Here is a 269,296-nt window from a genome sequence, read left to right as displayed (position 1 = left end):
TTTGAGGGGACACTGAGGAGATCATCCACCTTTCCTGCATTTCCTTTCCCCAACATATTGGACTGGCGTGTAAGTTTCCAACATTATTAGGCATCAATTTTAGCTTAAGATTTTGTCTCCAAATAAAATGCAAATATCCCTTGGGAAGAGTAACACCTCACAGTATGTAAACTATTAGCAATATCACATTTGCATAGGTTTTTACAGTTTATAAATCACTTTCACCCATGTTAATGCTTAACTTACTAATAGCATAAAACACAGCAACTCTAAGGTGATGGTGGAGATGGGACTAAAGAATGGTTGTGTGCTAGACATTTCCTAAATGTATACAGGACACCTCACTTAAAAATCATTGACATACAGTACAGTCTATCATTGAATTTATAAACATTATCTCATGTATTCCTCTTGACATTTCTTTAAGGTATATATTCTACAGGTAAGGAAACCAAGGAACTGAGATTAAATGACACCTGTGTTGATGAAAAAAGCCAAACTCTGTAAAATATTTGAAGTCTTATTCTGAGCCAAATGTGAGTGACCATGGCTTGAGGCACAGTCTCAAGATGTGCTGAGAACATGGGCCCAAGGTTGTTGGGTTACATTTGATTTTATACATTTTAGGGGGATAGAAGTTCCAGGCAGACATCAATCAATACATGTAACAATACATGTAAGGTGTACAGTGGTTTGGTCTGAAAAGGTGGGACAACTTGAAGTGGAGGTGGGGGTGGGGTTTACAGATCATAGGTGGAGTCAAAGATTTTCTGATTGGCAAGTGGTTGAAAGACAATTTGTTGTCTAAAAATGTGGAATCAATAGAAAGGAGTGTCTGGGTTAAGATAAGGGAATGTGGAGATCAAAGTTCTTGTTATATAAATGAAGCTTCCAGGTAGCAGGCTTCAGAAAGAATAGATGGTAAATGTCTCTCACCAGAATTTAAAGGTGCCAGACTCTTAGTTAAACCTCTCCTGGATTTGGAAAAGACCTAGAAAGGGAAGGGGATTTTCTACAGAATGTAGATTTTCCCCACAAGAGGCAGCTTTGTAGGGCTATTTCAAAATATGTCAAAGAAATATATTTTGGGATAAAATACTTTGATACTTTCAGGGCCTGCTATTTGTCATATGATGCTATGCTAGAGTTAGGTTGGAATTCGCTATCTTATTCTACAGAATCTGTTATGTCAGTCTTAAGATCTCTGTTTTGCTGTTAATGCTGGTCGGTTCTGTCTAAATTCCAAAGGCAGGAGAAAATAATGAAGCATGTCCCACTCCCTTTCCCATTGTGGCCTGAACTAATGTTTTTAATCTAATTAATTAAATTAATTAATTAAAATTAGTTTTAACTAATTTTTGAAAACCCCTTGGTAGAGATGAGGCATCCATTTAGTTGGTTGTGGGGCTTAGAATTTTTTTTTTGTGGGTGGGGGTGTTTACACCTGGATAGTAATCAGAGGATTAAGTCCAAGCCTTTCTGGAGGGCAGAGTTTGAGAGCTTGGAGAGCAGGGGGGACACAGACCCTGGTTGTCTTCCAGAGGCAGGGGACCAGGGAACAGGAGGGAGTGTGAATAAGGTAGTAGAAAAAGCTACTGGCTTGTTCCCTGCATGCTTTGGTCCTTTTGGGTTTCTGCTGCTATGTAAGGGTGTAAGGTGGGACTGGACCCTTGAGGGATGGTTCCCTTAGATCTACTCCACCCTATCTTTTACCTAACACAACAGAAGATTATTAGAGACATTGAAGAAAAAATCCATGCTATTTCCTGTTTTACAAAGGGTGAGTCCTTTCCTGTTCTCTCAACATACATGAAATGTTATGATCCAAACCAAATGCACCTGAGCTCTTAGCTTTGAATTTGCTGGGATAACCTAGGAAGTGTTGCCTCTTCCTTGGGCTAGGAGACCCTATGGTATCATGAGGGTAGGGGAAGCTCTTTCTTGCATCACAGCTTGGCAGAAATAAGGACTGTGCTTGACTTGAGTCATACGCACATAAATGTCTTGGCAGAAGTATGTTTTACATGCCCAATACCCTGGCCTCTGGACCTTCACCAAACTACACATCAAAAGGGGGACCTGCCACAGGTTTCTGTTGCCCCGAAGTCCTGAAGTGTGAGCTTTTTACCTCGCTCCCTGAACACAATTTGTTTTTTTTCTCCATTCTCCTGGCTCCTGCTTTTTTTGTTCTTTTTCTTTTCATTTTTTTCATTTATTTTTTATTTATTGAGATGGAGTCTCTGTCACCCAAGCTGGAGTGCAGTGGTGTGATCTCAGCTCACTGCAACCTCCGCCTCCTGGGTTCAAGCAATTCTCCTGCCTCAGCCTCCTGAGTAGCTGGGATTACAGGCACCCACCACCGCACCTGGCTAATATTTGTATTTTTACTAGAGACGGAGTTTCGCCATGTTGCCCAGGCTGGTCTCAACCTCCTGACCTCAGGTGATCCGCCTGCCTCAGCCTCCCATAGTGCTGGGATTTCAGGCGTGAGCCACCGCGTCTGGCCGTTCTTTTTCTCTTTTCCTTTAGACAGATTAGGGACACCCTCTTGGGGGTCTGTTGGGGAAGGGGGACAAGCACGGAAATAAAAGAAAATCTTGAATTGCTTTGAGAGAAGTTCTAGGTCATCCTTTTAGGCCAAAATCAATATGTAATCTCCTATGACTTCTGCTTTCTTGAAATTTACCCATGCCTTTAAAAACCCTTGCCTGCTAGCCACTGGGGAGGTTGGGACTTGCACGTTAACTGCCTGATCCTCCTTGCTTGGCATCCTGCAAATAAATGCCTTCCTTTCTCCCGTGCGAACCTCGGTGGGGATATCTGGTCTTACTACTCTGGGCGAGCAGACCCCAGTTTGGTTAGATAACACTATAATTTCAAGTAAGAAAAAAAGGAAGCATTTGAGAGGGGAGAGAAGGTTGGTGCAGAGGTGAGTGGGAGTGGGGATGGGCAGAGACAAGATTTTGAGCTGGGTCATTGTTTAAGATCCAGCTGGAGTGCCAGCTCCCCCCAAAGTCACTTGCGAATGACAGCACCACTCCCTCCTCATGCTCCATGGCCATCACTTGCACCTGTGGAGGTGGGGTGGGGGTGTAGAGGGGGCTTAACGCATTCTATTCTACTTTAGAGTTGCTTACACAGAGACAAGAATTCCTTTTCTAAATTATCAGCTATCCTAGGATAATTTCTCATTTTAAAAACAATTTAATTATCTTTGTATCAGATACGGCAAAAAGCACCCTGAATTACTTCCAACTGTGTTGTAAAACTTTGTTCTTAGCTCAGCTGAAAACAGGGTCCTTGTCACACGACCATAAGAGATTAGGCTCACAGACACTTTGAAGGGTGAGAAGGGCAGGGTTTACCGGGGGTAAAGCGAAAAAAAAAAAAAAAAAAAACCGGGGAGTCTCAGAAAACCGAAAGTCCTGCTAGCTGGCTTCCTGTCTCACAGCTTGAATCCCAGGTACTAACCAGGAAGAGGAGGGGCCAGGTCCTCTCCACTGCAAACGCTTGAACTTCCCAAGGCTCCACCCCAGTGTGCACTCCTCCTAGTGTGCATGCCGGTTGCAGTTTCTCCAGGGACCTCTTTATGCTTGGCTGTCTGTTTCCCCGACTCTAAAGAAGTACATCTAACTGCCATTAAAATAAGGATGAGGATGAAGATGGATCTTAACTGCTTCCTGCTCACAGGGGGTGCTGTTATGGGAAAAACAGATCTCTCTCAGAGGCCTATCTAAAGGTCCCCAATAGAAGGGGCCATCATCCAAGGCTCCGGTTGCATGACTATTTGGAGTTTGATGGCCCGAGGGCAAAAAGAGACAAACCGGATTATTAGAAAACATGTATCAAAATGAAACAAAGGGAGGGGTAAGGACAGCTCAAAAATCCCGAGGCCTTTTACCAGTTTGCACAGGGAGAGAGAAGCTAAAAGCCTGACTGGTAAAAAACCTTTGCCTTTTTTGCCAGCATGTTGGGCTTCTGGGTTCTCTTCCCCTGAGCCCAATCCTAAATCTACCAGTTTAAGGTTTGGGAAATTAACTCTTTCCCGTTTGGAGGATGCATCTGAGGGGAGTGTTCCCTAGTATGGAGACACAGTTACCTATCAGTGGAGAGAGGACAGAGGAGGAGAAAGGAAAAAAGAAGGTGTTATTTCAAAGGAGTCCCAGGGGTTCAGGATGCATTTGAAAGGGGTATAGACTGAAGATGAATGACTACTCATGTAGAAAGAGGGGAGCAGACATCCCTTGTTCCCTTCTTTTCCTAGCAAATACCTGGGGTACGTGAGGGAGAGAAGGAAGAGTGCCCTCTTTCCCTCTTTCTTCCTCGCATCCCTGGGTCCTGGCGACCTTGGCAGACACCACCCATGGGTGCCAAAGAGGCCTGCACCCATGAAGCAGGGAGGGCCTAGAGAATAGGAATTATCCACTCTCACCTATGTCTCTATCCCCCGCTACTCTCAGTAGCCTTGGAGTTCCCTAGAGCTCATTTATGCCATGGATACTAGCATTACCTTTATGCATGAAATGGGACGCTTGGCTTAATCAATAGGAATTAGCCATGTTCACCTGCACTGTGCATTTTAACCTCTGTTATCGTCTACCTCTGGATCCCTTAGATCCAGTTTTCTTTCCTAGGGCTTTGACCCGAAGCTTGGAATAGAGTTTGGGACAAAAATGTGTCTTAGAGGGGTTGCATGGACTCCTTATCATAAGCCGAATGCTAAGGTGAAGCGGTGGAACTGCGTCCTCCTCCAACAAGAGAGAGGAAAGAATGTCTTGTGACACACCCAGATAACTGGTGGCTATAGTTATGCTTGCTAAGATTTGGGTGCGTGGGGCTTGGCTTTGGTTAGCTCCCTTGGTCTTACTTTCCCCAAAAGGAAACCTCTGGGTGATCGGCATCGTATTTATTCCCATCACCTGGCAGGATTTACAGGATAATTGCTCAGAACTAGAATATTGATCCAGATTTTTACAATAGCACTATAGTAAATATGTGTTGAACCAATACAAGCAGGTAAGGTGAGATGGTTTCAGCCTGCAGCTTGTATTACAAAGAACCCTCCCAGTTTAAAGAGAAACGAGATAGGAAGATTTGCTGCTTGGGATCTTCTTGGGGGAAAGGGGAGTTACCCAGGGAATGGTGCTAAAAAAAGGTCTTCACCAGAAGAAATTCAGCCTCAGAAAGTAATGGATAGTAAATTTAGGAGTGAGTGAGGTTCAAATTATAAATGAATATGTATCTTTAAATGTTCATTTATTTATTTAATTCATCAAATTGAAATTTGCACAATAACTCTAAACTCACAGCATTAGTTCAAAGGAAGAGTAAAAATTAAAACAAAGAACCAACTGGCTATATTGAATTTATATAAATGAATGACATTTATCCAATTTCTGAACAAATATTAACGTTGAAAGCCATGTGGCACAGGCCCCAGCTCCATTGTGTAGCATTTAATGATCACCCCCAGTTCTCCTGTTCTAGGCTACGTATTTGGTTCTTCCTGTCAGTCACGTGGGCATTATCCCTGTGGCATGTGCCATAGGTAATACAGACTGGTTGCATTGAAATTAGAAGGGTGGTAGATAATCCAGTTAACCCTGATGTCCTTAAATGTTATACCATTCTTTCTCTTGAGTCTTTGCAATTCAAATTGAATTGAAGGTAAAGGCTGTATCTATTAATAACAGAAACACCGGACTCATTTGACTCACAAAAAAATGAAAACTGATCTCCTTTAGAAATTCACACTCATAATCATAATTTTCTGCAATTAAAAACCATTAGTAACAATGCTGGCATCAATTGCAGAGGTCCTCTATTTTCAAGTGTAATTACAAGAATAAATTGAGTGTTCACAATCTGCTCACTAGAGGGGGTTAGACACCAAAAAGTCACCTTGTCAAGGACAGTTGAGCTGGATCCAATGCAGCAAATCCCACCAAGTCTTTAGAAGGCTAGATTTGTTGTGGCCAAACCATCTTTTCACAGATTTCAAAAAAGAATGCCTTATTAGTATATTCAACAAATCAGAGTAATTTTAAATTGTTTTTCTAATTAAAAATAAATGTTTACTATAGGAAAATAAAGTACCTTAAAATATGAAGAAAATTTAATTCCACCTATAACCAAGCTGAATTTATATTGTGTTTAACCGTATGGACCTACTAGACAACAAAACCCACAATTTCATATGATTTAACATACTATTTTGGTATCTATCTCTTTTTCCTATGTGTATACAGTGATAAGAATTTGCTTTTTCATTTAATACTATAGAGAGATTGTGAATTAAATATTTATGTATGAATATATTACTTAATAGTTTGTGTCATTCAAAGTCCTCAAAATTGTATTTAAAATTGCTTAGTCTTTTTTACCTGTAATTTTTTTAGCTGCTCAACAGCAACAAAAAGGCAACATTAAATCGGAGTGACCACTCTTGTGTTAAGCATTAAGTATAACAGAAAATTAAAAAATTCCTTGATTTCAAGGCATTTATAATCTCATTGGGAAAAGGAGATTAGTGTTGCCTGAATGAGTACAAGTGAAACACATAAAATTCCAGTATAAAGTGGTCTTATATTCAGTTATAGATTCTAAGTGCTACAGAAGCTCAGAGAAGAAAGAAATCAAGATTATCTGAAATTTTCAACAGACTTCCTGGAAGAAGCAGAATTTCGAATGCAGTTCTAAGAAGGCAGGGACTGGGTCTAACTTTCTCCTTGCTGCATTCCCAGGGTCCAGGGTAAGGCATGGAATGCAGTTGGTTTTAAAGAAATGTCAATGTTACTGTCTGTTGTGTGTAAAGAAGGTGCTGCTAGCCTCTAGATGAACATATGTCATTGGAGATATTTTCCAGTAGTGTTAGGAGGCCATTCACTCTTGCATGGGGTTTTCCTATTGTTTTTTATTAGAGGGATAGTTAGGTTCTGGAACACTGTCTAGGGTCACAGATCAGGGTGAAGGGTGAACCGACTTTTACTAGCATTGAACTTTTAACTTGCCCTTCATAGGCAGGGAATAAGCTAATCTGCTGTTGATAATACATAAAATATGTTAGCCAACAGTGTATCATGTCTGGAAATGAGGATAAAATGTGAAATGTGAGAGGATATATATGTATATATATATATATATATATACACATATACACATACGTACGTGTATATATATACACATATGTGTGTGTATATATATATATATATATATATATACACATAATTTTTCCTTGTAAGATCCAGAATAAAAGCCAAAAGTAATAAATAAAGAGAACTTTTAGAGGCTGGGAAGATGTATGGTTATGGATTTTTTTCTACTAGTATTCCTTTTAAAATCCCAACACAAAATCCTGTTCTGAATAAAGTAGGAAAACAATAATGAAAATTACAATGCGGGGTCAGCCAGTCATTTAAAATGCCTTTCAGAATTTGAAACTAGATCCTGGTTTTAATTTTTTCATCCTATGTGATCAGTGCTGGCTTTAGGCCATGCATTCTTTTAAGTGGCAAACCTCTTTCCAGGCAGAACATTGTTGGAGGTTATTAGAGCTGCCTCCCGCTCTAATAACTGAGGGAAGTTATGAGAGACTTCCCTCAGCACTGGAGTCTCATGGGCTCAGCTCTTTTCCATGGGTCTGGGGCCTAGGTAAAGACCGTATACTCAATGCATTTAACTTTTGTGACCAGGTAACCACATTTCCCAGCTTTATGACTTATACAAAATATGGAACAAGGTTTATCCAAGATATAAAATCTCACCACAGTTTTCTGTATTGTATTCCAAAAGCTAAAGCAGCTTAAACATTTAACATTACTATTGAACAGGACATTAGGAACCACATTCTCCTATCAGATTAAATATTAATTAATTGCAGTGGTGATAGAAAACAAGGACACACTGAAACTTCCTGAAATGTGAATGGAGCTTATTGTTGTACAAAAAACAGTTTTGAGATTTGGGTTCTGTGTGGCAGTGGCTACCAATTAACTCTAGGTCCATTGCTGAGTGACTTCCATTTCTGGCCTCCCTTCCTTATCTGTAAAATGGGTAGGTTGAAATAGGTTATCTAAGATTCTTTCTTGCTATGAAACTGTGTTTTATGCATCATAGCTTGTTCAATATATTTTAGGCATGAATGATTCTGAAACCATCTGTGTATATTAGCCTTGAAAAAAGAAAAAGTTTCTGGTTGAGAAAAACTGCATAATTTATTTTTCACCTATGCTTCTACTTAAAAACTGTGTGTCACTAAAAATCAATTGAAAGGCAGCTGACAGAATGGGAGAGAATATGCGCAAATTGTTTATCTGACAAGCAATTGATATCCCAAACATATAAGGAATGAAAACAACTCAATAGCAAAAAACAAAACAGCCATATTTAAAAATGAACTGAGAACCTGAATAGAGATTTCTCAAAAGAAAATATACAAATGGCCAACAGGTATATGAAAAGGTGCTCAACATCACTAATCATCAGAGAAACATGATTCAAACTCCCAGTGGGCTATCGCTTCACACCAATTAGGATGGCTATTTTCTAAAGGACAAAACAAGTGAGGCTGTGGAGAAAAGGGAGCCTTTGAACACTGGGGTGAGAATGTAAATTGGTACACCCACTAAGGAAAGATTGTATGGAGATTCCTCAAAAACTTAAAAATAAGCCAGGTGCGGTGGCTCAGGCCTGTAATCCCAGCCTTTTGGGAGGCCTAGTTGGGAGGATCACTTGAGTCCAGGAGTTCCAGGCCAGCCTGGGCAACATGGCAAGACCCCATCTCCACCAAGAAAAAAAAAAAAATTAGCTGGATGTGGTGGTGTGAGCCTGTTCTCCCAGCTACTTGGCAGGCTGAGGTGGGAGGTTGAGGCTGCAGTGAATGGTGTTTACACCACTGTGCACTCCAGCCTGGGTGACAGAATGAGAACATGTCTCAAAAAATAAAATGAAATAAAATAAAATAAAATAAAATAAAATAAAATAAAAACAGAATTAGCATACAAGCCAGGAATCCCACTTCTGGGTGGTATATCCAAAGGAAATAAAATCAGTATCTCAAAGACATATCTGCACACCCATGTTCATTGCAGCATTATTCACAATAGCCAAGATATATTGGAAACAACCTAAGTGTTCATCAACAGAGGAATGGATTTAAAATGTGGGGGTGGGTGTGTGTGTATTCAGCCTAAAAAAAAAGGAAATCCTACCATTTTTGACGACATGGATTAACCTGGGAGGACATTATGCTAAGTGAAATAAGCCAGAGACAGAAAGACAAATATTGCATGATTTTACTTCTATATGGAATCGAAACATGCTAAACTCAGAGAGTGGAATGGTGGTTGCTGGGAGCCAGGAGGTGGGTGGGGAAATTGGGAAATAATGATGAAAATGTACAAAGGTTCAGTCACATGGGATGAAGAAGTTCTGGTGATCTAATGTACAGTATGCTGACTATAATGAATAATACTCTATTTTATACTTGAAAATTTGCTGAGAAAGTCTATCTTAAGTGTTCTCACCACACACAAAAAATGGTAATTATGTGTGATAATGGGTATGTTAATTAGCTTGATTGTGGTAATCATTTTACAATGTATACATGTATACATATCTCAGAAAGACACATTGCACACCTTAAATATATACAATTTTTATTTGTCAAGTATACGTCAATAAAACTGGGGAAAAATCAATATAATTTCTAACATTTTGTACCTTTGACTCAAGAACAATTAATTATTTTCTGCTTTTCAGGTTTGTTTTGGTGGATATGCAACCTAGAGCACCATGCATCTATCATGTCTGTATTACAGTTTGTTAATTTGAAAAACTCTCTGAGTAAATTTGGTGAGGAGGCTGGCATGGGCCATTTTAAGTTTGAGATGGTGGCAGAACATTCCAGTTGAAATGCAGTGAAGACAATGAGAAATAAGAAACAAGGAGCAAACATTTTACATTTTATTTGAATTAGGTGTTTGGGACCTTTTCACCAGCCAACACAATAATAGGGGAAATAAAATGCTGTTGCTAAGCCAAAGCCCCTCCACATTCATATTACTTATAGTATGATGTCATATTTCTCTGATCAGGAGTATTGCTGGACTAAATTTTCCTGACTTAAAGATCACAAGGTCTATAATGTATATGCATGGGAGGGAGAGAATCTAAACACATACCTAATGTGAGACTTCTGCAAATGTCAGTTATCTTGGAATTGCATTACACCTATTTTTGTTCTTCTGGAACTTATACTCCAGCTTTTATTTTTTTGTCCTGATGAGTTCTCTTCTTTGGATTTTACCTGAGTAGACAAGCATAAAATGGAGTTCTCACTGCATTTTACTAATGTCAAGAATTCTTGCAGCTCAATATTACCTATTAGTAACAGTCTCCACTCTAGGGACTTGCAGTGGATGCTCTGTACACCACCCAGGACCCCTTTGTTCCACAAGCTGCCCTGAGTGCTGCATGCTGACTGTTCATAGCTGAGTCCTTCCTTAGGCACTGCTCTTGGCCAAAAGGGGTGGTCTTGGCTCAGTTTCTATCCCCTCCTGAGTACGATCCACTTGACTGGTCAGTGTAGAGGTACAAAGGCCTGGTTCTCTTGCCTCAGGTTTGGACAACTCTGAGGGGCCATCCCACTTTTATGGCTTTCCATACAATTCATGGAAGCTCAGCCAAGACCTTGGTCACTGCCAATCATCATTCACCCTTTTCCTCTCTACTCAGTCCTGCTTTCATTTCTACCTCACAGGTATTGTTCCCCAGAGCCCTTCCCAGTAAGCCTCCTTGCAGGCTAATCTCAGCCTAAGCCTCTGTTTTGCAGGGACAGACCAAAGACAGGACCCTTTTCCCATTTAATGTTGTAAGCATCTTCTCTAGTGTCTACATTGGATCCCTAGTAAGATGAACTCTTCTGAAAAAGTGAGTGTTGGCTGCCCAGAATCTTAATCCATTACATTAAGTGTTTGTATTTTTCACTGTGTCTAGTACCTTAAAAAAAATACATAGGTGTAATTTTATAATTCTGGGTAAAAATAACTCCTTTTACTTATTGCAAGTATCTTTAAAACCTCATTCCCAGGCCCCGCGCTGTGGCTCACACCTGTAATCCCAGTATTTTGGGAGGCCGAGGCGGGTAGATCACGAGGTCAGGAGTTCAAGACCAGCCTGGCCAAAATGGTGAAACCCCTTCTCTACTAAAAATACACAAAAATTAGCCAGGCGTGGTGGCAGACACCTGTAATCCCAGCTACTTGGGAGGCTGAGGAAGAGAACTGCTTGAACCTGGGAGGTGGAAGTTGCAGTGAGCCGAGATCGTGCCACTGTACCCCAGCCTGGGTGACAGAGCAAGTCTCCGTCTCAAAAACAAAACAAAACAAAAAACAAAAAAAAGAAAACCCTCATTCCCTCTTTTGACATCATATCGGACTAGTCTTTAAACAATTACAAGATACTGCTCAGTATAATAATCCTTGCCTCTTTTAATCGTGTCTATGTATGATTTAGCTCACTTGCCTTTCTTATCTTCATTAGAATGAAAAATTAAAATGCTTGACCTTGGTTCCATAAGAAATAATTCATGTAGCTGAACACATATGTAACTGGATTTTTGTCTTATGATTAATTATTTATTTTTTCACTGTTGTGATTCAAATGACAAACATAAAAAAACAATGAAACTTTCAAAGAGATAGCCTAAGCTGGTGTTAATTAGTACCAGTTCATGTGTCCATGCCCCAGACTTAGTATGAAAAGTCCATTTTTCTATTTTGTAAATATTTGGAGTTTTTTTAGGTCATAATTGAACTTGGTAACTTTTGTCCACCTTTTAACCAAGCCAAAAAAGATATTCAACTGAGATAATTGATATCTGGCTTTTAAAGAGATGTTGGGGTTTTAGTATTATGATCTCTTACAAGATTTAGAAATTAGCAAACAAAATAGATTTTACATCAAAATGACAGCCTGAAATTTCAATTGTTGTGTATATATACCAATTGAATAGTAATTCTATTCTTCTAGTAAATGAAAGAATGCATAACTTTCTCTTATGAACCAAAATCATGGCTAGGCAGAATTGAAATAAAGATGCATTTAAAAATTTATTTTAAACTGAAGCTCCCAAAATTTTTGTACATAGAATGTAACATTTGACACCTTTAATTTGGATTATTCCAAGCCCAAGATGTTTTAGCCCAATATAGTTTGTATAATAGATGCTTTCCTTTATCAAACGCCAGACATCTGTATGAATTGATAGTATTAGAGTCATGATGTTCAGACTGGGGCAAAGAATACTGTGTCAACACTCACTATGAAGGCTGTATGAAAGCAGTTGCAGTTAAAGCCTGCCCTGCCATCATGAACCTGGCAAAAAGGCTCCATGGCTATGGCATGGGAAAAAAGAGCCAAGTGTTCAAATATCATGTGAGACACATATACTATTTATAGAGTTCAGAGAGTAGCCTTTTAAAAGAATTTTACTAGGCTCCCATAATCTTTCTCGGAAGCCCGTTCTATTCAATCTATGCTTCCACTTGGACATTAAATATCAAGGGACTCTGGTTAGAAGTTTCAGAAAATAATTGTTATTGCTTACCTTCTTTAACCTAGGTTGATCAACGTTTTTCTCTGGGGCCAATTCCAGCTCTTCCACATTTCACTTGTGTCTCTCAGAGCCAATGAAGAAAAACCAAACATAAATATAAATTGCATTAATGCTGATATTTAAGGGAATAATACACCCCTTGAAAGAGCTAAATGACAATCTAATATATGAATGAATAAATGGAAGAATCACCTAAGTATTTGTCAGATTTATGAGGTGTTACATATTCATTATTAATATTTAGAGGCAAGAAATATGGCCTATGTCTGTTGTCCTGATGAAATCTGATATGTTTCCAAATGATTTGGTTATTATTTTCCACTGTGTTTTCTTTGGTTGTAGAAAATGTTATGGGGCATAAAAAAGAGAGTGAGAGCTTAGGGTCAAATAAGTTTGGGAAATTCTTTGTTAAATTGCTTGTTTACTGTAGGACTTCTCAAAACCTTTTATATAAAAATGTATTATGAGTCTTCAAGAAAGGGATATCGTGTGTAGCGTAGATCTAAATTATTAGATCACAAAATCTTTTTTTATGTGGCCATTCATTAACATCTATCTGAAAAAGGTTTGTGGATCTGTTTTGAAAATGCTGACCTACAGTTTTGTTTTTTGAGTATAATATTTTTGAGGCTTTCTAGCTTTGTAAATGGAATTCAAAACTTTAGATTCTTTTTTCAGTGCATTGAAAATTGCTATAATATGCAAATAATTTGTACTTCTTTCAGTTTCTTCTATGATAAGATGAGCCAGACAACATAAGCTGTCCTGCACTTGAGGATTGATGAGAATTATATTTTGAGCAAAACAACTTTCTTAAGCAAAATGCATTTCTCTGTGTTTGACTTTTTAACCAGCAAACAAGCAATTGAGAGGATGCAAAGATTCATGGATTCACTTATGGATTCATGGACTCAAGGATCCGTGGTGGTGTGAGTGAATTTGGCTTTCTGGCACTGTCCTTGTTTCTCATGCAGGCACGCTGCTGTCTGGTGGCCTTAGTAGTCCACATGGAGGAAAGGGTCTACTATGTTGAAGAAGCTGCCCCTGGCAGCTTACTGCCTGATAACACCTTATGTGCTGGGGGAATGTAGGTGGGTACATATCAGCACATAGGGGCCTATACTAAAAAAGGACACATTTCAATTTTAAACCATGTTACCATCTTCTTGGTACCAGATTTACAAAATTTCGAATACCACTTAGTACCACTGAGGCATCTAGCATCTATAGAGCATCTAATAATATAACCCAGTTTGAAATTTTTTACTGTACTATTGTACCTACACAAGGTTTTGATGAAACAGGCCTGGCCATGGTCTACTACAATATGGTTATTGATCTATGTTTCTGCCTTTCTACTTATTCTTGGGTCACTTTAAAACATTTATGCTTCTAGGGCATGCACAGTGGCTCATGCCTGTAATCCCAGCACTTTGGGAGGCTAAGGAAAGCGGATCACTTGAGCTCAGGAGTTCAAGACCGACCTGGGCAACATGGTGAAACCCCATCTCTGCAATTACAAAAAAAAAAAAAAAAGTTAAAAAAAAGATAAAGAGAAAATTTATGCTTCTGTATAAATTATCTATTTTATCACCTTAAAAAAATCTTACTTCTCAACATAGTATGAGACACAGAAATCATGTCTTTTTATCTTTCCATCCCCAGTCACCAGCACATTGCCTTGTACTGGGTAGACATTTACAAATGTAGTGGAGTGAGGGAATCATAATTGTAGACAGTGCTGTCATTCTTTATAGTGTCAGCCTGCACAGGTTAGTAGTAACTATGATTTATTGAGTGCCAAACATTTTTGCCAATGCTCACCATATATTATTCCTAATTTTTACAATGATCTCATAAGAATATTCTTGTCTTCATTTAACGGAAGAAAAAAAACAAAACTTAGTTAGAAAAGGCTATATGTCAATTTTTTTTTCTTTGGAAGCTTTGTAGCCATATATTTCTAATAAACTGGATTATTGGTTCTCTCTGATTCCCAGTCCCTCCCACTTCCCATACTAGGATACTACCATGTGTCTCATGGAAGTGAGATAACCATGCAAGATATGCTATCACTGATTTATTCAGTAAATATATACCAAGTGCCTCCTTTAGGGCCAATAATCTGCTGAATGCTGTGTGTGGGAACATACAGAAGGAAAATAACCATAATAGTAGCAAACACTTATTGGGGGCTTACTATGTGCCAGATATTACTCTAAGAACATTATTTGCAATAACTTAATCTTCTAAAATATGTATTTTTATTGTCCTTCTTTTATAATGCAGGAGAGACGGGCACAGGATTGCTGTGTAATTTACCCAAGGCCACACAGCTATTAAGTGGCAGAGCCATTACTGAAACCCAAGACATCTGACTCCGAAGACGAACTGCCTCTTGTACTCAATCCCTTATGCCAATGAGTTTATAGCCTAATTTGAAAGCAAACCAGAAATGCACCATATATAGATTTCAGAATGCCCATACAATTTTGAAAACATATGATATAAACTTCATACCAAAGGATTCAAGATAGGAAAATATTTTCATGAATCCCACATGATATTTTCACGAGCTACAATGTGATTTTATAGCTAATTAAGATCAGTTAACTTCCTTGATTTAACTACAAATCTTTGTTTAGGTAATTTTTTGTGTCATATTTTGATTAAAATTCTTTAAATAAAAAAACTATCATGAATATTTCTACCATTACTAATCTCAAAAAGACAAGGATCAAGAAGATCATACATAGGCCTCTGAATATAATATAATATCTTTGGTGAAATGTATTTGGCTCATTTAAACATAGTTATTCCCAAAATAGACTAGATGGGCTGGATGGAATTTATTGCATTACTAATGTTCCAAAGGCAGGTTTCCCAGTAATAACTTACCCATAAAACTCTACTTTAACAAAAGGCTACTTGATAGCATAGGATAAACTGGAATGCTTTTTTATAGCCAGAGATTTCCTAACCATAAATACTTCCATTCCTCTAAGCAAATGGGTCGGAAATATTTATGAGGTGCCCTGCATTTTTATCACCTCTGCAAAGGAATGCAGCAATTTCATCATGATCACATTCTATCTCTGCCCTTACTCTATACTGTTGATGGACTCCTTAGCATACCATAAGCAGTACATTAGTGAGAGGAACTTGGGAATTTAGAAAGGAATGAAGGGAAATACAGAATAGAAGTTGTTGAATCTGGTTGTATTTAATCTATCCAACGCTATTCATTGCTAAACTAAATCCAATTGTTAATTTCAGAACAATGTCAATATAGTTGGTTAAAAAGGTGGTTAGATTTACCCTCTGGTAATTAGATTCACCCTCTGATGGTATTAAAATTTTATTTTTCTTCCTTTTAGAAATAAACATTCATTTGGACCTGGAAATGCCAGATTGCTGACATTAGGGATATGATGCAAGACTCACCATTTATATGTTAGCCTTCCTTTTCTTTCTTTTTTTTTTTTTTTAAAGAAGGGGGCACGTGGAATTAATTGCTTTAAAAATAACTCTAAAGATGTCAAAAGGTCAAAATACTTACAATATTATTCTGTTGGTTATGGTTGCTGTTTTGTCTGTCATCCTTGTAAGAATAGTATGTAGAAAGCCAATATCTAATTGCACATTAATTTTACAAAAATTGTAATTTTGCTGTTGTGTAAAATGCTGCATGCTTTACATTTAAAAATTTGAGCAATTAAAAATTTACAAAGAAGAAATTTTTAAATTAGATAAGAAACACAGGTTATGTCAGCTAATATAGGTAAGAGTTTGAAAACACAAAATATGAAATAAACATCAAATGATATATACTTGTATTTTAAACATAGTGCTCAAAAATCTGGTTATCGTATTACCATATTTCATTTTAGTAAGACGTGTATTGCTTAAAATAAAACTTGCAGGTGACCTCATATTAAATGTTAGTTTCAGATTCTAGTTCCTGTTTTTTGAAAAAGGCAATATTGTTTTGTATTAATGAAAAATTTTTTGTATTAATTAATATCGTTAATTTATTGCTATTGAGCACCTGTGAGCAAAGCATTTTGTTAAACACAAAGATAACTAAGACATGGTGGCAGAGACTGGGTAGATACTCATCAAACTTGTTTCCCCATTTTGGACACACAGCTAGACTACATTTCCTCGCCTCCCTTGGCATTAGATACAGGCATGTGACTGACTTGTGTACAATGGAATGTGGGTAGAACTGATACCACGTTCAGCAAGAGCCCAAAAGGTCTCCCATGCGTTTCTCTAAAGTCCTCTTTTCTTTCTTGGCTTTCCAGAAAGATCTGGTGGAAGATTCTGAAGCCCTATGGTTTGTCGGGGGGGCACTGGATAGATAAAACCTAGATTCCTGTATGTATATAAAGAGCAGAGACCCTCACTGCCAACCCACATAGGATTATTACAGGGATAATAAACTTTTGGTGTGTTAAGTCACAGAGATGGTAGGGTTGTTTGTATTTTACAGCTTGTATTTTACCTGCATCAGGGTTTCTCAACCTCAGCACTATTGACATATTGGACTAGGTATATCCTTGTTGTGGGGGCTGTGCTGTGCATTGTAGGATGCTGAGCAGCTTCCCTGGCCTGTATTCAACAGATGTCAATTGCTCCACCTTCCCCAGTCATGACAATCAAAAATATCTCCAGACATTTCAAATATCCCCTTTGGGGCAAAACTGCCACTGAGGACCACTAGCCTAACTTATACAGCAATATTTACTGTTTTTAAAAGTTTTATACCAGAGCGTCTCCACTTTTTTATATAATGAGTTTCTGAAAAAATCTGTTTGAAAGTCAAATGTCTGAAAGTTGAACAACATATTTACATGTTATAAGGAGATTTGTAATACAAGCAAACCAGAAAGATTAAATTATGTAGTTACCGTTGCATTCAGTAGCACATTTTGAAGATGCTGTTGCAGCAATTTTTACATGTTTTACAACTTTATATTTTTCCTTCAAAGTCAAGCTTACACTTGGATTAGCTTAAGTACAGTGAACCCTAGATGGAAGCTGAAGAGTTAGCATGTAAAGCACATAGAATGACTTTCATCTGTGTAACAATTTTATAAGATCTGTGCCTTTTTTTTTTGAGACGGAGTCTTGCTCTGTCGCCCAGGCTGGAGTGCAGTGGCGTGATCTCGGCTCACTGCAAGCGCCGCCTCACGGGTTCACGCCATTCTCCTGCCTCAGCCTCCCGAGTAGCTGGGACTACAGGCGCCCGCCACTGCGCCCGGCTAATTTTTTGTATTTTTGGTAGTGACGAGGTTTCACCGTGGTCTCGACCTCCAGATCTCATGATTCGCCCGCCTCGGCCTCCCAAAGTGCTGGGATTACAGGCGTGAGCCACAGCTCCCAGCCAGATCTGTGCTCTTTTTACTACAATAAGGCACACTGCAGTTTTCCATTTCCCACTTATTTTTTATGAAATAGGAAAAATCTTTGAAATAATTGAATAAATACTTCTGTATAGACAAAGATGGCAAGAGAGCCACAAAGGAACTGGTGGCATTTAAAAGGCTTTATTATGGGAATTGTATGAAATATGCTTGTCTGATGATGTACAAATGTCTGATTTTACTTTGGCATTTCTGGGTCTTAACCCACTTTCCCTGCGCCTACCTTCTCTCCTGCTCCACTTGTTCCCGCTTTTCCATCTCAACCTGTGGACTCGGCAGTATGGTGTTTGGACTATTTATCTGGCTTCAATGTTAGCATCCTCAGGTCTCTGCACCTGACATCTGATCTTTCATGCCAGCCACTCCAGAGGTTTAAGGTACTTTGCACTCACTCTGTGCCCCACGTGACCACTGGCCTGGGTAGCCCCTGCTTGTTGGGAAGAAACATTATAGAGTTGGATGCTTGGTAATACAAACATAAAGAAGGCAGTATCCTTGCTTTTTTAGGAGCTTTAATCCAGTGGTATAGAGGCAAATGCAGACACAGATAATACAATAATCCCATCAAAGGAATGAGACACTGGTGTGACTATAAGTTCAAAGTAGAAACACTATGGTTGGAGGTATTAAATCCAAGTGCATTCCAGAGGAGACTGGTCGAGGGAACACGCTGATTTGAGCCAGCAGTGCATATCTGATGGAGGATCCTCCTTTAAAATTCACCTGTGGGCCCTTCTACCCGGCGGTTAGTGCTGAGAGTGCGGAGTGTGCGCTCGGAACACACAATTATTATTAAAAAATAAAAAATAAAAATATAAAAAAATCGTTTAACAACACCCCCCTCCCCGATTTTACAAAAAAATCGCCTCTCCCCCTCAGGAGACTTTTTTTTTTCTTCCTCTTTTATAAAACAACCCGGTGAAGCAGCCGAGACCGACCCGCCCGCTGCAGCCCAGCAGCAGCTCCAAGAAGGAACCAAGAGATCAAGGCCTTCCCACTGCCCGACCCGACACCGCCACCTTCACTCCCAGTCTGCAGCCGGCAGCCAGCGGCGGCAGATCTACCCCGTCCTGCGGCCATTGAGTTTTCCATTCCGAATTATTTTTGTCTCTCTGCGCTTGCCCCCACTCCCACCGGCTCCGGCCCCGGCCCCGGCCCCGGCACTTGCTCTCCTCCTGTCACGGAAAGGTCGCGGCCTGTGGCCCTGCGGGCAGCCGTGCCGAGATGAACCCCAGCGCCCCCAGCTACCCCATGGCCTCGCTTTACGTGGGGGACCTCCACCCCGACGTGACCGAGGCGATGCTCTAAGCTCAGCGTGGCCGGGCCTATCCTCTCCATCCGGGTCTGTAGGGACCTGATTACCCGCCGCCGCTTGGGCTACGCGTATGTGAACTTCCAGCAGCCGGAGTGCGCTTTGCTTTGGGCACCATGAATTTTGATTTTATAAAGGGCAAGCCAGTATGCATCATGTGGTCTCAGCGTGAACCATCACTTCGCAAAAGTCGAGTGGGCAACATATTCATTAAAAATCTGGACAAATCTATTGATAATAAAACACTGTATGATACATTTTCTGCTTTTTGTAACATCGTTTCATGTAAAGTGGTTGGTGATGAAAATGGTTCCAAGGGCTATGGATTTGTACACGTTGAGATGCAGGAAGCAGCTGAAAGAGGTATTGAAAAAAATGAATGGAATGCTCCTAAATGGTCGCAAAGTATTTGTTGGACGATTTAAGTCTCATAAAAAACGGGAAACTGAACTTGGAGCTAGGGCAAAAGAGTTCACCAATGTTTACATCAAGAATTTTGGAGAAGACATGGATGATGAGCACCTTAAGGATCCCTTTGGCAAGTTTGGCCCTGCCGTAAGTGTGAAAGTAATGACTGATGAAAGTGGAAAATCCGAAGGATTTGGATTTATAAGCTTTGAAAGGCATGAGGATGCACAGAAAGCTGTGGATGAGATTAATGGAAATGGAGCTCAATGGAAAACAAATTTATGTTGGTCGAGCTCAGAAAAAGGTGGAACAGCAGACGGAACTTAAGCGCAAATTTGAACAGATGAAGCAAGATAGGATTACCAGGTACTAGGGTGTTAATCTTTATGTGAAAAATCTTGATGATGGTATTGATGATGAACGTCTCCGGAGATGTTTTCTTCATTTGGTATAATCACTAGTGCAAAGGTTGGAGGGTGGTCGCAGCAGGGGTTTGGTTTTGTATGTTTCTCCTCCCCAGAAAAAGCCACTAAAGCAGTTACAGAAATGAATCGTAGAATTGTGGCCACAAAGCCATTGTATTTAGCTTTAGCTCAGCGCAAAGGAGAGTGCCAGGCTCACCTCACTAACCAGTATATGCAGAGAATGCAAGTGTACGAGCTGTGCCCAACCCTGTAATCAACCCCTACCAGCTAGCACCTCCTTCAGGTTTCTTAATGGCAGCTATCTCACAGTCTCAGAACTGTGCTGCATACCCTCCTCCTAGCCAAATTGCTCAACTAAGACCAAGTCCTCGCTGGACTGCTCAGGGTGCCAGACCTCATCCATTCCAAAATATGCCCGGTGCTACCTGCTCAGCTGCTCCTAGACCACCATTTAGTACTATGAGACCAGCTTCTTCACAGGTTCCACGAGTCGTGTCAACACAGTATGTTTCTAACACATCAACACAGACAATGGGTCCACGTCCTGCAGCTGCAACTGCTGCAACTACTCCTGCTGTCTGCACGGTTCCACAGTATAAATATGCTGCAGGAGTTCGCAATCCTCAGCAACATCTTAATGCACAGCCACAAGTTACAATGCAACAGCCTGCTGTTCATGTACAAGGTCAGGAACCTTTGACTGCTTCCATGTTGGCATCTGCCCCTCCTCAAGAGGAAAAGCAAATGTTGGGTGAATGGCTGTTTCCTTTTATTCAAGCCTTGCGCCCTACTCTTGCTAGTAAAATCACTGGCATATTGTTGGAGATTGATAATTGAGAACTTCTTCATATGCTCGAGTCTCCAGAGTCACTCCGTTATAAGGTTGATGAAGCTGTAGCTATACTACAAGCCCATCAAGCTAAAGAGGCTTCCCAGAAAGCAGTTAACAGCGCCACTGGTGTTCCAACTGTTTAAAATTGATCAGGGACCACGAAAAGAAACTTGGGCTTCACCGAAGAAAAATATCTAAACATCGAAAAACTTAAATATTATGGAAAAAAAATTGCAAAATATAAAATAAATAAAAAAAGGAGAGGAAACTTTGAACCTTAGGTACTGAGAAAATGCCAAGTCTAGCAAACATAATGCTAGTCCTAAATTACTTACTGATTTAAAAACAAAAACCCCACAAAAAATAGTAAAATATTTAAAAAATTAATGTTTTATAGACCCTGGGAAAAAGAATTTTCAGCAAGTACAAAAATTTAAAGCATTAGAGGAAAGCTTTGTAATTCTTTACTGTGGAATAGCTCAAAATGTCAGTTCTAAGTAACAGAATTGATGACTAAGCAAGGAAATGTAATTTGGATTACAAAATTCTTGTTTTAATAAAAATTCCTTAAACAGTGAAAAAAAATTCACCTATGGGCATGGTCTCTCTTAATCATACCTATGACTATAGTACAGGAGAACACTGAAATTAAAATCCATTTATCTGAACCTTTGAGAATGGTTAGTTTTGATGAATTGGTAGATTCAATAGCTCAGTCCTTGCTAAAATCATCTTCTGACATCGAGAAACCAAAGACCCTTGGGCCAGACTACCTGTGTTAGAATTCCAAATCTTTCTTGTACCTCCATTGTGACTTTTGTCAGATAATTTAATCTCTTTTGTCTCAGTTTTCTTATCTGTAAAATTGGGTTAAGAAAACTTATGTGGTAGGATGTTGTGAGAATTAGATTAGTTAATGTATGTTATGTGCCTAAAACAACACCTGGCATCTAGTAAAGCTCTTGATTATTGTTATCTCTTATTAATATTTGTTTGTGATGCAATACAGAATTAATTTATTCTTTCAAGTAATTCCCTTAGCATTGATGGTTTTATCCTTTTTATAACTCCCTTTCATAATTGTGATTCTTTCGTACAGTAACTCAGTCCCTATAAACACCTCTTTTTGTTCTTCCATTATTATGTTATTAGATTTCTGCCATTATCATGATCTCTAGAAATGCCCATCACTCAGAAATCATTCTAGAGTTCTGAAGTGAGAAAAGCTTTTGATGACCTATCTTTCTTTTCCTGTCTTTATAAAAACACATACTCTGCTGTTATAGATCCTAGGTATTCATTTTATTTCTTTCGCATGCTACGTAATAAGTTAAAAAAATTTCTTTTAGTAAGGATACATGCACTTCATACAAAAACACTGCTTACCCCTCGAATTTCTCTATTTACATGCTTTTCTCATAATTTTCTTGGACATGGGCAGTTTGGATTTTCCTCAGCACCTTGAGTGTGAGATATGGACAGCAAATGCCCAGAGCCTTACTACCTAGGTGAAAAGGCCTTGGGAGACATGAACAGACTCATAGGCACCATACATCAGTCATACTGCAACTTTTACCATCTCACTGTGCAATAGCCCCTTAACACTCAATACAATTTAAAAAGGATATGGGCGATATAAATATCATCTTTCTCTCCAGGCATAAAAATAACCACATTTAAAGAAAATATTTGAAAAAAAAGATGGGACTTAGGAATTAAGATTATGTATCCCAGGGACAAAATTACTATGGAAGGCTTCAAGTTTATGAGGGATTATTATGTAGAAAATAGGGACCAGCTGTTCTCTATCTCTAAAGAATTCCAAAGAGATGGCTAAACCTCAGCATGAAGTAATAGGTTAAATATGAAGAATAATTTCCTGATAGTGAGAGTGAAATATTGAAAGAAAGCTCTTAGAGAAATACCTGGAAATCTGAAAGAATGTTACGAGCAGAATGATGATTTTCCTAGTATATTCTCTGTATTTGAAACCTACAAAAGCCTTGTGCTTTTACGTAATGTGAAAAACATATTTACATTTCTCACTATGCATCTCAAACATGCTAAAGCATTGCCTATTTGTGGTACTGTGTGCTGTATCTATTTTCTATACATGGTATATAATTCATATTTTGTTTTCTTCCATGGTTCTAGTGATGCAGTTTGGGAAGAGCATAGGCCTTGGAATCAGCCATACCTTGGTAGGTATCCTAGCTCTACTATTTGGATTCAGAGATCTTGCTTAATCTCTCTGCAGAGGATTTGGTCTTCTATTATAAGGGACAATAATTAAGGAATAAACTAATCAATGTATTTCTGTAACAAATACAATGTTAGGGCATAGTAGTTAATACATATTAGTTAAAAATGTATTTAAAAACATATGCATATATACATGTGCCTACATTATATAGGCATATTTTATAAACAAAGCTCCAACACAGTGAGCCATAATCATGCCAAAAAGAGAAGCTCCAACATATAGGAAACAAAAGTCCCTGAACAGATTCATAAATACATAATATCTTACATTAAAATCTTTCTTCTATAAAACATTTTACTGTATGATTTATTTTATTTTATTTTTGAGACAGTCTTGCTTTTTCACCCAGGCTGGAGGTCAGTGATGCAATCACGACTCACTGCAGCCTCAACTTCCTGGGCTCAAACAATCCTCCCGCCTCAGTTTCCTGTGTAGCTTGGACCACAGACTTGTGCCACCATGCCCAGCTAATTTAAAAGAATGTTTTTTAAAGACGGAGTTTTACTATGTTGCCCATGTTGGTCTCAAACTCCTGGGCTCAAGCGATATGCCCCCATTAGCTGGTATTACAGGTATGAGCCACTGTGCTGGTGGAATCATCTTAAAAAGCAAAACACCACCTGGAAATTTATTTTATTTATTTATTTTTTGAGATGGAGTTTTGCTCTTGTTGCCCAGGCTAGAGTGCAAATGGCTCGATCTTGGCTCACTACAACCTCTGCCTCCTGGGTTCAAGCGATTCTCCTGCCTCAACCTCCCAATTAGCTGGGATTATAGGCTCCTGCCACCACGCCTGGCTAATTTTTTGTATTTCTGGTAGAGATGGGGTTTCGCCATGTTGTCCAGGCTGGTCTCAAACTCCTGGCCTCAGGTGATCTGCCCATCTCGGCCTCCCAAAGTGCTGGGATTAGAGATGTGAGCCACTGTGCCCGGCACCACTTGGAAATTTAAAAATTCTCTTAAACAATTTCTTGATTAAAGAGAAAATCAAACTTTAAAGGTCAGAATATCTAGAAAATACCATTAATTAAATTATTACATGTTGGAACTCAAGAGATACAGCTAATGCTGTGTTCCGAGAAAAAATATATAACCCTAAATGTTTTCACAGATAAACAAGAACAGATGAGAACAAATAAATTAAGCATCATATTTTAAAAACTAGACAAAGAACAAGAAATTAAGCCTAAGAAAAATTAAAGAACAAATAAAAATAAAAGCAAACATTAATGAAATATAAACAGAAAAACCAAGAAACTAAGAAATATATTCAAGAGCTAGTTTTCAAAAATTAGTTAAAGCAGACAACCCACAGAGTGGGAGAAAATCTTCACAATTTTTTACAGCTGACAAAGGACTAATATCCAGAATCTACAAGGAACTCAAACAAATCAGCAAGTAAAAACAAAACAAAACAAAACAACAACAAAAAAATCCCACCAAAAAGTGGGCTAAAGACATGAATAGACAGTTCTGAAGAGAAGATATACAAATGGCCAACAAGCATATGGAAAAATGCTCAACATCACTAATAATCAGGGAAATGCAAATCAAAACCACAATGTGATACCACCTCACTCCTGCAAGAATGGCCATAATCAAAAAATCAAAAAATAATAGGTGTTGGTGTGGATGTGGCAGAAACAGGACACTTTTACACTGCTGGTGGGAATGTAAACTAGTACAACCACTGTGGAAAACAGTGAGGATATTCCTTAAAGATCTACCATTTGATCCAGCAATCCCACTACTCTACCCAGAGGAAAAAGTCATTATATGAAAAAGATACTTGCACACATGTTTATAACAGCACAATTTGTAATTGCAAAAATATGGAACCAGCCCAAATGCCCATCAATCAATGAGTGGATAAGGAAAATTATATATATATAATACATATATTATAATATATGTTATATAAATTATATACATAAAATTATACGTGTATGTGTGTCTCTCTCTCTCTCTCTCTATATATATATACCATGAAATACTATGCAGCCATAAAAAGGAATAATAAAACAATGGCATTTGCAGCAACCTGGATGGAATTAGAGACTATTATTCTACGTGAAGTAACTCAGGAATGGAAAACCAACCATCGTGTGTTCTCACTCCTATGTGGAAGCTAAGCTATGAGGACTCAAGAACATAAGAACGATACATTGGACTTTGGGGACTTAGGGGAAAAAGCGGGGGTGGCAAGCAATAAAAGACTACACATTGGGTACAGTGTATGAAAAACTCGGAAATCACCACTGAAGAGCTTATCTATGTAACCGAACACCACCTGCTCCCCAAAAATCTATTGAAATAAAAATAAAAATAAAAACAGAGGAAAGAAAAACTAGTTAAAACAAGCAAAGCACAATTATACAAAATAAGAAACGAGAATAGAAAAATTACCACAAATACAGAGGAAAGGGGAATAATTGACTGTTCAACTAACCTGAAGTGAAGTGGAATAATATTAGAAAAAGGTAAATTGATAAAACCATCTCAGAAGAGGAAGGTCATTTAGTATATTTAGAGATCATTGAATATACGGAGATAGATAAAAGTTGTTAAAAGCACTAATGCTTCCCTAATGAAAGCATTCTTCTATCAGTACAAGCTGATGCTATGATAAAAAAGGAAAAAAAGAGATATGGAAATTGGAAAGGAGGAGATAAAATTATTGTTTGTAGATAACGATTGTATATATCAAAACCCAAGAGAATCAACTGAAAAATTCCTAATGACCATAATCAAATTTGTTATCTGTATACAGAATCCATATAAAAAAGTATGATGGCAAATATATCTACCATGTACCCACAAAACTTTAAAATATAATTTAAAACATTTTAAAAAGTATGATGCGAAAAACATAATAACCACCAAAAATAATTTTAAAAGAGAATAAACTTGATAAGAAATGTGCAAGAGTTTTATGAAGGAAGTTCTGACACATGACTGAGGGACATCAAAGAAGTCTTGATTAAATGGAAAGGCATTTCCTGTTCTTGGAAAGGTAGACTGAATATCACAACATTTTACTCATTCCTAAATTAATCTCTATACTTCATGCAAGTCAGTTAGAAATAACAACAGGAGTCTTCTTCCTTCTCCTCCACTTCCTCCTCCACCTTCTTTTCTGTGTGGGGTGGGGGTGGGGATTAAATAACTTGATTTGAAAATTCAAAAGGAAAGTTAAACATGCCAGAATAGCCAAAATCATTATGAAAATAAGAGTAATAAAAGGAACAAGGCATACGGATTTTATTATTATATTTATTCATTTTTGTCTCTGTCGCCCAGGCTGGAGTGCAGCAGCAAGATCTCAGCTCAGTGCAACCTCCACCTCCAAGGTTCAAGGGATTCTCCTGCCTCAGCCTTCTGAGTAGCTGGGACTACAGCTGCACATCACCATGCTTGGCTAATTTTTGTATTTTTAGTAGAGTTGGGGTTTTGCCATGTTACCCAGGGTGGTCTTGACCTCCTGACGTCAAGTGATCCACCCCCCTAGGCTTCCCAAAGTGTTGGGATTACAGGGCTGAGCCATTGCTCCTGGCCCCAGATTATAAAACATATTTTAGAGCTGAAATATTTAAAACACATTGTTACTGCATGAAAAGACAGGTCATTGGTTAAAAGCTGGCAACCCAAAGAAATAGATTCAGTTTTATATCTTATTTCTTAGGGTATTTTCATATCTTTTATTTTTTCATTTTTTATTATACTTTAGGTTCTGGGATACATGTTCAGAATGTGCAGGTTTGTTATGTAGGTATACATATGCCATGGTGGTTTGCCGCACCCATCAACCGGTCATCTACATTAGGTATTTCTCCTAATGCTATTCCTCCTCTTGCCCCTTACCCCGCTACAGGCCCTGGTGTGTGATGTTCCCCTCCCTGTGTCCATGTATTCTCATTGTTCACCTCCCACTTGTGAGTGAGAACATGTGGTGTATGGTTTTCTGTTCCTGTATTAGTTTGCTGAGAATGATGGTTTCCAGCAGTTTTATATCTTGATAGGAGTTTGGGTTATAAAGATGTAATTTCACTTTGTGAAATTCAGTGAATGTACAGTTAAGATTTGTACATTTCATTAAATATAGTTTCTCTCGAAAGAAAAAAATCGAAAAAAATTATTGGAGTCTAATCTAATGATATGTATACTAAAGTATTTGGAGAGAAGTATGCTGCTATCTGCAATTCATTTAGAAACAAATAAGAAAATCAGAAAATAAGATGGCTATAGGGTTGCATATATGAAAAATTATGTAATTATATAAAATTATCTCAACATTGCTGTATGCTTGAAAATTTCATAATAAAATGTTGGGAAATAGACTCTAATATATAGAGAAATTTAGTATACAATAAAGACAAAACTGCAAATCTGTAAGTTATAACATTATCTACAGAATGAGAGATTTTGTCTCCTATTATAACAGTTTCAGGAACCAGGATGCAGATGAGAAGGGTTGGGTGTAGACAGAGTTGCCCCTGGAATGACTCTTCCAGATTCTGTGGTGTCTCCTGATGTTCTGACTCGTGATGCTAAGGAGGAACTCTGGCACCCCAGCCCCTGAGAGCACTGTGCTGGGCCACTGCTTTCCTACTAGCAGGGGCCACGTTGGCTATGAGGCGAGCACAGGTCCAGGAACTACACACACATCCAAAGAGCTGGAAGAACAAAGTAGTCCTTGTAACAAAGCGCATGATGTGCAGGCCAAGGGCAGTTCTGTTCTTCAAGCCCGGTGATTTGACCTTTTTTTTGTTAAGTTGTCGTTTGTTTTGTTAAGTTGTTTTTTAACTTTTTTTGCTCCTTTTTTTTTTTTGTTATGTTGCTGTTTTATAGCTAACAACTTTAGGATTTTACAACAGTTTATTCAGGAGTTCTGAGTAGTTTATAAAATGCTGTTACTTAGCTATTTGCCTTCTGTGTTTTCTTTAGTTACCCGACCCTAGATTTATATTTTTCAAAGACCGCACAGAATGGGTGTCGGGAGAAGTGTCATTCTGCTATTCTGTGTAAAGTTGCAAAAAACTGGGGTTCCTGGGGACTCACCTGAGCTTCAAGCAATGAAAACTTTGTCAGCATGTGGAGAAAATTAGCTAGGCTTCCTCAATCTTTAAGGTGTACCTGGAGTCTGATAGGTAAATTTGAGGCTGCTTTTATTTGGGGAATGGGGGTGAGAAAGAGTATGTATCTTTTGGTGGCAAAAGGGAAACACTAGAAATTCAAATATATGAGGACTCTCTAGTTTTGAGAGCTCTCAGGGAGGGGCACATATTAAAGAAAACAGTTTACAGAATGTGTTCACAACTGAATTTATTTCTTTAGCTATCTTTTGTTGAAAATGTCATCTTTGATGTCACCCTTTTAAACATCTTGAATAATTTTACCTTGTGAATATCGAAATGCTGATGCATAGTTTCTGAGAAAAACCTTCTCTATCTTTTGGTTTACATTTACTTGATTGACAGTATTGTGGGCTTTTTAAACCATATGCCTGCCTGAGAAATACTGGAAAGCTTCCAGTGACAAAGGTCACCTAGCTCTGCCACTTACATGTAGTTCTCATTGGACATTATTTCCATGAGGTGTGAGGTATATAATTAGCAAAGAATCAGCAAATAAGATTTTACAGAATGTCATTATAAAAAAGGAGAAGTTGTTTCAGGCAAGTTTGTAAAATCTAGTGTATGTGAGTGTTTAGGAAAGAAGCTGAAGGTGAACAGTGATAAACTGGACCCTAATCCCGATTTCAGCTGCCTTAAGTACTCTCTTTAGATTTACACTGAAAGCTTAAGGCCTCATGTGCATTTACTTGGAACAGGTTCTGTGCTAAGTGTCTTACATATCCTGTCTCTTAATTCTCACAGAAACCTTAAAAAGTAGGTCTTTTCCATTTTACGGATACAGAAACAGAGGCAAAGAGAGTTAAGTTGTGTTAGGGTATAATTTTCAAAAGGATAAAATCATGACTCTCAGGTAAATATAAAAGGGACATATGTCAAATATTTTATTGAACTAATTAATTAATGAGGGAACAAGTAAGATGTCATATCAGTTCAAAGAGCATTTAAGAAGTGATGGCAGTTATTGGCAACTTAACAAAGAAATGTTAAGATAAAATTGCTGAGCTAGATGTAAAACTGGTTAATGTTCAACAGGCCATTAATATTTTACATTGTCTGTTCCATTGGTTGGAAATTATTTGCATCTCTACTGGACAAAACCCTGCAAACTAATCAGTAAATTCCTTAAGTAAGAGACCTTTAATCAACAGTAAAAATGAGATGAACTAATTACAGGTCTAGACAATCCTAGGGGACCTTTGTCCCCATATGATATTGAAAAGATCTGTTCCCACCTTTTTTCCCTTATTTCCAAGTTTGGAGAAATTTTTTTTGACAGTAACCTGTTCCCACAAATATTAGCTAGTGGAGCAGCGATTTGAACCTCAGTCTCTGTGACTCCACAGACCTTGTACTCAACCCTTTGTTATGACTCAGCAATGAGTTAGTTTGTATTTTTAAGAATGTTGGAATCTATCAGGTCTTTGCAAATAATTCTTTTTCACAGCCAAGACTTCTCTGAAGCGCAAAGTTTCTCTGGAGGATGAAATCATCCAACTCAGTCAATAAACATCTATCTGAAGTAGTAACACTTTTTGTTTCTGCTTTAGAGGAGATTGCTGATACCAGACTCAAAGAACATGAGCACTATGGTAAGAATGACACTGAGACAACACTCTATTTTTATGTCTGTATTTATCAACATTAAAATATTAGGGAAATAGAAAAATTTAGGTTGAAAGCATATTTTATTACCTGCTTTGCAAATGGCTTTAAGATTAGGTAATATGTTTTAGAATAAGAAATAGATAAATAAATGCTCACTTTTGGGCATACCCTCGCCAACCTTTTTTCAACTTTTATGCTTAAAGTAGGGTAATAATAAAGATCTTCAAACTGGGTTCCAGAAAAAGGGATTTTGTATATAATCCCTGAACACCTCATGTCGTGCATCATATAGAACCCCAAACACACCACGCTATGTGTTAGATTCAACTCCTGAACATATCATATCACCAGGTTGAAGTCATGGATACCAAGAAAGCAGCATGGTGATGGGAGGTTGTTTTCAGACAAATTCTGAAGTTAGAAAAATCAACTCACCTTCCTATGCATTAGTTTGTTCCCTCCTATGTGTGTGATTGGACTAGATGGGAGGTTTCTAAACTTTTTAGCACCATGACCCCAAAATATGATGCCATATCATACATGACTTAGTGTGTTCAGAGGTTATGTATCATACATGGCATGGTGTATTCAGGGGTTATATATCATACATAATGGCATAATGCATTCAGGAGTTATATATGATACATGGCGTGGCACATTCAGGGGTTACATTTGATAGAGAGATGCTATGGTTAAAGGAATTGAGGGAGAAAGGGATGTGGATGGCCCAGACTTCTTACCACCCTGCTCTCTCCTTCCCTTATGGAAGGAATCAGGATTTGGTACAAAATTTGCAGGGCTCAGTGAAAAATAACAATTTGAGGCTCTTTGTTAAAAACAAAAAATACATTAAATATACTAAAATATAAAGCTTTTTCCTTTAAAAATATTCAGTGAATTTCAAAATGTAATAGGTATAGACAAGATAAATGAGTAACATAAACTTACTAATTGTAAAAATATTTTTGGTGTCATAATTTTATGTAGTACAATATATAATAATAATATGATATCATGATTATCGTAAGTTTTTTTTTCTGGCTCACATTTTTGCAAATCACATACAGGTATTCGATCATGCAAATTTAAATTTTTAGCAACATCATTTTGTTTTTTTTTCTTCAACTTTTATTTTTATTTTAAGTTCGGGGGTACATGTGCAGGATGTGCAGGTTTGTTACATGTTGGTTTGCTGCACAAATCATCCCATCACCTAGGTATTAAGCCCAGCATCCATTAGCTATTTTTCCTAATGCTCTCCCTCCTTCCACCACCCCTCTCCAATTTTCAATCTATATAACTGAACACAACATTAATTGCTCAATAGCAGATTGAGGAAAGAACAGGAAGTTGAAAAATGGACTCCCACATCCCCCCTTATGTCCTGGCCTGATGATCAGTAGATATGGTCCCTCTTAGATGACCCTCAAAATGATCTTGGAAGCATGCACAGGGCAATATCTGGTTCTTTGTACATGTTGCTTCTCCTTCCTCTTTATCCCTGTTTATCATGGCTTAATGATAACAACTACCATGCATTGGGAACCTACTTTGTGTTAGTTAGGCTGGTGCTGAGAATTTTGTATATGTTTATCTCTAATTCTGTATGCTACGCTTATCATTTTCCAAATGAAGAAATAGACTCAGCTTGTGTGACCATTTAAGTTCATACAGCTATTATCAGACCTGACGTTCAAACTTGATCCTAAGTCCCTGTTCCTGCCACAATATAGTGCTGCCTTTTGTTTTGAGCCGCACTTTCTTTGCTCTGAAATGCAAAGAGGAGTCTCCAGGGAGGAGGACCAGGTAGTCTGTGACTTTCTTATTTTTTTAATTAATTAATTAATTATTATTATACTTTAGGTTTTAGGGTACATGTGCACAATGTGCAGGTTAGTTACATATGTATACATGTGCCATGCTTGTGCACTGCATCTACTAACTCGTCATTTAGCATTAGGTATATCTCTCAATGCTATCCCTCCCTCCTCCCCCTACCCCACAACAGTCCCCAGAGTGTGATGTTCCCCTTCCTGTGTCCATGTGTTCTCACTGTTCAATTCCCACCTATGAGTGAGAATATGCGGTGTTTGGTTTTTTGTTCTTGCGATAGTTTACTGAGAATGATGATTTCCAATTTCATCCATGTCTCTACAAAGGACATGAACTCATCATTTTTTATGGCTGCATAGTATTCCATGGTGTATATGTGCCGCATTTTCTTAATCCAGTCTATCATTGTTGGACATTTGGGTTGGTTCCAAGTCTTTGCTATTGTGAATAATGCCGCAATAAACATACGTGTGCATGTGTCTTTATAGCAGCATGATTTATAGTCCTTTGGGTATATACCCAGAAATGGGATGGCTGGGTCAAATGGAATTTCTAGTTCTAGATCCCTGAGGAATTGACACACTGACTTCCACAAGGGTTGAACTAGTTTACAGTCCCGCCAACAGTGTAAAAGTGTTCCTATTTCTCCACATCCTCTCCAGCACCTGTTGTTTCCTGACTTTTTAATGATTGCCATTCTAACTGGTGTGAGATGGTATCTCATTGTGGTTTTGATTTGCATTTCTCTGACGGCCAGTGATGGTGAGCATTTTTTCATGTGTTTTTTGGCTGCATAAATGTCTTCTTTGAGAAGTGTCTGTTCATGTCCTTTGCCCACTTTTTGATGGGGTTGTTTGTTTTTTTCTTGTAAATTTGTTGGAGTTCATTGTAGATTCTGGATATTAGCCCTTTGTCAGATGAGTAGGTTGCGAAAATTTTCTCCCATTTTGTACGTTGCCTATTCACTCTGATGGTAGTTTCTTTTGCTGTGCAGAAGCTCTTTAGTTGAATTAGATCCCATTTGTCAATTTTGGCTTTTGTTGCCATTGCTTTTGGTGTTTTAGACATGAAGTCCTTGCCCATGCCTATGTCCTGAATGGTAATGCCTAGATTTTCTTCTAGGGTTTTTATGGTTTTAGGTCTAACGTTTAAGTCTTTAATCCATCTTGAATTGATTTTTGTATAAGGTGTAAGGAAGGGATCCAGTTTCAGCTTTCTACATATGGCTAGCCAGTTTTCCCAGCACCATTTATTAAATAGGGAATCCTTTCCCCATTGCTTGTTTTTCTCAGGTTTGTCAAAGATCAGATAGTTGTAGATACGTGGCGTTATTTCTGAGAGCTCTGTTCTGTTGCATTGATCTATATCTCTGTTTTGGTACCAGTACCATGCTGTTTTGGTTACTGTAGCCTTGTAGTATAGTTTGAAGTCAGGTAGCGTGATGCCTCCAGCTTTGTTCTTTTGGCTTAGGATTGACTTGGCGATGAGGGCTCTTTTTTGGTTCCATATGAACTTTGAAGTAGTTTTTTCCAATTCTGTGAAGAAAGTCATTGGTAGCTTGATGGGGATGGCATTGAATCTGTAAATTACCTTAGGCAGTATGGCCATTTTCACGATATTGATTCTTCCTACCCATGAGCATGGAATGTTCTTCCATTTGTTTGTATCCTCTTTTATTTCCTTGAGCAGTGGTTTGTAGTTCTCCTTGAAGAGGTCCTTCACATCCCTTGTAAGTTGGATTCCTAGGTATTTTATTCTCTTTGAAGCAATTGTGAATGGGAGTTCACTCATGATTTGGCTCTCTGTTTGTCTGTTGTTGGTATATAAGAATGCTTGTGATTTTTGTACATTGATTTTGTGTCCTGAGACTTTGCTGAAGTTGCTTATGAGCTTAAGGAGATTTTGGGCTGAGACAATGGGGTTTTCTAGATATACAATCATGTCATCTGCAAACAGGGACAATTTGACTTCCTCTTTTCCTAATTGAATACCCTTGATTTCCTTCTCCTGCCTAATTGCCCTGGCCAGAACTTCCAACACTATGTTGAATAGGAGTGGTGAGAGAGGGCATCCCTGTCTTGTGCCAGTTTTCAAAGGGAATGCTTCCAGTTTTTGCCCATTCAGTATGATATTGGCTGTGGGTTTGTCATAGATAGGTCTTATTATTTTGAGATATGTCCCATCAATACCTAATTTATTGAGAGTTTTTTGCATGAAGCATTGTTGAATTTTGTCAAAGGCCTTTTCTGCATCTATTGAGATAATCATGTGGTTTTTGTCTTTGGTTCTGTTTATATGCTGGATTACATTTATTGATTTGTGTATATTGAACCAGCCTTGCAACCCAGGGATGAAGCCCACTTGATCATGGTGGATAAGCTTTTTGATGTGCTGCTGGATTCGGTTTGCCAGTATTTTATTGAGGATTTTTGCATCAATGTTCATCAAGGATATTGGTCTAAAATTCTCTTTTTTGGTTGTGTCTCTGCCCGGCTTTGGTATCAGGATGATGCTGGCCTCATAAAATGAGTTCGGGAGGATTCCCTCTTTTCCTATTTATTGGAATAGTTTCAGAAGGAATGGTACCAGTTCCTCCTTGTACCTCTGGTAGAATTCGGCTGTGAATCCATCTGGTCCTGGACTCTTTTTGGTTGGTAAGCTATTGATTATTGCCACAATTTCAGATCCTGTTATTGATCTATTCAGAGATTCAACTTCTTCCTGGTTTAGTCTTGGGAGAGTGTATGTGTCGAGGAATTTATCCATTTCTTCTAGATTTTCTAGTTTATTTGCATAGAGGTGTTTGTAGTATTCTCTGGTGGTAGTTTGTATTTCTGTGGGATCGGTGGTGATATCCCCTTTATCATTTTTTATTGCATCTATTTGATTCTTCTTTCTTTTTTTCTTTATTAGTCTTGCTAGCGGTCTATCAATTTTGTCGATCCTTTCAAAAAACCAGCTCCTGGATTGATTAATTTTTTGAAGGGTTTTTCGTGTCTCTATTTCCTTCAGTTCTGCTCTGATTTTAGTTATTTCTTGCCTTCTGCTAGCTTTTGAATGTGTTTGCTCTTGCTTTTCTAGTTCTTTGAATTGTGATGTTAGGGTGTCAATTTTGGATCTTTCCTGCTTTCTCTTGTGGGCATTTAGTGCTATAAATTTCCCTCTACACACTGCTTTGAATGCATCCTAGAGATTCTGGTATGTTGTGTCTTGGTTCTCATTGGTTTCAAAGAACATCTTTATTTCTGCCTTCATTTCATTATGTACCCAGTAGTCATTCAGGAGCAGGTTGTTCAGTTTCCATGTACTTGAGCGGTTTTGAGTGAAATTCTTAATCCTGAGTTCTAGCTTGATTGCACTGTGATCTGAGAGATAGTTTATTATAATTTCTGTTCTTTTACGTTTACTGAGGAGAGCTTTACTTCCAACTATGTGGTCAATTTTGGAATAGGTGTGGTGTGGTGCTGAAAAAAATGTATATTCTGTTGATTTGGGGTGGAGAGTTCTGTAGATGTCTATTAGGTCCGCTTGGTGCAGAGCTGAGTTCAATTCCTGGGTATCCTTGTTGACTTTCTGTCTTGTTGATCTGTCTAATGTTGACAGTGGGGTGTTAAAGTCTCCCATTATTAATGTGTGGGAGTCTAAATCTCTTTGTAGGTCACTCAAGACTTGCTTTATGAATCCGGGTGCTCCTGTATTGGGTGCATATATATTTAGGATAGTTAGCTCTTCTTGTTGAATTGATCCCTTTACCATTATGTAATGGCCTTCTTTGTCTCTTTTGACCTTTGTTGGTTTAAAGTCTGTTTTATCAGAGACTAGGATTGCAACCCCTGCCTTTTTCTGTTTTCCATTTGCTTGGTAGATCTTCCTCCATCCTTTTATTTTGAGCCTATGTGTGTCTCTGCATGTGAGATGGATTTCCTGAATACAGCACACTGATGGGTCTTGGACTCTTTATCCAATTTGCCAGTCTGTGTCTTTTAATTGGAGCATTTAGTCCATTTACATTTAAAGTTAATATTGTTATGTGTGAATCTGATCCTGTCATTATGATGTTAGCTGGTTATTTTGCTCGTTAGTTGATGCAGTCTCTTCCTAGTCTCGATGGTCTTTACATTTTGGCATGATTTTGCAGCGGCTGGTACCGGTTGTTCCTTTCCATGTTTAGCGCTTCCTTCAGGAGCTCTTTTAGGGCAGGCCTGGTGGTGAAAAAATCTCTCAGCATTTGCTTGTCTGTAAAGTATTTTATTTCTCCTTCACTTATGAAGCTTAGTTTGGCTGGATATGAAATTCTGGGTTGAAAATTCTTTCCTTTAAGAATGTTGAATATTGGCCCCCACTCTCTTCTGGCTTGTAGAGTTTCTGCCGAGAGATCCGCTGTTAGTCTGATGGGCTTCCCTTTGTGGGTAACCCAACCTTTCTCTCTGGCTGCCCTTAACATTTTTTCCTTCATTTCAACCTTGGTAAATCTAATGATTATGTGTCTTGGAGTTGCTCTTCTCGAGGAGTACCTTTGTGGCATTTTCTGTATTTCCTGAATCTGAATGTTGGCCTGCCTTGCTAGATTGGGGAAGTTCTCCTGGATAATATCCTGCAGAGTGTTTTCCAACTTGGTTCCATTCTCCCCATCACTTTCAGGTACACCAATCAGACGTAGATTTGGTCTTTTCACATAGGCCTACCTTTCTTGGAGGCTTTGTTCGTTTCTTTTTATTCTTTTTTCTCTAAACTTCCCTTCTCGCTTCATTTCATTCATTTCATCTTCCATCGCTGATACCCTTTCTTCCAGTTGATCGCATCGGCTCCTGAGGCTTCTGCATTCTTCACGTAGTTCTCGAGCCTTGGTTTTCAGCTCCATCACCTCCTTTAAGCACTTCTCTGTATTGGTTATTCTAGTTATACATTCTTCTAAATTTTTTTCAAAGTTTTCAACTTCTTTGCCTTTGGTTTGAATTTCCTCTTGTAGCTCAGAGTAGTTTGATCGTCTGAAGCCTTCTTCTCTTAACTTGTCAAAGTCATTCTCCATCCAGCTTTGTTCTGTTGCTGGTGAGGAGCTGTGTTCCTTTGGAGGAGGAGAGGCGCTCTGCTTTTTAGAGTTTCCAGTTTTTCTGCTCTGTTTTTTCCCCATCTTTGTGGTTTTATCTACTTTTGGTGTTTGATGATGGTGATGTACAGATAGGCTTTTGGTGTGGATGTCCTTTCTGTTAGTTTTCCTTCTAACAGACAGGACCCTCAGCTGCAGGTCTGTTGGAGTACCCGGCCGGCCGTGTGAAGTGTCAGTCTGCCCCTGCTGGGGGGTGCCTCCCAGTTAGGCTGCTTGGGGGTCAGGGGTCAGGGACCCACTTGAGGAGGCAGTCTGCCTGTTCTCAGATCTCCAGCTGCGTGCTGGGAGAACCACTGCTCTCCTCAAAGCTGTCAGACAGGGACATTTAAGTCTGCAGAGGTTACTGCTGTCTTTTTGTTTGTCTGTGCCCTGCCCCCAGAGGTGGAGCCTACAGAGGCAGGCAGGCCTCCTTGAGCTGTGGTGGGCTCCACCCAGTTCGAGCTTCCCAGCTGCTTTGTTTACCTAAGCAAGCCTGGGCAATGGCGGGCGCCCCTCCCCCAGCCTCACTGCCGCCTTGCAGTTTGATCTCAGACTGCTGTGCTAGCAATCAGCGAGACTCCGTGGGCATAGGACCCTCTGAGCCAGGTGCGGGATACAATCTCCTGGTGCGCCGTTTTTTAAGCCCGTCGGAAAAGCGCAGTATTCGGGTGGGAGTGACCTGATTTTCCAGGTGCCATCTGTCACCCCTTTCTTTGACTAGGAAAGGGAACTCCCTGACCCCTTGCGCTTCCCGAGTGAGGCAATGCCTCGCCCTTCTTCAGCTCGCGCACGGTGCGCGCACCCACTGACCTGCGCGCACTGTCTGGCACTCCCTAGTGAGATGAACCCGGTACCTCAGATGGAAATGCAGAAATCACCCGTCTTCTGCATCTCTCACGCTGGGAGCTGTAGACTGGAGGTGTTCCTATTTGGCCATCTTGGCTCCTCCCCTCCCTTTTTTTTTTTTTTTTTGAGACAGGATTTCACTCTGTTGCCCAGGCTGGTTGACCCCCTGATCACAGGTGATCCTGCCACCTTAGCCTCCTTGTGGCTGGGACTATAGGTGTGCACACCACCATGCCCAGTTAATTTTTAAATTTTTTGCAGAGATGAGGTTTTGCCATGTTGCCCAGGCTGGTCTCAAAGTCCTCAGCTTAAGTGATCCACCAACCTCAGGCTCCCAAAATTCTGGGATTACAGGTGTGAGACACTGTGTCTGGCCATAGTCTGTGATATTTTGTTGTCTCTTATTCATTAATTCCAATACATTTTATATTTGGACATCTCAGATCAAATAAACCTTGCTTGATATGACTTGGCTCTGTGTCCCTATCCAAATCTCATGTTGAATTGTAATCCTCAGTGTTGGAGGAGGGGCTTGGTGAGAGGTGACTGGATCATGGGACTGGACTTCCCTGTTGCTGTTCTTGTGAGTTATTTAAAAGTGCATAGCACTTCTCCCTTTGCTCCCTCTTTCCTGCTCCAACATGTGAAGATGTGTCTGCTTTCCCTTCATCCTCCATCATGATTATAAGTTTCCTGAGGCCTCCTCAGCTATGATTCCAATACAGCCTGCAGAACTGTGAGTTGAATAAACCTCTTTTCTTCATAAATTACCCAGTCTCAGGTAGTTTTTTATAGCAATATAAGAATGGACTACTACATTTCTCAATACATTCTACTGCAATTTGCTGAATCCTGTGGGACTTTGAACACAAATTCCTTCACACAACTTAGTCAACAAAAGTTGATAATATGGAAAAGTTTCATCCAACCTGTCAAAACTACACTAGTTAGATCCATCATAAACACACATCTTGCTCTGGCTCATCCCTCGTTCCCCTTTTTGATGAGAATGTTGTTTAATTTTTATATAATTGTGAATTTGCCAAATTTTCTTCTAAATAATGTGTATTCTGTTACTGTTTATTATTGTATTCAATAAATGTGTATTAGGTCCAGTTGGTTTATAGTGTTGTTCAAGTTCCCTATTGCTGATATTCTGTCTAGTTTTTCTGTCCATTATTATAAGCAGTATATTCATTCAACCATTACTGCTGAATTGCCTATTTGCTTCAATTTTGTCAATCTTCATGTATTTTGGGGCTCTGTTTTTAGGTACGTATATGTTTATAATTGATTATTTTATCATTAGAAAATATATTTCTTTGTTTCCAGTACATTTTTTTCTTAAAATCTATTCCATCTAGGCTGGATGCGGTGGCTCATGCCTGTAATCCCAGCACTTTGGAAGGCTGAGGTGGGTGGATCATGAGGTCAGGAGATCAGGACCATCCTGGCTAACACAGTGAAACCCCATCTTTGCTAAAAATACAAAAAAAAAAAAAAAAAAATTAGCCAGGCATGGTGGCAGGTGCCTGTAGTCCCAGCTACTCAGGAGGCTGAGGCAGGAGAATGGTGTGAACCAGGGAGGCAGAGCTTGCAGTGAGCTGAGATTGCGCCACTGCACTCCAGCCTGGGCAACAGAGTGAGACTCCGTCTCAAAGAAAAAAAAATCAATTCCATCTAATATTAATATGGTTACTCCAGGTCTCTTTTGATTATAATTTGCATGACATGTATTTTTACATCTTTTTGCTCTCAACCTATTTGTGTCTTTGAATCTAAACTGTCTCTTATAGATAGCTTATAGTTGAATCACTTGTAAAAATCCATTCTGCCATTCTTATCTTGTATTTGGAGTGGTTAATCCATTTAAATGTAACTATTTATAAAGTAGGATTTACAATTACTATTTGTTTTATGTATGCCATCTTTTTGTTTCTTTATTTCTTCATTACTGTCTTGTTTTGTGTTAATCAATATTTTTCAGTATATCATTTTAATTATTTTGTAATTTCTTCTGCTGTCTTTTTTTTGGAGTTATTTTCTTAGCTGTTGCCCTAGGGATTACTGTGATTATTTTAACTTATAACCATCTGGTTTTGATTAATACCAACTTAGTTTCAGTAGTTCACAACATCTTTGCTTTTATAGAGCTCCATTCCCTTTTTTGTGTTGTCATTTTAATTTAAATTACATTATTATATATTGAGTGTCACCAATACAGATTTATAATTATTGCAGTCGTCTTTTAAATTAGGAGGAAAAAAAGAGTTACAAACAAAAATTACATTTATCCTATTTTTCTATTTAGTTACTTGTAGAGATGTTCTTTATTTTTTCATGTGGATTTGAGTTACTATCTAGTGTTCGCTTATTTAATTCTGAAGGGATTCCTTTTAGTATTTCTTGCAGGGTAGCTTTGCTAGCAACAAATTATCTCAGTTTTTGCTTAACTGAGAATGTCATATTTTTTTATTTACTTTTTGAAGATTGTCTTGCTTGTTATAGAATTTTTGGCTGACAATATTTTTTCTTTGCATGTCCTAACACTGCCTTCTGAGCTTCATGTCTTTTATTGAGAAATCAGCTGTTAATCTTATTGAGTATCCCTTGCATATAGTGAGTTAGTTATTTCTCTTTTGATGCTTTCAAGATTTTCTCTTTGTGTTTGTTTCTTTTCTTTCTTTCTTTTTTTTTGATAGAGTCTCACTCTGTTGCCCAGGCTGGAGTGCAGTGGTGTGATCTTGGCTCACTGCAATGACCACCTCCCAGGTTCAAGTGATTTTTGTGCCTCAGCTTCCTGAGTATCTGGGATTACAGGTGTGTACCACCACACATGGCTCATTTTTGTATTTTTAGTTGAGATGGGATTTCACCATGTTGACAAGGCTGGTCTCAACTCCTGACATCAAGTGATCTACCTGCCTCCACCTCCCAAAGTGCTAGGATTATAGGCATGAGCCACTGCACCCAACCTGTCTTTGGTTCTTGAGAGTTATTTTGTGTTTAGGTATTGGTGTCTTTGGGTTCATTCTACCTCAAATTAATTGAGCTTCTTGAATATGTACGTTAACATTTTTCACAAATTTGGGAAGCTTTTGGCCATGATTTATTCAAATATTTTTTCTGCCCTTTCTCTTCTTCTTTTAGGACTCTAATTATGCATATGTTGATATGCTTGATGGTATCCCACAGATCTCTAAGGCCATATTCATTATTATTTTTTCTTCTTGTTTCTTGTATAGGATAATCTCAATCAAACTGCCTTCAAATTAACTTATTCTTTCATCTGCCTGCTTAATCTGCTGTTGAGCCTCTAGTAAAATTTTCATTTCAGTCATTGCACCTTTCAACTTCAGAATTTGTTTGCTCTTTTAAAAATAGTATTTATCTGTCTCCTAATATTGTCTTTGCTGAGATGGCATTCTTTTGCTTTTTTAGTTATTTGAAAATACTTAAAATAGCTGACATAAAGTCTTTGTTAGTCAGTCTAATTTATAGACTTTCTCAGAAATAGCTATTTTTGATAGTTTTTTTTATCCCTGTGTATGGGCATACATTTTTGTTCCTTTGCATATCTCATAACTTTTTTTTGTTGAAAGTTAGTCGTTTTAAATAATGTCAACTCTTAAATCAGATTCTACCTCCTCCCAAGAGTTTGTTGTCATTGCTGTTTGTTGTTGTTATTATTCTGAACTGATTGTGTACAATTTGCATTCTTTGTTGTATGTGACCACTAAAATTTTTGCTCAATTAGATTAGTTATCAACTAATGATTGGACAATGATTTCTTTAAATGCCTATAACTAATATGCCTCCCAGACTTTAATGATGGGCTCTGTGTATGTGTTGAGGTATGCCTTTAACACTCAGCCAGGCAGTGGACAACTGCCTTACCCTTTGCTTTCCATTTTGAGCCTCAAGGTTAGCCAGAGGTGAAATCTTAGGGCCTTTTCAGGTCTTTCCTAAGCATAACCACAGCCATGAGGTCATGCCCATAGCTGAACATACACATGTAGCCTTCTAGATTCTTAAAGATATGTGAAACTTTTCAAACCCCTGTTGACATCTCATTCCCTAGATTCTCCTTTTAAGCTTTTTAGTTAGCCTATTGTTCACTCTGTTACCTAGGCAGCTGTGATGTTAAACAATTGCCTCTAATTGTTTTCAACAAATGCCCTGGGAGTGGGTACTTTTCACACAGTGTAAGTTCTGAGTCTGATCAAATAAAGACAGCCTTGCAGGTGAGGTCTTTAGGAGAACCACCAGGCAGGTTAAATAATTTACTGTTCTCTGAAACTGAGACTTTGAAAGAGTTCTGTTCCACTCTGTCTCCTCTGGTGGCTGCTAGGCTGCTAGTTTTCACTGAGATTTTGGGATATTGTTTTTCAAGGCTACTACAAAGCGGGAGATGGGGGAGATGAGAATAGGCCAAATTAAAACATCACAAAACTCTTGCTGTTCTTACCAAGATTCCAGCTCCCTCAATTGCTGTAAGTCCTTGATTAATTTCTAAAATTCTTAAAAATTGATTCAAAAATTTTAGACGGCTTTCTTGGTGCTCTTATGAAGGAAAGACATTTTGGAGTCCCCCACTCTTCTATTTTTTCAGATGTCACTTTCTTTTATTTGTTTATGTTCTTATTTATAGATTATTCTAATGTTACTGGTAATTAAATACACTGTATTATCTATATATGCATATATTATAAGGCTAGAGTATAGTTAAGATCATTTTATTTCTTATTGCTCTTTTAGGTATTGCCATAAGTAAACCTTTGTTTAGAGTGCAAACTAAGCTACCTTATACTGCACTTATTGTTACATCCACCTACCCAGTCAGCCAACCATGAAGCAAAGATCCATTGAGCATCTACCATGGTCAGGTCTACATACTATAATTCCAGACATTGGTAGTGAAAAATATTTGAAAAGTGAAGAATTCTTAAATATTTTAAAGAAAAACCAAATATTTAAATTTTTCGCCTTACATATCTCTGAAGAATCTAATGTCACCTTGAGAATAAGGGATTTGAGAGCTAAATGTTTAAAAGAGTATGTAAAGTAAAAAAGTAGAAAATGTTCCTAATTAGTATGTCCTAAGGGAAAGATTAGAAAACGGTCAAATATAGGCCCTTGGGTTTATGAGCTCAAAGTGAAACCAGTCTATTAATGAATAAAACATCCTTTTCTGATTAAATATTATAAAACTTCTATTTTTAAAAAAATTTACTGATGATATAACCAAGGAAATGAGATTCTAGGTTGAATTCTTTTCTGAAGTCTGAGAAATTCATGTTGATTAAATTAGTTTTTTCTCTTCTTTCTATAGAAAAGTAAGGAAAATAAATGATGAATTATAAACTAATCCCTCCTCAAACTCCAAATTGACAGCAATAATGTTAATTATAGTCAATTTCATGTCAAGAAGAAAGCTTAATATATTGAAATGGAAATGAGTGTTTAAAATGTAGAAACCTTTTCATATGTTTCAGGCAAATTATTTTATTTTATTATGTATGTTTGTGCTCTTTGTGAGTATCACACTGTTTGTTTTGAATATCATTTTTTTCCTTAAGATAATTAGTGTTCATTTGAACTTACTGAATTAACATTTTTTATATTTAAATGAGATCAACAACATTTTTATTTCTTCTCTCTCTTTTGGCCTCAGTTAACCTTTGTTTAATGTATTATTATTTAATATTGAAAAAAATACCCAACTTTGCCAGGTAAGCAAGGGATTTTGTTGCATAAACAATATGTAGTTTTTCTGCTTACCTGACATAGCCAGACATTTTTTCAATATTAAATAATATATTGAGAGAGAGACTGAGGAGAGAGATGACAACTTGACATAAATGATATAAATGTGCCAGATTCTTGGCTGCACACTCCAATCTATAGGTACATTATTTGAGGTAGAAAGTCAAATGTTCTTCTTGCCTGTGAGAGTGGGAGGATTCTGAATTCATATAATAGCAAGGAGTTCAGTGTCACTGAAGTCATCACTGCAAATGGAAGAGTAGAGAAATAAGGCTTTTTAGGTGTCTAAACAAAGAGTTGGGATTTTTATTGTCTAGGAGATGAAGAACTATTGGTGGATTTTTGAGCAGTGATGGAACATGGTCATTTGCAGGGCAATATCACTCTTGGAACTCTGTGGAGATAAATTTGATCGGCAAGACCTGCCTTTACAGGTCTTAATCTCATGTCAAATTTTTTTGGGAAGATGCTCACAGGGTCACTGTGCAAAACTTTTCCAGCCAGATCCCCAATTTAAAGTTATTCCAATAAGAATATAGAGAATAGTCTAGGTCAGTTACATAAACCACTTTGGACTTTGAAAAATGAAATGTCCTATTTTTATACATTGCTAATAAAAACAACAAGCTTATGACTGCTTCCTAAAAATTCCAGGCGACGTCTGTATTGTTTTAGTTTCTAGTACATTTATATGAACATTTTTTGTTTTTAGAATAGTTCAAAGAAAGGGGCACCATTTCATTTTATGTTTTCCACCTGTAAAGTAATAAAGAACTGTCTACATTTCATACAGACTTTCATTTCATCTTTATGCAACTCCCATGAGTAGGTATTATTATTCTCATTTTAAAACTAAAGAAGCTGATTCCCAGGTTAAGCAACTTGGCTTTCATTACAGAAAGAGCTGGAATTTGAACCCAAGTCTCTCCAACATCAAAATCCTTTCTTTCTAATATATCACCTTTCTCCTTGATAGCACTTGTATAGGTGGAATGTTGTTTTTCCTCTGTACACCTTCTTTATAGAACATTTTCTTCATGTTATCTAAAGGCATGGTGCAAATTAAAAACCTGTGAATGTCTGCATTAGGATAATTCAGCTTACCTAGTTGTTTAGGTCACGTAGCCCCTTGTTTCCTCCATAATAATAGAATAAAGAAGAGCCAGAGGAGTTCTGCTTTCCCATGACTTACATCACTCTGCAGACAATTGGCAGCCAGGAGACGGGCAGCTGCCGCACTCTTCAGATTTCTCTCTATTTAAAGTTCAAAGAGACGCTGGATAACAAAAGAAAGAGGTAAGCGTGGCCTGACCTAGCCACCCACCAACAGGAATAATGGCTGAAAAAGGTAAGATTTAAGGCATGGGATTCTCTTGGCAAAAAAAGAAAAGACTTCTTGACTTTGGTTTATTTATGTTTCTTGGTGTTTCCCAGCCACTCTAAAAAATGTGATATCTATGCTAAAAGACCGTTAACCATATATGTTAGTGTGGCTGTAAAAATGCATTAATTATGTAATTTATGGATCAGGCCTATAGGTTATGAATAATTTTAAAATGATCCACAAAGGAAAAGAGCTTAATTTTGTTAATGCTTATTTTGAAAGGTGAGTTAGAAATCAGTTCTCCTGATTTCAATTCTGAGCCAGAATTGAAGACAGTTAAGTTCTGTGTCAGATCTGCTAGTAAATGGCTATGTGAGTTTGCAGAAGTCCCTATACCTCTCTGAGTCTGTTTTCTGACAGTAAAATGAGAATATTGGGCTCAGTCATCTGTTCCACATCTAACATTTTTGTTCCACATCTAACTTTTTTCTGGTTTTTAAACTTTTTTTGTATTTATATTTTATAGCTATATAAAATAATTGATTCCAATTTGTCAAAAGGTTGAATATATATTGTATCTAAGAAATGGTTTTTAAATATTTACAGGAATTTTTGCTTTGAATCTTGACAATGACCTTGTGAAATATGCATATCATAATCATCATCCCCATTTTATAGATAAGAAAATGGAGACACAGCAGTTTAGTAACTTGTTCATGCTCACTAAAGAGTGGTGGCACCAGGTGTTTAACCTGGACAGTCTTTTCCAGAGCACAGTATTCTCAAGAACACTTCCAGCTGTAACTACTTTGATATGCTCAGAACTGGACAAGAGAGAAGCATTTTACAATTACACTTCATGTTTAAAGAGATGTTTTGTCCTTATTTGTGCTAGGGATGTAAGTGACATATGCAAAGTATGTTGTGCTCTTATGTATTTCTACTTCCAAACAATTCCACAGGTATTAGTAAAGTTGAAAATATTAGTGTTAAAAAAACAATGGAATGTATACTTTGGGTGTTAAAATGCACAGTTAGTGCTACTGGTACTATTTTACAAGGAAAGTAAATAATGAGATACTGACTTTTAGGGCTTTGTGATATGTAAATTTTATTAAAATATGCATGTATAAAATATAAATACACAATTAAAGGGTTAATATTAATTTTCAAGTTCTTTGAAATTGGGAAAAATATAAAGCCACATACATAGACAGTTCAAAAAAATTACTGCTATGTACTTCCTTTGTAGTGGTACCTTAATTCATAAAAAGGCTTTCGTCCAAATGAGAGTAAAGAGCAACTCATGTTGTTTGCTTTATCCTTAAGCAATACCACATGTCAAGTAAAGAGAAGAGTTTTCCATTTAGTGCTTAATGCCTTACACAAGGTCACAGTGAGACGGAGAAACAAGAAAAGCACATTGAATTTTGTCAGTTAAGAGAGACTCTAGCATTCTTGGAAAAATAGATTTAAAGTATTAAAATTTATTTCAACTTCAGAAAGTTTCCTTTTATAAAAGTGTCTTCTAATTTTAAATGTGTCTCAACTCCTGATGATTTTATTTTAATAGCATTTTTAAAAATTTCACATTTTAAAGTGATGGAAATTGTAATAGGAGTATAATTGCTAAGAATATGTATTCTCTCTTTTAACTAATGGCATAAGATCTAATTGTGCTTTGCAGTTAAGAATATATCTGAGTCCTTAACACAGGGACATTAATTCTATAGAATGTCTTTCTGTGCTCTTTCTAAATCTTTTTGTGTGATGTATGTGTGGATTTCTGTGTGTATGCATGTGTATGTTTGCTTGAAAGAACAAGAGTTACATGCAGTGAATACTTTAAAAAAGATACTTGTATAAATTGCTTTTTACAGGTAAGAGTACAAATAGGAGGCACAGAAGAAATCATATATAAACAAACGCCATTTATGTGTGTGTTGGATTATTACTGCCCATTGATTCAGGTTCAGTGCTGGTTGTTATACTGAACAATTTTTAAACAATAGAAATTCTTTTCTGTAGTCAAGAACGGTTATATAATGTATGATACTTTCCTTTTCCCTGTGATATTTAAAATTACATTCAGCTATTGAGGCCAAGAACAGTTCTCAATACCTTGCCCTGTGTTATAATTATTTACTTTAGTGGGAATTGCCTCAGAGTTGTATTAGATTGTTTTTTATATAAATAGCTGCTGTATATGTTATTGCACAAATGCATGAATATGTTCTGTATACACTAAACACACACGGTGGTTAGAGTTTACAAAGCTTTGCACATATGTTATGTCATTTGACATTCAAAACTATTCCAGGAGGTAGAGAGCACAAGTTTCATTATTCATATTTTACCAATAGGAAAGTTCAAGCCCAGAATTGCCGAAGGTCACATAATGGTAAAAGACCCATGGTTTGATTCAAAATACCCAGGGTTTATGACAGTCTCACGCATTCTCTGTAGAAAAGAAAAAATAATCATGTATGGGTATAACTAGAGAGTGTATGCTTTTTTCTTAATGTTACCAGATTCCTTTTATCCTCTTGACACAGAAAATTTAATACTAAAATGACCAATATAATCTGTTTTCTACGGTTTCTTTTAAAGCGGAGTCTACATTTTCACACCTTCTGGTTCCTATTCTTCTTCTGATTGGCTGGATTGTGGGCTGCATCATAATGATTTATGTGGTCTTCTCTTAGAAAGGTAAGGGTTTTAATAGCTGAATGTTTATCTATAGTCTAAATTACTCCAGAAACAATCTTTTCTGTTTTACTAATGGAATGTTTTGTCTTTCAGGCAAGAAGATATCAGATTGACATCATTTAGAAGAATTAAGAAAACTATGAACATGACTGATTATTAAATGTCTCATGTTAAACAATGCAATGTTTGACATCACTTTACAAACTTGGATCATAAACTGGCACTTTGGTGTGCGTAAGAATTTCTTCGGGACAATAAGAAATTATGAGCGAATTTCTCTATATTCTGAGTGAGAAAAATGTTTAGCTGTGACGAAAAATGCATGTCATTAAAAAAAGTTTGATAAATTTAATCACATTACAAAAAATTATCCCCCCTGCCCTCTGGAAAAAACTATAGAGGAAGTGGGCTGAGGCTGTGCACGGTGGCTCATGCCTGTAATCCCAGCACTTTGTGAGGATCCTTTGAGCCCAGAAATTAGAGACCTGCCTAGGCGACAGAGAGAGACCCCATCTCTACAAAAAAAAAAAAAAAAAAAAAAAGAAAGAAAATAGGCTAGAGATAAAAACAGACAATTCAGAGAACATATAATGTAAAAGTACACTTAACCTCTTGTTCGCAAAAAGAGAAATGTAATTAAAACTACACTGAGGAATCATTGCTCACTTATCAGATGGGAAAAAAATAAAGATGTTTGACAACATATGCGTTGCTAAGACTGTGTGCAATTAGGCATTCTCATACATTGTCTTTGGGAATTCAAAATGGTACATTTTGGGGGATGTTTGGCGGTACATATCTATCAAAATTACATATATATTTAATTTTTGACTCAGCGATCCCTCTTCTAGGAATATGGCAATTTCCACAGGTACATGAGCAAAAATACAAAATGGCTTATATACAAGACTATTTATTCTGGCATAATTTGTTTAGTAAAAACCTGGAAATAAGCCAAATATCTATTAATAGGGGATTAACTGAATAAACTGTGGTATGTCTACATAATGTAGTACTTACGCAGTTGTAAAAAGGAATGAAAAGGATTTTTAGATACTGATATGGCGAGATCTCCAGGACAAAGTGTTAAGTGAAGAAGCCAGGTATAGGACAATGTATGCTACCTTTTATATGAGAGAAGAAGGGGCTACCAATGTGTACAGGTATTTGTTGAAATTAGAATATTGAAACTGAGGAGAAACAAATGGAGGCTAGATATCTCTGAATATGACTTGTTTTATAGTTTTTATTTTTGGAATCATATAGCTATTTTATAAGTTAAAAAGAAAAAAATAATTTCTCAAAATTGAAAACAAACTAAAGCAAATATGAGAGTATATCAAGTTGTGGCATTATCACACAGAGAAAAGACATCTTTCATGCATCTTTATAACAGTATATTTGACTGTATACCTCTTATGGGATAAAAATCTTAACCACATTCAGTAGTCTTTTTGTTCATGGTAATATTGATATGGTTGGTTTGAAATTCATATCATCAGCATAAATTCAAGTAAATAACTGGTGATATTATATCTGAATTGCAAATATCAGTATAAACTAATTATTTTTCTTCTTCTAAAACAAAAAGTCTATTCAAACTCTGTCCACTGGAAAAGCCTGGGAGGAAGGAGTCCAGTCTGTAAGTCCAGTCTCCACTTAAAGGAGGCAGGGATCCCTGCCCTAGTCTGGGACAGAAAATGTACAATGTAATTTGCAATTTCATACTGAATGGATTAGTCTGATTATACCTGCACCCACTGATAAATTTAACATCACCAAAAATATTACAACTCAACATTGTGTTTCTCCTGATAGGATATGGTAGAAAGTACAGAGTGCCACCTATGAAGTATTCTTGCCAAAAGAAGTGAACCTGAAGCAGAACAAGTTTCTGGATCAATCTACAAGGCTACTTTAAACAAAATCATGAGGATATATTCTGCCAAGTCCAAAGTGTGGAAAATTATAAAGGATACATGATCCGGTTTTTCCAACAAATAGCTAACATTAAGAAGTGAAGTGGGGGCTGGCGCAGTGGCTCACGCCTGTAATCCCAGCACTTTGGGAGGCCGAGGCAGGCGGATCACAAGGTCAGGAGATTGAGACCATCCTGACCAACATGGTAAAACCCCATCTCTTCTAAAAACACAAAAATCAGCTGGGCGTGGTGGCGCGTGCCTGTAATCCCAGCTACTCAGGGGGCTGAGGCAGGAGAATTGCTTGAACCAAGGAGCTGGAGGTTGCAGTGAGCTGAGATCACACCACTGCACTCCAGTCTGGTGACAGAGCGAGACTCCATCTCAAAAAAAAAAAAAAAAAAAAAGTGAGGTGGGAAAGGAGAAACTATTACAGAATAAAAGAGACTTAAAAGGATAGCCAACAAATGCAATATATGAATCAACTACAGAAGACACATTTTTGCATGTCTGTGATAAAGATATTAAGGAATTGTTATTTATTCTAAACATTACATGTTAGGATTTGAATATGGTTTGTTTTTCTCCACCTAATCTCATACTGAAATTTAATTCCCAGAGTGGCAATTTTGGGAGGTGGGGCCTAGTGGCAGATGTTTGGGTCATAGGGATGGATCCCTCCTGAATGTCTTGGTGCCTTTCTCTTGGTAATGAGAGAGTTCTCACTCCCTAGAGACTAGGATGGCTCCTTAGAAAGTGGGTTCTTATAAAGCCAGAATGCCCCTCGGGCTTGGCCCCTCTTCACACTTGGCCGCTTACCTGTTGACCTCTGCCATGTTTTGACTCAGCACAAAAGCCTCACCATAAGCTGAGCAAGATGTTAACACCATGCTTCTTATACAGCCTGTAGAATGAGCTTATTAAACCTCTTTTCTTTATAGATCACCCAGCCTCAGGTATTTTAGCAACACAAAATGGACTAAGACACTATAATAATGACTTGGCAATAGAAAAGACTTTTGCCTGTTAGAGATAATGCTGAAATAATTGCTGGTTAGATATTAGGATATCTTTACCTTAAAATATTACCTTAAAATATTCCTATAGAAAAACTAAAACTATAAAACTAAACTATAAAACTAAAACTATATAAAAACTATAAAAAAAGCTAAAAAATGAAGTGGGGAACATTAAATAAGACAGGCAAAATGTTGACATTTGCTTAAGATGAATGGTGATCTCATAAGGATTTATTATATTCTTTATTCTACTTTTGTGAATATTTAAACATTTTTATAAGAAGTTTCCTTTTTCCTCCCGGTAACTCTGTGTTGCAAACTGTAACTAATACAAGTGAGCAAAATTACACAAAATAAAACACAGTGCTGTTCCTGAACCTCACCCTGGGAGAGTCTGATTCAGCAGGTGTGCACTGGGTCCAGAAATCTGCATTTTAACAAATTCCTCCAGGGATACTTGGGCACACTAAAATTTAAGAACCATTGTTTTAGAGAAGTGGTGCTCAGACTTTAGTGCACATCAGTATCCTCTGGAGAACTTGTTAAAACACAGATAGCTGGACATCATTCTCAGAGTTTATGATTCAGATCTGGGGTGGGAGCCTATGAATTTAATTTCTAACAAGTTTTCAGGTGATGCTGCTGCTGCTGCCTTGGGTTCTGTATTTTGAGAACTGCTGTTTAGAAGGGAGTTGATTTATTCCTCATAACTTTCACGCTATCTTCCATTTGATTAATTTCTCTACATAAATTAATCCTCATCAAAAAATTAGAAAAAGCTTTTGCTCTATTCATTGATTCTGATCTTTTAAACTTGGCTAAACACTTCAAAAATGCTTCTTAAATATATTTAGAGAAATATTTACAAAATTTAAGCAGAAAATGTACACAAAATCAGGCTCAACTCATTTCATTAATGACTTGCCCTAATTTAAGTTTTCTCCAGACCTGAGAAAAACTAACTCACCTTCAATCAGAGGTCTTGCTGGAGTTGACTCCTACAGGCTTCTCGAAGCTGATTGTTAATATCTTCAGGAATTTTGTATTAGTCAGTGTCTCATTTGTAGCTTGAAACTGGCCATGGTGGAGTATGTACACCACAAAAATCAACAAATGCTATATATTAGGATTTGTTTTGCTAAATCGCCAGCTCCTAAACATTTACCAGCACACCACTGCCTTGGATCCTTTTGTCTGATGCTTATACAGGTTTGTCAGGGATTCAATACCAGCCACTTTTGAAAAAAAATCTTCTTGAGATAATTAGAAAGATGATCTCTTCATTTACTTGAGCTCTTTTTGTGCTATAGACTTTAATGAGAAGTTTGTGAAAGCTATAAACTCTCCCAGAAACATTCAGAAAACATTGCAGATACTATTTCAAGGTGTTTATGGACCTCCTGAAATCTATAGAAAAGACCCCTTGGGTTAAGTAACTCCTTAAGTGTTTCCTACTTTCTGAAGCCTTTAGGCTTCTTCACGACTTGGCTCCAGTTTTACCTGGAGTTAAAGACCTCGTCATATTTAAGCTTTCTTTCTAGATAAAGACCAGTTTTTCTTTTTACCCTTTAAAAAAAATTATTATTTATTCATTTATTTTAATGGACAAAATATATATTTAGGGTGTACATTTTTCAATATATGTATAAATTATGGAATGACTAAATCAAATTAATTAACATACATGTTACCTTGCATACTTATCATCCTTTTGTGGTGAGAACATCAAAGTCTACTGTCTTGCCCCAGTCAATGGCACATGCCCATAGGTCCTAGCTACTTAGGAGGCTGAGGTGAGAAGATCACTTGAGGCCAGGAATTTAAGCCTTCAATGCATTATGTTCATGCCTGTGAATAGCCACTGCACTGCAGCCTGGGCAACATAGCAAGACCCCATCTCTAAAACAACAACAAAAACAACAACAAAAACTACTCTCTTAGCAATTTTTAAGTATATGATACATTGTTATTAATTATAATCACTGCATTGTGCAATAAATCTTCTGAACTTATTTCTCCTGTCTAAAATTTTGTATCCTTTGACCAACATCTTCAATCCCCACCCACTCCTCCCTCAGACCCTGGCAACCACCGTTTTATTCTCTGCTTCTATGAGTTCAATTTTTATTTAAAATCCACATATAAGTGAGATAATTTGGTATTTATCTTTCTGCACCTGGTTTATTTCACTTAGCATAATGTCTTCCAGGTTCATCCATGTTACAAAATTTTCTTCAAGGCTGAATAATATACCATTGTGTATATATACCACATTTTCTTTATCCATTCACCTGTTGATAGACACTTTGGGTGATTTTATATTGTGGCTATTTTGAATAATGCTGCAATAAACATGGGAGTATAGATGTCTTTTTGACATACTGCTTTTATTTCCTCTAGATATATATCAAGTAGTGGGATTGTTAGATCATATTACATTTCTGATTTTAATGGAACCGTTTTCTCTAATGGAAGACTGGATGTTTCTATTACTTCTTTCTACTGACACAACTTGGCATTACCAGCCAGCTTTTTTGATTTCTTTGGTTTTTAGACAGGCAGGGTTAGAAAACAAAATATTGTGGCAATCTACGTCCTATGTTTGTCAGAGTAACTTTCCTTTCTTTAGTCTGGAGTATTTTTCTCCACATGCACTGGTCCTTTTCTTTAGCTCACTGAAGCTATAGACTAGCTCATTTCTTGCTCAAATATGTGCACAACTTCCTCTGAAACACAGAAATCTTCAGTTTTCCCACAAATCTTTTTTTTTTTTTTTTTTTTTTTTTTTTGAGGCAGAGTCTTGCTCTTTTGCCCAGGCTAGAGTGCAGTGGCATGATCTTGGCTCATTGCAACCTCTGCCTCCTGGATTTAAGCAATTCTTGTGCCTCAGCCTCCTAAGAAGCTGGGATTACAGGCATGCACTACCACGCCCAGCTACTTTTTGTATTTTTAGTAGAGAAGGGGTTTCGTCATATTGGCCAGGCTGGTCTCAAACATCTTGCCTCAAGCAATTTGCCTGCCTCGGCCTCCCAAAGTGCTGGGATTACAGGTGATTTAGCTGATCCCATAGACCTTAAGTCCTTTACCCATTCTTCCTCTCATTCTCTCAAAAAGGCCCTAGAAACAGCTCCCACATTAGCACTCCCTGACTTATCCCAACCTTTTTCCTTACACACAGCTGAAATACAAGGCTGTGCTGCTGGAGTTCTCACACAGGAGCCAGACCCACGACCTGTAGCCTTTCTATCCAAACAACTTGACCTTACAGTTCTAGGCTGGCCCTTATGTCTACGTGTGGTGGCAGCTGCCACTTTAATACTTCTAGAGGCCCTCAAAATCACAAGCTATGCTCCACTTACCCTCTACAGTTCTCACAACCTTCAAGCATTAATATCCTCCTCACACCTTTCACACTTACTGTCTGCCCCTCAACTCCTCCAGCTCTATTTACTCTTGATTGAAACCCCAACAGTAACTATTACCCATGGGCCCCATTTCAACCCAGCTTCTCACTTAGCACCCAGCACAAGTCCTGAGCCACAGGACTGTATCTCCCTAATACACATAGCATCTTCCCCCTTTCCTCATATTTCTATTTTTCCAATCCCAAACCCAGACCACACTTGGTTTATTGACGACATTTCTTCTAAACCCAACCAATTCTTGCCAGCTAAATCTGGTTATGCTGTTGTGTCCCACACCTCTATTATGGAAGCTACTGCACTTCCTCCCTCCACTACTTCCCAATCAGCTGAACTGAGGGCTTTAACTCGTGTGCTCTCTCTCGCCAAAGGAATGTACATTAACATTTACACTGACTGCAAATGTGCTTTCCACATCCTACATAACCATGCTGCCATTTGGGCTGAAAGAGGTTTTCTCACCACACAAGGCTCTTCCGTTATCAATGCCTCTCTAATAAAGGCTATCCTTAAGGCTGCTCTCCTGCTGGCCAAGGCTGGGGTCATTCATTGGAAAGATCACCAGGAACCAACTGATCTTATTGCTAAAGGAAATGCCTATGCCGACTGGACAGCAAAAGAAATAGCAAATGCCTCCACACCTGCAAATATTCCAGCCCTCACTCCAAAGGCCAGTATTTTTCTTTCTCCTCTATCACCTCCACCTACTCCTCTTCTGAAAACCTGCTCTACCAGTCTTTTCCAACTCAGGGCAAGTGGAAAATTCCTTCTTCCTCAGCTTAATTCAGGAGACAAAGATTATTTTACTTATTATCTCTCCTGCATAGGATCTGCAATTAGAACCATTAAACCTCTCCGTTCAGACCTCCACTCACACCTATGGAAAAAGAGTAATATAATGGATCATTGGCTTAACAACAGGGAATCCTATTCATATGATGGGAAATGGGGACAAAAAGCTTTGGTACATAAAAAACTCACTGCAAAAAGCTTTGGCCTAAAAAACTCACTGCCACCTACCTTAAAGGTATTATGCTTAATTGCTATGCTTAAAGGTATTATGCTTAATTGCTATTTTTAAAACATTTTTCTATTAGGACAATTCCAAACTCAAAAATATGCTAACTGGTGCCTTGTTGACCACACAAAATCGTACACAAAAACTTTCTAGATCAATGTGCTATAAAATTAAATTTTCTTTAGGTGTCCATGCCACCCCTAAGTCATGCCTGAAGCAGCCCTGAGAAACATCGCCCCTACCCAAATAACCCTCAGTAAAAACTTTCATTTTCTTTATCTTCTCTTATAACTTTATATTTTATAAATAAAAAGACAGGAATGTCAGGGCTCTGAGCAGAAGCTCAGCCATTATAACCCCTGTGACCTGCACATATACATCCAGGTGGCCTGCAGGAGCCAAGAAGTCTGGAGCAGCCAAAAAACCACAAAGAAGTAAAACAGCCAGTTCCTGCCTTAACTAATTAACCCACCTTATGACATTCTATCATTATGACTCGTTCCTGCCCTGCCCCAACTGATCAATCAACCCTGTGACATTCTTCTCCTGGACAATGAGTCCCGTGATCTCTCCACCATGCACCTTGTAACCGCCTCCCTTTCTAACAATAGATAACCACATTTAACTGTAACTTTCCACTGTCTACCCAAGCCCCATAAAGCTGCCCCTCTCCTATTTCCCTTTGCTGACTCTTTTTTTCAGACTCAGTCCACTTGCACCCAAGTGAATAAACAGCCTTGTTGCTCACACAGAGCCTGTTTGGTGGTCTCTTCACATGGATGCGCTTGACACTCACCTTCCGTTTTTGTTTGCTTTGTTGAAGATCAGTTGGCTCTAAGTATTTGGCTTTCTTTCTGAGTTCTTTATTCTGTTCCATTGGTCTATGTGCCTATTTTTATACCAGTCCCATGCTGTTTTGGTGACTATGGCCTTATAGTTTAGCTTGAAGTCATGTAATGTGATGCCTTCAGATTTTTTTCTTTTTGCTTAGTCTTGCAAAAAGCAAGATTATGTGGCCTCTTTTTTGGTTCCATATGAATTTTAGGATCTTTTTTCTACTTCTGTGGAGAATGATGATGGTCTTACTGGTGGAGGGTGTCCAGATTCTTGATGTCTTGAACAAAGATTTGGACAAGATGCACAAACAAAGCAAGGAAAGCAAAAGCAGAGATTTATTGAAAATGAAAGTACATTCCACAGGGTGGGAGTGGGCCTAAGCACAGGGGCTCAAGAGACCTGGTTACAGAATTTTCTGGGATTTCAATACTCTCTAGAGTTTTCCCATTGGGTATTTGGTGCATGCTCTATGTAAATGAAGAGAATAAAGTGAAGTTACGAAGTCATTTACTCAGAATGCACCCTATGTAAATGGAGATGATGTTACTTGGTGTGTATGATCTATGTAAATGGAGAGGATGAATGTGAAGTTACAAAATGTAAATGGTGTAAGTGGAGAGGATGAAGTGAAGTTACAAAACCATTCACATTCCTGTCATTGCTGAAGTGCTTCCATTTGATTTAGTTCTAGGAAGTCAGCCTGGATCAGCCTTATGTTCCCTGCCTCCAGGCACTATTCTCCAGCCTCAGTGGTATTTTGACAGGAATTGCATTGAATTTGTAGGTTGTTTTTGCCAATATGGTCATTTTCACAGTATTGATTCTATCCATCTATGAGCATGGGATGTGTTTCCATTGGTTTGTGTCATCCATGATTTCTTTCAGCAGTGTTTTGTAGTTTTCCTTGTAGAGGTCTTTCACCTCCTTGGTTAGATATATTCCTATGTATTTTATTGTTTTTGGAGCTTTTGTGAAAGGGGTTGAGTTCTTGATTTGATTCTCAGTTTGGTCACTGTTGGTGTATAGCAGAACTACTGATTTGTGCACGTTAATTTTATATCCTGAAACTTTGCTGAATTTATTTATGAGTTCTAGGAGCTTTTTGGATGAGTCTTTATGGTTTTCTAGATATACAATTATATCATCAGCAAACCGTGACAGTTTGACTTCATCTTTTTGATTTGGATGCCCTTTATTTCTTTCTCTTGTCTGATTGCTCTAGCCAGGACTTCCAGTACTATGTTGAATAGAAGTGATGAAAGTGGGCAGGATTAAAGTCTGTTATCACTCGCCTGCTACAGCATGGCCTTTTAAAGCCTATAAACTCCCCTTACAATTCTCCCATTTTACCTGTCCTAAAACCAGACAAGGCTTACGGGTTAGTTTAGGATCTGTGCCTTATCAACCAAATTGTTTTGCCTATCCACCCCATGGTGCCACACCCATATACTCTCCTATCCTCAATACCTCCCTCCACAACCCATTATTCTGTTCCGGATCTCAAACATGCTTTCTTTACTATTCCTTTGCACCCTTTATCCTAGCCTCTCTTCACTTTCACTTGGACTGACCCGGACACCCATCAGGCTCAGCAAATTACCTGGGCTGTACTGCCACAAGGCTTCACAGACAGCCCCCATTACTTCAGTCAAGCCCAAATTTCTTCCTCATCTGTTACATATCTTGGCATAATTCTCATAAAAACACATGTGCTCTCCCTGCTGATCATGTCCGATTGATCTCTCAAACCACAACACCTTCTACAAAACAACTCCTTTCCTTCCTAAGCATGGTTAGATACTTTTGACTTTAGATACCTGGTTTTGCCATCCTAACAAAACCATTATATAAACTCATAAAAGGAAACCTAGCTGACCCCATAGATCCTAAATCCTTTCCCCACTCCTCTTTCCATTCCTTGAAGACAGCTTTAGAGACTGCCCCCACCCTAGCTCTCCCTGACTCATCCCAACCCTTTTCATTACACATAGCTGAAGTGCAGGGCTGTGCAGTCAGAATTCTTACACAAGGACCGGGATTGCGTCCTGTAGCCTTTTTGTCCAAACAACTTGACCTTACTGTTTTAGGCTGGCCATCATGTCTCTGTGCAGTGCCTGCAGCCACCCTAATACTTTTAGAGGCCCTCAAAATCACAACTATGCTCAATTCACTGTCTACAGCTCTCATAACTTCCAAAATCTATTTTCTTCCCCACACCTGATGCATATACTTTCTGCTCCCTGGCTCCTTCAGCTGTACTCACTCTTTGTTGAGTCTCCCACAATTACCATTGTTCCTGGCCCGGACTTCAATCCAGCTTCCCACATTATTCCAGATACCACACCTGACCCTTATGACTGCATCTCTCTGATCCACCTGACATTCACCCCATTTCCCCGTATTTCCTTCTTCCCTGTTCCTCACCCTAATCACATTTGGTTTATTGATGGCAGTTCCACCAGGACTAATCGCCACTCACCAGCAAAGGCAGGCTATGCTCTAGTATCTTCCACATCTATCACTGAGGCTACCGCTCTGCCCCCCTCCACTACCTCTCAGCAAGCCGAACTAGTTGCCTTAACTCAGGCCCTCGCTCTTGCAAAAGGACTACGCGTCAATATTTATACTGATTCTAAATATGCCTTTCATATTCTGCACCACCACGCTGTTATATGGGCTGAAAGAGGTTTCCTCACTACGCAAAGGTCCTCCATCATTAATGCCTCTTAATAAAAACTCTGCTCAAGGCTGCTTTACTTCCAAAAGAAGCTGGAGTCATTCACTGCAAAGGCCATCAAAAGGCATCAGATCCCATTGCTCTAGGCAACGCTTATGCTGATAAGGGGGCTAGACAAGCAGCTAGTGTTCCAACATCTGTCCCTCATGGCCAATTTTTCTCCTTCACATCAGTCACTCCCACCTACTCCCCCGCTGAACCTTCCACCTATCAATCTCTTCCCACACAAGGCAAATGGTTCTTAGACCAAGGAAAATATCTCCTTCTAGCCTCACAGGCCAATTTTATTCTGTCATCATTTCATAACCTCTTCCATGTAGGTTACAAGCCATTAGCCCATCTCTTAGAACCTCTCATTTCCTTTCCATCATGGAAATCTATCCTCAAGGAAATCACTTCTCAGTTTTCCATCTGCTATTCTACTACCCCTCAGGGATTGCTGAGGCCTTCTCCCTTCCCTACACATCAAGCTCGGGGATTTGCCCCTGCCCAGGACTGGCAAATTGACTTTACTCACATACCCCAAGTCAGAAAACTAAAATACCTCTTAGTCTAGGTAGACACTTTCACTGGATAGGTAGAGGCCTTTCCCACAAGGTCTGAGAAGGACACTGCGGTCATTTCTTCCCTTCTGTCAGGCATAGTTCCTCAGTTTAGCTTTCCCACCTCTATACAGTCTGATAATGGACCAGCCTTTATTAGTCAAATCACCCAAGCAGTTTTTCAGGCTCTTGGTATTCAGTGAAACCTTTATATACCTTACAGTCATCAATCTTCAGGAAAGATAGAACAGACTAATGGTCTTTTAAAAACACACCTCACCAAGCTCAGCCACCAACTTAAAAGGACTGGACAATACTTTTACCACTTGTCCTTCTCAGAATTCAGGCCTGTCCTTGGAATACTACAGGGTACAGCCCATTTGAGCTCCTGTATAGATGCTCCTTTTTATTAGGCCCCAGTCTCATTCCAGACACCAGATCAACTTGGACTGCGCCCCAAAAAACTTGTCATCCCCGCCATCTTCTGTCTAGTCATACTCCTATTCACCATTCTCAACTACTCCTAAATGCCCTGCTCTTGTTTACACTGCCGGTAAACTGTTTCTCCAAGCCATCACAGCTGTTATCGCCTGGTGCTATCCCCAAACCGCCACTCTTAACTCCCTCTTAAAGTAAATAAATAATCTTCGCTGGCAGGGCTATGCTGAACCTCCTTAGGCACTCTCTAATTAGATGTCCTAGGTCCTCTCAATTCTTAGTCCTTTCAAACCTGTTTTTCTCCTTGTCTTATTCCATTTAGTTTTTCAATTCATACAAAACCATATCCAGGCCATCAGCAATAATTCTATACGACAAATGTTTCTTCTAACAACCCCACAATATCACCCCTTACCACAAAATCTTCCTTCAGCTTAATCTCTCCCACTCTAGGCTCCCATGCCGCCCCTAATCCCGCTCCAAGCAGCCCTGAGAAACATCGCCCATTCTCTCTCTATACCAACCCCCAAAATTTTCGCTGCCCCAACACTTCACCACTATTTCATTTTATTTTGCTTATTAATATAAGAAGACAGGAATGTCAGGCCTCTGAGCCCAAGCTAAGTCATTGTATCCCCTGTGACCTGCACGTATACATCCAGATGGCCTGAAGTAACTGAAGAATGACAAAAGAAGTGAAAATGGCCTGTTCCTGCCTTAACTGATGACATTACCTTGTGAAATTCCTTCTCCTGGCTCATTCTGGCTCAAAAGCTCCCCCACTGAGACCCTTGTGACCCTCCCCCCACCCCTGCCTGCCAGAGAACAACCCCCTTTTGACTGTAATTTTCCTTTACCTACCCAAATCTTATAAAACAGCCCCACCCCTATCTCCCTTCGCTGACTCTTTTCGGACTCAGCCCGCCTGCACCCAGGTGAAATAAACAGCCTTGTTGCTCACACAAAGCCTGTTTGGTGGTCTCTTCACACAGATGCGCATGAAATTATTGGACTGTTCAGAGATTCTATATCTTCCTAGTTTAATCTAGAAGCATTGTATATTTTCAGGAATTTATCCATCTCCTCTAGGTTTTCTGGTCTGTGTGCATACAGGTATTCATAGTAGCCTTGAATAATCATTTGTATTTCTGTGGTATCAGTCATACTACTTCCCATTTCATTTCTAATTGAGCTTATTTGGATCTTCTCTCTTTTCTTGGTTAATCTTGCTAATGATCTATTAATTTTATTTATCTTTTCAAAGAACCAGCTTTTTGTTTCATTACTTTTGTATTTTTTTGTTTCAATTTCATTTAGTTCTGCTCTGATCTTCGTTATTTATTTTCTTCTCCTGGGTTTGGGTTTGAATTGTTCTTGTTTCTCCAGTTCCATGAGGTTTGACCTTAGATTGTCTATCTGTGCTCTTTCAGACTTTTTGATGTAGGCATTTAATGCTATAAACTTTCCTCTTAGCACCACTTTGGCTGTATCCCAGAGGTTTTGATAGGTTGTGCCACTATTATCATTCAGTTCAAAAAATTCTTTAATTTCCATCTTGATTTTATTGTTGACCCAATGATCATTCAGGAGCAGATTATTTAATTTCCATGTATTTGCATGGTTTTGAGGGTTCCTTTTGGAGTTGATTTCCAATTTTATTCCACTGTGGTTTGAGGGAATACTTGATATAATTTTGATTTTCTTAAATTTACTGAGACTTGTTTTGTGGCCTATCATATTATCTATCTTGGAGAATATTCCATGTGCTGATGAATAGAATGTATATTCTGCAGTTGTCAGGTAGAATATTCTGTAAATATCTGTTAAGTTCATTGTTGTAGGATATAGTTTAGGTCAATTGTTTCTTTGTTGACTTTCCGTCTTGATGGCTTGTCTAGTGCTGTCAGTCATGTATTAAAATGCTGTCAGTCATGTATTAAAGTCCCCCACTGTTATTGTGTTGCAACTATCTCATTTCTTAGGTCTAGTAATAATTGTTTTATAAATTTGGGAGCTCCAGTGTTAGGCACATATATATTTAGAATTGTGATATTTTCCTGTTGGACTAGTCCTTTTATCATTATATAATGTCCCTCTTTCTTTTTGTTTTTTGTTGTTGTTGGTTTTTTTTGGTTTTTTGAGATGAAGTTTCACTCTTGTTGCTGAGGCTGGAGTGCAACGATGCAGTCTCGGCTCACTGCAACCTCCATCTCCTGGGTTCAAGCAATTCTTATGCCTCAGCCTCCTGAGTAGCTGGGATTACAGGTGCCTGCCACCATGCCTGGCTAATTTTTGTATATTTAGTAGAGAGTGGGTTTCACCATGTTGGCCAGGCTGGTCTCAAACTTCTGACCTCAGGTGATCTGCCTGCCTCGGCCTCTCAAAGTGCTGGGATTACAGGTGTGAGCCACCACATCGGGCCCCTTTGTCTTTTTTAACTGCTGTTGCTTTAAAATTTGTTTTGTCTGATATAAGAATAGTTACTCCTGCTTGCTTTTGATGTCCATTTGCATGGAATATCTTTTTCCACCCCTTTACCTTTTTATGTGAGTTTGTATGTGTTAGGTGAGTCTCCTGAAGACAGCAGAAACTTGGTTGATGAATTCTTATTCATTCTGCAATTCTGCATCTTTTAAGTGGAGCATTTAGACAATTTACATTCAATGTTAGTACTGAGATGTGAGGTACTATTCTATTAATCCTGCTATTTGTTGCCTGAATACCTTTATTTTCATTGTATTATTGTTGTGTAGGTCCTGTGAGATTTATGCTTTAAGGAGGTTTTTTTTTGGGGTATTTTGAGGATTTATTTCAAGATTTAGACCTCCTTTTAGCAGTTCTTGTAGTGCTGACTTGGTAGTAATGAATTCTCTCAGCATTTGTTTGACTGGAAAAGACTGTATCTTTCCTTCTTTTATGACACTTAGTTTCACTAGGAACAAAGTTCTTGCCTGATAATTGTTTTGTTTAAAGCAGCTAGAAATAGAACCCCAATCCCTTGTAGCTTGTAGGGTTTCTACTGAGAAATTTGCTGTTAATTTGGAAGGTTTTCCTTTATAGGTTACCTATGCTTTTGCCTCACAGCTCTTAAGATTGTTTCATCTTGACTTTAGATAACCTGATGACACTGTACTTAGGCAATGATCTTTTTGCAATGAATTTCCCAGGTGTTCTTTGAGCTTCTTGTATTTGCATGTCTAGATCTCTAGCAAGGCTGGGAAGTTTTCCTTGATTATTCCCTCAAATATGTTTTCCAAACTTAGATTTCTCCTCTCCCTCAGTGATACCAATTATTCTTAGGTTTAGATGTTTAACATAGTCCCAAACTTCTTGGAGGCTTTATTCATTTTTTAAAATTATTTTCTCTTTGTCTTTGATGGATTGGGTTAATTTGAAAGCCTTGACTTCAAGATCTGAAATTCTTTCTTCTGCTTGTTCAATTCTATTCCTGAGACTTTCCAGTGCATTTTACATTTCTCTAAGTGTGTCTTTGATTTCCAAAAGTTGTGATTGTTTTTTATTTATGCTATCTATTTCACTGAAGAATTTTCCCTTCATATCCCGTATCATGTTTTTTATTTTTTTAGGTTGGACTTCACCTCTCTCTGGTGCCTCCTTGATTAGCTTAAAAATCGACTTTCTGAATTCTTTTTCTGGCAATTAAGAGATTTTGTCTTGGTTTGGATCCATTGCTGGTGATCTGGTATGATCTTTTGGGGGGTATTAAAGAACTTTGCTTTATCATATTACCAGAATTGTTTTCCTTGTTCCTTCTCATTTGGGTAGGCTATGCCAGAGGGAAGATCTGGGATTCAAGGGCTGCTGTTCAGTCTTTTGTCCCATGGAGTAGTGCTTTGATGTGGTCTCCCCCTTCCCCTAGGAATGGGGCTTCCTGAGATCCAAACTGTAGTGATTGTTTTTGCTCTTCTGGGTCTAGTCCCCAGTATGCTACTGAGCTACCAGGCTCTGGACTGGTACTGGGGAGTGTCTGCAAACAATCCTGTGATGTGATCCATCTTCAGGTCTTGCAGCTGTGGATACCAGCACCTGCTCTGGTGGAGATAGCAACGGAATGAAATAGACTCTGTGAGGGTTCTCAGTTGTGTTTTTGCTTAGTGTGCTGGTTTTGTGTTGGTTGGCTTGCAGCCAGGATGTGGTACTTTGAAGAGTACATAGCTGCATTCCTATAGGGAGGATGCAAACTTGCCCTAGGGACGCCTGGTTAAGCCTTCAGGTTTCTCAGGTGATGGGCAGGGCCATAGAGCTCCCAAGTGATTATGACCTTTGTCTTTGGCTTCCAGGCCGGGTAGAGAAAGACCACCAGGTTGGGTAGGGATAGGCATGCCTGAGCTCAGCCTCTCCTTGGGTGGGGTTTGCTGTGGCTGCTGTGGGGGATGGGGTTTTGTTCCCAGTCCAACGGAGTAATATTTCTAGGGGAATTAGGGCTGCCTCTGCTGAGCCATACAGGTTGCCAGGGAAGTGGGGGAAAGCTGCAGTCACAGGCCTCACCCCATTCCCATGCAGCCACAGTCCTAAAGGCTGGTCTCACTCCCACCGTGCCCCACTAACAGCACCAAGTCTACTTCCAGGCAGCTGGTGACCAGGGCTGAGAACTTGTCCTAGACCGCGAGCCTCCCTGCTGTGAAAGCAAGCTGACTTACTGTTTTTTGGTGTCTTGGGGAGCCTGCCGTGGTGATCCAGTTCTTTCAAAGAGTCTGTGGATTCTCTTGGCTTTCCTGATATGTTCCTGCGGTAGTTCTTGGAGCAAAAGTTCACAATGTGAGTCTCCACACGCTGCTCTGTCTGTCCAAGTGAAATCTGCAAGCTAGTCCTGCCTCCTATCTGCCATCTTCATGTTTTTTTTCCTATAACATTGTTTTTAAGCAGCAATAGAAATAAATTTTTCTATAAGCACTTTAATTCCATGTTTCTACATCCCACCTAATTATTTTCTCAGAGAACAAAGAAAGCTTAGTACGGTGAAAAGAACAAAAGTTTTGGAAGTCAGATTGCTTTTTCCTAACTTGGGAGTCCTTAGAGTAGTTAATTAATCTCTCTAACCTTAATTTTTTCAACTATAAAATGGGAATAATAATATTGTCATGCCATTGTAGACTGCAGTGTTTTCTAAACCTGCCTAATCTGAATCAAAGAAGTCATTTGTTAAAAATGCAGGTTCTCCAGTTCCTCTGCAAATTCATTTCAGCATGTCTTAAGAGGGCCTATTAGAAGAAAAACCAGTTCCCCAGGTGACTTAATATTATCACAGAAATTTGAAAAACACATATATAATGCATATGCATGTGTAAGCATTAATTTCTGATACAGATAGACAATGATCCATGGCAGCTTGTGTTGGTAAGTCCCAACCACTTTTCTGTTTATTGCTGCAAGAAAAAATTAGCAGTTTATTACATTGCATAATATTACATTGTATTTTGTAATTATAAAAAGTATAATGAAAATATACAATATTAATTTGTCACTAATTGTATTAGTCTGTTTTCACACTGCTATAAAGATACTACTGAGACTAGATAGTTTATGATGAAAAGAGGTTTAATTGACTCACAGTTTTGCATGGCCAGGGAGGCCTCAGGAAACTTACAATTATGGCAGAAGGCAAAGGGGAAGCAAGGCACATCTTCACAAGTTGGCAGGAGAGACAGAGAGAGAGTGCAGGGGAAACTGCCACTTTTAAACCATCAGATCTGATGAGAACTCCTTCACTATCAGGAGAACAGCATGGGAGAAACCACCCCCATGATCCAGTCATCTCCCACCAGGTCCCTCCCTTGACACATGGGGATTACAATTCGAGATCAGATTTGGGTGGGGACACAGAGCCAAACCATATCACTAATGCTTTCATGTATGTGATTCACATTTTGCCCATTCCTTTTAAAGCTTTTTATAGGTGAATTCATTTTTCATCTTCCTGACTTATAGAATATGGTTCAAAATAGGCAACTAATAAATATGTATCAAATGTATGATTAATTCACTTTCCCCTTATGATATTCTTGAATACATTATGTCAATGTTTTAACTTTAGACTCTAAAGATGTTGTTGTGGGCAATTAAAATTGGATTGGATATGTCAAATAAATGATTAGTAGTCTGCAAACAATAGGTTCAGGTAGGTAATGGCACATAGATTTCACCAGGCATAGATTCTTGTATGTTTTTAAGTTTCCAGAATCTTTAGCTTACATTCTATCAAACTGCACATATAAATATTTGAGAAGGTGATTATAGTGAGTTGACTGTTTCTCAAACTTTTTTTTTGTTTCATTGATGCCTATGGTTAAAAATATACCAGATGTTAGAGCTGAGAAAGATTACTTTTTGTGTATCCTGTATTAGAATATGAAATATAAAGACCTCTTGAAGAAAGTTTTTTATTTCTCTCTGTGCCTGGAGAAAGAGATAAATTCCAATGAATTTTGAAATGTCTAATGAAATGCCTCATGAGCTACCAAGCCTGGTAGAGCACAGAAAATTCCCTAGAGGACGAAATCCTAGAGGAGAGATTCCTGTGCATAAACAGAAGTAACATATTCAAGTAAAATATATTTATAGATCTTATAAAATAAATTTAATTTCTCTCTTATTTTGCAAAGACATTATTTTCTATTTATATATACTCAAAACCCTTATTTCTGCTTATTGTAGTTTGTCAAATATTTCTTCCCCCGTTTTCTTTCTTTTCTGTTTTGGACAGGCAGGGGAGTTCTGCTTAAGACATAAATATACATTAGCCCAAAGTTCCTGTAGAGGAAAAGAAAAGAACATCGAAAGAAGAATAATATTTTGAGTTGGTAATTTCTCAGAGAATGAGAAGAATGAATGTTTTATTTGTATTCCACTCTCTTTTAAATGTGTTTCTTAGTTTTGCAAAAGTGAGATGGGTATGCAATTTTCTATAAATTATCTCAACAAATTATGGGTGAGCACAGACCTGTGATTTTCTTGGTAGGGCAGGTCTATTCTAGGGATTAGGACTTTGGTCATTATGCTAGATTTAAGTATATGTTTAATCATTTTCTTGGGCTGGGCACACAGACCCTTATAAATTCGAAATGACACAGATATGTATCTAACAGAGTTCTTTTTTGGAACTTATTCCTATGAATATTAGGGGAAATAGGATATTGATTGGAATCTTGATGCTGAGTGAAAGAGGGTCATGGAGAAACCATTTTTAGTTGTTATAGATTACAATAATAACCAACAAAATTGCCTGTGAAATTGGTCTAGAAGTGGAGAGCAAATGGAAATAGACTTTTTGGTGGTTTGCATATTGATGTGCTCAAAACCTCTAAACTAGTACCTTATGCATTTTATCTCATCCCTATCATGTGAGGTGTCCTCAGAGTAGGATGCATTTTGACTTAGAAAACACAGTCTTTTAGTCTAATAAACATAATCTCATCAGCACGTTATAGACATTGTGCATATTCCTCATTTATCTTGCTAAAGGTACAAGCATACAATAATGGTGTCAACTCGATGGATAGATTGCTTTGGGTCAGACTACTATTGCCTCTTCAAGCATGTGGCCAGATTCATTCAATTTTGTTTTTTTATTTGTGTTTTGTTCTTGTCTTATTATCTGCTATTCTCTCTCATTTCTTTTCCTACTCTCATTTATATGTAACCGACACTTTGTTGATCCCAGTAGCCCCTGGGGAGTAATGGGATCACCTTAATCATGATAATTTAAAGTTTTCTGGCTCTTGTGTCCCCTCCTCAGAGCTTAGCTAATAATCCCTTCAATGTTTTTTGCTTATCCTACTCTCTCCCTAGAACCCAGACATACATCCACGGCAGGGTCAGACAAACTCAAGTGGCACTTGCCACACTGAACTCAGAATCACTACATGAAGCTCATCGTGTCTGGCTCCTTTTTTGAAAAAGTTGAGTTCTCCCAGGAGGCTCCTCAGGTTTTTGCAAAAAGGCTTGAGTTTATTTGCTCCATCAGGTTGGCAAAAATGTTTGGATCACACCTCCACTCAAGCAACATGTCTGGATTCTCAGAGTCTCCTGATGCAAACAGGTGGGCTCAGTGATCATTTAAAACAAAATGCAGGTCTTCCTCCACCCAGCTGATTTCAAAACCAGTGAACTGATCAACAATTTGAATAAAGAAAACTACTTTAGGATTCAGTGTTTTCAGACATTACCTTCTTTAAACTTTTTTTCTTCATTTCAATAGCGTTTGAAGTACAAGTGGTTTTGAGTTGCATGGATGAATTGTATAGTGGTAAAATCTGAGATGTCAGCGCACCAGTCATTCAAGTCATGTATATTGCACCCAATATGTATTTTTTATCCCTCACACCCCCTCAAACCTCCCCCTTCTGAGTCTCCAAAATCCATTATATCACTTTGTACACCTTTGTGTATCTATAGCTTAGCTCCCACTTGTAAGTGAGAACATATGGTATTTGGTTTTCCATTCACTTAGAATAATGGCCTCCAGCTTCATCCAAGTTGCACAAAAGACATGATTTTGTTCTTTTTTATGGCTGAGTAGTATTCCATGGTGTATATATGCCGCATTTTCTTTATCTACTCGTTAGTCAATGGGCATTTAGGTTGGTTCCATATCCTTGCAATTGTGAATTGTGCTGCAATAAACATATGCATGCAGGTGTCTTTTTGACATAATGATTTCTTATTCTTTGGGTAGATATGCAGTAGTGAAATTGCTGGATCAAATGGTAGATCTACTTTTTGTTCTTTAAGACATCTCCATACTGTTTTCCATAGAGGTTGTACTAATTTACATTTTCACCAGCAGTGCATAAAGTGGTCCCTTTTTACCACATCCACACCAATATATATACTTATCTATTGTTTGTTGGCTTTTTAATAACAGCAGTTCCTGTAGGAGTAAGGTGATATCTCTGTGGTTTTAATTTACATTTCCCTAATGATTAGTGAAGTTGAACATTTTTTCATGTTTGTTCGCCATTTGTATATCTTCTTTCGAGAAATATCTATTCATGTCATTTGCCTACTTTTTGATGTGTTTGTTTTTTCTTGCTGATTTGTGTTCCTTGTAGATTCTGGATATTAGTCCTTTTTCAGATGCATAGTTTGCAAATATTTTCTCCCATTCTGTGGGTTTTCTGTTTACTCTGATGATTATTTCTTTTGCAGATATTACCATCTTGGTAAAGATTTCCTTCACCACTTATACCTTCCTGTGCACACAGACACACATAACCAGGGTTTTTGTTCCTCCTGAGACCTTTTTCCCTCTGCACCTTCACACTAGATTGTAAGTTATTTTCATGTAGGATGTGTGACAATGTAGGATTCACTATGTATGACAGGAAGATGTCCAATAGATATATGTCAAGTGAATGAATGAATACCTGAGATTTACCTTTAACAAAACAGCCTCATAAGATGCATCAAGTGTGTGAAGCTCTTAGCACAGTGTCTAGCACCTACTGAATGCTCAATAAAAGTATTCAATAGGTGCTAGACACTGTGCTCAGAGACTAATGTAAGAGATTATTTGAATCATTATTATAATAATTACATATATTATCATATATTATCTTACAACTAATGTAAGAGATCATTGTAGTCACTATTATCATAATTTTCATCATGTCTCATATTGTCCCTTGACTTAAAAAGATCTCGGTGTCATAGAAACTAAGGTTCTTAGCCAAATATATTTGGATCGCCTGCTTCCATTTCTAGCTTCAAGCCAGTGTTGCATGTTCTGTTTTAGATAGGAGCCCCTTTTGACCCTAATATACGTCATCCCCTTTCCCAAAACCCAAATTCATTTAACTGGCTCATTCCATCTTTTAAATTTTGGCTCAATGTGAGCTTTCTCTAAGAAGCAAAAGGACATGGAACTTTAAACCTTTCCCTATATCTGCAGATACAGATAGTGAATTGAGGGGTTTTATGTTGTAAGTACTGTACAGAGATATTCACACAGGTGCTGGAAAGAAAACTATAATCCCTGGATGTTAAAGTTTTCAGATTCTTGCATAGTTCTCCATAAAAACAATAACATATGAAGAGGATTCTATTATTAAAAGATACATGTGTAATAAATGAACTTCATCTCCCTGAAAATTTTAAACAATACAGCATGAAGTAAAAAGCTCAAATGCCCTTTACCCATCTTCAATTCTACTCTCTTTCCCAGAGGTAATCACTAAGCGGTACTAGCCGCTCAGTGGGTATCAATCCAAAATGATTTCAATGTATTTATAAAATAGGGTGCACGTTACAGTTGTAAAAGTGTTTTCTTATATGTTATCTCACTTGTTTCTTATGAAAGGTAGGTATATCCAGATATATGAGATGAAGACTTATGGAGGCTCACTTGCCCAAAGTTTCTCAGCTGGTCATTTTCTCAGCAGAAGTTGAATTCTTGATCCAGGTCTCTGAAGCATGTGCGAGGTATTGCTGTAAGCATTTTGCATGTGTTATCTCATTTAACTTTTATGCTGTCCCCTTTAAGTAGGTGTGATTATAATCTCCATTTAAAGATGAGAGAACTGGGGTTCAGAGAGGTTAAATAAGAAGCCCCAGACACACAGTTTGTCAGTGTCAGACTTGAATCCAGGAACGCTCCTTTTGAGCCTGGAGATTCACTAGGCTCCATTAATCACCATGTTATATTAATCACTATGTTATAAATGTATTATATTGTATAGTCTCCTGTTTTTGCATATGCCATCTCACAGTGGTATATATTTAAGTCTGATAGAAAGGGCGAGAACATAGTACTCCTATAAGAAATGGTTTAGATCTAATTTATGCTGTTGTACTTCTCTATGTTGCTTATATTTTTATATCTGATTAGAATATATCTTCATATACTTAAAGCTCTGTCAGCAGCTCTACTTGGTGTGAGGTGCTCAATAGCTTTCTTCTTTTCCTTTTTAAAGTAAGACTAAGGAAGATATATTATTTTCCTATCAATCTTGATTGAGTGTGAACTGCAGGTGGGTAAATAGTGAAGATGACGTGAGAGCTCTAAAAGTCTCACATTGAGAGTTGTCTGGTACATGTATCTAGAAAGTTATAACTTAAAAATACTTCAAGTTTAGAGACTTTGAGTCACAGCCCCTCATTTAGGTATGATGCAAGAATACTCACAAAGGTAATTCTTTCATATAGTTTTTTTAAAAAAAATCCACATCTAAATAAACTCATGTTAGACAAAAGAGAAAATAAAATCAGTGGGTATTCCAGTGGTGACTCTTATCCAGGAATCCAGGAATCCAAAGAAGTTTAAAAACAACAATAGCAACAACGTTAGCAGCAGCTACAGTTCATTAATCCCTATAACTTCATTGCCACTGATAGTGACAACTTTTGAGAAAGAAAAGTGGTGTGGTGTGGTGTGTAAATATGTCGGGTAATAGGAACAAAGGAGAGTCAAGGGAGAAAACAAGGCTCTGTGGTGCATTATCTCGAGAAAGGCAGACCCAGGGTCAAGTGTGGGAAAAGCTCAGTGCTATATTTTAAAACATGTCCATGTTTTCTTCTGATGTCACTTTAAGAAATTTAGCTACTGAGAAGCATTTTAAACTTACTGCCTAAAACAATTTTGCTTAACTATTATCAACTAAAATTTCTTTCCTTTTTTTTTTAAAGACCATATTCCAGCTAATGAAAGCATTAATGTCCTTCTGGTTAATTGTCTTAGTCTAAGAAAACAGTAAAGAAAAAGTCCTACTCAATATTTGGCCCTGGAAAATCTGACAGAATTCCTCTGCCTTTGGGATAGATGGCATATTGAGTTGGTCACTGCCTGGAGAAGGACTTGAACAATAATGAAAACATGAAGGCTCAGTAATCATCAATCTTGTTGTAGTTAACTAACTTTTGACAAAACTATTCTATGTGTCATGCTTTATTTTTTCATGTTTGGCCCATCATTTAATAAAAGATCATAACAGAGGTGGGTTAACACAATTTTTTTCTTACTAGCAAGTTGATAAAAATGTTTTTGTCCCAACCAGAGCAAAGGTCTGTGTTGTATGAATCATCTTTGTCAGTGTCCCAAACCCCGTCTTTGTCCAGAAATGTCTAGGTAGAGAATGATTTATCTAAAGTCAGCATACTCTGTATTTATGAAACCTACTCCCTCAAACTACCTTTCTAACCCATCTTCTGAAGTCACTCTAAATCTTATTTATTGATTCTCAGTAATTTGCTACTGATATTTTTGCTCTAAGTGTACTAGTCCATTCTCATACTGCTATAAAGAAATACATGAGACTGGGTAATTTACAAAGAAAAGAGGTTTAATTGGCTCCCAGTTCCACAGGCTGTATAGGAAGAATGGCTGGGGAGGCCTCAGGAAGCTTACAATCATGGCAGAAGGGGAAACAGGCTTATCTTCACATGGCCAGAGCAGGAGGAAGAGAAAGAGAGAGAGACAGGGGAGCTGCCATACGAGTTTAAACAACCAGATCTTGAGATAACTCATTTCCACGAGAGCAGCACCAAAGGGGAAATCCGCATCCATGACCCAATCACCTCCCACCAGGCCCCACCTCCAACATTGGGGATTACAATCTGATGTGAGATATGGGCAGCTACACAGACACAAACTATATCACTAAGTTCTATCTAAAAGATTTTCAATCGTTTTATAAAGAAAATAAAATCTGTATGGGTATGCATGTGTGTCTTGAAAAATAAATTTGACAAAGAAGTTTCCTTCTTTTAAAAGTCCCTGAGTATTTCTTATTTCATAGGTTCTCAAAGTTTGTTCCCTAGACAAGTAGCATTGACATCACCTTGGAACTTGTTAGAAATGCAAATACTTGGGCTCCAGGCCTATTGAATCAGAAACTCTGGAGATAGAGCCCAGCAATCACGTTATCATGTTTTGACAAGTTCTTCAGATGATTTTGATGCTCAAGGTTGAGACCCACTGTGTCATGATTAATTTTATGTCAACTTGACTGGATAAGGAATACCTAGATAGCTAAAGCATTACTTCTGGGTGAGTCTGTGAGGGCATTTCCTGAGGAGATTGGAGTGTGAGTCAGTGGATTGAGCAGGAAAGATCCTCTCTCAAAATGTGGGCAGGCACCATCCAGTTGGCTGGGGGCCAGATAGAGCAAAAAGAGGAAAGGATTTCTCTTTCTCCTGCAGCCAGGACACTTTTTCTTTCTGACATCAGAACTCCAGACTCTTGGGCCTTTGGAATCCATAATGCATGCCAATGGCACCTCCAGGTTCTCAGGCCTTCAGCTTTGGACTGAGCATTACAGCACTGGCTTCCTTACTTCTAAAGCTTTCAAACTTGGACTGAGCTATGCTGCCAACATCCCAGGTTGCCCAGTTTGCAGGTGGCCTGTTGTGGGAGCTTTCAACCTCCATAATTAAGTGAGCCAATTCTCCTAATAAATCACTCCCATCTCTCTCTCTTTCTCTCTCTAACTCTCTATTGTCTCTCTGTCTCTCTCTATCTCTTCATCCATCCATCCATCCATTCATCCACCCATCCATCCATCCTATTTGTTCTGTGCCTTTGGAAAACCCTGACCAATACACACTGTTTCCAAGTGACCTCCCTAACTTTTCCTAAAATATTATCTCAGCACAGCCATGTGTCTATAAAAACTTGACAAAATCTGTTTCTTGAAATCTGTGGATTTCTTTTTAAGTTAAAAATTACAGATAGGTTTTACTCTTTCTGAATCTCATTTTAATTTAGTTGTGGTGAATACCAAGTAGCTACATTCATCGATAATTCATAAGTTGTAAACCCACAAGTCTTTGGGGCCAACAAGGTGGCATAGGTAATATAAAACCAAGTAAGAAAATAGAGAATAGTGACAACTGTGTTAACAAATGAAGAGTGTATTCCTTCCTGCTTAAATCTATTGAAACTCATATTTAAAAGAATATTGTATGGTAAAACAAAACAGACATGTTTATACTACAGCCTTCAGTTTATGCTATTGTCTATTACACTAAGAAAATCTATTTAAAGCCTATCTCAAGAAAATGATTTGTATTAAATAAATAGGGATACTATTTAATTCTGATTGCTGAAATTGCATATATTTCTAGATAAATATGAACCTCAGAGTAAATAAAAGAAAATAAAAATGTATAGTATGCTTTGAGTCGGACTTTAGAAAATCAAAGTAGGATTTCTAACAAGGTTTAAAGACTTATGCAGGTTTTGAGATCTTTTTATGATGACTTGGTTTTATTTCCTCATCTCATTCACTTAGCATTAAGCTAAGAAATATATGCAAGAGCAAATCCAAGACAGCTGCCAATTGAAAAGAAATTAAAACATGAAGAGGCAGAGAAACTAACATAATATATACCTTTTTGATCTAAGAGCACCATTTTGCAGGACTCTTGGGTTTTTGGATAAAAAGTTAATATAAGTAATGCAAGTGTTACTGATTTCCTTTCATCCAATTCATAGAAAAGAAAATGACATTTCTAGGTTTTTTTCCCCTTCCAAGAGAAGATAATAACTTTCTGGTTAGCATAAATTTCCCCTTTCCTTTTCCTCAAAAATAGACATACTGAAAAAAATAGACATTTCTTTCTTTCTAGCTTAATAAACATTATTTATTTTGGGCTTCTAAAAACTATAACTATAAAATTAAAGATTTAGATATAGGCTGTCTTTTATTGCTTTCCTTCAAACAACATAATCTATATGTTTTAAAACTCATATTGTTATATTGTAATATCAGTGAAATTCTCTGGTATTTTCAAACATCAAGTAGACAAAACTCTAAACATTGATCTAAAAAATTTACTAATTGTAAATTAGAGCATTCGTCATCACACTGTTCACACTTTCTGGGTTGCAGTCTTAGAAGAACTAAGATACTGGGCAGCCTGTCCTCCAATTTACTCGACTTAAAAGGCAATCAAGGTTGATCTCAGCTATTCTATGAGGCAGACAGAGGGAATTCACTCCTCAAAGACAATTGCTGTAAATTCTATAAATTCTTTGAAACTCAAAACATTTCTTATGAAACTGTAGAGAAAATTAGTGTCTATTAACAAACTTATTATCCTCTAATTCTCACAGCACAAATTATATGTATGGAAACATAAAAAAAAAGCAATATTAAGGGTAAGATTACAGCAAATAATCTTTTCCACCTCAGTCTAAAAATATCGACTCAAGAGATAAGCAAAGGCAAAAGAATTGTTGTTATAAAATAAGCCATAACATTGGTCCATTGATTGGAGATAAAAATGTAATTTTCTCTTAAATTATCCCATGGGTTGCAATTTAGCAGTATTAGACTTCAATAATCACACGAGTTTAGGTACTTTTCTATTTAACTTAGCAGTTCTCTCAAGAGGAATGAACTATGGGGAATCAAAATGAATACAGATTGCTAACAGAGGAAGCTTGGGCAGAATCTTGCCTAGGCTGGCATTTAGGGCTCCTAAAATTACTAAATGTACTAATTTACTAGTAGATTTTAACATACTAGTTCCTTAAAATGTCCTAATACATTTTAAGCCCAAGGGGCTGTATATTAGTTAGGGAAAAAACGAATAGGATATATATGGATGTATATGAGGAGATTTATTATGGGATTTGGCTCATGAGATTGTGGTGGCTGTGAAATCTCATGATATGCCATTTGCAGGCTGGAGAACTAGGGAAGTCAGTAGCGTAATTCTGTCTGAGTTCAAAGGCCTGACTCTAGCGTAGCTGGTGATGTAACTCCCAGTCTGAGGTCAAAGGCCTGAGAACTGAGAGTGTGGGTGGAAGAAGGTCTGAGAATCAGGAATTCTGATGTCTGAGAGTGGAAGGAAGATGCATGTCCTAGCTCGGAGAAAAAGACAATTCACCTTTTCTCCACCTTTTTATTTTATTTAGGCCCACAATGATTGGAAGATGCCTACCCACATTGATGAGGGTGAATCTTCTTTATTCGGTCCACTGAATTAAATGCTAATGTCTTCTGGAGACACCCTTATGGATATACCTAGAAATCATATTTTACTAGCTATATGGGCATCCCTTAGCCCAGTCAAGTTGACACATAAAATTAAACATCACAAGTCCATCCCTTGTCGACTTGGTATCCTTAAGCATCTCCTTAAACCATATTTGATCTCAAAATAAACACAACGATGAGGTTATAATTCTACCTAACAAATACAACTATCCTATGTATAGCTAAAAATTCATTAATCCCTTCCCCAGAAGACGTAGTAAAGTCTTTGAATGATGTTTACTCTTCTCTTGATATCCTGTAACTTAAGTAATATGATGTAAAATTTGCAATATTTAAATGTTGATATAAAGTGAATACATCTTATGTTACATAATTAGGGAATAAGAGAGGAAATAAAGCAAAGATATTTGCTTAAATATGTGTGTATATATATATACACATATATACAGAAATGAATTCATAACAAAATAAGAAAATAATTATGACAATTATAATCCTTATTTCTGCAACTTATCCTGTGGTCACAGCTAGTATTTATAACTTCCTTCTTCTACTCATTCTGTATATTCTTTGCTTTCAGCAAGAACCTTGTCTGGCTATGGTTCTTTATCTGTTGGGGTGATCCAAACTTTCATTCTTGAAGGGTCCCCACTAGATTGGGTTGTTGTATTTTTCATTGACCTTAATCACAGGGTGGGCTAATATTAAGAGATGCCCTAAGGTATTACCTGTATTCCAGACATACTCTTCTTTACCTCCATTGTGCAGTGGTAGTCAATTTTTCCTTGGTATCCCGGAGTAATCACCCCAGGCAGCATTGTAACTCCCTTCTTGGCCTGTTGACTTAGAGGCATGAGAAGCCCAAAGTTGCTGCGTGGCAGTCTTAACTTTTAGTTCAATAGAATTGTTGTGTCTCCTGGTAGAAGCATTCCTCTCTCCAGAACTAAGACCTCTAGGCCAGCAGAGGATAAAGTCATGGGAACAGGAAGCAAATGTCTTGCTAGTGGACCATTAGGGGTAATAGTAAGTGGTGTCATTTCCTTTTTCATCCTTTGATTCCTGGACTCACGTATCTCAGCTATTGGAGAAACAGCACCATATATTGGAGACTGATTCAGAGCATATCCAGAGTTTTGGAGAACCTTCCCCCAACCCTAGAAGGTATTGCCACCTAGCTGGCATGGAGTCTTCAAAAGGCCATTCCACTGTTCTACCAAGCCAGCTACTCCAGCGAAATCAGTGCATTCTATGAGCACAAGTGCTATTGCTGCCCTTCTTTGGCTTTGAAGTGAGTTCTTTGGTCAAAAGCAATGATATGAAGAATACCGTGATGATAAGGTATTCTGTAAGTCCAGGGAAGGTAGTGTTCACAGAAACATTGCATGCAGGGAAGGATAAATCTGTATCCAGAGTGTTTATTTTAATAAGGACACAATGCTGTCCCTTCCATGATATATAAGCAGTTCAATGTAATCAGCCTGCCACCAGGTATCTGGCTGATCACCCTGGGAAATGGTACCATATCAGAGTCTCAGCTGCTGGCGGATTGAGCACTCAATGGTGGCTGTAACCAGATCCACCTTGGTCAGTGGAAGTCTGTGTGGCTGAGCCCATGCATAGCTTCCATCGCAACCAACATGGCCACTTTCTTCATGAGCCCATTGGGTGATGACAGGAGTGGCTGAGGAAAGAAGCTGGCTGGTATCCACAGAATGGGTCATCCTATCTACTTGATTGTTAAAATCCTATCCTGCTGGGGTTACCCTTTAGTGAGCACTCACATGAGACACAAATATCTTTACATTTTCTTTGCCCATTCAGAGAAGTCTATTCACATACCTCTTCCTCCAATTTTTTTATCATCAATTTTCCAATTATGTTCCTTCCAAGTTTCATCCAGCTCAATCAGTGGTTACAGCCCATGAATCAGTATATAATCACACATCTGGCCGTTTCTTCTTCCAAGAGAAGTACACAACCAGACGCACTGCCAGAAGTTCTGCCCACAGGGGTGGGGGGCATTTTCCTTCTCCACTGTCTTTCAGGGATGTCCCAGAAAGGGGCTGTAATGCTGAAGCTGTCCACTTTCAGATAGTAACCTGTGTATCATGCAGAGACATCTATAAACTAGGCCCAGGTTTTCTCTTCCTCTGTTAACTTACTGTAGGAAAATCCCCATGAGGCCATAGGTACAGGGCACAGGTGCAGGCAGTGTACCACTTCCTCTTGTAACTTACTTGTGCCTTCAGGGCCTACTTGGGCCCAATCACATATACACAACTTCCATTTGATAATGCAGTTTTGCTGTGCATACCTAACTTTATGACTTAGTGGGTCATCTAACACCCATTTCATCAAAGGTAGATTGGGTTCCTCGGACTCATGGTGGCCCATGGTTAAGCATTCAGTTTCTATTAAGACCCAGTAAAAGGAAAAGAGCTGTTACTCAAAAGGAGAGTAGTTATCTGGAGATGATGGGAGGGCCTTGTTCCAAAAACCTGAAGGCCTGATCTGCAATTTACCTATGGAGGCCTGCTAAAGGCTCCAAGCAGCATCCTAATCTACCACTGACACTTTAAGCAACAATGGTTCTTAAAGATAAGGATGCATATGGCCCAAGTGGCAGAGCTGCTTGCACAGCAGCCTGGACCTTTCAGAACCTTCTTTTTGTTCAAGACCCCACTAAAAACTAGTTGCTTTATAGGTTACTTGGGAAGTACACCAGGGTAACACACTAAAATGGGAAATATGTTATTTCCAAAGTCCTAGCAGGCTCACTAAACATCGTGCCTCTTTTTTTTATTGTAGATGAGGCTGGGTACAACTTATCCATCTTAGAAGAGATATCTTGACATGCCTCATACCACTGGACCCCTAGAAATTTAACTGAGATAAAGGCTGCTGAATTTTAGTCAGATTTATTTCCTACCCTCTGACATGCAAATGCTTTACCAGTAAGTCCAGAGTAGTTGCTGCCTCCCACACACTAGGTCCAATCAGCAGAATGTCATCAATATAGTGGACGAGAGTGATATCTTGTGGAAGGGAAAGACAATCAAGATCCCTGCAAACTATATTATGACATAGGGCTGGAGAGTTGATATACCCCCAAGCACCCAAAGTAGAAAAGAGAAGGTGGGTTACTGACCTTGCCAGTTGAAACCAAACTACTTCTGATGAGCTTTATGGACAGGTATAAAGAAAAAGTCACTTGTCATGTCAATAGCTGCGTACCAGATACCAAGGGGGATGTGTTATTTTGCTCTAGCAATGAAACTACATCTGGCATACTAGCTGCAATTGGAATCATCGCGTGGTTAAGCTGACAAAAATTCTCCAAGATCTGTCAACTGTCTTCTGTACAGGTCAAATGGAAGGATTACAGGAGGATGTGGTGGGAATCACTACCCCTGCCTCTTTCAAGTCCTTAATGGTGGCACTAATCTTTGCAATCCTCCAAGAATGCCATATTTCTTTTGATTTACCATTTTCCTAAGTAGAAACAGTTCTAATGGCTTCTGTTTAGCCTTTTGCCCCATAATAGGTAGGAAAACCAATCTGGGGACTCTACCAGCGGCTAAGTATGTTTGTTCCAATTATGCAGTCTGGGTTTGAAGAAATAACCACAGGATGGGTTCTGGGACCCACCAAATCCACTGTGAGACAGATTTAAGCTGAAAGTACATTGATCACCTGACCTCTGTAAGCCCCTACCTACTCTGACTGGAGTGACATTATGGGTCTCCCAGAATCAATATACAGTTGACCCTTGAATAATATGAGTTTGAACTACACAAATCCACCTATATATGGATTTTTTTCAACCAATGCATTAAAAATATTTTGCAACAATTTGAAAAAACTTGCAGATGAACTACATAGACTGGAAATATTTTTAAAAAATTAATAAAAAGCCTGAGCATGGTGGATGAAGCCTGTAATCCCAGCACTTTGGGAGGCCGAGGTGGGTTGGTCACTTGAGGTCAGGAGTTCGAGACCAGCCTGGCCAACGTGGTGAAACCCGTCTCTACTAAAAATACAAAAATTAGCTGGGCATGCTGGCATGTGTCTGTAATCCCAGCTACTCAGGAGGCTGAGGCAGGAAAATCTCTTGAAACCAGGAGGCTGAGGCTGCAGTGAGCCAAGATCACGCCATTGCCCTCCAGCCTGGGCAACAGAACAAGACTCCATCTCAAAAAGAAAAAAATTAAGCAAAATGTAAGTATGTTATGAATTCATAAAATATATGTGGATGCCAGTATACTTTATCATTTACTACCATAAAATATATACAGATCTATTACAAAAAGTTAAACTTATGCACAGACACACAGTACATGGTGCCACTAGCAGTTGAGAGAAATGTAAATAAATATAAAGATGCAGTACTACATTATAACTGCATAACATTAACTGTAGTATATACTGTACTACTGTAATAATTTTGTAGCCACCTCCTGTTGCTACCGTGGTGAGCTCAAGTATTGTATCTTATTAAAACACCATGTGATACTAATCCTCACCACATAAGCGGTTCATCTCTCCAGTAAATTGCATATTGCAGTAAAAAATGATCTCTCACAGTTTTCTCCTGTTATTCACTGTGTTTAGTGCAATACTGTAAACCTTGAATAACACCATGGTACCCATAAAAAGTGCCAGTAGTGATGCTAGATGTGCTCCTAGGACACAGAAAAAAGTCATAACATTACAATAAAAATTTAATTACTTGGTATGTACTATAGGTTGAGTTCTGCAGCTGTGGTTGTTCATCATTTCAAGATAAATGCATCAAGTGTAAGAACCATTGTAAAAAGACAGAGAGGAAAAGAGAGAGAGAGAATTCATAAAGCCCTTGCTGCAACTACTTCAGCATGCATAAAAATCTCGCACTTTTTTTAGCCGGGTGCAGTGGCTTATGCTTGTAATGCCAGCACTTTGGGAGGCCAAGGCGGACAGATAACCTGAGGTCGGGAGTTCGAGACCAGCCTAACCAACATGGAGAAACCCTGTCTCTACTAAAAATACAAAATTAGCCTGGGGTGGGGCGCATGTCTGTAATCCCAGCTACTCAGGAGGCTGAGGCAGGAGAATCACTTGAACACGGGAGGTGGAGTTTGCAGTGAGCTGAGATCGTGCCATTGCACTCCAGCCTGGGCAACAAGAGCAAAACTTCGTCTCAAAAAAAAAAAAAAAAAAAACCCTTTTATCTTGTATTGAAAATGTAGTTTTTATGTGGGTGCAGGATTGCTACAAGAAAGGCATATCTATGAACTCTAATATGATTTCAGAAAAAGCAAAGTCACTACATGACAATTTAAAGCAAAGGTGAAGGAACTAAAGCTGGAGAAATTAAGCCAGCAAAGGATGGTTTGACAATTTTAGAAAGTAGTTTGGCTTTTCAAAAAGTCAAGATAACAGAAAAAGCAGCTTCTGCCAACCAAGAGGCAACAGACGAGTTCCCAGAAGTCATTACGAAAATCACTGAAGAGAAAGGATATCTGCCTGAACAGCTTTTAAATGCAGACCAAAAGTCCTATTTTAGAAAAAAAAAGCCACAAAGGACATGTATTAGTAAGAAAGATAAGTAAGAACCAGGATTTAAGGCAAGGAGGAATAGGCTAACTCTACTGTTTTGTGTAAATGAAGTGGAGTTTATAATCAAGACTACCCTTATCTAGAAAGCCACTAACCCTTAAGCCTTAAAGGGAAAAAGTAAACACCAGCTGTCAGCCTTTGGTTGTATAAGAAGACCTAGACAACAAGAACTCTCTTTCTGGATTGGTTCCATTGATGATTTGTCCTTGAAGTCTGAAAGTTCTTTGATATTAGACAATGTTCTTGGCCACCCACAATCCAATGAGTTCAACAATGAAGGTGTCAAAGTGGTCTACTCACCTCCAAAGACAACATCTCTAAGTCAGCCTCTAGATCATAGTGTCTAGATCATAAAAGGACTTTTAAGGTTCATCACACATGCTACTCTATGGAAAGAATTGTCAACACTATGAAAGATAACTTATGATAAAGAGAACATCATTAAAGTCTGGAAGGATCACTCCATTAAAGATGCAATCATTGTTATAGAAAAAGCCACAAAAGCCATCAAGCCTGAAATAAATTCCTGCTGGAGAAAACTGTCAAGGTGTGCATGACTTTACAGGACTTACAACAGAGCCAATCAAGGAAACCATGAAAGAGATTGTGGGTCAGGCAAAAAGATGATGGGTAAAGGAGGCTTTCAAAATATAGATTTTGAAGAAATTCAAGCATGAATAGACACACCAGAGGAATTAACAAAAGATGACTTGATCAGCACCAGGCAATGCGGAAGAAGACATAGAAGAAGCAATGCCAACAAACAAATTTATATGAGACAATCTGGCAGAAGCATTCTGATTATTCAAGATTGCTTTTGATTTCTTTTATGACATGGACTCTTATGGGCATTGAACCTAAAGCAAACAGTGAAAGAAGGTTTGGTGCCATATAGAAACATTTTCAGAGAGTTGAAAAAGCAAAAATGTCAGAAATTAAAATGTATTTCCTCAAAGTTACACCAAGTATGACAGCCTCTCCTGCCTCCACTTCTACCTCCTCCCCGTCTTCTACCTCTGCCTCTAAGTCAGCAAGACCAACTTGCTCTTCTTCCTCCTCCTGCTCAGCCTACTTGACATGAAGTTGATGAGGATGAAGGCCTTTATGATGAGCCATTCCTACTTAAATGACTAGTAAATATATTTTCTCTTCCTTATGATTTTTCTTAATAAGATATTTTCTAGCTTTATTGTGAGAAAACAGTATATGATACATATCACATACAAAATATTTGTTAATTGATTATGTTTTGGTAAGGCTTCTGGTTAACAGTAGGCTACTAGTAAAGTTTTTGGGGAGTCAAAAGTTTTGTGCTGATTTTCAATTGTGCAGAGACCCCACATCATTCAAAGGTCAACTTTAGTTCAGAACCATTGTCCAGCAGTTATTCAAAGTTCTGATTATTTCTTTTTCTTCAATGCCCAGTTACTTTTTTAAGAGGCCATGTGTCCCTTTAGGGAAAGCTGAGAGAAAAATTAACAGTATGAAATTTTGGTAGTGTACTAGGGTTCTTCCTTAGTGGGGACCCGGTCTCTCCTCATTCAAGGAGTTCTAGGTCTGAGAACTGGCTCAAGTCTGGGAATTAATTGAAGGGCTGTGACTCTCTGTCTTTATGAGTTAGACTTTTGTTCACTATCTGCTTACACAGATCAAGTAAGAATTTAGTAGGCTTCCTATCTATTTCACCTCTAGGAACACATTATTAACTAGCTGTCCTCATAGTTCTCTGAGAATCAGACTATTCTGGTTGCTATTGTCCTTTATGGTAACAATGGCCACCTTGCCTCTGGCAGTTGAGTACTGACACGGGATTCAATTACTTCCATTGCATTTAGGTTTTCCAATTGAGTGACTGCAGTTCACACTCTAGGGTCTGGCCTACAGAGAAGAACCATTATGGATGTCTTCAAGGATGCTAGGGATTCCCTTACACATTTATTTCTCAAAATAAATTTAGTAAAAGCTAGGTCTTAAATGACAAATCCACTCTGACATTCCAATTTCTCTAAGCCTTTGAATCCCTTCCTCTACATTAAAGCAAAGGAGATTAGGCAGGTGGGCTGTCTTTTGAACCATGTTTCAGGCAACCAACCACCAGACAGATAGAGCCCTTTCTTAGTCTCTGAGCAGTATCAGTAAATGCAGAATCTCTGCTTGGGGGGTCTATATCAATAAACTCAGCCTCATCCAATTTTATGCTCCTTCTACCATTATCTCACACCCTTAATATCCATTCCCATAAGGGTTCCCTGGATTTCTGCTTGTATAAATTAGAAAACACAAGTAGTTCTTTCGGAGTGTAGTATACCTCCTCATGAGTCTGCTGGGACTTGAGTCTAGTTATAGCTCTAGAATCAAAAAGGGTGGTAGGAGTGGGCCCTGAGGAGAATTGATATTGTCTTGAATGGGAACTGCCTTACAGGAGGCCATTATCATTTCCTCAGGCAATGCAGGCTCAATCCTCTCAGACGGAGGCAGATAGGTTGATACAACTGGGGGACAGTGGAGAGGCTGCTTTTTCTGGGGGTGAAGAGACCTCTTCCACTGACAAAGAAGATTTACCTGAATTTAGGACTCAATGTCCCCAACTTCATTTGTGTCTTTCCATATGTCCCCATCTCAACTTACAGGATCCTATTTATTTCCAATGAATATCCTCACTATAATAGTAGACACTCTGTGAAGCTGGGACTTCAGCTTGTGTTGTAATTCAGCCAATCACAAAATAAGTTCTTGTGCCTCCATCTGAGAAGGTTAACAGTACTCAGTTCCTTACTTCTTATAAGTGGTTGATTAGGAGTATCCAAGGCAGATATTTTGCATATCTCTATAACCAGATCATGCCATAGACTGTCAGTGCCTTTTTTTTCACTACTGGAAAGAGAGTCATTAGCATTTTGAAATCTAATTAGTGTAGAGAGCCAATCCCGGGAACCCCAAAATCAATTCAGAAAAACAGAAAAAAAATTCTGTTTTCTAAAGAACCACCATCAGTACCAAAGTCTGTATCAGTCAGGGTTCTCTAGAGAACAGAATCAATAGGATATGTGTACATACACACAGCACACACACACACACACACACACACACATTATGGAAATTTGCTCACAAGATTATGGAGGCTGAGAAATCCCATGATATGCCATCTGCAAGCTGCTGAATGAGGAAAGCCAATGGTGTAACGTACTCCAAGTCTGAAGGCCTGAGAGCCAGGGGAGTTGATAGTTTACCTCCCAGTTCAAGGCTGAAGGACCGAGAACCAGGAGGGGTAGGGAAAGGCCTGAAAATCAAGAAAGGAGGTACCAGTGTAAATCTTGGAGTCTAAAGGCCCAAGAACCAGGGGGCCTTGTCTGAGGGCAAGAGAAGTTGGATGTCCCAGCTTAAGGAAGGGAGGGGCGGGGTAGAGAGAAAATTAGCTCTTTCTCTACCTTTCTGTTATATTCAGACTCTTAATGGATTAGATGATGCCTGCCACATCCATCCAAAGAGGATGGATCTTCTTTATTCAGTCTACTTATTAAAATGCTAAAGTCTTCAGAAACACCCTCACAGGCATACCCAGAAATAATGTTTTGCCAGCGATGTGGGCACCCCTTGATCTAGTTAAGTTGGCACATAAAATTAATCATTAGAGTCTGTCAAGTACCTTCCAGGCGCATGTGTGTGTGTGTGTGTGTGTGTGTGAGAGAGAGAGAGAGAGAGAGAGAAAGGGAGAGAGAGAAATATGCTAATCTCAAGGGAAATCAGATGACTCCTCAATGTTGGTTGGCATGTGCATGATTCTGCTAGAAATCATTCTGCCATGAGGAATGAGATGAGTAGCATGAGAAGGCTCTGCCACATTTGACAAACGCAAATGATGCCTTTCCAGATCTGTTTTCTTAAGCCAGAAGATTACATAAACACTTAAGAATTTTAGAATTTCCATACCAGTTTGACAGCCTAATATTCTCATTTCACAAAGGTGAAATGACAATGCCACGGGAACTGATGAATAGGTTTTAAAATAGAATGAAGCTTTTATAACTCTCTATAAGATATTGGCTTGAATCTCCTTTCATTTTATTTAGAGATAAAGATTCACCTCTAAAGCTAAGTGTACTCTTGATTCAACAAAAATCTACAGACATAATTCTGTTGTATGGGATACTCACTTTCTGTTTTATACAAAAAAAAGTCTGTAAGTGTCAAAGAAAATTTTCTTAAATCAGTTGGTATACATCTAATGTTATGGCCATCTGCCTTTGAAAGAAGTGGGCCAATGCTTTACTGATTTGCAAGTGTGCAAAAATATAGAGATCACCATTGGCTCTGTGCCATGCAGCTGGTCTATGTACATGTATCCTTGGGATTTCACTGTTACTGTGATGAGTTGGTTGAATGAATGAAACTGTTGGGGTTTTACTTAAGAATCTATTTTTATTTGCTGCTCATATTTCTAGCTTGCATTAACCAGGTTGAAAAAATGAACCAGTGGACCAAATAGAATAATTACAAATACAAATGAGGTTTTGATGCAGACATTTCCTGATTTAGTTTCATGAGATATTAATTAATTATTGAGTGGCAAAAAGGGCTTCATGGTTAAATAAGTTTGGGAAAAGTTGAGCTTAGTAAAGTTAAACAGATTTCTTTACTGAAAGATTCCTCAGAATTTTTAATATGATAATGTGCTTTGTGAATCACTAAGAAAGGAGATATACATAAATATAAATATATAGATAGATAAGGGTGTGTGTGTATGTGTGTTTGTGTGTGTGTGTTTGTGTAATCAAACCAAGAAATTTGAGGTACACAATTTGGGAAATACTGGTCTGGAGAAAAATACTAGTACTAAGAATCAGTGCCTTGGTCTGGCACCTAGTTTGAGTCATTACCTCGCTGTGGGATCTTACTCAAGTCTTAGCCTCTAAAGGCCTTTTTGTTTTCTTTCTCTCTAAAATTAGGAGATTGAACTATATGACCTTTCAGTCCTTTTGCAGTTCTAACAAACAAGTCCTGTTTTACAGAAGGATATTATTAACCTTGTTGACATCAACCACAAAATGTTTACTAAGTATCACCATCTTTTCTTAATGTTATATTATGGATCCATAAACCATGAGGTTATCTAAACCATTCTTTAACCTGTGACTCAGCATTTTAAAATAACAAATGCTTACTGAGTTTACTTCTTCTGCTATTTAGATCAAAGCCATTCATATACTTTAACTGGTGTTTCCTAGTTTTTATTTTGTTGGATTTTGAGTGAGCCTACATCAAGAAATCTACTTTGTTTTTGGATGCCACCATAAAGTGGGTCTTTTCTGAATTCAAATACCTGAGGTCCCTTAGTCATCTTGAAGTAAGTTCTGTTTAGCACCCTGCAACATTCAATGTCAAACCGAGTGACACTGACCAAAGTAGATTAGAATCCTTGGTAGGTCTCTCCAAATAATTTGCCTTCTTAGGGACATCTGGTTCTAGGGTACAGTCTAAACAATGTCATTTGGTTTGGAGTCCAAGGACAAGATGGCATCTGAATTCATGGAGGCAAAGGCTGTGGTCACCTCAGTATGGACCAACATCTCAGCAGCTCCTGTTTGGATACCACGGCATTACTTTCTAGCATGATAAATTTTTATTGTCATTCTGGTGGCCCAGACAAAATATGGCATTCTTTTTTGTATAATTTTCCCCTTTGCTTAAACATCTCATGGGACATAACTACCATTTAGACAGTCATTCTTTCCAGTTTATTGAAATAACCAGTGAAGATGAAACAGGTAGATATTTTCTTGCCAAATATTGATTAAAATGGATGTTTTAGTCGAGAGAAAAAATACCTGCAAAACATAATACGTTTTAGTTTATTTACAGAAATTACCTCAAAAATAAAGTTCAGAAGAATTTTATACCAGGAATCTCAACTTTTTAAAGAAGAAAGGATAGACAAGAGTTGAAAAATATTCTTCACAATATTGTATGTCTGGTGAAACTTAACATTTTTAAGAAAAATGGCATGAATAAAACAATGGTATTAGTCTTCTTTTTTTTTTTTTGAAAAACATATACACATGTGTGATTTGGAAAGAACCAGTTTTTGGTAGACCAGTGGGCATGGGTACTTAGCAAATGCCTGTGCTATTGCTCCAACTATTCTGATTCATTCTAAGTGACAGCCAAGAATATGGTCTGGTTTATGTGTCATGGTTCCTTCTTTTTAACATTCACTCTCATCTATACCCTTTCCTAAGGGAGAGAAATATGCTAATGTTAAGGGAACTCGCATAACTCCTTAATGTTTGTTGGCATAGGCATGATTCTACTATTCATTCTGCCATGAAGGCTGAGATGAGTAGTATCAGTGCACCCGATGAAGGGCTCTGACACATTTGACAAAAGCAAATGTTCTCTCCAAATCATACATGTGAATATGTTTTTCCAAAAAAAAGAGTACTAATACCGTTGTTTTATTCATGCCATTTTTTCTTAAAAGTGCTAAGTTGTTCCAGACATACAATACTATGGAGAAGATTTTTCAACTCTCGTCTATTCTTTCTTCTTTAAAAAGTTGAGATTCCTGGTGTGAAATTCTCTTGAGCTTCATTTTTGAGGTAATTTCCGTAAATCAACTAAAATGTATTATGTTTTGCAGATAATTTCCTTTTCTAAGGAAAACAACAATGCATTTAATCAAAAGCAAATATTTATTCTGCTGCTTTTTGTTGGACCCATGCAGCATAATTTGAAAAGAATGACTAGTTGTGTTAAAGAAAAAGAAAAATTATATTAATAAAATGCTCTTTTTCTACATTGGCCCCACAATGATTACGTTGTCTGGGTCAATCTGTGGGGTAATTATTACTTTGTATCCTTCTCAAGATAGTTTCCATATGTTCCCCTTTGTCTCAGAGCAATATCCTAATCTGCTGGCATGCTGTTTCATCAGGAAAGCATGCTTGGCTTCTCATAGGATCAAATGCAATGATTCCTTTTCTGGGACTAATGACCGCCAAGTGTCCTGGGAACAGGCTAACTGTGGCCTAATCTGTCAGGCCAGGCCCATCTTAGAACCAAGCAATTATTCTTTGTCCTTATGTAGTGTTCAGCCACTTACAGTTTCTCTGTTAATTCTTCTCAATATCTCTTCCCTGATTGATGCATAGGACCTCTAGCTCAGGCTTTCCTCTTAGTTTAGAAGTTGAATATGATGGAGTAAGAGGGGTGGGTGGGTGAATTGCAGGAGACCTTAGAGGCAGTGCTAACTTTTGATAAAACAGTGAAACAGTTGAACAGAAGAAGAGGCAATTTCTTTCTAGAATTTCCACTCTTTCTCCCTTTCTCACTCTCTCTCTCCCTCCCTCCCCTGCCCTCTCTCGCATGCACACATACACACACACACACTCACACACACTCATGCACACTCTCCACTCCTTTCTCTCTCTTTGCCTCCCCATGGCCTCTCCTGAATCTGCTTTTTATTCTCTACTAACTGTCAATCAATCTATCCTATGGTTTTATTTTTTTCTTAAATATCCACTGATAATATTAAAAGTTATGATACCTTCAGAATTATTTGCATCTTATCTAAGACTCAAGACCAAAAGACTTAAGAACTTAATAAAAGCAAAGCAAAAAGTTACAGAAAAAGAATTGATTTCACCCTTTTCTAGCTCTTTTGCTTTCTGCTGCTCTGCAGTAGGCAGGAGGAGGAGGAAAGGAAGAAAAGACGGAGGAGGAAGAAGAGGAGGAGAAGGAGGAGGAGGAGGACCTGGCTCCAGCTGCCCGCACTCTCCTTGGATGCTGGAGATCATGAGGTGGCAACAGTGCTAGGCGACTCTGGAGTGACCTCATAATGGCCTTGTCTTCCACTGCATCTCCTCCCAGAGCCCAAGAGGCCCTGAGCCTGTGGCACCTAGCATCGAAATGGGGAGCAGACAGCCCAGCCAAGGTGAGCGTGGAAGAAGACCTTCGTACCTCATATGTTGATTACAGCCTTTGGGACATTGATCAGAAGATCTGGTTAAGCTCCTGACCATGGAAATGTGAGGGAGGCAAGCTGACTGACTAGACGCAGTGGGAAAGAACATCTGCCACCAAGGGACTAGGAAATCCAGAGGACTGGTGCATTCCAAACAGATCTTCGGAAAGAAGGCATTGAAAATAAATGAAGGGAGGACACAGATGCTGGGCTGAAGGGCAAGGAGGCTGGGAACACCGGACTGGGCTCCCACACGTGGGGACTCATTCCTGGCCCCCAACAACTCCTGGGGAAGGGGTGAGTTGAGCAGGCAAGGAGCAACCTGCTCTCACCATGGACCTCTGGAAATCTGGCAGCAGGAGACCCCACATCCCTCATGGACACTTGAGTTGGCAGGGAGAGCTGCTTAGAGAGGTAGTAGGAGCAGAATTCCAGCCAGTATGAAGCTCAGAGGGTTTTGTGCAGGAATGTCTACAGCAGATCATGACCAGAAGCACCTATCCCTCAAGGGTTGCCTTGCTTCCCTAGGATACTTTAGCCTTATGTGAACTGTTGGATCAGAATATAGCAGGATGATCATGCCCATGGAATGGGGCCAATCTGACCTAAGTGCACCCCTGTCTGCTGTCCTCTTCCGGGGCCCCAGCCTGGGTGCACCTGCTTGCACTGCAGCCTTGGATGCCCAGCTAGGGTACCTCTGAGGGAACTGCATCATAGCTCCTGCACTGGCAGACCATGCCTGACCATTGGAGATCTCCAGCAGAACAGCCCCTGCTGACCTGTGCTGGCCCACCCATCTCCCCCATACCACAGCCTCCCCCATGCAATTTGCTGGCATGTGCTCACCCACAGCTAACCCCCACATTACTTGATTGGGGGGAATGCACACTTTGCCTCCTCTTACCCACTGGTGCATGTGTGCATGTGCACCCCAACATGCCACCGCTGCTGCCATGAATGGACCCTACCCTCCTACCGTGACACCATTGTCAATGGGGAATGCACAAAAGGAGACCAGCCGCCCCACTTCCTGTCCTGAGCTGCCATTGCTGCTGGTGTGATTGCATGCACAGAGAACATCAGCCCTGTGCCTGCCAAAGCCCCACCTCCACACTGACACTGCTGCTGGCCACATAGATGCTGGTGGCTCCTGTACCCCTTGCCATGCCACCACCACTACCACCACTGTGACTGCCCACACGAGGCCAGTGCCTCTGTGGCAATCAGTGCCCTACCTCAGTCTAGGAGCGTGTACACCAGTGTGCTGCCACTGCTGATGGCACATTAGAATGAGGATGGATCTTGCTGCCAGTGCCCAAAAAAGTGCTTTGGATGGCACCACCTATTGAAGTGTTGTGACCAGCAGTCTGGGAACACCTTGGCCTCTCTAAGGCAGCAGGATCCTAACCTTGAGGGGGCCACAGAACAAAGCCACGGGCCTGATACCAGCCCCTAAAAGTTAGAGTATGCATCTCAGGAGTTCTGAGCTGAGGCTTGGCTCCCTAAAATCTTCCAGAAATGAAGCCAGTTAACTGAACTTACCTTATACCATAATTAAACTCCCAAGGATGTCAAAGAGGATTAAAAAAAAAATCCAAAGGACAGCAACTTCAAAGATTGAAGGAACATCAGCCCACAAAGATGAGAAAAAAATAGCACAAGAACTTTGGCAACTCAAAAAGCTAGAGTGTCTTCTTACCTCTAAACAACTGCACTAGTTCCCTAGCAATGATTCTTAACCAGGCTGAAATGGCTGAAGTGACAGAAATATAATTCAGAATATGGATAGAAATGAAGATCATCAAAATCCAGAAGAAAGTCAAAACCCAATCCAAGCATTCTAAAGAATACAGTGAAATGATACAGGAGATGAAAGATGAAATGGTCATTTTAAGAAAGAACAAAACTATCCGATAGAGCTGAAAAACTCACTTTACGGATTTTAGAATGCAACTGCAAATATTAACAGCAGACTCAAACAAGCTAAAGAAAGAACCTCAGAGCTCGGAGACTGGCTCTCTGAAATAACTCAGTGAGACAAAAATAAAGAACAAACAATAAAGAAGAATGAACAAAACCTCTAAGAAATATGGGATTATGTAAAGAGATCTGAGATACGACTAATTGGCATCCCTGAAAGGGAGGAAGAGAAAGCAAGCAAATTGGAAAACGTATTTCAGGATATCACTCATGAACATTTCCTCAACTTTGCAAGAGAGGTCAACATTCAAATTCAAGAAAGCAGTGAACACTTGTGAAATACTACACCAGAAGACCATCCCCAAGATACAATTATCAGATTCTCCAAGGTCAAAATGAAAGAAAAAATGTTGAAGGTAGCTACAGAGAAGGGGCGGGTCACATACTAAGGGAACCCAATCAGACTAACATCAGATCTTTCTGCAGAAACCTTACAAACTAGAAAATATTGGAGGCCTATATTCAACGTTCTTAAAAAAAGAATTTCCAACCAAGAATTTCATATTTAGCCAAACTAAGCTTCATAAGCTAAGGCGAAATAAGATATTTTTCAGACAAGCAAATGCTAAGGGAATTATTTGCCATCAGACCTGCCTTACAAGTGGTACAGAGGAGGTGCTAAATATGGAAGGGAAAGGCCATTACTGGCCATTACAAAAACACACTTAAATAGATAGACCAGTGACACTGTAAAGCAACCACACCAACAAATCTGCCTAATAACCAGCTAACAAAACAATGACAGGATCAAATCTGCACATATCAATACTAACCTTGAATGTAAACAGGCTAAATGCCCCGATTAAGACACAGAGGGACAAGTTGGATAAAGAAGCAAAACCCAGTGATATGCTCTCTTCAAGATACCCATCTCACGTGCAATCAAATCAATAGACTCAAAGTAAAGGATGGAGAAAAATCTACCAAGCAAATGGAAAACAGTAAAAAGCAGGGGTTACTATTCTAATTGCAGAAAAAGCAGACTTTAAACCAACAAATACAAAAAAGACAAAAAAAAAAAAAGGGAATTACATAATGGTAAAGGGCTCAATTCAATAAGAAGACCTATCCTAAATATATACACACCCAACATAGGAGCACTCAGATTTATAGAGCAAGTCTTAGTGACCTATGAAGAGACTTAGATTAACTACACAATAACAGTGAGGAACTTTAAAACCCCACTGACAGAATCAGACAGATAACAAGAAAGATAATCAGGACTTGACTTGGCACTTGACCAAATGGAACTAATAGACATCTACAGAATTCCCCATCCCAAAACAACAGAATTCTCCTCATCTGCACATAGCACATACTCTAAAATCAACCACACAATCCGGTATAAAACCATCCTCAGCAAATTAAAAAAAAACCCAAATCATATTAACCAGACTCTCAGACCACAGCACAATAAAAACAAATGCTAAATTGCTCAAAACCATACAATTACACGAAAGTTGAACAACGTATTCCTGAATGACTTCTTGGTAAATAATGAAATTAAATAAATAATGAAATTAAATAAATAATGAAATTAAAGCAGAAATCAAATTATTTGAAACTAATGAGAACAAAGTTACAAGATAACAGAATCTCTGGGACACAGACAAAATAGTGTTAAGAGGGAAGTTTATAGCACACGTCGAAAAGTTAAAAAGATCTCAAATTAACAACCTAATATCACAACTAGAGGAACTAGAGAAATGAGAGGAAGCCAGACCCAAAGCTAGCAGAAGATAAGAAATAACCAAAATCAGAGCTGAATTGAAGGAAATTGAGACACAAAAAAACATACAAAAGATCAATGAATCCAGAAGTTCGCTTTTTAATAATGACTCAGGTAGACCTCTAGCTAGACTAATAAAGAAAAAAAGAGAGAAAAACTAAATGAACATAGTTACAAATGACAAAGGTGATGTTACCACTTACCCCACAGATATACGGAAAATTCTCAGAGACTACTTGAACACCTCTGTGCACACAAGTTTGAAAACCTAGAAGAAATTGATAAATTCCAGGCAACATACAACCTCTCCAGACTGAACCAGAAAGAAATTAAATCCCTGAACAGATTGATAATGAGTTCTGAAATTGAATAAAATGTATACTAATGAGAAAATGCCTAGGACCAGATGGATTCACAGCTAAATGCTACCAGATGTGTAAGGAAATGCTGGTACCATTCCTACTGAAACTATTCCAAAAAATTGTGCAGATAGGAATCCTCCTCTACTCATTCTATGAGGCCAGCATCATCCTGATACCTAAACCTGACAGAAACACAACAATAACAACAAAAACTTCAGGCCAATATCCCTGATGAACATAGATGCAAAAATACTCAACAAAATAATAGTAAACAGAATTCAGCAGAATATCAAAAAGCTATCCCACCACAGTCATGTAGGCTTTATCCCTGGGATGCAAGGTTGGTTCAACATATGCAAATGAATAAATGTGATTCATTACATAAACAGAACTAAAAACAAAATCACATGACCATCTCAATAGATGCAAAAAAGGCTTTTGAAAAAATTCAGCATCCCTTCATGTTAAAAACCCTCAACAAACTAGACATTGATGGAACATGCTTGAAAATAATAGAAGCCATCTATGACAAACCTACAGCCAACATTATACTGAATGGGCAAAAGGTGGGAGCATTCTCCTCAAAAACTGGAACAAGACAAGGATGCCTTCCCTCACTACTACTATTCAACATAGTACTGGAAGTCTTAGCCAGAGCAATCAGGCAAGAGAAAGAAATAAAAGACATCCAAATAGAAGGAGAGGAAGACAAACAATTTCTGTTTGCAAATAATGTGATTCCATACTTGGAAAATCCCAGTCTTTTCCCAAAAGATCATTCATCTGATAAACAACTTCAGCAAAGTTTCAGTATACAAAATCAATGCACAAAAGTCAATAGCATTCCTACACCAACAACATCCAAGTTGAGAGCCAAATCAAAAATACAATCCTATTCACAATAGCCACAAAAAGAATTAAATACATAGGAATACAGCTAAGCAGGAGGGTGAAAGATCTCTACAATGAGAATTATAAAACACAGGTCAAAGAAATCAGAGATGGCACAAACAAACGGAAAAATATTCCGTGGATAGGAAGAATCAATATCATTAAAATGGCCATACTGCCCAAGCAATTTACAGATTCAATGCTATTCCTATCAAACTACCAGTGACATTCTTCACAGAGTTAGAAAAAAATTAAAAATTCATATTGAACCCAAAAAGAGCCCGAATAGCCAGGGTAATCCTAAGCAAAAAGAAGAAAGCTGGAGGTATCACGTTACCCAACTTCATACTATATTACAAGTCTACGTAATCAAAACAGCATTGTACTGGTACAAAAACAGACACATAGACCAGTGGAACAGAATAGACAGCCCAGGAATAATGTCATACCTACAACCATCTGATCTTCAACAAAATTGAAAACAAAAGCAATGGGGACTCCCGAGTCAATAAATGGTGCTGGGATAACTAGCTAGCCATATGCAGAAGTTTGAAACTGGACCCTTTCTGAAACCTCCCCCTGTCACCATATACAAAAAGTAATTCAAATGGATTGAAGACTTAAATGTAAAATGTAAAACTATAAAAATCATGGAGGGTAACCTGGGAAATACCATTTTGGATACAGGACCTGGCAAAGATTGCATGATGAAGATGCCAAGAGCAATTGCAATAAAAACAAAAATTGACAAAGAGCTTCTGCACAGTGAAAGAAAGCATCAACAGAATATTTCTGTATCAACAGAAACAGAAAACAAGCTATAGAATGGGAGAAAATATTTGCAAACTATGCATCCAACAAAGGTTTAATATCCAGAATCTATAAAGAACTTAAACAAATTTACAAGCAGAAAACAAACAACTCCATTAAAAAGTGGGCAAAGGGCATGAACACTTTTCAGAAGAAGACATACATGTGACCAACAGCATATGAATAAATGCTCAGCATCACTAACATTAGAGAAATGCACATCAAAACTGCAATGATATACCATCTCATGCCAGTCAGAATGACTATTATAAAAAGTCAAAAAAGAACAGATGTTGATGAGGTTATAGAGAAAAGGGAATGCATACGCACTGCTGGTGGGAATGTAAATTAGTACAGCTATTGTGGAAAGCAGTCAGGTGATTTCTCAAAGCACTGAAAACAGAACTATCATTTGACTCATCAATCCCATTACTGGGTTTATATCCAAAGGAATATAAATTTTTCTGCCATAAAGACATATGCATGTGTATGTTGTATGTTCATTGCAGCACTATTTACAATAGCAAAGACGTGGAATCAACTGAAATGCCCATCAGTGGTAAGCTGGATAAAGAAAATGTGGTATTTACATGCCATGGAATACTATGCAACCATGAAAAGAAAGAGAGCATGTCCTACACAGCAACATGGACGGAGCTAGAGGCCATTGTGCTAAGTAAACTAACGTGGGAACAGAAAACCAAATATTGCATCTTCTTATTTATAAGTGGGAGCTAAACATTGAGTACATATGGACACAAAAAAGGGAACATCAGACATCTGGGCCTACTTGATGGTGGAAGGTTGGAGAAGGGCGAGGATTGAAAAACCTGTTGGGTACTATGCTGAATACATGGGTGATGAAATAATCTGTACACCAAATCCCTGTAACGCACAATTTACCTATACAACAAACCTGCACATGTGCCACTGCACCTAAAATAAAAGTAAGAAAAAAATAGTGATAGCAATTAGAAAAAGAAAAAGAATTATTAGTGTTGGAATCAGTACTTTGCAATAACAGGCCCAGAGTATATGAGACCAAGAAGCAGTATTAAAAGTAGATCATTGCATATCAAAAAATGACAACCACACACATTGACTGCAATATATTGTATCTAGAATTTTCTGTTGACACTATTTTTGAATCTGGAAACAGCAGACAGATAATCTTATTAGATAATGACCTAAATAAAATATTTCACTCCACTCTCCTCTCATATTCCACACATGTAAATACTTTTTGCCTTGAAACCTCCCTCTGTCACCATCAGACTGCTTTCAAAATAATAATGTTATTTTGAAGGCATTTGGATTAGAAAATCTTGATGAGTTGCCAATTAGTGTTACTGACAGATTTGTTAGATTTTCACTTAATCATTTTTCAGAACTTGACTATGGCTCAGATCTTTGACCTGCTGGTTAAGTATGTTGGTCAGTTTTTATGTGACTCCTGCTGATAATAGCAGCTGGTTTTATTATCCCATACATGTTAATAGAGGTTCCCACAGCAGGAAGGGAGTGAGCAGTCCCCCTGGCATCCTTCTGTCACTGCTATGTGCTGTTTTCAGGGAACAGTCAGTGCCTATGGTCATCATGGAGTCAGTGTTTCTCCCTTGGCTGCAGTCCAAAGGACATTGTGCCTCTCTCCACAGAAAAGCTGGAAGGGGCCCAGAGAAAGGCAAATGCAAGATCATGGGCTAGGGAGACTTGCCCAGAAGATGGGCCAAAAATGAGATCTGGAAAGACCAGAACTAAAAGGTGACATGAACGAGCTTGGAACAGTTGCTTGAGAGAAGTTTATGTATTAAAGTCCTAAATAGAGAACAGGACGGCGGCTCCCTGATGCCATCAGAAAGTCATTTTAAGAAAGTAAGTTTAAGTAAAGAGATAGAATGAGCCTTCATCTCCACCCTATTTGCTGAAGATTCTCTCCAAGTTATGGTAACATCCGAAAATATGTTATAGCTATGACTTTTAGGAGTTAGTATGCCTTAAATTTGAATTAGAGACTATGAGAATAATTTAGGACTATGTAGCATAAAGTAAGAATTTAGATCCTGGCATTTAAGGCATTTAAGACTCTGTACTGGTTCCAGATATGAAGATAATTTTCTAGCTGAGAAACATGGCCTTTTGGCAGGCAAAGTCAGTGCTCATGAGCTGATAAAAATTATCCCATTGCTTGCTCAGTTGCCTTTCCAGGTGACATGAACAGCTGTTGCAAAATCACAGACCTCGATTCCTGCCAGACCACAGGCTACTGAGCCCAGAAAACAAAACCATGACTCATGGTGAATGTTCACTGTCCCTGAGGTGGATACAGTGACAACCACACACACAGAGTGCTATGGAAATTTGGGATCCATTTTCCAGCTCGTCCTAGTGAAGAGGCTACGCCCACTTATTCTTGCCAGAATCTAAAGATGTTTGGGATCCTCTTTTCCCCTTTCCCAACTGTGGGATGGAGTCTGTGCCCTGTGATAAGAGTGCATGCTCTAAAATAACCTGGTCTAACCTTCTTTTATTCTCTCTTTGCCTGATTTTCCTGGGACTCTGTATTTGGAGAAGATGTATATTTTAATTCTGACTCTTTCTTCAAGTGTTAAGTCAGGTGAACTTGGGGCTCTTTCTGATCCCTATGATTATGTGGCAGCCTTCAGAATCCTACACCATGATCAGAAAGGTGGGTCCATTCCAGCTCTGTGGTTCTCTGATTTGTGACTTGGGCAGATAAGGCTCAATTTCTGGATTTGACTGTGAAAATTTGAAACATTGAAGTTAGAGAAGACAGTGTTAAGTACTGGAAAAGGACCCAAGTGGTTCAGTGTCAGTCTGGAACAGGGGCACACATTCCAATATTTCCTAGGGCCAGGCAGGTAGCATGGACAAGAGAAGTAGGCCACAGATCTGGTTGGTGGTGTGGACAGGGCTACTGGGACCAGGTCTTTAATCCGAATGGGGATGCAGAAGCCTAGCACCAGCTGTTGTGGTCACATGAGGATGTGGTCTCAAGGATGCTAGCTCTTTCAGTTTTTTTTTTTTTTTCCACAAGAAGCCAGAAAGTCAACATAGCAAATGAAACCCCTGAGTCTTAAATATTGGCCACCAATTCAAGTTGTAATGAAACAAATTACTCTGTGGTTCATATAAGACACATCTGCAGATTAGGCCTTAGGCTACCAATTTTTCACCTATGGTACAGGAAGACATTATAACAAAAAATTTTTGTTAATATTTTAAATGAAAATTTCTTTCTTTTTCTTTATTATACTTTAAGTTCTGGGGCACATGTGCACAATATGCAGGTTTGTTACATAGGTATACATGTGCCATGTTGGTTTGCTGCACCCATCAACTCGTCATTTACATTAGGTATTTCTCCTAATGCTATGCCTCCCAAATGAAGATTTCTTATACTCTGCACTCTTAACCACTGAGGAGAGTGTGCACCTACCTCTGAGGTGCCAGGGAATTAGTATGATACCACTGCGAGGATGAATACTTTTTGCCTGTTTCTTAAAAGTTCACGGTAATTTTGCCTTCTCCATGATACATTTGTGTTTAATATAAAATTTTATTTTAGATTGCATACCTTTGTGTCTAGAATATGATAGATCTTCAATAAAAATGTGTAAAGTGAACAATTAAAGTGCAATTGGTACTCCTAGAAGAGATATATATGTATGTGTATATATATATGTGTGTGTGTATATATGTATATATGTATATGTATGTGTGTGTGTATATATATATATATATATATATATATATATATATATATATATATATCCCATAGATTGTTTCCTGTATCCCAATGTGAGAAATGTCCCTTGGGATATGAGGTAACATGGCCATTCCATTGGTAAGTGATGGTGTTGGTGGCATCACCACCAGCACCTCCAGGCCACATTGCACTACTTGGAGCTGTTCATCAAATTCAACTATAAAAGATTTTAGTAGATTACTGGGATTGTTGTTCTCATGATTTGGGGTCAGATCCCAGCCTCTACCATCTTCCCACTCCCTTTCCCCTATATATTTATAACGTATCTACCATCTTCCCGACAGGGCGTGGAGAAGTAAATAGCCACAGTGCAATCCAACATGGAACGTGGCATCAGAGGTGCTGTGGGAAAATCTGGGCCCCGGACATGTGAAGGTTATGTTACCTGAGCGGCATATTGCATTCTTTTCCCTATCCAGGGATTCAGTCCTACAGATATTACCCTCGTTTTGGATATCTATTGCTGCATAAACTTAGTGGTGTAAAACAACAACAATTTATTATTACCTCTCTTGGTTCTGTAAGCCGACTGGACTAAGTTAGGCTGTTCTTGCTCAAGGTCTCTCTGTGGGTGCAATCAGGCAGTGACTGGGTCTGGAGTCATCTCAAAGGCTTTCTCAACAATTACTACTACTGGAATCCTCTCAAAGGCTTCCTCACTTACATATCTGGCAGTGAATGCTGGCTATTAGCAGAAATCTTAGTGGGGGGCATTAGCTAGAACATTATATGCTACCTCTCCATGTGGCTTGGATTTCCTCACACTATAGCAGCTGGGTACCAAAGGCAAGCATTCCAAGAAGGAGAGAGCCAGGTGGAAGCTGTATTGCCTTTTCTAACTTAGCTTCAGAAGTTCCATAATTTCTTATAAAGACTTGCCCTGTTTTGGTGGAAGGAGACATAGAATCTACTTTTTTCCATTTTGTTTTTTTAATTGATACATAATAATTATACATATTTGTGAGGTACATAGAGATGTTTTGATACATACAATGTGCAGTGATCGTATCAGGGTAATTAGCATTTCCGTCATCTCAAACATTTATCATTTCTTTGTGTTGGTAACATTCAATATCCTCCATCTCTCTATTTGAAACTATATAAAATATATGTCAACTATAGTTATCCTCCAGTGCTATAGAACACCAGAACTTATTGGGAGGAGTGTTGAAGAAGCTGCAGGCATATTTTAAAACCACAAAACCTTCAACCTTTCCTTTGTGTTGCTCTGAAGTATCTTCTGATGGAAGCCTGGCAGCAGCTTCTTCATCAACACAATTAAGCTCTTACTGTTGCTGATAATGCTTCTCCCATCTCATGTGCCAGGTGAGTGACAATGGAGACAGCAGACCTATGATGATTTTCTCAGAATTGGAAGTCTAGCAGGGACCTGATCCTAGTACCATAATTGGGGTATGCATGCCATATAAGTCATAGAAATCAGAATATCTGAAGCTACAGTAAAGCTGGTAAACCTTTCTGGAGCATCAATTAACTCAAATATTTGAGAATAGAAAAAAGTAATTTAACTTGAAGGACTTTAATATATTATTTTTATATTAGAACAAATTGTCTGAATTTTAAATGAAGAAAATTTTCACAGGCATAGGGTTCCTCATGAAGCTCCCAGATTCTCTGTGTCCATTCATTCACTTCTCTTCTATGACACTAGGGATTCTTTGTGGAAGAGTTTATGAAGAACCAGCCCTTTCATTTTGTTGTCGAAAACCAAGATAAAAGTACCAGCTCTTAGTAGTAGATTTGAGTCTAGATATTACTGTTTCTAAGACATGTGCTTGTCTTCACAATTCTCTGTCTTTCAGGACATTAGAACTGGAAAACATTTGCTGTTGCAGCTATGAATTATTGACTATCCAGCCCAGTTGTAAGCTCTAATGTCCTTTCCTTGCTTACTTCTCTTCCACCTGATTCAGCATTTTTACTTTTGAGTAGCATTAGACTACAGTAATTATTGTTTGTGGAGTTGTTTCCTTGTTAATTTTATTTATTAAGACTTCTTTCCTATCTACTTCCTCTTATGACAAAGGAATTTCACTGTGGGGAGATTTTATGTGGCCGAATTTCTGGGTCTTGGCTATACCATCAATCATGTACTCCCACTTCCACCATCCCTGGCCAACTCTACCCTCTTCCTTGACTAGAGATCAAAGCTTGAAAACTAAACTGAGCTCAAAGCAGGAAACTCCTTGATTACTTTTTATGTTGCGGTAACAAATCACCACAAACTTAGTGGCTTAAGAAAATACAAATGTATTCTTTTATAGTTCTAGAGGCTGGAGTCTAAAATCAGCTTACTGGGCTAAACTCTAGGTGTCAGCTGGTCTCTTTTGGAGGCTGTAGCAGAGAATCTGTTTCCTTGGCTTTTCCTGCCTCTACAGACCATCTGTATCCTTGGCTTGGGCCTCCTTCTTTCATCTTCAAAGTGCATCACTACAATCTCTGTCTCTATTTCCATTATCATGTCACCTACTCTTTTTGATGTCTCCTGCATTTTTCTCATAAGAACCCTTGTGATTATATTGGATCCGCCTGGATAATCTAGGATAATCTTCCCATCTCAAGGTCTTTAATTTAATCACATCTGCAAAGTCCCTTTTGCTGTGTAAACTAACAAATTCACAGGTTGTAGAGATTAGAATGTGGACATCTTCGGGGAGTCACTATTCTCTCTACTACACTACCCTCCAAAGGTGAACATGTCACCTAAATAGTAAAATTAAAGACTTCCCTGGGAGTGTTATTAGGGTGGGAAGAGAAGTTATTTTTTCCTGGGAGTGGCTAAACTTGAAGAAAATGATGTTAGGCTGCTGGCAACTATCTTTCCAGTTACATAGAGGAAGCTCCTCTCATGCAGGAGGGAATGAAGTCCGCTGATTGACAACTATAGCCAAGAGAATGGAAACGAAGGGCTGTGATGGCAATGTTTAAACACCTATATCCAGCTACACTTGAAATCAGACCTAACCCTAATTTCCCAGACTTAGGAACCAAGAAGTTTCCTTTTTGCTTGAGCTATTTTGAGCTAAATTTCTGTACTAATGACTACCCATACCTTTTTCTTAAACACTAAGGAAAGGAGGAGGTAAGGGCCAACTCAATTATTTTTATGCTGCTTTTAAAAGGTATGATAGAGTCTGTTTGAATATCAACAAGGTTGAAACTATCAAAATATGACTTTATAAACATCATTAGGTTTTGTTTTCCTATATCTATACCAAATTACAAAAGAAAATTCGAAGGAGACTAAATTTAAAAACGAATATGACCATAACTGGGGAAGTTATTGAAATAATAAATTTCTTGACTTTTTGCTGCTGTTTTTTCATTTCCAAAAGGAAACTTCTCTCTCATAAGAAGCCTCTGTCCAGAATTGTAGGCTTCCTTGCTTAGAGGAAGGCAGGTAGATTGTGTTAGCAGGTTTTTGTCTTTCAAGGCCTGGAAATCTTTGTTTTGCGAGTTTAGCTCCATCAGGAAATCGTAGTAGGCTTGTCCTGAGAGAATATAGTGTATGGAGGCTGGTGTTTAAAGAAGGGCAGAGTGGCCCAACTTTAAAGGAAGGCCATTAATAAATTATGATGGCCACAGAGTTTTTGAAGAGGTGGAGGTTCTTTCTCCTTCTCTTGAATCTGGGCTGGCCTTATGATTTGTTTTAACTAATAGAATGTGGAAGTGACGCCTTGCCAGTTGCAGTCCAAGCTCTTGAGAGGACCATCAGCTTTTCTTTACTCCTTCTTGGAGTACTCGCTCTTGGTATCCAGCCACCGTGGAAGAAGATTGTGTTGGACTGTTGAATGATGAAGCCACATGGAGAGAAGCCAGCTTGGGCTTTCTAATCTCAATAGGAGTTGCATGAATGTTCCCAGTCAATACCATGTGGAACAAAAATGAGTCCTTCCCACCAAGTTCTGCCAAAATTGAAGAAATCTGAGCAAATAATTGCTTGTATTTTAAGCTTGTTGGGCTCATGAGCTTGAAATTGAGCTTGTGATGACATTTGTGGATTACTGAGACTTTTGGATTCTAGACATATTTGTATCCTTTAATTAGAATAAAGACAATGGGTTGGGCTGGATCATGTTTTCACATTTCTTCTAGCTCTGTAGTTCTAAACTTGGCTTCTGACCTTTCTTTTTTCAGGCCAGAAGTCAGAGGTTCCTAGATATGTGGGCCGCCTTTATTATGATCATCTGGGAACTTGTCATAAAAATAGATATCCTAGTCCCTGCTCCTAATATTTTGATAAATTAAATTAAAGGTGGGGTCTGGAAATGTCATTGAGCCAGAATTGTATCAAGTTACATTTTAGGTTGTTCATTCACTGATAATGAAGTACATTATTTTCCTCTGAGTCCCGTGTATAATCTTTGCTAATCACTTGCCTTAAATCTGTAAAAGGAAAATAATAAAAAGCCACAGCAATATTCCTTTAACATAATCTAACATTTTTCTTGCATAACTTCCTATACCAATTCCAGTCTATTTATTTAAAGACAGGATCTCAAGAGCAAAATTAAATTTTTCATTCTTGTCTTTAAGTGGATTGTGTACAAACCAATAGGTACCTAACCCCTTTCTTTTATGAATTTTAACTTAGGAAATAATGAAACTCCACTACATTTAGCCCAACATTTAAAGTTCAGATTTAAAGACCCTAAAAATATGGACTTCTCAGTAATAGGTATCGATATAATTGTGTAACTAACTGGAAAAAAAATAAGTTTAATCTCTCACATTGTCTACTGGTATAAATTTTAAATGGATCAAATATTTAAGTATAAAAAAATGAAACCATATAATTACTGAAAGAACATTAAATAAGTTATAAGATTTGAACGAGAAAGGTCTTCCCATGACTCAAATTTCAGATGCCATAAAAGATAAACTAAGTAGAACCCAAAAATCTCTGTATGATCCCCCCCACCAAAAAAAAAAAAAACCTCACCAGAAATATGTTTAAAAAACAAAGAACAAACTGGGGAAAAAATCCTGTTTATTTATAAACGAGAATTAATATCCCTAATGTGTATAGAGCTTCTTTAAATTAAAAAGTATATATAATTTTTAAAAATCAACCAAATAAATGAACAGATATAGAAAAAATAAATATAAATGGCCCTTAAAATGTATGAAAAGATGTTTATTCAGGGAGAGGCCAAGATGGCCGACTAGAAACAGCTGTGGTTGGAAGCTCCGTCTGAGAATAACGAAAATGGCGAGTGAATTCTGCACTGATAACTGAGGTATCAAGGTTCTCTCATTGTGACTGACTAGGCAGTTGGCACAAACCATGAAGAGTGAGGAAAAGCAGGGTGGTGCCACCGTCCACCTAGGAATCACATGGGACAAGTGAGCTCCCACCCCCAGCCGAGGGAGGTGGTGAGTGATCATGCTACCCTGCCTGGGAAACCATGCTTTTTCTACAGATCTGTGCAACTCGCAGATCAGGAGATCCCCCTCGTGAGCCCATGCCACCAGGGCCTTGGGTCCCAAGCACAGAGCTGTGCAGATTCTCAGTGGCCACTTGGTTGGAGACTGCCTAAGACTACTGAGGTCCGGGGGGTTGGGGCCGCCATCATCACTGTGGCTGCCTGCTGCCTAAGACAACTGAGCTCCCCAGGGGATGGGTGGCAGCCATCATTGAAGCTCCAATCTGCCATTTTTCCCCTGCCGGTCCCAGGGATACTGGGTGGTTTAGAACCAGGAGGACTTCCTCACAGTGCAGCTCAGCAGCTGTGGCAGATCACGGCCAGGCTACCTCTTTAGGCCAGACCCTGACCCATCCCTCCTCACTGGGCAGGGCCTCCCTGCAGGAGTTTCAGCAACTCCAGCCAGAGTTTTAGGGACAGAACTCTGATCTCCCTGGGACTGAGCCCCTGGGGAAAGGAGCAGCTGCAGTCTCCATGGATCAGCAAACTTAGCTTTTCCCCCTGCTGGCTCTGAGGAATCCAGGCAGTTTGGACAAGTGGAATTGCCCCCAGTGCAGTGCACTCTCTGCCAAGGGGCAGCCAGAGTGCTTCACTAAGCAAGTCCTAGATCCTGTGCCTCCTAACTGGGTGAGAGCCCCCCAACAGGGAAGGCCAGACACCTTATACAGGAGCATTCCTGCTGTCATCAGGTTGGTGCTGCTCTGGGACAGAGATCCCAGAGGGAAAAGCAGGCAGCCATCTTTGCTGTTCTGCAGTCTCCACTGCCTCCAGGTGCAGGAGGGATCCAGGTGAATAGGGTCTGGAGTGGACCCCCAGCAAACCACAGCAGTCCTAGAGAAGAGGGCCCCGACTTAAAAGTAAAAAAAAAAACAGAAAGCAACAACAACAGCATCAACAAAATAATCCCCACAAAAATTCCATCCAAAGATCAGCAGCCTCAAAGATCGAAGCTGGGTAAACTCACGATGATGGAAAAGAATCAACAAAAAAATGCTGAAAACTCAAAAAGCCAGAGTGCCTCTTCTCCTCCAAATGATCACAACATCTCTCCAGCAGGGGCATAGAACTGGGTGAGGGCTGAAATGGATGAATTGACAGAAGTAGGCTTCAGAAAGTGGGTAATAATGAACTTTACTAAGGTAAAGGAGCATGTTCTAACCCAATGCAAAGAAGCTAAGAACCATGATAAAACATTACAGGAGCTGTTAACCAGAATAACCAGTTTAGAGAGAAACATAAATTACCTGATGGAGCTGAAAAACACAAGAATTTCAGAACGCAACCACAAGTATCAATAACTGCATAGATCAAGCAGAGGAAAGAATTTCAGAGCTCGAAGACTATCTTGCTGAAATAAGAAAGGCAGACAAGATTAGAGAAAAGATAAGAAAAAGGAATGAACAAAACCTCCAAGGACTATGGGATTATGTAAAAAGACTGAATATATGACTGATTGGGGTACCTGAAAGAGACGGGAAGACAGGAAGAATGGAACCAAGTTGGAAAATTAACTTCAGGATACCATCCAGGAGAACTTCCCAAGCTAATAAGACAGGCCAACATTCAAATTCAGGAAGTCCAGAGAACCCCAGTAAGATACACCATGAGAAGATCAACCCCAAGACAAATAATCCTCAGATTCTCCAAGGTCGAAATGAAGAGAAAAATGTTAAGGGCAGCCAGAGAAAAAGGCCAGGTCACCTACAAAGGGAAGCCCATCAGACCTAGCAGCAGACCTCTCAGTGGAAACCCTACAAGCCAGAAGAGTTTGGGGACCAATATTCAACATTCTTAAAGAAAAGAATGTTCAACCTAGAATTTTATATCCAGCCAAACTAAGCTTTATAAGTGAAGGAGAAATAAAATCCCTTTCAGACAAGCAAATGCTGAGGGAATTCATCACCACCAGGCCTGCCTTGCAAGAGCTCCTGAAGGAAGCACTAAATGTGGAAAGGAAAAACCATTACCAGCCACTGCAAAAACACACTGAAGTACAAACACCAATGACGCTATGAAGCAACTACATCAACACGTCTGCAAAATAAACAGCCAGCATCATGATGACAGAATGAAATTCACACGTAATATTAACCTTAAATGTACATGGGCTAAATGCCCCAATTAAAAGACATAGAATGGCAAGCTGGATAGAGTTAAAACCCATCAGTGTGCTGTATTCAAGAGATCCATCTCACATGCAAAAACACACGTACGCTCAAAATAAAGGGATTGAGGAAAATCCACCAAGCAAATGGAAAGCAGAAAAAAGCAGGGATTGCAATTCTACTTTCTGATAAAACAGATTTTAAACCAACAAAGATCAAAAATGACAAAGAAGGGCATTACATAAAGGTAAAGGGATCAATTTAACAAGAAGAGCTAACTATCCTAAATATATACGTACCCAATACAGGAGCACCTGGATTCATAAAACAAGTTCTTAGAGATTTAGAGGCTTAGACTCCCACACAATAATAGTGGGAGACTGTAAGACCCCACTGTCAATATTAGACAGATCATGAAGACAGAAAATTAACAAGGATATTCAGGACTTGAACTCAGCTCTGGATTAAGTGGACCTCATATATACCTACAGAATTCTCCACTACAAAACAATGGATACACATTCTTCTCAGCACCACATGGCGCTTACTCTAAAATCAGTCACATAATTAGAAGCAAAACACTCCTCAGCAAATGCAAAAGAACTGAAATAATAACAAACAGTCTCTCAGACCACAGCGCAATCAAACTAGAATTCAAGATTAAGAAACTCACTCAAAACCACACAGCTAGATGGAAATTGAACAACCTGCTCCTGAATGACTCCTGGGTAAATAATGAAATTAAGACAGAAATCAAGAAGTTCTTTGAAACCAATGAGAACAAAGAGACAATGTATCAGAATCTCTGGGATGCAGCTAAAGCAGAGTTAATTTATAAATGTCCATATCAAAAAGCTAGAAAGATAGCAAATTGACACCCTAACTTCACAACTGTTAATAAAGGAACCAGAGAAGTAAGAGGAAACAAACCCCAAAGCTAGCAGAAGACAAGAAATAACCAAGATCAGAGCAGAACTGAAGGAGATAGAGACACAAAAAAACCTTAAAAAAAAAGTCAATGAATCCAGGAGCTGGTGTTTTTGAAAAAATTAATAGACCACTAGCTAGACTAATAAAGAAGGAAAGAGAGAAGAGTCAAATAGACACAATAAAAGGTGATAAAGGGGATATCACCACTGACCCCTCAGAAATACAAACAACCATCAGAGAATACTATAAACACCCCTGTGCAATTAAACTAGAAAAGCTAGAAGAAAAGGATAAATTCCTGGACACATACACCCTCCCAACCAGGAGGAAGCTGAATCCCTGAATAGACCAATAACAAGTTCTGAAATGGAGACAGTAATATATAGCCTACCAACCAAAAAAAAAAGACCAGGACCAGATAGATTTACAGCTGAATTCTTTCAGAGGTACGAAGAGGAGCTGGTACCATTCCTTCTAAAACTATTCCAAACAATTGAAAAGGAGGGACTTCTCCGTAACTCATTTTATGAGGCCAGCATCATCCTGATACCAAAACCTGGCAGAGATACAACAAAAAAGGAAAACTTCAGGTCAATATCCCTGATGAACACTGATGCAAAAATCCTCAATAAAATAATAAAATACTGGGAAACCAAATTCAGCAGCAGCAGCAGCATACACACACACGACAAACAAATAAACAAAAAAACTGCTTATCTACCACGATCAAGTCAGCTTCATCTCCAGGATGCAAGGCTGGTTCAATATACACAAATTAATAGGTATAATTCATCACATAAAGAGAACTAAAGACAAAAATCACATATTATCTCAATAGGCACAGAAAAGGCTTTTGATAAAATTCAACACCTCTTCATGTTAAAAACTGTGAATAAACTAGGTATTGAAGGATCATAACTCAAAATAATAAGAGCTTTTTATGACAAACCCATAGTCAATATCATACTGAATGGGCAAAAACTGGAAGCATTCCCCTTGAAAACCAGCACAAGACAAGGATGCCCTCTCTCACCACTCCTGTTGGAACACCACTCATAACATACTATTGGAAATTCTGGCCAGGGCAATCAGGCAAGAGAAAGAAATAAAGTGTATTCAAATAGGAAGAGAGGAAGTCAAACTGACTTTGTTTTCAGATGACATAATCCTATACCTAGAAAACCTCATCATCTCAGCCCAAAAGCTTCTTAAGCTGATAAGCAACTTCAGCAAAGTCTGAGGATTCAAAATCAATGTGCAAAAATCACAAGCATTTCTATACACCAATAATAGGCAAGCAGAGAGCCAAATCATGAAGGAACTCCCATTCACAATTTCTACGAAGAGAATAAAATACCCAGGAATACAGCTAACAAGGGAAGTGAAGGAGCTCTTCAAGAAGAACTACAAATCACTGCTCAAGGAAATAAGAGACAACACTAACAAATAGAAAACATTCCATGCTCATGGATAGGAAAAATCAATATGAAAACAGCCATACTGACCAAAGTAATTTATAGATTCAATGCTATTCCCATTAAACTACCATTAACATTCTTCACAGAATTAGGAAAAACTATTTTGAAATTCATATGGAACCAAAAAAGAGCCAGTATAGCCAAGACAATCCTAAGCAAAAAGACCAAAACTGGAGGCATCATACTACCTGACTTCAAATTATACTACAAGGCTACAGTTACCAAAACAGCATGGTACTGGTACAAAACAGACACACAGACCAATGGAACAGAATAGAGATCTCAGAAATAAGACTACACATCTACAGCCATCTGATCTTTGATAAATCTTTCCTCTACCTATGTCCTGAATGGTATTGCCTAGATATTCTTCTAGGATTTTTGGGGGTTTTACATTTAAGTCTTTAATCGATCTTCAGTTAATTTTTGTATAAGGGATAAGGAAGTGGTCTAGTTTCAGTTTTCTGCATATGGCTAGCCTGTTCTCCCAGCACTAGTTTGAAATAGGGAATCCTTTCCCCATTTGATATGGTTTGGCTGTGTCCCCACACAGATCTCATCTTGAATTGTAGTTCCCATAGGCATGGGCAAAGATTTCATGATGAAAGTGTCAAAAACAATTGCAACAAAAGCAAAAATTGACAAACAGGATCTAATTAAACTCAAGAGTTTCTGCAAGTGAAAGAAACTGTCATCAGAGTGAACAGACAACCTACAGAATGGGAGAAAATTTTTGCAATCTATCCATCTGATAAAAGTCTAATATCCAGAATCTATAAGGAAGTTAAACAAATTTACAAGAATAAAAAAAACCCAAACAACCCCATTAAAAACTAGGCAAAGGACATGAACAGACATGTCTCCAAAGAAGACATTTATGTGGTCAACAAACATATGATAAAAAGCTTAACACCACTGATTATTAGAGAAATGTAAATCAAAACCACAATGACATACCATCTCATGCCAGTCAGAAGGGTGATTATTAAAAAGTCAAGAAACAAAAGATGCTGGTGAGGCTGTGAAGAAATAGGAGTGCTTTTACACTGTTGGTGGGAATGTAAATTAGTTTAGTCTTTGTGGAAGACAGTGTGGTGATTCCTCAAAGACCTAGAACCGGAAATAGCATTTGATCCACCAATCCCAATATGGGTATATACCCAGAGGAATATAAATAATTCTATATTATAAAGATACAAACACGCATATGCTCATTGCAGCACTATTCACAATAGCAGAGACATGGAATCAACCCAAATTCCCATTGATAGGCTGGATAAAGAAAATGTGGTACATAAACACCATGGAATACTATGCAGCCATAAAAAGGAATGGGATCATCTCCTCTGCAGGGACATGGAGGGAGCAGAAAGCCATTATCCTCAGCAAAATAACACAGGAACAGAAAACCAAACACCACATGTTCTCACTAGTAAGTGGGAGCTGAACAATGGGAACACATGGACACAGGGAGGGGCACAACACACACTGGGGCCTGTCATGGGGAATGGGGGAGGGAGAACATCAGGATAAATAGCTAATGAATGTGGGCCTTAAAACCTAGGTGATGGGTTGATAGGTGCAGCAAACCACCATCGCACACATTTACTGATGTAACAAACTTGCATGTCCTGCAAATGTATCCCAGAATGTAAAATGAAATGAAATTACATTAAAAAATGTTTATTCCTCATAATAAAATAAATCCAAATTAAAACTATATCAAGATACCATCTCTCACATAGTGAATTGTTAAAATCTAAAAGTTTCCCTTCAGGTACATTCATATGTTGCTAGTGGGAATATAAATTGGTACAACTCCTTTAGAGAGCAATTTGACACCAATGATCAGAATTACAACTGTCAGAAGCATTTGAGTCAGGGCAATGCCCTCTTGAATAGGGGCTACGTAAAATTAGGCTAAGACCTGCTGAGCTGCATTCCCAGATCATTAGGCATTCTAAGTCACAGGATGACATAGGAAGTCAATACAAGAAGATGACATAGGAAGTTAATACATAGGAAGTCAATACAAAGTCATAAAGACCTGCTGATAAAACAGGTTGCAGTAAAGGAGCCGGCTAAAAACCACCAAAACCAAGATGGCAACCAAAGTGACCTCTGGTCATCCTCACTGCTACACTCCCACCAGCGACATGACAATTTACAAATGCCATGGCAACTTAAGGAAGTTGCCCTATATGGTCTAAAAGGGGGAGGCATGAATAATTCACCCTTTCTTTAGCATACAGTCAAGAAATAACCATAAAAATGGGCAATCAGCTGCCCTCGGGGCTGCTCTGCCTATGGAGTAGTCATTCTTTTATTCCTTTATTTTCTTAATAAACTTGCTTTCACTTTGCTCTGAATTTGCCTTGAATTCTTTCTTGTACAAGATCCAAGAATCCCTTGGGGTCTGGATCGGGACCCCTTTCTGGTAACACAACTGCATTTACCCTTTGACTTAGCAAGGTCACTTCTGGGTATTTATCCTATGGATATTCTTTCCCTTGTGCAAGATGATGTATGTATGAGGTTGTTATAGCAGTGTTTGTTGGAAATGGTCCAAGTGTCCAGCAAAAGAAGACAGGTTAAATAGCTCATGGACATTCAAGAAAGGGAGTACTACTTTGCCACTAGGAACATGTAGACACCACACACGGATATGGAATGGCTCCAAGATATATGGTTACACAAAGAAAGCAAGGTTCAGAGCAACATGTGTAGGCTAACCTTTGTGTAGGAAAGAGAGAAGAGCGCACATTCGCATTATCTTGTATTTGAATTTAAAATCTCTGTGATATGTTTACCCATGTAACAAATCTGCATATCCTACACATGTATCCCTGAACTTAAGATATAAGTTGGAAATAAAAAAAAAAGAAAAGAAGTGTTGGGCATGAGGTCTAAAAGAGAATTGATATCAACTAAATACTGTCAACATACAGGATATGACAATAAAGAATTAATACTGACTAGCTACTAGATATAAAAATGCATACATATAAACAAGTGTATTTTTCCAAATAAACATCTTGAAACTAAAAAAAACATCTCTGTGATAAATAAGAAACTAATAAAATGGTTGAGGATAAGTGGAGCAGATTGGATTCAGGGATTGGTAGGCTTGAGACATCTTTTTCTTTGTTTTGCAATTACCATGTGGCTAATAGTTTTACTGAAAACAGGAATATCTGACAATATTTTTTAACACTTGGACCTAACAATAAGAAGAAGACTTTTTACTGTATTAATTTCTGTACTGTTTCATTATGAACCAGATGACTACATTTCCTATCTAAGATATAAAAAAAATGATAAAGCCTCTGTGAAAAAGCAAGAATGGGCAGATCTCAGATGAATAGTGTCATAAATCAAAATAACATTTTGTTCAGATGAAAGTGAAGGGAACTATAGAAAATCGCACACCAACCACAAGAGGAAAACTCCTGAAGAAGATTGTATAATGAACGAACTGCAGGGACCTTCAGATGCATTTTTCCAGGGTGAGAGCGGGACCAGCCATGCTACCTCAAGCAGTGTGTTGAAAGATTATTTTTTTTTCCCTGGTACAGAGAAATCCATCTACTGAAATGTTATTTCAAATAGGCTAAAAACCACAAAGAAAAGGTGTTACTATTCTTCAACCATGTATTTTGGCTGCAAATAAACATTTTCACAGTGCTGTAACCACGAGGAAGGAGCCTCTGGCATTGCTTAGGAGACTCAATGTCACAAAATTGCTTCCAAAGCCCCAGACAAGGGAAATGAAAAGGAGAAAATGGTCGCAACCATTGCTTTTATAAGAAAAAGATTTAAAAAAATAACTTTGCCCAAATCCTAGACAACATTTTCTGTTGCCTCATTGGTCTAAACTGTGTCACTTGGCTATTCCTAAATGCAAGGTGGATGGGTCCTGAAAGTGAGTATTTAGCTTTGCTAGCCTTTGTAGTCAAAGCAGGAAGTGAGAAGAGTGTTGGAAAGGCTGGTTGGGTTAGCTAATGTCTGCCCTGACTGTAAGTAGGGGGCTACCTGGTGATGAGAACACTCTACCCATGCTCTCTTCAAGTGCCAGCGCTCAGTATAGTCCCAGGTGACTAATTAGATCCCTAGCTGAATGCTTATTTGAGGCTGATTTCCCCTCTATTAAAGGAAGATGGAATAACAAATTTCTTTGAATTTCCTAGGCCTTTAACTTTTAGGAACTGCCCAGCTGTTTTTCTTTAGCTGTCCAAGTCTAGTGCACTTTAAAGTAATGCTATTCAAACCCCGTGTTTGTGTTAATTACTATTATGATATTTTCAACTTTAAGAAAAATTTTTTTAAAAAAATTTAAAGATGGGGTTTCACTGTTGCCCAGGTGAGTGCAATTGCCCAGTCATAGTTCACTGCAGCCTCAGTGTCCCAGGCTCAGGCAATCCTCCTGCCTCAACCTCCTAAGTAGCTGGAACTACAGGTGCACACCACTATGCTTGCCTAATTTTTAAATTTCTTTTTGTGGAGAGGAGGTCTCAAACTCCTGGGCTCAAGCAATCCTCCCATCTCAGCCTCCTGAGCATCTGGGACTACAGGTGAGTGCCACCAAGCCTGGCTAAGTTTTAAATTTTTTTTAGAGACTGGGTCTCACCGTATTTCCCAGGCTGGTCTTCAACTCCTGGGCTCAAGCTATTCTCCTGCCTCAGCCTCCCAAAGTGCGGGATTACAGGTGTGAGCCATTGCACCCAGCCTATTTCCAACTTTAAAATGGCTATCAGTAAGCACTTAAGTAACATTTGTGAAAGTTACTCACTGAATATTTGAATGTCCTGAATGGGACGTTCTTTAAGAAATCCCAAGATAAAAAATCTCTCTGGTTTGAGTTAGATTATTTCAGCACCTTTGGCAGCTTGGGAGGCATTTCTGATCACATGACTATTAAAGATTTGCATATAACCTTTCAGCCCAATCAAATAATTAATGTAAGCCAATTCTGGTAAAATGAGAGTGAACATTCTTAATCAGAAACTACAAATTTAAAAAGGTGTTACTTTGCCATCATGGAATACTATGCAGCCATAAAAAGATGAGTTCATGTCCTTTGCAGGGACATGGATGAAGCAGGAAACCATCATTCTCAGCAAACTAACACAGGAACAGAAAACCAAACACCGCATGTTCTCACTCGTAAGTGGGAGCTGAACAATGAGAACACATGGACACAGGGAGGGGAATATCACACACTGGGTCCTGTTAGGGGGTCGGGGGCACGGGAGTGAGAGCATTAGGACAAATACCTAATTCATGCGGGGCTTAAAACCTAGATGACGGGTTAATAGGTGCAGCAAACCACCATGGCACATGTATACCTTTGTAACAAACCTGCACGTTCTGCACATGTATCCCGAAACTTAAAGTTAAATAAAAAAAAAAAAATGGTGTTACTTTGCTGTTACTCCCAGAGCATGGCTCTCCAACAGGTTTATGTTACACTAAAGAACAATTTAAGTATTCTCTTATTAAAATTCAATGTTAACTTTTCAATGATCTTTTTTTTCAAGAATGCACTGTACTTAACATTGTACAGCCATTCCGCAAATTGATATTTACAATATTCAGGCACAGGTGGCATTTCAATGCAATGATCTCCCTGACAGAAAATTGCATTGGTGATTTTGTTCTAATGTTATTTTCAACTCCAGCTAATATACTGTGATTTTGTGGTTGTGCATGTTTAAATATGTCATGGTTTTTTGAAAATCTACACTCGATTTTTTTTTTGCTTTTAAATTCAGGTTCGTAAAACCTGATTTTAGAGTAAGAAATGTATCCTGAAGGATTTCAGGCTTCCCCACAAATACAAATATTGACTCTACCTGCTTTCTGATGCTTGATATCCCTACAAAAGGAGACAGATTTTTCATGTTACTATTATAGAATCCTTTGAATGTAAAATCCCCTGGAAGATGTAATACCTAACCTTAATGGGAAAAGGCTTTGCTCATCCTGGTGATGAGATGAGGATGAGAATGAGGAACAGATCCTCACAACTGGGTGGAAAGAGACCTCAGTGAGGTATTTCTCACTTGGTCAAATAAACATTTCTTAAAGGAGGGACAATAATCCACCCCTAGAATTCACTATCTATTCATTTGCTCATTTAACAAACTTACTAAGCAACTACTGCATAAAAGACACTGATACAGAAAGAAAGGTCACTGTTGGAGGTGAAAATATAGAAGGCTCAAGGGCAATAGTTTCACAACATATTTAGTGCTCAAGAAGCTCATAATTTTTTTTTTTTTTTTTTTGAGATGGAGTCTCACTCTGTCACCCAGGCTGGAGTGCAGTGGCACGATCTTGGCTCACTGCAACCTCCGCCTCCTGGGTTCAAGTGATTCTCCTGCCTCAGCCTCCTGAGTAGCTGGGATTACAGGCATGCACCACCATGTCTGGCTAATTTTTGTATTTTTAGTAGAGACAGGGTCTTGCCATGTTGGCCAGGCTTGTCTCGAAATTCTGACCTCAGGTGATCCACCTCGGCCTCCCAAAGAGCTGGGATTATAGGTGTGAGCCACCACGCCTGGCCAGAAGCTCATAATTTAAGAACATTTACACAGATATCCTATACCTAAAGCAGATTCAGACCAAGTGTGTAGCAGACACAGACCCCTGATGGTCCAACTGCTCTTTTCACTGCCTGAAGTCTCTACAGGGTGCAACTTGAACATTTTTGCTTAAGGGATTGAAATGAGCACCCACACTGAATGGTGCACCATTCTGAAGAGCTGCCACTCATAGCTCAGCTGTCGCACATCAAGACACCTACTATTCAGTTAGTGGTCTGGTCACAGACGTTGACATCCAGCCTTCAGAATTCTTGCAATGGCCCTGATGTTCCACAGGAATGAATGGATAGGAGTAGGAGGCCACCTAGCTGGCACCAGGGCTGCAAATTGAATGTTTACAAGAGCACATAGAGGCAAAGTAGTTAAACCAAGTGACACAGTGCGGCCCAAGGTGACCGTGCTACACATGCCCCATCCAAAGAGGACAACAGCTCTTCAGCTCCAGCTCATTGCTATCCAGATCTTTACATTTTTTGAGGAAAGCTCTAAATTTATATTTTATATTAATAACTAATACAAATCTTTAACAGTTTGGGAGCCAAATGAAACATATCTGTGGGCTGCTGTCCATTTGAATTTCTGATTTAGAACTTACTAGAATATCTTACTCATTGACCAAGGTTATGTTTTCTATCTTCATCATTCCACATAACTGAGATTGGCCTTATAGATCAATATATGCAATAGAGGAGGAATTGAGAGGTAAAAAAAAAAAAATCCTATAAGATGCACTAGTTATAGGACAATTAAATAATTTGCATGTTATATGAATGACAAAATCAGTCACCTCTGGTAAGTTACTTAACCTTTCTTTCAATTTTCTCATTTGTAAAATAAGGATATACTAGTGTCTACCTTTACAGGTTGTTGTGAGGATTAAATGAGATAATGCATTAAAAGGATCATACAGAATTAATGATACATGCTATTGAGGTTTTGAAAGGAGGCCCAAAATAATACCTCATTTTGTTGCCCAATTTCTGAACCAGTTAAAATAGAATTATTCCATGGAGAACTAAAATATCACCATCATCAATGATAAGGGCTAGGTTGCAAGACACAACTTAGTTTGACCAACAAAATGGGCTCGCTAACTGCTTATCCCCATTATCAGGCCTGGAACCACTTACCTGAGGGAAATTTTGCTTTAGAGGAGCACTTAACCCAGGTTACTAATTACCCTTGGTCCAGATGCAGAGGAAAGAGAAAAGGCTTTATGTCTTTTGTTGCTTCCACTTTTGATACATAACTTCTACTCTACTGAGAAACACTGGCAAATTGCTGTTCCCTAATAAAAGCTCTTCCCCAAGGGAAGGAGTCAAGGGTGGGACAAGAGGCCAGAGGTATTGAAGAGAAATCCTCCTCATGGGAAAAAAAAGGTAGGGAGTGAGGAAGAAGCATTTTCCCTAATTATTATTATCATTAATTATTATCATAATGATTATTATTATCCTTAATATGTAGAACCCTGACAGTTTTCAGCCTGACAGCTTTTCAATGAATTGCAAGGTAGGCCCTGCCCAAATGTAAACAATGTATCCCTAAATTGGAATTCTGCAAACTGTGTTTCCTAAAATGCTAAAAGATGTGCTGGGAAAAATGCATTTCATCCTCAAATAATTCCTGGATTAAGGAAACCAAAATAGACTTCTTCATTATAGACTATCTTTTCTTTTTTTTTTTTTTTTTGAGACGGAGTCTTGCTCTGTCTGCCAGGCTGAAGTGCAATGGTGCGAACTTGGCTCACTGCAACCTCTGCCTCCTGGGTTCAAGCGATTCTCCTTCCTCAGCCTCCCGAGTAGCTGGGATTATAGGCACCCGCCACCACTCCCGGCTAATTTTTGTATTTTTAGTAGAGACTGGGTTTCACCATGTTGGTCAGGCTGGTCTTTAACTCCTGACCCCGTGATCTGCATGCCTCGGCCTCCCAAAGTGCTGGGATTACAGGTGTGAGCCGCTGTACCCGGCCCCACTATAGACTATGTTAGAGTTTTCGGTGTGCTAATGTAAAACATTGGATGTACTGATAAATACACATAGTGAACACCTCTATTTTAAACTTATTTCTGCTATTATGCTTTCTTCCAGCATATTTATTAATAGTTGAGGAACAATGTTCTGTGAATGACAGTTAAGGAAAAACTAATTCAGATTTAATTTAATAAAGTAGTTTATCCCAATACTCAGGAAAACCAACACAGGTTGTTGCATATGGTATATGTAAACTCACCACCAACTTTGACCAAACAAAATGAACACACAGAAAGCAAAGTACATTTTGTAAAGTACACCCACCTTAAAAATATTCCTTTTTTTAACCCTGACCCCCACTCACCCCTCCCAAAATAACAGCTGTTAAGCGAATTCTCTCTTAGGCAAAGGTTTATTGCTTTGTCCAGTTTGGGTTATCAGTGGCCTTTGTCATTTTCAGCTGGGCCCCTTACTCTGAGTGGGCTGACCTCTGCGTTGAGGCATGATATACACTGTTGGGAGGCAGGGGACATTTGAATTTTGGACTCATTAAATTTAGGTTTGTAATGAAAACAAAAGATTCTTGAAAAACTGGTTTTGACCTGGCAGTTTATTGCTTTACTTCTAAGGTTGTCGTTATAAAAATAAAAGAATTAGAAGTCATTTGCTTCCAATTCCTTTATAACTCTTGTTCCCAGATGTCGTATTAAAAATTATTTGTTTAAACATAAAGTTCTGAATATTTTTATTTAATTCAACACATTTATTTTAGCTTTGTATTTGGCAGGTATAGAAGTCTAACACATTTCTAAAACTATGGACAATTGTTCTTTCGGTTAATTTGTATGATACCCTATTTCAGCCTTGTTGCTCTCATTAATTAAAAAAATAGCAACTAATATTTGCAGAAGGTGTGCCAAGCATATTATTCTGTTTGATCTTCACAAAAATCTTCTGAAGTAGATGCACTTATTTTGTCCATTTCACTGATGGTGTCTGGGGTTTATAGAGAGGCTAAATAATTCCCAAGGCCACCCAGTTGTATGTAGCAGTAGCTAGATGGGAATCCAGGCCACCTGTACCACAGTCTGCCCTTAATCGCTATATCCAGTTTAAGAGTAGTACTTGGAGATACAGTGCTTAAAATCCATCTGGTTCTTCAGGGTCTTTCCAGAGTCATAAATTTGTGTGAATCCAAACGTACTTTGTTTACTGTTCACATGAATGAGTCTATATTTGGTAACTCCCAGGGCTTTCTCAATAATTAAAAAACCACAATGTTCAGATCATCCTGGGAGGGAAAGATTAATAGGAACAAAGAGTTAGCTCATCTTGCTTAATTGGGCCAGCATGAGTAGCTGAATAAAAAAGAAAAAGCCTAGTTCAGTAACGGATGGGAGAATGTGGATTGTGTGCTGGAGCTTTAAATGGAAATGGATGCAACGCATGGCAAAAATCCATGCTTCTTAGGAACATGAAAGATACTTTACAATTAAGGCCAGGGTGAAACAAAAGTAGCAGAAATGCTAAGGCCTCAGACACCTGAAAACTGCTTTCAAAACATTTACCACAAACTATGATTTCTTGACATAGACACCTTGGCAGATGTGCCAAGATTTATGCTTTAGCTGCTTTGAGTTCTGAAAGAGCAGATAATCACAAATGAGGAAAAACTGCCTCTTCAAATGCAGAAATATTTCTTCATTTAGATATGTTGTGGTTTTGTTTTTCCTTCTTTATGTTGTTCCAGCTTGAGAAATGTTTTATCATGTGAAACAGATTATAATCTGTGTGATCATCTGAAAGTATATTAAAGCCACAATGTCATTTGGCCGGCATGCTGCTTAATTTGGTGGAAAAACTGTAGTCCCTGATTTTAATAATCAAATACTCAACCAGTTGCATTCTAGGAAGATAATCAAATTATGCTCCCCTGTCTTTTCCTTCCTTCAACCCCTGCCCGATTGAGCATGAAGGTTTTCAAGAAACCTTTTATTGAGCATTTACCAAAGCTACTGTATGAGATAATAATATGCCTGAAAGAGTCCTTTCTCCAAAGAAGACAATATGCGTAGTCTTATGGAGTGTCCCACATACACATCAAATATCTCACACAATGAGGAAGACTGGTGAGGGCTCTAATGGGGATATGAAACTTGGTGGGGCCCAGAGTAGGCAGAGCTGAACTCTGCCTGGGAGGATTAGAGAAGATGTCACAGAGGAGGAAGCATCTGGGCTTGTATTAAAGAATAAGGAAGATTTTGACTGGTGGAAAAAATGTTAGGGGTTTGGTGTGGTGGCTCATGGCTGTAATCTCAGCACTTGGGGAGGCCGAGGTGGAAGGATCGCTTGAAACCAGGAGTTTCAGACCAGCCTGGGCAACATAGTAAGGCCCTGTCTCTATAATAAAAGAAAAAAAAAAGTTAGGTAAAAATTTTAAACCTTAAATTAGTTGCAATCAAAAAGCATTTGTGGGGCTGATGGGTAGTTAAACGTAACATACTTAGTTAAAGGAATCCAAATCAACTTGAAAAACAAAACACAAACACGTTTGTTTCAGACTCAGCCTGTGGATTGTCAGTTTTCAACCCCTTGGGTTAAAGAACAAAGGGCATGAGACCGTAGTCAATAACCCCCATCCACCAGGCAGACTGTCAAATCAGCTTTTTTAAAAAAATAGCCTTACTCTTAAATATGAGCAAACAATCAGATACCTGAAGAAAACCGTTACCATGAAAGACAAAAACTAAAACAAACACATATACACGAAATAGACAACTAAGAGGAAACCAAAACTATGCAGAAACATGAAAAAATGAAGAGGAAAACTACCATAAACATCCTGGGTGAGACAAGAAAAGATACTGTATCCTTGAAACATGAGCAAGATGCTATTGCAAAAGGAACATTCGGAGAACAAAAAACCTTAAACATAAAAAATGTGAAAGTGAGTATAAGAAAAATTTAAGATTAATGTTGGGAAATCAAGTTGAGAAAAGTTCCTGAAAAGCAAACTGTATTCATTTGCTATGGCTGCAATAACAAAGTGCCACAGACTGGATTGCTTAAGTAATAGAAATTTATTTTCTCACAGATCTGGCTCGAAGTCTGAGACCACGGTGTCAAGAAGGTTGGTTCCTTTGAAGCCTTCTCCCCTTGGCTTGTAGGTGGTTATCTTCATGTTCAGATGGCATCCCCACCCCCTCCACTGTGTGTGATTGTGTCCAAATTTCCCTTCTTATAAAGACGCTAGTCATATCAGATTAAGCCCACCCTAATGAACTCCTTTTAACTTTATTACCTCTTTAAAGACACTATCTTCAAATACCACCTTCTGAGGTATTTAGGATTAGGACTTCAACATATGAATTGGGGTGGGAGGGGAGAGAGGACACAACACCCCATAATATAGACCAAAAAGACTTAGAAATGGAAACTGAGAGCCAGGCAGGTGGTGCATGTCTATCATCCAAGCTACCCAGGAGGCTGAGGTGTGTGAAAGGAAAATAAAATCTCAGGACCTCAATTCACTGTGCCAAGAGGTAAAAATTAAGCTGAAAGCTGAGTCATGCAAGAAACTGCCTCTCATTTTGTTCCTAAGCAGATAGTTACAGAAAAAAGGTTAGATATCTCCACAGGTAGCTACTCTATGTTCACCTTATGTAATGTAAACTGCCAACTTACTGAGTGCCAGATGAATACACAATTGACTTTTCCCCAACTGCACCTTTTCTCCTGCAACATATGGATTCAGTAGTGTAACCATACCTCCCTCTTTCCCCTCAGCTCACTTTTCCCCTTTAAATATTGAAGTCCTCAATCATCTTTGGAGAAAGGCACAGACTACAGACTGTTTTTGTGATTCTGTGTTCCTTTCTTCCAGGTATGTCCTTAACATTGGGAAAATAAACTAAATTGACTGAGACCTGTCTCAGATACTTTTTGGTTTACAGGTGGTAGGACTGCTTGAGCCCAGAAGATCAAGGCTGCACTGAGCCACGATCATACCACTGCATTCAAGCCTGGGTGACAGATCCAGATCTTGTCTCAAAGAAGAAAAAAAGACAAGAAAGAAAAAGAAATGGAAACTAGGAGAGAAAATAACAGTACAGGAGTCAAGAAGAGTATTGATTAAGAAGATCCAGTGTCTAAAAAATGAGTCCCAGAATTAAAGAGAGAGAGAGAGAGAGAAAGAAGAAGAAGAAGAAGAGGAAGAGGAAGAGGAAGAGGAGGAGGAGGAGGAGGAAGAAGAAGAAGAAGAAGGAGGAGGAGGAGGAGGAAGAGGAAGAGGAAGAGGAAGAGGAAGAAGAAGAAGAAGAAGAAGAAGAAGAAGAAGAAGAGGAAGAAGAAGAAGAAGAAGAAGAAGAAGAAGTCATTCATGGAGAAATTTATGAAAATTTCCCCGAATTAAAAGACTCAAGTTACAGGATTAGAAGGGGCTATGAATATGCAAGAAAATTGGTAAAAATAGACCCATACTATGGCAATCATTAAAACATTTTTTAGAATACTGAGGCAAGAGAAAGATCCCATAAACATCGGGAGAGAAAAACAGATTATATGCAAAAGATCAGGAATCAGAATGTCTTCCAATTTCTCAAAAGTAATGTTGAAAGCTAGAAGACAGTGGAGCAATGCCATCACAACTTTGGAGGAAAAAAATATTTTTCAGTATGAATTCTACATTAGTTAAGTTATAAGTCAAGTGGAGAATAAAATAAAAGCATGTTCAGAAAAGCAAAGTATCTAAATTTGTTCCTATGTGTTCTTTCTCAGAGCTTCTGGAGGATGTGCTCCACCAAAATTAGAAAGTACCCAAAGAAAGATTTAGATGGACTAGTGGTTTTTTTTTTTTTTCCCATTCTTTTTATTTTTATTTTTAAAAATTTGTTTGCTTTTTCTTTTTTTTTTTCTTTTATTATTATTATTATTATTATACTTTAGGTTTTATGGTACATGTGCGCAACGTGCAGGTAAGTTACATATGTATACATGTGCCATGCTGGTGCGCTGCACCCACTAACTCATCATCTAGCATTAGGTATATCTCCCAATGCTATGCCTCCCCCCTTCCCCCACCCCACAACAGTCCCCAGAGTGTGATGTTCCCCTTCCTGTGTCCATGTGTTCTCATTGTTCAATTCCCATCTATGAGTGAGAATATGCGGTGTTTGGTTTTTTGTTCTTGCGATAGTTTACTGAGAATGATGATTTCCAATTTCATCCATGTCCCTACAAAGGACGTGAACTCATCATTTTTATCGTTAGCTATTCATTGGAATCGACTGTAGTGCTATGATGCATCTTGTCTCAAACTGTTCTGAGTTAATCGGTCTGTGATGAAGCCTAGGCATCAGAGTTTTTTAGCTTTCCAGGTTATTTTTTTATTTCCCAGGTTAGGTGTATTCAAGGTAAACATGGAGAAACAAGAGCCAGGAAAAGAATCTCCATGATGATAGAAAAAAGGATTTTGGGGCAAATATTCTGCACTGAGAACAAGGTGCAATCCGTCTAGAATAAACTAGGGAGGAAAACTCCATGACAAATTTCTTCCAGTAGATGAAATTGGTATAATATCTACTGCAAAGTATAGAGAGGAGCTTTAGACAATTAGTGGAGAGTTTGGGGTTGAACAAATCAGGAGTATAAAGGAAACCAAACAAATTTTAAAGCAAGAAAATTACTAACTCCATGGAAGCAAAAATATATGCAGGGAAGGAAAAGTTCTCTGAGCTGACTACATGACTCAATTGTGGGAAGAGTTTGACTATTGGAGAAGAGGGGAAAGGAAGTGTACATGTGTGTAATGGGGTGTGTGTGTGTGTGTGTGTAAGAGTTAATTCTCTTCTTCCATGGTGGGAAGTCAATAGGTAATGGTCAAAAATAAAATGTCAAAAAGTAGCAGTTCAAATATACCATTTAGAAAGCTAAAAATTTTGTAAATGGTTGCTCTGGAGTGTGGGAAATAGGCTAGAGGGCTGGGGATTGCTGTTTTTCTTAACAAGTTTTGTGAAACTATTTGACTTTCTAAGTGATGCACAGATTTAACTTTATAAAAGTAAAAATTAAAAAATACAAAACCCAGAAGCACTAGGAAAGAAAAAAAAGGGGATGGGACAAACTGCTGAAGGATGACAGTGACAAAAATGAAGACAGAGAGAAGCTAGACCTTGCCTTGATTTAAACATTGATATCTGGGAGATCAGCCAGATCCTTTTACTGAAAATGCTTTGAGTTGAGATACCAATATGGCAGACATGTTAGGATGAAAGAGCTGTAACTTCTTTGAGGGATTAGACCTGTCCTAGATTACCTGTCCTAGATTTTCTTTAAGGTAAGAGAATATCAGAGAGTAGAGCCATCTAAAGAGACCAAAAAATATAGAATTTCATTATTCAACTATTTATTCAACAAATATTATTGACCATCTGCACTGCACTGGATGTTTGCTATAACATTGTCCTGGATGTCAAGATATATATATATATGTATGTATGTATATATGAACACCACAAAAGCTTGTGGCTAAAAAAGAAATTATTCAGAAAAGATAGATCAAATAATGCCTAATAAACTCTGGTTAGAATTATGCAGCTTATCAAAGAGAAACAAAGAGACATTAAGAGTTATATGCAGGACTGCATGTGTAGAATAGATTATAAGGGATAAGGATGGATAGCGAAAGGTGATTGCAGCAACCCATGTAATATTGGCTTAAATTAGGGAAGAGTCAGTGAAATGATGACATGCAGACATGTAGGAGATATTAAATTCCATAGAATTCAGAATTTAGTGATTGATTGAATATGGGAATTGATGACAGAAAAGGAGTAAAAAAGACAGCCAGGTACTGGGTGTAATGGCATGAATGACAGCATCATTCTCAAAGATATGAAGAGAGGCAGATTCCAAGGGAAAATATCTGGTTCCATTAGACATATTGAGTTTCATATGAAAGGACAATGGCCAATTAAACATGTATGTTCAAATGTATAGAGTAGAACTCTAGAGAGATAACTGTACAGATGACATAAAGTTGAGAGTCCCAGTTGACAGTTCAAGGCATACATAGAGACAAGATTATGAAAGAAGAGCACAGAGAATAAGAAGAAAAGACACTTTTGGACAGAACTGTGAGGAGGACAAGTATTTACAAAATAGTCAAAGGATTAAGTTGCTGAAGAAGAAATTGAAAGAAGTGGCAAACTGGCAAAAAGATAACCAGAAGACAGAGATTCAATTAAGAAGAAAAAGAGTATACATGGAGGTGTGGAGATAATGAATAGAACAATGCACTTGAGGAGATGAGCAAGCTTCAGATAAAGAAGGAGGAATGCTATCTCCTCCAATTCAACAGGAGAGAAGAAGAAAAGGATAAATGCAGATACCTGTAAATTTTAACTTTTTATTTGTTTTTACTTTTTATACAGATGGAGTCTACTGTGTTACCCAGGCTGGTCTCAAACTCTTAGACTCGAGCAATCCTCCTGCCTTGGGCTCCCAAAGTACTTGGATTACAGGTGTGGGTCACCACACCCAGCAGTAATTTTTAACTTAGATGGCAGTAACTCAACTTGAGTCTAAATCCACTTGATTCTCTTTTATCTTTGAAGTAGTAATCAAGGTCGTATGCTGAGAGTAAAAGGGTATAGTCGATTTAGAGTTATGAGGAAACTGGAGAATGCATGAAATTCCTTTCATGGAAAATGAGAAATAAACCTATTAAGAAAATATAGAAAGATTCCAGATAGCTTTGAGAGCTCTTGTGATGTTGGGAACCATGCAGTCTGTATTACATAATTTTCTCTAGCAGCCTTGCAACCTGTTAAAACGACAGCCCTTAAAACCTGCTGTCTTTGGCCGGGCACAGTGGTTTACGCCTGTAATCCCAGCACTTTGGGAGGCCGAGGCCGGTGGATCATCTGAGGTCAGGAGTTCAAGACCAGCCTGGCTAACATGGCAAAACCTCGTCTCTCCGAAAAATGAATTGCAAATTAGCTGGGTGTGGTGGTGGGCACTTGTAATCCCAGCTACTTGGGAAGCTGAGGCAGGAGAATCGCTTGAACCTGGGAGGCAGAGGTTGCAGTGAGGTGAGATTGTGCCATTGCACTCCAGCCTGGGCAACAAGAGCGAAACTCCATCTCAAACAAAACAAAACAAAAAAACCTGCTGTCTTTAATTTCCTTTGTGTTTTCAGTCCACACCATCACTTACAAAGCACTTATTCTTAGTCATTACCTTACTGCAAAAATTCATGTTCGCAGCCAGCAGTGGAGTAGAGGTGGGTGTGTTTACTCAGGATTTACTTGAGGGATTTTTTGTCTTAGATGAATGGGGAGGTTCTGGTAACTAGACATAGTAGCTAAGTTTCATCCTAGTTGGATGTAAACATAAAACAACATTTTTTGGAAAGTTGAGAGTGATAACTGAGACTGTCTATGACAACAAAACTATAGACAATCTAAGTCAACATGATTTTGTTGTTTGTTTCAGGAAAATTTTGTCTTGGGAAGAAATACTCTAACCAATAAATAACTTTTCTATTTGTTTCAGAGAATTCCTACATATCAACCAATTGGAGATAACAGTCTGCTCATCTGGGCAAATTCTTGCTTATCACTGTTTACATATCAAGTTTGGTTTTAAGACCCTTGCCTTGCTGGACCCACCAGTCTTAAAACTATTATGTCACAGAATTTGCTGAATCCCAATCAGTTCCTCACTTTGAAAGCCCCACCCTCACCTTAAACAACTTGAGCTTTGACCTGAAAGTCCTATAAAAATCCCAATTCTGGCAGGGCACGGTGGCTCATGCCTGTAATCCCAGCACTTTGGCAGGCCGAGGCGGGTGGATCACGAGGTCAGGAGATCGAGACCATCCTGGCTAACATGGTGAAACCCCGTCTCTACTAAAACTACAAAATATTGGGCATGGTGGCAGGCACCTGTAGTCCCAGCTACTCTGGAGGCTGAGGCAGGATAATGGTGTGAACCCAGGAGGCGGAGCTTACAGTGAGCCGAGATTGTGCCACTGCACTCCAGCCTGGGCAAGAGAGCAAGTCTCTGTCTTAAAAAAAAAAAAAAGAAACCCAACAAACAAACAAACAAACAAAAACTCCCAATTCTGATGTCCCCTTCTGAGATACTGCTAAGACTATGTCAAGTTCATATTTTAGGGAGGTTCAAGGGAAAAGTTTAAAGAAAACAAATGATTGCAATTCAGAACTTCTCACCAGTTCTTGGCTATAAAATCTCTCCCCCAGGAACCAGGTTCAACCATTTTAAATTCTCCAAACTTTTCTCTACTCCTCCCTGATGGATGGCATATTGTAGAAACCCCTCCTTCTAAATACCTCTCGTGCTGAATCCATTGTCCTCTCCCTCATCCTTACCTCCCACAAGAACTCAATTAGCAACATCTATTGACTCTGCCTCATAAGTAGCTCCCAAGTCCATGTGCGCTTTACCATCACCACAGCTGCAGCCTGACTCAGCTCATCTGGACTTGTGCAATGGCATCATAATTCTCTGCCAGTGCTTCTTAACTGCATCCACAGCATGCAATGTTTGCATTGCACATTGATGTCAACGAAAAGGTGTGCTTGTGGCTGGAAACAGATATAGATTCTGGCTACTCCAGTTTCCTCCTAGTTATCCCAAAGACTGAAGAGATCAATATCTTGAAGCATTTACAGATACAGGTGTTATATCCTTCCTAGTACCCTGGGTAGGAAGTTTTGCACTAGATTCTTCCCAGTACATTAGCTTTCAGAGAATTTATCTTGTATCACCAATTCTTAACAGTGTGCCTATCACATACTAAGTATCTAACGTGTGTCATTGAATCGATACAAAGTTCTAAAGCTGATATCTTGAAACAAAGATTCTTCATTTCATGATGAGCAAAAACTTTTGGGGATCCATAATAAAGCCTTACTTCTATGCATTCATCTATGTTTCTTTCAAGACCATTTTATAGAGCTCTCTCTCTCTCACTAGAAAGCACCTTTTCAATTTGTCCTGGAGTTCTACTTGGGAGATGCCTGGACTATCACTTAAGGCTCCTGGCCCCTGCTCTGTATTCTTACATTGCTCTATGCTTTCTTACGTGATGTGTTCCACTCAGGACACCCCTCATCCCATTTTTGAATGAGCCTGAAGAAGCTTGTTAATCCTTGAAAACCCAACTAACTGTTGCTTCCTCACTTAAACCTTCTCAACATGACAGTTGCCTTTTCATATTTTCCTAAAGTACTAGATAAATAGTCTGTAGTGGAGTAAAAAAAAAAAATCTCATTACCAGGTAACAATTATTCTTAGGAAAGAAATCACCTTTGTTTGGGAAAAGGTCTTCATAATCCCCAAAATAAGTAACATGTTAGCAAAAGATCTGGCAATAAAATAAATGGTCCAATGATTGTGAATGAGAAATGAACAGAAATTAGTGAGTAGAGGGGACTGGGCAAAAATAGTTGACTAACACGGCAGAGCAGCTTAAAGACTTACAACAGCGATGTCAATACTTAATTTCAGGGCATTTGTATCCTTATATTGTGCATCCCATCTGTATTTCTAAAGCTTTCAGTGAAGTATGCCACACATTCAAAAGCCTCATGAAAATGTAGTTATTTCATTTATTTTGGAGAGGCACATTTGGTTTAAAAGTAGTTGAAATAAATATACACTAAAAAGGCATAGAGTTAAAAATAAGAAGTTGACAGAGTAGAAAGTCAAGGCTGCAGGTGCTCATGAGTCAGGGAAACAAAAGGGGATTTATGTCAATCTTCTCTAGATTTCAAGGGACAGGAAAACTTGAGCTGCTTCTGAGATTCACTTCAATCTTAGCAGTTATCGGAATCCATGTTACATCAGCAATGATTGCAGGTGATGTGTATAGTCTTGGGGGCAGAGTCACATTGAAACATAGCTGCCTCTGCTTTAGTCATGGATGTCGAATGGGGAATGGGCCACTTCCTAGAAGAAGGGGGTTCCAGGCAGGAAAGCAACAGGAGTCTGTTCCAAACAATAATCTTCTTTACTTAACTAAGATATAATTATTAATGTCACTATTGGGTCATTAATCCTGTGTTGTATATTATACTGTCAATTAAGAGATCCATGTAGGGCTGGCCGTTACAATACACCATAAACTTCTTGTGGGAATATTACATTGCTAAGCACTCCCTTTGTACCAAACACATGAGCTCAAGGGTAGTTTTTATGAGGGCAGAAATCGTATCAGTTCTGTTTACCATGGTGTCCTAGGACAGTGCCTGGCCCACACTAGAAGCAAAATAAGTATTTGTTGAACAAATAAAAATTTAATAGTTGCTCAATTAATTTTTAAATAGTTTCTTGAATAATGTATTCCAATGAGCTGGGGCCAGAAAAAATGTGGTGTTTGATGACTGATGAAAAATACCTACAGAATGTGCTGATCTATATAAGCTATGATCGTGTTCTCTTTTTCTTTTCTTGGTGCCAACTAACCTCATGTGATCCACAGTGGAAGCACGGTTATCTCAACTCTCTGGCAATTTTCTGTGTAATTCACAAACGAAGTTCAATATTTGCCAACAAATTGAATTGGGTTGACTAAAACACAATTTTATTTTCCACACTGTTTGAATTCTATTCCCGTTGTGCTTTTTAAAAAAAACTAGAAATGCATATGAAAGCATGACCAGGATTGGGCTGTTGGAGGCTAGTGCTGAAGGTTCTAAGAAAAGATATCTATGAAGCCTGTCACTGTTCACTCCTTGGATCATCAGAGTCACTACCTGCCTGCACTGAGCTGAAATTTATGACTGAGTTGTATTAGTTAAACATCTTTCAGTTTCTGAGCAATATCAATTTCCTCTGTGAATTAAAAATACATTTGTCAATATCATATGCTTGAATCTTGGAAAATACAGTTCTAGGAAGAATTAAAATTACTTATCAGACTAAAAGCTTTTATATTGTAAGCAATTCATGTAATTAAAATACTTGGTTATGTCTGATGGCCTCATTTTCTAAATACAGTAGTGATCAGAGTAGAATAAATATTGATCAAATATTGTATTACTTTTGCCTTCTGAATTTTTTATTTTTCTGTATAATTTTGTGTTATGTAATTTGCAGCTATTTGTTTTTGCCCCATGTCTTAGTGTTTACTAAATGGTGGCTGTCTTAATTTCCTGGGGCTGCTGTACAACAAACATGGTGGCCTAAACAACAGAAAATTATCCCAGGTTCTGGAAGCTAGAAGTCCAAGATCAAGGTGTCAGCAAGGCTGTGAGGAAGCATCTGTTCCATGCCTCTCACCTAGCTTCTTCTGGTGGTTTGCTGACAGTCTTTGATGTTTCCTGACTTGGTTTCCCAATCTCTGCCTTCATCTTCACACGGGCATTCTCCCTGCATGTCTGTCTTGGTGTCCAAATTTCCCCTTCTATTTATTTATTTTTTGAGATGGAGTCTCGCTCTGTCTCCTAGGCTGGAGTGCAGTAGTGCAATCTCAGCTCACTGCAACCTCCACCTCCCGGGTTCAAGCGATTCTTCTGCCTCAGCCTCCCGAGTAGCTGGGAGTACAGGTGCACGCCACCACGCTCAGCTAATTTTTGTATTTTTATTAGAGACGTTGTTTCACCATGTTGGTCAGGCTGGTCTCGATCTCCTGACCTCGTGATCTGCCCGCCTCGGCCTCCCAAAGTGCTGGGATTACAGGCGTGAGCCACCACACCTGGCCCCAAATTTCCCCTTCTTATGACATGAGTTATACTGGATTAGGGGCTACCTAATGACCTCGCCTTATCTGCAAAGATTCTATTTGCAAATATGGTCACATTCACAAGTACTGTGGGTTAGGACTTCAACATCTTTTGGAAGGACACAATTTAAATCATAACAGTTGCATATTATCATCAAGCAATAGTGTAAAGTAAGGTGAATAAGAAGTAGAAATTTCTTGGGAATGTTGAGTTAGGCCCTGAAGGGACAGGGTACTACAAGGTCTAGTGGAGAGAAACTGAATGCTTCATGAGCTGTGGGAATACAGATTTACTGTGATTCCTTTGATTGCTATGTTATACCTAAGTAAAGCACAAATGGAAAAGCTTTTTTGAAAGAGATAAATAGCAACAATAACAAAAGAGCTAGATTTCAGTCCTCGCTCTGCTATTTTTCCAGCTAAGTAATCGTGTTTGAGCAAACCAACTTTGGCAAACCTCGTTTTCTTTGTAAAGGGAAGATCTAATAGCTTGAGGCTTAAAGGAGACACCCTAGGTAAGTACCCAGAAGCGTATCTGTAATTTAGCAGAGCTCAAAAAAAGGACTTCCCTTTTTTTCTGCTCCTTTTTCCATTCTTCTTCATTCTGTCCGTTAAGTCTTAAAATTGCCCATACTAGTGACTTTAAATAAGTGAACATTTTATATCTTCATACTGTAATTTTTAAAGATAAGTCACTGAAGGATGAGGTTGCAGTATGGAAAATATATATTGTAAAACCTGAAGAATTCTGAATTGCTCTTCCACTTCCTATTCTGAGTCCTGGAATTTAGGGTAAAGGCATTTGGTCTCAGCAGTTCCTTTTCAAATGCTTTCCTCTGACCTAGGAGACTGTGACATGAACATATGAGCATCCAATGGCTCTTGAGGGGTGGGGCTGTTTATTAGACAAGTCAATAGTCTTGAGAAAATATGAGGTCAGAGTTGTTAGGTCCAAAATGCTTTGAGTCGTTTACTTAGTATTTATTAAGCTCCTATCCTGTGCCAGGCATTGCGATCAGCGTGGGTGTCTGCCCTTGAAAAGCTTGTCTTTTCCTCCTGTGGGAAGCCTGTGCTTCTGTATGTGGGCAACTGCCCCCACAGGTAGGTTCCTGGATGTGAGGGCTGGGGAAGCCAAAGGTAGGGAACTTGAGGAAAGGATGCTATCAAAGCTATGGGCAAAGAGGGTAAGGCTCGAAGGACGCACTTCATTAAATGGGTGATCTGCCTTAGAACTGATCCCGATGGAGAAAAAAAATAAACTTTGCTCCTTAAACCATGATTATTGTGATAAGGCAAAGGTAAATGTTTTTGTTGTGGGTATCCCATGAAAAATACACCTCAATGCAGAGCACATTGAAAAATGAGTAGGGGAGTTCGTACAATATCCTGAAGGCAGCCATGTTGTTTAGCAGGCACAAGTAACAATGCCCTGTTATGCAAATTAGGAGAGAGCATTGAATTTAGGCATGATGGACCTAATTCAATGATAAGAAATAAGGCAAGCATGTGCTCCCCTCAGGCTCTTGTTCTTATTCTTCACAGTAACGTATTGTTCCCTTTATTTAGTCATGCTGAGACTTCAAAAGTGTTTTCATGAAAAACAATGTTGGAGCTGGAACAGATTTTAGACATCATCTAGTCCAAGTCACTCAACTTAGATGAGAAATGGAAGCATGTGAAGATGAATAACTTGCTCAAGGTCATGGCTTTTTTCAGGACAGTTCTCCTTACTTCCAATTCTGTTTTCTTTCCTTTTGAAGTTGTTAGTAAAAAAAAAAAAGTAAATGATTATTTACATTTTTAATTGTCAATTTTTCCATGTATACTTACAAATGGGGCATAGATTTTCTACTTTTACCTACCTCCATCAAATTCAAGTTAAATGTTGGTTTTAAATGAGATTTTCTGTGATTTATACTTGAATTGTTTGAAATAGACTTCATTCGCTCAGGAAACTTGAATTCTTTCCCTTTTTTGCAGGGTTCCTTTTTGTCTGTAAATAGTCATCTTGACATGCTTCGACCATTCCTCTGGCTATTCTCACCATTCGATTTCAGTTTTTATTAACTTCCAGGTGTTAGGCAGCTGGTCTCCTCTTTTTGGGTTCATCTTAATTTTTGGGTTACTCTGTTATTAGCCTGGACTGTTTTGTATAGACTATCTTAATGGCTTGGCCTAACTCCAAATTACAAAAGGTTTGTAATTAGTGAGACACTTGCCAAATTCAGTTGATTTCAGAATGAGCCATGGTTTTTAAATATTTTTCACTAATTTTTAATACTGGCCTTACACGACAAGTTTATTTATGATCTTAGAATTAAAAAAAAAAAAGTCATCTCAATGTTCAAAGCTGGGAATGTCAAGTAATTCTAAATTTGTTCTTCAAGGTTCATAAGTCACAGGCATTCAAACAAACAAAGGGATTATTATCTCTGTTTTATATTGCTTAATAAAGCTGGTATCTTGCAGGCATTTATTGCATAAATACCCAGTTTTACTAGTGTCAAGAAAGAAGCAGTTTCTATCTTCCTTTTGAAGACCTAAGTGATACACAAGCCTATTAGCCACCAGATTAACCAGTGGTGATACACATTTTGGAAGACTGCATGGCCACAAATGTGATCTTATTTTGACATTGCATGTCACTAAGCCTATTAACAAGAATTTCTTGGATTGTCAAAGTCTTCATCAGTTCAGATTATCTGCACTGACCCCAAGATGACTCATCAGGGAAGAGCTAGAATCCTAGGAAGGGAACAGTGTAAGTGGGTACTTGCCTGGCTAGGCTGAGGCAGCTTTACAGGCCATGATTTTCCTGCTCTCAGCTCAGAGGCAGAAGGTCCCCGGAGAGAAAGTCCTTTTGAAGAAGTGTTGCTCTTTTCACAGGCCCCTCAGCAATGTCTCCAGCTGGATTGCCCTTCTGGGTAATACAGCCAATCTACACATTAGCAACAATTGTCTCTGGGAGGGGTAGTGTGGCATATTGATTGAGCAAGCTGCCTAATCTTTGGTAGGAAGCATTCAGCCTGCTGAATTTGTTCAGGTCAGAGACTATTTAGGCTAATAACCCATGTAATTTTTAATTTTTACGGTATCTGCTCCCCATTTTCTTGCAGCTCAACTACTGTAAATAATGTTCCCACACAATATAAAATTTCCTTGCAAATCTTTAAACTGTTTTAAATACACCCAGTTTCTCCACAGTCGTGTTCTGAGAGTGTGTACAAGCCATCAGGCTGTGGGCCCACATTGCTCAAATAGCTTTGGGTCTATTTGTCACATTAGGTTGCCCTTTCTGCCAATCCTTGTTCCAGCTCTCTTGTTTTCCCAAGTGAGGGTAGTGACTTGTGTGGTCGCTGTTTCTTAGGGATAAAGTGTTTTAACATCTGTTCCATTTCGTAGGAGTTCTGCACTGTGGAACACACTGAGCTGTACTGAAACCCATTTTGTGAGAATCTGGAGAATGGTTCTTTGGAGGATCAATGTATCATTAAGCCCTCTAGGCACAGTGTTAAGATCAGTAAAAAAGTTTAGACTTGAAAAGGTTATTGGCTCCAACATACGAAAACTTTTGTATAGTTATACATAAACCATATTTCATGTGGGATCTGTGTACATTTCAATGTTTAATATGAAATAGGATAGAGCATCTAAAAGTAAAAATGCACAAGGTCTAGGAAGCTCTTCAAAAGCCCTGGTTTCTAAGACATAAAATTTTAAATCTGAGATCCACTGAATATTAGGTGGGACAGACACCTCAGATATCACCTAGTTCCACTCCATCCTCTCTAGTTTCAGTGTTTTGCTTGCTTATTGGCTCCCAGATGAGGACGTGGAGTCCAGAGAGGGTGACTCTCCCAAATCTGCTCAGCCAGTTAAGGACACAGACTGAGTGAGTGCACACATCTATCTCCTGGACCATCACACAGCAGTTTATAGCTATATCTTGATAAGGCCAACTAAACTCTGGGTTGGAACTAAGAATGCAATTTCAGCATTTCACCAAGGATCTCAAATGAAATGAGAAAATAAATTTTAATCTCTTAACTCCCATAAAATTGGGACCAACATTGCAGAATGAGGACTGTTCTGGATCCTTCCTAAGTCTGGCATATGTTAGACACTACACTTAAGGGTGTACTTAACCGCAGAGAGCAGCAGTTACAGAATTGCAGTGCAGAAGTGCAGAGAGCAGCAGTTAAAAGGACAATAAATTACAACCAATGTTTAAGGATGTTGCTTTTTAGAGCAGTCAAAATAACTGCTGTGGAAGAGACAGAACATATATGAATATTTATGAACTCCTTACATTTCCCAGTCTTGAACGTGACTAGTTCTGATCAATGAAGTGCATGTGAAAATTTGGGCCCTCGCTTCTAGGTCCAGGCTCAATGTGCTCTGTGTCTTCCCCAGGCTCCCTCTCTACCGCCCCCCTCCAGTGACGTGTTGGGAAGAAAATAATTTCAAGTTGGTAAGTAAAAATACTAGAAGGTGGGCAAGGTGGCTCACATCTGCAATCCCAGCATTCTGGGAGGCCAACTCAGGAGGATTGTTTGAGCTCAGGAGTTCGAGACCAGCCTAGGTAACATAGGGAAAACTGTCTCTACAAAAAATTAAAAGTTACCCAGGTGTGGTGGCACGTGCCTGGGTCCCAGCTACTTGGGGGTTAGGTGGGAGGATTGCTTGAGCCCTGGATGTCGAGGCTGCAGTGAGCCATGATCATGCCACTGCACTCCAGCCTGGGTAACACAGTGAGATCCTGTTTTAAAAACAAAAAAACTAGAAGGAGCCCAGATAGTGGAGTCACAGGTTAGAGAAGAGCCTTCCAGGAAACCTGCCTAGTTACATAGGACTTTGTGTGAGGGAGAACAAAACTTTTATTTTGTTTTTAAATTTTGGGAGTGTGTGTTTTAGTAGTCAGTATTAATTGCCCCCAACAAATCCAACAACTTTAAAAATTTAACTCATTCATTCATTTCCTGTGATTGGCTGGAAGGTCATATGAGAGAAGTGGCTACAGAGGACATCATTAAGAAATGACTTTAATAAAATTCTCTTTTGTCTTTAAACCCTGAATGGGGTAGATTTCCAGACTATCATGTAGCTTTTAGCACCTAAATCTAAAGTTTAGGCCTACAGTTTTTCTTCCCAATGGATATTATTTCCGTGTTGACTACACAGTCCCTGGCGTTCTATCATGCATTTCTCTGGTCATTCCTATACACATACTTAAACATTTGTTTATTTCTTCCAGAGACTGATAGCTGTTTGCATTTGTCAGCACACAGACTAAGTTGCTGTAACAAAGAGGCCTTCCTCCTCTACCAAAAAAACAAAAACAAAAAACTCAAAGTTAACAAGTCAAACTCATACAAGATAGGAGTTTATTTCTCTCTCAACAGTCCAGAATAGGTCAACAGTGAGAGTGACCAGTGACCTAGGTTTTTTCTATCTTGTTACTTTACCATCCCAGCTTGAGGCTCCCTCATCAGCCCCACATCTGTCAAGTCCAGATTGCACCTTGCAGTTTAAGCAACTTCATTTCTAAATGATGTGACCCAGGTAGTATATATAGCTTCATCTCATATTCTATTCTAATCACACGTCCACTCCTGGCTGGAAAATGTAGTCTCTAGCCAGGTTGGCTCTGTGCTCAGATAAAACTGGGGAATTCTGTGATGAAGAAAAAAAAAAAAGAATGGATGCTGAGACACAATTAGTAGTTTTTTACCTGACAAACCACTTTGGGACCTTTAGGTCATGCTTCAGTATCAGAAGGAATCTGTTTTGTCATATTCTGTACTACGCTGCAGTGTATTCATCTGTAAGTGAGAAGCACTGACATCTCCTCAAATAACAGTCAATACTTTTAATATGATGTAGCAATCTTATATTTTTCCCACTATTAAGAAACTAAGGCATGGAAAACATTTTCCTTTGATATTTTTTAAAGTACCATTCTGTGAGCCTCCACTGTGTTTACCCTAGGGCTGAGGTAGGCCTGGAGATAAGGGACTAGCCAGAATATTTAACACCAGTCAACCAGAATGGATGCCAGCTGTGGATGGATGGCACACTTACCTAGGCACGTACCAGCTGAGTATCAGCCATGTCTAGGGGCTGAGGCATCTCAATAGGAATTTTAGAATGAGGTGAGGAGCCTCATAGGAGATAATTTAACCTAAGGGAAGTGAGTTGAAATTCAAAAGTTTGGTTTGGGAAGGAAAAGATTCTAAGCTCACTGCATTATCTGTCACTTGGAATGTCAGCATATGTTCAAATTTGAGTCCTACGTGAAGAAGTCAGCAAACAGGCAAATAAACATGATAGACAGAGATATGTTCCCCTCCCCCCATAAAAATCCATCAGATGTAGGAACATGAGATTTCAATCATCTAGTAGTTGATGCAATGGAAAGATTCTATGCTGCAATCTTTGGCAGTAACAAGAGATAGTGCCCTTGGGTCAGATGACAATGCCATCAATGTCTGGCATCAGCATGCTCAGAGATATATTACTAGGGACAGGTAGCTGTGGCTGTCCCTTTGGTGTGGATTGGATTGGCAGCAGTAGCCCCCTTTGTGGACACTGAAGCATAGCTGCTGCATTAGAAATTGGCATTAACAGAGGAAATCTTTGCAGAAGACTGGAACTGGGGAGCAGGGAATTCTTTAGTAGTCAAGGGTCCCAAACTTGGTTTTTTATGGGACTTACGTGTGAGCCATGTAGGACTCTCAGAAATATTTGAGAGAAGCTTAAGAGGGCCTGGAATTTGTCTCTACATGATGATGCAAGTTAAGACAGATTGTTTGACATTTACTGTGACACTTTCTCTACCATCTCTGTTTATTGTTTTATAAATATGGACCTCACAGTTAGTGCTCTTGATCTGTTCCATCTAGTGCTTGAGTCCTCATCAGGTAGAGATTCAAGCCAATTATCCTTACTGCCCCACCATACTTGTCCCATCATTGATTTGCCAGGATTCCCAGAAGAGGGAAGGGTGCCAGTGTAGCACCCTTTCTATTCAGGAACAGGCAATCTTGAGGCTGAAATAAAATGGGCCTCTTCACTAAAGTATCTCATTTCATTCAACTTCAGTTTCTTTTCTGCCTTGATCTCACTTTGAGTACCATTTGCTGCTGCTGATTCACAGCTCCGTGACAAAATGAGAATCATACTATTAAGCAAGTTTCTCGTGTTCTAGCCTTTTGTCAACAATTTTGCTAATTATGTTCTTCTTATCATTAATTTTGTTTCTTAGCATTTTAATCTGGCAAGATGTTTTACCAGAGGAAAGGATACAAAAATCGTTTTATAAAATGACTCAAGAGATGGTTTGGGGGTTGGCTTAGTTGGATATGCTGAGGATATTTCAACAGGTGTGGTTTGTGGTAGAATAATTAAGGACAATAGCATAAACTCACCTTTTAGTTCCCAAACAGAAAAAAAGAAAGAGTGCTAAAATATGCTTGGTGCTGTAACAAGCCCTGAAGTTTCAATGGTAAAAACAGACATGAAGTCTGCTTTTGTGTTGTCTACCAGGTCTCTATTTTCATGTTAGCACAATCTTCTTTTTGGCAGAAAATATGGCTTTAAAATTTCAAATGCACTTCCAAAATTAAAACTTCTTAGTTTGAATTCTAGATGCCCCCAGTTTGGCTCTGAACTACCTTGAAAAATAACTCTTTTGTCTAGTTAGTTTGAGATAACCCAACTGACTCGAAGAACTGTCCCAATTACGAATGTTGATTCAGGTTGTATTCTTCTCTTGGAATTCCCATCCTACCATTCACTCTTGGGAAAAAAAAAATCTCTCCGTCTTTAAAACCTACCTCAATGACACATTTTACTAAAGACTTTGCAAATATTCATAGGTAAATGTAATTTCTTCATTTGATTCCTCCATCACTTCCATCATTACTGAATCCTATATCATATTCTATTTATTCTGATAATTTTAAGTCAGTTCAGGCTAGTACTATAGAAAATTGTAGATTAAGTAGCTTAGAAACAACAGAAATTTCTTACAGTTCTGGAGGCTGGAAAGTCCAAGATCACAGCACCAGTAGATTCAGTGTCTGGTGAGGGCCTTCATCCTGATTCATGGATGGCTGTCTTTTAACTGTTTCTTCACATGGCAGAAAGGGCCAGGGATCTCTCTGGGGTCTCTTTTACTAGGATACTAATCTCAAACATGGAGGTTCCACTCTCTTGATGTAATCACCTCCCAAAGGTGCCACCTTATAATATTGCCTCTTTGGGAATTAGGTTTCACATGAATTTAGGGGACATAAACATTCAGTCTCTAGCACTGACTTAGGTTAACCCCTCAGGTTAGCATTAGCACACATATTGCCATTGTGTGAAGTAGAAAAAGGCACCTCTTCCTCAAGATACTTGACTTTCATCTGTTGGAAGGTTCCTTTAGGATACCAATTCTATAAGAATAAGAAAATTATAGCCATCTGTCTGAAAAGCTACAAATATGCAAGTCTACTCTAACTAAGGTAAGAAGTCCCGTAGATTGTATATGATTTAGATGATGGCCCTGGTTTCACTTCCTGGACTGTAAATTGCCTTTGTAAAGTGCAAATGCTGAACAGCTGATTCTCCAGGAAAAATAAGCCAACCTAACCTGACTTCTAGTGTTGGCTGATTTCAAGCTACCAGTATGACATCAACTAGCTAATGGGATTTCTGAAAATTTAATAATCAGCTCTCATGAACTGTTGAGGCTGGCTCCAGCACATTGTGGGCTGGGCTTTGTTCATGTACTTTGCTGTCTATAGAACTCAAAGGTTGAGGAAGCCCTGAGCAATGTAAATATAGAACTTATAGATGCTGTACACTTAAAAACCAGCAATATTCTTTATGTTGTTACCAAGGACAGCACACACTTGCCAGAGTGACCATCCTTCTTTATTCATAATGCTTAAGCATTTGGAATATATATTTTTAATGACATGCTCTTTAAAGCTGGAGTGCTGAAGTTCCTTAGAACAGAGCAATTCATCATTAGCTTGCCTAGGGTAAAAACAATACATATAAATAACTTTCAGGAAAATGCACTGTGCCAGGTGCAGTAAAATCTGAAGGCTGCCTTATGATTAGCATTTCTACGGTCCCGAGTTTCTATTTTCTCAAAGCTTTGCCTAAACAATTTATATTTTAGCTACTTTAGTGGATAAAGCCATAAATATTTTCCTGATATATTAGTGCTTATACAGGGAAGGTCCTCTCAGTGGTTAATTAGTTTGCATGCTGTGATGAAAGGTGGGTGATAGGCAAGGGTTGTTAACTGCCAAATACCTAAACTCTGTATGATGAATTATGTTTATTTTATAAAGGCCAATGTTTTAGTCTTTGCATGAGTGAATCAATTATGATCACCAATTTTAGTTTAAAATAATACCAACTCATCTCTAGTTACCTCAAATTGATGTTGTATCCCTAAAGTCACCATTTAAAAACCGGTAAGTGAAGAATAGTAAGTAGTTTGAGATGAAATTTTTATAGTTGCATATACTTTACCACTGGAATATCTAAGATTAGAATTCTTTTCAAAAGGTTTAAATAATTCTGAAGTATTATTTGCTAAATAATTACTTATACTATGTGTTTTCTATAGCTGCTATAACAAATTACCATAAACTTAGTGGTCCCCAAACAACACAAACTTATCTTACAGTTCCGTAGATCAGAAATCTGACATGGTCTCACTCAGCCAAAACAATGGTGTCAGAAGGACTGTGGTCTTTTCTGTGGGCTCCAGAAGAGAATCAATTTTCCTTGCCTTTTTCAGCCTCTAGAAGCTGCCTTTATTCCTTGCCCTGTGACCCTTCTTCTCCATCTGCAAAGTCAGCAAGAGCAGGTCAAGCCCTCCTCACATGACTTCACTCTGACTTTCTCTTTCGCTTACGTCTTTCACTTTGAAGAACCCTTATTACATTGGGTTATTATCCACCTGCGTAATCCAGCCTACTCTCATCTTCTTAATGCCAGCGGATTAGCAACCTTTATTCCATCTGCAACCTTTAGTTCCCCTTTGCAATATACTCTGACATATTCATAACTTTTGGGAATTAGCACGTGAACATCCTTCGGGGACCATTATTCTGCCTACAACATACCTAAATGGCAAAAATGTGTTTACATTTTAATAGTTCCTTTCTGAGCAAACTAAGTTTCAGAGGCGTTAAATAGCTTTCCTGAGGTCTCTGGGCCAATGACATTTTCTGAGCAAAGTGAAGATATCTGCATAATGCTATAAACTGTTTTCCCCAAAATTATCATCTTGCACAAAACTTCAATTTTGGACCGGGCTCTTGGCTTACACCTGTAATCCCAGCACTTTGGGAGGCCGAGGCGGGCAGATCACTTGAGGTCAGGAGTTTGAGACCCAGCTTGGCCAACATAGTGAAAACCTGTCTCTACTAAAAATACAAAATTAGCCAGGCGTGATGGTGCACACCTGTAATCCCAGCTGAGGGTGAAGCAGAATTGCTTGAACCCGGGAGGCAGAGGTTGCAGTGAGTCGAGATCGCAACACTGCACTCCAGCCTGGGTGACAGAGCAAGACTCCGTCTCAAAAACAAAAACAAACAACAACAACAAAAGAAAACAAAAACCACTTCAATTTTGTTTTGAGTATGTTCCTGCTTTTGCTCTTTCAACTTTTGAAGAAATCTCTTACTATTTAAAGGATTGTACTTTTTGTGCCTTTTCTGTTTCAAGTGTCTAGTGAGAAAAATGATTCAAAGGGGTCAAGCAAGTGATTCACTGAAAGCAACATGAAAGATAATATGTTAAAAAAACAAAAAATAAAATCCTGGTCTTTTAGCCAAAAGCCCAGATTTTTAAAGATCCATAGAGCTTAATTAATGCCAGGGAAAAGTCGGAGGTAAGAATAAAGGTCTTAAATTTTAATGCAGTTGCAAATATAATTTATTGGCAATTGGTACAGTATCCTTCCCAGAGAGGTGTAAGTGATTAGGGCCATTTTGCAGAGAAGGAAATTGAGGAGCCAAATGCTTATAGACATTTGGAGGGTCTTTGCTTTGACCTTCTGTGTCCCTAGGTCTGTCTGACTCTCTCTGGATTCAGATGTTTCACAACACTGTTCTCTAGTTCCTGGGCACTCTCATATCTCTCACCATTCTCCAGAAGTGTGGTTTGCAAAATTCTGCCTGTCTGCCTTCTGATTTTCACAAGGCCTTGATCCTAACTATGATTTTAATTCTGAGACAATAGAAATGCAGAGAAGTTAGTTATTTGCTCAGTGCAATGAATTAGCAACAGGGCTGAAATAAAAGCAGAGTTCTACATTCTCGGGAATAGGATGAAATGTTATCCTATCATGCTTCTAGCAAAATGCCAAGAAATGCTTAAGGCATCTTTCACATCATGAATAAACTTTGAGAGTAGCATAAGATGTTCAAATACATAAGGAAGGCTTTTCTTGGTACAGGCATCAAAAAGGCAACTGTCAATAATGAATAACTGTGTCAACAGATTCAGAGTGTATACGTCCCACTGCTATGTTCTTTCAGATTTAGCATTGCTACAGAGTAATTGTGGGGTTCTTACTATTTTGTTGTCTAATTTTGCATGTGAGATACCTTTAGGCCAAAATATTTCCTTATGTCCTGCTTTAATTGCCAAAATCCCAGCCATATTGTCAAATGCAAATTACATTCTATCCCATCCGGGATGTCTTTACTATGATAGGAAAGGAAATTCTCCTCAATTTTCAAATTTTGTTTTCTCTATATCTCTTGGCATGTCATATGTTTAGCCGTGTAATATGTTTGTGTATATTTTTAGTGTCTCTACTATATTAAAAGGACAATTGTTTTCATTTATCTTCTAATGGATCTAGTATAGTGCACCACACATAAATAATGCTCAATGTTTCACCAATGAATAAGTGAACACATGTAGTAGAGAAGTACAGTACTGGCTAAACAATATTGCTTTATCTTGCTTTTCTTTTCTAACTTTGTGTTTCCAATATAGTATCTTGAACATATCAGATGATTAATAAATATTTATTGATAGAATTACTTAAAATAATAATATGTATTATTTCTTTTAAAATAGGAGACATATAAGTAATATACTACTTTTCATTTCATTCACTTTTCTAAAAAGATATATGTTTTGGGAATTATTAGCTATAAATAATAAGTAGATTTTTTTTTTTTTTTTTTTTTTTTTTGTGAAACAGAGTCTTGCTCTGTCACCCAGGCTGGAATGCAGTGGCACAATCTCGGCTCACTGCAAGCTCCGCCTCCTGGGTTCACGCCATTCTCCTGCCTCAGCCTCTCAAGTAGCTGGGACTACAGGTGATGGCCACCACGCACAGCTAATTTTTTGTGTTTTTAGTAGAGATGGGGTTTCACCGTGTTAGCCAGGATAGTCTTGATCTCCTGAGCTCGTGATCCTCCTGCCTCAGCCTCCCAAAGTGCTGGGATTACAAGCGTGAGCCACCTCGCCCAGCCAATGAGTTGATTTTGATAGGATTAAGTGCATTTTATAGTGAGGTACAGATTTGATAGTAAATTTACATAGACTTTGCACTTCAATATAACTTGGTTTAGTCCCTGGTCTTGTCATTTTCTGTGTGAATTTGGACAAATCAGTTAAACTCTCTGAAACTTAAATTCACCATCCATGAAATGGGGGTACTGGCTGGGCAGAGTGGCTCACGCCTGTAATCCCAGAACTTTGGGATCACGAGGTCAGGAGTTCAAGACCAGCCTGGCCAACATGGTGAAACCCTGTCTCTACTAAAAATACAAAAATTGGCCAGGCGTGATGGCAGGTGCCTGTAATCCCAGCTACTCGGGAGGCTGAGGCAGGAGAATTGCTTGAGACTGGAAGGCAGAGGTTGTAGTGAGCCGAGATCATGCCACTGCACTCCAGCCTGGGGGAAAGAGCAAAATTCCGTCTCAAAAAAAAAAAAAAAAAAAAAAAAAAAGGAAAGAAATCGGAGTACTAACATTAACCTCACAGGTTAGCTATATTAAATGAACACTTTATGCAAACAACCTAAATTATGTGCCCGACTCACAATAAATAGTATCATCACTCTTCCTTCCCATCCTTCTTTATTAATAACTTTATTTTCTTAAATATTAAATCTAACTAAACTATATAATGTCTTCTTTTCGATCAAGATGAAAATTAAGATAACATTTATTCTAAGAGTAATATGCACAATATAATCCAACCCAAAATGTTTTGTGAAGCTTTTGAGAATCATCTGGTAATTACTGGTGTTTTGAATGTCTTTTTCTTTTCCTTCTTCTTCTAGGAATGGTGCTTTTCTTCTTTTGAGAAATTGTCCTCCTTTGGCTCCATAGGAGATGAAAGATCATAATTTCTACAACCTCCCCAATTCCTCATACATTATCCACAGGCGTTGGCATGTTCCTAAAATAAGCCAATCGGTTTTTCTCTAGGATTTGTCAAATGTGTACTGTGATAAGAAATCTATCCTTCTCTTGGAGAGGAAATGGAGAATCTCTGAGCCTGAGTGTGGCTGACCATCATGACTTGACTTTAGAGAAAGCAAGTCTGCAACAATAAAGTAGACAGGGAAAGAAGGCCCAGTTATTCACACTCACCCCATATTTGGTAAGGCAGGTCAAAAAAATCTCTAGTTTTGGCTTATTTAGAGTGATTCTGGCTTTCACGTTTGCAACTAAAGTCTTACCAAATTTAAGCATACTTAAGCGGTGAGTCACCTGGGATTAGCTGTATCCTGCTCTTCCCTCCCTATTCAACCTCTAAATTTTAGCATCTGACCACCAGGTGAATTGTGGTGCCTACCAGGTGAAGCATTTAGATCTAATTACCACATAATCTACTGGTTTGTGTTTCACAGCCATACACTGTATCCTCATCTGGGTCAGGGTTTGGCAACTGCTGGGGTTTGGGGCGGGTTGGGGAGGTGCAGAGGACCAGGTGGGAGAGTGTGGCTGGATCAGTCAACCTTTTAGCATTTTCAGGAAAAAGCCCAAAACCTCCTCTAGATTACATGCCTTGTTCTCACAGAAGCACTTTAAGTACCAGAGGAAGGTCCAGCAACTTCCTCCATTCTGTATCATACAGTGTGTGTCAAAGTTACTTTATAAACAGATCTGGCCTGTCCTGGAGGCAGCAAGCTCTTGACCAAAATCTACTTCACCAGGTTCCTTGGGTCTAAGTTGCCTGAGACATCAAATTGAATAGGTCCTTAAAAGAATTAACAACCCTTTTATTTAGGGAAATCATTTTTCTTTTTGGGTCAATTTTCCCCTCATTCCCCTCCCTTTCATATTCCTTTTCTTTTTCCTTCCAAATAACATTTTAAAAATGACTTTTTAAGAGTAACATTTTCCTATTACAGAAAAAAATGTAGAAAACCAAAAAAGGAAAATAAGAACTACTTATAATACTACCACCCAGAGATAGCCCTGGTTAATTGTTGGCATATATTCTTCCAACTCTTTTTCTATGGAATAATATTTTAAAATAGTTGATATGATAATGCATACTCAAAATTGTGCCCTTTTTGTATTTTCATTTACTACGTCTAAATATTTTCTGCTCATTAGGTTTTCTGGTTTTTTGGGATTTTTTTTGAGACAGTGTTGCTCTGTTGCCTAGGCTAGAGTGCAGTGGCATAATCACGGCTCATTGCAGCTTTGACCTCCTGGGCTTAAGCGATCCTTCCACCTCAGCCTCTCGAGTAGCTGGGGTCACAGTCATGTGCCACTATGCCTGGCTAATTTTGTATTTTACTTTTTGTAGAGATGGGGTCTCTTTGTGTTACCCATGCTGGACTTGAACTCCTGGGTTCAAGCAATCTTCCTGCCTCAGACTCCCAAAGTGCTAGGATTACAGGTGTGAGGCACTGCACTCAGCCCTAGTTAGTGTTTGAATCCCTATTTCTTTGGTATTATAAAGCTGCCATACGTCTTAGCATTACATCTTTGATGCAGTATGTCAGAGGACATAGAGCATTCATAGCATGTAAGAAGGATTTACACCAAGGTAAAATGATAATACAGATACTTGGCTCCATTTGTCTTCCTGGATATAGCATAAATGTCAGATTGGAGAGTCTATCAAGTGTATTTATAAGAGTGAAATGGGATGCTAATATGCCAAATACTCACAAAATTGTTAGTTTCTGGGTAGAAGGAAAATCCAGAGTATAAACATTTATCATAAACATTAGGCTTTCCAGTCTTTCAATACTTCCCAAGTTGGAAACTCATCATTATTTCTGGCAAGAGCCAATGATTATTTTCCTGCCAGACTTCCTTTGTACAACTGAGAAGATGTTTTGTCAAGCAAAATAGAAGCACAACATTTTGTCTATGAGGTTGAAAGTGAAAGTAGTGTTTCTCACTGTTTTAGAGGAAATGCAAAATACAAAGAAGCAGAAATTAAGAAAACATTGTTAGATAAAAGATTAGAATGCGATAAACATGTGCCACTTTGACACCAGTCAGATGTGACTCCTCTGTCCACTTGACCAACCAAATGGTCAACTTCTTCAGCCTAGAGACTGTGGACAAAGACACTTACTTTTGGCTTTTGCCTAAGTCATCTGATTATGCTAGTGACTCCCTATAACATTTGATGGCCATTTCACTTAACTTTTGAAAAAAAATCCAATCAGAAAGTTATGGTGATCTTTGAAAAAGGGTGGGGAAAACAAGGACATATTGGATACAAAGTTTATATCATTCATTTTCTAAAAATTCAATTTGAAGCTAGTGGGAAGTGCAAGATTACAGAGATAAAAGCTCCATTTAATCTTAATATTTTTCAAGACACAAATGGGGTACAGATTTACACAGGAGTTGGCAGTTTGGAACAGAGTTGACTAGGCATAAAAGCAATAGTATTAAAAATGTTTGTTTTGTTTTTATTTTGTATTTTTGAGACTGGAAACTGATAAAAATTTCTGATTAGGAAACTTTGAGAATAGAGTCTTTCCTCTTTCCAAAATAACAAATGTCTTTTAGTTTGAGAGCTCCATCTGTGGCAACAAGAATGATAAATGCTTTTGAGAAAATTAGCAAGATTTTGCCCCACTTAAATGGTTAATAGTAACAGCAGTACAGACCCAAACTTGATAAAACTTTGGTACTTGTATTTGGACTAAAATTTTGTCTCACTCCATTCAGATACTTAAATGGGAGTTTTCAGTTTATCCTGCCCACTGATTCATAACTGGGAGACAGATTCACGGGAAGGCAGCACTGGACACATACCCGTTCTCTTGCTGAGAACCACCAATATAATCTAATTCTCTTTTTTTAGGTGAGAGAAGCAGAGGCCCAAGAGAATATTGCAAATACCCAAGGTCACCCTGTCAGGAGTGGAAGAATAGTGCTGGAACAAGGACTCTTTTCTCCAGACAGCATCCTTTCCACCTTGCACCTACAATCCACTCGAACACTGTAGCATGGAGGCAGACTCCTTGCCAACAGGTATTGTCGAGAGCTTCTTCCTACCGTCATTTGTGAGTTTAGTTTCATCAGCTCCCAACCCTTTGTGTCTCAGCTTCTAAACTTTCTTTCTTTGACCAGAACTCAGCCATAGTAGAACTGGATTTATGGATGGGATTAGAGATATGTCTTATCTGATGTGACGACTCCAAAGAATCGGTAGTGCTTTAGAGGCATCAGAAGGCTCTATAGAACTCAACAAGAGTACCATGTAAAATTCATGATGTCTGGATGTGTGAGGGATAGGGAGGTATTGCTATTTTTGACTTTGCTCTATCCTTTAGGCCCAGAAAATCTTATATTTATAGATAGAGGGGATCCAGGCACTGGAGAATTGTTCCTCCATAGGGATGGGAGCCTAATGTTTTAAAAAGCTAACAGTGAAGAGTCTAGTGGCTTTTTATAATTTGTACTAGTCACTCTTCACTTCTGGCTCTTCACCTGCTCTGACATGATGGAAATAAAATAAGTTAGAGATAGCTGTTTTATTAGAGCTGGAAGCTCCTATTACTCCAACTACAAATGTCACTTAGGTAAGTTTTAAATGTATTTTAAGGAAATATAGATATAAGTATACTTGTAATGGTGGTTGTGATAAAGGAGGAAAGGGTAAGGGTATCCACAGTTGGCCTGAAACTATAATTTCAATGCTTATAATAATTTTTGGAAGGACTTGAAGAAATAAGTCCATTAAAGGCTCAAGTAAGATGGTAGCATGCTGTACATTCATAGTTGCACTATTTGTAATAGCGCCAAACTGGAGAGTTCTCAAGTGCCCATCAACAATAGGATGAACAAATTGTAATAAGTCCCACAATAGAACATTATTCTGCAATGAGAATGAGAGATCCACAATCAGCACAATACAGAGGAACCTCACAAATGTAAGGCTGAGAGAAAGAAGCCAGGCACAAAAGAATACATACTGATTGATTCTATCTACATAAAAGACAAAACCAGGCAAAGCTAGTGAATGATATTAGAAGTCAGGATAGTCGTTGTTCTGGGAGAAATAAAGTGACAAGGAGGTGCTTTTAGAGTGCTAGTACTGCTCTGTTTCTTACAGGTGCTGGCTACAGGGCCATTGTTCAGTTAAAGTTAAGTTTATTGAACCGTATGCTTATTCTTCATGCAATTTATGCACATATGTTATAGTATTTCTGTAACTTTTTTTTTTAAAGGCAAATGGGCGTTTTTCAAGAGACAGGGAACTAATACTCATCATTTAGATAGAAATTCCCTGTTTTCATCTTTTGTTAGGAAAAATAAAAATTTTGGAAGTGCTCCTCTTTTGTAAAATCTTAATCAGGTAATAAACTAAAATACTCAATACAACAGGAAAAGAGAGGAATAGAAGCCTCAAAAGATGAATTCCTATCAAGCAGTAAACAGTTCTTTTCCAGAACTCTTTGTGACTTAGAATTCTAGAAGGTCCATCAGAGGCCTCCCATTTCTATTCAGAAATGCACTTCTAAAGTTAGTTGTCGCAGTCTTAGGGAGCAATGAGTTCACAATTTCAATTTATTATCAAAATATTTCCATCTGATGACAAACCTGAAAAGACAGGAGACGCAGAGCTACATAGGTGCAGATTTGCCCCTTTATCAGAGACACTCTTAGGGACAGATTTAATTTTGAAAGTCCAATTTGAAAACCACAAGTATATATATCTCTAGACAACTGTCCAATGGCAATTTTTACCTTAAAGTTTGTGCTTAAATCTTTTCATCAATATGATTTATAAGTTTAAATAGTCTCAAATTTTCATCTGTATATCACTTTACAGATCTTGGTTCACAACTGTTTATTTTAAGCTGAAACTTCAATATTCATTGATTACCTATAATAATAGTTACTCATAAATGTAGTTAATAATTAAATATAAAAATTATTATTTTTACATTTATATAAATCTCTTAAAAATACCAAGTTTTGAGAGATAAAGCAAGAAATTGCTTAGAAAATTGCAGGAAGCCTTAAGAATCTCAGCATCAGTCAAAGCAGGTACAACAAAAAACAATTTTAGACATTCATTTTTTGCTTTAAGAGTGCTTAAAATAAATGATCACAGAACGAATAACTGATGAATGGCAAAAATGAGTTTAAAACTATGTAAGCTCCAAGGCCCCAATGTGTATAAGAATTCTTTGGAAGGATTTTGAAGGACTGTAAATGTTGCAAATAAAAGTAAAAACTAGTAGTTAGGCAATGTGTTTTAAACTATAGTGTCACCTACTGTTCTTCTGGTGCCTAACTGTATTCTTCAACATCTTCTTTTCCCTTTTGATTAGAAATCCTGGTCTACCTCAAAGGTTTTGCATTGTTTTCTAGGGACATCAGCAAACTGGTAGACCATATGAGAAACAGAAATAAACAGTAATATCTTTAGAAATTAAGCATTATGTACACAGTGAGAAGTGATTGACTTGATAGACATTAGACCCCGTTCCTCTCTGCACACCCTTTCTAGAACAACCTAATGTTATCTGTATTGTGATGGTGCCCTCTCTGTTAATCACCCCCAAGTCAGTACAGTGACCCCTAGGCCCGTTTTCTTTCAATTAGAGAATTCCCCGTTTCTGTGGTGTTGGCAAGTCTAGCCAAGGGCTGCACTGCTTCTTTTGAAGATCACCAAACCCGGCACTTCTTTTCTGGATTCATGTATGAATTCTTGCGGCAGTGAAAGGCTTCTGAAAACTCTGCAGAGTTCTGCAAAGTCCCAATAATCCTTTGAAACAAACAAAAAAAGTCACCGTCAGCATTTGATACTCATGTCCGTACCACACTGGAGCCCTGCAGCATTTCCTTCTGCAGGTCAAGTGAATGAATTTGGAATGTAAAGTTAAACTTAAGTAAAGTAAAATTTAAAATAACCTGGTACAGAGTCAGTGCCTTCTCATTAACAGAATTTTTAAATGGAGAAGTAACAAAGAACAGGAGTTAAAAGCAATTTGGGAGACAGACTACATGGCTTGAATCCTGCTTATGAAGCTTCTTTGTGCCTTGGTTTCTGCACAATAGAACATGCATCTTAAGGTTGTCATGGAGAGTTAATAATTTATAAGCATTATATGTGTTTGTAAAACATGAATAATTCACATTTGAAAATGCAGTTATTTGGAGTTGTATTATAATAAGAGTTTAGTCAAAGAATATAATCATGATTTCTCGCTATGTCTTGAAAGGGCTCACATAATGACTTAAATATAATAGACTTTAAATAGATATATTTTGTTGCTTTGATAGAAGATTATTTTCCTTTTTTCCAAAAGGGCTCCTTAAATATCAGAAGCTGGATTCAGCTTGAATAACTGGAAAGGGCTGGAAAAATGCCATTTTTCTCTTATCTCTGACCCCAGTGGGCAAAAACAACACAGTCCAACTCACTATCTGCACCTAGCAGTGTTTGAGGGGAGAGATGGGTCAGTACATTGATGCAGAGGTAATGTTTTCACACCCACCCTGAACCCTGAACCCCCTCCTTCCCTTCTCTTCCTGCTGAGGCCAGCCTACCACACTTGCTTGGGTTGGGAGGAGGGGCCCAGAGACAAGTGGACTGGAGTGGTGGAAGGACTAGGCACAAATGACAGGTGAGTCCATTTTGATTTATGGAACTCTCCCTACGTGGCAGGTGTACTACTGTGTGTACATCTTAGGACTTCTCTCTCCTCCAACCATTCTCCACACCACAGTCAGAATGATCTGTAAAATTTAAATCAGATTCCATAATCTCTGATTTCAAACCTTCCATGGACTTCAAGGAAATCTAAACTCCTGTCCATGGCCTCCAATGTCCTCCTGATGGCTCCAGTCTCCTCTCTAGCCTCCTCGTGGTACATTTCTCTTCCTGTTCCTCCTTAGGCTCAAACTATGCTGACCTACCTTCAGTTCCTCAAACCAGCCAAACCCTGTGCCTCTTCAGGGCCTCCTGCTACCTGCAGACCCTACTCCCTGGAAAGCTACTCACCAGCCAGTACATGGCTAACTCCTTAGCCTTCATGCCTAAGGTTGCTTAACTATTCCCTCCTTGGCCCCCTTCTTTGAATGCCATCTAAACTAACTCCTCTCACAGGGACTATCCCTATCAAAGCACTTACCACATTTACAATGATTTGTTCTCCTTTTTTACTTCCTGACACACCCACTAGACTAATTTCTATGAGGGCAAAATACAGCCTTTGTATCCTTGAGTTCCACATCTGTGGATTCAACCAAATGTGGCTGAACATAAGTGGGGGAAATATTTTGTCTGTACTGAACGTATGGACTTACTTTTCTTATCATTAATCCCTAAAGAATACAGTATAACAAATATTTACATAGCATTTACATTGTATTAGGTATTATAAGTAATCTAGAGGTGACAAAGTATAGGAGGGAGAAGATGTATAGGTTATACGCAAATACTACACCATTTATATCAAGGAGTTGAGCATCCACAAATTTTGATATCTGCAGGGATCCTGGAACCAAACCCCCACAGATGCTGAGAGAAGATGCTGTACTGTGTATGTCTTGCTCACTGCTGCACCCCCAAAGTCCAGCACAAGACTCAGTACATACTGAATGAATTAACCTGTGACCTGGTTGGTCACAGTGATTACCTGTAGAGAAGCAATAGGGCATTAGGAAGAAAAACACGACTTAATGTTTCTGTTGTTTGATATTATGGACAAACTGGAAGAGAAAGAAAGCATTTTCTTTCCCTTTCCTCATTCCAGAAAAGAGAGATCCACATGGATTTTTTGTAAGTCTGACTTTCTAATATGTCACCCATCAATGCATCAACTAACTTCTCTATCCCTCTCCACCACAACTCCCCTATCTTTCATGGAGGATGTAATCTTTTCTGGTTGTTTGTTTTTTAGGACTCCTAGAGGAGTCTTAAAGATGAAAAATAATCTCCTGGTGTGGGAGGGTTGAGGTCAAGTGGAGCCAGAAGCTGGGGAATTTATATGTTAGTCCACTTGTCAGGGAGATGATTGGGCTTCCCAAGAATGGGGTAGGTTCCAGTAATGGTAGGTTGTGTGAATGACAAGAAGATGCTTCCTGCCCTGAGCAAGGCCCTGAGAGGCCCTCTGATAGTATGGTGCGTGGTTGTTGGAGAACCTGGACATGAAGAGTGGAGGCTCTGAAGCTCATGAGCATTGGAAGGAAATGGAACCACTGACTCCAGCTGGAGCATTTGGACTGTAGGGATCTCAGCAGTGACCATGGTGGGCTGAAGATGGAGGCTATTCTCTGATTTCTATGCCTGTGTGATGATTTCAGATTCCTGAATAACCCTGAAAGAGTACGTTGAAAAACCACTGAAAGTAAATGGCTCATCTCCTAGCTTGGTCTAAGAGCTCAGAGTTTGGCTTAATTTGATTTAAAAAAACAAATGTCCATTTCTTACATCTGAAATATTGAAAAACAAATTCACTATTTGGACCATGTGAGAGTACAAGGAGAAGTCTGCAGTCTGCAAACCAAAAGATGGCCCTCACCAGAACCTGATCATGCTGGCACCCTGATCTTAGACTTCCAGTCTCCAGAACTGTGAGAAACAAATTTCCATTGTTCATAAGCCAAAAAAAAATCACTTCTATAATGTAGTCAAAAGTGACTGTTTATGTTTGCATTGGTCTTTAGTCTTTCAGGTTGCAGGACTCAAGGATTCTTTATGTTAGAGAGGAACTTTGATTCATTAATGAAACCTTCTTCCCAATTCAGGATGCCTAGCTACTGGCTAAAGACAGTCATCCTGTCATCCTGGGCATTCCTCACACTAGGGAGCAAGCTCCCTGGTTGACAGGGTAAGCCATGAGCATCACTGACTGGAAGAGCTGCACGTTTTTGTTTTTATTTTATTAATTTTTTCCAAAGGATTCTGTCTTAGATTTAATCATACGGGAACAAGTACTTTGGTAATAATGTCCAAACCCACGACTTAATTCTATATTTTTCTTAAAAAGTATTTTTAGGGTTTATATTTATAAATCTCAAAATTAAGTTAAAACAACAAACAAAAAACACCTAAAAGAAAGAAAAGTCTTCAGATAACACTGCGGAGAGTGGGCACTGCAGAAACACTCAGCCTGGTGTGCACTCAGCTGTCCATGCCCATTCTGCCCATCCTCTCTCTACTTAATTTGATCCTGAATAGGTCAACAACACACTAGGGCTTCACTTACTTTCTTAGTTAACATTTGGTGTTTATGACATCAAATTTTTGAATAGATCATCTATTTTTTCTGAGACAGGGTCTCGCTCTGTCACTCAGGCTGGAGTGTAGAGGCACGATCATGGTTCACTGAAGCCTTGACCTCCTGGGTTCAAGCAATCCTCCTGCCTCAGCCTCCCAAGTAGCTGGAACCACAGGCATGTACCAGCATGCCTGGGTAATTTTTTTGTTTTTAATAGAGACGAGGTCCCACTATGTCACCCAAGCTTGTCTCGAACTCCTGAGCTCAAGTGATCCTCCCTCCTTGGCCTCCCAAAGTGCTGGAATTAACAAGCGTGAGTGACTGTGCCAGGCCTAGATAATCTATTTTGAAAAGTGAATACATTATTAATAAAACATCTTTTTTCTAAGAGTGAGATCACATTACATGAATTATCTTCTGTTATTAGAAGATATGTACATGAATTTCATGCTTTACAAAACTGTGTGCTTGTGTTTCTAATAACAGAAGATAATAAAGGTTTTATTAATGATTTCTTAAGGTGATTTACTTGAAATTTTTACTTTATTATGTAAAACAACTTATTGTACTGCTGATGTTTATTCCCTTGGCAAACAATTACTTGTATTAAAAACATTTAAGAGATTTGGCATTGGGACCAAGAATGGACTTTATATCCTATCTGACTATTCCTGCCTACTACAATTGGACTTCTGAATTACTGTTTGCAATTAATGGGTCCTCAGACAACCTTTTGTTAACTCTTGTAAATGAATGACTTGGCTACAAAGTTAACTGGCTTCATTCAGGAATAAGGTATCCAATCTTCATCATTAACTAATTTTTATGATTCTTTCAAAGCAAAGTCATATTGATGAGTGTATGTTCTGCTATACAGTCATAAAGAAATAAATGCTGTAATAGATTTCTAGTTATCAGCTAAAGATTGGAGGGGCTAACAGAATTTCTACAAAATTCACTAAAATCTATACTGATATCTATAAAATATCAGGAACCAATGCTAATATTGAAGGGAAATGGAAGAAACAGAAGAATTTCAAAGAGGGCTTATTAGCATGCTAAATTACAGAGTTATGAAGGAACAAAATAGCCATAGTAGTTGAACATGTCTATATAAAACACTAGACAAAATATTCTTTCAAAATATTAGAAATTAAGCTGTGAAAAACATTTCTTGCTTTGCTAGTGGTGTCAGTTCTAAAAGTGCCCTTTCTTCCTGACTGGAAGATAATGTTGAGTAATCTAAGCACCTAGATCATTTTGTCTATTTGGACTTGCTTTACAAAATTATCAGACCCTTACATATTATACAGAAAATTACATCTAAAGAATTTTAGAAACATTTATAGATTACATATAAATATTATAATAACCATTCCCTGAAATGACTATAGATGGCTAACCAAAAACTGGATTTCCAAAATGAAGTCAATATTTAAATTATAGATTCAATTTCTAGACTATTAAAAGAAAAATGTTTTTGGCTTAAATACCATTTAAATTTAACAAAATGTTTTCTGAGCTAATCAAAATGGAGGAATTAGGGAACTAAAGGCAGGCAATATAATAATAGGAAAGGAAACGAGGAAAGAAACAAACACACAGAAAAACCCTAATAAAAACCCAAAATAAGTCAAAAAGCATCACAATTGGTATAAGAATAAATAGCTCCACAGACTAAATTAGTAAACAGTAAAACCATAACTAATAATCATAAAGTAGTCTGTGTCATCAAAATTTTAAAAAAGGTTAGGCTTTTTTTTTTCAGGATATTGTTTTAAGGCAGGAAGGTAGAAATGTGTTTTTAATAGATAAATTTTAATCCAGTGGTTAAGATAAAAATGTTAATACTTAAAAGAGACAAACTTTACCTATCAAAACTTAATTCGCAACGTCTAATTCTCTGAGGATGGTAGATATACTAGGTATTACAATAATATTACTGAAATTCACCTAGGTTTTTATGACATATATTTTAGTTTATGGAGATATGCAGGGCAAACCCTTGACAAATTAGGTTGCATGGTGGTTTGTATGAACTTATAAATGCTAGCTGCTATCCTTAGAATTAGATTCTTATACCTTAACTTCTAAAGTTTATTTTAAAGTACATAAATAAAGCTTTAGTCAGGAAGAGTAAAACAACAATAGGTTAGACATAGCAAATATGGTTTTATAGATGCAGCTTTGTATCAAGTGTATTTTGCCTTTTGTTTTAATACTATGGCTATTTAAACATAAGGTTACAAATCTCTCTCTAATTCAGAAATATTTCTATATAGTCACCAAGCACAATTCTTAAATAGCAACTCGATATCTATTAGTTTTTAAAGTTTTTTAAAAAAATATGTTTTACTTTGTACAGCCAGGAAGTGGCCTGTTTCCAAAACCAAATGTAAGCTCAACCTTTTGCCAAGAAAATCTCCTTACCTCCAGAGAAAATAATAATTTCCTTGACAAAAGGTTGGCATTCCATTTACCCATTCCATTTACCCTTCACACACACACACACATACACACACGCTTCTGTTGTTATGAAAGAAAAATAGTCGATGAGGGATCTTTGGAACCAGAACAACAATAAAAACTTAAAGATACAAATAATTTAACTTATTTATAGCAAAATATTGTTTTCAGTTTAAAATTGCAGCTAGAAAACGTTATATACTTATCTACGTTTTACTTAATCACTGATCAGTTACTAACATTCTGAAATGTGCAGAAATAAGAAATGAGCACCAAAAAACCCTTGACTGATAGGGAACTATTACAAAATACATAAGAATTCTTTTTCTGTTCATACCTCTTGTCTACAAATAATCCTAGTATGGACTTTCAAACACTCACACACAAAATAGGCTCTTCATTTTTATTAACGTTAATCCTCTAGCAACTCTCATGATAATTTAATCCTTATTTTACATATCAAGAAACTGAGGTACAGAGATTACATTAACAGCTAGTAAATGGTGAAGCCATGGTTGGAACTCAAGTGTTTCTTACCTCAAAGCTTAAGTTCACTTTAGTAAGGAAAAACACCACTTTAAAAAAATTAAAACTAAAAGTTTTTTGAATAAACCACAATGGGAATTAATCCAGTCACTTTTGTTGCTCATTACCTATAAAGCAGTTAATTTGAATATCTTAGCAGAACTAAATTTAGCTTGGATTACAGAGATAATAGGCATACCGTAAGCAGTTATTGAGCGAATGAATATTGAAAGAAATGTAAGGCAAATACTAGATGATGATGATGATGATGATGATGACAATGATGATACTAGCAAGCTGAGTAAATTCTTTAATTTTTAAATGAGCTACTTTATTGCTTCATAATTAAATGTGTTTTTCTCCATAATTGAATGTGTTTTTTCCCAGGAGTAAATGATCTGGGCAGTATGCTTACATTCATTTTATGTAGAGCTTTTGAAATTTAGCCCATTAGTTCTCTTCTGTTCTCAAATTTCATTTTCCAACTACCCTACAAAATTTTTAGGTTTGTTTTTTAAACTTTCTTGCCTGAGAGGTGTTGTTGATCAGCAAATAAGTGACTAAGTGTTCTAGTACTTGGGAAAGGGGTAGCATTAGGAATTCAGTTCTTAAACAAATACATAGGATCTACGATTTAACATTCAAATGTTGGTTGGAATGACTCTCTTCAATCATTGTTCTCTTTGATTTTCTAATTTGGGAAGAACTTTAACTTCTTCTAGCTCCGTTTTCTACTCTGTAGAGCATTTTTCTCTCACATCCTTGATGGGCTGTGCTTCAATGTACTCTCTCCTGAAGCTTTGGGAATAATGTTATTCCATATTGAAGAACCTCTAATTAGTAGAAAGTTTCCTTTATGTTGAAATTTTTCTTTGCAATTTGGAGCTCATTGGATCTGGGCCTAAATCACTCACAGCCTCTTAGAAATGTCTTTGTGCTAGCTTTAAATTGAGCCACTGTTCTGAGGCGACATCTTTGTTGGAATAGGTCAAGCCCTGAGCCTCGTAGATCCTAAGGAATTATAATTATTGTAGATTCTAAGAAAGAGAGTGGCCAAGGCTATGTAGAATGCTCTGATGTGTTCTCTTGATCCTATCTTTGACTCTCAAAAAAAAAAAAAAAAAAGCACTGAATTTCCAAATGTAAAAGAATCAGAGTTAGAAAACTCTAAATTCCAAATGTGGAAGCAATGGACCCAATATAAGAGCATCTTGATTGTTGTTCATACCCACGTACCTGAAATTGCCTGGACTGTGCACATCTGTTTTAATGGAGTTAACTGCATACTCTGGCCTATAGGTTCCACACCACACCTACAGATAGGAATAGGAAAAGCAAAGCATGTATTCAGGTTCAATCAAGGATTATTTGTTTGAGCAAGTTGAGGGGAAGGAGAAAAATTAAATTGGAATTCTGCATTCCTCAACCATTCGCTCTTCAAATAATGTTCAATGAAAGGTAACCAGGAACATAGTTATTTATTATTAATGTGATCCAACAGTCTATTATAAACAATGAAAGTGAATCAAGTCAAATGCTCTGTAAAACAAGAGAACTCAGAATGTGACATCTAACTTACTGTGAAATTATAACTCAAAATGGTTTTCATATCTATCAATCAAGAAAGACACAATACCTGTGCAAAGTTCAAGAAAAATAGTTGTTTGTGATTTAGGTCAAGTCCAGGAAGTAATTTTTCTTCACCATTCTTTTTGATATAATTCTGATAGGCCTAGGCAGTTGATAAAATAGAAAAACAATAATAATAATTCCCAAGGTTATATATAAACCTATGTAAAAGATCATGCCACCAAGTAATTAACATTTTATGTTAAAATCAACCTAATAATACATTTAGTTATGGTAGCCTACAACTATTTTATGGATTAGAAAGACAAATCAAATTTATTTACAAATGCTCTGAAAAGAAGAAGATACTGATTAGTAGATGACAAGAGCCTGGCACATGTCAGGTGATTAATAAATGTCAATTGAATGAATGGATGACCTAAATAAGTGATGAAAAAACTTATCTAAATGTTGTTTTATAAATTGATGAATAAGACCAGTCAGGACAAATGAATTGCCAAGGAAGCCTGCAATTGCTACATTTAGCTTAGTTACTGCTATCTTAGGAAAATAGACTCACCAGACTAAGTTCGAGTGATTCTTGCCAAGTCAAAGGATTCTCTTGAGATCCCTTAGAGGCCTAGTCTCCAATGAGTCTGAGGATAATAAAATGCAACTATTCTGGTCTTTTGAAAACAGGACAAAATGGACTGAGCCTCAGGTACATTTGAAGGAAAATATTTAGGTAATTTGAATGTCAGAAAATCCTCTTAATTCTTAAGATTTATGCGCACTACTGAAAAAAATGAGTTTTCCTCTACTAAATAAACTTTTAAAAGGAATTCATAATAAACGTTCTGAGATGTGTCATTTCCAATTTAATACAAAGGAAGGTGACCAACTAGATGAGCAGAAGATATATTTCATTTCTTCCACTTACCATCAACATAGACTTACTGAACCTCTACTATGTAAAGATGCTGGGGATATGGGAAAGGCTTGTACCTGCTCCCTCTTAGAGAGCTCGCAATCTAGCAGGGGGGCAAGGCATTACATGTTAAGAATTTACATGTTTTCAAAGTGTAAAAAAATATTTGCACAATTGTAATTTGCTTCATCATTAACAATTCTGTACTTGCTCTAGGTGAGGATCTCCATGGGAGTACTATCAATCCCAACTTTGGCTGGATTTTATAGCAGTGATTCTCAATCTGGCTGTGTATTAGAATCACCATGGGAATATTGAGTGCCAATGCCTTCCACTTCCAGCCAAAATGGAGTGATAGGGACTGGATTTAACTTCTTGCCGAAACAACTAAATGATGAACAAAATCTTTAAAACAGTGGTTTGCGTAACACTGAACATCAGGCAAAAGGAGAATGACCCCTGAGAGATGTTAAACTTCACTCTCAGTGATTCCCATGACTGCTGAGCTTATTGTCCTGGGAGTTTTCAGGCCATATCATAGGAGAAAACCAGTCAGAGCTGGGGGGACCCCGTGAGTTGAGGATAAGGAGCTGAGAGTTCAGGAACACCAAGAACAGGTTACTAAAGAGGAGAAAGCTACACAAAAAGAGAACCTCAGAGATTACAGATGGTCATCCTCAAGCATTCAGCTTAGTCTTGACATCCACACCAAAAACCCATCTGTACAACACCATCATCAAAGACCAAAAGTAGTTAAAACCACAAAGATGGGGAAAAAACAGGGCAGAAAAACTGGAAACTCTAAAAAGCAGAGCGCCTCTCCTCCTCCAAAGGAACGCAGTTCCTCACCAGCAATGGAACAAAGCTGGACGGAGAATGACTTTGAAGAGTTGAGAGAAGAAGGCTTCAGACGATCAAACTACTCCGAGCTACAGGAGGAAATTCAAACCAAAGGCAAAGAAGTTGAAAACTTTGAAAAAACTTTAGAAGAATGTATAACTAGAATAACCATTACAGAGAAGTGCTTAAAGGAGCTGATGGAGCTGAAAGCCAAGGCTCGAGAACTACGTGAAGAATGCAGAAGCCTCAGGAGCCGATGCGACCAACTGGAAGAAAGGGTATCAGTGATGGAAGATGAAATGAGTGAAATGAAGCGAGAAGGGAAGTTTAGAGAAAAAAGAATAAAAAGAAACGAACAAAGCCTCCAAGAAATATGGGACTATGTGAAAAGACCAAATCTGCGTCTGATTTGTGTACCTGAAAGTGACAGGGAGAATGGAACCAAGTTGGAAAACACTCTGCAGGATATTATCCAGGAGAACTTCCCCAATCTAGCAAGGCAGGCCAACATTCAGATTCAGGAAATACAGAGAACACCACAAAGATACTCCTCGAGAAGAGCAACTCCAAGACACATAATTGTCAGATTCACCAAAGTTGAAATGAAGGAAAAAATGTTAAGGGCAGCCAGAGAGAAAGGTCGGGTTACCCACAAAGGGAAGCCCATCAGATTAACAGCGGATCTCTCGGCAGAAACTCTACAAGCCAGAAGAGAGTGGGGGCCAATATTCAACATTCTTAAAGAAAAGAATTTTCAACCCAGAATTTCATATCCTGCCAAACTAAGCTTCATAAGTGAAGGAGAAATAAAATACTTTACAGACAAGCAAATGCTGAGAGATTTTTTCACCACCAGGCCTGCCCTAAAAGAGCTCCTGAAGGAAGCACTAAACATGGAAAGGAACAACCAGTACCAGCCACTGCAAAATCATGCCAAAATGTAAAGACCATCGAGACTAGGAAGAAACTGCATCAACTAATGAGCAAAATAACAAGCTAACATCACAATGACAGGATCAAATTCACACATAACAATATTAACTTTAAATGTAAATGGACTAAATGCTACAATTAAAAGACACAGACTGGCAAATTGGATAAAGACTCAAGACCCATCAGTGTGCTGTATTCAGGAAACCCATCTTACGTGCAGAAACACACATAGGCTCAAAATAAAAGGATGGAGGAAGATCTACCAAGCAAAGGGAAAACAAAAAAAGGCAGGGGTTGCAATCCTAGTCTCTGATAAAACAGACTTTAAACCAACAAAGATCAAAAGAGACAAAGAAGGCCATTACATAATGGTAAAGGGATCAATTCAACAAGAAGAGCTAACTGTCCTAAATATATATGCACCCAATACAGGAGGACCCAGATTCATAAAGCAAGTCCTGAGTGACCTACAAAGAGACTTAGACTCCCACACAATAATAATGGGAGACTTTAACACCCCACTGTCAACATTAGACAGATCAATGAGACAGAAAGTTAACAAGGATACCCAGGAATTGAACTCAGCTCTGCACCAAGCGGACCTAATAGACATCTACAGAACTCTCCACCCCAAATCAACAAAATATACATTTTTTTCAGCACCACACCACACCTATTCCAAAATTGACCACATAGTTGGAAGTAAAGCTCTCCTCAGTAAACGTAAAAGAACAGAAATTATAACAAACTGTCTCTCAGACCACAGTACAATCAAACTAGAACTCAGGATGAAGAAACTCACTCAAAATCACTCAACTACATGGAAACTGAACAACCTGCTCCTGAATGACTACTGGGTACATAACGAAATGAAGGCAGAAATAAAGATGTTCTTTGAAACCAACGAGAACCAAGACACAATGTACCAGAATCTCTGGGACACATTCAAAGCAGTGTGTAGAGGGAAATTTCTAGCACTAAATGCCCACAAGAGAAAGGAGGAAAGATCCAAAATTGACACCCTAACATCACAATTCAAAGAACTAGAAAAGCAAGAGCAAACACATTCAAAAGCTAGCAGAAGGCAAGAAATAACTAAAATCAGAACAGAACTGAAGGAAATAGAGACCAAAAAAACCCTTCAAAAAATTAATGAACCAGGAGCTGGTTTTTTGAAAGGATCAACAAAATTGATAGACTGATAGCAAGACTAATAAAGAAAAAAAGAGAGAAGAATCAAATAGATGCAATAAAAAATGATAAAGGGGATATCACCACCGATCCCACAGAAATACAAACTACCATCAGAAAATACTACAAACACCTCTACGCAAATAAACTAGAAAATCTAGAAGAAATGGATAAATTCCTTGACACATACACTCTCCCAAGACTAAACCAGGAAGAAGTGGAATCTCTGAATAGACCAATAACAGGCTCTGAAATTGTGGCAATAATCAATAGCTTACCAACCAAAAAGAGTCCAGGACCAGATGGAGTCACAGCCGAATTCTACCAGAGATACAAGGAGGAACTGGTACCATTCCTTCTGAAACTATACCAATCAATAGAAAAAGAGGGAATCCTCCCTAACTTACTTTATGAGGCCAGCATCATCCTGATACCAAAGCCGGGCAGAGACACAACCAAAAAAGAGAATTTTAGACCAATATCCTTGATGAACATTGATGCAAAAATCCTCAATAAAATACTGGCAAACCGAATCCAGCAGCACATCAAAAAGCTTATCCACCATGATCAAGTGGGCTTCATCCCTGGGATGCAAGACTGGTTCAATATATGCAAATCAATAAATGTAATCCAGCATATAAACAGAACCAAAGACAAAAACCACATGATTATCTCAATAGATGCAGAAAAGGCCTTTGACAAAACTCAACAACACTTCATGCTAAAAACTCTCAATAAATTAGGTATTGATGGGACATATCTCAAAATAATAAGAGCTACCTATGACAAACCCACAGCCAATATCATACTGAATGGGCAAAAACTGGAAGCATTCCCTTTGAAAACTGGCACAAGACAGGGATGCCCTCTCTCACCACTCCTATTCAACATGGTGTTGGAAGTTCTGGCCATGGCAATTAGGCAGGAGAAGGAAATAAAGGGTACTCAATTAGGAAAAGAGAAAATCAAATTGTCCCTGTTTGCAGATGACATGATTGTATATCTAGAAAACCCCATTGTCTCAGCCCAAAATCTCCTTAAGCTGATAAGCAATTTCAGCTTATCAATGTACAAAATCAATGTACAAAAATCACAAGCATTCTTATACACCAATAACAGACAAACAGAGAGCCAAATCATGAGTGAACTCCCATTCACAATTGCTTCAAAGAGAATAAAATACTTGGGAATCCAACTTACAAGGGACATGAAGGACCTCTTCAAGGAGAACTATAAACCACTGCTCAATGAAATAAAAGAGGATCCAAACAAATGGAAGAACATTCCATGCTCATGGGTAGGAAGAATCAATATCGTGAAAATGGCCATACTACCTAAGGTAATTTACAGATTCAATGCCATCCCCATCAAGCTACCAATGACTTTCTTCACAGAATTGGAAAAAACTACTTTAAAGTTCATATGGAACCAAAAAAGAGCCCTCATTGCCAAGACAATCCTAAGCCAAAAGAACAAAGCTGGAGGCATCAGGCTACCTGACTTCAAACTATACTACAAGGCTACAGTAACCAAAACAGCATGGTACTGGTACCAAAACAGAGATATAGATCAATGGAACAGAACAGAGCCCTCAGAAATAACACCGCATATCTACAACTATCTGATCTTTGACAAACCTGAGAAAAACAAGCAATGGGGAAAGGGTTCCCTATTTAATAAATGGTGCTGGGAAAACTGGCTAGCCATATGTAGAAAGCTGAAACTGGATCCCTTCCTTATACCTTATACAAAAATTAATTCAAGATGGATTAAAGACTTAAACATTAGACCTAAAACCATAAAAACCCTAGAAGAAAACCTAGGCATTACCATTCAGGACATAGGCATGGGCAAGGACTTCATGTCTAAAACACCAAAAGCAATGGCAACACAAGCCAAAATTGACAAATGGGATCTAATTAAACTCAAGAGCTTCTGCACAGCAAAAGAAACTACCATCAGAGTGAACAGGCAACCTAAAAAATGGGAGTAAATTTTCGCAACCTATTCATCTGACAAAGGGCTAATACCCAGAATCTACAATGAACTCAAACAAATTTACAAGAAAAAAACAAACAACCCCATCAAAAAGTGGGCAAAGGATATGAACAGACACTTCTCTAAAGAAGACATTTATGCAGCCAAAAGACAGATGAAAAAATGCTCATCATCACTGGCCATCAGAGAAACGCAAATCAAAACCACAATGAGATACCATCTCACACCAGTTAGAATGGCAATCATTAAAACGTCAGGAAACAACAGGTGCTGGAGAGGATGTGGAGAAATAGGAACACTTTTACACTGTTGGTGGGACTGTAAACTAGTTCAACCCTTGTGGAAGTCAGTGTGGCGATTCCTCAGGGATCTAGAACTAGAAATACCATTTGACCCAGCCATCGTATTACTGGGTATATACCCAAAGGACTATAAATCATGCTGCTATAAAGACACATGCACATGTATGTTTATTGCGGCACTATTCACAATAGCAAAGACTTGGAACCAACCCAAATGTCCAACAATGATAGACTGGATTAAGAAAATATGGCACATATACACCATGGAATACTATGCAGCCATAAAAAATGATGAGTTCTTGTCCTTTGTAGGGACATGGATGAAACTGGAAATCATCATTCTCAGTAAACTATCGCAAGGACAAAAAACCAAACACTGCATGTTCTCACTCATAGATGGGAATTGAACAATGAGAACACATGGACACAGGAAGGGGAACATCACACTCTGGGGACTGTTGTGGGGTGGGGGGAGGGGGGAGGGATAGCATTAGGAGATATACCTAATGCTAAATCACGAGTTAATAGGTGCAGCACACCAGCATGGCACATGTATACATATGTAACTAACCTGCGCATTGTGCACATGTACCCTAAAACTTAAAGTATAATAATAATAATAAGAAAAAAAAGAAAATGTGGAGACACCCTGGAATACTATGCAGCCATAAAAAGGAATAGGATCATGTTAACTGCAGAAACATGGATGGAGCGGGAAGCCATTATCTTTAGCAAACTAACACGGGAACAGAAAACCAAATATTACATGTTCTCGCTTATAAATGGGAGCTAAATGATGAGAACACATGGACACATAAAGGGAAACAGCAGACACTGAGCCTGTCATAGGGTGGAGGGTGGGAGGAGGGAGAGGATCAGGAAAAATAACTAATGGGTACTGGGCTTAATACCTGGATGATGAAATAACCTGTAATACAAACCTTCATGACACAAGTTTACCTATATAACAAATCCACAATTGTACCTCTGTACTTAAAGTTAAATCAAAAAACACATATTTCTTCCTTAGAAGGAAAGACTAACAAATGTTTACGTTTATAATCTATGTGTATTTGAGAGAATCTAAACCTCTATGTATGTTTATAATCTATATGTGTGTGTTCATGTATATAATCTATGTGGCATCTTGTGGTTTCCTATTTATAAATGACAAGAAATCAACAACAACAACAAAAAAAAGATATGTGTGAGCAAAATACCCAATGCTAGGAAAACAATATCCCAAAAGGATTAGAGATAACAATTTATGGTACTTACACAGGACAAGAATGGAAACCCCCAAGATTCACAGAGTAGATTCTTATCTCAGCAGTTGAGAATAATGTCCCTAGACTGAACACTGTCCCCATCCCAACCAATAAAGTTACAAAAGCAAGACCCAAAAGGATCAAACCATTTTCAAGGAATTTAACTGTATCCTAAAATAAAGCTCAAGAATATTTATAAGAACAAAAGAACACCCAGCACCCAAAGAGGTAAAATGTGGCCAGCCACAGTGGCTCATGCCTGTATTCCCAGCACTTTAGGAGGCCAAGGCAGGTGATCGCTTGATGTCAGGAGTCTGAGACCAGCCTGGCCAACATGGCGAAATCCCATCTCTACTATGAATACAAAAATTAGCCAGGCATGGTGGCACATGCCTGTAATCCCAATTACTTGGGAGGCTGAGGCAGGAGAATCGCTTGAACCCAGGAGGTAGAGGTTGCAGTGAGCCGAGATTGTGCCACTGCATTCCAGCCTGGGTGACAGAATGAGACTCCATCTCAAAAAAAAAAAAAAAAAAAAAAGAGGTGAAATGCACAATGTCTGGCATCGAGTAAAAAAATTACTAAACATTCAAAGCAGCAGCAATCTACCACGCCCCTGGAACTGGTTGGTCTCATTCTTTTGGAAACCTTGTAGCTGACTTAATCTCCCAAGCTTCACATGCTGATCATCTTCGGTCACTGCCAAATTGCAGGCCCCATCAGTCACCTCTTCCTCCACTTCTCTGGTGCTTCCTCTTCCCTGACCCAACCATTGATGTTCTCCTCCTCCACTCTAATACAAACATTTCTATAATGAACAAATGACTCTACATCCTCATTCACTCCACTGATCATTCCATCCATCCTTGTCTTAGAGAAGCCTAGTTCTAGCCTAGGAACAACTTGTTCCTTGTGACCTCTCAAGTAGACGCTGCTCGTTCTCCTACATATGGGCTACTTTATAGTTGAGAAAAACACTCAAAATCATCCTCATTCCTCTTTGTTGCTTCCTAGACCATCATTCCTCCACCCTTTTATGAAATTCCCTGCTTTTTCTTATGCACATGGCATCCACCAGTCTATCTTTTAACCCTTGCTCAGATCCTCAAGTAATGACCTTTCATAAAGCATTCCTTGCTTTATCTCCAGCTCTTTGAATAGTGCCAAACCTATTAAGCCTCAGTGAATATGTACTGAATGCAAGAATGAATGGAAGGCTAAATGGGATTCTAAGGGACGCTCCACTGTTAATAGTCCTCTGTGTATAATAGTGTGGTTGACTACAAGGCCATGTGCTGGAACCATATCACTTCAGTCCCTTACTGTGTCATATATGAACTATGGTTTAATATGCCTGTGGTTTACATTGATTTTTGTTCCCAAATGCTACTTCACCTGCTACAAAACTGAAGGTCCTGTTTCTTATATTGGTCAATGACCCTGAAATAATCCTTCTTATGGGACATTTCTTCTAATAAAAATTATTCCAGAGATTATTTCTTAGAAAAATGTTGTCTCCTTTGTGAACCTGCTCTCTCCTCATTTTCAGCTGATAGAATATTCCATGTTTTCTCTTCTTCTTGGCTCTTTGCAAACTTGTGTTCAGCTCCGTCACATCAATGTATTGACCCTTATGGTTAGCATATTCACAACTCTTTCTCCTCATATTTTTTTCCATTTTCTATTCATCATTTACTACTTATATTATATGAGTTTCTTTTTTTGCAAAAGGTTTTAAATGAATTATTAAATATGAGAAACACTCTAAATCACTAAAATGGAAAGAAAATCTTTTTACTTACTCTGTATGCTTGACCAAGACCTCCATTATCAGCAATGTTTTCTCCCAGTGTATTAATTCCATTGAGCTGTTAAAAAAGACACTTTATTAGGATTGTTAAAAAAAAAACACCAATAATACACTTAAGATTGAACATGTCTAAAACTTTTCAAGAGAATGCTAATGACATACGTGCTGTCCACCTGCCAGGTCCCAGGAAAAGTTTCCATACTGATACACCATGCACTGGGATTGCTCCTTAAAGTTACTTGCAGACTGTTGAGTCCACCAGTCAACGAGGTCTCCATCTTTGTTAAAGTTTCTGCCTATAATGTATTTATTTAAGTAAAATGGGAATTCATTGCAACAAGAATTATAAGATATCTTTAATTCAAAGTGCAAGGACTGAAATACTGCTGTGTGATAGAACATTAAATTAGGCAGATGATGAGAGAAACTGTCATCCCTCCTCATCACGGAGTTGGCAAAGCCTGGACTGCCAGAGCTTTCTTTGCTAAAGCGTCTCAGCATTGACCCAGACATTTCTCCCATTTGGCTCTTGATATCTCAGAAGAGGCCGCCAGACAAAATATTCTTGAAGTTATGCCTTGTTCTGTTGAATGGTTTTTACCTGAACCAAGTCTGTTTAGTTTGATATTTTGAGATTTTTAAAATGGTCAGCTTTTTATTCTGGCATTTTTATATTCCTGGACCCTTCATAGGACACTGTGGGCTCATAGTTTCCCTCTACTTCAAGCACACAGAAAGTCTTTAAAAAAAAAAAAAAAGTCTTTTTCTCCTATAGCTTCTCTGCCAACCATAAACTACATCGATCTTTCTCCCTTATGAGCTCCAATTGCATTTATGTGTATCATGTGTTTTGACACAATATTACCATCTTTTTCATATTTGTCTATGATGTAGTGATTAAGAAAACGGCTATGTAGCCAACCTACTTGAACTCACCTCCTGGTTCTACCAGTTCCTATCTTTGTATCTTTGGGCAAAACTTTCATGTGTTTTTATTTTTTTCCACTTGGAAAACAGAAACAGTATTAGAACCTACCTGTAAAGACTGTTGCGTAGTTTGAGTTAATACACACTTAGTAAGTCTTTTTAAGAATTCTAACATTTCTGTCTCTTTTTCTTTCTCTGGCTCTCTAAAATGGGGATTAAGTATTTTCTCTCTATTGTTCTCTTTCTGCTTTCTTTCCATTTGTGAACGAAATTTGTCACAGATTTAACTATCACCTCTTTACATATTTCATGTCTTTATTCCTCTCAGGAATTCATCTTTGATTGAAACTCTAAATTGATTTTGCCATTTAGGGTGGCATTTAATTGCCTAACTGTTTGCAAGGACTTGAACTAGGTAGTAGGTACAAGACGAAAAAAAAAAAGGTCTCTTAAGCAGCTTAAGGGTCTTATGAGCACTTGGAGAGGCAATATCTTCTGATTTTACATCTGATTTTAAGACATAGACATGCAGCCTGTCCTTTAAGAGTATGACAAGATACGTCATATACAATCAGGAAACTAAGACCAAGTATTATCACTGCTGCTGACAAACGCCATAGTATTTTCCCAATGGGAATATTTACTTCATTCTGCCAGAGCGTAAAGCACACATTGCTTACCTCACTATGAGAATTTTTTGATCTCTTTAAGCAACAATTTAAAGGGAAAATTGAAAGTGTGGTGAAAATTAGAGAAATGATACATGTTTGAATAAATGTAGCTTTGTAGTAATAAATTATAATAACTCTTAATCAAATTTATGAGCATATACCTCAGCCAAAGGAAAATGTCAACTGCACTTTACCATTGTCATCGAAGCCATGGGTGATTTCGTGTCCTATGACCATGCCGATGCCCCCATAGTTCAATGAGTTGGACTGCTGGGCACTAAAGAAGGGGGGCTGCAGAATGCCGGCTGGGAAGACTACAAGGAGAGAAGATAGTTAGAGATTATTTGTGGCATAAGTTTTTAAAAATTTTTATTTTCTTAGCGACAGTCCTCCCTCCTCAGCCTCCTGAGTAGCTGGGACTACAGGCGCATGCCACCATGGCATTATTCAGTGATGGCAGGCTTGGGGTTGGCTTTGTGCTTGCTAAGCTGCTGTTCACTATGTCAGTTTCGCTTAGTTATATACAAAAACCTTCTGTAATAGAAACCAATGCAGGCATTTTATTATGGATGACAACAGAGTTCACCCTGGAGTGGTGCTATAATCTATGATTTATCATCACGATTCACTTTACAAACTAAGACTGTTTTGTGCTGTAAGGAGTTTGAAACAAAGGGAAGTTATGACCTTCATTCAGAAGGTCCTTTCCGCCTTATAAATATTTGGAAGAAATAGTTACTCAATAACACCAATATTATTTTTAATGTTATTGCAGAAATTGTATCCATCTACAATAATATCTTAAATAAATACTGCCACTCAATTGAAGGTATACCTCAATCACATAACCTTACCTTATTTTCATCAAGGCACTTATGACTACCTCATATTCTATTTATTTCTTTATGATCACCGTCCTTCCTTTTCCTGTCTGCCCTAATCCTACCCCAGCTCCTCAAATATTAGCCCTTTGAGAGCAGAGATTTGTGTGTCTGTACATACATTTGTTTATTTTTTGATTTCATACATTTTTCTAGTTCATTATCTAAATGTCTAAAATTGAACAATGCCTAAAACTAGAATAGTACCTGGAACATAATCAGGGCTCAGGAAATGTGCTGAATCAATGAATAATCAATGACAAATAAATGAATGATCACCCTAACTTACTAATGTGTCCTACAGAGTTTAGTGAATAAATAAATGAATTGTAGTTTTCAGTATGTCTACTCTGACATCTGCGTTAACTTGCTAACTTTCTCCATTCAGATGTCTCACAAACGTGTTATATTTAATGCATCAAACATCAAATTCATTTTCCCCTCTAGGCCCTCACTCTTTGTATTATTTCTGCTAATGGCACTTGAAGGGTCTCTATCAGCAAAAGTAAATGTTTCTACTTATCTTAGATGCCTCCTTTCTTTTACAGTCTTTTACAAGTCTGCTTAGGCAGAGGCTGGGTGAGGTAGCTTTCAGGAGCATCTTATCTTCTCCTGTCAGTATTACTGTTCACACATACTCTCATTCCTTGTCTCAGGAATGACTTAATTTCCTAATCAGTCTCCCACTTTCTCTCTCACCCAACTACAATCTATTCTAAATCTAATCTACTCTCTGAATCTATCCTGTAGCCAGATTAAAGACAACTCTGGGCATCATCATTCTCCTGCTAAAAATCTTTGGAAGGCTTACCATTGCTCTCTAGCTAAACACATCTTTCTGGCCTATGGCTCCAGGGTCCTCTCCCACCTCTCCATCTCCATCATACCCTCCCCTTCCCTGTCCCATTCCAGTATCCTCTTATAATGTATACTCTCATGAAATATATTTCACTATTTCTGAAATATACTAATAATGTGTCTTAAATACTAATAAAAGATGGAGAGTATCTTCCCTTGGAATATATTTCCCCTGTTTAATGAAATTTTGGGTCATGTTATTTAGAGGTAACTAATCTTTGATCTTAGAAAGAAATTAAAATTAAATTAATTAAATGTTCATAGTTCAGTAATTCTATCTTTAATGGCTTAAATCTCTAGCATCCACGGAATAACTGAAACATTACTTTCTGTAATTAAAAAAAAAACCTTCAGTATCAACACCTATTAAGTGCAAAGCCCTGGGTCATTGCTATGCAGGACATTAAGAATATAAAACAAGGGCCCTGACCTTAAGAAATTTAAGATCTAGTTAACACAGAGTAGCACATGTTATTTCTTTGTCTTTCAGGTGGGCTGAACACAATATAACCTCGTAAGGGCTTCAGGGATAAATATTAGATATTTACAGAGAAGACTTCAAAAAGCATCTGAGCAATTTAATTGCTCTCCAGACCTCTACAAAAATTTGGAAAGTTGCCATAACATTCAAATGACACGACAACAAAAAAGTACTTTTGTCCTTAGAGAATTTTTATGAAAGTTATACCTCACGTGTAGCAGCCTGAGCTAAATGGAGCCATGAACTTATTTTTAGCTTAAAGTATAAAAATTATGTGCAGTACCTCATTAACTTAAAGTGAATACTATCTCCCACACTATGTACTTTGATTAAAATCCACCCATTATATAAAATGCTGTTATGAAATGTGCTATCAAGACTAAATATTAACTATAAAGATCCTACTGCTTTAATCATACCCTGATATGCCATTCTTCAGGCAAGTGATAAGACTTTTATGGTTCTTATTAAATATTAGTCTTCAAGTTCAACTTTGCTAATTATGACCTCCCCTTTTACTTTGTCAGCTAAATCTCTGTAAGGAGGATTTTCCCCACTAGCCTTATTGCTGTTACCTAGTAGGCGTCACAACTGTTGTGTATAACCAACTGCTTAGTTGTGCATTTTTTATGTTCACGATTGTCAACAAGTTAGTTAATTAAATAAGTCATTGGGCCATGAAACAAAAGACTGTGTCTCCTCTTCCCCCTTTTTTTGCCTCCCCAGCACAACTTCTGTGGTTTATTTTTTGAAGGCTGCTAGCAATTCAATTTTAGAATATTTCATATGAAGCCTAAGGCAGCAAGGCAGCAATTAAGTATTTTTTTTGGTGGAAAATAATTAAACTTTTTTTTTTTTTTTTTTTTTTGAGACAGGGTCTTACTCTGTCACACAGGCTGAAGTGCAGTGGTGTGACCTTGGCTTACAGCAACCTCCACTTTTCAGGCTCAAGAAATCCTCCCACCTCAGCCTCTCAAGTAGCTGAGACCACAGGCATGCACCACCATGCCCAGTTAATTTTTTGTAGTTTTTGGTAGAGATGGGGTTTTACAATGTTGCCCAGGCTGGTATCAACTCCTGAGCTCAAGTAATCAGCCCACCTCAGCTTTCCAAACTACTGGGATTAAAGGCATGAGCCACCATGCATAGTCTAAACATTCTTTTTATATTAAATGGAGTAACAATATGTTTGGAAACAGTCTTAATTTTCAAGTCTGAAAATAAAACTCCTAAGAATAAATAAGGCAATTTAGAAAATTTAACTATCTCAAGGTATTTATTTCGACATAGACTGAACACACTAAAGAACTTATACATTCGAGAAATTAAAAAAATTGATTTAAAAGATCCTTTCTGCAATTTTAATGAAACAGTAGAATACACTAAATTATTTCCTTGACTGAGATTTTAAGGTTTAATTAGATGACGGAACAGCACCTAGAACTTACAGAGAACCATATGACAAAACATTGAAGCGCAGCTTTCCTAATGTCATGGCACGGAGGCCTTCTAGAGCTCCATGAAGTAAACATGCAAGGAAGAGGAACAGTGGATTAAGCACTTTTAGTTTGCCTTCTTTCTTGGAAATTGACTTTTTTGTTGATATGAAGAGTAGGAATGCATACAAATTGGAATGTAGCCTACATGTGTGAGTTCTAACAAAATGGTGAAAACTGAATTAAGGAGTAGAAATTATTGATATGAGTAAGTCTCTATATAACAAAACAAGTTCTTTTTTTAACATAACAACATAAAATGACCAATCCCGTGAGAAAGTGTATGCAGTCTAATTTGGAGTATTTGTATGTCTATGTGTGTGTGTGGAGGGAAGGGCTCACTTACATGGCACATGCTACTCTATACCAACCCTAATTTTATAATGGACATTATCTCAAATCCATTAAGACAGTGTTGCAGAAGACATGTATATAGGTAGGTATGTGTGTATTTATATACATACACACATTTCTCTTTCTTTCTTTTTTTTTTTTGAGACAGAGTTTTACTTTGTCACCCAGGCTGGAGTAGAGTGGCATGATCTCAGCTCATTGCAACCTCTGCCTCCTGGGTTCAAGCGATTCTCGTGCCTCAGCCTTCCGAGTAGCTGGGATTACAGGCACCCACCACCACACTGGGCTAATTTTTGTATTTTTAGTAGAGATGGGGTTTCACCATGTTGGCCAGGCTGGTCTCGAACTCTTGACCTCAGGTGATCCACCCACCTTAGCCTCCCAAAGTGCTGAGATTACAGACATGAGCCACCGCACCCAGCCCACATAAACATTCCTATCAAGAAAAAAGATGGAGATTTGACTCTTCAACTATTTTTAGTTAAGACAATCCCCACTTTGAAGATTTAAATTGTGAAAGGAAAAAAGTGTACATTTCAAGGATTTCCCTTCTTCTGTTGTTCAAGAAGCAGACAAGCATATGAAAAGAGGTTAACAAGTTTTCTTATTTTATATTTCCATTGGATCCTTATTTTAAGGATCTTGGAAAAGGTCTTTTTTACATATTCAGAATTGTTATTATAGCTAATTCTTGATTTACCAGAGGATTATTGTCTATTTTGTGAAATAGACCACTATTGGGTCACTTTTACCTTCTTTTTCCTTTTTCTGTGTGCTTCTTTGGTTTCAGGACATTATACTCAAAATGAAAATATTTTCAGCTCTTCTCTGATCAGGGAATCCTTGAAGTGGGCCAATTTTGAGCCACCTCCAGGGACTTGGGGTAATTCAGAATCAAACAAGGTCCTGTCTTGGCATAAATGCCTGAGCCTACTCTAGAGAAGGGCTGAAGGACTGAACATACCAGAGTGGTCCTACTGAGGATGCACCAGCATCAGGTCCGATAGGATCCAGGGTCCTCCCTGGGCTGGACTGAAATGAAGCTGCATCCCTTATTCTGCTCTAATGCAGCACTAAGGGGTCTAAGTTGCCTTCCTTTGACTTGGGATTCCATTGAAAGTTAATTATTACATTTGTCTCAGTACCAAATGAACTAGACACTGACAGAACTACTGAATATTAAAAAGAGGGCTTCAAAATGAAGACTCTCTAGAGATAAAGGCATTTTAAAACAAGATCTGAATGGTTTCAAATAATATATTATAAAGGACTGACTGCAAAGGTTCTGAGGAGTTGATTATTAAGCATGTTCTGGTACGGGTTTGGGTAATCATTTCCCTAGCCAGAAAACATTAGCTTAGACTTCGAGCTAAGTAATTTTAAGCCAAGTAAACATATCTTACTTATTATTTATATGTTATACAAAACAATCTTTTCTGGTTACCTTATATAATTCAGTTTCAGGTCATGTACCAAGGTAAATTCCAGGTGGATTCAGGTTTTACTCCAAAAATAGAAATCATAAAAATACTAGAAGAAAATGTAGATAACTTCTTAACCTAACTCTTTTTAGACTTGAAAGCAACGGGGAAAGGTATAATCAAACTTTAACATAAAAATATACAATTTATTTTAAGGTAAGTTTTTTTTAGCCAATGATAAATATCTTGTAAGATTTTTTATAATTTCTAATCTAATTGGTAATAGAATTCAATAAAAATGAGGCTTACAACAGACTGAGATATAAGAAGAATGGTTTAGAATAATGCTGAGATTATCTTCTCTCTTAATTCTAGACCACGTTTAGAAATGAAGGTCAGGACTGAGTGCAGCTGGAGTACTAAGTGCACCTGCAGAAGCTTGTTCTACTATTTGTTTAGAATATTTCTGGCAGTACTGAATCAGTTGAGTATCTTTCTAATGCTAAAAACCCTTTGAAAAAAAATGAGCCAATGTATGTGATAAGTGATATATGTGAACCAATGTATGTTCAAAGATGTCCAGGCCTTCCCAAGAAGGGGAAAATATTTTTGTCATATTATGTCATTCAGTTATTCATCATATATGATAATTTATTCATGTGTTAATGTATGTATATGTCTGTAATAATACTATAAGTGAACTTATGAAATTTTTTTCTTTTTTGATCAATTGTGGCTAGGTGAATACAATTTCATATGATTCAATCGAATATAATTGAGATTCCAACTTTCTAAACCCCTTGGAACCTTCCTGAATGAAGATGACATAGAATAGGATCATCTCTCACAGAGCCAGCATACAGAATTGCCAGGAAGACTGGATCTGTGAAAAGTTGGCTCTTGAAACCTTATTTAAGAAGCTAATGCTTAATGAGTCTTAAAGTCAATATGACTTTATGTAGATATATTCAAGGGACTTTAAAAAAGATAATTAGAAATAAAATAAAAATATTTAGAAAAAAGATAAACCATTTTAGATATAAATAAGAATATTGTAAAAGAAACAAAACTACTTAACGTGATTTGTACTAATCTGAATTTTCCCATTATAGTGAAAGAAGGTACACGGATGCATTTACTTTCAAGAAATGTATTCAATAGATGAATAACTCAGCCTCAGCTGTGCTTGTTTAGAGGTATTGTAATTGGTCATACAATGCACTACAGGTTGGGAACAATAGAGAAATATTAAATAAGTATTTAAGAATACACCTTACCTATCTGATTTCTTCCTGAAGAGTAAAATGCATTGACTACAGCTGCTCCACTTATCCACCTGTAGAAAACATAAGAATTCATTACAAATGATACTGTATTATCTGATTCAACCCACTCACACAATTAAAGCATTATTACCATTCCTAGATGAATCTTAACTTTCTGTTTGAAACATGATCAACAAATTAAAATTAGTTCACTAGGTGAGAGCTCATTTGAAAGCATTTCTATTTCTTGAAAAACATCAGAATATATTCAAGTCTGTAATCTTTTATTTTATTTGCATGGATTTTTATGGAGGCCTCTGATGTTGCAAAACCTATTAAAATGTATCACTTCAGAAATTGCAATGGGTTAAGATTGTATTGAAATTTATTTAGCTTTATGTTCCTGATACTAGGTAACTATGACAACGATTCTGGAGCAGTTGACAGAATACTGAAGTGTGGGTCATTAAAACTTCAGATCCAAGTATATTAAAAATAGTTAATTCCTGGTTTACAAAGAACCTTTTTGGGAACTAAGATATCTCAAGTAGTTGGGTTAGAGTAATATGTCTCTGATTATTGCCATTTAAAAGTGTTTTAAAAAAATACAACATTCCAGCTAATTGAGCAAAGATTTATTTTTGTATGACTTTAAAATGAAACCCGGGTCATTCTTAAGTAGATTTGTCGGTCTGTCTGTCTGTCTATACCATGTCTAAGGCTCTGTATAGAAACTAGAGATTTTATAAAATACAGTTCCTGACTTCAGGAGACACTAGTTTAGTTGAGGAGATGAGAAAAATGCATAAATAACTATAGGCTGAATGAGAAAATGGAAAAAAATGGCTCCCAGATGATAATTTGAGGGATGAGGATAGGAGCCAAAGTTCCCATGTCTCTCTGCTCAGATGTTATGAAGACTGCATATTAATAATCATGTGTTAAGAAATTTTGTGCAACAGGACTAAAGTTCTCATCTTAGTAGACTATTACATATATTGTTACTTGCTCATTGGAAAAATGGATACTGCTTGACTTCAGATAACCTCTTAAATGTCAGCACATATGCATACATTTAAGGTAGTCATAGATCATCATCCAATGGCTTCACTGCAGTTGTTCTACTTTCATGGCAACTGTTAGTATGACAATTATCCTACTCACAGAAGGGGTGTACAGTAATTAGCACAATTAGGTTACATCAGAACTGTTTCTAGACCCTGCTCTGCCAGGTGAGCTGTACAAAGTAGGCTTTAGTTACAATGTCACTTTAGTTACAATGTCAGTAACTATTTTGGGCTGTCAGAAGTGAATTTTATTTTGATCTCTTAAAAATAACTAGCACAGGGCAATATATAACAACTGACTGATAAATTCTAAGAATGGGTTTTGTCTACAACAACTTATTAAGACTTTTTATATAAAGGATTTGAGACTTAAAAAATTTAGTTAACATTTCTGTGAATTTTTCTTTAGGAAGAAAATAAGCTTGGAGAGGGGGAAGAATGATTGATCAATGTGTTTCTTCCTTAGTTTGTTACTGCTGTTGTTTTAAATCGAGAAAGCATTTTTAAACAGGATTGGGGGGACTGATAATATCAGTCCTCCTTAACTTCATCACAGCCGAGTCATCAGTATTTTAATATTTCTTGCAGGTTGATGATTACAACAATATAATTTTATTTGTTTTAATTAAACTCTATTTGCTTCCCACGTAATTTGTGGTGACTCACAAGAAAAACATGTATGTGTAAACCCAGGGATATTAGACTAAAATTGAGAGATCAGAAACTATGTAGAACAAATAGATTGCGTTTACATGACTACGAAGTATTATAAAAGAAAATAAACAAAAATCATGATTAGGAAATATATTATGACTATGTTTATATATATTCAGACAGTTACTATAATTCAGGTTCAGATGTGATTCCAAGCTGTCTGGCAAGAAGGTCAAAATGGAAAATGTGCTCTTACTACTCCTAGGGGGAAACATTGTTCCTTGCATGATTTCTAAAAGGTAATTCTGATGTGTCCTCGACATTTTCATAGCAAACATGGCAGCAAATTTTTTAAGTAAACAGCTTATAGTTATTAAAATTTTAATTGCTATAAAAGTTAATTTAACAGGTATCTGGGTCCCAGTGGTTTTAGGGCTCAGTTTCTCAATTGCGAACTTCTGGTTTAGTGACAGTGAATTCTACATGGGCTTTTACAGGTAATTACAAATAACAGTTGCACATTTTTTTGGCTCTGGACTAGTCAAAAATCCTAATATTGAAATAGAAGAGGTGCCAATCCAAGTTGTTTTTAAATTGTTATTACAGAGGAGAGGAAGAGGATATATGAAATTAATGTTTCAGATAACAATAGATCACAAAAGTGGGACACGAATGAAGTTTATATATTATCCATCTTGTGTCTGTCGCTTTTGTAAAAATAAATGTCATACCTTTTGTTTTAGTGCTTTTCTGCTCTTCTGTTACATTACATTGAGGGCTTCAAGATTGCATTTTGATTTATGTTTGCAAATTTCCAGCAGGGAGAGTTTTGCATATTAAAATGTCCACTGTGAATTATACCATAAAGAAAATAGGTAGCTATTTATGACCACCGAACATTCAAATAAAATTAGAATTATGGCGGTTGGGTTTACACAGCACTGGTGTGTAGTATTTGCCTTTTCTTCTTTGAGATCTTTCTTGATGTGCCCTCAAACCGGTCTGGGGAATTACCAAAAGCACAGGACATTTTGTCCCTGGTAATAATCAGAACTGGAAGTACTGTGATTAGATCATTACATCTTAAATAAGGTGATGATAACAGCTATAGACTGAATGTCTAATATTTGTGATCAATCACGAAATATCTCTCAATGTTAATATAAAAGCTAAATTAACAGGGCCAACTAAACAGTGATGTAACAAAAACTGTAAGTTCTTTTGGTTTGAATGCAATCCAAATTTGATGCTGACTGGCAGCACAGAGAAGAGAAAATTCACAAAGAGAAAGTGAAATGGTAGTGATTCTTGCCCTAAAATAATAGATAGTGTAGGTTACCTGAAGATACCTTTAAAGTGTGGAGGCCAAACACTAATAGCCTCCACAGAGCAGTATCAGACTTGAGAGATGAACCCCTGTTCTTCCATTTCTCATCCTTCCTCTGGTGGTCTGTATGCATACAAATGTGGGGATGTATGTGGTATAAAGTGAAGAGTGGGGAAGCAGGAAGGAAGACACCTTATTTTTAATTTATGAGATGTAATTTTGTCAGGTAAGCTTATTCTCATTTGCGGGCATTTGGCAGTAAAAGAAAGAGGGGCCACTAGAAGCAGTATGGCCCTCAAAGCTGAGCTAACAATGTGGGTGGGGAATAGAACTGAAATATACTTGACAGAGGAACCAGGTGTTTCTCTTGTATCTCTTATTGCCCTGAAGAAGCTTAGTGCTGATGAAAGTGTGCAGAAATAATTTTTATAGCTAGGAAGAAAAGCAGAAGACAACAGACTGATCCTATAGCCTTTTGGGTATAATAAACCCACTAGATTGCAAAAGCACCTAGAATAAATTTTTTTTCACCCACTCTTGTGTAACTTAAAAACTGAAAACAACAAAAGTGTTAGTGAGCCTTTACTGCCAGTGTTCAATTTCTCAGCATTTAGTAGTCTCAAAGCAACTCCTTTGAAATCAGCAGTGCAATACGATAGTTTTTCTGTGTCTTCCTCCAGTCCCCTGGGTGGAAAGAATTCTTATCTTGTAATCACAATAATCACTCTAATCCTTTACATTTATCAATATTCTCTCATCAAGACTTTGAAGTTTTCCATGTACTTTTATTCATCTTTCAAACCATCCATATATTTGCAGGTATAGAAACTGAGGCACAATATGGTTATTAAACTCTTTCCTAATACACCTACAAATTACGTTATATAACTGGGAAAATTATATTTAAACTAAGAAGAATAGGAACCTGCTCACCTTGCAATCAAATCTCCTACTCCTAAGCTGTTGATCTGCACTATATACGAAATTTCATTACAGGGATTAATGCCATTTTCTTGCCATCCTCTTTAAAAATGAAGATGACCATTTCTTACTACTATGTCACACTGGTTACTATTTAATGAGCACTTAAGTTATGTTCTAGGTGCATTATACAACATACAACACAACCATGCAGGACAAAAGTGAAGTCATTATCACCAGATTATAAAGGAAAAATTCTAGGTTCAGAGCTTAGGAGGCAAAGCAGGAATTCTGACTCAGGTCTACTCCCCTCACCCCCTGACTCCATAGCACAGGCTCTTCCCAATGATCCATAAGTGTAACTTTTTACCCAAAGGCAAAAGCACAGTAGGACCAAAGAACTTCTATTGTTGCATATGGTTGTTAACATAACTGAAGCACTCCGGGTGACTTACCTGAATCTGTCTGAGGCTAGGACTTTCATTCTGACACTAAACTGAGAGAAGCCACTTCTCTTTCAACAAAAGGTAATGGAAAATTACTACTGCTTTCCTAGATGTTACCAGTTGTTTGTGTGTAGTTCTGTTTGGCAACAAGGCATAATCTTTTTAGTCTTTGCTAACCTTATATATGTGTACATGCACATATATGCGCATACACACTTGGTGTGCTTTATTTCGGAGAGATTCCCAATTTTGGAGACACTTGGGTGGGTGGATCATTTCTGTCAGAATTTTCTTTGGTGACTTTTCTCCTGATTTAAAGTAATTCTGAGAACTTCCAGGAAAGAACTGAAACCTATTCCATACTATATAACCCTCAGTACTTACATAACTTGAGATAAGACTATTGTCTACCTAGCTCATTAGAAGGTAATTCCATGAAGGCAGGAATACTCCATGTTTTGTTCTTAATTGAATCCTAAGGCTAAGACCAGTGGTGGGAGCATAGTAGGCACTCAGCTATTTGGGCCTTGGTATATCATTGGGTCCTCCAAGCTCTCGGAGTGCTGACCCATTTCATCCTGTGACTCTAGGAGGGCAGAGGGCACCATTGCTATGCACGTCGTAGAGAGTGGTGGCTATCAGAAACTGTGCACCGTTGAATGTTGTCCTTTCAAGAGATGACACTGAAATAAATGTATCAGAATTCTTTTGCAAAGTTCTTTCAGTTTAAATGGAAGTTTAGGACCTTTTAATTGTGTTGTTTGAAGAAGATATTTTTGTTTTGTTTTTAAAAAAGAACTACCTACAATTTCAACCTTTAAATTATTCAGCTTCCTTTTCTAATTCCCCTTCCCCCTCTGGAAAACAAAACAAAGCAAAACAAAACAAAACAAAACAGAATCCCTCATCAAATGCTGACTGAAAAGCAGAAATCTTTTTGCCAATAAAACACATTTTGCTCACAACTCCAAAACACAATGAAAATCTGCAAAGACTCTGTTGGCTTAATGGAAGCATAAAAAGTAAAAATCTAAAATTCTCATCTGTTACAACATGTGCAGAATATGAGGATGCCATGGCAGATACTGACTTGGGAAATTAAAGTGATTTGTTCAAGTTTAGTGTATCTCTTCTTTCTGGCTAATACTTGCTGAGTCAAATAATCCTTTTTACAAATCATCTCCGTCTACATTTATGGAGAGTCATTTGTCTCAAGTGTCCAGTGCTCCGCCTGCCCACCCTCGAGAGACTATCAACTTTCCACTGCTGGGCCATCATATTTATCCATATAAGTTCTGCATAATTATTTTTCCTTTGATACTCAAGTTGAACTATACAGAACTTAGTTAGAAAGAAGGTTGGTTCTAGAAACATTAGTGAAGTGGAAAAATCAGAAGGGATATTTTAGAAAGAAACGAGGTACTTCTCTGCCTGCCGCTTGAGAATGTGTTTTCTTCTCTTGGGTCATTTGATGCGGAGAAGCCAAGGAGGAAAACTTCCTGGCTCTTATGAAAACTTCACAGTAAGGTCCACAGAATTTTAGTGGCAGAAAGAACCTCAGACACATTCTGCAGTCTAGCACAGCCTACTCATTTTATAAATAAGGAAACCGCAGGGCTTTTAAAAGGCCACAGGTAGTGAATGGCAGAACTGGAACACTAAAAGAGTATTAGGCACTCATTGCAGTGGCAAAACTACAGTGTCACTTCCCAGGGTGCCAACTGCTCTGCCATTTTTTGTGGTGCTGGCCTTTCAGGAACTTTCTATATGCACCACGGAGTCACAGATGTTGAGGTGCCAGCTTTAGGGGTTCCACTTATTTCAGAGGTGTGCCACCATCCAATTGCACCAGATTAGAAAAAAAAAACACCATGCTTGAAGCAACCAAAGGGCAGACAGAAATGAGCCAATCATTTTTGTTTTGTTTTTCATGAATCCTCTGCTCACCTCAATATTAATTTAAATGCTGACATATTGATTCCAGAGAATGTTTACTAATAAGTAAAGGTTTAATTGTGGTATGAAAAATTGTGTTTTACTAATAAGTAAAGCTTTGTGGTTTGAAAAAAGTGCTGTTCTAGCACTTTGTTTCCTGGTAATAGCACCAACCAAACCGTGCCTTTCATCAGATTTAATTTTTAATCATCTGCCCCTTAAGATCATAGCCTCCCGAGTAAAGGGCAACATCTTGTTCTCCTCTTTATCATCTATTTTGTTTATCACAGTGCTCTGCACAAGCTAGCTACTCAATAAATGTTTATTGACGTGGCTCCTGTCAATGTCAGTATGCTTTCATTTTGATGCAGAACAGCAAGAGAGACACACCAATGAGATTCCTCTTTGTACTTTATAAAAAGTTAACTCCAGGGCTCAACAGTTATGATTCACAAACACTAGCAACCCTCATCACAATTATATCACAGAAAGTTCCGTCCTGAGAAACTAACAAAATAACATCAAGTCTAAAAACAAGACTCGTTTTGTTCTTGTACATCTTTTTCTTTAGAGATTTATGTTTGCTCTATGAACTCTAGATGAAAATTCATGTTACTAGAAGTAAATATTTTAGAAATATTACTAAGTAACCAAAGGGATATTCCCGATTCAGCACTATTTTTATGTTATAATGACATGTTTAAAATTCTTTACAAACTGGCGCTAAATCCATAAAAGACATAATGTTTGAGATGATTTTGGAAACATATACTAGGCATCAGAAACCACATGAATCAAGAGCTTTTAAAATGTAAATCCCTTTAGGAGGCTGAGGCGGGTGGATCACCTGAGGTCAGGAGTTCGAGACCAGCCTGGCCAACATGGTGAAACCCCGTCTCTACTAAAACTACAAAAATTAGCTGGGCATGGTGGTGCACGCCTGTAATCCTAGCTACTCGGGAGGCTGGGGCAGGAGAATCACTTGAACCTGGGAGGTGGAGGTTGCAGTGAGCCGAGATGGTGTCACTGCACTCCAACCTGGGTGACAGAGTGAGACTCCATCTCAAAAAAAAAAAAAAAAAACTAAATCCCTGTCCTTTGCAGGTGCCAACCACTCATAAGAGCAGAGGGAGGCCCTTTTAGCTAAATTATTAACTTGGGTGTCTCACATGCAGACTTCCCGACTTCCTCAATTTCATGAATTTGTTAAAGATGATGTCATGTATCTTCACCAGCCATGATAGTGAAATGTTTGGATGTGACCATTTTTTTTTTCTTTGAGATGGAGTGTCTCTCTGTTGCTCAGGCTAGAGTGCAGTGGCACAATCTTGGCTCACTGCAAACTCCACCTCCCGGGTTCAAGTGATTTTCTTGCCTCAGCCTCCTGAGTAGCTGGCATTACAGGTGCATGGCACCATGCCTGGCTAATTTTTGTATTTTCAGTAGAGACAGGGTTTCACCATGTTGGCCAGGCTGGTCTCAAACTCCTGACCTCAAGTGATCCGCCCACCTCGACCTCCCAAAGTGCTAGGATTATAGGCATGAGCCACTGGGCCCAGCCAGATGTGACCATTTTTATTTTAGCAGCAGAGTTAGTTTTATTATCATTATTACAAATTGGCAATTTTATCATTTATTCATCCCATAAACATTTATAAAGAGCTACATTCTGTTCATTAGTGTTTAAGCTCTGGTGACACAAATATCTGGTTTTTGCTTTCAACAGGGGCTAGTCCAACTAAACGTAGTAAAATGTACTGGTACTTTGACAAAAATGTGCAAAGTGTAGTACAGCCCAAGGTGAAGAGAAATATGCAATGGGGTGCTGTGAGGAAGGAGGTGACACTTAAAGTTTAATCAAACCATGTGTAGGTTTCTGTTAGATGAACCAGGGCATAAAGGGTGGTCCAGGGTAAGAGACAAAGATGTAAGAAAGACAGAGAAAAGATTTGGAAGTAATTCATATGGCTGGAGCTTTGGACAATGGTCAGGTGTAGGGTGAATGTGAAGGAACTCTGGAGTGCTAGCGTGGGGTATGAAGAACCTTGGTTCTTTTCAAAACGGTCACACATCATGAGACAGGCAACAGGGATACACTGAAGTGTTTTCATCACGAAATAACATGCCAATTTGTGTCTTCAAAACAATCTCTAAGGTAGTAGTGTGGAGGATAAACTGAAGATATAGAAGATGGTTGGTAATAAAAAGTAGGATAATAATTGAGATGAGTCAATGAACAGTGAGAAATGTCTGAATTACAGAAGTGACCATGGGAATGGTGAGCTGGAGATCCCCTCTCTTCCCATTCCTACGTAATATTTAAATAGCAGCTGGTGGATGCAGACTTTTTTTTTTTTTAAATGGAGATTTGAATTAACTATCACTGTAGATGTCAGGAATAACAGAAAGGGATAAGTCTAGGATGATTAAAATGAGTCCTTGGTTTCTGTCTTGGTAGCAGTAAAATGGAGGTTGTTAGAAAATGGGCAGATATTAATTTTTGCCTAAATGGCAAATGCTGTGTTTTTAGGGTCAATAAGACATCTACATGGAGATGTTTCATAAGCATCTAGACATTTGGATTTGAATCTTAGTAAATGGATCTCAGTCAAATACAAATATTCAGCTGACATGATGATAGATGTCAAGAAGTAAAATGAGTTTGCCCAGTGAGAGCATGTGAATTGGGGGGAAAAAAGTGTCTAGAAGTTTACTATTTGGCTAATTGAATTTATTTACATGAGTTGCTGCCTTGAAAATTGAATGCATCATCATTTCTCTAAAGTGCCCTACAATACAACCCTACAAAAGTCTCAACTCTGTCCCTTCAATTTTGGGTATGCACACATATTTCTCTTTCAAGACTTTGGGAGTGAGGATCTTGAGCATCTGAAAATGTAATTCTCTAAGATGTAACTATGGGCTATGTGAACAAGTAGAAGCAACAGAAATTATCTGTCTAAACATACACAGCAAGGACTTGAACTTGGTGCTCCACAAAAAGAGAAATGACTTTATTACATTTTCTTTTTTTGAGACGGATTCTTGCTCTGTCGCCCAGGCTGGACTGCAGTGGTGCGATTACAGGTCTGAGCCATGTCCAGCCAACTTTATTACTATTAAGCAGGTGCAAAATAAGTCAGTAACTTTCCCTGCAAGAAATCTTAATAAAATGAGAGGAGCTTCGATCATGTTGTATCTTATAGGGCTCAGTCTTAATGATTTGATGCAATTACTGTCAGAGGGTTTCTGATTATTTTGGAAGATAAAAATAAATTTTAAACCTAAATTGCCAAATTAAAGGCATCATCTTGTGAAAAATTCCATAAAATTGAATATGAACAGCAATGATATCATACAAAAAGGAAATAACACTAACTCAGGGGTTCTCACTTGGTGGGTGGTACTTAAAAAGAATACCAGTATCTGGGTTCCAGCTACAGAACAATTACATCACATTCTAGGGTGCTTGAGCTGGGGAATCAGTATTTTTTAAAATGTTCCCCAGGTGATTATCATGTGCAGCTAGAGTTTTGAACCTTTGTGTCTGGTATACAGGCAGACTATAGGAAAGAAAGGAAAGCTGGCTCCGTATAGCAGAGAAGACCTTAGAATTCATATTGCATTTGTGATCATCAGAAGCTCATGGGGAGGACCAAAAAGTACTACTGAAGCATGTGTGCTATTGACCAAACATTCATTAAAATATTGTATACACTTTTGGCTTTTGATTATCTATCTTGAGAAGAGAAGAATGCAGAGAAAATCAGCCCATATGATGAAAGGGAATGAACAGTGTAAATTTTATGACAAAATGATTATGAAACTGGCACTATGTTAACTTCAAAAGAAAACATCAAGCAATAATTCAACAACTATTTCTAGAATTATGAAGAAATTTCCTGATGTCCTATGGGTACTGGTTAATTTGGCCATTTCAGAAATAATATTTGACAGTGTTTGTCTATAGATATTTTATAGTGCTAACAATTATTAAATCTTAGTATGTCTATTTTTAAAGAAATACAAATATACAGACTTATAAGAAATTTCTCAGATCATAAATTCACCCAGATAATTATTTTGCATAACTTTTTGTGTGTTTCAAGAGACAGGATATGGTAACTTGATTATAATGCCAAGCGTGTGTATTCACTCTCCTTCTTTCCCAGATGGGACACTAAACATTCTGTAATATTTGCAATCCCATTTTTAGCATCAAACAACACAATATTTGTTCCAATATAAACTTAGAAGTCAGCAAAAGAGTTGCTCTCTCTTTCAGGACACGTCAGTGTTGCAAGAGTTCAACATGTTGAGTAAGGATTGAAATGTATTGGCATTTCCATTAGTGGTTTTGTCCAACCTGTACTTGGTTTACTGAGAACAGAACAGTCTTATCATCAAATAAGCCCACAGCACTTTGTACTTTGCTTGGCACGACATTTCCCTCCTGGTGGTGCAGTTTATTACATCATGTCTTGTCTACCTTCTGCTCTTGTAATGTAATCAAAGTTCACCTTTGATTCTCCCAGTACCCAGTGACACCTGGACTTCGTGTTCCAAAATGTTAATAAATGCATGAAAGGATAAATGAATGCATGAATGAAACAAGCACCTCTTTGGCATGTTACTGTGTTAGTGACCACACAAATCAAGTTAGTATATTTATTTTTCACTTGCTCACTCACTCATTAATTTTGTTTTAACTGAGATTCTTCAGTATGCTAGATGCTGAGACTTTATGGTCAAAAGGAATAGCCCCTGTTCTCTAGGGGCTAAGAGCCTAGGGAGAAAAAGTCAACATATGTGGTTCTAGGAATTTAGGTGCATAAACACACATGCTGATAAATATGTTAGTTATATCTATTTAATAGAAAAAATAAACTCTAAACTAATAGTTATCAGGAAGTACTGATGTCACTAATAAGCAGAGATTAAGAGCATAAGAAGACTGAATAAGAATAGTTCCTGGTATCTCCTATTTGACTATCACAGGGTTAGAAAAGTCTTACATTAACTATCTATGAAAGGGATGGAGTTGTGGGATTGACTGATAGAAAAAAGGTGGGGCTGCCAGCAGAAGAAAATTCTGGACACAGAGTAAGGCCTAAGAGAAGGCTTAAAGGAGCTATGAATTGGCTTACTTAAGCTAAGGTTTTTGAGAATCTTGTTCACAAATAAATTGAGCTGATAGGCAATGATATAAGGCGAAACTAAAGAAATGTAAATTTGAGGATACCTTAATGAGAAAGGTATTTTAATCTGGTTAAAGTCTTGACCCATATCTTTAGTATACCATAATTAGATGCTTTTAGAAGTTCTCAATAAAAAGAAGACTTCGTACTTTTTAATATTTTTCTAACTGAGGGTCTTTCACTTAATCCAACAAAGAAAGGAGGGAAAGACCTGCTTCTAAATGATCACATTAGAAATGAGAATATACGCACTCGTCTTTGTCCACCTTTTCTCGGAGCTTCTTCAGTTGTTTACTTTGGCTGAATTTCAAATTTTGAATTATGTTCTCGAAGTATTCATCTTCTTTGTAGTTCAACTGTATTATATAAGAGATTTGGGGAGAAATATTAAAACCGGTATCTTCAAAATTTTTGCTAAAAAACATAGGGATTTTCTTAAATTATATCAGTCAATAAAGTTAACAGAGAGCATTAAAAAACTTACCAAAAAAGGATGTAGTTCCAATTAACCTAATTCTATTAGTATATCACAGGTCAGTACTCCAGCCAAATCACAAATTCAGTCTATTATTTTATAATAATCAAATGAAACCAAGTGTCAAACAAACCTCACATTAATGACATTAATCTTCACATAACACATATGGATAATAGCACATTCTTCTTTAGTACTTACCATGTGCCAAGTACTATTCTAAGTACTTTAAATTATACATTATACTCATTTAATTCTATTATACTAATAGAATCTAACATTATGCTCATTTAATACCGATGAACTAAGGGCTCCTATCCCCATTTTAAAGTCAAGGAAACTGAGATACAATTTAGTCACTTGCCCAAGTTTAAATGAGTGGTGGAACTGGGATCTGGAATCAAGGAACTTGGTTTTGAGTCTGTGTTCATAGCCACTACGCTCCTGCTCTAAGGACCCCTGGGGCTTGCAAGCTATAACCAGCTCATTTAAAAGAAAAAGTCAAGTTTCTTCTGCAAATGGAAAGAGAGAAGAAGACAGTATGGCTTGCAAATCCCCATGCTAGACTAGTAATCAATGAATGAGGAATCATTGTCATCCCAGGACCTGGGCAAGGATCACCTCACTGTCACCAGGGTATCATGTAGTTGTGGTGGCTGCAAAGTTAGCAACAAGACTTTCAGTTGAGTTCTGAAGTCAGCACCGTAGTGACTTTAAGGAACTCTTTGCTCCTTTAACTGTTACATTACCAGGGCAGAACAAAATAGTTTTCAGTTCTCAAATATCAGGGTTTGTTTTGTTTTGTTTTTAAAATACAGTAGGCATGAACTGGTTTATCCAGTAGAGGAAAACTTAGAAGGTGGAGGGAAACTCGAAGCCTGTGTAAAACGAGATAAGAAGACTGCCTGTTGTTCAACACCTTGATGTCTATCCCTTCCTTGATACTCTTTAAAGGACACCAGATTTTACTTACTGTTCTTAAAATGGAATATATGGAAACCAAATGAACAATAACCAAATATAGTCCTAGCTAATGAAAACAAAAAGGCTAAAACAAATATCATTCTGGCACCAGCGTTGAAGGCTTTATATAATACAACCTGTGGTTTCAGGCTACTTCACATAATTTCGGGCACCCCATAGCTAAAAATAACACTACTACCAGCCCTACGTATCAGTAGTCCAGAGTCTATTTTATAAAGACTTACCTCAAGGTACTCATTATTCAGTTTGTTATCATTTGAAACAATGTCATCAGGATAGCCGATCCTTTCTTTAATTGCTAAGGCCTATGAAAATTATAATATTGAATGTGAAGATGATTATATAACTTTCAGATACAAATTTATAATCTGCCCATGACTAGCAATTGAATAACTTAATCCATACTGTTCATAAAATGAGTGTCTGACATACTTAAACAGAGATCTTTGCAATGGCTTTTTCCTGGGAGGTTCAAGAATAAATGAAAATCGGGTCTGAAATTGAGTTTCTAATGCCTTATCCTTATGGGCTGCAGCTTTCTCAAGAAAACCAACATAAAAACTGACTAAACTCATTGTTCCACACATTTTGTACTTTTATGAACTTTTTTTCTCAAAGGTTTTTTTTCAATTTTTTGGAAGGAGTAATATTTAGAGCTTCCGTTCTAGCAGGTTATAATTATCTTTCTGTCTCATTGATTTGACTGAGAAAACAGATATGGGCTTATAGGTTTACTGCTAATACTATTCCTAAATATTGGTTCCTGGAGTTTTTATGTTCTCCTTCATTCTCCAAAGTCAGTGTACCTATCTTCTCAAGTTCAATAAATGACATTAATTAGTTAAGTGGAAAACAGGGTTTTCCTTGTTATTCCAGCTCATATTTATCATGTATTTACTACTATCTTTTTCTTTTCCTTTTTTTTTTTTTCTTTTGAGACAAGGTCTTGCTCTGTTGCCCAGGCTGAAGTGCAGTGGCACAATCAGGGCTCACTGCAACCTCCACCTCCTGGGCTCAAGTGATCTTCCCATTTCAGCCTCCCAAATAGCTGGGACTACAGGCATGCACCACCACACCCAGATAATTTTTGTATTTTTTGTAGAGACAGCATTTCGCCATGTTGCCCAGGCTAGTCTCAAACTCCTGGGCTCAAGCAATCTGCCTGCCTCAGCCTCCCAAAGTGCTGGGATTACACCAGTGAGCCACTGCACCTGGCCTATTTATCACTATTTCTAAAGTTCATTTTTAATTATTTTAAAATGGTTTATTTTACTTATTTTATTATTTCATTATCACTTGTTTACTACTTGCTATTTCTATTTTTATTTTATTTCTCTCTTGATTTTCTCAATGATACTTGACTTCTGATTTTACCACTTCATATCACTCTTAAATAATTTAATTAATTTAAATTTTTCATGGGGGGTTTACCCTGTATCTCTGAGTTACATGGTTTCCCATCAAATGGATGCAGTTTTGTTGCAATCTGTTACATGAGCCCAGGGTTTCCCCAGTCAGTGGATCAGGCCTCATATGTATCACTGAAGTCACTGAGGCCCAACCCATTTTCTTGTAGGTTTGCCATCAGTCATGATAAACCAGCCCCAACTCAATGATACTTTATTTACTGTAAGACATTTCCTTAAAGAGTGTTCTAAAGCATACAAACTCTACAGAAAGTATAAGGTAGTAAACACACAAAAAAATTATTGTCAATTACTTTGGGTAAATACTGTAGCAAAAACATTAAGCAAGTTTCTTTATTGCAGGACTTCTTACAAGTAAAAATGGGTTAGATTATAAGGTTAGAATCACAAGTTATTATAAATGTCCAGGATGGGAAATTAATTTATCAATTTATTCACTCAATATATTTCAAGGGTCTACCAAGGGCTAGGTATGTTGTAAAGGGCTGAGGATATAATGCTAGGCAGTATTTTCTGCCCCCCTGCCCCCACCCATAAAGAGCTTATTGTAAACAGCAATGATAAGCAGTGAAATAAATATTAACTCCCAAGTATGATAATAAAATCACACCCTAGGAGCATGTAACCCAGCCTAGGGTGAGATGAGGGAAGCCTTCCTATAAGAAGTGTTCACCAAACTCTTTTGACCATGAGCCTCTTGTGGAACAACGTGCATGTCCAGTATTTTGTGACACCACTTTGGAAATGCTGATCCAGAACAATCCATCTGGATTTACCAAGCAGAGCCATGTCATGCACAGCTGTGACATGAAAGGAGCAAATCCAACCTGAATGTCTGAAGAGCTGGCCAGAGTGATGGAAAGATAGCAATACTGGGGGCTGAGGTTCCAGGCCTAACCCACTCAGGGCTCTTTGAGAGCTGAAAAAAGATAGTCCTTCCATGTGATTTAATTCTAAAAGAAAACTAGACCAGAGGTGGATTATCTTATTAAAATACATTTATTATGGTCTCCTCTATCAATCCAAATCGTCTGCTTTTTCTGCCACCCTAACTACAGAGATTAGTCAGGATGCATGTGCATGTTGCTCATAAAGCATGTTCACAGTTTTCACAGGACATGTTCCCCCTAGTTATTATATAATTATAAAGACAAGTGATCACAGTAAATTTAAACCTAAGATTTCCTGAGAAATCTTAGACTTATTCTTATGCAAGACAGTAAAAGTCTCAATAAAAGCTGCACAATATGGATGGGCAGGAATAGTTATAAAAAAGCTTCTTCAACATCTCTTTAATTATAGATCTGATAATGCACCAATAATGCACCACCTTACATTTGCTTGAACAGAAACTTAATATTTTCACCTTGCTAGAGTATTGGTTGCAGAGATAAAATATTAAAATTGTAGAAATATATCTTTATCCACAAAAACTCTTTCTAGAAACACTACATATTGAAGGAGCTTACAAGTTTTTATGCAATCTTTGATTATATTTTTTTCCTAAATGTTTTTAAAGTTAATTTCTCCTATACAGATTTTTCTTTGCTAGTTAGCTGCCTGCTCTTTACCTTTTCTTCAGCTCTCTTTTTTGTCTCGGCATCCATCCAAGTGAGGTCATCTAAAGTCTGAATAAAAACTTCTCGGATCTGTGCAATCAAATCCTCGACCTCAAATCAGAACAGAAGACAAATATAGGTCATTAATTCATTCTTTGTAACACAGATTTTTAAAAATAGAGCTACATGCTATCTTTGTATGACTTAATATGTTAATAAACGTAAATTCATAGACAAACTGTGACTGAAGCTAACAGATATATGGGACCATTATATTTTAAAAACAATATTGCTATTATCAACACTCTTGATTAAATAGGTCTTAATATATGCATTAAAGTAAAAATCATTTTCAGAATGTAATGGTTTCACTATCATACTGGAAGAATGATAACTTAGGGCTGTCATTACCATTAGTGGTTTAGCTAAGCATAAAGTAGCATTTCAATAAATTCTTTCACCATACCATTAAGTTCCACTGTCTTCATTTTCCTAACAATGAAAAATAAAGCACATTTCTTATACTCCAAATAAATCCTGTTTTACTTTCTATGTTTTTAAGAAAATACTAATTTTGGGGCAATTTTGATAATAGAAGAGTTTATAAATGACTGTATCAATAGAACATGTTACTGGGTACTCCAAATACACTGCTTCTGGAAAATGGTGAGTTGGTTTTGGACTAGACAGTATTAGGAGCAGAAACATAACTAGACTCTTGGGGAAGGCAAAGGAAGATTTATTGGGAAACAATGGGATATTATGATTCAGAGGTTCTCTGCCTAAATTAATAAAATTTTAGCCAAATGATGGAGAACTGTAATTGCTCATCAATGTGAACAAACTGTTAGTGTCCTGTATAACTGACAGTGTATTATTCTGAAAACATTACCACGTGTTTACTCTCTCCAGCAAATGCTGCTTCCACATAAAGCCTCCCCACAGCATTTTCCATATTCCCATTGACATAGTTTGCACAACGTCTCCAAGTTGCTGTTTCTGAGGTTGTACCATAAAGGGCCTACGGAAGAGAAAAAGGAAATGGCATTTGACCAGAAGGAAAGGTCTGGAGCATGTTAAGAGCACACATTTCACAAATGTCTCATCTAAGTTCTTGAAATATTCATCACATCTCCTCACAAGGCACATGTTCCTAGCCTATGATGTAATGTAATCCAAATGGATTGTTTACTTATATATGATCTGAAAACCAGGCATATTTTCAGTAGATGCCCCAGTAGAACTTTTTGCTATTACAAGTTAATATCATTGTAGAAAGCATTTGAAAAAAATACAACATTGTAACCACTGCACAAACATAAATGTGAAGTCATAGTCAATAAATGTAATGGGGGAAATATGGTATATGAGAAAACACATTACTGCTTTTCAAGGTTTTAGCTGAACTCTGAGTACTTACAGAACCTGTATGTGTATAAATTTAAGAATAACAGGATAACGTAAGGAAGGGAGATTTAGCACAACACATTTTTGCATTCTTTAATTTTAAAAAGATGTCTACATTTTCTTTTTAAGGATAAAAACTAGAAATTTTAATTAATCAACGTTATTTTCTTTCCAAGACTCCAACTAACATGTTTGCTGGAGTCTCTCCTTCCTCAACCCCTACTGCCTACTCCCCTCACCATAGTACCAAAATGGTGATTGTTTAAATAACATAGATATAGGCTAAGAAAAGGTCTTATTTAACTCCAGGTAGGGGTACTTTCAATAGACTGCCCACATCAATATTGTCCATCTGTGTATATGTCCAGTGTGCAGTGAGCACCTGAAAATCAAGTTAATTAAAATAGATAACCCCGAAATTACTTCTAACACAATAACAAAAAAAAATCAAGACAGTATTCTTTCATGAACTGGTTAAATAACCAAATGTAACTCCTTCCAGGACAATGTAATCATGGTGCCACATAGACCATCATTAAGATGGCAAAGCCCATGAAGATTTATCTTCCTTGGCAACATGTCCTAAATATGTGCAAGATAACCAACTTTGGCATTTTGTCCCTTCGCAAAGTTCACTATGTCCTAGCAGTGTACATGGTAAGCCTTCATAACCATGTATCACTTTATGCTTTAAGTCTTAAGAAAAGAGAGATTTTTTCTTCACCTTGCGGAAAGCATTTCTGGACTCCTTGTAGGTTCGGCTGAGGCTGCTTACAAGATCCATTATGAATCTCCAGGACATTAAATTTTGAAGATCTCTGTATAAAAGAAACCACCACCCAGCAACAGAAAAGATGAGGCTGCAAAGATTCTGAAGAGTGATATGAAATGCAAACTTTGAGGACATGGGGACTGTGACATACCTACCTGGCAGAATATTTGGTAAGAATGGGCTTAAGTTTGGTTAAATATTCTGGAGCATAAACAACCACATCTTCCTCATTTGTAATACTAATATTCACAGTTGACATGATTTCATTTGTGAAATTCAACCAGCTGAATGGCTGGAAAAAAGCAGGCATGAAACATTCAGAAATTGTGGATTTCTCTTCTTGGTTCCAAGATTCAGTATAGTTAGAGGGTTGGACATTAAAGTGTGTCAGTTGCATCACATAATTATCACATTGATCAGTTTGATATTCACTTGGGATTCTTCCTCAATTGTTTCAATCAGTTTTTAAATAAAAACTAGTTCTGCAACATGATTATTTACATAGCATAATTAAACCAACCATTTAAGAGCGAAAACAAAGCCTTTAAGCTTAAGGAACATATACCTAGAAATTAGGCTTAATGTCATCTTCTTTGTCTAACCAATACAGAAAATAAAAATATAATTTAAATTTAAATTTAAAAATAAAGCTTTTTTGGTTTATGCAAAAATGGAAATGTGTATAAAGTGTTTAGCTTTTTAAAAGTGGATATTAATAAACAATTCATTCAAACACAGGAACACATCTCAGTGGAAATCCTATTACAGATGAAAACATACTGTTATAGCAGTGGCACAGTGATGTTATAAAGTCAAAGAAAATAGCATCTTTTCAATTGTCAATATTGGGTCTACAGGCATGCCATGTTTATACTTCAGAAGCTAAGTTTGGAGTTGTCAAAAGATGAAATCTTGTCTTTCTAAATGGGAATTGATAATGTTTAAGACTATCAATATCTTAGGGTGTATTTTACACACACAAACACAAGCACACATCACTAACTGAGTATGGGGTGCTATGCTATACACTTTTCTTCATTTCCTTTGGTGGTTTAGGTCGTTCTTTCAAAACACATTTATTAAACACTTATTATATTAAAAAACTCTATGTAAGATGTCTAACTCAATAATGTATGCCTTTGGAAAAGTCCTTGTTAACTAGAATTAGTGCCAAAGAGAATGTCATCACTGAATGTGGTAGTCTGTAGATTTTCCCATGGATGTTGCTTCATTTCTTGGCTGTGGGCATCAACTAATACATAAGAATAAATGCATAGCCACAAAAAGAGATTATTGGATACTAGGTAAGGAAACAGAAGTCAATTGCTGTTTATAAATGGAATCTATGAGAGAGATTTTCTTTTTATTTGTGTCCTATTTCTGAATTATTGTTCTGAACACCTCTGTAGATGGCCTTGATGAGAACATGGGAAGTTCTATGAATGAATTATCCTTTTTTGGAGTTAAAAGGAAATCTAGTGCTTTTATTGTGTGACTATCCAAGTCTGATGACTATATAATGGCCTCTCAGAAAGATTTTCAGTTTAGTATTTTCCAAACCCTTTCCTATGGGAGTTTCTAGTATTATTGTATAGCTGCCTTAAAAGGAATTTTACCAGCTGAGAGTGGTGGCTCACACCTGTAATCCTAACACTTTGGGAGGCTGTGGCTGGCGGATCACTTGAGCTCAGGAGTTCAAGACCAGATTGGCCAAACCTCATCTCTACTAAAAATACAAGAATTAGCCAGGTGTGGTGGTGCATGCCTGTAGTCCCAGCTACTTGGGAGGCTGAGGCAGGAGAATCGCTTGAGCCTGGGAGGTGGACGTTACAGTGAGCCAAGATTGTGTCACTGTACTCCAGCCTGGGCAACAGAGTGAGACCCTGTCTCAAAAAAAAAAAAAAAAAAGGAATTGAAGTCCCATTTATTAAAGTTTAATAAATAAAAACTTTATGAATTTTTAATATCATCAAGTTTAATAAATAAAAACTTGATGAATTTTAGAAAGAGTATTTCAATGTTATAATTTAGAAAATGGCACAATAAGAGAGCACAAAAAACTTACCACTTACCTTCCCATTGATCTCTAGTGAAAAGTTATTTTGGATCTGGGCCAGTGTCATCTTTTTATAAAGAAGCATTGGATCATTTCGATCTTCAGGTTTAGCCGTAGCCTATGGATTTAATTTTCAATCATTATTTTAGAATTAAGAATTCTTTAGAAAAATATAACTACATATGAGGGTAAAAATATAGGATAGGTACAACATAATTTAAGTCCTATTCTGTACTTTTTTTGTAATTTGTTTTGTCATTTCAAAAAAAGTGAAATGTAAGAGATTTTTGGAGTATATTTAGTAAGAATTATTGAGATTTGGCTGTGGTGTCAAGTTTAAAATTTTTAAAAAATCTGTCTACATTTTGACAACTGCCAAGCCATATAAGCAATATTTATGAGCTATGGCTAATGGCCAGTTCAGTTGTGTCTGTGAATGTTTCATATTTTAACTTTCTTTGATATAGTCATCTCCAATTTCTCTCTTAAATACTCTCTCTCCCATCTTCACCATTACCATTCAGTGTCCTAGTTAAAATTCAGCAAGGAAAAAAAAGGTGCAAGAGTTTCTACAAGAATTTATGGCAAGTAACAGAGAAAATTCCTAGTACGGAGCACAATTTGGTTGCAAGTTATCTGAGAATGGCAACATCATGGACCTTTGCGACTGTTCTCCCATCCTGCCAGACCAGTTTAGTGCTCTACATGCAGCAGCATCCAATTTTATTTCTTTCACTGAATTAAAAAGAAAAATTGCAATAACAACTCCCCAACTAGTGGCTGAAATGAGTAAAAGCAATTTTAAGTGAGAAGAGACAAAAGGTAAAGGTTTAAAATTGGAATTATTTCTCAGTGACAATGGCTCCAGTTTCCCCTTTAGGTCACTTACCTGTTCATTCACTGAAAACAATTATTTATTGAGCATGTCCTTTGTGCAATACTATGCTGGATTTTGTTAGAGATGCATAAATGATTCAAAGACGTCTAAGGCCTCATGCCAATCTAATACAAGAATCTAATACAAGACTGAAAATATAGACACATAATGCTGAGGTAAGACACAACACTACAGAGCTGACGCTGGTCAAAGGAGAGCACGGTCTGGGAAGGTGCAAGTGGCAAAAACCCAGAGCAGGAAACATTTCTCCTCTAGCAAGTCTGTTTCCAACACAGAACCACATGTAACCCATTCAAATGCTATTCACTCAGTGGCAGCTCCAAGAACACCCTGGTTCTGATAGGAGATTTTTGTTTTCACGTAGCCCCAGGAAAGCTAAAATTGCCCTCCATGATCTTGACTCTTCAAGATTCTGATGAGCTTAGATGGCAGGGGCAAGCAGATAGGGAGTCAGGGATGCAGGTTGTCGTTTGCAATGACAAAGAGAACTCTGTGGGTCCTAGACTGACTCTGACCATGGGTTTAATCAATAACCTGGATGCTGCTTAGACTCAGAGTTCACTCACTTGAGACTGCAGTGCTCTATCAAAGAATCCTCAGGGAAGAAAGTGCCAACTCAGACTCCAAGGGTTGATCTAGAGCCAGAAGAAATTCAGGAATACACTCCTTGGGCTTTGTTGCGAAATTATTGTCTTACCCTCCGTCAGCTCAGCAGCCTGACAATTTGAACTCAGTGGTATCACATTGCCACATGGCTATGTTCAGGGGTTAATACTTCTTAGCAAAGAAATAGAGACAATCTCTGTGATCACTTTAAACTTTAAAATAAAGTAACATTCTATATATATCAAAACTAAAACAGCTTTGCATTTGCTCTGAGTCTGAAGGGCATCTAACAACAGTTTGACTGTAAACGGTAGAATTCTGATGGAATCCACTTATAAAAGGCAATTAAGTGTTTCTAGTTTAATATTTGTCCAATTTAGTGTGTCTTTTAAATGTCAGGAACCCAGTTTACTATAAAATTCTTTAGTTTCAAAGGTCCTTTTGAAGTCAATGATCTATTACCAAGCCATGCATTTTTACTAGTTGGTTAAAGTGCTGTACCTTTTACTCTTAAAGTATGATAGAGAGGGGAAAGAAAAAAAGCGGTTGACATTATTCAGTGTATCAGAAAAAAAATGTGTTTTACATTGGCAATTTCTTTTTCCAATTCCATAACTTTATTCATTTCCAAAGCAAGCTGGTTTTCATCGATGGGCAATCTTTCTTCCTGACGAATCAATCTGGCCACAGAAATCATAAAATCCACATACGCTGTACAAGCCTGCAAGAAAAAAATAGCACTAAACTGTTGGAGAAGCTCTAAATATTCATCATGGTACTTAAAATTTATTTTCATTTCAATATTAATTTTTGGTAATAGATAATCTTAGTAAAATAAAAATCCTTTTCTAAATATTTAAAGAAATGACCTGCACAGATTCTTAGACAGTTAATATATCTTTGAATTAAAGCTTAAAGGAGAGCAATGAGGTATCACTTTGAAAGTACTAAGTAATGTATAACCACCTGGTTATGGAGACTGTCATTTTCAATTTTCAATAAAGTTATTTTGCCTTGATCGGAATGAGTTGCAAAACACTTGATAAGCAATAACATATACTAACGTTTTCCATGAATAATAATACATTTCTTTTTTTATTTTATTTTACTTTTTATTGAGATGGAGTCTCACACTGTCGCCTGGGCTGGAGTGCAGTGGCGCTATCTTAGCTCACTGCAACCTACATTGCTAGGGTTCAAGCAATTCTCACGTCTCAGCCTCCCAAGTAGCTGGGAGTACAGGCACCCACCACCACACTCAGCTAATTTTTTGTATTTTCAGTAGAGACAGGATTTCACTATGTTGGCCAGGCTGGTCTGAAACTCCTGACATTGTGACCCGCCTGCCTTGGCCTCCCAAAGTGCTGGGATTACAGGCGTGAGCCACTGTGCCCAGCCATAATAATACATTTCTTTACCAAATCTCTTTTTCATAGTCATTTTCTCAACTATTCATGGAAAAATGACCACAAACTCATATAATATAATCAGACTTCTTTTTATCTGTCTCCTTGAGTCAAGCTGTTTCTTTTTTATGAAGCTGTGTTGTCAGGAGCTCCACCAACACACACCTGTAGGTTTTAGTTAATTCCATAAATAGCTCCTGTTACTGTAAAATTTCACTATATGATACCATAGATTTAGATATTAGTTTTCTTCTAATAACTCAAATTATTTATATTTTATCTTCACATACATCTTAATTTGCAAAAGTAAACTATAGAATAGTTGTATTACTAACCTTTTACAGAATATATAAATGCCTCATTCAAGTTCACAGTGGCAAGAACACTAGGAAATAGAGTCCCACTTTTGTTAGGTTTGAACCAATTGCTATTTATTAGCCATTATTACCTATTAGCAATTAAAATACATTACGATTCCACCTCATTTTAAAATTTAGTAAAGCAGTCAATTGTGATTATGGATAGGTGAGATTTCTATGCTTCAAAGACTTGTTTGCAGGGTAAATACAAAGAAAGGCTATAAAGTGTGCTATAATGTGCTTTAACATTTTCACAGTTTTAAGAATATTTTACATCCTTACTGAACAATTAGAAGTGAAAGGGACATCCATATATTCACTGTGAGTGCAAAGGTGCATCTGAATTTACAGTGATCCATTAATCAAACCTAAAACTAATAGGAAAATAGAAATATTCGATCAAGCAAGAACTTAAGAAAAATGTACAAAATTATTATCAATTTGTAAGTCCAGAGGTTTATATACTGGTATTCTATGACTTTTACTAAATGCTAAGTAAACAGTTCTTTTCATGGATACTTTGTAATGCTGTGACTATCTAGCTGTGATTGCTATCCATGGATTTGCTACTCAATATAACAATTTTTCATCTGTGAATCTGCATTAAGATCCTAATGAATTTCACCACATCAACAGAATTAAAAACAAATACCATTGGATTATCTCAATAGATGTGGGAAAAATCTCAATAAAACCTAATGTCCTTTCATAATAAAAACCCTTAGTAAACTAGGCATTGCAGAAACATACCTCAAAATAATAACAACTATCCATAACAAACCCACAGCCAACATCATACTGGATAGGCAAAATGTGGAAGCATTCCCCTTGAGAACTGAAACATGACAAAGATGTCCATTCTCCCCACTCCTATTCAACACAGTACTGGAAGTCCTACCTAAATCAATCAATCAGGCAAAAGAATGAAAGAGAAGGCATCCAAATAGTTCAGAAGTCAAACTTTCTCTTTTCACTAATGATATGATTCTATACCTAGAAAATCCTGAAGACTCTGCCAAAGGGCTCCTGGAACTCATAAACAACTTCACAAAAATTTCAGGGTACAAAATCCATGTATAAAAATTGGTGGCATATCTATTTACCAATAATGTTCAGGCTGAGAGCCAAATCAAGAACATAATCTCATTTGCAATAGGCACACACACATACACATTACAAAAATACCTAAGAGTATATCTGACTAAGGAGATGAAATATTTCTACAAGGAGAACTACAAAACATTGCTGAAAGAAATCATAGAGGAAGCAAACAAATAAAAATATTTCATGCTCATGGATTGGAAGAATCAATATCATCAAATGGCCATACTGCCCAAAGTAATATACAGATTCAACACTCTTTTTATCAAACTACCAATGTCATTTTTCACAGAATTAGAAAAAACAATTCTAAAATTCATATAAAACCAAAAAAGGGCCCAAATGGCCAAAGTTATCCTAAGCAACAAGAACAAGACTGGAGGCATCACATTACCTGACTTCAAACTATACCATAATGCTGCAGTAGTCAAAACAGCATGGTCTGGGTACACAAATAGACACACAGACCAATAGAACAGGACAGAGAACACAGAAGTAAAGCAGCACAACTACAGCCATCTGATCTGTGACAAAGTTGACAAAAATAAGCAACAGGGAAAGGACTCCCTATTCAAAAATGGTGCTAGGGTAACTGGCTAGTCATATGCAGAAGAATAAAATGGGACCCCTATCTTTCACCATACACAAAAATTACCTCAAGATGGATTAAAGATTTAAATGTAAGACTTCAAACTCTAAGTGTCCTAGAACAAAATAGGAAATACCTTTCTGGATGTCAGCCTTGGGAAAGAGTTTATCACTAAGTCCTCAAAAGGAATTGCAACAAAAACAAATATTGACAAGTGGGACCTAATTAAACTAAATAGCTTCTGCCACAGCAAAAGAAACTATGAACATAGTAAACAGACAACCTACAGAATGGGAGAAAATATTCCCAAACTAGGCATCCAAGAAAAGTCTAATATCCAGAATCTATAAGAAACTTAAACAATTCCACAAGCAAAAAACAAGTAGCCCCATTAAAAAGTAGGAAAAGACATGAACAGACACTTCTTAAAAGAAAACATACAAGTGGTCAACAAATGTATGAGAAAACATTAAACATAGCTAATCATCAGAGAAATATAAATCTAAACCATGATGAAATACCATCTCACACCAGTCGGAATGGCTATTATCAAAAGTCGAAAATGAACAGATGCTGGCGAGACTACAGAGAAAAGGGAACACTTATACACTGTTGGTGAAAATGCAAACTAGTTTAGCCACTACAGAAAGCAGTTTGGAGATTTCTCAAAGAACTTAAAATAAAACTACCATTTGACCCAGAAATCTCTTTATTGGATATATACCCAAAAGAAAATAAGTCATTCTATCAAAGACATATGCACTCATTTGTTAATCACAGCACTACTCACAATAGCAAAAACGTAGAATCAACCTAGAGAATCATCAGTGGTAGACTGGATAAAGAAAATGTGGTACATATACACCCTGGAATACTATGCAACCATAAAAAAGAATGAAATCATGTCCTTTGCAGCAACATGGATGCAGCTGGAGGTCATTATCCTAAGTGAATTAATGCAGGAAGAGAAAACCAAATACCATATGTTCTCATTTATAAGTAGGAGCTAAATGTTGGGTACTTATGGACATACAGATGGCCTATGCTCACTACCTCAGTGATGGGGTCACTCATATTCTAAACCTCAGTACCATGCAATATATCCATGTAACAAAACTACACATGTACCCACTGAATCTAAAATAAAACTTGAAATTATATTTTTAAAAAACTCTAATCACTAAGGTAACAGAAATGAAAAGACAATTTTATGTATATTCTCAGCAACTCAATTTTTTTCTATTTAAAGGTAATCAGAATTTTTGTTTCACTTTGAAGTAAACGAGCACGTCTGAGTTCATACCTCATGGGACCAACTATTCCAAACTACAAGCATGCAGTGTTTTGAATTAACTGTATTCCCAAAGCATATAAATCAATCGACTTTTAGCAGGGTACTACTACTGACTATAAACAAAATGGTAGTTTGAATTTTCCAATATCAATCTACTGAGATTTATAAATATATATATATATAAGATTGAGATATATATATATATATATGTAGATCTATAGATATATACCAATCTCAGTAGATTGATATTGGAAAATTGATATTGGAAAATTGATATTGGAAAATACATATATATACCATATATATACACACCATATATATACACATATATATACACCATATATATATACACACACCATATATATATACACACACACCATATATATATCCCATATATATGTATGTATACCATATATAGCCCATATATATGTATGTATACCATATATATCCCATATATATGTATGTATACCATATATACACCATTATATGTATACCATATATACACCATATATATGTATGTATACCATATATATATGTATACCATACATATGTATATGGTGTATATATATATATATATGGTGTGTGTGTGTGTATATATATACACACACCATATATATGTATATACATGTATATATGTATATATGTATATACATGTATATATGTATATATATATGTATATATGGTGTGTGTATATATATATACACACACACACACACCATATATATGGTGTATATGGTGTATATATATATATATGGTGTGTGTGTATATGTATATGGTATGTATATATATATATGGTGTATATACATATATATATGGGATGCTTTTTGTTGATGAAGTGAGAAAACAATAACAGTAATCATCCTGGGCACTTTGTTGACTCAGCAAACTGGATCTGCTCCAGTCTCTTTATCCTTACCGATGTATTTAAAGACTATAGAACTTTGATATAAGGCAATCACAAGAACTTTGGATGATGCTTCTAGTCTGCTAAACTGGTCAAGTTTCTCAGAAAACTGGAAGCATATAGTATCACTAGCTTCTGGGATGCTCGAGTATTTAATATAGCTACATGGAATACACCACTTCTTTTAATGAATTCCATTACCTGGTAACTACTCCAATGTAACTGATTAAAACATATGTCTTAGTATCATGACTATCTTTCCTGACTTCCAAATTTATCTGGTGTCAGAACTTAAGGTTACTGCCATGCTAAATCCCTTGTACGAGATGTGATTCTACCTTAAGGTTTTAATTTTCTTTATTATGATACTTCCAGATATGGAAAATGTGAAATGATCATAATTGTCATGATTTTGGAAGAAAGTTATATATATATATACTTTTTTTTTTTTTTGAGATGGAGTTCGCTCTTGTTGCCCAGGCTGGAGCGCGATCTCGGCTCACTGCAACCTCCGTGTCCTGGGTTCAAGTGATTCTCCTGCCTTAGCTGGGATTATAGGCATATGCCAACATGCCCGACTAATTTTTTGTATTTAGTAGAGATGGGGTTTCACTATGTTGGTCAGGCTGGTCTTGAACTCCTGACCCCAGGTGATCCACCACCTTGGCCTCCCAAAGTGCTGGGATTACAGGCGTGAGCCACCACGTCCGGCAAATCAACATGTATTTTAACACTTAAAAAGTAGATTGGCCACGATACTTTTTAAACCCAAATTTAATTTTGTGTGTGTGTGACTGAGAGAGCAATTAGTTATTACAACAGAGGCCAGAGTCAACTCTCATTTTTGACAGTCATAAGGTAGATTTCTTGAAGCTTTGAGATAGCAAATCAATGATTCTTTAAGTGAAGAAGAATCCACCAAAACATTTATGTAGCCCTTTCTTTAAAAAAAAATAGTAAATCCTAGTATTCATAACAGTAGTTTCAAAGGCGATCATCAGTTTTAAACAGTTAGATAAAATCCATATAATAGCAGTTTTGTGGGTTTTAAAATCACACACTACCAATGAGATGATATTTACTAACACCCAACACCATGGATAGTTACTCTAATTAGGACTATCTTCATTTTGCAGAATCAGGTAATGATATTTATAAATTGGCTCTTTAGAAATGAGGCTCTTCCTGCCTGGAAAAAGCCTGATGTTTGTTAGATTTGCCAAAGAGGAAGAGAGCAAATGAATGCCATTTGACTACTGTCCTTCAAACTTTAATATCATTCCTAATGAATGACAATCAAGACCCAGGGAGGAACAGAAAACTCTCCTGTCAGATTGATATCTGGGTAACCTCGTGAGCCAACTACCTATGGATCAGGGATTTTATTTCCAAAGATTCTGAGACACCTAGCTCTTACCAATGTTCTGTCTTCCCCATTCTAGGAAGAAACTCCACTTAATGTGGAGCATGAAGTGACTGAGGAGTCACAGAACTGTGTCATTCTTGGCCACTGATGTTGGGGAATATTTAATAGTGCTACACCAGAAGTTTGCTGGGGAACACACAGGGAAGCTAAGCAGGAAAGATATTATTTCCTATCAAAAAAGCTTAGAAACATTTCTCAATTTAAGCAGCATGTCAGCTAGTGTGCAGTTGTTAGCAGAGAGACCTGCTTCCCTCCAACAGACTGCAAACATATAGTCACACAGCCATTTCTGGGCACTGGAAATAAAAAATAGCCCCCAGTCAAGCAGGACACCAGGGCAGGAGGAACATGGGACCTAAGAGGATCCAAACTTGGACCAGCATAGGGACTGTTTGGGGCTTTCATCAGGTTATCAATAAGAACCTGAAGATTTGTACAACTTCTTGCATAACTTCTAAGGTTTATTCCATGCTTGGGGGGCTGAATCTAGCTTTTTTTACAAACTGAGTTCAGTTGATCTAAAAAATTCTCTGTCATATTCACTAAATCTCATGTTTGAAAGCCTCCTTTTGTTTTCTTAAACACAGATCACTGGACTGAGTGAAACCTTCTGACTATTAGTCACCTGGTACCCAGAAAGGACAAAGTGAGGTCAGCAGTTTCCTTTGCAGGGTCTGTCTTATCATGTCATAGCTGTGTTATGCAGTGAGACGAGCTCCGCCACGTATCACTGAGGCACACATTGGCCGAGCAGTTTAAAAGTACACAAATTGTTTCCCTATAATGATAGAGCCACCTACACAAGATTATCTTAGATCTGCTCAGATTTCTCTATCTGACTTGCTGCCATCTGAGTCCATCATTATCTTTCACATGAATTACCATGTGGCCTTCTCTGATCTCTCTGCTTCCATTAAAACACATTCTGCAAACAACAGCCAGAGATGGTTTAAGCAAGCCAAACTGAATCACCCATGCCTTACCTCAGTCACTTGTTATTCTATCACCTTGATTTATTTTCTTTATAACACAATTTGTCTCATTTCCTTAAATTATTTGCTTGGTTATTTATTGTCTATCTCTTCCCATCAGAACATGAGTTCCATGAGAACAAGGACCTTGTTTCCTTGGAATGTCTACTGCCTAGAAAAGTATCTGTCACATAGCATAAGCTCAAGGAAGATCTGTTGAATTAAAAAAAAATGAAGTCAAATTGTAAACATATTAAGTTTCTCTCACTTCCTGTTTCCTTGGAACTTCTATTCTTAGCTCAAGTCCTGAACAGTTTCTCTCAGCTTGTACATTGGGTAGGTGGACAAAGAAAATCCCCTCTTGTTTAATCCCAGTTCCAGCTTGCACCTGCTCATCTACAGGATAGCCAATCTCAGCTTGTGCTCTTTCCCAGGTACATATAATTTGGAGACTTCTCCTGGCTTTTCTGATCTAGGAGCACAGACTCTGGCTCCTAGGAGCATTGCTTTCTGGCTTCAGTCCATTGTGCCCATGTTCCAAGTCCTCTATCCTCATCCCTAAAATGTCTCTATTTTTATGAACCTCCAGATTTTGTGAAGGCTCTACACTTCTTTATAACTCTGGCTTCTTCTCCCTAGCCATGCCCTGCAGCAGTATACCCTGTAGCTTCTACTCTCCTGTTCCTTCCCCGCCTCCTTATGCTCTCAAACTCTAGCCCGAGTGGTTTTCTTACTTTTCTTGTAGTCTTGAAATGCTCTACTCAAAGAAATATTTTGTTGACGTATAAATGCACAAGTAAAAATAAATCATAGTGGCTTTTGAAGTGTGTGTATATGTGAGGTGTTTCTGCACAGAGCCCTGTAATTGGCACACACAAAGTAGTCCTTAGGGTTGGAAACCACTAACCTTGCTTATTCCTCCTTCTCAGACAAACATCAGTACAGAGCATAAACATATCTATTATCTAATTATGCTCAAATATTTTGGATTCCTAATCTTCAGATTTCCTTATGAAGGAAAACAAAGTAAGATAACAATTGCTCTTGAAAAGCTAAGAAGGTAGAGAAAGGGAAGCTTTGAGACCAATTCCAATTCACCCCCAACATAGAGTTCAGACTCTTCTGAAGGTGGGTGATTTCTTAAGAAAATTAAGGTCCTCACTTCTCTCAGTGAATCAATATAGAAGAACTTTCTCACATGAGGTTGCTGGTTGGTTTCATTTAAAAATTTTGTGAATGGGAATGGTTATGTTTATGGGTCATGTGTATCTTTCGTATTGTTTTCCTAGCATAGAAATTTGTACCTCTGTAAGGAATAGAATTGTCTTGAATCTCCGTGTTTCTGTTCTTTGAGATAGCAGTGTGTCATTAAGTAATCTCTTCAGATAATCAGAATACCTCAGAACTCAGGCTCCATCTCTTTAACAAAGATATAGCACAAGAAGCTCCTTGATGAGAACATTTTGAGAACAGTTTGTTAGGAAGAGCAGACAAGGTGAATGTGGGCCCCTTTCTGAGATGATGCAACTGTTCTATATCACTTTCCCTTTCTAGATTATAATAATAATCAAATATTACAATAAAAAATTCCATTATGAGGGTATCCAAAGCAAAAAAAAAAAAAAGGACTTCTATAAAGTGAAATGATCTTTCTTAGTAATTGTAGGGGCTATTTTCATAGTCGATAAGAAGTTTGGTTTTAAGATTATGGAAGATGATACCTCTGGATGACCTGGATATCCTGGAAGGAAGGATCAAAGAAGACCTGGGGAAATGGGCTGAGTTAATAATCTGATAAAGGAGACCTATGATTAGAGTACTTTTGACTGAAGAGGGAGTGTGGCCCTCCCTGATCCTCAGCCTCTGAGGCATATCTGCAGAAGGTAGACCCCACACTAAAGTTTTAAAGTTATAGGCTAAAGCGACGGCCAAGGAAGCCAGCCTTCTCTGGTCTAAGACCATCTTTCTTTGACAAAAAAAGTTGGTGACCCTATGCCAATTCTCAAAACTTCTCTTGGTTATTTTCAATAAAATAATGTAAACTGCAAATGTATGATACCCATTGATTGTATAAATATACCTCAGGCAAACTGAGTTTAGCAAAGAAGTAACTGGGGATTGAAAAGAGAAAAGAGAACACAGAGTTTGTAAAATGCTCAAGAAATGTATGCTATTAGCTGTTGATGCCCTAGAGCTCATGTTTCCCAGAATCAAGAAAGAAGTAACTGGGGATTGAAAAGAGAAAAGAGAACACAGAGTTTGTAAAATGCTCAAGAAAAGTATGCTATTAGCTGTTGATGCCCTAGAGTTCATGTTTCCCAGAATCAAGGGAAGGAAACAAGAAGGGCTTCCAAAAGATTGGGTTCTTCTTTCTTTTGTTTCCTCTCTTCCCTGCCATCTTCCCCCTCAATCATTCATTTGCTGATTCTGCAGTATTTAAGGGCCAGAAACTGAGGTAGGTATTAGAAAAAGAGCAAAGGGCAATGAGACACAGCATTGCTTCCACTTCATTTACAGTTTTATGGAAAAAAAAGACATTAAATAAAAAGTATAGAGAAACCTGGGTGCTAGGAAAACTAAATTAGAGGAAAGAGTGTAGGCAGGTGGTGTGTGTGGGGGGCAAGTTCTAAGCAAAGGAAAAGCATATATAAAAGCCTATAAGGGAGAAAATCATTGAAGGCCAATGATACACTGACATTAACATTCCTTCCAGATTTATAACTCCTCTACTGAAGGTAAACTTGTTATTCTACACTTCGCACCATTTTTTGTTCACGAAGCAATGACACAAGACAGAAATACTTAAGGTGGTTGACATCTTTCAAAGATAGCAGCGTAGTGGAAAAACTAGAATTAACTTTTATTTGATAGCTTGCTAGAAATGCAGGGGAAACTGAGGGATTGCAGGTGGTAGCGATTAGGAGAGAGTAGAAAATGTCATGGGAAAAATAAGGATAACATTGGAATTCTTACTGTAACTACACACACTCTCACCCCCCTGCCCAAAAGAATGGATTTAAAAAGAGGGAGAGGGTGCAGAAATATTCAGATAATTACCCATTTCTGGGATGACATGTAGCTTTTATTTTATATGCAACTCCCTTCCACTGAAAGGAGATTGCTTACAGCTAGAAGCACTGCCTTAAGAAGAATTCTGAGATCTCAGGTTAGCAGGAAAGAAGGATGTCACCAAAAGTACATAGTTATGGAAGAGGAGCAAGGCAGCAAGCATGCTGCGTGTTTGCTAGTCTGATTCAGATGGTTGAAGAGCACCTAAATTAAGCTGAGAATAACTTCTGGGCTGTAAGTGCCAGTGCAGGTTAGTTTCCTCTATCATTTGCTCATTCAAAGAACTCTACTAGTATGAAGTACCAACTCTTAAGAAATTGTAATAATGTAGTAGAATGAAGAAGAGAGAAGGACCAAAGTTTGCCACTATACTACTGTTCTGCTGAGTGTTGAGGGCAAACTTCTGAGCCTCAGATTTCTCACTCATAAACTCTATAAACATATTACTGATTCTAGATTTGATCACCACTGTGTTATTTGATCACAAATACAGTATTCCCTAGATCAGTGGATGTAAACTGTGGTAGAGTCTGCTAAATGACGTTGGTATATGTACTCCTCATCTTTTAAATGATATGACCTTCCTCTCTGCCAACCAAGTTTTAACAAGGCACAGACATGGCCACTCTGCTCAAGACTACATTTTCCTGCCTCCTTTATATTTAGTTGTGGTCACATGACAATGTTTTAAGCAACGGAATGTAAGCAGGTTCTGCGCCATTTACATAAAAGTTAACTATTTGTCTACCACTTTCCCTCTTTTCTTCTTCCTGTGGCCTGACATGTGAACAGGGCACTGGTGAACCAACTTTGACCAAATAGACTAAGAAAAACACCAGAGGAGGTTGACGTTAGAGCAAAAATATCAAAGAAAGCTGGCTCCCAGACATTCCCATGGAGCAGAGCTTCCTGCCTCATCTGGACGGCCTGCCTACTTCCAGACTGGCATGACAGACAGAAGTAAACTTTTTGTTGTTTGAGCTACTGTATTTGTGTTTTTACTGCTGTGGCTTAGCCAAGACCAGACTAATATGCAAAATCAAGTGCCTGCAGGAACCGAGAAGTCAATATAAATCAATGAATCATGTTGATGAGGACCGTTCAAACCTGGAGAACAAATGCCCTTTTTTTTTTTTGAGATGGAGTTTCACTCTTGTTGCCCAGGCTGGAGTCTAATGGCGCGATCTTGGCTCACTGCAACCTTTATCTCCTGGGTTCAAGCGATTCTCCTGCCTCAGCCTCCCAAGTTCCCAAGTAGCTGGGATTACAGGCATGCGCCACCATGCCCGGCTAATTTTGTATTTTTAGTAGAGATGGGGTTTCTCCATGGTGGTCAGGCTGGTCTCGATCTCCTGACCTCAGGTGATCCACCCGCCTTGGCCTCCCAAAGTGCAGAGATTACAGGCATGAGCCACCGCACCCGGCCAATAAATGCCCTTTCTAAAAGGAGCAACCACAACACCACTCCGGCCAATTGCTGCCATATAAGAATGCAAGCTAGGGGCTCAAATTCTACTGATTTACTAAGAAATCTGGATTCTCAAATGAAATCTTTCAATTCTGAAAAATATTGGCAACTAATTCAAAATTTAAAAAAAAAAACCACTATAGGTTAAACAAAAATGCTTCTATATCAGATTCAAGCCAAAGACTGCCAGTTTGTGACCTGTTTGAGATTATGGGATAGCATTGAGTATAAAATGCAAAAATACAACATCTTAACAATTAAAAAAAAAAAACTTTTACTGCCTTAAATATATACATCCACTGCCAGGTATACCTTGATATCAGAATTAAAATGTAAAAATAATATGCATCATAGGATTTGAAAAATTTGATATAAGAAAGCAATCCTAAATATGAAAAGCATCCCAGTTCATGGTGACACAAATGTACGATAGTGAACCAAAATTCCTCAATCACTTTCAAATCTGTAACAGAAAGCAGCTGCATTGCTCTTAAAGCCAGTAGCTGTACCCCACACAGCAACTAGATTGTACTGAACTCAAATTTTATCCCACACCCATGTATTTATCTGTGCTATTAATTGTGGCCTTTGATGATGTATCTTTTTCTTCATTTCAGTGTTGTGCAGTCATTCAAAAATATACCTTACAGTGAATTCATTCCATGTTATTTGAACTTCATAATTCAGCAAAATAAATGCCAATCATAAACATATTTAGGTAGTAATTTTAATTAAAATGTAATTTTAGTCACATCACTATACTGTGAGCCATTAGGATCATCAAAGATAACTTACTTTTGAGCTACAAAATAATTATAAGACAAACCTTTGTAGAACCAACACCTTTCCCCAATATCTAATAATGTGTAAGATTATTAGTTTTGTCTCCTGTTGTTCCTTACTTCTGTAAGAAGAGCATGCGGGCCAGGTGCGGTGGCTCACACCTGTAATCCCAGCACTTTGGAGGGCCGAGGCAGGTGGATCACAAGGTCAGGAGTTCGAGACCACACTGGCCAAGATGGTGAAACCCCGTCTCTACTAAAAATACAAAAATTAGCTGGGTGCAGTGGTGAGCACCTGTAACCCCAGGTACTCAGAAGGCTGAGGCTGAGAGAATTGCTTGAACCAGGGAGGCGGAGGTTGCAGTGAGCCAAGATTGTGCCATTGCACTCTAGCCTGGGTGACAGGACAGAGCAAGACTCCGTCTCAAAAAAAAAAAAAAAAAAAAAAGAAGAGCACATGAACATCAGCCCAAGGGAGGCAAGGTTGTGAGACAATAAGAAAGTACTCCAGGACATCCAAATGTCCACCATGGGATATGATGCCCACTGGCTACCTGGCCAATGTTAGAGTCACAAGGTAGCTGCAAAAGTTTGTCTGAGCCCAATGTCACTACCTGCATAGTTCTCTGACAGTCAAATCAGATGGTTCCAGAAGGATGCTGCAGAATGTATCTCTCACTGACCCTCTGGTCCTCACCAGCACCACCCTAGACCATGATAAATCTGTTCATTTTTTAAATAATGCAGTTTACAGGTGGATTAAAATATTTTAAATTAACTTTTCAAAATCGATCATATGTTTTAAATACTAAAAACCAAGATACAAATAAGGAATTTCAAGTTTCCTAGTTTTGTAAAATACCTTCATTCATTCTATTGAGAACGTTCATTCCATCAAAGACAGCTCACTATTATGTGTGATTTTAAGTCCCTGTCATGAATGAAAAACATCAGAGGGCTAAATTTAATTTGGCTTTATCTTTTTCATTACTTATAGGTTTACACCAGATCATTCTGTAGTTTGGTTTTGGTTATTTTCTTTTTCTTTTTACCTCTTTATAGATTCCAGTGCATTCATAGTAATCTCTAGAAGGGAGGCCAAGTCTAGGTTGGTCAATCTATAAAAAACATACATAAAAGAAAATAAATCATTCAGTGAATATAGAAAAGTTAGAAAAATACAAGCATGCCTACATGTATGTGAAAGATCCTACTCTTGCTGTTTATGGGGTAACCATCAGACACTGAGTAAATACCTAGTTAGGAAATGGTTTCTACACTACTTGTAAGTGTTATACTAACGGGCAGTTAGATAATCTGGAGGACTGTGCTGCAGATATTTAAGGAAAACGAAAGTGAACAAAAGATTTACTAGGAGGGATTTTTAATGCAGATCAGAAGGTGCAAGTGGACAAAACATGTTAGATTCTAGGACGTGGAAATTTCTAAATTACATATTCACAGATTTCCCAGCTTGCTGAGATTCTAATGTGCTCCCCTGGGAACATTCTCATCTGCTTCCACCCTTAGTTGGGATCCCCTTTCATTGGTGGGAGTGGGTTAATATTCTTCAAGTTGATTTGGATGGATGGGGAGAAGGGGAGAAGTGGAAAACCTCTAAGGTAACTCCAGAATCTTTTAGCTAATGTAACTTGTGCCAGAAAATGTTTTTTAAGATTCTCTACCCTAAGGGAATGGAGGCGACTTCTCCTTGGTTCTCCCCAAAGCTGCTCTGCTCAGAAGAACCTCAGTAGACCCAGATAGCAGTTAAGGGTGTGAAAGAGGAAACTCAGTTCTGCGCTAATGTGTCTGGTCCATCTTTAATAACCAAGTGAGAGCTACCTGGGCATACTTGCAGCTTTGCAAGATTGTTTCCTACTCACTGCATGGCAACATGAGTAAGGAGGCCAAACAGAGCATTTCTGGGTTAAAGAGAGAATCCTAGCAGCTGTGGAGAGCCTAGGCCAATACAAAAGAAAACATAACCCAAAGAACTGGTATGGAAAGAGCCAGAAGATATCTCCACATGAAGGGCCCTGATCCTTCCCCACCCCCTGGTCCTCAAGGTGATCCTGCAAGGAGAAAGTTTCAGAAGAGAGAGAGTCCACTGCAGGAGATTTGGGTTCAATTCCTTTCATGATTTTAACAAAAATGACCATAAAGATTTATGCAATAGTGACACAGATATGATTAGGTGATTCAGTAGCCCGCAATTTTTTGTATAATTTCTTATACAGGAAACCAAAAAAAAAAAAAACAAAAAAAAAGGAAGAAAGAAAAACTCTTTAAATTTTTCAGTACATTCCAAACATATTCATTAATCTAGTCTTAGGTGACACCTAAATCAAATTGTTTACATTTGTAAAAATACAATAAATCCATTTTAAAAGAAAGGCATTTTATTTACCTTTAGTTGAGAAAAAAGTACAGATACTCTTTAGTGAGGAAAAAAAATGATGTTTAAAATCCCTTTTCTGTGTTCTTTTTGAAAGCAATTATTATTTTTTGGTTTCTAGACCTGCATTACTTCTATAAACCAAAGCATGCTCCTTTCAAGTGCTATACAAAGAAATTAGGAACTTTTTGTGAATAGGAGGGGCCTAGAGCCCTTCTTATCATTTGTTTTGTGAAGGGAGAGGTATCTAAAACAGAGGTAGCAGAAGCAAGGGGTGAGTGTCTAAAACACGACATTAAGAAAATACTTTCAAAATTGGAACTCCAGGTATTAGGGACAAAGCATGAATATACTACCTCGTTGCTTATTCAATTCAATTGAAAATAGCATTATTTCTAAATATCAATAACAACAATGTGTGTGGAAGTTTTATTACCATTTAAAGGTAACTTTAGTAATTTGACACACAAACTTACATGAATTACATGATTCACAGAATTCTTATCATCAGTGCCAACAAACAAATTAATGAGGACTTTTTTCCCATATTTAGAATTCAGTTGTGCAATAGCTTTTTCAGCTGTCCAAGAAGCACCTAAAGCAATAAAAGATAAAATATATCTTTAGAAGCTTTAGTTCACTAATGATATTATAATAACATAGATTTTATGTGGAAATTATTTTTTTTAGTAGGAAAATTGCCTTACCATATTTTTGCTCCCAGTTTTCTGTTGCTACTGGCCACCCATATACGTCTGGTAACAGTTTGAGTAGAGGTTCTCCACCTCTGCTATCAATAGCAGCTTTTGGAAACAACAAACATAAATTCAATTAGAAATCTAGGCATAGTTTGGCACCAATATATGTATACTCCTAATGAAATCAAATGAAGAGCACTTACATTCATTTATACAAGACCTGTACAATGTTTTTGCTTTCTGCACTGCTACTATATCTTCAGTTTTGGGTTCTTGAAGGACATCTGAAATAGGACATTTAATAAAATGCATCAACATAATTGCTCATTTGCACTATGCAAACATAATTGCTCATTTGCAGTAATTAACATTTGCAAGGTGGGTTCAGTTAAAAAAAACCTCACTTTTCTGGAGGTACATTCATTTCCTCCCCCCAGTTCCAAAACATTATAGGAAACACCAAACCCCTTACCAGATTATCATTCCTAGCACAGAACTCGGAGTCAGTTTACTCAGCCAATTTAGATGAAAGTCCTTTTGACTAGATTATCTTTTTTTTTATGAACAGTGATGCATACGGCTCTGCCATAGGTAACAGCTACTTTTCTTGAAATTGAGATTAAAAAGAAAACAATAACACAGAGGAATTTGGAATTTAGTATGAATAGTCTTTTTGATGGCTGGAAAATAATTATCTTTGTGTGACTGTACTGTTCATGCTCCAAATGAATGAACTGAATTGTCCTACTTGTTTCAATGTTAAAAAGTAGAAAAATTGTTCTTCTACAAAATAACTTCTAGAAGAGGGGAGAACAGAGAACAGAGGATAGGAGGGACTTGGCTAGATTTCTTAACTTCCCAGGGAGACAGCCTTAGCCAGGTTAGAATATACCTATGCTGGGAAGGCAAATCTTAGTAACATCTTACAGTGACTTTAACACAGGGTTTGGGTAGGGAGACTACAGAAGTAGGTTTCTGTGCCAAACATTTAATTTTTTTTCTTCTGTAAAATGGCATAAAACTACCATCTTGGCTGGGCATAGTGGCTCACACCTGTAATCCCAGCACATTGGGAGGCCAAGGCTGGTGGATCACCTGAGGTCAGGAGTTCGAGACCAGCTTGGCCAACATGGTGAAACCCCGTCTCTACTAAAAATACAAAAATTATCTGGGCGTAATGGCAGGTGCCTACAATCCCAGCTACCTGGGAGGCTGAGGCAGGAGAATTGCTTAAACCTGGGAGGCAGAGGTTGCAGTGAGCCGAGATAGCACCATTGCACTCCGGCCTGGGTGGCAAGAGCAAAACTCCATCTCAAAAAACAAACAAACAAACAAAAAACCAAACCTGCCATCTCTAGGGATGATACAGCTTTATCATTTGCATACCTACAAATGAAAGCAGGAATGCTAAGTGATGTCAACACATTAATTTCAGTGTCTGCCACTATCAGAGTGACTTGGTGGTGGTACACAAATCCTGGAAGGATTATTAACTTTTTAGTCTTCTGTGACATTCCTTGTAACGGCTAACAATTGTATATTTAAAAAATGAACATATTAAGAGGGAAATCTTTGATGCACAGACACAGTCTCTACTAACCTTTCAAAACGACTTCTAGTTCATCTCTTAAAATGTCAAAGTTGCCATAACGGGAGCTGGTCTCGGGAATGACATTGCGTTTCAACCAGCCTCCGCAGGCATATTTGAAAAAGTCTGTACAAGGCTCAGCGGTGGCATCCATGTTTTGGATCAGTCGAGCAGCTGCAAGAGCAGAGAAAACACTAGATAAAATGATGGGTTTATTTCTTAAGAGTCTTAAAAGGAGAAAAAGGCTTATTGCTTCCTTTTGATTGCATCAATTTGTCAGATGCTCTGTTTTCTTTTTTATATAAGTCAATTCAGGGGGATGAGGAATACTATCTGTGTATAGTTCTCTTTTCCTTCACTATAGTTGGTTCGTTTTATTTTGAACTGTGTGGGTCCTTCCACCCTGGGTCCCACAGCCTTCCCACCCCACCCCCGAATAACTAAGTTTCTGGCTAGTTCCTATCTCAGAAGAACAAAAAATAGAGGTCTACTCTGAGTTGGCCATCCTGCGCCTGAGGTTAGCATGCCATTCTTCACTCTGATAACTTTAGTTGCCAACTCCGCTCTTCAAAGTGCTGTGACTTTTGAATGTCTCTGAGACTCCAAGCCATGGAAGACTGTTTATGGATTTTTATCATTTTAGAAAGGATCTGAAGCCACTGTTATTACTTCCTGGACCTTGCTCAAATAAATTTTGTAATTCAAATTTGACATCCAATTTGCATTTATTTATATAGAGTCTGTCATTATAAAACTGGCTGTAAGCTTATTAGTTTTTCTTAGGTCCACTTTTATCTTTCAGGACTATGATGAAGATGCAAATCAACCAACACTGAGTATTTACAATCAAGATGCTGACTCTGCTAGGAGCTGCAATTGATAGAAAGATGTATAAAATAGGAATTATTACCAATGAAGAGGAGAATATGGCCCAGTACCCATAATGTCTACACCCGGAACAGAGAAAATTCTGCTCCTGCCCTCCCCACTTTCAGTCTCATACAAGTGGAACTGTTTTGCAATGAAAACAAAAGAGCAATTGAGAATTCATCTGTATCAAGAGAATATAAGCTCTCAGATGAGCTTTTGAAAATACTTCACTTTCTGAATTAATTAATTAATTAAAAACTTCAAACAATTGCTGAGCTGTGTGGATTTTTTAAACTTGGTATGGTAAACATGGTTTCCAGCTGAGCCTCAAGCACCCACCTTGAACCACCTTTTCGGCACGTTTGCTTGTCTGGAACCTCAGGACCCAGCTCTTTAAAACAAAACGCTCAGGACTGTTACCAAACCAGTTCTCTCATGATTTTTATGCCTTAGTATACAGCACAGTTGCTATCATAGCCTCCTGGATTTGAAACTTTGAGTAAAACTGTATTTTTATTTCCCCTTGGTTTACTGGTAATTCCTTTGCCCCTCTTCCATACCTCTCATTCTGATTGGTACCTGGTTTATATCATCATTCCTTTTTGACTAGAAGTCACCCAGTTCTTCATCTTGATATATTCTACACATCTTTCACAAACCAAACTTCCCAAAAGACTCTTTGACACTGGCCACAACCTTGCTGAAAAATGTCAGTGGCTTGACATTTCCCAGGTTAAATTATAAAAGCTTGGCAGGGCACGGTGGCTCACGCCTGTAATTCCAGCACTTTGGGAGTTTGATACCGGCCTGGCCAACATGATGAAACACCAACTCTACTAAAAATACAAAAATTAGCTGCCCATGGTGGCAGGCACCTGTAGTCCCAGCTACTCAGGAGGCTAAAGCAGGAGAATCGCTTGAACTCGGGAGGTGGAGTTTGCAGTGAACCAAGACAGCGCCACTGCACTCCAGCCTGGGTGACAGAGAGAGACTATCTCAGAAATAAAAATAAAATATTTAACTTGGTTTCTAAACCTTTACCAGATTAAATGTATCACCCTACCTTCCCCTTTTCCTCTTTTGGTGGTTTATGCAAACTCTGTTCCAACCAGATGGACCTCGTCAATGTGTCACAAACACTCTTTGTGTTTTCCTAGTCCTGTGCCTTTGCTTTAACCTCCTCATCCCACAGCTTTGATTGCCTCTGTCATTCTTTCCAAATTCTACCCATCATTCAACATTCAGCTCATGTTCCATCTCTTCCCTGATGCTTATGTGACTCCAAACTTCAAGGAATATTTCTCTTGACTCCTGAGAGCTCATTGCCTCACTCTGTCTTCAATGTGAGACTACTTTGAGTTTTTCATTGTAAATACCTACTCTGTCTATCTAACCATTTTGTTGATGTGATTAATCTCTTTGTATCACCTAGCACCTAGGTAACAGGGGTGCAATTATGTTTATGTGTGACTGAATCATCTATGAGTCTTCTTACCACCTTCTCTTACAGCCCATCACTCACCTCCTCTCCCCTTGCCACAGAGGTCAGATCAGTTCTCAGTTCATTGCCTCCAGAGTCCATTCCATTTTTCCCATTGTTTCCATTCTGTCTCAAGCCCTCTTTCTCTCAGACTCTATTTGTGCCCTTTTGACAAAGTTGTGGCTCCAGGCCTCTTCTTACCCATGTCCATTCTGTGCTCCACAGGCAGATTCATATTCTCATAACACTTCAGAATCTCATTTTCCACTCCAAAGTTTTCAATACCATCCTTTTGCGATCATAATAAAATCCAGATTCCATAGCGCATTCTAACACTAATAGAACTAATGAAGCTTCTCCTTTGCTCCTTTCTTACATGAGCCATCTGTCACAGTTAAATGAGTATATTCAGTTTCTGTGAGACATCTTATGGTTTTCTGCCTCTGTAACTTTGACCATGTTACCCAGCCCCTACACGTACTAATAAATATTATTTCATATTATTTCATTTTAGAATTTCAGGCATTTTCAAAGCCCATTCCAAATACTTCTTTATGAAAGACTGGCCTGACAAAAATCTGTATCAGCTCACAACATATTCATTTTTTGCATGCAAATTCATTATCTCCTCACCTGGACTGTGGCTCTGTGAAAATAGAAAATGCATATTCTCTCTCACAGAGCCTAACACTGTGCTCAGTCAAGACTTGCCAGTAAAAACTCCAACTTTAACACCTCAGTTAAAGACTAGGAAACTGATCTAAAAAAAAGTAGAGAGAAAAAGCAATTCCCTTGAATTTTGAAGGAAATAAAAATATGGTAACGGGAAAGGTGAAAAATAAAGATCCTAAATACATGGAGGATTATTATGTAAAGTGAAAAACCAGAAAACTAGAGCCTGAAAGAAGTGCTAACTACAGACATTCTAAGAACACACTAAGCAATATATAACTCTTCTCTTTTAAGATACTTAAAAACATTTAAACTGAATGTTGTGAAGGCTATGCCATTTGGAGGGGGCACTTCTGTTTTCTTCCTCTTTCTGGGGAAATGAAAGCTTCTGTCACGACACCACAGAGCAATAAACTCTACTCAGAAAAGTAGTGAACAAGTAATGAACAAGCAGAATGAACAAGGAGAGCATGAACAAGCCCTACTGCCTATTTGGAAATACCACCGGTCCTTAAACACTCTGAATAAAAAGGATGGCTGGAGGTTTCAGTTCTCTGATCATGAGTGCAAATTCTCCATCCTGTAAAAGCAACTGTACTTCCCACATCTCCCAGGAGGCAAAAAATACAGTTAAATTACTTGCATCTGCACAACAAACCAAAGAAATAACATTCGGTTTGTGAGGGATGTGCAGAGCAGAGAGAGGAAGAGGCAACTTTGCTAACTCCTTCCAGGGCCACTCTTTAAAATTTCCCTTTGACCAGAGAGCTTGTCTGAGCATGGATGCATCCAATCACTTCAAAGAGCGCTCTCTGTTCTGCTGAATATTTTGGGGCCATGGGCCAAGGCAAGTCACAGGCTACCACTTTTATGCTGGGTCTTTGATCAACCTTCCTTTAATCTCTTATCGTGGGTTTGATTCTCGTTTTGCACCTTATCCTCTGGACCTCCTCTGTGCTGATTTTTCTTTGAAGTCAGTGGTAGACTTGTGGGTAGAAGGCCGTAGGAAACAGACGTACAACTGTCAAACTGGTTGTAATTGTTTTCATGTTTTGTACTTTGTTTTGAATTACTCAACCTCTCCACATAGCCACACCTGGGCTCTTCAGATGTTTCCTTATCTGTGGGTCTCTGACATCTGGGTAAACAAATGTGGTTTAAAATCAGACTAAATTGTTCATCTTAATAAGCAGATATAAAAAAAAATGTAATAAAGGCAAATGTATTGACATGGAATGTTGTTGACCAGATATTGTAAAGTGAAAGAGCATATACTATGATTTTTTTAAATCTGTATAAAAGCACAGAAAATCTAGAAGGATATATACTAACATATTTACAGTAGTTAGATTTGGGTGGAGGGATTATGAATGTGTTTAATTTTGTATTATTTGCTTACCTTTATTTTCCAATTTGTATTAGATGAACATGCATTACTTTTGCAATAAGGGAAAAAAGTTTATTTTTAATTTAAGAAAATGGTCACATAAAGACAAGAGAAGTATTCTTCTATTAATAATGAGCTTATTTCTTACAAATGACAATTCTGAATGTTTCGAGCTGATAATAAATGACACCATTTTCTTTCTAGCTAATCTTCTTGTAACATTCTCCCAACTTATTTGACTATAGGAATTTAAAAACAAGTTCAACTACCATCTGGGAAGTTATTAATTACTGTATTCCTCACTGAAAAGTCTATTGTGTGTGTATGGATTGGGAGATGTCGTATATGCTGGGAAAAACGTTTGGGCTCTTTTAAGCCAGACAGACCAGTTCTGAATCCCAGAGCTCCATCACTTTTTAGTTGTACAAGATTAAGTAATTTTTCTAAGATTAAGCAGCTAGTAAATTATGGGGCCCCAAGGCTTGCACTTAAGCATGTATGGCTCTGAGCCCACACTCTTCCCTTCCTGCTTTGAATGCAGAAGGCTAGTGGGGAGCATGTGAGAAGCAGCACCTTGCACAGCCCTCCTTTCCACTCCTTTTCAAGTACCCTTTTACTCTTCCTTTGCCCTGCCTTCTCCTTTACTCATTCTCTTTCCTGCCACTCTGCAGCCACAGCCTCCCCACTGTCGGACTTATCACCAACATTTCTTGTTGGGACAAAGGCAGGACAATGTACAGCATGAGGACTTGGAGAGTCCGCAGATGAATTTTTCACAGTGGAGTAACCAGACAGGAAAGTGGCATGGAGGCCACGCTAGGTGGACGCACTCAAAGGCCCATCCAGGGGTGCATCTTTTTGAAGTGGCCATGTAGCAGGGTTCCTGCCTAAGCTATCTTTGGAGCACATTGGAAAATGGAGTGTGAAAAATCTCAGCAATATGTTTTAGGGCAGTACTTGTCAACCCTGGCTAAACATGTGAATCATCTGAGAAGGCTTTTAGACACACGGATGCCCAGAATCTACTCCTGATCAATTCAATCAGAATCTTTGGAGGGGGTCCAGACATTTTTTTAAGGTTTTCTAGAGTGGGTCTAATGTGCAGTCAGGGGGAACCATCACATTAGACAATTGAGAAACATGGAAATGAGGACCAACAGATCCAATATCAAAAAAGTATAGTCCCATACTTACTTGAATTAGGAATATTTCCTTTTGCCTTTTCAGTCTGCAAATGCAAATGGGCTTACATCATGGCAACCTATGTTTTGCAGTGACTTCAGTCTCTTATAATTGGCTGGCAAAGTGTTGCAGGGAACCTCAAATGTGTCTCATGCATAAGCCCACGACCCCAAGGCTTCCACTCTGCTCCACTGACTTTAGCCTCCACAGCCTCCTACCCAGACACCACCCATGATCCAGTTCCCGCTTGGTGCTGAAGCTGGATGATGCAGGGAAAATACCTCCCTTCCTCATCTTTCATTGTCTCAAGTCTTGAGGAGGGCTCTTAAGATAAACAGGTCTCTTGAATTTTACCCCCATGGCCTCCTCTCTCAAGAACCACAAGCACCAACAGGCCTGGTTTTGGAGTGATTATAATAGCAAAAACTGTACTATATTCAAAATCACTTCTCTCTTCTGCTGGCCAAGGAATATTTTTGTTGATATCTCATGAGGCTCATAGGCCTCTCAGAAGAAACTTGAGGCACAGCATTCCATCGGTCTGCTAGACACGATTAGACATGGTGAAATTCCAGTTACATGGGACCCCACTACATGTCTCCCTTAAGAAGACGCAACCTTAAGTCTGCCTTTGAAAGGCCTCCAAGCCACAAGATCTCCCCTTTCTTATCTGCATGCCTGACTTTCCAACATTACCAATAGTTTGCTAACTGAAAATAGGATTTTGGGCACTATACACAACAACTATTTTAATATTTATATATGTACATTCCCTGGAGGCTTGTTTTCTGGTGGAGAGTGGAGGGTTTAAAGAAATTTCTACATTTTCAAGTGCTCCTGGGGAAATTGTCAATAAAATGGGAAAGTTGACATAAATATGATAGTCACAAACAGCAAATGAACAAAATAGATAGCATAAAGTTTTGTGCTGTAGTACTATTATATGGGTTTAATTTTTTTTTTTTTTTTGAGATGAAGTCTCGCTCTTGTCCCCCAGGCTGGAGTGCAATGGCGCAATCTCTGCTCACTGCAACCTCTGCCTCCTGGGTTCAAGCGATTCTCCTGCCTCAGCCTCCCAAGTAGCTGGGATTACAGGCGCCCGCCACCATGCTTGGCTAATTTTTGTATTTTTAGTAGAGACGGGGTTTCCCCATGTTGGCCAGGCTGATTTCGAACTCCTGACCTCAGGTAATCCACCTGCCTCGGCCTCCCAAAGTGCTGGGATTACAGGCATGAGCCACGGCGCCCGGCCGGGTTTAATTTTTTTAATGTTCATCATTACTTAGCAGGTCTTTGATGATTTCCCATATGAATTATTTCACAGGAATTAAAAAACAAGTGTGGTTTATTCTAGTTATTTATATGAGTTTTGTTCTATATAAAGTCACTACTACACTGAATTAGTGAATACTGAATCATTGACCCTAGGGGAAATACAAGGTTAGGTTCCTGTGAGCTTCTGGTCACACAGATGATTAATACACAGCCTTGTGTTATGTGTGTTTCTGTTTAAAGACACCTTATTTAATATATTTTGTTGATGCACTAACATTTAACTCACACCAACAGCACTATAACTGATGCCTGAATGATGTTTATCCATTGCACATATTTTCTCTGTAAGGCATATCACAGCCTTCTTGTGCTTCAAAACACTAGATAGCACTTCCACACTATGGTTGTGGACCATTTTAACAGTGAAATAGTCATCAAAAAGCAAAAAAATGCAAAAAATGTTGACTAAATGGACTACAAAAAGGATCCTTGTCTATAGTTCCCTTGTTCAATCTCAGCTCAGTACATGTGTGTAGAAAGACTCAAAGTTTTTTCACCAGTCTGTGCATGTCTGTAAATGACTGTGAGAGAGCTGCAAGTAGTGATTTGGGGGTAATAAATACATTTTAGGGAGTAGGTGAATTGGCAAACACAGAATCCACAAATAATGAGTAATGACTGTGCTTATATTCCTTTTTTCTTTGGGTCTTTTTGAAGCATCTAGAAAAAGTGTACAAAACAGGAAAGAAAATTAAGTGGGAAAAAGATACAAATCATTTCTTTCTCAGTTACTACTCTATTTTAAAAACTCTTGGTCACTATAAATTAGCCACATTTTAAATAGGTTAGGCATCTATTTACAACATACATACCACATATATACCCCCGGTGCCATGACAAAATTCCTCCACTGACTATTCCTTTTTTTTTTTTTCTTTTTTTGAGACAGAGTCTCATTCTGTTGCCTAGGCTGGAGTGCAATGGCATGATCTCGGCTCACTGCAACCTCAACCTCCCAGGTTCAAGCAATTCTCCTGCCTCAGCCTCCAGAGTAGCTGGGATTACAGGTGCCCGCTGCCACGCCAGGCTAATTTTTGTATTTTAGTAGAGACGCGGTTTCCCATGTTGGCCAGGCTGGTCTCAAACTCCTGACCTCGTGATCCACCCGCCTCAGCCTCCCAAAGTGCTGGGATTATAGGCATGAGCCACTGCACCCGGTCCCTCCATTGACTATTCTTAATCTGCACTGAATTAAGGTTTAGGGATTGGTATATGAACAAAGCTGTTTTCAGCTTGTTGTCTTCAAACTGCCTAAGCTCTCAGCTTCCTAACCCCAAACACACAACACCAGTATCCTAACATCATTATAATTAGCCTGATTTATAACTGTTCTAGAAGTGTCCAACAGAGGTCAGAGAAATGTTGGGGAACCCAGGAGCAAATGCTCTTTTGTAAAGACCTTAGGACACCCATTTCTGACCGAAACTTCTGTTGTAAATGCTTGCTTTATTAGCAGACACTAAGCTTGATATTACTTCTAGGCAATTTTTGACAATTTAAAAATCTCTTTTGACAACATTCTGAAAGTACAAGTGACCCTATTCCCTTGCTGCCACCCTCCTCCCACCATCCCTCCAACCAAAATTCAGAGAAAGTCAGAACTTTTTAAAAGAACCCAAGGAAAATGCAATGTAATCACAACGGGTCACAAAGGATTCAATTCAAAAGGCAGCAATGTGAAAACTGGAATCTGGGGAACCATTCTTGAAGAGAAAATGACTGAAAACTAGCAAGCACGTAGACTCTAATGGTAATAAAAACCAAATGGCTTTCATTACAAACACTCAGGATGCTTCCACAATCCACTCTCCATTTTTAAATGAAAATCCCTGCCCCCAAATTGCTTTTGTGATGCCTTGGTTGAAGAAAGATGGAGAGTGGGGGATACCAGATGCTGAGTGTAAACTGGACTGCTAGTTTTCATTTAACTCAAACACTCCCTGTCAACCACTGGTTACGTTCCAAGAAAGCCAAGGTCATGACTTATACTTGTCTAATTGGTGAGTACCAAGAAACCATCACTATACAACTGTTCAGAAACTAGCTGCCGACTTAACAAATAGATATGAAATAAGTTTCCAAGCATAGTGAATTTACTCTGTACAGCTGTACTCTTAAGTAAGGAGACCTATTTTTGCTGTTGTAGTTTGAGGAGTAATTAGTTTATAACTATATTTCATATATACATGTGACTAATTTATCCTAAATGCATAGGTCTTATACATACAACAAATATGCATACACACATAGGTACAAGCATATGAATAATCAACCTAGAATCCATTTGCTATCAGATAAATTCACTATCAGGTTTAAATATACAATGTAAATTACAGGATTTTCATTAAGGTTTAGCCAAAGACGCTTAAATGTAATAATAATAATAACAATAGAAGCCAACACTTGACATATGTCAAACGCCAAGTGCCAACTTCATGCTGGCTGTTTTTTAAATGCTTTCTTTAATGTTTGTTTTCTTTTAACCTTGTAGGGTAACTATATTTGTGTCCCCATTTTCCAAATATAGAAATTGAGGGTAAGTAATTTGTGCCCAAGTTCACATAGTTGGCAAAGGATAATGCTGTGGTTTGAACTCAAGAAGCCTGGTGGCCAACGTCTGGGATCTTATACTATGTGAAACTGCCTTGGGTTTTAATCATTTTTCTTCCTTAGAACTGCTTTATAAAGTAGGACATATCACTCCTATTTTAAGAAAATCTAGGTATGGAGTGGTTACAAACTCAAGGTCACCAATGTAAATTTAAGGAATTCATCTAAAGCTGAGCCTAGGTCTAATTTTAAGCTGATGCTTTTTCCACAGTATCATTCTGCCTTAACTCCAAATAACATTTAAAAATTTTCAGAAACTCTGCAGAGAGGCAGAGGAACCCAAATTAAGTTATAGAGCAACCACTGTTTTTCTTGACACCCAATTAAAATATTAATTGCTCTATAACATGTATACAGTCATACAAATTTTTTTCACCTCATTTGGCCCTGGATTTTAGAACTCATTGAGATAATCACAGAAATCTCATGTCTAATGGATTCACAATAATAATTTTCAGTTGGCACTCCCGAAATTAGTGAAATTCTTCAGTCTTATCTCATAGTCCACTTCAATGAATGGCTCAGAGCCAAGGGAGGACTGGCAATTATTTTCCAATAGGGATTCCTCCAGAATTTGCAACCGAAACATATTCTATTAATAATAATAATAAAAAGTACTCTAACTGTGTTACAGTTAAGTTAAAGTGCTATAAGTCTAAAAATAATTTTTCTTTTTCAGGTGCAATTTGCATTTTGAATCCTGAAAGACTCTGCTGGCGAAAAGCTATTAGGAATTATACTGTAATTTAAATACAATATATCACTTAAAATGAGTTATCAGACCTGCTGTTGATTATAATGTTAGCAAATGATGATAATGTTCCTTTTTTAAACTAAAGCTATAGAAGGTCATGAAAAGGCTACATTGTTCCCTTAGTAACCCTCTTCAGGTAGATCCCAAGTTCCCTGGACCCTGGCAGACATCTCTGAAGAGGGAGCAATGGGGCTCCACACCCATGTTCCTTCTGTTTAAACATTGTGTTATTTTGGATCATATTGTCGGTCAAGAATAACCAGCCAACTTCAATAATATGTAATTACTGAGAGTAACTCAAAGCATCCTGCCTTTGCATCAATTTTGGTTAGGGAGTGGTACAAAAAGACAACAGCCAGAGGAAAGCTGAGTCGACGGTGCCTCTCGAATGCTGCCTAAAATGAAATCAAATTCTAAACAGCCTCTTCTCTAGAGAGCACTAATAAATTTAGTAACTATTAATAAACCAAACATTTGATTGGCACAAGGCAGTATATGGCTCCATATGTTTATATTTTTTACTGAGTAAATAGCTATTTTCTATCATAGAAGATCCAGAAGATTATGTTAAATCATTGGCTTTCTCCAAAAGATTTTCTTCTTGTGAAGCACGAAAAGACTGAAACTTTTCATTTAATTTCAACAAATATTGATGGCCTCTATATACCCGACACTATTAGGAACTGAACATACCATGGTGTGATAAACAGACATAATCCCTGCCCTCACAGAGCTTGCAGGGTTTCATCTTAAACAAGACCATTTCTTTTATAATGCACGTGAACTCCTAGATGGTAACTATATCTAGATATGAAAGGTTGTTTTGTGATGCTCAGGTCTCATCTTCAATTCTCAAACTTACTCAGTGTTCAGTTGACAAGTAAAGCTCCTACTTTATTCAGTTGATAAGTAAAGCTCCTCCTAACCTAGAGGTAAGGAGTCTCTTGTAATGTCCTTCCATAAGTGAGTTTATGCATGTATGCGTGAGCTGGCTAGGAATTTGAATTTGTGTGTTATGAATGAAGTGAGCAGGGACAGAGGAGTTTTAGAGGATGGTGGTTGTTGAAGAACAGCAACACTTAGCTCAACAATGGTGTTCAAGAGAAGAAGAATACAGAGTGTTAAAAGAGAGAAGAAATAAATTATTGAGAAGGGAGGAATTCAGAACAAACCACAGTTGGAAAAGAAAAACCAGACTGATAGAGACTTTGCTCCTAGAGAGCTGGAAATGCTTACACCCAAGTAGAAAATTAGTTGAAATTTTCCCTTAAACAGAAAAATAGTGGGAAAGAAACACATCCAGAAACTGTTTCCTCATTAACCTCGTTCTAGCTTAGGAGGGTAGAATTAGCAAGGTGAATTAGACAACTGAGAAGAGAGTAATTGACTTTATTGCTAGCAAAGAAGATGGATCAGACAGAAAGGGGCTAAACCTAGGAGGCTTGATACAGAAATACTGAACTGAGAAATCTGACTTACATAAGCAGGACCTAGCTAGACTGAAAACATTTCCTTGCGGCAGCTATATTTGTGTATTAGGTATGCTTACAAGTCACCTTGCATAGGCATCAATAGTTTTGTGACTTCAAGATAAGGAACCTGAGAGTATATTTATTCAATCAATATTTATTGGTAACTTACACATTGCTGGGTGCTAGAAATAGAATAATGAATAAAATAGAAACAGTCAAAACTTACATTTTAGTGGACAAAAACCAGACATTGAACAACTAATAACAAGTGGGATATGAGTTATAGGTAGTGTATAGGGTGCTCTGGGAATGAAGGAGGAGCTACCAGTCGAAGGTAGAGGAGAGAGGGCAATTCATTCATTCCTCTGGCCATTCAACAAATATTTGAGTCAGGTTCTGAGCTGTGTCCCAGACAGAGAAAGTAGGTGACGTTTTTGACAAAAGAGGCAACCGAAAGAGGACTGGCATGCAGAGTGACTCTCTGCCGGTGTGGACAGGTAGGCTACCCTCTGAAGAAGGGATAAAGGAGGAAGAGGTAGGTCTCAAGGTTTTGGCATGCTGGGCGCCCTGCCTGTTATTCACTGGTGGGAGCAGAGGCCTGGTCTTTGTCACCCTGCCCAGTGAAGGGGAGGGAAATGATCATGGGAAAGAGACCTCATTCTTGCTGAGGTTGCAAGAAACGGCAGCCTTGCCCTAGAAGCCCTCATCATGGGCATCTCATGAGAACAGCTTTACTTTCATTACAAGCTGTCTTTATGGTTCTGGCTGGTTGCAAAGTTCTAAATCATCTTGTTAACACATGCCCTGCCAAGTTGACTTATGCTTTCTCAAGCCTAAGTGCGAGCAAGTTCTTTCCATGAATTCAGGAAGGGCTCTTGTGGACTGCAAAATGGATGACCATGTGGTTAGGTGAGGGGATGAAGCCTCAGATCAACAGTGCAATGAGTTATCAGATTGGTATGGTATGCACAATTTTTGAGAAATGACTCAAGGTATATTTCAAGGTAATCCACAGAATACAAAAGCAATAATTTTAAGTATACCCCCACCCAGGGAAAGGATTCTGATTCCTATCCCTAGCACAATGACTAGCCCATAATGGACACTTGAAAAGGATCCTTCATTCTCAATTAATTATATGTACTTATAGTAAATCATCACCATCTGCTATTTGTAAACTAAAACCTGCACATGCACTGTATCAGAATCTTAAAACATTCTGATACTAGCTTCTTTTTCCTGTTACTATCCCTGAATAAAAAATGACTTTTATTGCTCATTTTAAAGTCATATAGGCAGGATCTAAAATTTTTTTAACTTTTAACACATAATTAGATTTCCTTTTACTAAATAAACAAAACAAAAGACCAATTCCCCCCTCCTAGGTTTTGAAAATTAATAGGTGTGATGGCTGATAGGTGAAGGATAAGCAGGATGCTTGGCTGTCTGTGTTGGCATACAAAATCAGTGAAGCTGTTCCTTCCTCAGTAAATGAAGAAACATTTTTTTTCCATGTAAAACATTCATCATTCACATAAACTGGGCTCTGGTAGAAGTGGTTTGACTAACCCAGTGAGACTGAATCCCGGTTTAGTTAAACTATAAAGGACCATCAGCAGAAGAAGTTTCCAGCTACAAGCAACAGAAAGAAGTCACACAGGGAGGGCACCCATGGCAGCTGTGAGGAGGGAGCTATAACCAGCAGATGGTGTGTGTTGATCCAAGGAAACTTCAGTTCTTCGTGGTCTGGCAAAAGGTCATGAGGTAAATTAAGAGCTAAGCTAGATTTCAGTCCCAGAAGACAGAAAAGAAAAAAAGAAACTCATTTTCCAGAAGTGGGGAATGAGCCAGGAGTGAGATCCCCACGGGAGAAGGCAGAAACCCACTTACTAGAGCTGGGGTCAGAGGCAGATCACCAGGAGTAGGGCTGACTGGACGTGGAACATTTGAGCTACTGACCTTGGCCCCAGTGAGTACCTGGGCCTGGAATGGGACTGATCCTACAGCTGGAGTTCCATATGGAACTCAATTTGTCAACTTTTCAAAGCTTCCCACTTCTTTGTTTTCACTTTATTACCATAGTTGATATGCACCATGCAAAATGTATTAGGCTGTTCTTGCAACGCCATAAAGAAATGCCTGAGACTGAGTAATTTATAAAGAAAAGAGGTTTAATTGGCTCATGGCTCTGCAGGCTGTACAGGAAGCATAACACCAGCATCTGCTTTTTGGGAGGCCTCAGGGAGCTTTTACTTATGAGAGAACGTGAAGGAGGAGCAGGCATCTCACATGGCAAGAACGGGAGGAAGAGAGTGGGTGGGGAGGTGCCACACACTTATAAGCAACCAGATCTCATGAAAACTCATTCACTATTGCAAAGACAGGGCCAAGTCATTAGGGATCTGCCCCCATGATCCAAATACCTCCCACCAGGCCCCACCTCCAACACTGAGGATTAATTCAACATGAGATTTGGGCGAGGACAAATATCCAAGCTACATCAAAAAGTTTCATAGCACCCATTGCTACTAACTTATTTATTTATTTATTGGAGATGGGGTCTTGCTACGTTGCCCAGGCTAATCTCCAACTCCTGGGCTCAAGTGATCCTGCTGCCTCAGCCTCCTGAGTAGCTGGACTACAGGTGTGTGCCACAGCACTCAGCTCTACTATTTTATAGTAGCTATTAAAAGATTCATATTTGCATGATATGAGTTTCTTTAAGGCGATTTTCAAGGTTTCATGTGCATCATTTCTTCTCAACATATTGTCAGATCCTTGCTAGACTATTATCTACAGTGCTTTGAGTAATTCATAGTTGAGTTAATGATTGTGGGTATACTGCATCACAATACTATTTGTATATTTGATTCACTCAAACATTATTAAAATTATTCTCTGAGGAATCGCCACACTGTCTTCCACAATGGCTGAACTAGTTTACACTCCCACCAACAGTGTAAAAGTGTTCCTATTTCTCCACATCCTCTCCAGCACCTGTTGTTTCCTGACTTTTTAATGATCGCCATTCTAACTGGTGTGAGATGATATCTCATTGTGGTTTTGATTTGCATTTCTCTGATGGCCAGCGATAATGAGCATTTTTTCATGTGACTGTTGGCTACATAAATGTCTTCTTCTGAGAAGTGTCTGTTCATATACTTTGCCCACTTTTTGATGGGGTTGTTTGTTTCTTTCTTGTAAATTTGTCTGAGTTCTTTGTAGATTCTGGATATTAGCCCTTTGTCAGATGAGTAAATTGCAAAACTTTTCTCCCATTCTGTAGATTGCCTGTTCACTCTGATGGTAGTTTCTTTTGCTGTGCAGAAGCTCTTTAGTTTAATTAGATACCATTTGTCAATTTTGGCTTTTGTGGCCATTGCTTTTGGTGTTTTAGACATGAAGTCCTTGCCCATGCCTATGTCCTGAATGGTATTGCCTAGGTTTTCTTGAACTGTAAATACCATTTGACCCAGCCATCCCATTACTCAGTATATACCCAAAGGAATATAAATCATGCTGCTATAAAGACACATGCACAAGTGTTTATTGCAGCACTACTCACAATAGCAAAGACTTGGAACCAACCCAAATGTCCAACAATGATAGACTGGATTAAGAAAATGTGGCACATATACACCATGGAATACTATGCAGTCATAAAAAAGGATGAGTTCATGTCCTTTGCAGGGACATGGATGAAGCTGGAAACCATCATTCTCAGTAAACTATGGTAAGGACAAAAAACAAAACACCACATGTTCTCACTCATAGGTGGGAACTGAACAATGAGAACACTTGGACACAGGAAATGGAACATCACACACCGGGGCCTGTTGTGGGGTGGGGGGATGGGGGAGGGATTGCATTAGGAGATATACCTAATGTAAATGACGAGTTAATGGGTGCAGCACACCAACATGGCACATGTATACATAGGTAACAAACCTGCACGTTGTGCACATGTACCCTAGAACTTAAAGTATAATAAAAAAATATATATAGAGAAAAAGAAAAAAATTATTTCTGTCACTAACACAATTACTACTATTTTGCTTTTTGGCCTCTAAGTTAGTAATATTGCTACATACATGTGTTTTGGAAATAATTCATTTAGTGTCAAACTGGCAGAAGTATCAGAAACATCCTAATTTCATTCAGCTAATTTCGTTATTCCAGAAAATTAGGCCAAAGAATGTAACAAAAGCTTTTTTTCTGGGAGTATTTTTAAGTAACTACTGGATCCTCAAGTATATCTTATTAGAAGTCTTTAATGATTTGGAGTTCTTTAAATAAGAATTTCTTTGAAGTTCAGGGAAGCCTTGATTAACAACAACAAAAAAAATTCCTTAGAAGATATGGCCTGGGCCATATCCACCATTTTATACTTGGCTTGCTTGTTTTTACTTAAGCATCAAGAACAGAGAAACAAATCCACTGCTGGCTATTGGGTACCTGCTCAGTGACTTCAATTTAACTTCGCAATCATCTAGTCTAGTCTATGCAGTGGACCAACTCCCTTTTCATTAGCTTCACGGTGAAGGCACTGTAGTTGGACTCCTCTGGATTGAAGAAATGTAAGATTAAAGGAAGATTATACCGCTGAGAAATGTTTAAACAAAACATATTGTTTTAGGATAAGAACTCATTGATTCATTTTGAGTTTTTATCTAGGATAGTGAAAAGATAAACTGAGTAAACATGAATTCATTTGTACTTCTATCAAATGGAATCCCACACTATATGCCAGACAGGTGGCCTTCCAGCACCTCTTCTTATTAGTTGCTGCTTACCCTTTTGAGTGATAATTACATATGACAACACGTGTACTGAAAATACTAACCCATATGAACTAATCTCATCAGGTGGCATATTCCTCCACCTTGCCCCAACATGGAAAAGCAAAACTAGTTTTCTGTTATCACTTTGTGCAATAGCCAAATCCTTACTGTCCACTCTGCTTATTTAAGCTTCTGCCAGTCAACCATCCCTGCCTCACCTACTTTATCTCTGTCTTCTACTGACTCCAGAGGCATTCATCTCTGCTTGTTTAAGACTCTGGCACCTTGTGCAGTCTGCCCTTCCACATAAGTTCTACCATCTTGATATGTAACATCAGAGACCCTGTGGACAACCTCTGCTACACTCTAGCTTAAGAATTTCTTGACCATCTGAACTCTCCTTTCACCTTCACTTCACATTAGTCCACACATTTTCATGACGACATCTTAATGTTTTCATCACCCAGAACAGCTGTACCTCTGAAATCTTCATCTTGAGTAACCTCCTTCTCCAAAAAGAATCTTTTGATTCTTAGAAGTGTTTTTGTTTGTTTGTTTTTTTCATTTCTTTATTCCCTCTACACCTGTTCTTCGACTTCACTGAAAACCACTCTTTTTTTTTTGAGACAGAGTCTCACTCTGCCGCCCAGGCTGGAGTGCAGTGGCGCAATCTTGGCTTATTGCAACCTCTGCCTCCTGGGTTCAAGTGATTCTCCTGCCTCAGCCTCCCAAGTAGCTGGGACTACAGGCGGGCACCACCATGCCCAGCTAATTTTTTTGTATTTTTGGTAGAGATGGGTTTTCACCATGTTGGCCAGGATGGTCTTGATCTCCTGACCTGGTGATCTGCCCGCCTTGGCCTCCCAAAGTGCTGGGATTACAGCCGTGAGCCACTGTGCCCGGCCAGTCACTCTATTCTTACTTTACCTTTCTTTTATATCTTCTATCCAGCATACATCCTGTGGTGCCATCCCTGAAACCATCATCTCACCAAAGTATTTCATTCCCTTGCCCCCTGCAAATGAGCCTACCCTGAATTGATCCAGCTGCCTTCCTTTTCCCTTCCAACTCTAGTCTATCTAATAATGTTTTTTATATGTGTGTATGTTTATTTACTGTCTCCTTTACTGTTGTAAGCTGTGAGCAGGGACATTGTGTTGCTCACTCTGCGTTTAGGTGCTAGGTATCCTTAGCATCTAAAACAGTGCTGACAATATCTGTTGAAGCTATTATCGGTGATGCTGGAGAAACCCCACAACTGCCTGGTTTAATGCCATTTCAAGTTATAGCCTTCTACTTCAACAGAGCCATCAATTCTGTGTGCATGGCCCACTCCTCACATGGACCCTTTCCTACTTACTTTCTCTACCAGCTCACTCCCAGGGGGAGATTTTTGCTTGTTACTTCACAGAGGCAACTGGATGATGACCCATTCAGCTTCCTGTCCCTCCCAGCTTCCAAACATATTTGCATTTCAGCCATCTTGGCTTCTTTCTCCCTAGTATTAAATAAAAGGGGGAGGAGGAGGCCATCCTTTATCTCGGAATCATCCTATATTCTTTTCTCTGGATATACATCCTCGTTTACTTCCCCTGGACAAAATCCATCAATTTTCCAGCTGATCTTCACCTGAACCTTCAATGTCTTCCTTTCTGCTTTCAACATTTAGCCTACTCAATCTCTCAGCTGTGCTTAATTCCAATGATCACTCTAATTTTGGACATCTGCTCTTCCATTTGCTTTGGTGATTTTACACTTCGCTCATTTTCCTTCTACCTCTCTGATTACTTCTTCTCGGTTTCTTTTGGAGTTTCTTCCTCTTCTCGTTTTTAAATGTTGCTTTATGTGATGCAATTCGGGGTTCTCTTCTCCATTTCCTCCCTAGGAAATCTCAACCATATCATCCACCTTCCCTGGACTCTACCACATCGAATATGTACCAGTATCTCAAATTTAAACTATCTCAAAGTGAACTCTTCACTGCATTGGTCCCAGCCTATCACCCAATAAGCTCTGCTTCAGTGCTCCCTAGCTTGATGAACGGCTGACTTATCACCCAATTTACCAAGCCAGAAACTTGAGTTACCTTTTCCTCACTTCCTTTTCACAACCTCACCTATTTACAGAAACATTGTGCCTTATGAATTCTACTTCCCAGTAAATATTTCTCAAATCTGTCCATTTCTCAGCCTGGGCAACATGGTGAAACTCCATCTCTACAGAAAATTACAAAACGGGGTGTGGTGGTGCATGCCTGTAATCCTAGCTACTCAGGAGGCTGAGGTGGGAGGATCGCCTGAGTGTGGGGAAGATGAGGCTACAGTGAGCTGTGATTGTGCCATTGAACTCCAGCCTGGGTGACAGAGTGAGACCCTGTCTCAAAACAAACAAACAAACAACAGCAACAACAACAAAAACTGTTGCCATTCAAATCCAGGCAACTATAATACTCATCCAAACAAGTGCAGTAGCCCAATTTCCTGCCCACAGCCATTCTTTATTTCTAGTCAGTGATCTTTCTCAATAATTCTGATAAAGTCATGAGCCATTTAAAACCCTTCCTTCTGTGACTTCCCACCGCTACTAGAAGGAAGTGCATTCACTTTAATACAGACCACAAAATCCAATTCCTACTTATTTCTTTTGCCAACAGTGAACACTTCTCCTTCTTGCCTCCATTCTCATATCTTCATACACACCCTCTATGACAGCCTTACAGATATTCTTTCAGTTTCTCAGTCTTGCCAAGCTCTCTCACACACCAGGAGCACTGAAATGTTATTCCTTTGTTTGGGTAAATCTTTGCCTCCACTTTACCAGGCTTGAGCTAGACAGCAGCCAATCTCGACAATGTCACACACCCGTATTTAAAATCCCTTAGATGTCCCCTGCAACATTTTAATTTTATTCATTTTCTATAGACGTCAGGAGATAATGACGTCTTGCCTCCATCTTGCATACCGACTATGCACGTGCTCTCCTCTGCTACCATTGGTTGGGCAATCCAACTATTCTTCAGAACGTAGCGGATGATGTGGGACTGCTTTCCCGGCCTCACTGCTATCACTTTAGCTGCTCACTCCCAGACCCTCTCTGGTTTAGGTGCTCCTCTCTCAGGGCACCTGTAGCACACAAATCTTCTTATCACCATCATAGCACTTATCAAACCATATGGTAATTTTGTCTATGTCTGTCACACTGACCAGATTTTCATTTTCCTGAGGGCAGGGGGTATTTTAGTTCGTATTTCCAATGTCTAGTTTTCAATGTTTAGAAGGTGCTTGATTAATGCTTTTGTGGAAAAAAAAAATGAATGCCAGGTATGGTGGCATGTGTCTGTAGTCCCAGCTGCTTGGGAGGCTGAGATGTGTGGATTGCTTGAGTCCAAGAGCTTGAGGTCAGCCTGGGCAACATAAGGAGACCCTGCCTCTAAAAAAAATAAAAAATAAGATTAAAAAAATTAATTAACTAATGAATAGATAAATGAATAAATGAATGAATGGAAGAGGAAAAAAGTTGTTCTAATGTCTCTACAGAAATATCATGCCTGCATTACACTGGGGAAATTTAGGAAGACATTCCAGGTTCAGCTTGTCCACGATAAGCAGAAAATCAGGCTCAGTGTCTCTCCTCTCTAACTTAAAGTCTTCACTGAGCACACAGTCTGAAATTGAACCTGTTAAAGCAATCAGTTGGTCAATATGTACCTTCTTTTAAAAATGCAAATATCTAGGCAATTCCTATACCCCTTAACATCTATTCATTTACTTAAATTGCTTTTCCTCCTAACACATAACAGAAACTACTCCACTGAAGAAATGGAAACTTTGTGTGCCCAGGAAGAATAGAAGGTTCAGTAGTACGGATACATTTCAAAAGCTTCCCAAATCATTGTAATAAGCAGCCATATTTGAAAATCACTATTCTTCAGTGCTTCTCAACCTAATTTTCAGATCACCTGAAGAGGCTACTGAAAGTGCAGCCGCAGATTCAGTAGGTCTGAGGCGGGGCCTAAGACTCTGCATTTTTGCACATTCTCAGCGGCTGCTGCTGTTGTTGGTCCATGGACCACGCATTGAATACCAAGGATCTAGTCATTCTCCTGATGCAGACCTCTGACTTACTTACTTTTAGGGATTAATCAGAGGTGAGAAAAGGGGTACTGGCAAGGGTGAGTGCAGATTAGCTAGGTTTGAAAACTAAGGTGTCCCTGTTGGCAGGTTTTTCTTTACAGAAAACACAGATTCAAGTGTTCATTTCTGATTGTGCTCATTCTAATTGATTCAAAGCCTGAACTGTCACCCCCATGCTAAGACAGAGCATAGCAATCATATAAAATGTTGTTAATAAAGGAGGACACATTTTTATTTGAGAATATGTAAAATGTACCACATTCTCTCTTTTCTTTCTCTTTCTGGCTACAACTTCCTCTTTAAAAATATACTGTTCGCCTTTTGATTTGATTTTTATTTGAATCTCAATAAAAAAATTTTTAATAGTACATTTGTAATTTTCATGAAATAAGCTGTTATATGAATCATATCTATGCATTACACCTATGGTGCATCTCCCTGAAGCACATGGAACATGAAATAGGCTGTCGTTAGTCTTTGCTGTTTCCCTGTAAAATGAGACACTTTTAATTCCAATTTTGTAGATAACGAAAATGAAATGCAGAAAGCTGAACTGACTTAATTAGGATCACATATCAATAACACAGGATGTGGCCAAAACTTACATCCCAGATCTCCCATGCTAAAAGTTGGCTTAGTGGAAAAAGAAGCAGTAAGCTTCCAAAAATTGTGCCTCCGTTACTGATAACACTTGCATCTCTTTGAAATAAAGTTTATAATTTAACAGCCCTTCTCCTGCACATATCAGTTGTTGGAATTTATATTCTATTCATCTGATTATTAACCTACATTCTTCCTAAAATAATTCAAAGTGGCCTTAGAGGGATACATAAAATAAACTAATATACATTGTATGAGAAAGAAAAGAGGAACAGGAATAAAGCTGATGCAGCAAGTTTATACAAAGAAGTCCTATAATTTCAAGTTAAATTCAAATTTGGCTCTTGACTTTCTTTTTTCATTTTTTCAATTTTTTTTTTTTTTAGACAGAGTCTCACTCTGTCGCCCAGGCTGAAGTGCAATGGCAAGATCTCAGCTCACTGCAAACTCCACCTCCCGGGTTCAAGCAATTCTTGTGCCTCAGCCTCCCGAGTAGCTGGAATTACCAGCGTCCACCACCACGCCCAGCTAATTTTTGTATTTTTAGTAGAGGCAGGGTTTCACCATCTTGGCCAGGCTGGTCTTGAACTCCTGACTTTGTGAGCCACCTGCCTTGGCCTCCCAAAGTGCTGGGATTATAGACGTGAGCCAAAGCACCCGTCCTGGCTCTTGACTTTCTATCAGTTACGGTGAAAACGGAAACATCTCACAGCACCCGTGTGAAAAACCAACACATTTTTCCAGAAGCAGGAACTGCTAACTGCTCTGTGGTAGACCAAGTGGTCTGGCTTTGATCCAGATGGCTGGTACACCTGGATACATATGTCTTTGACTTCCTCTGTAAGTGAAACCCCAGGGGGTAAAAACAGGGCTTCCAACACCTAATCCTGAAATAATTTTAACTTCCCAGTTGATTTACTATTTCCAGAGACTTTTCATCAATATATTGCTAATATAATTAAATAATAGAGGCTCACTCAAACTAAAAAGCTTGAGTTTATTTACGGAAGATTTGAAAACTACATTGAAAACTACATATAATCATTTAAACTGCAAAAATGGAACTCAATGGACTCAACATACAATAGCATGCATAAGGTCAAAACATGAGATAACTATGTAAAAATGGACATTGGAGAGATGGGGGAAAGAATGAAGGTGAATTTTTGTTTGCTTTTTTTTTAACGGCTTTGGGTTATTAATTTGTATACCATAAAATTCACCTGATTAATTTTTGGTAAATTTATACAGTTGTGCAACCATCACCACAATCCAATTTACACTTGATCTTTAGCCAAAAGGCTGAGAATCTGTCACAGTCCAATTTTAGAACACTTCCATTACCCCAAGAAGTCCCCTTATGCCCATTTGCAGCCAATCCCTGCTTCATCTCCAGCCTCAGGCAATCAATATTTGTCTTCTGCCCCTATAGTTTTGCCTCTTCTAGAAATTTCATATAAATTGAATTTTACAATATGCAGTTTGTGTCTGGCTTATTTCACTTAGCATAATGTTTTTGATGTTTATCTACACCACTGCACATAACAGTAGTTTGCTCCTTTTTATTGCTGTGTGGTATCGTAGTTTATAGCTATATGGCATTTTGTTTATTCACCTGTTAATATATATTTCGGATATTTCCATATTTTGGCTTTTATAAATTATTTATAAAAACAGCTTTATGCTGTAATGAACAATCACAAAGAAATCCTTGTGACGATGTGTGTTTTCATTTATTTTAAGTAATACCTAGGAGTAGAATTGCTGGGTTGTATGGAAAGTGTATATTTAACATTTTGTAAAAACTGTCAAACTGTTTTCCAAAATGTTTCTATCATGTTGATCCAGATGTACTAAAATTTACATTCCCACCATTAATGTATGATGATTCAGTTTCTCTGCATCCTCACTCACAGTTGGAACTATCTTTTTCACTGTAGCCTGTGGTGGTTAATTTTAGGTATCAGCTTGACCAGGTTAAGAGATACCCAGATAGCTGATAAAGCATTATTTCTAAAGCATTATTTCTGGGTGCATCCGTGAGGGTATTTATGGAAGAGAGTGGCATTTGAATCAGTGGACTGAGTAGAGAAGATCCACACTCAACCACCATTGTGGCTGAGCATCATCCAATCTGCTGAGGGCCCAGATAAAACAAGAGGCAGAGGGCGGGGAAATTCTCTGTTTCTTCTGGAACTGGGACATCCACCTTCTGCTGTTCTCAGACATCAGAACTCCAGGTTCCTGGGCCTTTGGATACTGAGACTTTATATACATATACCATTGGTTCTGTTCTCTGGAGAAGGCCTCACTAATATGTGGCCCGTCTAGGATGTTTTGAACAGAAAGAATGTATTCTAGTTTTCAGTCAGTTCAGAAATAGGATCAAAACAAGCCACCACTGGCCCCCGACAAAATCTCCTTTTCTGAATGGTCTTAAAGATGAAAATTTACAGGATTCAAAAGCTTGTGCAACATTCTCCTTACGGTTTTTAAATTGCGTATTTTTCAATTTCCTTCAATTAATCTATTTTATCAACTTGAGCTTCATATCACATCAAAGGCTTACCAGAAAGCACCTTGCTACCCCATGGATTTGCTTATGAGTAGGACAAAACAGGATCCTTCAACTACAGAGGAATCTTTCTGTATCTCTTATTCTAAAATGTTAAATGTCAAACCAGGATTCTCACCCCAGCCTAAGCTAGTTTGTATCCACCCCCTCTACATGTAGATAATTTCTGTAGCTGTAAAATAAACCTTTGGAGTACCACTTAGCTTACCAGGCATTGCTAATTTTCTTTCCCTTTAACTGCTTAGTTCAACTTATGTATGTTTTCAATTTCTTGACCATTTGTTAAAAAATGATGGTGTACTACTTGCTTAAAGTTTCCCTGGAGGGTAAAAAACACATGTTATATATTTGTGTATTTATCATATAATTGATTCCCTTTCTTGGAAAGGATTTGATTGACAGATGCTAATTTTGACTGGATAAATGTAAGGTAATATCCCTACACAATTTTCACGAGAATTGTGCCAGGGAAGCCACCCAAAGCAAATTGCCACATGCCACATTTAAACTAACAAAGGTGTGCTTCAGTGGTCTTCCTACTAAGATATCTACTGCTTTCTTATTCCATGAAGGATTTTTTCCAAACTTAATTACATAATGAAATAGCCTCATTTCCTACACTAAAAGGCTGCTACAGGGCCAGTAGCCCCCATGAGTTAGCCATCAGTCCTTCCTGTATTTACCTAATTGTGCTGTTTTTCTTCATGGAGGTTTCAAGGTGTTAACAGGCAAGAAGGCAGAGATGCCTTGTTGCAGCCAGGAAAAGGCTAGCTGTTGCCAAGATACATCACCTAGGGCATCACCATGATCTGGCCCTTGCAGACATTTGCAAGCTTCATTTCAGTTCAAGGGTCATAGCTCAAAGCACACAAATCTTATTATTAAATCAGCATGTGCATACAGTAGTCTCCCCCATATCTGTGGTTTCACTTTCCATGGTTTGTTACCCATGGTCAACTACAGTCCAATATATTAAATAGAAAATTCCAGAAACAGTCAACTCATATGTCTTAAATCATGCACCATTCTGAATAGCGTGATGAAAGTCACGAAGGAGCCTTCTCCATTATTATCATATCAACTGTTGCAGGATGACAGTGTTTGTGTTCAAGTAACCCTATTTTACGTAATAATGGCCCCAAACCATAAGAATAGTGATGCTGGAATAATGTTACAATCGTTCTATTTTTTATTAATTATTGTTATTAATCTCTATGTCTAATTTATAAATTAAACTTTATCATAGGTATGTATATAGAAAAAATATAGCATATATAGGGTTCACTACTGGTTCAGTCCAGTGTCAGGCATCCACTGAGGTCTTGGGGGATCCTCAGAGGATAAGAAGGGGACTGCTGTGCATTATCTCACCATGCTGAAAATATCTTTCAAGTAACAGAATGCCACCTCTCCTGGTATTAATAATTAAGTAATCATCAAAAGTTTTCTTGGTATGTGCAGAATTAGAATAAAAGGAGTGGACAGTTCTGAGAGGTGTTTCATCCAGGTCTTGACGTTCTACAAGCCTGTCTGTCAAGGCTGCCATCAACAAATATGCAGTGTACAACCTGCATGACTATACAGGTGGAGGTGGTCCCACTTTCTCTTGTAAACTGTATTGATCACGTCTTAGCTTGGCTTCTCTGGCCTCTGGATAATTTAGGACCACACATCTAACATATGCTTCTGCAGAACCCTCAATTCTCTGTTGTATTTTTTTTTTTGGAGATAGAATCTTGCGCTGTCTTCCAGGCTGGAGTGCAGTGGTGCAATCTTGGCTCGCTTCAGCCTCTGCCTCCTGGGTTCAAGCAATTCTCCTCCCTCTGGGATTATAGGCGCGTGCCACCATGCCTGGATTTTTGTATTTTTAGTAGAGATGGGGTTTCACCATGTAGGTCACGCTAGTCTTGAACTCCTGACCTCAAGTGATCCACCCGCCTTGGCCTCCCAAAGCGCTGGGATTACAGGCATGTTACCATATAAGGCAACATATTCAGAGGCTCTGGGAATTGGGTGTGAATATCTTTGAAAGGCCATTATCCTGCCTACCGTTAAGAGGGAAGCATTGATAACATTTTGAGACCATTTAAACCAGTAGTACCCAGTCATAAGTGACTGTGCTGCCTGCAGGGGACATTTAGTAATGGCTAGAGGCATTTTTTGGTTGTCACAACTAGGAGAGGACTGCTACTGGACATCTAATTGGTAGAGGCCAGGGATGCTGCTAAATATCCTATAATACACAGAATAGCACCCACAACAAAGAAAAATCTAGCACAAAAATATCAGTAGTGATTGAGTTGAGAAACCCTGATTTAAAGCACAAGATTCCTTGAAATCTAAGTTAGGGAGGTTACAATGCAATGGAAATCAGTTTCAGGATTTAGACTTACATGGAAAAGTCTGCAAAATCACATACAAGTTCTATAACTCTAAGTTTTTGACAACCTTATAGGGTAAATAAGTGATGAATAATACTTTGAAGCATTTTGATCCCTGCCTTAAGTTGTTATTTCTTAAGTGGTATTTGTTTTACTTTAGGTCTGGTGTAATCTTTCATACTGATGCATTACACATATAGGCAAGTTAATTTGAAGTATACATAAACATCATTTTATGTACATCATAAATATTTAAATCCTAGATGCTCAGATTTAAAATATGTAACACCAAACAGATTTGAAACAGCCTTCTGCAATATTTTACTTCTGTCTTGGTATGGCTTGACTTCTATTCCTTGACTTCGAAGAATCAAAGAGAAAAGTACATTTGCTGTGACATTCCCTTCCACTGGAAGAAAGGTTCAAGTTGGGGCCATCACCTTCCACATAATGTAAGCACCCTGAGTGTCAATACTTGCTTTTCCCATTCTCAAGAATTTCTGAGCTCAGGTTTCAACCTACCCACTCTCTTAAAGTGACCTATAGACTTGCTGGTAAGATATTTTATATTTTTTTCAACACTTCTCTTTTCATATTTCTTTCTTTTCTTTTTTTTTTTCTTTTTTTTTTTTTTTGAGATGGAGTTGCACTCTCTTTGCCCAGGCTGTAGTGCAATGGCGCAATCTCGGCTCACCGCAACCTCTGCCTCCTGGGTTCAAGCGATACTCCTGCCTCATCCTCCTGAGTAGCTGGGATTACAGGCATGCGCCACCACACCTGGCTAATTTTGTATTTTTAGTAGAGATGGAGTTTCTCCATGTTGGTCAGGCTGGTCTTGAACTCTCGACCTCAGGTGATCTGCTCGCCTCAGCCTCCCAAAGTGCTGGGATTTCAGGTGTGAGGCACCATGCCCAGCCTTCTCTTTTCATATTTCTTTTTCTTTCCATCTACTCTACTCTTGCCACTCTTCTTTAATACTTGCTTTTGTCCAAGATTTCCTCTAGGGTTTTCCTAATTTGCAACAACTTCTAAAAGCAATAGTTGTATTTTTCTGTGGCAGAAAAGATTTCCTAACCAGCAGAAGACTGCGTGTGTGTGTGTGTGTGCGAGTGTGTGTTTATGAGTATGAAGAGTGTATCCATGAGGGTGTGTGTCATCTTATTTATTCTCCTAGGAAGAATAGTAACTACCAATGTGAACAAGTATTCTAATGGCTTGTGAACTAACAGAGCAGAATGAAGAAAAATATACAGCTATACAGCAACCTTGTTTACCACTGAAGTTATTTCTATTGTATACATTTTTCTGCCAAGATACATCCTGCAAGGTGTTTTACATTTGGTTTGATTTCTAAGCTACAATTAAAGGATACAGGTTAAATACATTTTAGTGAGTTGAGACTTGCCAAACACTATTTAAAAATCATATCTCTAAATATTAAGTCACATTTAAGATTCCAGATTCTGAATGTCACATTGCTCCTTGCGAGGAAAAACCTGCCTGGATCTCTGAGGCAAAATCACTTGTCGTTTATAGAAATACGCCTACCTAGTCAAAAAATCCAGTTTCTTCGAAAATAAAATTCAAGGAAAAGAAGAGAAAAAGGAAAAATAGTGAGAGAAGAGAGAATCTATAGATTAAGATACCAAAGAGACATGTCAAGTGTATTAAAGACAGAGGAATTAACCCTTAGTAGTCAATATGTAAGTGGAAGTTTGCCAAAACAGGACAGCCTGAGCATGTAACAGGGTAGCTGGTAGACAGAGGAAGCATAGGAGGATCTGGGGAGGAAGTAAATGTTAACTTTGACCACTTGGGCACATGCTGACTTTTGCACATGACCACAGAGATCCCCCCAGCCAAGGTACCTGTGCAGCCATTTCCCTGAGGAATAAAGAAACTTTGTTTTTGAGAAAAACTTACTATGTTGAGCAGCAAATGGCTAACATATAAATCAAGTCTCCCTCATGCTCCCCACATCACATCTCAGGGTGTCTAGCCATTGCACTTGTGACCCAGAGCAAAAAAACCCATCAAAAAACAATACAAAAAAAAAAAAATCAAAGGGCACACATTCGGGACATTAGATTATAACCTAGAATTGCCAGATATTTTCCTGTCATTTTTTGGCAAAGTTCAGTGAATAACAAAAATCCAAGTAAAGAATATCCAAGGCTGGGTGCAGTGGCTAATGCCTATAATCCTAGCACTTTGGGAAGACAAGTAGGAGGATCACTTGATCTCAGGAGTTCAAGACCAAGCCTGGGCAACATAGTGAGACCCTGTCTCTACAAAAAAAGTAAAATAAAAAAAAACCTAGCCAGGAATGGTGGCAGGTGCCTATAGTCCCAGCTACTCAGGAGGCTCAGGTGGGAGGGTGCCTTGAGCCCAGGAGATCAAGGCTGCAATAAGCTGTGATCACACCACTGCACTCCAGCCTGGATGACAGAGCAAGATCCTGCCTCAAATAAATAAATAAATAAATAAAATTAAAAATAAAATTAAAAATACCCAGCAGAAAATGGTTAAAATTATTTGGAGCAGTTTATTTATTTCTTATAAGACACATAGATGTTAGAAAGGAGGTTTAGAATCTCTTGTTAAAGGGCACAAACATTGTGTTTATATCCCAAGGTGCTGCCCTCAGCTACCACCTTCCTTCTTCTTGAAGAAAGAAGAAATACTCCCATTTTCACCACACTCTAATTGATGGGATTTATATAGCTTCATACCCTTCTCTGTTTTCTGCTCTTATTTTTCTTCTCTTCTAATCATTGATGTTGTCTTAAGTTTAGCCCTTGAACCTCTTCTCTTCTTTTGAGAACTCAAATACTCCCAAGGCTTCCACTATCACTCCTAAACTGAGAGATCCCAAATCCAAATTCCAGCATCTTAAACCTCATCTCTAACTTCCTGCTGTCTTTTCTCATGTGGCTGTTACCCATGGCTTAGACCAAACACATCCACATCCGCCTCATAACCTCTCCATTTCTGTGTGGGCTGCCTCCATTCTCTTTAGTCCCTTGGGTTTTAAAACTTGGCATCATTCTCAACTCATTCATTTATTTAGCAAGTCAGTTCTATTGAGTCACCCAATTCTCCCTCCCCATTATCTCAATAGCACTCTTATCTCGCCACAGGCCAACCTCTTTAGCTTACACTTGGAGTACAGAAGCAGCCCCCACCTGCCTGCCCTCCTTTTCACTCAATCCATCCAATCTCACATTCCCGGAATCATCTTTCACCTTTGGCCTGATCACTCCTCTGTTCAAAAATATCTGTTTCTCCTGTATTACAATATCAAGGCTAAACATGGATTTTCAGGGTTCTCCATAATGTGCCCTTCTATCAAGCGTACACTTTTACTACTTCTTAATAACATAGTTTATTTCTGTTGTGTTTGGAATTCCCTCTTCTGCACCGCCACATCTAAATTCTAGCCCTACTTCAAGGTTCTTCCCAAATTTAACGCTCACGCCTGTAATCCCAGCACTTTGTGAGGCCGAGGTGGGCAGATCACCTGAGGTCAGGAGTTTGAAACCAGCCTGACCAATATGGTGAAACCCCGTCTCTACCAAAAATACAAAAGTAGCCAGGCGTGGTGGTGGGCACCTGTAGTCCCAGCTACTTGGGAGGCTGAGGCAGGAGAATCGCTTGAACTCAAGAGGCAGAGGTTGCAGTGAGCCAAGATCATGCCACCGCACTCCACTCCAGCCTGGGTGACAGAGCGAGACTCCATCTCAAAAAAAAAAAAAAAAAGAAGAAGTTTCTTCCCAAATTTTAACTTCTCCATCTAGATTTACATGCCTACATCTCACTCCCTTCTTCTCACCTACCTAGTGGGCTGCACTGAGAAATTTAACACAATGATACGAATCTTAACATTTCATATGTGTTCATTTTCTTTCAACTACATGGCAAGCTCCATACATAGCGATATAGTTTTCTATTGCCCTGCTATACAGCCCAGGGCTGAAAATAGTAATATATTTTTCAGAGTAGACAAGTTAATTAATCTACTACTTAAATATATTTTTATTTCCATTGATTACAGAGCCAGACACATAAATAATTGATCTACAATGAATAAAAGTGTAAACAAAGCAAATTAAGATTAGCATTTAATTTTAAATATTATCCATCAGTTGTATAACTATTACACATAAAAACCATTTCTTACCTGATTTTATGCAGTCTGATGACTTGCAAATACCATCTAGAAAAAGGAGAGAATATGCATAAATATTGGCAACACATATTTTAAAATTTCTATTTTTCTTCTGTTCTTTTAAAAACCGCCAATTAAATAAGCAATTTCTTAAAGCAAGAACTAAAAACTGAACATTATATATCATTGTCAGTGGTTAGAAAAAATATAAGAAAATAAAATAGGTAAAATCTAAATTTAAAATTTTGATTATGAAGAAAAATGTGTTATTATATCTTCTCTACCAACTAAGCCCTAGGCCTATTAAATTGAAATAATCAGTTGTTTTTGCTTGGTAATCATTTTTTTTAACCATTAAACAATCAATCTTTTTCAATCCTTATTGTAAAAAACTTCCAAGACTCAAATTAAATTTGTTTAATTCCTGTGAAGCCCTTTAGAATTTCAATGACACAACAAAAGTTGACTAATGACTATTACTAAAGCTGGCCATAAAATTGTGTATATTTTAATCAAATAAAACCATACTTTAGATTCCTCATAAGTAAGCATGAGCGCACTAAATATACTTGCAATGAATAACTTAGCTCAAACATAAAAGGCACTGTACTTCAAAGTTAATTGTTTTGACATACTGATGTTACATTTTATAAACGAATCTCTTTGTCAGTCTTTAAGTGCCTCTATCCTTAACACATTTGTTGGATAGATGGTAAAAGCATGGAGGAAGATTTCCTTCTCTTTTGCATTTACGGATGCACAGGTGTGGGAGTAGCTCACCATCGTAGGTTGCATAGAGTGCGATCATTGTCACAGCTATGATGGTGAGCAGCAGGACAAGGACCGAGAGGCTGATCTCCAGCGGGGTCCATCGCTGTTTCTTCTTTGGCTTTGGAGTGTTGATATCAGTTATATCCATCTGACTTTCTGATTTGCCCATCACCTAAAATCTGCAAAAAATGAAAACACTAATAATGAAAAACAAATAGATAAAAAAGAAAACGTCCAAATGCTTAAAGTGGCTGGATAAAAGTAAAAGGCTCAGTTATTTTAAAATAGAAATACATTTTTGCTGTTGAGAAGTCAAAATTTTGTTGCTGAATGCAAAGAATATAGAGCCAAACGAATTTGACAAGTCTCAGTCACAACCTTTTGTTTTTTGTTGCTGTTGTTTTGTTTTGTTTTGCTTTGATATATCACTGAAAATCTCAGCAAAATTAGACAGTAAGACTTGGTTAAATACTCAAGTAGGATTAATTCAGCAGTTTATAAGCAAATAATTGCTGTACCATCATTAAGAAAGTTTTAAACTCACCCTTTTGAACTCTGGACTAACATCAAAGGTTAATTTTATATCTTGCTCCAGTGGCTTCCTTTATAAGCTCAAAAACCAATGACTAATACCTTGAGGTTTTGACTAAGCAATAATTTGAAATATTAATATAGATAAACAGCAAAAGGAAGGAGCACATGAAGTAGTTTATTTTAGTCATAAAAACAACTTTTATTTTTACAGTTCAAAATTACTACTACTACTGATACCAGTATCTATTAACTGGTTAGACAACATTCTGAAAATGGTCACTCACTGTACCAAAAGATACCTGAATATCCAACTTAACCACACCCAATCCCATTTAAGAGGGGAGTAAGGGAGACAAGTAAACAAAATAGTACAAAAAGTTACCAAGTTGATACTTGTAGTCCTGTATAAAGCAGGGTATGCAAAAACATACCTGTATTCTTAAAATCTTTCACCTCAACTGGAGATGTGTTAGAAACTTTAAACCAAAAAGTGGACACTGCCACAGAATAGAATAAAGAATTAGGAAACTGAGGCACAGAGAAGTCAGGCAACGTGTTCAAGACTACACAACTCATCAATATTCTTTGTAAAGAACACATTTGGTCACTGTTCAAAATAAAGCTGTATCATCATGCAGTAAAAGCTAATTTAGATCTCACTGTAGAAATGTAGGGGGAAAATTAAGGGGATATAAGCCTAAATATTAAATTTCATCAGGGGCCTAGTGACACTTTATCAGTCAGTCTCCAAGGATTAGAACACACAATTTCCATTTTTCTGCATGACTGTATAAAAGAACATCTTAAACTAGCAGATTCGCTGTTTATAGCTCAATACAAATTGCTCTTAGAATTTGGTCCCTGGATGAAGTGGCGACTCAGCAATGCTCTTATAGTTAAAGATCTTTGTTGAACACACACAATTCTCTAAGGGTGTGTTTTGTGGAAACTGAGGCATAGGAGAAAGAAGAAACATATTCTACATTTGAAGTATGGTCTGGGAGACCCAGCAAAAAACTAGAAATTAACCTTCCCAGTGAATTATTAATAATCGAACCACAGCTAGACCTTGAAGTTCTGGATACAAAGTCTTAAACATGCTGTCCCCTTGATTACATGAGGCTATAAGCAAGGACAGACTATCAAATAAAAATATTTTATTAGACAATGAAAACCGTGTCTGCTCAATAAAAGTGGAATGTAATGTACCTGAATGTTAAAATGTCTTACTTAATGGTTATGTAAGGCATGCTGGCTTAGTCTCACCACCCCTGGGGTTATGATATGGAATTGCATTGATTGTAGTCCTATTTTAATAGTGTATTGGTTGGGCAAAGAAAAGAGGGGAACAAATTTAATAATACTTTGGACACCTTACAGAGAGGTAAACAATAATAATTCTCGCAGTCTCCCCATGTTTCATGACTGTCCTAAAGAACATTTGAATGTTAAGCACATTTGCTAAAGTATTTCCCTTTCCTGAATATTGTTCCCCCTGCATATTTCAGAAGACAATGTAGAGAAATGTTTTACTGGTACAAAATGACTTTTTTTTTTCTTAGTTCTTCCTTAGAAATGACAGTCCGTGTCCCTGTAAAGTAAAGCGATGGGGTGAACCAGTGCAGCCTCAGGGTTAAATTACAGGTGCTCTGTGGAAACTCCATGCCTTGTGGTGTAGTAAAGCTAGTGGATAAGCATTTCTCTCTCCCTGTAAGTTACTTTCCCTTGGCTTCTCCTCCTTACCCTTGAGACTGGGTACTGAAGCAGCTGGGCTCTTAATGGGTCAGCACCTAAGTTTGCAGAAACAGTTACAGAGAAATGAAGATAGTGACAGAAGCTGCATCAAAACAATATAATCTTTGAATCACCCACAAATTCTTCCTCCATCTCCCCCTCTTGTAAATGCTCTGTAAATTCTTAAAGGAAGTCTTTTGCTCTTAGTAGCCTTTTATCAAAAGCATTGAGCAAAAGCAGAAATGATGCAAGTTTAATCTCCTAATTAACTTTGTTATTCGTTTCCAGTTAATTCTGGAAGGTTCACTATTTTTCTTTAAGAAATCAGGGGACAGTATCTGGAATCTCACTGTGGAACATATGACTAAACCCCAAATACCTGAATATCCAACTTAACCACACCCAATCCCACAGAGAAGAGTTAAGGGGGACAAGTAAACAAAAGAAAACAAACAAACAAAAATACCAAGTTGATGCTTGTAGTCCCATATAAAGCAGGGTATGCAAAAACATACCTGTATTCTTAAAATGTTTCACTTCAACTGAAGACGTGTTAAATAAAAAGTTTAAACGGAAAAATGGACACTGCCACAGATGAGAATAGAGAATTAGGAGGTCTAAGATAACAAGAACCTGCAAACTTCAGCTCGACAATATTACCAACAGAATAAATTACTATTTTAAGTGTAAGCTGCATTTCAAAGCAATATAAAGCAGCAATTCTTATACCAGTTGAGCATAAGCATAACTATATCAGATAGTCAAAGCAGGAAATCTGGATAACTGATTTGTTAAAAAGGAAATCTCATAGACTTACAGACTTAGACTTAGCTAAGCAATTTTCATCTTCATAGCACATTATAACATTAACTTATATCTGCAGGTTCCTGAAGCTGTGCTTTGCAATCACAGTTTGTATTATGGAAACTGAGGCACAGGAAGAAGGAGAAACAGTTTCCATATTTAGACTGTGTCTGCCGAAGCTGAGGACAGAGGTACTCAGGATAAATCATCTTCTTGTTTCCCAGATATTAATTAGGTGTTTCCCAGCCTGAAATACGGAGTTCTGGACACAAAGTGCCAACCATATTACTCCCCTGGTTAGTGCTGCTCTACAACCAAAGACACAGCGTTAAGTCCAAGAAATTACCAGACAATTTTTTAAAGTGCTAAAACCCACAAAAATGGCAGGGAATGAAGCTACACGCCTTCATACAGTCGATTTGCCGATAAGCACTTTCCAAATGCTGACGCTGCAAGTCAGGTACTAGTTTTCAGTTTAATAAAATTGCCATTTGAATCATATATGGGGGAGGAATCGACTTGATCAAGAGGCTAAAGAGGGATATTTGGTTGCAATTACCCTTATTTTGAAACAATACAAATAGATTGAAACCAGTTAAGAAGTCTTAAACTTTCATCTACAAAAGGACACCCCAGCCCCGCACCGACCAACCCTTGTGAGATTTAAGCATTAATTATATAATAGGAAATCAGGTTAAAAGCAAGATGAAGAGGTGGGATAATGAAAAGATCTTCCGGTTAAGAAAAGTAAAAATAGAAAAGTGAGTTACAAATGAGAAAATCCGACAGAAACCAAAATGAAAACAAACCTTGATTTTTAAAAAGAAGAAAAAAAAATCAGTGTCTGTACAGCAGAATGGCAAATTCCCAGCCCCCAAATCAGCCCCGGTGCAATCTGGTAGCGCGGATCTCGGTAACAAAACATAACTCCCCGAGGCAGAGGCCGCAGGGAACTATGGAAATGAACCTGAAGAGCCAACCTGACGTGACTTCCAGAGCCCTCCTCCAGGTCACCCTCCGGGGCCCTCTCCCTCCCCTCACTCTTCAGGTCCCAGTAGCGGCTCCTTCCCAGGGCACGCCTCCTCCACGGCCGCAGGGTCCTGGGCGCTCGGATCGCGCTGGACCTTAGCTGCGGACACTGCTCAGCGCACCTCCCGGCTGCCGCTCCCCTCGGCTGGCTCTGCCCTCCCCGTGCCCGTCCCACGGGCTCCCAGCGCCCTGGGCGCTCGCGCCCTTTGGACCTTTCTCCCTCAGCTCGCTCTCCTGGGACTCACCAGTGGGATTCGGGAGAAGTTGGAGGTTGCTGAGCCGACACATCCCGACCAATGAGCGCACGGGGCCGGGTGGCAGTGGCGGGCTGGGAGCCCCGCCGAGCGCCGCTCAGTCGGTGCATCAGCCCAAGGCGCGCGGGCTCCAGGCTGAGGCCGGACTTGGGGGAGGTTCCGGACCCGCCTCCGCCCGGGCCGGGGGGCGACGAGGCACCTGGGCATCCCTCCGACCCGCATCCGCAGAGACTCACCGTGACCCCTCAGCAGATCCCGCACCAGGAGTTGGGCGGCTGCTCCAGCCTGCGCTCGGTCAAGCTTCGCCACTTGCACATCTCCGCGCCCCGCGCGTCTCGGCGCTCTCAAGGCCCCTCCACCCCCCCACCCCGCCTCGCCGCTGCAGGACCAGCGAGAGGAGCAGTTCCCTGGGTGACCTGAAGGTTTCCGCTAGGTCTCCCAAATCCAGTCACTTCGTGTGAGGGGGCCGGGGAGACGGGGGGCGGGCGGTGGCAATGAGAATGTCCTATCCTCCCCACCCCCCATCTCACCATTCCCAAAAGGGCTTTGGTAAACATTTTTGGAATTGCTTAGCTTCGGGGCTTTCAAGAAAACAATACACTGGCTCTTCGGAATTCTCTAGTGCTGATGAAGGCTCCATCTCTCCCCTGTGGACCGGAGACTGTAATGCTTGCCTCTTCTCACGCTCTTCTTTCGCTCTCTGTCTCGCTCCCTTTCCTCCCTGAATCCAAGCTTCCTTCCTTCTTCATTTACATTTCCTCTCTCCCTCCCTCCTTCGTTTTCTTTTTTCTTACTCTCCCTCCTCGTTTCCTTCTTTCCTTCCTTGCTCCTGCTTTCTCCACCCCGCTTCCCTCTTTCTTTCCTTTCTTTTTCTTGGTCGGAGTACTCTGATGTCAAGATCTGTACTGAAACTCTCCGCTCCCACCTCCTGACTTCAGGGAATCTTAAAACGTGTGTACATCGGAGGTTGAGGGTGGGGAGTGAGAAAGAGAAAAATAAGAGAAAATAAAGAGAGTGTGTCTGCTCTACCTACTGAAATCAGCCGTAATGCGCCTGGACCCTCACAGTTTAATGCAGGCAAGCAGCGCACCTCTTTCACTCAAGACACAGCGATTCCTCCTCAAAGGGGTAAATACAAACAAGGAAATAAATACTTTTGGCACAAAGGCAGTTTCTTTGTAAAAGCAACCTTTAGCAGCTATAATTGCCAAGGAGCTCAGAGGAACTAAACTTCCTTTTTTCTTTTTGCTTCCAGTATACAAGTACCTTTAATACTGATCCCTTTCCTCTTTTGAATCACACGTAATCACACACACACACACACATACACACACATATTCACACTCCACTGCGGAATTCATACTGAAATAAAACTGGGTTTGCAATTATCTGTTTTTAATATCAAAATGATTTACTGCTTGAGAGGAGTCCCCTTGTACTAAAAAATTTTCCATCTTTTTCATAGCAGAGAAAGCCGAAAGGCAAGGAGAAAAGGCAGTTCATCCTAATAAGTGGAATACAATGGAGAGACATTTCCCCAAAAAGCTAACCAATCTTTAAATAATTAGATTAATATAGAGGAAAAATGGAGTGTGTAGACCTAACAAGTGCTATTCACGTCTATTTATGCTTTCTCTGTGCATCTTACAGACACTATTTAGTCCTCACAACAATCCCGAAATACTGGCGTTTTCACTCCCACAAATAAGCATACGGGGCTTGACTAGCGCCCTGGAAAGCATCTCAACTGGAATTTTTTTTTTCCTACGGAGTCTTACGCTGTCGCCCAGGCTGGAGTGCAGTGGTGTGATCTCTGCCTCCTGGGTTCAAGCGATTCTCCTGCCTCAGCCTCCTGAGCAACTGGAAATACAGGCGCGCACCACCACACCCAGCTAATTTTGTATGTGTATGTGTGTGTGTGTGTGTGTGTACTTTTAGTTTCAGGGGTTTCTCCATGTTGGCCAGGCTGGTCTCGAACTCCTGGCCTCAAGTGATCCACACACCTCGGTCTCCCAAGTGCTGGAATTACAGGTGTTAGCCACCATGCCTGGCGGTGAGGACATTTTAAAGGAAAAAAAAGGATTTACTTAGAAAGTATGACAAAAGAAAAAAGAATGCCTACTTAGAGTTATTTTTAGACTCTGACTTTCAGCTGATAGTCGACAGTATGGATTGGTAACTGGTTTCCCAGAACAAATATTTTTTTCTTTTTCTCTTTTCTTTCTGTTTTTTGTTGTTGTTGTTGTTTGTTTGTTTTTTTGTTTAGATGAGGGTCTGACTGTGTTGCCCAGGCTGGTCTCTGACTCTGGGCTCAAGCGATCCTTCAGCCTCAGCCTCTTGAGTAGCTTGGACTACTCACACCTGCCTTACAATATCTTGATTTCATTAAAGTTCGTTAGAAACTTAGGATTTTTGTTGTTGTTGTTTGTTTTTAAATCAAGAATGCTAAATCTCCTCCCAGAAGTTTATGCAAGTTTGAGATAATTTTTTTAAGGGATCTTAAAGAGTCCCCAACTATTTACAGTAAGTAAATTTAGACAACTGAGGCTTACTGAGGTGGTCCAAGATCACTCAGTTTGGCTACTTATAGGAATGGAGGAGAAAGTAGTCCTCCTGGTGGCCATACATAAGTTATTAAGAATGGAATGCATTGGTTCTAGCAGTTTGCAGAATAGATCCTTAAAAACCACTGTGTGTGACACAAATGCTTGATGAATTTTTTTTAAGTCCTTTAAAAATGCTATAGTGCGTTTTTATATGCACCATAGAGCCAGCAGGCAAGTAAAGGAAAACCTTAGAAGCCAAAAACAAAGAGAGCTGTCAGAGGCATTTGGACCAGAGCAACTCCATCTTGAATAGGGGCTGGGTAAAATAAGGCTGAGACCTGCTGGGCTGAATTCCCAGGAGGTGAGACCTTCTTAGTCATACGATGAGGTAGGAGGTCGGTTGGCACAAGATATAGGTCACAAAGACTGTGCTGATAAAACAGGATACTGTAAAGAAGCCAGCCAAAACCTACCAAAACCAAGATGGCCATGAAAGTGACCACTGGTGGTCCTCACTGCTCATTATTTGTAAATTTTAATGTATTAGCATGCTAAAAGACACTACCACCAGTGCCATGACAGTTTACAAATGCCGTAGCAACATCCAGAAGTTAACCTATATAGTCTAAAAAGGGGAGGGACACTCAGTTCCAGGAAATCTCTGCCCCTTTCCCTGAAAACTCATGAATAATCTACCCTTGTTTGGCATATAATGGAGAAATAACTGTAAGTATACTCAGTCAAGCCGCCTATGCTGCTGCTCTGCCTATAGAGTAGCCATTCTTTATTCCTTTACTTTCCTAATAAACTTGATTTCACTTTATGGATTCATCCTGAATTCTTTCTTGCAAGAGGTCCAAGAACCCTCTTTTGGGGTCTGGATCAAGATGTCTTTCCTGTAACACAGACAAAAAAATCAAGAAGGATATGTGAGTGCTGAAAACAGTAGCTGTCCTGGTGGTATCTATCCATTTCAAGAGGCCTCACCGGACTTAAGCGACCTAGAGCTTTCACTTTAACAGGACTTGCAAGTGCCAAGGGACTTCATAGAAAGTGTAGTCCAGGGCAAAGTGAAAAGGTGGGCTAACACAAAATGAAACTCAGCCCCAACTCCCACTCCTCACCCCTACTCTTCCACAAGAAACATAAATATATTTGCCTTTTTCAGTCCTGACTCAGGCTGGTAAACTTACAACAAAAACTTTCTGTAAGAATTCATGATTCGGCCAGACTTCAGATGGATGTAGGACTAGAATTTATACTAATTGTGTAGCCTGAGTATTTCCAGGTTAAAGATTTATGGTAAAGTAGTCCAAGCTAGACTGTTCAAAATAAAAATTGAAAAACTTCCCACCACTGACTGTAACCAAAGGAACTTCTTGAGAATGAATTTATGAAGCAAAATAATAGTTTATGGAAGATCTGATATGTGACAAAGAATGATAAACAAAGAATACAGTAACAACGTAAATAAATCTAAGCAAACATTAACAAAAATAAAAGAATGGTGATAAAAAAGATCAACTAAAAACCAGACAACAGGGGTGTGTAAGTTGGGAGAGTTTAATTAGAATTAAAGCACTCTGAAGTCTTTACTCAATCAGGCCTGGTGGTGTGCACCTGTAGTCCCAGCTACTCAGGAGGCTGAGGCAGGAAAATCACTTGAGCCCAAGTTTGAGACCAGCCTGAGCAACATAGTGAGACCCTGGCTAAATAAATAAAATGAGGTCTTTACTTATGTTGTTGGAAAGAAGGATAATGATATTGATTAATTGTATACTTTAGACTTTATTAGGTTAATTATGTAGGTAAAAAGTACTAATAAAACCACTAAAAAGATAAAAATAGAGTGCATAAGGTCAAGTTTTGCAGAAAGAAAAAACAAAAGTAAACATAAGTCAATCTAAAGGATGACAGAAAAAGAAAAAGTATTAGAGAAGAACATATAGGAAGTATAACATAAAATGCTAGAAATAAATCAAAATATATTAATTGCAATAAATATAATTGGACCAAATTCTCCAGTTAGAAGACACAGATTGGCATAAAACAAACCAATAAATAAAATCCAGCTGTCTTCTGTTTAAAAGAGACACACCTAAAACATAAGGCTATAGTATAGTTGAAAGTAAAATAATGCAAAAAATATATCAAACAAATATAAGTGAAGGATTGCTGGTATAGTAAGGTTGTAATAAAACTAAAATTTTACCAGAAAAAGAGAGTAATCAATTCAGCAGGCTGATAACATTGATAAAATTCTAAGCTTGATTACATCTAGTAGCATAAATTTTAAGTAAATACTACAAAAAAAAATAAGAATTAAAAGAGTAAAATCACCCATATTAATGGGTGATTTTAATACACCGTTCTCAATATTTGATATATCAAGTGCACAAATCAGTAAGGATATAGAAGATCTGGATAACAATATTAAAAGATAATCCAATAGAAATATATAGAACATTTCACCCAAGAATTGGAGACTATACATTTTTTAAGCACCTATGGAATATTTATAAACATTGATTATATGCCAAACTATTAAATAAGCTTCAGTGAATCGCAAAGACTTTTCATAACACATTTTTGGACCTTAACATGATTAAATAAAAATGAAACCACATATACATCTAGAAATTCTTAAACAATGCACACAAACACCTTAAAATAACACATAAATTGGCCAGGTGTGGTAGCTCCTGCCTGTAATCTCAGCACTTTGAGAAGCTGAGGCGGAAGGATCACTTGAGGTCAGGAGTTCGAGACCAGCCTGGCCAACATGGAGAAACCTCCCCTCTACTAAAAATACAAAAATTTGATGGGTGTGGTGGCATGTGCCTGTAATCCCAGCTACTCAGGAGGCTGAGGCAGGAGAATCGCTTGAATGCAGGAAGCGGAGATTGCAATGAGCCGAGGTCATGCCACTGCACTCCAGCCTGGGTGACAGAGTGAGACTCTGTCTCAAAAAAAAAAAAAAAAAAAGAAAGAAAGAAAAGAAACACACACACACGTAAATCAAAGAGCAAGAGCAAATCATAACAGAAGTGAAGAAACCTATAACTGAATGCAATAAAAATATTTCTTATCAATATATGTCAATTGAGGTATCTATCAATAGCAGAAAATTTGTAGCCTTAAATAATTTTATTTTAGAGTGAAAAAGCTAAAATTTAATGAGGTGAGCATATAACTTAGAAAGTTAGAAAAAGAAAACAACAAATCCTAAGAAAGTAAACTGAATGCAGTATTACATAAAAATGACCAGAGATAGTTTTCTTTTACCTTCAATATTAAAATTAAATATGAGTTCAATAGTAAGTATTGTGTTAGAAGGCCTGGATGGTGTAGTTGGAAAAGAGAGAGAGAGAGGAAAAGGAAGGAGAGATGAAGAGAAGTGAACAGAAAAGAAATAACTAATTAAATAATGGTAAATTATGTAGTATGATCATCAATACTGAAAAACCAAAGTAATCTACAAAATATTACTCATATTTAGAGAGTAATATGATTGTTGGATAAAAGATCAATATTAAAAAATTAATTGCATTTTTACAAGAGAAAAACATGAGAAAACATAACCTTAAAAGACCCATCTACAGTCCTATAGATAGATAGACAGATAGGTATTGGTATAAATATATAGATATATCCTTAAAAAAGCATTGTAAAAAAAGGCAAGAAAAGAATATGCAACAGAGACTTAAATCATCCTTAAAGCCTAAAACATTTATTATCTGGCTTGATACAGAGCAAGTTTAGCTACCCTTGTGCTACCCAATGGCCAGAATTCTACTGAAAAGACAGCCAATAATTGGTTTTGTTCTTTACAAGGACACTTTTTTTTTCCTCTTCTGGCAGATTGTACAAGTTGATACTCTTTTCTAAAATTAATCCCATTGTGTTTTGTTATTACCCACTACTATCGTTTAAAACATTCTATTTACAGCAAATTAATGTGTTGTACAAGGCTTAGTAGACTTCATGCACTGACTAGTGTCTAAATTGATATTCCTATTAGTGGTGTATAAGAAGTCAGGTGAGTAAGACTTGGTTTTATTTGGAGGTTTAGCTGGCATTACTTGTTAATTAATGAGACTGCACATCGCCTGTGCTGTGGTCATTTCTATTTATTCTTCATTTTAATGTCTGTTTGTTCTCAAAAATGTAAGATCATTTTTAACTTGTAGGCTCTGAAATGGGCCACTGACCTCTATTGGATTTAGCTGACTGGTTGTAGTTTGCAGATCCCTGGCTAGTAGATCCTCCAGAGATTATGTGATTCTATTGGGATATGCACCTTTGATTGACTTTTCATTGACCAAGCTATTCCACAATTCGGAAAAAGTTGCCCTTGTGGGAAACTGGTAGTGATGAAAATAGATTAGTTTAGTAATTTGTAGGAAACATAACAATACAAATGATTCTTGTTTAAAACCATGCAAACGAACTTTTTCCGGCAGAGATCCTATTGATTTCCAAGGAAACAATAACTCTAAACACTACATTTTATAGGCTAATAAAAGTTTTGATAGGCCAACATAGTTTTTAAAAAACTAAACTTTGGTAAACTTTGGTAAACAATTTTAGAGAACATTTATATTATCCAGAATTGTTAAAGAAACACATGACTTACAGCCCAACAAATTTACCTTTAGGTGCAGTCTCAGAAAAAACTGCAGATATGTGCAAGATTCTGTAGCAGCATGGTCTATAATAATTTTCAAAAAAGTAGAAACAATACAAAAGTCCATTGATAGGAGAATGGATAGATAATTGTAATATATTCATAAAATAGAATACTACACAGAATACAAAATAACCAACTGCCCTAAACAAACCAACAAACCAGCCAACCAACCAAACAAACCAACTACAGCTAAACTACACAGAATACAAAATAACCAGTTGCAGCTAAGCAAATGAGAAAAATAATGTTGAATGAAAAAGCAAGAAAACTCTGTGTAGAATATTATAGATACAAAGAAAACAGAAGATGTAATGATTATATAATCAGGGAATCCACAGTTTAGTGGGTAAGAAAAATGCAAACAAGCATTTACAGTAGATTTGCATGTGATGGAAAAGTGTTTACTCTTTTTGGCATGGTGGAATTTTGTGCAGTGGAGCAATAAAGTAGGAGTGTCCGTTATAATGCCTGTGTTACATTGATGGGAATGAGGAGGATGGGAAAGGATTGAGGCAAGGAGATCTGTTAAAGGGCTAGGACAGTGATTCTTATGAGAGATATTTTAAAAATAAATAAGTGATCTAAGGCAATTGGAGAGATTTTTGAGGTAAAATCCATAGGACTTAGCAACTTTTTCGTATTGAAGTTAAAGAAGAAAGAATCCAGAATGACTCCTACAGTATCAGGCAACTGGATAGATCTTGTCACTTCATTGAGATAGGGAACATTTGATAGTGGTGGTGGTGGTGAGTTGTGGATAGGATGATGGACATCTTGTTGAAATTGTAGCATTACTGTCATACAAAGAGATATTTGCCGCTCCTGACAATTTGGTAAAACATCTAAATATTTGCTACATGCCAAATGCAATAATTAATTGTGATGATGAGACAAATACGACTCAGAAATATTATACTTTCAAATTTCATTCAAGAAAAAATACCCTATAATTACCAAATGATTATTTGAAAACAGTCACTCACTAAGCAGTTTTTCAATTGACTATAGCTGAGTGACTGAAAATTAAATTTCAAAACATAGAATTGGGCCTATTCCCTGGCTAAACTCTTCCATGTGCTGATACGGTCGGGCAGGAAAGTCCCTCCCTAACATGCTGCACGTGCCACAAGTATGAGGATGTAACTAAGCTCAGTTACAGAGATATGCTCATCCCCTCATGTCTCCCAGATGATTATGTGTTTCATCCCAGCAACACACTAAAATTCCTTTACTGGCAATACACAGAGAAAGGGGAAAGGAGGGTAGTTTCACAGCACAACTTGTGTGGACAGTTTGCATTCACAAGCCTGGAACCAATTCTGGCCTGGAGGGAGAGCAGATTTTGAGCCCTTGGTATGCCCGTCACCACATACCAAGAAACATGTGCATATGATTCATTCACATTAGACCTCTCTGATGCATTTCCTGTGGACAGCTGTGACCCTGACTCTGGGGGCGAGAGCGGGGTATTGAATACTACACAGCAGCAGCCACAGCAATAAACCCAAACACCCCAGATTTTTCTCAGGGGGACAGCTGTTCAATTTTGGCATGATCAACCTTTAAATCTCTGGTTCTTTCTGACTCTGATGTTTGGCAGAGGTGCTGATTCCAAATAATCAAAACTAGGACAAGCAAGGTGAAGAAATGCGTCTTCTAAGTAACTCCTGCGTGGGAAAGTATATGTCTTAACTTGAAATAACCATATTCCAAATGTAATCAATTCCCAACTTCTCTTGGATCCTTAACGCTTCCAGGAAAAGTGCCAGGTGAAATAGAAATATCTAAATTTTAGACTTTTATGTTCCGTGCTTTATTTATTTATGCTTTATACCATACCAATCATTTTGCAAAGATAAAGCTTATCTTGAACCCCATCATTCTTAATCCTTTTCATCAGCTGGTCATTCTTACCACAAGCATTCTTACCAATTCAGATTATTGCATTTACCTAGATCCTTTAAGTCCAAGCAAAAAGAACACTTTTAAAAACTCATCCTGATCTGTTTATGCAGATGTATGTACTTAGTGGCTTCTGGTGTATACTTTCATTATAATGTTTAAAATATCTCAAAGTCAAGTCCTAAAGAAATGAACTGCTCCTTGTCACAAGATGCTTTTAATGTAAGAAATCTTTTCTAGTGATTTAGGGTGTTATTTCACAAAAGCTTATTCAATGCACATTCATGCACCGTAAATTTTAAAACTAGGCCAGAAAAATTAAAGAAATAAAAGTGTTAAGAGGGCCCACTTGACTAGTGCAATGTTGTGTATAATTGAAAAATAGCTCCAAAAACATTAAACAATATGATTGGCTTGCTTTCGTCTCAGTCACACTAACTATATTCTTATAGGAGAGTTGTTGTCTGTTTGCCTCGTCCACCTGTCTTATCTAGTGGTTATTGGTAGAGGCGGCAGTTACATTCCAAAAGGAAAACAATCTCTTCCTGTTCCCTCTGGTCATACCCATTTCCTGTTGCTTCTGGAGCTGGGTGGGGAGGCAGTTCTCAATAAGGTCCTTCTGCCGACATTAACCAACATCACATGGACAAGGGCAAGGGAGCCACATTCTTGTTGAGTACTAGGGTATTAAAATAGCTGAAGGTAATGGAGCCTATTCCTAGTCCATTAATCTGATGGTATTGCTTTTTACTCATTTGAAACCCAGTGAGTTTCTTCCTTCCTAGGAATTCAGGGTGATAGTAATTTCTGCAGTCACTATTTAAGTAGGTATTAATAAAAGTAAGAAGCGTTCTCCATAAAGTACAATGTTTCTCTTCCTGTAATATCATGAATAAATTGCTAAGGCACAATTTCACATTATAACAAGGAATGATATGAATAATATTATTTGAAGGTGTCTCAAAGAAAAAGGGCCAGGTTAGTGCTCTTCAATTACTGGGATTTTCATCTTCCTTCCAAGTCATTCACTTGTGAGCTCAGTCATCCTGGGCCTTAACAAACCTCTCTTAACTCTGAGTTGCCCCGAGCTGATCAATTCTTTCATCCCTCTCACTGAAGTATCTTTAATTTTCTCCGTTATTTCTAGCCTGATGACATTTCTTAATCTTTAATACATCTATTTCTTGAACTTTCAGTTCTCTTAGCTTCTACAACATTGTACTGGTCTCTCCCTCCTCTTTGTCTTCCATTTGCCTACTAAATAAAGCATCATTTCTTCTCTTTTCATCTCTCTCTTTCTAGGATTTCTTCCTTGACTGTTTTTATCCATATCATTATTTCAGCTTTGATCTCACGGCAGACAACTCCCAAACCTACAACAATTAGTCCAACATATTCCCCACTTTTCCTTTCATTTGTAAAATGCTTCACAAACCCATGCTCTTGTGAACATATATACTTTACAGGCTCAGCCTTGTTCCAGTTCTTCTAGGCTTGACACATCCCAGTGGCCTTCGATGAGTCCTTTATTACTCACCAACAAACAATGAATTTACAAATCTTAACATTGTCATCTCCACAGGATCTCTTGAATCCTTTTCCCTACACTTTATTTCCAAAGCCAACATTAGGCAGAAATTCTATTCTCTTATTTTCCCTGGATTATTATACTAACATTTTGAACATTATCCGGAGAAAGACACTATTTCATCTTTTCTTTATCTCAATTCATTGTTCACATTATTTCCTGGTCGATTAAATAGAAACTCAGAATATTTTACTCACTCAGATGTTCAAAAACTTTCAATAACTCTGTAGGTCTGCAAAATTCTGTATTTTCAGATTTTATGCCTGCTAAGCCTAATTTAATAAAACTTGTGCTACTTTAACACATGCTAGGCCTGTTAGAATGGGAAATGTAGTTAAAAGTATAGAAACAAAAAAAATGTAGCTGATACCATGACACCAGCGACACTGTGTCAGACCAGCCTAAAATATTCAAGTTTTGGGAGGAATTATTTTGGCTTCAACAGCTTTATTAATGTGTAATTGACATAACAATAAACTGCACATATTTAAGTGTATAATTTAATAAAATGTGGCATTTATTATGTATATGCCCATGAAAGAGTCATCCAATCAAGATAATAAAGTTATCCATCACCTTCTAAAAGTACCTCTTGTGCCTTGGTAATGTCTCCCTGCTGCCCTTCCCCACCTATCTCTTATTCTCAGGCAACCATTGATTGCCTCTATGTTACTATACCGTTTGTATACTAGTTTGCATTTCCTAGAATTTTATATAGATGTAATTACACAGTATACACTCTTTTTTTGCCTCTTTACATTCAGCATAATTATGCTGATGTTCATTCACATAGTAGCATTAGTTCATTCTTTTTTTTTTTATTATTGAATAGTATTCCATTGAATGGATATCCCTTAGTTTGTTTATCAATTCCCTTGTTGATAGAAATTTGTTTGATTTATAGCTTGGGGCTATTACACATAAAGCTGCTATGAAAATTCATTTTTAAGTCTTTACATGAACATATGCTTTCACTTTTCCTAGGTAAATATCTAGGAGTGCAATAGCCGAATCATATGGCAGTAATGTTTAACTATTTCACAAACTGCCAAACTATTTTCCAAAGTGGTTGTAGCATTTTTCACACCAGTACTGTATAAGCGTTCCATTTGCCCCACATTCTTGTTAACTCTTGGTACAGTCAATCTTTTTAGTTTTAGCCATTATAATTGGTGTATGAGAGTGCATCATGGTCTTAATTTGCATTTCCTTAATGACTAATGATGTTAAGTGTCTTTTCATGTGTCTATTTGTTATCCATATATCTTGTTTGGTGAAGTGTTTGAAAGTATTTTCAAAGGAAAATAAGGGCCGGGCACAGTGGCTCATGCCTGTAATCCCAGCACTTTGGGAGGCCGAGGTGGGCAGATCACGAGGTCAGGAGTTCAAGACCAGCCTGACCAACACGGTGAAACTCTGTCTCCACTAAAAATACAAAAATTAGCCAGGCATGGTGGCACGCACCTGTAATCCCAGCTACTCGGGAGGCTGAGGCAGGACAATCGTTTGAACCTGGGAGGTGGAGGTTGCAGTGTGAGCCAAGATGGTGCCACTGCACTCCAGCCTGGGTGACGGAGTGAGACTCAGTCTCAAAAAAAAAAAAAAAAAAAAAAGGAAAATAAATTGCGAAAGCTAAATCTGTTATACAGATTTTTAAAACATAGAAAAATCTATTTTATCTTTGAATGAGAGGCTTTTTTTTCAAATTGCCTATGTTTTCTCCCAAATAATTGTTGGAATAATAACTACAAATAAAGTCTCTGGGAGAATCTTTTGCAAGCACAAGGAAAGCATAGCTTTCTTCAACATTATCTACATCCATAAAATACATTATATGAATCCAGCCTAAATATTCTGTCTTATTACTCATGGTTCCTCTATAGTCTCTAAATCAGTGAGTTCTAAAACATGCTATGTGTTCTAATGTTAGGAGGTGAGATGGTTGTAGGGGTATACAGAGTTATTATATAAGGATAAATCTCACTATAAGAATGATATTCTATTTTGACTTCTCTTTAGATTCATTCATGTCAAGAAAAAAGTCTCAACTTGGAAATTATATTTGTGTAACATCTCTGTAATAATAGCTGATCACTTTTTTCAACAGAGAGCAGTCCTTAGTCTCAGGCTTTCAGCAGATGAGTGTACCAAGCTAGAATTTTTTCATTGTATTTACTTTTTCAGTAAGTGACATAGATTTTCAATCAGTCAGCCAGTGACAGCAATATAAAATGTCATTACACCATGTATTTTAGTTAAAGGAAAAGAGTTTATTGATAGAAAACACATTACATAGGTAATATTCAATTGATATTCAGATTCATCAAAAGTCGTTACCATAATACACAAATGACTCAATTTGGGGAAAAATTATTTAGTGTTTAGCCCAATTACTTTCAAACAATACTCACTCCATGGAAAACTAGGGTTTACAAGGAGGTGCCTCCGCTATTGGGTTAAGGAGATGGCAATGAGCAGGCAAGGAGAGAGTGAGCAAACAAGTTTAGGGAAACCAGCCCTGGAATCAACTAGAGCAACTCATATTACTTACTTATAGAAAACAGGAAACTTCAAAAAAATACAAAGAGGGCAATAATCATGCGTATTCACATCTGTGATTATTTCCTTTTACTGTATAGTCTTTCAATCTTTTTCTAAGCTCATACACATTTTTTAAATTATATTGTCATAATGTTACATACTTAAAAAAACTAGTACTATAAAATGCTAATTTTCTGTCATTAAGTGCTCTTTAAAAATTAATTTTTGGACTGTAGAATATTTATTTAAACCATAAACCTTAGCTTCATTTCTATATAAAATGAAAATTGGACTAGACGACATCTAGAATGTCTTCCTGATCTAACAGCCCTTCACTCTGTTAAGTGAATAGTGAAACACTCCTGAATTACTTAAATAATTAAATCCCTGTCCTATTCACCCTGAAAGGCAGTTCATGGAACTACCTATGTGAGAAGTAGCTCTACTGCACAGCAACTACAACAATTTGGAACATCAGTGTATATCTCTACAACTTGAGTCCGTATTTGAAAGCACTGTCTTTTATGACCACGGTGTCATATTATGTATGAAATACTTCTCCTAATTAGTCACCACCCTCTCACTTTACCTCAGTTCAGCCTGCTCTGGAGAGTGACTGACTGCCTGTCTATTTAAGGCACCACATGAGCTCCACATGAGCATAAGTCATCTAACTCATGTTTTAAGTTAGGCAATCCAAAACTTAACCTTTGTGCTTGCTAAGAATCTATCACGCAACTTTTTTTATTGTTATGTACTAGCAGATAAAGAGACAAAATTTCACCTTATTTATACAGATTTCAAGAAAAGTTAAAGATAACTATAAGCTGCTCTTTGTTGAAGGCTGAATGTGACTATATCCTGTTGCACTTTTCTGTAGCTGGTGCTGGGGGAGGTGTCTCCATTTGTCTTTATATCTGTAGGGTCTTTAGGACTTAAGGGAAGGGTAATTTATTCATTTTATTTCATAAATATTTTCTAAGTACACACATATGCTAGCCATTCTGGTAGGTCCTTAAGACATAGAGATAAATAGAATGTCCCCTTTTCTTAAGTCTTAGTCTAGTAAGGGAGAGAGGAAGAGAGAGAAAAAGTAGCTACAGCTATATGTGCCTTGATGAAAGAATGTCCAAAGTGGTTAGTTAAAAGAAACACACACACACACACTTCAGAAATGAGACTGTCTTTGAGGAAACTGCCAAAGGATACTTTACTGGGTTGAATAGAGTCCTTGCAAAATTCATGTCCTTCCTGGAACCACAGAATGTGATCTAATTTGGAAACAGGATTGTCACAGATGGAATTAGCTAAGAAAAGGTCATACTGGGTAGGTTGACCCTTATGCAGTATGACTGGTGTCCTTCTCAGATGAAGAGAAGACACACAGAAACAGAGACACTATTTCAGTAGGGGAGAATATGGCCGTGTGATAACAGAAACAAAGATTGAGTGATGCACCTACAAGCCAAAGGACACCAAATCTTGACGACAAACACTAGAAGCTAGAAGAGTCAAGGAAGGATTCTCCCCTAGAAAATCTTAGAGAGAGTACAGCTCTGCCAGCACCTTGATTTCAGACTTCTAGTCTCCGGACTGGTGAGACAATATATTTTTCTTGTTCTAAGCACCAGTTGCACTTTGTTGCAGCACCCCTGGAAAATTAAGAACGTATCAAGGAGCTCATTAAGTAGATTGAGGGGAAAGATTTTCCAAGTGAAGGTAACAGTATGTTCAAAGGCATGCAGGAGTGAAAGAGTATTCAGAAGAGTCTCATCAACATAATTGAGTTACCTAAATACGATGTGATATGTGCAATTTAATAAATAACATATACACAGTGTGTGATAGTCCTCATTATTTCACACATTTTGTATATGCCTCAGAATCAACAAGAGAAATGAAACAAACCTTTTTTCCTTAGCCTCACTTAATGAATCACCCAATCTCTGCCTTTGTGGCTGCATGGCCGTCTTCTCTTGTGCCTTCCTTATTGAATATTTTGCAAATCAGAGGGTTAGAACAGTGCTTATATCTATACATATATTTGTTTTATTATATATGTATAATTTTTTTTTTTTTGAGACAGACTCTCACTCTGTTTCCCAGGCTGAAGTGCAGTGGCAGGATCTCGGCTCACTGCAACCTCCACCTCCCAGGTTCAAGCGATTCTCCCGTCTCAGCCTCCTGAGTAGCTGGGATTACAGGCACCCGCCACCATGCCCGGCTATTTTTGCATTTTTAGTAGAGACAGGGTTTTGCCATATTGGCCAGGCTGGTCTCGAACTCCTGACCTCAGGTGATCCATTCGCCTCGGCCTCCCAAAGTGCTGAGATTACAGGTATGAGCCACCATGCCAGGCCTTCTCTTTCACTTCTTATAAGGACATTAGTCCTATCAGATTAAACTACCACCCTTACCACCTCATTTAACCTTGATTACCTCTGTAAAGGCCCCATTTCACAAATACAGTCACATTGAGAGTTAGGGCTTCAACATATGAATTTGAGGGCAAAACAGTTCAGTTCATAACAGCTTGCTTTTTCCCATTACCAAGAGACCATATAAACCCTTTCTTCCGCTATATGCAGGCATCTTTTTGGGAAAAGGTGCAGAGGAGGAAAAGGCTCATTTGGGGGAAGAAAGTAGTGGTATATATAATATAATATAATATAATATAATATGATATGATATAATATAATATAATATATAATATAATTATATATAATATATGAATATAAAAAATATAAATATATAAATATAATATGTATACATTATAATATATAAATAATATACATTATATGTATGTATTATAATATATAAATATAATATATAATATACATTATATGTATATTATATAATATATAAAAATATACATTATATGTATATTATTATATAATATATAAATAATATATATTACAAAGTATATAATATATAAATAATATATATTACAAAGTATATAATATATATTATATATAATATATTATATATAATATATATTATATATAATTATATAACAAATGTATAACATATATTTATATAATTAATAAGGTCATTAATTACATATTTAGTTTTGACTTAGTTCTTTCCTTTTTTTTTTTTTTTTTGAGATGGAGTCTCAGTCTGTCCCAGGCTGGAGTACAGTGGCACTATCTCGGCTCACTGCAACCTCCACCTCCCAGGTTCAGTGATTCTCCTGCCTCAGCCTTCCGAGTAGCTGGGATTACAGGCATGTGCCACCATGCCCAGCTAATTTTTGTATTTTTGGTAAAGACAGGGTTTCACCATGTTGGCCAGGGTGGTCTCGAACTCCTGACCTTGTGATCCATGGGACTCGGATAACAGGTGTGAGCCACCACGCCCAGCCAGTTCTTTCCTTTCTAAAGTTTCCATTTGTGTGTCAATATTTTCAAGCTTGTCTTTTATGTCTCAGAACATAATAAACATAATTATTTAAAAATATGTTTCTAATAATATCATTACTTCTGGATACTTGCCTGGTTCTATTGCCTATCATTTCCCCAAAGTTTTGTTTCTGTTCTTTTTTATTCTCATGTGCCTTGTTATTTTTGATTGAATGGTGGAAATTGTATGTAAAATATTGTGAAATAATTCTAAGTTTAGTTTGATTTTATATTTCTTCACAGAGCATTACATTTGCCTCTTGCTGGTAATGAAGGAAGAACAATCTTGAACTCATAGAACTAAAAATAAGGCTGGTAGCTGAATTTCCTACAGGAAGAATGAATGTCCAAAGACAATAAAAAGATAGCCTTCAAAGTTTTGAAAAAATATGTTTTTGAAGGATAAACTAAATAGCATTTGTTAGCAACAGACCCAAACCAAGAGAAATATTAAAGGGTATTCTTGCAGATAGAAAAGAATGCAGGTGAAATTTCAGAAAGAACAATGCAAAGGTAAATAGATAGATACATACAAATTAATATTAAATATATAAAACAATAGAATTACAATGGCAAGGATGAGGCAAGTATACTATTTAGCACCCTTCCTATTCAACTTTGAGTAAGAAATCCTAGCTAGGGTGATAAGCGTAATACATAGAAATAAAAATGTTAAAGGGTTTGGAAAGAAGAAAATAAAACTGCTGTTATTTGCAAATAATATGATATGTACCTAGAAAATGTAAAAGAACATACAGAGTAGATGACTGGCCTGGCACGGTGGCTCACGCCTGTAATCCCAGCACTTTGGGAGGCTGAGGCGGACAGATCACTTGAGGCCAGGAGTTTGAAACCAGCCTGGCCAACATGGCAAAACCTTGTGTCTACTGAAAATACACCAATTAACCGGGAGTGTGGCGGGTGCCTGTAATCCCAGCTACTCAGGAGGCTGAGGCACAAGAATGGCCTGAATCCATAAAGCAGAGTTTGCAGTGAGCCAAGATTGTGCCACTGCACTCCAGCCTGGGCAACAGAGCAAGACTGTCTCAAAAAAAAAAAAACAAAAACAAAAACAAAAAAACCTACAGATAAATTGTTAGAATTAATAAGTAAATCTAGTAAGGTTGAGATATACAAAGTCACTAAAAAATTAATTTTATTTCTATACATCAGTAACAAATACAGGTTTGTAATGTGGTTGTTAAAAGTTTTAGTAGCTTTCCCCTCTGTCACTTCCTTTCCCAGAATAAAGCTGAATGAATAATGCTTGATACCTTTTTTTTTTTTTTTTTGAGACGGAGCCTCACTCTGTCGCCCAGGTTGGAGTGCAGTGGTGCCATCTCGGCTCACTGCAAGCTCCGCCTCCCTGGTTCACGCCATTCTCCTGACTCAGCCTCCCGAGTAGCTGGGACTACAGGCACCCGCCACCACACCCAGCTAATGTTTTGTATTTTTAGTAGAGACGGGGTTTCACCGTGTTAGCCAGGATGGTCTCGATCTCCTGACCTCGTGATCTGCCCACCTCGGCCTCCCAAAGTGCTGGGATTACAGGCGTGAGCCACGGCGCCCACCTGGCGATGCTTTTAATTTATACAGCTCCTTTTAACTTGATACAATTTTTAAAAGTGTTACATGCAAATGATTATTTGATGATGTATACACTTCAAAGTTCTCAAAGATTTAGAATTTGTCTTTAGCCCTCTAACTGACATTTGCATCCACCCAAAATTAGTACAGTGAAACCAAAACTCCAAAGGGATATCGTTAGGAGGTGGGGTCTTACGAAGGTTAAATGAGGTTATGAGGGTGGAACCTCCATGATGGGATTGTGTCCTTATAAGAAGAGAAAGAGAATAGAGCAAAAGTGCTCTCTCTCTCTCTCTCTCTCTCTGCCTCTCTGCAGGTACTCACCAAGGAAATCCAGGTGAGAACATAAACAGGAAAAAAGGGCCCTCACCAAGAACCTGACCATGCTGGCACTATGATTACAGACTTCCACCCTCCAGAACTGTGAGAAATACATGTTTGTTGTTTAAGCCACAAAATATTTATTGTGGCAATTCTTTGAGGTGAGAAATGGTATTCTGTTATTGCAGCCTAAAGTGAGACACCCTCCCTGAATCTTGTTCTTACACCTCCCCACTCTCACCATTTTGCTCCTTCTTGATATCATCAGGGTCTCAGAACTTCTGCTCCATCACAACAGTAAGCACCTACTTACAGGGAAGACTGTGAGGACTCTAGGATCATGAAGTGTTAGAGATGGAAGAAAATTTAAATTATCTTGTTCAAACTGCTTCATTTTACAAATGAGCAAACTAAGGACCAGAAAAACCAATATATTTACCCTTAATTACCTGTCCTAAGGTAGAAATGCCTTTTGAAAGTTAGTAAACCATCTTAACCATAAGTATTTCATTTAACACAGTATGAAAACTTCCAGCCAGCAAGAAGGATCTTTAATAACGGGGTTTCAGCTTTCAGCAAGCCCAAAGGGAGGACATTTGCAGATCAAAGTGGCTGTCTCACAGCTGTGAAATCACAATTTTGCTG

The 269,296-nt window shown here is 38.1% G+C and overlaps 2 protein-coding genes, 1 long non-coding RNA gene and 1 pseudogene across 3 annotated transcripts; 2 read left to right on the top strand and 2 right to left on the bottom strand.

Moving 5' to 3' along the window:
* Positions 1-19,195: 19,195 nt before the first annotated feature.
* Positions 19,196-21,271, top strand: LOC100458032 (polyadenylate-binding protein 1-like; annotated as a pseudogene).
* A 23,244-nt stretch (positions 21,272-44,515) lies between these two features.
* Positions 44,516-48,145, top strand: STRIT1 (small transmembrane regulator of ion transport 1). The gene is made up of 3 exons (XM_024245109.3): positions 44,516-44,904; positions 47,491-47,589; positions 47,683-48,145. The coding sequence occupies exons 1-2, from the start codon at positions 44,892-44,894 to the stop codon at positions 47,583-47,585; spliced, it is 108 nt and encodes a 35-aa protein (XP_024100877.1). The 5' UTR covers positions 44,516-44,891; the 3' UTR covers positions 47,586-47,589; positions 47,683-48,145.
* A 38,640-nt stretch (positions 48,146-86,785) lies between these two features.
* Positions 86,786-88,861, bottom strand: LOC103890283 (uncharacterized). The gene is made up of 3 exons (XR_010139272.1): positions 88,625-88,861; positions 88,178-88,325; positions 86,786-86,903 (listed from the first exon to the last, which is right to left on the bottom strand). It is a non-coding gene; the product is annotated as an uncharacterized LOC103890283 (long non-coding RNA).
* A 58,701-nt stretch (positions 88,862-147,562) lies between these two features.
* MME (membrane metalloendopeptidase) lies at positions 147,563-249,749 on the bottom strand (the record flags this gene model as incomplete). The annotated part of the gene is given in 23 exon segments (NM_001133276.1): positions 147,563-149,123; positions 156,811-156,887; positions 157,211-157,306; positions 166,406-166,471; positions 166,576-166,709; positions 168,206-168,325; positions 174,780-174,838; positions 186,568-186,671; positions 187,999-188,079; positions 190,773-190,871; positions 191,653-191,781; positions 192,892-192,985; positions 193,095-193,231; positions 195,012-195,113; positions 197,086-197,220; positions 210,921-210,986; positions 212,740-212,858; positions 212,971-213,066; positions 213,165-213,245; positions 214,562-214,723; positions 244,962-244,997; positions 245,730-245,899; positions 249,602-249,749. Coding segments are annotated over 22 exon segments (2,253 nt in total). The 3' UTR covers positions 147,563-149,023.
* Positions 249,750-269,296: the final 19,547 nt, after the last annotated feature.

The sequence above is a fragment of the Pongo abelii genome, chromosome 2 (genome assembly GCF_028885655.2).
Source record: "Pongo abelii isolate AG06213 chromosome 2, NHGRI_mPonAbe1-v2.0_pri, whole genome shotgun sequence".
NCBI classification, from domain to species: Eukaryota; Metazoa; Chordata; class Mammalia; order Primates; family Hominidae; genus Pongo; species Pongo abelii.
Note: the sequence above shows the minus strand (reverse complement) of the source record. Positions and strands in the feature narration are given on the sequence as shown.